We start from the raw sequence: 288,358 nt of genomic DNA, 5'->3' as shown, positions 1-288,358 counted from the left end.
GACTGTAAAGTCCTTTTGTTGTTTTAGAGCCTGACCTAGGAGTTCCTCCTCTGAATCACTCATACTAGCATCCAAGTGATTTATCTCATTGTAAAATTGTTTAGACCAGCCTGGTTTAAACTCATCCTCATCCATAGCATTCTCCTTAGTCCATCTCTTTGTTTCCTGATCCACTAGTGTCTCATAAACATTGTTCACTCTGAGAGGGACTTAGTTACCTGTGACCAAAGGGCCAACACTGGCTACCTGCAAGCTTTGGATTTCCTTTCCTTTAGTTGTTGCTAATGCATTGGTAGTAGGTTCATGTTTGTTAGGGCCCTTGGCCTCCTTTGGCATCCATTTGAGTTTAGCAGTTTGTTGTACTTTTTCTTGAGTTGGATTGTTCTTGTTTCTCTTCAGTGGATAGATTTTCACACTGTGGGAAGAGACACCATATAGAAAGTAGGAGTTTGGTAGACTTTTATAAACAAGAGGATGTTCCCTAAAAATACCTCCATTTCTAGTTGCAATGACCAATGTATCAGGCAGATCTTCTACTACATCCAGTTTAACACAAACCTAGGAATCACCCCTGGGGTTTATGAATTGTTCCTTTTCCACCACAATGACCTGACCCAGACTTCTACAAAAAGTGGGATCTTGATTTACTAAAGAAAAGGGAAGGTCTGGGAGCTCTATTCATACTGGTATGAAAGTGAACCTGGGCTTCTATGTTGAAATCCTGAAACCAATACTCAAGATATAAAGGTTGATTTCTAATGGTCCATAAGCTATGATGTAAAGCATTGAAAGTCATTTCTTCCTTCTCAAAAAGGAAGAAGTAGAAACCCTTCCTTAGGAATCTCACACTATTGACTACCAATCCTTTACAAATCCAATTGGTCCTAAGCCAATTTTCTAAGAAGGCTACAGGTGGTCTAGACCTAGAAGAAGGCCTATGAGTGCATGCATGGATGAGTGAATGGATTTGTCGTGAAAAGTGGATACTTACCTTTTGAAAATGCACTTTCTTCATAGAGTCTCTTTGCCCTCTTGTGAAATTCTCGTGTATCTAGTGGTGAGGGCGACCCGGTAAGTCTAGGGAACTTCCTGGATTGGTACTGTTGCTAGTGTCTTCTACTCTGCATCTTTCAGAGGCTTCGGAGGACTATTCCTTGTTTCCTTGCGATTTACTTCCTGTTTCAGTGGGGCTTCTTCCGGTATTGTTGGTAGAGGAGCCACAAGCCTTTGCTCCACTTTCTCTTCTTGCAAGATTTCAAACTTTGTTTGGGCTTTAGCAATCTTCTTAGCTCCCTTCTTGCCTTTGTCTCTTCTTGAATGCTCTGGCTTGTCATTTCCTGGTCGCTCTTTGGAGGATCCTGCTCCAAAGGTGGAGAAGTGGAAGTCTCTACCTCCCGGGTGGTCTCTTTGAAACCTTTGGCTTCCACTGACAATGCTAGGATGACTTCATTCAAAAGGAGGGGTACAAAGCCCCCCTTTGAACTCCGATACCACACCCAAGTACGAGGGCCATTGTCCTTCTTCTCGACTGTTTACGCTTCTTGTTGGCCACCGCTCTCCTCCACATCTATGGCGTTTAAATAGTTGCTCTTCTCCATTGTCAAAAGATTTCTGTCCAAGGTGAGGTGGGAAGTTGAGCTGAGAAAATATCTCTTTGCCCTAGGTGAAGCTTGGAAAGTGAAACTTGCATTCATAAGCTAATGATTCGAGTACAAAGCTGATGGGACTGTAGGTGGTGTCACGAAGATCTTCATGCAAGCAACCAATCACATTAGTCGATGTCAAATTTGTTGAAATCAGAGTCTAGCTAGATTTGGTGGCTGAGGCAAGGTTGGAGGGAAGCTCAGCCCCTCTAGAGTCCACCTCCATCTCTTAGTCAGCCTTGAAAAACTCTCATTCAAGCTTTTGCAAGTTGCTCAAATCTATACATTTGCCCCAAAAGAAGATCTACCTTGTACTTACCCAGAATGAAGGATGGTGTAAATTTGCACACCATAGATATAGGACCTAGGATCAAACCCTAAGGGGTTCATGTATAAATTCAATATAACATAATGACATTTAGCTACCTTGTGCACTAAATTCCCCCCCCTCGTCCTCCAACATAGTTGAATAAGATGACAATAAATTGAGGTGATACTAAGTTGAGTCAAGCTTGGGTAGAGTAAGGGGAATATGGATTTGAACATGGTTTATATGAGGTAGTGGCTAGGTGTTGAGCATGGAAGGATGGCTTTAGTCTTGACAAAGGTGATGCAATACAATTGACAATATGGTTGAGCATGGTTTATATGATGGATTTAAGCTTGACAAAGGATGAAGTCGGTGCCATGGTCACTCATGATTCTAATGATCAGGCATTCACAGCTTCAGACAGAAGCAGAGGCAGAGAGGCAAAGGCAGAGGTAGATTATATCAGAAAAGTGGTCATCATCAGCAACAAAATCAAAGTCAAAATCAGCATCAACGTCATCCTCAACAACATCAGAATCAGCAAAGAGGAAATCATTCCAATCGAGGAAGATTCCAAGGATGAGGGAATGCATCCACCAATGTGTCAAACATTTAGTGCAACTACTATCACAAGTTTGGACTCTATGAAAAAGATTGCCGCAAGAAGCAGTACGACCAAGGCCGTCAATCTAGCAGTAATCGAGGGAATTCTCGAGGTAGAGGAAATCATTGTGGTGGACATTCTAGTCACAGTCATTTTGCAAATGAACATGGTAATATGCTTCTTGCAAGCGAGTAATTGCATCAGACTGATACAGTACACTGATTTCAATCCCAAAGAGGATTACAGCTATCAAGTCGACCAAGTGGAATAGGATCCTTGGTACATCGACAATGGTGCATCATCTCACATGACAAATCATCAGGAATGGTTCACAAAAATGAAGCCTTATGAAGCATTCACTGGACACAAGCCACATATTGGGCATCTCTGCATATTTGGTTGCATACCATATGCCCACATACATGATGATCATCGCAGGAAATTGGATGCGAAGTCACGCAAATGCATCATGGTTGGCTACAATGAAGAAAGCAAAGCATACAAATTGTATGATCCCATCAACCGCAAAGTCATTATCTCCGGAGATGTAATCTTTGATGAGGAATCAGAATGGAAAACCTCACCTACAAAGGAGATAGAAGCATCGACTTCACAGTCATCTACAGAACAGGTTGATGAAGAAGAGCAAGAATTGCCAGCAACACCCCAAGCAGGGCCACAACAGCTCAGACGGTCTACTAGGGAAAGCAGACCTCCAGCCAGATTGACATATGCCCAGAAAGGCAAAGCAATTCAGGTGGAAACCACCAACTATGCTCTTATGACTACCATCATGGCTACAGAAGCCAATGTATTTCGAAGATGTAGTAGACAAGCCAGAATAGCAAACTGCTATGAATGAAGAAATGGATGCTTTGTATAAGAATAATACTTGGGAATTATGTGACCTTCCACCAGGAAACAAGGCCATAGCAAACAAATGGGTATACAAAGTGAAGTACAATCTAGATGGCAGTATTCAGAGATATAAAGCCAGACTAGTTGCAAAAGGATTTGCACAACAATATGGTCAAGACTATGATGAGACACTGTGATAATTAATCGGCTCAAGCATTGGCAAAAAATCCAATATATAACTCCAGGACAAAGCACATTGATGTCAGAGAGCACTTCATCAGAGAAAGAGTGTTACTTGGTGACATCACACTGCGGCATTGTGATAGCAAAGAGAATGTTGCAGACATCTTTACCAAACCACTCGGTAAAGAGCTATTCGAGAAACACCGACTAGCTCTTGTTTTGACGCAGAGGAAGGACATTCCCATTAAAGGGATGTGATGGAATGTAGTGCTCAGTCCTTCTTCGATTCCCCAGAATCATCATCTTGAGGGAAGGCCTACTTCATGATGTTGATCTTGAGGAAAGGTGTTGAGAGTTCATGCTCAACATCATGTGATCATGTGTGCATAGCACCATCACGTGATCATATGTGCATAGCACTAACCTTATAGAGTGCTATAAAGGAAAGGGTTAGATCCCCTAACCCTAACCCTAAATGGGTTTGTATATACAACTAAATCTAATGTACAGTTAGTCATTTGTGGTGTGCTCTCTAGCTATGCCCTCTCTCCTTATCTCCACTCTTCTCCTCTCCCCTCTTCATATTTTGTCACATTCACCCTAGTTGTTGCAGGCTCTCCATTTGGGATCTGCGACATATGATCTACCATGAAATGGATACATCCCTTGTGGAGCACTATGATGAAATCAAAACTCTAAAAGGATAATCATCCACCACATTATGTGTCCTATCATGCAAGGTATTTAATAGGTAGAGGAGTGTGTGGTGGCCCACAAAGAACATGAACTTTTTTGCCAATAAAAAGTGACAAAATTTCTTCATAGTGTAAACCATTGCAAGGCCCTCCCTCTCAATCATCATTTGGTTGGCAACTTGCAAAATATATAAGATAGTCCAAATTATACTCGCCAAGCTGCACCAACACACACCCTATTGCAAACTTGGAGGCGTCTGTGCACATGACATATTAAATTCTAGTCTTGTGCTCACAAGATGAGGTGGAAGCTAGGACAAGTTTGAGAATTTCATAGAGGTTTGGTAGGCCTCCATCCACTTGAATACAACCAATATCTTATACAAGCGGTATGCAATCTTAGCATAGTTATAGATAAATCTATGATAGTAGCCTATATGCCAAGTAAATCTCTGCACTCCCTTTGCATTGATAGGGGGCAACCATCGATGCTGCAGGTCTGGCCCCATACATCTGTGTGAATCAAATCAAGAATACCTCTTGCTCGAGAGGGGCTTCAGCCAAAGTTGGTTCACTTTTGTTTGCTGAAGCAGCATGCTTCACAAACTTTTCCAAGAAACTGTAGCTTAGGAATACGAATTGCCATATTCTGATTCCTGAGATCTAGCAAGCTCTTGAAATTGACATGACCATATCTCTTGTGCAATTTTGCGGATAGCGGCATCTGTTGCAGTTGAGATGACATGGCATGCATATCTGGTACTGTAGCTAGCATTCTGTACAAGTGTCCTTCCTTAACACCTTTTCCTACTAGCTAAAATCTTCTGGATTTGTCTTTGATAGTGCACTCATCTCCGTCGAAGATGACTCGGTAGTTATGTTCCATAATTTGACCTATTAACAAGAGGTTCTTGCTGAGCTTCGGAACATAGAGTACATCTTTCACCAATCCTTTCATACTAATGAAATTGTTCATAGGGATAATGCCTGTACCTTTAACTGGATTCGGTGTATTATCTGCTGTGTAGATGACATTCTTTTGACCTTATAACGGTTTCATCTCTGTGAACCATTCTTAATGCTTTGTCATATGAGATGATGCATCGTTGTCGATGTACCAAGGATCCTAATCTGCTTGGTTGTCTTGATAGCTACAATCCTCATGTGAATTGCAATCAGTGTCTAGATACACTGTATCAGTCTTTTGCATTTCCTTGTTTGCAAAGAATATATTTCCATGTTCATTTGCATAATGACTGTGACTAGAATGTCCACCACGATGGTTTCCTCTGCCGTGGAAATTGTGTCGATTGACCTTGCTACTGGATCGACCGCCTTGGTCGTACTACTTCTTGTGGCAATCTCTTTCATAGTGTCCAAAGTTATGACAGTAGTTGCACTGAATGTTTGACATGTTAGTGGATGCATTCCCTAGAACTCATTTTGGGGCCCTGAGAGAAATTCACAATTTCTTCAATTTTCTTTCCTCTAAAACACTAAAATACGACATAACTCCACTCACGCACGATGCAAAATTCAGTACTTTTGACATCATCGGCACGTCTGGAGTGGGCCAAAACCCTTGGAATGACATTTGAAACACTGAAAACGGGCACCCAAAGGCTCGAAAAAGGCCAAGGGCCAACGGCTCCACAAAAAAAGTATACTAAAGAAGGCGATTTGACAGGTTGGCCCCTGGCCTTTTTCGGGCCTCCAAGTGCCCGTTTTCAATGTTTCAAATGTCGTTCCGAGGGTTTTGGCAGATTGCTTACCCTTTTCCATGTTGAACTATCTTCAAATCTATCTTTCCACTTAACCAGACATTCTTGCCATATTGTGTGTCGTGTTCTTTTTTCTTGTCTATCTAAAATTCTTTTTGGTTCATGTGGTTTAAATTTCCATTTCAATGAGTTCAACTAGGACTTCATTTCCAATGAGATTATCATCATCTCCTAACTTTCTTTTCAACCTACTAACATGAAAAACTGGATGTACTCTACATCCCTTAAGTAAGGCTAATTTGTAAGCAAGTTCTCTAATTCTTGTAAGTATTGTGAATGGTCCATAATACCTAGGAGACAACTTCGGACATTTACCTGTCTTTAGAGATTCTGAAGATTCAGGTACCTTAAGGTAGACTTTCTCATTTACTTCCTCCAACTTTCTACGATGGGGGTTTGCATAACTTCGTGCTCTATCCTGAGCTTTTCTTATGCTATCTTTAGCTAACTTAAGCATTTGATGCATATCTTCCCGAAAGTCTTTGGCCACTTTAACCTTCTCTTTTTCAAGTCCCACTGTCATTGGGGCTCTTGGTTGAAATCCATACATCATCATGAATGGACTAAAACCTGTAGCTGAATGTTTGGCACTGTTATATGCAAATTCTAATATGGGCAGATATTGTTCCCAATTAGTTTGCCATTTACTTACATATGCTCAAAGCATATCCTCAATGATCTGATTGACCCTTTCACTTTGACTATCACTCTGTGGATGATCCGCAGTGCTCATATTCAATGAAGTTTCTAATCTCTTAAACACAACCCTCCAAAAATGGATGTTAAATTTGCTATCCCGATCACTAACAATACCGGCTGGTAGCCCATATAATCTATAGATATGCTTCACAAATAGCCTAGCTAATTCTGGAGTTTTAACATCTTCACTGACAGGAATAAAATGAGCCATCTTTGTCAACCGATCCACAATTACCCAGACTGAGTTGTGCCCCCTTTGTCCTAGGTAATTCCACAATGAAATCCATGGAGATACTTTCCCATTTGCCAGATGGAATCTCCAATGGGTGTAGGAGACCTCTTACCTAAAGGTGTTCAGCCTTATTCACCTGGCATTTTTGGCACTTCAATAAATAAGCTTGGACGTCCTTACCTATTCCAAGCCAAGAAGGTATTAATCGCATCTTTATTACGCTCCTTTTCTTCCCCATTGAAAATTGGCGATTTCAAGTCCTTGAGGATATTAGAGGTTTCTCTAAGTCGAGAGGTGGACCTCTCAACTTGATTAGGAGGAATCAGTGACTTTTCTGTAATAGTTACCGATTGAGAATCGGCTATCTTAGTTATGGCTGGCAGATGGAAGCTGATCTGAATGCGCAACCTGCCCAAGCCGAATTGGGTGCCCTGTGAGCAGAACGACTAGGTCCAATACCTTTGTTGAAGATACATGTGCCCGACGAGCGCTACCACAGCGACGATCAGGGGGTTCCCACGGAATCTGCGATCAATTGTTTCCAAGGCTGCAATTCTAATGCCCTCGGCGGCTACTGGTAAACCTCTGCCATCTCCAATACAACATCTGTCCCATGCCATCTCCAAGACAACATCTGTTGGGACAGGAACCAAACAAGCTGCAGCCCCAGGCTCACAGCTATCAAGTCCACTGTCCGCTCACTCCTCTTGCTCGACCCCGCCTCCTAGAATGTAGCCACCCAGACCTCCCCTACAAATCATTCTTAACGCGGAGCCCCTTTAACCTCGGAAGTTTTAAACCTCGGGCCTCTTGCTGTACATATTTCGACCGACATCCTCTGCGCCATCCTGGGACGAGAGATGCGTTTCCAAACCATGCAGATTGCCATTGAAGTTGACGTGCCAATTCCCTAAATATGCTGGCCCCCAAGACGTGTTATTCCCTATGACGATCTTCCAGCCAAGGTATCCTTGTACGACAGGGCCAGCCACGAGGAAGGCTAAGCACTAGAGGGAGTCCTACAAGGCTGAGCGATGGGCAATCATGACAAAGATCGTGTATTTTGCCCAACTTTTGCACTACATCAAGCAGCTCCGATTACCGAGGCGACCTCCATGTAGCATAATTTGCTCAAAATCGATCGTCACTAAGTGTACCGAGCAACAGCTGCGCATAAGTGGCTTAAATATAAGTTTGCACACCTTAGCATTGTGGACCCGGACGTTGTCATGTCATCGAACAATGGAAGGAAGCTTTTGCGCCTCCACCCCAACGAGGTTCCTGTGGGGATCAATGCTATGGCCTCCACCCCTGGCCTCCGAAGATCAATTCTGGAGATGCGGAATGTGTTGCACGATCCTGATCAAGCGCCCAGGACATCCTCTATTTCTCCACCCCTAGTGATAGCGGCCCAGTAACACAGCTCACCAAGGCCCAACCCCACTGTCCACGCAAGACCAACACCTGGCCTCCGAGCTTTGGGTCAACCCCCCTTTGTCTCTAAGGCCGCAAGGAACTCGGTCGACTTTAGAGCCGAGGTTTATTTTTTACTTCGACTACCCAAGTAACCCCGAGAGTCCAAGTAGCCAGACCCACCGAGCCAAGCGAGGTGGCAATGGCAGCAAGGAATCAGAGATTATGGGCAACGAGCGGCAAGACAAGTGCACACACAACGCCGAAAAGGTAGGCACAACCAAGCTCACGATCAACATTCTCTCTTTTTCTTTCAAACCCCATGTAGAACGGATTCACTATCGCTACTACGGCTTAGGATCTGGAGACAAGGCGAGTAGACGTTCTTTCCTTGCAACCAAGCACTGGTGGAACATTAGGCGTGTTGGTAGCACAATGAGTGCATCAAGCACCAAATGCAAGTCAACCAAGGGACGAGGGAAAAAGACTATCAATACTATATCCCACCATCACACACAAACATGCACGCACGCCAACTTTTTGCAATTCACATACAAAGTGCCTAGCACAACCAAGTACTCATGATTTGTTTATTTAATTTTGCCCTAGCAATATTTGATAGATTGTAAAACGTCTAACCAAATTTACATGTCAATTATTAGTATTAAAATATTTCTAAACCAAATATTTCAAGCACCTGAAGCTGACATTCAAATATCATTTGTTTCCGATGTTAACATGTGTAACTTAATATTGTTTCTGAATATGAATACGACTGAATATAAAATAAGAAAATTCATATATTTTTATCAACCTATATGTCACCTTTCATTGGACAAATAGGTTTTGCTTTTATAAATAATTTAAACAACTCTCAATTCTACTTGTAACTGTGTTAGTTTTACTCATGATGAGGTTTTGACGTAACCTTTCGTAAATGTTAAATGTGTGAATAGATCACCATTTCTGCCTTCCATTGATACGTTTGGGTTTGCTGTTTTTAACACCTATGAAGAAGAGCATGATTTGTGAGACAAGGCCATGACAAACACTGCAGGGGCACCTGAGACACATGCCAACGTTGGATTTTCAAAGTTAACTCTCCAATAGCATTTACACTAGGTCTCCACAAGTATTTACACTAACAGACTGAAGGACCAGGGAAACTAATAGTCATTCAACTTTTTAGTGACCGATAGGCTGGAGACTAAGGAAAACCTTGAATATCATCAAATACCATAAGCTCCGACAGTCTAAAATTAATAGGAATTCTTCATCCTACATACCCCGGACTCCCCCCCCCCCAAAATAAAAATAAAAAACAATCCCGAGTGTGTGTTAAGAATATTGTGCTAGGTTTACAAACATAGGGAACACCATGATAGAACCAATCTCATTCATGTCCTGGATCATTTTAGCAAGGAGTGAAGAAGTAAACAAAATGTTTCGAAATAGTGCACCACCGAACATCTTCTGCCTACAACCAGGCATCGAGGATACTACAATATTAATATGAGAGGTTCTAACAGAAAACAGCCATTCTAGGTAGTAACATGCAGGCCACAAGAACCAGTCACAACTTCTCACATGCAGTCGAGGCGCAACTTCTTTACTCTGTGAGCCTTACCAGTCTGTTGACATTCTATTTTCATCACTAAAATCCGCGTGCCATGCTAATAAATGCTAGAATCCTTGTGTTATATGTATAATGTAGATGAATCCAGGAACATGCCCTGACCCATCCTCTAAGAACACAACACATATAGTGCAGTTTCAATCTCATGATAATCACTCATAAAGTTACAAAACATAAACTCCAACACGCATAGCACGGATTAGCTACTATGACATCCCCATCACCGCCCAATGGTGGGTGTAGACCAAAGTATAAACCTATGCTCTCACACATACAAATCCACACACCTCCACATACTTGGGAATCCATTTACACAGGAGTCTTCGTACTGAGTTTCTGGCAGCACTCCACATGTGATGGGCAGATTCAGCCATGACAAAGTCTAGCACTAAAGGAGAAGGCTATCAAAAAGTAGTCCACACTCTCTTCATTCAAGCTGCAACTGCTTGTGAAGACTATACGATTTCATTTTAGTCTCTCCCAAACGAGCATCTAAGCAAAAAAATGTGGTTGATAGTCAGCTAATACGACGAGAACACATATATAGAATCCTTGTGTTATGCCAATGCAACCATTCACCATGCACAAGATGTGGATTACCAAGCAATATCAAACATGCACAAAAAATAACGGTGGCATGTCTTATACTCTTGCTGGTGTTTCTCAGAGCCCCTTTAGAATCCATACGAGTGAGATAACAGAACGATAGAGAAGAGGGGTTACCCACAAACATCAACTATATGCTTTGAAGGACACAAACGACAAAATTATATCATTTTATTGGTTCTACGTAAGCATCCACCTGAGAGAAAATTCAGTTTGGAATCAAGGGAATGGCAAGCTAAAGGACAAAAGGTAGAAAATACACATTATCATAGGCCAATACTAATAAAACGATCTCTACTGAATGCAACATTTTTAAAGAAGATCTGAAATGTCTGCTGGTACCCAACGACTCCGATTAATACCCTAATACAGTATAGACTTTTGCTGCATACCAAGAGATCTCAAAGTCAAAGAACACGATTCTCAGTAAATCCAATAGAACAGAGACTGTTGACCATAGAAAAAAAATCCAAGCTATGGTCATTGGTCAAAACAAAGTGTGTGTTGCTCCTCCCTTAAGCTCTGCTGTTTCAGGTCAATTGTGGAAAAAATACCAAGGTAGCGTTAGTATGTCAACTCGATGGCAACAATGATTGCCAGCAATGGCTTCCCTTTCTATGCTCCAGAAGTGTATGATCGCAACATCCAAGGGTCCTCTGAAACCTGGTGAGGGAAAATAATGCCAATATGTGGCCGTAGAGAGCTTTTAAATATGTGACAGATTTCATTTTTTCATGCGGGCCCTTGCTGATTCTTCACGAGACGAAGGGAAGAGTTCCACGTACCGACTTCCCAGCATCATCTTGTTTCTGCACATGGCTTCCTTAGACTGAGAGGGTCCATCAAACTCCACATAAGCCTCACCAGTAGCGCGACCATCTGAGTGTACAACGAAGTGAATGCTCCGATCACTTAGGTCATAACCCTTGAAGAACTCCATAATGTCCCGTTTGGAAGCCGAGAAAGGCAGACCTCTAAGCTTTAAAATGCCCGTGTGTTCCTGCTGCTCCTTATGAGAGGAAGGTTTAGGACGAGGCAAGCTCGGAGCAGACTCAGGGTTGGGCTTGCCGCTCTCTGCAATCTCAGCCGCCACTGCAGAATAGTAATCCTGCTTTTTGCACCGAAAAACCTCTATATAACGCTGCCCCATATTCTGTCTGTTCCTCTGGAGGGCAAATTCCACTTGCATAGGTGCACCAAATACACAGCAAGCCTCTCCAGAAAAACGGCCCTGCTTATGGGTGAGTAAAACATCTACCACATCTAGACCTGCAAAGAACTCGTACACATCATTCTCCGTGCAGTTAAAAGGCAGCCCCCGCAGACGAACTACCGGAAAGGAGCGCGGCTGTCCAAAGAAGGCGGACGAATGCCCAGGTCCTTCAAATATGCTAGACTTTAAAGATGCGGACAAGCCCGAAATGTAGGGGTCGAAATGAGATTCCAGGGATGTTGGAGAGCTGGGAAGGTAGGAAGCAAGGCTAGGCGGCAACGTTGTAGTAGCAGGGGGCGAAGCTGGAAGGAAGGGGCTCAAGCTGGACGATAAAGATGGGGAGGAACCTTGATAGTAAGAGGATATGCTGGAGTGCAGGGATGAAGAAGAGCTTGGGTGGTAGGAATTGATGTTTGAATTGAGAAGAGCAGCAGAAGAGGGGTAATACAAGGACGACGACGACGAGGAGCCCCCGCCAAACAACCCGCCGCCTCCCCCCACAACAACTCGCTGCCTCTTCCCACTGCCCTCGTAATCGTAATCGTACTCATACCCATCTACATCTGCTGCTGCTGCTGCGTCCAACCCATTCCTTCAAACAAACAAAACACCCAACTCACTCTCGCAACAAATCATAGCACAATCACCGAAATCAACATACACTCTCGTTATCTTACCCTGCAGCAGCTGCTCCTCCTCTGGGAAACATGCTTCTTCCTTCGCTCTTCTCCCTTCTCTTCTCCTTCGCTGTCTCTTGTCGTCGTCGTCCTGGTCGTCCTCTGTCCTCTCCTTCCTTCTTCTCGTCGTCGGTGTTGTTTCTTTGCGTTGCTCCTGAATCTTCTTGATGATACAAGCTTTCAGACCCTGCTAACCCTAGTAGTCTCAATGCGGTTCGAACGAACGAACGAGCGTTTTGGTTTGCTTTCGGTGTTGTTATTTTACTTCCGTCAGAAACCTTAACCGTTAGGCCACGTGTCATGCTCAAATAAAAGATGACCATAGCTCGAGTCATGGACACTTTCACCCAAAAGTAGGTTCGATAAACTCAATTTGCAATTCCAAAAATCTCAAATTGTTAACAGGAGGGATGTTTTTGCACTAGCCAATTTTCATGGCTCGTTGTACTAAATTCACTTGGCCAACAACTTCCTCTCTAACAACCAATTGATCATTTCCTTTTCTTGAATCAATAGCTGCTATGCCACATGGCAATGATCTATGACTACTCCTGCTTCAATTGCGAAGCCTTCACCAAGAGGATGGGCTTGGCTTCTCTTTAACTTTCGGAGGGTGATCTACAACGGGAGCAATAAATTTGAACTAGATTTGCGGCAGGCAACCTTTTCATCGTGGAGCACGTAACTACTAACTCAAAATTGAAGTTTATCAAATTTTTAACGAAAAAAGCGAATGAGGAAAAATTGTGGACATGAGACGCGACACAAGGTCCGTTAGGACCCGATCCTCCCTGCAAATATTAGGGGTACTGATTTATTATTGATTTTGTGATGTCCATATTTTGCAAGCTGGAGTCCAACAAATACATGAATAAGGCGATACAATAACTGATGCTCGTTCTAGTTTATACAATATTATCACATGGACTACGACCATATGAATAAAGGTGTAGTCATCCTTTAATCTTGCATCCATCTTGGATTTCCTTGCCCCTCACATTGATAACATGCATTAAACGAGAGGAATGTTGTAAGAATTCAGATTAAAAACAAGAAATTTCGAACGGAGAAGTAATTGAAAATATTTATATTATAATATGTAAAATATAATTATTATAAGTACACATAGTGTAGGCAGGGAGGCGGAGTGCTTCCTTCCCCAAAGAATTGTAATCCGAGGAACAGGCCCTTTCTTAGGTGTCGAGATAACATCGAGAGTATTAGGGCAAAGGATAAGTCTTGCGAATGGATAAGAAAGTGGTATATTACCTGAATGTCAATAGTTGTAATCGTAGTCGAGCGCCAAGAAACAATATCCCGAAAACTTGCTAATGTGAAGGATCTGCATGTGTCCATGAGTGAGATGATTCCAACATTCTCAGATCGTTCAGTAGACTCTGGATAGCACAAAAAGACAACTATCATTAAGGAAGTCCGAAGTAGAGCATGTAACATTCTCACTCTCCACTTAGCTAGCGTTACGTGCCTCTCCAACCTCCGAAAAATGGGAGTTTAAAGTTCAAAGGTATATCACCTATCCCTTAAAATAATCGCCTTAAATAATCAATTGGAAAGTGAAATGATCGACAAGCACATGCAAAATATTGTCCTCAATGCCAAGAGAATTTACGTCCTACTATTACTCGCATCCAACAGAGTTGTGCATAGCTGAGGCATGGCAGCAACAACATATTAGCCTGATTTACCTCTGCGTGATGGTGACAACAATGATAAGATAAAGGAAAGTCAAACTTGGATGGAGTTTGATATGATTATCTTTGGACTTCTCAATTATCCCCTTGGCATAGAGATTTGGCAAGACCAAGAGAATGTCGTCATCTCCTAGAAAAAGTATTACATAGCATTACTTTGAATAAACATGAATGGATTCGGCTAGTGTCGAGGGAAATCTGCTAGTTTGGATTGGGATACAACTCCCAAGGTCCCTGGTTTTGTTACACCAACTCCAAAGAAGCAACGGTTTGGATGTATACAGAGCGTTCGATCCTATTTACAAATAGGCCATAGATGGAAATCGAGTCGCAATGTGGAGGGACACTGGCAATCGTTGTCCATTGGACAAGATCACTTTGAGGTCTATTCTCTTCTTCTTAAGATCACTACAATTGCTAGGAGGAACTCTTCACTTCTCAAGAATCTGCCTCATCATCTTTAACATTGGCCACAAAATCTTGCTGGCCTGCATGAAGAAGTGTCCTCCAAAACCTAAACGACCACAGCCTCTCCTTGAACTCTTCCCGAAGGGGGGTATTAAACCGAATCACGCTCAAGATCCTCTCTGGAAGTTCACTGGGTGTTTGCTGTTCAAGAACGAAAGCAAGGTCAACGGTAAGGCTTGTGACACATCCAAAGGCTAAGTGGACAACGGCATGAGCCATCATGGAGGAGCCAATATCCACGTCGATTTCCATGAAACTATCGTCCCGAATGTAGCGAGTTGTGACTGCCTTTCCCAGGAGGCAAATGCCTTGCTCGCCAACCCATGTCTTGACAATCCAGGGTTCTTGCACATGTTGGCAAGAAGCTTAAAGCGAGAGTTTCAAAATGTAATATCAGCATCCAAGAAGTGCTACATTAGAGAATCCTTGGGTGGTGGATCGAAGGATACGCAACACGTGATCAAGCTTTGATTTTCTTTGCTGGTGGGGACTTGCATATTGAATGCCCAAATGAGTGGCAATCTGCCATCGTGCACGCCTTTGCATGCTATATCTGATAGCACTTTATGTATACCTCTCAAGAGATCTACGATAATCTATAGAGATTCAGGCTCTATTTTACATGGCACTTCTCTGTGCAAGGTTGATGCTCAAGCCATAGGGCAGTAGAAAGGAATTGATTAAGACAATCAATTGACTTGAGCTTCCATATACGATCCTACTTCTGGCTTTGACTTTGAGCAGCTAAAGATCTTATATCTTGCTCTAGAAGGGCATGAACGAAGGATTCTGACTAGATGTCTGTGCAAGGTTGATGCTCAAGCCATAGGGCAGTAGAAAGGAATTGATTAAGACAATCAATTGACTTGAGCTTCCATATACGATCCTACTTCTGGCTTTGACTTTGAGTAGCTAAAGATTTTATATCTTGCTCTAGAAGGGCATGAACGAAGGATTCTGACTAGATGTGATGCCAAAAATACTAGATGGAGTTATCAGAATGGCAGAGGTTATCGTATGCAGTCAATCAATACAAAGAAACTCAAGTGTTACGAAAAATTTCAGTGGACATGCGAACCTACTTAATTGTTAAATTTCAGTGGACATGCGAACCTACTTAATTGTTAAGAAAAATTTCAGTGGATATCCAAACCTGAACCTACAGACTATTGTTGTTTGCTGCACCTTTTCCCACAAATTCTTGATACGATATTTTCACAATGAGTCAATGAAAACGAGTTGTGCTCAAGTTTTAGAGTTCAAAGACTTATATAGATTTCTTATGAAAAGTGTTTGTATGTATGCTTTTTATGTTGTATATATGTTTTGGCCTTTTTGCATTTAAAAAGCATAAAACCTTCATAATTGAGATTAATTATAATCAATTTAAGGGCTAAAATCAATCCAATCTAAGGACTCATATTCGTTACACGTGACTAAAGGAGATGAAAGAAACAAAAACATCTCTTTAGGCTGCCTACCGTAAATATTGGTGAAGTGAATTCTCCAGTATTAAAATTTCCATGCCAATTTAATGGCTAGACACCCCAACAATGAACTGCGTGTAGACAGATATGCAAAGAAATATTGAGATTAATATTGTCGACGATGAGGCTCACAAGATAAGAAGTGATTTGTGTCAACAATCGATTTTGCATTTGAGGATTCTTCCAAACGTTCAAAAATTTCCATCCAATTGCTCTTGGACATATGCACTACCCTCTTTCATTTTCGTTTATAGCCACAGAAATCTCCGCCCAACAGATTTTAGACATGGTAAAAATCATTCATCACATCTTTCAAACAATCTCCCTCATCTATGTTAGCTTTGAATTTATTTTCGATTAGTGCTTCTTTTTTCCAATTGATCCTCTTGCTCTTTGTTGCTCTCCTTAGCTACCTGCTTTTGAATTCCTTGTAGTTGACACAATTAGTACTAACGAGCAAAACCAACAAGATCAAAAACATTGATGTGGCTGCACGCCTAACAATAATCATCGATGGCACTGATGGCAATTAGCTTCTTTCTGCAATGAAGGATGGCAAAATTTTGGTTTCTGTTGGACTGAAAGGTTCATCTTCTCTACTTTTGCGTCTTGATAGCAAATCTAGGAGCAATTTTGGGCAAGTAAGAAATGTGCAAGAGCACCCCTACGTTGATCCTGTCGTGGTGCATGTGTCTCACAAAATGGGGGAAGCTCCTCAATCGAGCTCACATATCCCGATCACCTACTCCTTCCTTGTCGCATTACACCCTCACTCTATGAATCCATCATAGCCCGGATGCAGCCCTTACATCCTTTCGCTTGTTCAACTTTCCTCCGATCTCTCCTTTGCCCAGTCACTCACGGAAAGCCACTTCCCCTACCTTTTATACTAGTTCCCCCACATTGCAAAGACCTCCGCCGCATGCTCTTTTTCAAACCTTCCTAAACTGTGGAGCAAACCTTGAGCAAGGCATCAAGGGGCTACAGTCTCAAATACCCACAACGCTTCAATCATTTCTTCCTGTAACTCAATTGTCAACAGTCACGTTTGCAAAACATACCCCTCTCTCAAACATGTATTCTCTCCTCATCTTTTTGTGGTACGCAAAAGTAGACGTGTCCACAAATTTTTCCCCATGTTGCAATGTGTCTTAGCTTTTTGTTTTTGGTTGTCCATGGATAATAGGTAACAAATGCTAGATCTTTGGCACATGTTCTTTATCATGACTTGGTTCACATACTTCTTGACTACTCCTCACATCCACATGGTTGTATCATCATGCTTTACAAAACACTTTGTTTTTAGAGGGAGTCTCACAGACTGATAGGTTCAACATAAGCCCCACAGTGGCAGCTCATAGTCTTCTCATGGGTAGACACCGTCAACCGTATAGGGATAAGCCTCTAGCACAAAGCATCAAATACTCTCCAATGTGCAGCTATTCACATCATACAAAATGATGTTCCAGACATGACTTTGAAATGAGATCCATGAGTGGAAATATAAACCTCTTTGACCTTTTCTTACCGAAGTCATGTCTGGAACATCGATTGTAGACTTTAGATGAGATCCATGACAGGAAATAGAAACCTCTTTGACCTTTTCTTGCAAAAGCGTATGTACCAATTTACGGTGCCAGCTTGGACCTCACTGGTCTTGAGAGATTGGACATTTATTTACCACATGCTTGCATGGATTGATCTCCACATTCTAATCATGCACAATTGTAGGTAATCCCCCAGCACGAGGCACTTCAATCTACATCAACACAAACTAATTCTAGTGATGTATAACCATCGCAAGTATGCATGAATCTAACCCCATCTACTACCACATCAGATGGTGCATATACACAAGAGGAGATTAACAGTGATAATGTAGATTTGCAATGGGGTAGTCCTGAGTATAGGGCTCTAATATCTCCAATAGCATGTAAAAATGCATGCCTTAGTACATTTAGTTCCTCAATTGATTTTTTTCTAGCATCCATCATTGATGTTTTCACGTTTGACATGGTTTGAATGAAGGAGAATTTTGGTTATCTTATGTCAAATGCTCATGCTTTTGGCTTTTATACAAAAACCTCTTAGCATTTAGAACACTCTTGAGTATGTGAGTTTATTAGTGCTCTATAGTGGAGGATTGAAATTCTTTAGTGAATTTCCACCTGTAATATTAAAAAATTAATTGAAATGTGTGTATCAAATTGCCATTTATAGAGATCATCTAAAAAGATTGCCTTTTAATAGCCCAAATCCATGTAAAAATTTGCTTCCTTTCTCATTTACACCCAAAAGCACTTGCTTTACCACTATACTAGAAGTGCCCATGCACATTTTGTGCACTCTTGTTTAGTTATTTATTTGTTTTGTCCACTCATGTGGCAATGCCTTGGCTCCAGGAGAAGGGTCAAATTTCTCCTTGCTTGATCTTATGCTAAAGGGAATGATAGAGAATATTAATATATGCTTTGCCCTTTGCTTGTTATCTTTTGGATTCTTGGCTAAAACAATTGCGCTCATGTTATCACAAAAGATCATAGTAGCTTCCCTTTAAACTAAACCAAGTTCACTTAGAAGCATCTACAACCCAACAACTTCACAAGCACGTTTTTGATAAATCAATATATTCTATTTATTATTCTATTTATGTTGTAAACAAAGTAATTGTGTCTTCATGCTTCTATGTAGTGTTGATTCAACATAACAAGTTGTTGTCTTTTTAATTGAAAAAGATGCCATCTTCTTTTTCTTGAACTTTATGCTCAAAATATAGTGCAATTCTCCTAGATGCCTCATTTCAAATTTCTTATTCAAGTCTACCTCGACTTGATCTACCATCTTCATGTGTTGCCTACGATAATAGAGGGTGCACTATTAACAAACCCTAGATACAATGTGCATTGAAGGGGTATTTTAAGAACCCTTGATGTGTAAATTTTGCATGGAACTCTATGGAGTCATGCTCTCTCCAGGATGTTTCTTTCACTCCGTTCAGAGATGCTCATGCCTCGGTAGACACATCTTGGGAGATTCTGGCTAGCATTGTAGCTTGGCATATATGGAGGGCCAGATGTACGGAGGTGATGGAGGGTTCACAGGTTCATCCCTCCCAGTCTATGGCCAGTATATGGACTGATACTATACACACAATGATGGCCATCTGGGCGAGCATGCAAGGATTAGCTACAGCCAGAAGAGATACTTTTTTCAAAGTTTGGAGAGGATCTTCATTGTTCTGTGAGTCTTCTTCAGGGTTGAGGTGGCATTTTCAACCTCCACCTTGGATATTTGTTAGCTCTTTTTGAGCTGTTTTTTATTTCATGCATGTCATGAGGTACTCCCGCATTTGAGCTTGCTCTTGCGACTTTCATTCATACTAGGTGCTGCAAGGCAATCAACAATAGAGGCAACTTTAAGCGACAAAAGTGCATTGAGCTAGAAAATAGGTGGCATCGAGATCAATAATCACACAAGGCATGAATCAAGAAAAAAGCCAAACAAGAAGGTAGTGACAATTAACAAGATTCAAGGTGATATCTTAGGATTGGGATTTTGCAATCAAGGGTAGTTGAATAAAAAATCTAGACACTAAAAGCAATTTCCCATGCCTCCTTCGGCGTGCTTGCATCCTGAATATGCACAATCATGGAATCTGAAATACTGATAGACAGCCAGTAGTAAATACATGTGTTAAGTAGTAAGAAATGGCATAGCGACAACCAACATGTGAGTTTCAAAGACCATGATCTTTGATGGGAACATCTATCACATTTGATAATGTAAAGACAGTAGGAAGTTGCAGAGTCTTGTCTTAGGTACCCATAGTGATACAAAATGAGAAGGCTAGGCTACAAAAGGAGTGACATATGTTGAGAAAAATTACAAGATATTGAAGAAAATGGTATTTGCACATGTTATGAATCACCTGACTTTAGAAAAACACATTTTGGGTTAAATTCAGCACAAAAATCCATTGGGGGAAGTTGTTGGTGAATACATTCAACATAAAGTGATGGCCAACATAAGAATGGAAGAACTTGTCATAAGAAACTTAAGGCAAACATGTATCCTTAGAGGTATGGTTATTTGTAGATGCTAATCTTAATAAAAATGTATTAAGCATCTAGGTGCTTGGCTACTAGAAGTCTAATACAAACATTTGGTATGTAGATATAGAACATATCTGCACATGAGACTTAGAAAGGTTGGTTCAAATCGATCAAGACCTTAAATAAACCGTAGAAAATTTGATGGCATTAGAGATATCATGATGAATTGATTGACGGATCATAAAGAGATATCTACCAATTGTTATATAGGCTAACATTAGGCAAGAACCTACTATCCGTGATCATGGGTAATACATCTAACTAAACAAGATAGAGATTTGACAATCATTGCACTTTAAGTCGATGATCTGATCATTGCAAGTTTGAGGGGCTCACCCAATTATATGTAAACATATTCCGTGGCCTCATTTGGAGCGGCTTTCTAATAAAGTAAATGTACATAAATACATTTACATGGGGTTTTTAAATTGAAATTGGGAGTAGGCGGGGGGGGGGGGGGGCAGGGAAAGACAACCCCATAAGTTTGTCTGGTGAAAGGGGTCTTTTTATCCATGCAATTTTTTTTTTCAAAAAAATATTACTTCATCAATGACATCATTCATATTCTAATGAGTGAGTTCTTGCTTGTTCAAAAAATCCACTCCCTATTACCCTAGATTGAACGAGCAAGCCGAGAGCCCTAATAAGACTTTATGACGAACCATGACCTAGACGATGGAGGCAATCGTAATGACTGGGAATACAAACTCAACGCTGCACTTTGGGCATATCACATGACATACAAAGTGATAGCCAACTGCATGCCATTTAGCATTGTGTTTGGGATTGAGGCAATTATGCCCATGGAATTTATAGCTCCAAGCCTAAGGGTGGTTGTCCAAGATAGACTATTAGAAGAAGCCATTCCCCAGAGGCTAATAGATCTTGAAAAGATTGATGAGATGAGATTAAGAGTGGCGTACGACATCAAGGTCAAAGAACTTTGTTGAAAAAAAGTGGTTTGACCACAATCTTATAAAGAAGGACCTTAAGGAAGGCAACTTTGAACTATTGCACAGCATGAGGAATACCAATAGTAAGCTTAAATATCATGGCATGGGTCCATATTGAGTTGTGGAAATCATGTTGCAAGGGTCATGCCACATCATGACCCTTGACAGAGTCGAAATGAATGGCTACATTAATGGGAGTATGCTTAACCATTATTATGCCCCCCTAACTCTTTTAACACTACAAGCCATCCACTGAGAAATGGAACTAAAAGAGGAGGAAGCAGTACTAATCAAATGCAGGGAGTATGGCATCTCCCTAAATCCAACAAAATGCCAGTACATGGTCACCTTGGGACACATCGTCTCTCAGCAATTGACGTGGACAAAATCAAAATCATCATGGAATTGCCTCCTCCTACAAATTCCAAAGGTGTACAGGTCTTTATGGGACATGCCAGCTATTATAGAAGATTTATATTATGGTATGCCATGATAGCTAGACCACTTTACAAATTATTAGTGGAATTCTTATGGACCGAAAAGTGCAATCAAGCCTTTGAGCTTTAAAGTGGTGCCTAATCACAGCACCCATCCTTATATCTCCCAATTGGGATATTGATTTTCATGTTCATACTGATGGATCCAAGTATGCAATTGGGAGTGTTCTTTGTCAACCTGGTGAACATAAGAAAGACTACCCATTCTACTTTGCCAATCGACAACTCAATGATGCAAAGATCAACTATACCACCATAGAAAGAGAAGCCATAGCAATGGTGTATAGTGTAAAAAAATTTCGGCACTATCTACTGGCAAATGATTTTGTCTTCTACACCGACGATCAAGCATTGCTTTATCTTGTGAACCATCTGTGTACAACAGGAAGAATAACCAGAAGGCTCCTCTTGCTTCAAGAATTCAACTTCAAAATAGTGAACCACAAAGGTGCCCAACACTACATTGCTGATCACATGTCTTGTGTCAAGTTGGGAGAAGAAGCCGCTGGAGTAGAAGATGACTTACCAGATGCCACACTATTTCAAATAGATGTTGTTCCAGAGTGGTGTGGAGATATCATTGGGTACTTAATGGCAATAAGACCACCCCCTAAAAATGAAATTAGTAGTTGCCTGAAAATTGGTTCTAAAGGCTGCACCCTATCAACTCATTGTAGGACAACTACAAGATGTGTAATGCCTCATGAGATCATGCGAATCTTGAGTGAAGTCCATGAAGGAATTGCAAGAGGACACTTCCAAGGGGAAGCCACAGCAAGAAAAGTTCTCCTCACAGGCTAGTGGTGGCCATCCCTAACAACAGTTGTTGCACTTGACTATGTGGGTCCCATCCATCCCGCAGCAAAAAGAACACATGCACGCTATATCATTGTGGCCCATTGATTACTTTACAAAATGGACGGAAGCTAAAGTAGTCAGAAAGGTAGATGCCAGAAGCACTGCAAGATTCTTATACGAGAATGTGATCACCCGATTCGGATGCCCCATTGAAATTGTGTTGGATAGAGGCACACATTTTGTCAATGAGGTAATCCAAGAACTCTTGTCTGGCTTTATGGGGTAATCCATAGGAAAAGCACACCCTACAACCCCCAAGGGAATGGAGAGGCCAAATCCACCAACAAAATAATATGCATTGTCCTCACCAAGGTAGTAGAACCATAGCCTTCTAATTGGGCAGAGAAACTGAATGCAGCCTTATGGGCATATAGAACCACACTCAAGGTCAGTACAATGAACACACCTTTTCAATTGGTGGACGGCCTTGAAGCTATGGTCCCACTAGAATTTGTAATACCAAGTCTACACATAGCAGTACAAGAATGCATGGGAGACCATGAATCCTTGACAAAAAGACTCTATCAGTTGGAGAAGCATAGAGAGATAAGACTAGTCATGTACCATGCCATGACAACAGAAAAACATAGAAGAAAGGAATGGTTTGATAGAAATCTTAAAGCTAGAGACATCAAGGAAGGTGACTTGGTCCTGTTATACAATGCCAAAGTACACTGCCAAAGTACACAAGGGGAAATTAAAGTATCTAGGTCAAGGACCCTACTGAGTAAGAAAGATGAATCCCATCGGAGCTGTGCTGCTAGAAACATTGGATGGAGTTCAATTTAACACAACAAGAAATGGGAGCCAACTGAAGCACTACTACTTCAACATGCAAGCCATCCCCAACAAAAATAAAGATTGGGGAAGCCAAGTCTTCCTTATTTAGGATTAGATTGTATCATGAGCTCTCACTTGCATATGTACGTCTTCACACATAGGTAGCATCAATCGATTTTAGCCTAGGGCTTAGAAGTGATTACCTGCCGTATGAAAATCCCAGCAACAAAAGAAGCATATAGTTAGTCCCTACCAAGCTACTACTAGGTCACGTGCACTCACACGCTTTTGCTTAGACACATAGACGATTGCATGAATAATTGTGCCACACACTTTCATTTCATACTCTCAAAGCATGTATAAAAATAAGATCTCTCACAAACACACAGAAAGGTCATACCTGCATGCCAACCAATCTAATGATCAATGGTACACCACATGCACATGGATGCAGGTTCAGAAAAGATGCCGCTACTAAAGAGGATGTGCATAAAGAGCCCACCACCTTAACCACGAGACCCCCTCCAGAGTTTGCAGCCATCTACATCCTCTCAACCACAGTGACCACAGGCATTTGTGGTCTAGAGCGATAGCTCTAAAGAGGATTCAGTGCATGACCAAGAAGGACAAATGCCACCCCAGTCACCACTGGCCTACACAACCATTGACGGGGCCCAGTCACTGGAACTTGTTTGGCCCAGTCATTGGAACTTGTTTGGCCACCCACATTGACATATGCTCTTTCCCAGAAAGAAACATCTTACTTAGAGCAAAGGGTCTAGGCAGTTTGCATGAGAGCCTAAGATCCTTGGAAGACAATCCTACAATGACCACATACATCAGGGACTTGCTCCATTCTTACCATTCCAACAATGGAAAGGTTGGCAAGTACGGTACAATCACTATACATTAGAGCCCACTAAACATTATCCTCGGCAGTACAGTCATTCAAAGGGCTTTCTCACTGCCAGCACACGGTGCCAAATACCCTACATGACCTGTTGATGCAAAGTTTCTCCAAGTACAGTCTCTCCTCACCAAGGGCACACTGTTCCATAGGGATGGCATATTGCTTCGCACAATCCTTAATCATTGCCTCAAGGAAGCAGCACAATTCCTATCCACAATCTTAGGGGTTAAGTGCGGCAAGAATCGATCCCTTCCACTTTGCACATTTGTTTTGCTAAGTAGAAAGCTAAAGCAAGATTGGATACAACACTTAGTCATCTTCTTTGCAAAGAAACTAGATGGTTCATCAGGCCAAAAATGTAAATTTCCACACTTATTATCTATAATCATCAAAAAAGAGCTACAAGAAAAAGAAATGACTCTGCCCCAGTCACCAAAACTAATTGAGGAGTTGGACATACCCTTCTCACTAGTATGGGAGCCGTCACCAACTTCTCCTACTATCACATTGATAAGTGCAGATGCCTTAGAAGAAATACCTATTCTGGAGGTCGGGATTGAAGAATTGCTACACGAGATGCTACAACTCGATGCACAACTGCAACCAATATATCTCCAACAACAGCAGCAAACTAGAGCCTGAGGTAAGATCGGCACCAAAACCTGAGGAAAGATCGGCACCAAAGCCTGAGGCTACATCATCACTAGAGCCGCCCATCAACGCCATGCCAGTCGATGAGCCACAAGGGGAGCTAGTGGTAGATCAATAGTATGACTATTGTACACAAGGGACTAAAATACCATTGGAACAACCTCCCCCAAGTACTACAGAATCATCGGGATGGCTACATGGGCACCAGTTGTATCAGTAGTATCACCAGACCTCATCACCGTATGTCATTCTCCAACATCAAGCTAGCCAAATGATCCAAATGTCAGAACTATTCACTAGCTTAGCCAAGGAAGAATATGCAAGAGAATTGGACAGACAGACTGCAATAGAAATCAAAGACCAATTCCCGGTAATCGCCATAGAGGTCAAGGCACTTCAGGCGTAGATAGATGAGAAGGAGGTAGAAGAAGTGCGCATGAACCAAGCTCTCCAAGCTCAAGAGAAGGCAGTGAGGGATGTGACCTCCAACCTCCACCAAAGTCAAACATAGCTGACAGCAGAGCAGTACAAGCAACGGCAATCCTACAAACCTACTATAACTCCTTGACATCCGCACATGCTCAACAGACAGAGGTAGTGGCACAAGCTCGACTCACTCTAATTCACAAAGAAGAAGAACTCCAGGATTGCAAAGACAAGCTTGAAGACATGAAACAATCTTTGCCAGTACGTGCCTTCAACATTGACAAGCATACAAGAAGGGAATGCAGAATCTTAAAGGACCAACTTGCTACTACTCAAGAGGCCAGCACTTCACAAGCACAAGTCTTGGACCAATGGTCCAATACCATGAAGACATTCCTCAACAGGCAAAGGTCACCTTGCAAATGAGAAAGCTTAAGGAGGCATATACAACCATCTACCAGCAATACAAAGAAAAAATAAATGAGATGCACTCCCAAAAGATAATCATCTCCAAGCTTGAACTCCAATTGCTAATGCACAACAATGAGGCATTGGAATACAACACCAATGAAGCCCCACTACAATGCACAACGGTGGTGTACCAAGAGCTTGTGGCGGCTCTACAAGTGGAAGATCACCTCAATGCACATGTGCTTATCCAATGGAAGCAACTCCAAATCAAGATCATATGTGCTCATCCAACAATCAAATGGGGATGTTCCATAGGGACCAAAACCCTGTGCATAATTTGCCAAGACTTGTCTGAAGATGATAAAAATATCTTTTGCTTGTCTACACATGCCGAGTTTATAGCACTCAGGATGGATGCTTTCATTGCATATGTATGCCTCATGGGTAGTCTTCCCCTCAGGGTTATTGTAGGTTTGTTGCCATTGCTACAAAGGCCATCACTATTATTTGCAAGGCATGACATAACCGACATCCCACCCATGCAGCTGATGATCCCATCGCACCAGCAAAAAGAAGTATCGGAAGATGATAGGGCCTATCTCACATCCAACTTCCCATATCTAACTACTCTTTTAGCCAACCTCATAACCTCACTTACCCTTGCTGCTCCCACCCTCTTAACCTTCCCCGAGCTCCATCCTAACATCTATTCCCTCCATCGTCTCTTTGCTCATGCCTCTCACCATTTTCAACTAATCCAACAGTCACAACTTACGAGTCCCTCACACCTAGCTTCTTCCCCTCCCTTGCTAATTTTACCCTTGAGGATTACCAAGCTGCTTAAACCATTTGCCTAGTTCTTCCCCCCCTCCCCCCTACTCCCCCTTCTGCAACTAACACTCTTCCATATTTCTCCCCCATGTCCCCAAATTCTCTCCTTGCCCTGTCATCACCTCTGACACTACTTGTACTTCCATCAGCAGAAAATGACACAGTATTTGATTTTGAATATCAGGATCCTGATAAATCCAATTCGTACTCCCATGCCAAGTTCCAATGATGGGTATGATTTTGATGAGATACCACTTCCCAGTAACCCCATCAAGGAATTTTGGAGCAAATATCCTAATATGAAAGCTCGAGGTGGATGGACCCTAGAGAACTCTCCTACCAACCTTCGTCAGTGTCAAATTAATGAAGGTTGGATTAGCACGTTGGATTCACAACTTGATTGGTGCCGTCCCAAGCTCTTTGATATAATCTTCTTGAAGGAGTACCTACATGCACCTCCATGTCTCAGAACCCATCCCAAGTTCTATGCAGTTCCACAACGTAAAAAATGGGAAGCCAACATACACACTTTGGATGAAGATCGAACCATTAATTGGCCAATGATCGAACCATACTCTGGTGTAGAATGAAATATCCAAGGCACAATGATTCGAGCACTTCAGCAGCATGAGTAAATAATGTGCAGCAACATTGATTGCTTCCTTTGCCTAAGTGGTATATTATGTAAAACATTGGAATCATTCTGGAGGTCCCATGTTACCTCGATACTCATTTGCCTCCACTTAATTTCAATCCCAATGAGCGGGTCGATGCTCAGATTACAAGCTGACTCTATCAAAGAGTGATCTTCTTAGAAGCATGCCACATATCCCTGTTCGAACAAATGGTGGATACAGGCTACCTAGAAACTGAGCAAAAATTATATGGTGCCAAGGCTTTACAACAGGATCGACTGGCACGACACAAGTTCCACAGCCACTGGACTAAAGGCATGGCAATCCAGGTATGTGCTTGCAATAAGCCATAACTCGAGGACGGTGGGTAGTAAAATGGATGTTGTCTCTATGCCAACATGGACTTAGGTAGAACAGAATGTGTGTGTAGAGTAGCGGCAAAGCTTCGCTTGTACTTGCATAAGGCTAGAAATAATCCCTCTTAGAAATCCAACTTGCATGTTCTACATGCAAGTTCTACATACGATCCCTACATACAACTTCTACATGCAATTCCTACATGCAACTCCTACATGCGAGTTCTACATGCGAGTTCTATATGCGAGTTCTACATGCAACTCTTACATGCAACTCCTACATGCAACTCTTACATGCAACTCCTACATGCAAGTTCTACATGCAAGTTCTACATACGAGTTCTACATGCAACTCCTACATGCGACTCCTACATGCGAGTTCTACATGCAAGTTCTACTCCTACATGCGAGTTCTACATGTAACTCTTACATGCAACTCCTACATGCAACTTGCAACTCCTACATTCAACTTCTATATGCAAGTTCTACATGTAGAGAGATAATATCTTATAATTCCTACATGTAGAGAGAGAAGCTCTCCAACTTGTACAAATACCCCATAATGGAATGACGCCCACACTCTTTGGGGCATTGTGTTGAGTTCTACTTTGGTATTGCAAGCAATTGTCTCAAGTGTCCATGCTTCCTTGCACTCCATGTCCAAAAGCATGTCCTAACCTTGCAACTCCTCCTCCCCTCTCCTCTTACCTTGCAACCCATCCTCTCCCCCTCCTCCTCCCTCCTCCCCCTCCTCCTCCTCTTCCTCCTTCTCCCTCCTCGTCCTCCTTCCTCCTCCTCCTCCCTCCTCCTTCTCCTTCCTCCTCCTCCTTCCTCCTCCTTCTCCTTCCTCCTTCTCCCTCCTCCACCTCCTCCTCTCTCCTCTCTCTTCTTTCCCCCATGCTCTTATACCTTCTTCCTCTCCTACTCCTATGCTCCCCTAAACCCTTAAGCTCCATGATCTACAAGGGAGATGAGTTCTCCACCATGTATTCTACCCTTAACCTTGGAACCTCTTCTAAACTTTGGAACCTCTCTCTAAACCTTAGAATCTCCTTCTAAACCTTGGAATCTCCTTCTAAACCCTGGAACCTCCTTTTAACCCTTAAACTCCTCCTAAACCCTACAACCCCCAATGAAGATGAAAGCCTTCATTACCTCAACCATGATGATACACATTCCTTTTACACATTCATGCACAATCCACGACAAGAAAATGTATGGTATCCACACTGCATGGCCAATCATATAGCAAATGAGTGCCCGGTTCTAAGAACTAGGATCACTGCACAAGCAAATCCACTGCCAAGGTTGTGGTGCCATATTTGCATCGTTGACAGCCATGATGAAAACAATTGCATCTTCAACATGCGCAACAACCCATCTCGACCTCAACAATATCAAGCAGCACCCATGCCAGTGTACACGCAACTGGCACTTGCACAAGTGCCCCCAACTCCGAGGCTAAGTCTTTTTCTCACTCAAACAGAAGTCCCACAACTACTTAGGAATCCGAATCCACGACCATATCCAAGAGTATCAAATCCAGTTCTTTAGGCAGTTCCAATACATCAATTACAAGTCGAGGAAGTAGACTCACCATTTGAGTATGAAGCAGAGTACCTAGTGTACTATGTAGAAGGTGCAAAGGGTCTAATACCAATTTATGCAAATCAAGTATGTCCCAACACATATCCAGCACCAATCAAGTGCTACGGTTGTGGAGAAAATCATCGGATTGCAGAGTGCCCTCATCATGGTAGCCCCGCTACTTTCCAACCACTCTTCCAACCACTCTATAGAGATTGTGGCATAGGACATGCCTGTATGGATTGTTCCATGAAAAATAAGGTCCCACAATAAACAAAGGTTAAGCCTGACGTCCCAATCAGCATCATTGGGGTGGACCATTAAAGTCCGGGTCTGGTAAGTGTAATATCACAACATGTGAATGTAATTACACGCCAACAGAAAGAGGCCATCAAGGACCCTAACATTCTAATCCAACCAAGGCAACTTCTTAAAAAGAAAGCACAAGTGCCTCCACCTCTGCCAAGCAATGAGCAGTCAAGCTCATCCACATCAACTCCCGAGCCTCAAATAAAAGAAACTCCATACCCAAATGCAAAGGTGGAGAAAGCTCATTTTTAGGCACTTCAACAATGGGTACAAAAGAAACAAGCTCAATTTGAGGCTGAGAAACAAGCTCAAGACCCAATCCATGACTTGGCCACACAAAGTATTGATATTGTACTCGAGCCTCTGTTCCAACAACAGACTCCAAAACATAATGTACGGCCATGTCAACTTGAAGGAGTTGCACTCTCTAGCATCCTAACTTGCCCTATGTCAATTCCCGTTAGAATACTTCTACGGAATTGTCCCAATCTCTGGGAGAGTTTCAAAGGATGGATTCAACTCACAAATCCCTCTCCACCTATGAATGACATTGAAGATATCCCTCTGTGGATGGGTGAGAGAGATGACATACGCAACATTGCTATGCCTTTGATCCACAAGGCATATAATGAAGTCCAAGCCATAGTGGATGGGGGAGCAGGTGTAAATATCCTATCAAAGGAGCTCTACAAAGAATGGGGTCTCCCACCAATGCAAAAGGCTAATTTTAACATATGCCTTATCAATGATTCACGGGCTAAACCCTTGGGAATAGTAAATGGCATGTCCACAAAGGTTGTAGGAATCTGCTTTTCCCTTCAATTCACAATCTTGGATCTTCCCAAAAAATCCTACCAAATCTTACTAGGACGTCCTTGGTTACAGGAAGCATCAGTCCTCCATGACTGGGGAACTGATAGACTGACAATCCAGAATTGCGACATCGCAGTCAAGGTGAATGTGGGGACAAGAGCTATAAAACCAATTGTGCATAGAGCATTAGATGACACATCTTCAATGACAATATCAAGCAAATCATCTCCCTTGCAATAGCATGCCATAGCAGTAGGCAATTCACAAAGCAATGTCAATAACTGGATACAAACATTGGCAACCATTTACAACTGCCATTCATTAGACCCCATCTTCTTGTAGATAGATGCTAAGGTGCTACAAGTAGATCCTCCAATCACACATGAAGAACCAATCAATCTAGAGATGCCATTCTTTATGGCTGACCTCGAGTGGGATAATGAATCGAAAGAAGGTACCCCTACCAATGATGACTCAGATTTTCCTTGGGACCTTGAAACTGAGGCTGAGAATGCTGAAATTGAAGATCAAAGCTTTGATAATGACTTAGCCATTATGCATGCCCTAATGGCAGTTGAGCTTCCAAAAATTGAACCTCCAAAGTTGAATAACAGTAGAAGATCCCACAAGAAAGCTAAAGGAGGAAATCGCAGAAAAGCCAAGGCCGAACACTTCAATGAATTCGAATGAGTCCAAACAAGGATGGTCGAATTGTATCTTGCAAAGCCAGCTCCCTCAAAATCAGAACCACCACCTCTTGAATGGTCCCTTGAGGGAAGGAGTATGCGCAGCAAATGAACCCTTACTTGGAAACACCTTGCCAGTGGAAAAGTTACCCCATAGTTCCCAATGTAAAAAGTTTCAGAATTATAAGCCACATGTGCGGATGAAGCTCGATCAAGAGACTTCAGAAAAAGAAAGTCAAAAAGAGCCTAACAAATTGGTAAATGAAACTATGCCACCCAGTACACATGGATCATGTCAGGTTAGTTCAACACCATCAAAGGCTAATTTTCGAGAAGTGTCGGAGTACTTCAAGAATTACACAAGTGGCAGTGCCCCAATAGCAATGCCAAGACCACTAAGAGAATCTAAAGTTCAAGAAACTAATAGCACTGGAGAAACTCCAATCTATGAGGGACCAGCAAAAACATGCACAATAAACCTCGCCCTTGAAGGGGAGGAAAAAAATTTGGTTTTCATTAGGAAACAACTTCGACAGGAAGATGAAACCAACTCAAAGCACTCCTAATGGAATATTGTCACTGCCTAGCATGGTCATACAAATAGATGAAAGGAATTTCACCAGATGTGGTAGTACACATGATACCTATAAGGGAAGGTGCTCACCTAAGCTATGTGGAACTTATTGCACAAATCCTAAGTATGGCACCATGGTTTATGACGAGCTGGAAAAACTCCTAGATGCTGGATTCATGTATGAGATAGAGCACACTGATTGGGTTTCACCCATCGTCATTGTGCCTAAACGTAACAAAAAGCTTAGAATATGCATAAACTTAAGGAATGTGAATGCCGCCACAATTAGGGATCACTATCCCCTACCCTTAACAGAAATAGTGTTGGAAAAGTGGCAGGCTCCAAAATATATAGCTTCTTGGATGGCTTCAGTGGCTATAACCAAGTGCAAATTGCTCCTAAAGACCAATCAAAAATAACATTTGCTACAAAATGGGGAATTTTTGCATATAGAGTCATGCCATTCAGCCTTTGTAATGCCTCGAGCACATTCCAGCAGCAACGAGTCATGTTCATAGCTTTCAAGTCATTTCTGAATAAGTTTTTACAGGTTTTCTTGGATGATTTGTGCATCCATTCAAACAAAAAACACCACTTCAAATGTCTTGAAGTAGTACTAATCAAATGTAGGGAGTATGGCATCTCCCTAAATCCAACAAAATGCCAATTCATGGTCACCCACGGAGTTGTTTTGGGACACATTGTTTCTCAACATGGGATTGCAACAATTGACATGGACAAAATCAAAATCATCATGGAATTGCCTCCTCCTACAAATTCCAAAGATGTACAGGTCTTTATGGGACATGTTAGATATTATAGAAGATTTATATTACGGTATGCCATGCTAGCTAGACCGCTTTACAAATAATTAGTGGAATTCTTATGGATAGAAGACTACGACCAAGCCTTTGAGCTTTTAAAGTGGGGCCTAATCACAACACCCATCCTTATATCTCCCAATTGGGATATTGATTTTCATGTTCATACTGATGGATCCAAGTATGCAATTGGGAGTGTGCTTTGTCAACCTGGTGAACATAAGAAAGACTACCCATTCTACTTTGCCAGTCGACAACTCAATGATGCAGAGATCAACTATACCACCATAGAAAGAGAAGCCATAGCAATGGTGTATAGTGTAAAGAAATTTTGGCACTATCTACTGGCAAATGATTTTGTCTTCTATACCGACCATCAAGCATTGCTTTATCTTGTGAACCGTCCATGTACAATAGGAAGAAGAACCAGATGGCTCCTCTTGCTTCAAGAATTCGACCTCAAAATAGTGGTCTGAAAAGGTGCCCAACACTACATTGCCGATCACATGTCTCGTGTCAAGTCAAGAGAAGAAGCCACTGGAGTAGAAGATGACTTAGCAGATGCCACACTATTTCAAATAGATGTTGTTTCAGAGTGGTGTGGATATATCATTGGGTACTTAATGGTAGGAAGACCACCCCCTGAAATGAAAGCAATCGATGCTAGAACACTAATTCTAAAGGCTACACCCTATCAACACATTGCTGGACAACTGTACAAGATGGGGAAGGACTAGGTATTAAGACGATGTGTAATGCCTCATGAGATCATGCCAATTCCATGAAGGCATTATAGGAGGACACTTCCAAGGGGAAGCCATAGCAAGAAAAGTCGTCGCAAGCTACTAGTGGCCAACACTGAGGGTAGATGCCTATGAATATGTAAAAGGCTATGATGTATGCCAACAGACTACTAAACCACAACACAAAGACTTCAATCCCCTAACAATAGTTGTTGCACAAAAACCATTTGAAAAATGGGGGATTGATTATGTGGGTCCCATCCATCCAGCACAGCAAAAGGAACACAGGAACGCTACATCATTGTGGCCACTCATTACTTTACAAAATGGGGTGAAGCTAAAGTAGACAGAAAGGAAGATGCCAGAAGCACAACAAGATTCTTATACGAAAATGTGATCACCCGATTCGGATGCCCCATTGAAATTGTGTCGGATAGAGGCACACATTTTGTCAATGAGGTAATCCAAGAATTGTTGTTTGGCTTTATGGTAATCCATAGAAAAAGCACACCCTACTACCCCCAAGGGAATGGATAGGCTGAATCCACCAACAAAATATTATCCATTATCCTCACCAAGGTAGTAGAACCACAACATTCTGATTAGGCAGAGAAACTGAATGCAGCCTTATGGGCATACAGAACCACACTCAAGGTCAGTACAGGGAACACACCTTTTCAATTAGTGTACGGCCTTGAAGTTGTGGTCCCACTAGAATTTGTAATACGAAGCCCACGCATAGCAGTATAGGAACGCATGGGAGACCATGAATCCTTGAAAGAAAGACTCTATCAGTTGGAGAAGCATACAGAGATAAGACTAGTCACCTACCATGCCATGATAACAAAAAAACATAGAAGAAAGGCATGGTTTGATAGAGATCTTAAAGCTAAATACATCAAGGAGGGTGACTTGGTAATATTATACAATGCCAAAGTACACAAGTGGAAACTGAAGTATCTAGGTCAAGGACCCTACCGAGTAAGAAAGAAGAATCTCATCAGAGCTATGCTACTAGAAACATTGGATGGAGTCCAATTCAACACAACAATAAATGGGAGCTGACTATGAAGTGCTACTACTTCAACACACAAGCCATCCCTGACAAAAACAAAGATTAGGGAAACCAATTTTTCCTTAGTTAGGATTAGATTGTATCATGAGCACTCATTAGCATATGCACTCAATCATCCCTAATATGCCTATTAAATCCCACAAATAAGCATGTAGTTAGACACATCACATGCACTCACACGATTTTGCATAGGCACATAATAGATTGCATCAATAATAGTATCACACACTTTCATTCCATACTCTCAAAGCATGCAATGAATTGACAAGTAGGACAAGAAGCTATGCCAAAACTCAAGATGAATTGACAAAAGAGTCTGCAGCCTCAGCAAGAGACCCCTGCCAGACATCACAGTCATCTCCTTAATGCAAAAAAATCAAACTTGCATACAAACTTATCTACAAGGTCAATGATACGGGTGTAATCGCATTCAACATGTATGCAAAATAGTAAGAAATACCAACCTCAACAATGAGACCCCTGCCAAACCTCTTCCTGAGAAGATTCGATGGCAGAGTCCACTGCCTCAGCAACAAGATCCCCTCTGAAATTCACAACCATCCACCCCTCCTCAAGAGGAGATAAGCTTCCTGACTACATACCATAAATTGTATGGTGCAAAAGCATTACAACAAGAATGACTCGCATGCCACAAGCTCAGTAGCCATTGGGTTACGCACATGGCATCCCAACTTTGAAATCAAAATAAGCCATAACCCGAGGATGGGGTAATAAAATGGATCTGGGAGTATGTTGTCTTTGTGCCAACATGGACTTAGGTAGAACAGAATGTGTATGTAGAGTAGCGGTAGAGCTCCGCTTGTACTTGCATAAGGCTATAAATAATCCCTCTTAGAAATCCAACTTGCATGTTCTACATGCAAGTTCTACATATGATTCCTACATGCAACTTCTACATGCAAGTTCTACATGCAAGTTCTACATGCAAGTTCTACATGTGAGTTCTACATGCAACTCCTACATGCGAGTTCTACATGCAACTCCTACATGCGAGTTCTACTTGTTCTACTTGTGCAACTTTTACATGCAAGTCCTACATGTGATTCCTACATGCGTGTTCTACATACGAGTTCTACATGCAACTCCTACATGCAACATGCAACTCCTACATGTAACTTGCAACTCCTACATTCAACTTCTATATGCAAGTTCTACATGTACAAACATAATATCTTATAATTCCTACATGCAGAGAGAGAAGCTCTCCAACTTGTAAAAATACCCCATAATGGAATGACGCCCACACTCTTTGGGGCATTGTGTTGAGTTTTAATTTGGTATTCCAAGCAATTGTCTCAAGTGTCCATGCTTCCTTGCACTCCACATCCAAAGCATGTCCTAACCTTGCAACTCCTCCTCCCCTCTCCTCCAACCTTGCAACCCATCCTCTCCCTCTCCTCCTCCCTCGTCCTCCCTTCTCCTCCTCCCTCCTCCTCCTCCTCCTCCTCCTCCTTCTCCTTTTCCCTCCTCCTTCTCCCTCCTCTCTCTTCTTTCCCCCATGCTCTTACACCTTCTTTCTCTCCCACTCCTATGCTCCCCCTAAACCCTTAGTACCTCAACCCTTAACCTCCATGATCAATGACGGAGACGAGTTCACCATGTACTCTACCCTGAACCTTGGATCCTCCTTCTAACCCTAAAACCTCTTCTAAACTTTGGAACCTCTCTAAACCTTGGAACCTCCTTCTAAACTATGGAACCTCTTTCTAAACCTTAAAACCTACTTTTAAATCTTGGAACCTCCTTCTAACCCTTAAACTCCTCCTAAACCCTGCAACCCCCAACGAAGGTGAAAGCCTTCATTACCTCAACCATGATGATACACGTTCCTTTTACACATGCATGCACTATGTTTGCTTACTGCACTTAAGCCTATGTCTCTCATCGGAATATGACTCGAGGTCCTAAGCTACATCTATAATACAAACAACAACCCCTATATATCTCTGACAAAAAGCCTCGGAACCTTGCATACTGAGAATACCTTGCTCTTCCTGTAAAAGCCATGGGAAAGAGCAAATAGACACCTAGCATGATTAATGCACAAAATCTTCGACAAATTAAAGGTCAACCCTAACCCACTGCATGTTGGGTTAGTAAGCTAGCAGACCCATTGCATTAATAACCCCATGCGCATTGGGTTAATATCCCAACAAACACACTGAGTTAATTGGTCAATGGTTAACATAGTCCTCTAATCAAATTTAATCATCTAGCGATATAGAATGTTTTGACCCAGACCACCAACCACCTAGACCACCAACCACCCAGAAATATTGAATAGACCTTCCAAATAATTTGAAGGCGTGGGGGTGTTCATAAAATAAAAAAGGAATTTTAACAAAAGTGAATCATCAAACTAAGTGGCACCAGACAGGATGAGAATCCATAATATCTCTAAGAATAGAGTAGGGTCATTAAAATCTCCAACTAAGCCCTCAATTGGACAAAAATAGAAATATGCTACATTAATTATAATATAGCAAACAAGTTGCATTATAATATAGCATAGGCCAGCCCAGTGCATGCCACGTTAGCAACCTAATGCACATTAGGTTAAAAACCTCATGCACACTAGGTTAGCCAGCTAATTGGAACAAGGAATTTGAAACCAAAAACTGGGTGGCTAGCTAAGGGTCCACTCACCTTGACCCACCTACATGCAATCAAGGTATATGGGAGAGTCTTAGGAGCGAAACTAGGGCCAGGAGATAGTGCCACAAACAATGTCATATCTGATCAAGTGACCACCTTCTTATGATTAGCCCCATTTGGGAACTCAGCTCTGAGCTCATACTCCATACATGGCCTTTACAAGCCGACAATTCTAGCTTAGAGAACTCAATGAGTTTCGTTGCAAAAGCGGTTGAAAACCCAAATGTCATGGACTCTGTGGCTCCTATTAGTCAGACCCAAATCTCCCACACCATCAACCACAGCCTCATGGATTAGGAAGTTTCTCTACAACTTCATGGGGAGGTTTGGTTAGCCTTGATATGGTAAACCCCTTCACTAGGCAAACTAGAGAGCTTGAGGAGCCATCATGGGCCCTCCACCAACATCTACATCAGGAAGTGCACAAAGTATCCTAATGACCACCTCAACGGTGAATCCTATGGGGCCTCATGTTTAGTTCTATGAGAGAGAGCCATCCTTCATCAAAACCTATGAGCCTAGGATACCTAGTTTCTAGCTGCCAAGTCCTGAGATGTGCGGAAATAAACAAATGGAATTTAGGGGAAATATGCTTCCATGAACAAGGACTTCTCACCCCCCTCTATACCCACCTGGTTGGGAGCCCTAGAAGGAGCTCCCTACCCCATGGCTACACCTTATCAATTGGTACCCAATGTGGGTGTGCCTATGCCTAGGCCCTCATCGGTGTAGCCAGTTAACTAAGCATGCCACGAGTGCGAGTTTCAAGACTTAGTGGGCTAGAAGTCACTAATGCAATACCTACATAACCCATGACCTGCTAGGGCTAGAACTCCTCTTGCATCAAAAGAAGTACTCACTAATGAGGCTATGAGGATCCTAGTTCAAGCACTATGAAGGGGGGCCGCATCATCAGCCTTCGTTGGAAGGGATACCAGCTCTTCAAGAAGTAGGCTAGTCATCATCTCCAAACTTATCACTAAATTTCTTGAAGAGGGAGATCCAATGTCCCATGTAGATAGGTTGAAGAAAATTCATGAGACCTTCAGGGATATAGGTGACTTGGATAAGGTCACTGCATATGGACTGAGCCTCGATGATAAGGCCATGTATAGGGCCCTAATCCTTGAAGAGAAAATCAATTGGGGAAGGTTTAGAAATCACTCATAGTGGGGTTTTACACCATCAGGGTCCCCAGTAGATCCCTATCAGACCACTATATGAGGTAAAGTAGAAGGACAATGAGACATTATAGGAGTATATTGCAAGGATCAAACATTTGAACTCCCACTATGAGCCTCAAGAGGGATGAGCAATGAGCGATGAGTGATTGTTGCCATGCTTCCTCTTTGAAGCCAAGGAGGCAAATCAACTCACTGAGGGTGCAAATATAGATGAGATGGCCACCAATCTCTTGAATTGGGTGGCCCAACAACTCAAGGGGGGATTGACAAGGGAAGTCCAAAGCAATCTTCAACTGTTCCTAGAAGAGATAACATGTGGTGTGGCCTCTACATGGGTAACCATCTCACTAGTGAGTGCCCCTGCCTTAGGGCTAGGTTGCCACTCTATTGTGCCCATTGTGCTAGATGGGGAAACCATGAAACATCTCAATGTCACTATTCTAAGGTCACCCCCTAGCCAATGTAGCAAGAACGGTAGCCCCATACCTTGCCTACACCAAATCAATTCAATCAAGGATAATTGGCCATTCAAGGAGGTCCCTCTGCCAATGAAGAGCAATAATCTCCCATTTCCTCCACTTGTTTTAGGCCCTCAAACCTCCATCTTCTTGGATCGCCCCTATGAAAAAAGTGATCATTGAGGAGCCACCTATGCTCCTTTGGCAAATGACTCTTGGCCATACGAGAGTTACTTATACTAGTATAGCTAGAAAGTCATTGTATCATGTAAGATGAACAATATATATCGGTGTACCAAATGGGTCTTGCCACTCAAAGATCTTGAGAGATGAATACCTTGACACTTTAAACATGTTCCTTGATAAATCGTATGGTCCACTCCTCTTTCAATTCTAGCATTAGATCAAGATTTCCTTGCTAAAAAATTAATACCTTGACAACAAGACTGTGAGTCCCATCGTGCAGATCATCATACATTGCTTCCCATTGAAGGTTATTCCATCTAAACCTTCTATATGTGAAAGTCATGCATAGATTTTTCCTTCCAATGAAATACCTACAAAATTTGGGATCCATTAATACATACTATCCTAATCATTTTTTATAGAAATAAGAATTGTAAGATGTGCTCACCGAAAGGTCACATCTGAAGTGTTCAATCAACATTGTACCAAATCTTTAGCATGGCATGTTCTTGTTGTCCACATCCATTGTCAAATATATCAGACAACCAGTCCAATTCTAAGATCTTGCAAGTGTAAGTAATATTTGTTTTCCTTAATTTCCTACAACTTGCAAAGAAATCAACAAAGCATGGAAATGGCAGAAAACCAGCTCAACCTAGCATTTCTTCCACTAGTAGTTGGCTTCATAGCATTTCTCACATCATTAAACATTCCATTTCTATGAGATTCACTTATCTCCATGCTTAGAAGCTGCCATTTTGGACTATCAAAAGAAGGCAAGGGAAAAGATTCTAATCTATAATACTGTCCTTCATCTTGCACAATGAACATTGAGTCATAGAAGAAGATCCCATCCTTTTTTAATTCTGATGGTGTGCGACCTTCATACTGAAGACTCCCGATCTCAACATCATGGTGGACATGCAACACCCCAGTTACACATGCTACAGGCTCCCACTATTTGTAAGTAGATGGATATAAATCTATAAAGTCATAAAACAGTTGTGTCAAAGTCCCAAATAAATGCAAATACTCTGAAATGCAAATGAAGTACTAGTACACTTTGAAAAACTTACAATTGAGCCTACAATATGGATGTCCTGCATTCGGATGCACGTATATGTTTGCATGGGTAAAGACATGCTAAATATATACCAGTGTCACTGTGTTACTGCCACAGGAGAAATTCCAAAATCTAAGATCCTTCCCTTCCAATGTTTAGAGATGTCCATTGCATCCTTTCAACCCACTTTGTAGCACCCATGATTAGTGGGTTGTATTGTGATCCAAGAATATTTCCTGTAGAGCTAAGGAATCCATTCCCTTTGCTCATCTATAACATTCCTCAATACAACAGACTGTAAACTACTTCCATATCTATCATGTTCTACTTCCATAGTTTTTGCCCCTGTACCATATGATTAAAATTAGTTCTTTCTACCTCTTTCTACTTCCATAGACCCTCAAAATCTATATTCTCTTTTCTCTTTCTCTATCCCTCTCTTTCTCTTTCTCTGCAACTCTCTCTCTCTCTCTCTCTCTCTCTCTCTCTCTCCCCTTCCTCATTCTATCCCTCCCATACTAGTGAAGCAACAAATGACTATTTTATGTCTCTCTCCCTCACTCATCCCCTCAAACAGATAAAAAAACATAGGAGTTTCAAATATAATCTCTCTCTCTCTCTCTCTCTCTCTCTCTCTCTCTCTTCCCTTCCTCTATCTATCCCTCCTATACTAGGAACGAAACAAATGACTATTTTTTGTCTCTCTCCCTCACTCATCCCCTCAAACAGATAAAAAAACACAGGAGTTTCAAATATAATCTCTCTCTCTCTCTCTCTCTCTCTCTCTCTCTCTCTCTCTCTCATACCAATGATGAAGGAAAAAATGTCAAAAATAGTATTGTACTTTTAAATATCATCTACCTCAATCTCTCCCTCTTCCTTGCCTTTTGTAACAAACGTATAGACAAAGTGTGATACAAAAACGTATCTACTTAATTCAGACAAGACTTTCAAGGAAAAATCACTTCATTACCTGGAAAGTCTGTGTTCTTTTCTCTTTTGTATTTGACTCTCTATACTCCAAAAAGATAGAGAAAGAGTTAAAAATGATAGAGCACCCATTTTTCTCACTCCTTCCAAGCAGATTTAGGTTGCAATTTCTAGAGTTGACTCTCTATCTTCCAAAAAGGTAGGAAAAGAACTGAAAATGAGAGAACACCCATTTTTCTCACTCCTTCAAAGCAGATTTAGGTCGTAACTTGGTTTTTAAGAGAGAGTGAAATAAGTAGAGAATGAATGGAAGAGAAGAGGGATGAACAAAGCTTGGGCATAAGTTTCTCTGAGAGATTTTTGAATGTGGAAGAAAAGCATGAGCAAAGAGGAGAGAGAATGACTAATCAAGAGTGGAATTAAGATATTTTGAAATCAGCTACTAGAAAGTGGCAGGAATGAATGTTTGAAACATTTTGGAAGAGAGACAATAGTGAGAGATTTGGTTAGGAAGTCAAAGTTTGGGCCAAATGGAAAATGTGAGCATAGTTCTAGCTAGGGGATAGTTTTCCATGGGAGGAAAACAAGGAGGACAAACATGGTCAAGGTAGGCTTGTCAAAGACAATTTTTTATTGTGAAGCATCAATGACGTTTTTTGGGGTATTTTGAAAAAAATTAAAATTTCCCCTTTATTTGGGGAGCCTCTATTATAGAGAAGTCCACATGGCATAATCTCCTTCATGGATACCATATTCCCTTATCCAAGCCTCTAATATTTTAGTAATTCTCCAAAGGGCCCCTTTTTTAGTCCAAAATTTTTTGTAATGCATCAACTCTCTCAGAGTAGTATCCTGTAACTACTAGTGATCTAGTAGGAAGGATATTGTCCCAATTGTCTGACATTGCCCTAGATATTCTTTCCTTTGCCTTAGAGCACTTAATAATGTAAAAGTATACATCTTCCTCCCCATTACTTGACACATTGATAGCAAAGATGTCCCCCATACACAATGTGTCACTCAAGGCATCTCAGTGACTAGCGTACATGGGGGTATCAACATCCTCTTCATCACCAAAGCTATCATTTGATCCTCACAAATAGTATGGTAATCCCAACTTTCTGCATATGTCTTATTCTTGTATCGTCTCCATTTTCCTTGAATACATGGATCACAAATGCAAGAGAGCCTCCTACATCTCAAGGCATATTTATCTATAGTTGAGTATCTGTTAATAGAATGCATAGACCATGAACATAGCACACGCTTGTAGTCCCACTTATTATCTCTCTGTACCTCATCCTTTTTTATTTACCTCAAGACCCTATTCACCTCACTACCACAAAACTTGGCCCTTAGAAAATTCATGACGTCAGTCACACACTTCAAAGTCCATCCATTTGTTTTCAATTGTTCATGTGTAAGTTCTCTCTTTATGACAGCTCCAACTCCATTGTGTTCTTCTTTCCCATGGGCTGAATCTAGAAAGATCCATAACATTTCAAGTCTAGTTAGGCTAAAGTGCCTGGCAACAAAGTAGAGAGGATGCTTCACTTTGAACTAGGCTGCACATCCATCCAACCACACCTAGTGATGTTTTAGTGCAAGACCCTAATGTTTAAGCCACTGATCATGTAAAAAAAAGAAATCTTACACAAAGAGGGTGGCATGTGTCTTGTCATCTGAAATATATAAATGGAGAGTTTTCCTACCATCGTCTGAATTAGTACGCGGATCTCTCCACCTTGTTGTTCGGAACCTCAACCTAGGTGGGCTGCCACTCAAGCTCAGTCTACAACTCCTTCAGTGTCACCTTCACCTCTTGTGGATAGGCCCAAGGCTTTCCTTCTTGTTGCTCCTATCCGCTTTTAGGGGGATGCTCCAGATGATGATTGGTGAGGCTCCAAAGCCTCCCTTTATAAGGTAAGGATGCCCCCCCAAAAATGATCGACCCAAAGGGGGATATACCGACCCCTTTGGCCAACTTAGTCTTTTGGGCCCTTCCCCCCCATCCCCTACTTCTAGGGGCTCACAAAACCAAACCCCTTCAGGATCAACTTGCCACATGGCATTGCATCATTGTCTGAGCCCCTTTCAACCCTACTTTAGGGCCTATTGCAAGCCTGACTCCATCCACCTACCACAAAACAAATATCAGTTAATAGTATCTCTAGACCACTAAGAACCACTTAATAGTACATCAAAACTATTTAATAGTACTGCAAACCACTTAATAGTGCTTCATGACTACTTAATAGTACTTTTGGATCACATAGAAGCACTTAATAGTACTTTTGGCTTCTTTAATAGTATTCCAAAACCATTGAATAGTGCTTCAGGACCACTTAATAGTATTTCTGGACTATTAAGCTTGCATGTCTGATTCAAGCCTTCTAGTTTATCATCAAATCTTAAACATCAATAATGATTTTGTGCTTTGATTTTGCATTTCCATTTTTACATAGAAAGTAGGTTCTCCTTTGTTCTTTCTTTCGAAAAGATGCGGTCCAATTTGGGTAAAGATAATTTTGGAGACTTGAACATCATATGTAGTCCACTTTCCATGTTGATCTCATTCAATTTCTCATGTCAAACACATCCAATGGAATGATGTCCACCTGAAAAGTGGATTAAATACAATGTTACTATTCCATTCAAATGAGCAAATCCTTTGAGAGAATGTTGATAGCTCTGGCCTCCTGACAAACCCATCTTGCATCTTTCATCATTTGTAACAATAAGACGAACAAAAGGGTTAAAAAATGACCACTAATAGTGCTTCTAGACCACTTAATAGTAGTTAATAACTATTTGATAGTACTTCAGGATGTCAAGACCACTTAATAGTGCTTCAGGACCACTTAGAAGTAGCTCCTCCCCCATTTCAAATATCCATCTCCTGAATTCAGTGTTTACTAAAAATTTTTCTTGCTTCTGGAGATGGTATGACAGAATTACAAATTTCCCTTACAGGCTACTGATAGAGCAAGTACTATACCTTTAGACCACTTAATAGTTGTTCAGGACAACTGAATAGTGCTTCAGGACTGCTTAGTAGTACTTTTGTAGCACTTACAAGTACTGCTATACCACTTAATAGTACTTTATCACCATTTAATAATATTTAAAGAACCACCTAATAGAACTTATGGATCACTAAGAAGCACTTATAAGTCCTTTAGTACATCTAAGAATTGCTTATAAACCAGTCAATAGTACAACTACACTGAGAAGTGGATCTAAACCAATTTGGAGAACCTAAGGGCCATATTGATAAACATATTGACAAGGATTTATTATGTGTCTACCAATAATAGTACTACTATAGAACCACTTAATACTAGTTTAGGACCACTTCATAGTGCTTCAGGACCAATTAATAGTACTTTTGTAGCACTTACTGTTGCATCGATTTATAAAACTTTTGGACCACTTAGCAGTACTCTATCACCATTTAATAATATTGCAGAACCACTTAACAATACTTTAGCACATTTAATAATACTTCAAAACTATAAATGGCACAAAAGTACTTTCAAGTGAAACTGTGTTTCCAAGTGTACCTTTAATTTCTTCCAAGTGGCACTAAAGTATTTGGAAGTACTTCAGTATCACTTTAAAATATGTGGAAGTTAACACTTGTAAGTGGTTTGTCAATATGGCTCTCGAGGGTCCCCTTTAGGGACAAGGGCCATATTGGCAAACACATGATAAATCCTTACCATTGTGTTTGTCAATATGGCCCTTGCCCCTAAAGGGCCATATTGACAAACACATTAACAAACATTGCATAGCTTTTATCTCTTGAAAGTCCACCTAAAAGAGCTGCAGAGCTATTAAAAGTATCACTAAAAGAGGATCGGAGGTATTAAAAAACCCTTGTAATAGCTTCTTCCTCAGAGGCAAGGGTAAGTGACATGATTGGTTTCAAAATGGTTGAAAACCTCCTCAAGCATGCATTGCATAGCTTCTAGAATTTTATTATATAAAAGGATAATGCTAGTCGGGTGGTTTTGGGTAGCCCCATTGACAAAAGATAATTATAAGCTCTATGGGCTTCCTCTCAACCATGTTCTTGTAACCACATGAGGCCTTTAGCCACACGAGTGCAAGACCACAATGGGAGGTCGATAGGCTTAGAAAGTTCCAAAATTTTAGAGTTGCTAGAAAAAGCAAGGATTCCATAATGCACTTGCATGAACTACAATCTTTTAGGATAATAGGATGGAAGGTAGGTGTTGGGTATCCTAATCCTCAGCAAATCTGAGATCATCACTAAAGAAATGTATGGCCAAAATTGGGTGTGCATGGAGGGAATGACAGCTCCTAAAGTCAAAAATATAGGTGAGGGGAGTGGGTTAGTGAGGTCAAGGTGATATTGAATGGAAGCAACTATAAGGATGTTAATGTAAAAGTGAAAGGTGCCTTCCATAGTGTGGGTCTCTAGGTCATGTGTCTTAAGGTCTCTAGAGGCCTCGACAACTACTCACACTCGACTTCCTTTTGGCTCTCGACTTTGATCTCTTTAGATCGGCCGTGTGGGCCATTTTTAGCTAGGGATATAGCTAGTTGTACTTCTCCATTTGTTCATGGAGGGAGTTAAAGGGCCTCATTCTGCTTGGGCATGGTTGCCTAGGTCTTTTCTGCATCTGACCTATACTAAGAGTGCTCTCACCACAGAAGCAGAATGGAAGAGGGTGAGAGAGAGAGAGAGCCACACAAGTTTTTGTGGGTGCAAAACACCCTAATCTTCTATGTCATCCATATATATGTGTTTGAGTATTATACATAATTGGGGTTAAGGTATAATGGCCTTTACACCCCACAACCTCCCAAAGGCCAATGTTCCTTTAAGGGACAACTAGACATACCATCCAATGTCCATTAATACATGACAATACTCAAATTGCTAATAAGTAGGTAGACTCTTTAGTAGCGTATCTACAGGATTGTCATTTGTATGAACCTTGACAAGCTCTATGCGCTTGTGCTCAAGTACCTCCCTAATGAAATGGTACCTAACCTCAATGTGTTTGGTCTTTGCATGAAAGACCGGATTTTTTGATAGCTGAATAGCACTCATGGAATCACTATGCAATGTCGGTACACCTGTATGAATCCCCAAGTCTCCCACTAGCTGATAAAGCCATATAGCCTCCTTACAACTCTATGTGGCTGCAACATACTCGGCCTCTATGGTAGACAAAGCAATGCACTTCTGTACACAAGACATCCACAACACTACACCACCTGCAAAGATGAACACATAACCAGAAGTGGATCTCCTGCTATCCACATGCCTTGCATAGTTTGAATCTATGTACCCAAGTACACAAATCTCTCCTCTTACACATCTCCTTGGTACCCTTCATGTACCTCCTGATGCACTTAACTACCTCCCAACGCCTCTTTCCTGGATTAGCCATATATCGGCTAACAACTCCCACTGCAAATGCAATATCTGGCCTAGTAGCTATCATAGCATACATAAGGCTCCCAACCGCTGATGCATAAGGAACCTTTGCCATCATGGCCCTCTCCTCATCTGATTTGGGACTATCTACCTGACTCAGTTTCACATATGGAGTACTTACTACCTTCCCCCCCTGCATATTGAAATGCTGCAACACTTTTGTAACATACTCCTTTTGTGAAAGCCAAAGGAGTTTAGTCTACAAGTCCCAAATCCTTTATGTCAAATGCCTCATGCAACTTGGCCTTCAATGCATCGAGCTCATAGGTGTTCTTGCTAGCCAATAGCATATCATCCACATAAAGTGATAGGAGTATCATGCTATTATCCTTAGCCCTTTTAGTGTAGAGGCAGTGATCAATCTCACTTCTTCTAAAGCCTTGAGACCGAATGAAAGCATCAAACTTCTGATACCATTCTCTAGGTGCTTGCTTAAGGCCATAGAGACTCTTTTTTGGCTTGCAAATCGAATTCTCTTTGCCCTTTTCTTCAAATCCTTCTGGCTGTGCCATGTAAATTTCCTTATGCAGATCTTCAAGCAAGAAAGTTGTCTTGACATCCATTTGCAAAAGCTCCATATCCTTTGATGTCACAAGTTCAAGTACGCATCTAAATGTGGTCACCTTCACAACCGGAGAGAAGATCTCATCGAATTCCACACCCTTCTCTTGCTTGAATCCTTTAGCAACCAAACTGGCCTTGTACTTAGGCACATCATCACTTGTGACCTTCATCTTGTAGACCCATTTACATGCAATGCTTTCCTTCCATGTGGCAAAGAAACCAAATCCCAAGTCTTATTTTTCATGAGTGAATTCATCTCTGATTGCATAGCATACTCCCACTTGTGCTGATCCTCGTGCATCCTAGCCTCCCTATAGCAAGAAGGCTCCACATAATCAGTAAGCATCACATAGTTTGCCCCTAGAACAAATCTCTCAGGGGGTCTAGATGCTCTAGATGTTCTTCTCAAGGGCATTTCAGCTTGTTGTCCCGCCTGCATATCAACCACATTTGGCTCATCATTGCCACCAATAGATGATCCATCATCTGCCCTTGATTGTGTGCCTGTGGGAGTACCTGGTGGCACCATTTCCTGCACATTTGGTGCATGGACAGCTTGCTTTCTATCAAAATATGCAGGTGGATTCACACCCTAGAAAGTGATTCTCCTCATTTCCACATCCCTCATGGGTGTTTGCATCTTCTTCTCATTGAAGACCACATCATGGCTTCGTATGATTTTCTTTGCTTTCAAATCCCAGAGAGGATAGCCCATCTCTCCACTTTCACCATAACCCAAAAAGATGCATTTCCTAGACTTAGGATCTAGCTTCTTCCGAAGCTCTTTTGGCACATGTGCATGTCTCACACCTAAATATATGCAAATGATACTTAGAGGGCTTCTTGCCACTCCATGCCTCTTCAAGAATGCCACCATCCAAACTCTTACTAGGTGATCTATTGATCACATGCAGTGTAGTCTTCATTGCCTCAGCCCAAAAACCACCAAAAAGACTTGCATTGGAAAGCATACATTGCAACCTTTCCTGAATGGTGCGGTCATCTTCTCTGCAAACTGGATTTTGTTCTGGAATACAAGGGGATGTGAGCTCCCTCTTAATCCCATGTATATCATAGAAATGTTGAAAGTCATGAGAGAGATACTGTCCACCATTGTCAATCCGCAGGCATTTAAGCATTCTACCTAATTGATTTTCAACCAAAGCCAGCCATTTTTGAAATACCTGGAATACATCACTTTTTCGAGCTATAGCATAAGTCCATACTTTCCTAATTGCATCATTAATGAATGTCACATAGTATTTAGCCACACCTAATGACCGTGTAGGCATGGGACCACATACATCTAAATGCACCAAATCAAGCCTTTCAAGCTCTTTCTTTCCCCTTGTTTTATGGGCTGATTTAGTCTACTTCCCATAGAGACAATGCACACAAAATTCAAAGTCAGAAAAACTCAAATGTGGTACATAACCCAAATGGCACAAGACATTCATTCCATTCTGGCTCATGTGCCCCAACCTACAATGCCATAAAGAAGTACTTGGCTGCTCGGTTATTGCAACATGATTAGACACCCCTGATACATGTAAGGAATACAAAGTCCCACACTTGGCACCCTTGGCCAAAACCATAGAGCCCTTCTGAATTTTCCAACTCTGAAACACAAAAGTGGTCTGAAAACTAGCATCATCTAGCTGACTCACTGAAATGAGACTCTCGGTCACCTTAGGAACATGTCTCACATTTTCCAAAACAAATGCAGGCCCATTTGCAAAAGAAAACTTTATGTCACCTGCTCCTACTATGTCACATGCATAGTTATTTCCAAGATGCACACAACCTGTCTTTCCACTGTCATAAGTGGAGAACCATTTCTTATGGGGAGTACATGTAATGAAGCACCAAAATCTAAAATCCAATCTTGGGAATATGCATAATCTAAAGTGGTAAGCAAGTCTGCAGGTAGACTAGACATGAAGAGAACATCATTGTCACTATTATCAATGACTGCATTAATCTCCTCAATCTTCATTTTTCCTTTGTCCTCCCTGGAACTCTCTTCCTTCTTATTTGCACCCCAATTTGCATTCTTTTTCTTATCCTTTTGCTCTCTTTTCAGATTGTAGCAATCCTTTTTCATGTGGCCGTTCTTGCCACAATGGTAACACTCAATGTTCTGTGCCCTAGATTTACTACGAGACTTCCATCTTTCTTAGGACTTCCACCTGAATTGTGATCTACCCCTTTCACATTTAAGGCTGCATCTTGCTTGTTTCCATCCATAGACCTATGTCTAATCTCATGAGTCATCGACCAACAAGCTACCCACAACATCATCAAACTTCAATACTCCACCAGGTGTAGAGTTACTGACAGCTGTATGGAAGGTATCCCATGCAAATGCCAATGAACATAAGAGAAATATTGCCTTAGTCTCCGCATCAAAATTCATCTTTTGAGCTTGAAGGTGGTTGAAAATAATATTGAATTCATTCAAGTGAGAAGCAATGGAGACCCCTTACTTCATCTGCAACTCAAACAACCTCTTCATGAGGTAAACTTTATTAGAGGTTGTTTCCTTCTCATAAGTGGCACATAATTTCTTCGACAAATCTTCCGTAGTCTGCTCATTTTTCTACTGTGAAATAAAATGACTTTGCAAGATGAAGTCTAATAGTAGACTTTGCTAATGCATCCAACTCATTCCAATCATCCTTAGACATATCTGCAAGCTTAGCTCCAATCCCTACCAAGGGTTTAATCTAATTCTTTTGAATAAGCACATCCCTTATCTATTCTTTCCATAAAGAAAAGTTTGTCCCGTCAAACTTTTTAATGCTAAAAAACTCCTTTTTAAACATGAAAGAGGATGCCACAATGCAAATAAAGCAAAATCCCAAATGCTAGTACCTGCAAAAGAGAATCACACCAAATACTAGGTGCACCCAAACATGCCTACCTTAATGAAGGATAGTATCACCAAAACTCAAGGCTCAAAGCATCAAAATGCATCTAACTCATGTGCATATACTATGCATCCATAAGAGCAAATCTAGACCAAACAAAAATGTCAACCTGCAATGACAAAACAATGGCAAACCCAATGCCAATAAGAGCCAAATGCCTCAAGCATAAACACCGTCCATGGGCATAAGCATCAATAATGTCTCATCTAAGAGAGCATAGCACTATGAGTTTATCAATTGAAATGTGTCAAAGCTATCCCATAGCATAAAATAGCATCTCTGTGCTAAACTTCCATCAATAAAGCATCCCATAAGGTAATCTGGGCCTATCAACGCATCCAAAAAGGATCGCAATGCATCCAAATAGCATGTAAAGCATCCACTACATCCCAATGCAAACCACCAATGAGTGCACACGGCTCAGACTACAACCAGAGTGATCTGCATAAGGTATATCCAAAAAATCATCACCCCACAACAATGATCGCTAGTGAAAATAGAACTCGAGATGCCTCAAAACATGGGCATCACTACATAATTGGACTCAGCAAGATAATTTGCAAATATCTATCTTCTTTTGGAACTTTGAAATCCCAACTGACGGATGAGAAACGGGAAGTCAACCCTTGCAATCAACTTGCAAATAAAACCTTAGGAAACTTCAAAATGCCACATGGTACCTATGTAGAAATTTCAAGAAATCTGCAACAACAAAGAAGAAGAATGTCTACTCAGAGAGAGATAGCCTGCGAGATACTCCATCGAATCGCGCAAAACTTCGCAGAGCTCAATTCTAGCCCATCTCGACCAGAATAGACAGAATGGAGAATGGTGGACTAAGCGAGTGGGTCTGAATCACGAGTGTCCAGACATAGCAGGGGCTCACAAAAAGCAAAATGGCTGATCTCGATTCGTCTTACTTGCTGTCAGTTCTTCTCCTGGGTTGACCAAAAGTTGAATGGAGTAGAAACAGCTTGAATGTCTATGAAATGAGATTTTGAGCCTCACAATTCCCACAAAACCTCCAAAATGCTCACGGACTGAGCAACTAAGCTAGAGAAAATACCCACAACTGAGAATAATTCACCTAGATAAGAAAATTCATCATTGTCTCTCAAAGCCACGTTTTTAGCTCAGAAAACCATCCAAAAGCTTAGAAAACCATTCCAAAGACTTCCAAAACCATCAACAGGCTCCCACAAGGTTCACATACCACTTGGGTAGCTCAAACAAGCACCCACTAGCTTCCGCAAAGCTGTAAATGTCACCCACACAGTTGTATGGATGCAGAATGACCTCTCGATCTCAACTAGACCACCCACAAGTGTCAGATAGACTGCCCAGGCTCTAATACTAGGTTGAGAGTGCTCTCAATGGAAGCGAAATGGAAGAGGGTGAGAGAGAGGGAGAGCCAGAAGAAAGCACCACAAAAGTTTTGGTGGGTACAGAACACCCTAATCTTCTATGTCATCCATATATATATGTGTGTGTGTGTTTGAGTATTGTACATAACTGGGGTTAAGGTATAGTGGCCTTTAACCCCCATATATACTACTCCACGGATATGGAAAGAGTATCTGCCCTAGCAGTTTTTGCTGATAGCTTCTTTTCTAAAGCTTTGTTCCACTCTTGTTGTGAGGTAGCTAGTGCTCGGTCCCTTCGGATGGCCTCTTCTAGTGCATCCCCAATCACTTGGAGACTCAAGACGTGGCTCTTTTCCAGTTCAAGCTCTTGGGTGAGCTAATGGATCCTCTATTGGTCTTGTGCCTGACTCATAGATTGTTCTGCCAATGTCTCCTATCATCTCTCAAAAATATGTGAATGCCCTATACAAGGAAATCCATAAATTTCTCCTCTATCAAAGTGGCTTGAGTGGGTGTTGCTCTGTTAGGCACTTGTAAAATATAGCTGAGTCATAGGCAAAGTTGGCATAGTGCCCTAAAGCTTCTTGTACTTTGATCCAATTGGTGGAAGAAGGTGTTGTTGATTCCATTAGAGCCTTACCCTTAAAGAAGGGTAGCAACGAGATGAGTTGCTTTGAGAGGTTTGGAAAATGCTACTGTCAGTGAGTACTTGGGGGTCGACTAATGAGTCATTTAAGTTGACAAAAAGATCATTCTAGAGTTGGTCCTTGATCAACTTGGGCTACCCTAGCCTATGCTATTGTGATTGTTGCTACTTGAAGGTTGTTGCACATGTTGAAGATGCAACTGTTTTCATCATGGCTGCCAACGAGGCAGATTTGGCACCACAACCTTGGTGGTGGATTTGCTTGTGCAGTGATCCTGGCTCTTAGTACCGGGCACTCATTTGCTGTATGATTGGCCATGTAGTGTGGACACCAGACATTTTCTTACCGTGGATTTGTCTGAGCTAGCGGTGGCTGAGACAAGTGAAGTTTTTGTTCCATGGCCTGCATCATGTCTTCTTTCAGCTTCATGGTCATGGCCTCTAGGCGATCTTCATTTGATGTTTTGGCAGTGGACTTTGATTTGCCCTTTTTCGAGTGCTTATCTTGTGTACTAGATCTGCCATCATCACTGCTAGTGTCAGAGTCGATCATGCCATCCTCGATGTCCATGGCTACCGCATGAGTAGCACTGAACGTTTGAGTTAAGGCCATGGGAAACCAAGCCACCTTGGTTTCATGGGATTGATCTACACCTGCTCGACATGCGGCATCAAAATGTTGATCAAAATGCTGGAGGAATCGGGCTGGATCTCCCCTACCATTATATTTACGAAGTTCCAGTTTTCCCAAGGGGTGCCTTCCTTGAGTGTTATTATTTCTTCGATTAAAGAAATTGTCAACCTCTGCATCGAGGTCAATATCCCCATCATTGTCGTGATGGTGTCCAGCCATGTTGTGGCATGAAGGAGTTAAAGGGAGGGATTGAATCTCAGGGGGAGATTCAGGGTAGAGGATTGTCGAGGGCGGTGGTTGTAGCATAGTTATATGCAAATTTGGCAAGCGTTAGAGTCAAAGGCATTGGTCGAAACGTAGCTGCATGCAAATTGGGCAAGATTCGCAAAGGGTGTCTCTATCGTAAGTGCGGGTGCGGATGTACTTTTATTGGGAGGGTTAGAGTGGTTTTAGTTTGTGTAGGGACCATCATGTTAATAATGTGCCTAAGATTATCCTATGTGTGTAGGGAAAGGTGCCGATGTAGACAGATCGTCAATCGAAGGTCATGTCATGAAGATACGAGCGAATTTGTGCAAAACGGGGGCACGTATGAGCGAGTGCTAGGGATGCCAAATATATCCCTACCATTATATTTGGGGAGTTCCAGTTTTCCCAAGGGGCGCCTGCCTTGAGTGTTATTATTTCTTCGATTAAAGAAATTGTCAGCCTCTACATTGAGGTCGATATCCCCATCATTGTCGCGACGGCATCCAGCCATGTTGTGGCATGGAGGAGTTAAAGGGAGTGATTGAATCTCAAGGGGGGATTCGGGGTAGAGGACTTTTGGGGGCGGTGGTTGCAACGGACTTGTATGAATATTTGGCGAGCGTTGGAGTCAAAGGCATTGGTCGAAATGTAGTTGCATGCAGATTGGGTGAGATTTGCAAAGGGTGTCTCTACTACTGCAAGTGCAAGTATGGATGTAGTTTTATTGGGAGGGTTAGAGCGGTGTTACTTTGTGTAGGGACCATCATGTTAATAATGTGTCTAAGATTGTCCTATGTGTGTAGGGAAATGTGCCAGTGCAGACGGATCATCAATCGGAGATCACGACATGAAGATACAAGCGAATTTGTGCAAAATGAGGCCCGCACGGGGGTGCAAATGAGCGAGTGCTAGGATGCCAAAATGGTGTGCAATGGGCTAGAAAAATGCCTTGTAGCGTGATGTTTTCGTGTGTGAAATTTTGGTTCAAACGGGGTCCAGTTTGGGTGTCAATTAAGCGAGTTAAAGTTATGTGAAATTTGGACTTTCATTGTGTGTAAATGAGCCTTAGCTTTAAAGACTAAATGTGAATATTCTTAATCCTTAAGGGAACTAAACCTCAACATCATAACCAAAGTTATTTTATCTAGGTTAGGTTAACTTTAGTTAAGTAACCTTAGCTGAGGTTAGTTTTGTTAAGTAAGTTAGTTCTAACCTTACCTGAGGTTAACTCTATTTGGTTTAACTAACTCTAGCTAGTTAGTTCGAACCTAGGTTTGGCTTTATCCTACCACGTGTCAAAATCTCTCTCTCTCTCTCTCTCTCTCTCTCTCTCTCTCAGATCATGGAGGTTAAGGGTTGAGGAACTAAGGGTTTAGGGGGAGCATAGGAGTGGGAGAGAAAGAAGGTGTAAGAGCATGGGGGAAAGAAGAGAGAGGAGGGAGGAGGAGGACGAGGGAGGAGGAGAAAGGAGAAGGATGAGGGAGGAGGAGAAGGAGAAGGAGGAGGAAGGAGGAGGAGGAGGAGGGAGAAGTAGGAAGAGGAAGAGGAGGAGGAGGAGGAGGGAGGAGGAGGGGGAGAGGATGGGTTGCAAGGTTGGAGGAGAGGGGAGGAGGAGTTGCAAGGTTAGGACATGCTTTTGGACGTGGAGTGCAAGGATGCATGGACACTTGAGACAATTGCTTGGAATACCAAAGTAGAACTCAACACAATGCCCCAAAGAGTGTGGGCTTCATTCCATTATGGGGTATTTATACAAGTTGGAGAGCTTCTCTCTCTACATGTAGGAATCGTAAGACATTCTCTCTCTACATGTAGAACTTGCATATAGAAGTTGCATGTAGGAGTTGCATGTAGAACTCACATGTAGGAGTTGCATGTAGGAGTTGCATGTAGAACTCGCATGTAGGAGTCGCATGTAGGAGTTGCATGTAGAACTCGTATGTAGAACTTGCATGTAGAACTTGCATGTAGGAGTTGCATGTAGAACTCGCATGTAGAACTCACATGTAGGAGTTGCATATAGGAGTTGCATGTAGAAGTTGCATGTAGGAATCGTATGTAGAACTTGCATGTAGAACATGCAAGTTGGATTTCTAAGAGGGATTATTTCTAACCTTATGCAAGTACAAGCGGAGCTTTGCCGCTACTCTACACACACATTCTGTTCTACCTAAGTCCATGTTGGCACAGAGACAACACTCTACGATATAACGCTTGTCACTGCTTTAAGTCTAATGTGGAGACTTCATAATGTGATGACACTGCTTTAAGGATAACGCCACTTGTTGCGAGATAATAACACTAGTGCATTGCACTATAAGGCTAGTCACTGCACTAATAATGCATGTCACTGCATTACGGGTATTGCTCAACTGCTACATTACCAAGATTTCTATATAAGAGAGCAATCCATTTTGTAGCTCCTCACATTTCAGTGTACTAAGATGCTGCCGAAAATTATCAAAAATTTTCATCTGCCCTCAAAATGCACTCCCACGCTATCATACCCTATGTCGGATGACTCCACATGCTTCGTGGAGGTTGGCAATCTCTTCTCCACCCAGGAACATGGTTTTGGCTTCAGCCAAGATATTCCAAGCTGCAAATCTTCGTATGCATTCCCACCACCTACTATGCCATCTAGCTCCTGTAGTATCTCCATTCCCCTCCCAAATGGAATAGTCTATTCGAAGCCCAAGATGTTAGTCCAACAATCTAACTCTAGGTGGCCTCAAAAGAAGTGCCGCTTCATTAACATCGAGAAACATGCAAGTAACCAGATTTTCACCCCTTATAGTAGATTGGTTGGAGCAAATTCAAGGAGTAGTCATTCATTCTCAATTCAGATGATGCAACACCAAAGATTTTTGGCTATCTTATCACAACACGATAAGCTACCAAGCGCTTCAAGTCCCAGAAGTGGCCCCTCTCAATTAGGCAATGGCTCTTCAATCAATGGTGGCAGACAAGTTCCCGTGCCACCTAAATCTTCGACAGGTCACCGATTTTGTGGATAAGTTCAACAAGGCCACAAAAACAACAGGATGGCTACATGCGGATGGTAGCTATAAGCTTTATCAGTTCACACTTGCTACAGTTTGAAGGGCATTTGTGCTGCCCAGTGTCTCTAAGTTGTATGAACAACTTCATCGAATGGATCAATGGCTCCAAGGGCTAGTCCCGTATGACACAAAAATTCCTAGGAGTGGGATCCCTATCAATCTGATCATCAATCCTATCACTGCCAAGGCCGCTAGAGCAATTACCTTAGTAGCCCAGTGTCACATACAAAGCATCACAGTGTGATCCTCCCAAATCAACTCACCCACCTACATCAACCAAAAGAAATGAGTTGGGATAAGTACTATTACCAAAAGCTGTTAAACATCTGCACAAATTCATAGCATGGGATCAAAAATCCCATGTTTTTCATGCCTATTATCTATTCCTTATATGACGAACCAGTACCAAATATCTTTGGTGACGCCTCCAAGGACAACGCACTAATGTCAGCTTTGACCCCTCTAGGGGCCACACCCATAAATCCCTCACCCAAGAAGAAGAGAGAAGGCCAAACCTGCCAACAAGCTCAAGAAGCATAGGTCGAGGAAGAGGCAAAAAGAAAACAAGAACAAGAGGCTCTCTAGAAACAGAAGGCACAGCTCAAGCAAAAGCAAGAAGAAGAGACTAGGAAAAGGGAAGTTGAGGCGACAGAGAAACTCAAGCAAGAATGTAGTTTAAAGAAGCAAACAACTAAAGAAAAACTTCTCATTGACTCTCATGACATGGGCTGAGACCACCACCGAGTTCCATGGGCTGCAAGGCAAAAAATCTTATGGTAGAAAAGGTATGAGAAGCCGCAACAAAGCTTTAAGCACAATAGCAAGGTCAAGCACAGTGGTAGCAATTGCCTCATTACTAATTGGCACTTGAGGTGCTCAACCAATGCACAGCTATAGCCTATAACTCTCCACAGCAGTATGCTCAATGGGGGATGACAGGTGTGCCCGGTGAGAAGAGCACTTTTTTATGGAGGCCCTAGCAGCCATGGTGCATATAGCCCAAAACATCCTGGCCCTAAAGCAAGAGTACATAGCCCACCATGCTACACACAATGCTCGGCTACAAAGCGATTACTGCCAACAATAGCTCAAAATAATGGAAGCCGCACTAGAGAAAGAGAAGGCCGGTCGATGGGCCATCGAAGCTCGTGGCCTAAAGGTAGTGGAGATAGCCAAGGAGCTCCATGTCAAAACTGCAAGAAGCAAAAGAAGCTCTTGCCATGGCGAGATCCTGAGTAGAAGCATTGCAAGAAGACTATGATTCCCTCAACTTCCAAGCCACACTTGATTAGTAGCAACACAAGCTTGTCCAAGCTCATAATCTAGCTTTGGAGACCCAATTGGCTCAGCAAGCCAACCAGATAGAGAATTTGCATGCACTTCTCCGCAGCAAAAAAAATATACAACTCTAGGAATAGCTACAAGCCAAGCAACTGGATTCACCTCCTCAATAGGACCCCAAACTCCAAGAGAGACACTTGTATTCATACACACAAGCAACCTCACTTGCCTTCTTAGTCTGCATAGTTGAAGACACCTTCAACTACTATCTCCACACCATTTTTATCATCGCCACACATCACAAGCTCAATTTTATACATCCACACACCTCTACTTCTTTCAACCCACTCCTCCACCGTAACAATATGCAAGCCTATCCTATTATCATCATGACCTATTTTCATGAGGACATTCTCCTCCAGGACAATGCTTATATGTTGACCCTCGAATACCACCCCATAGTGTATAACTTTATGGCATGGATTCTAGTTATTCAAGATCCATCCATCTTCTCTAATGACACCCCTATGATTGAACTTCTAAAATCCATCAAATTGCTGGACATCCCTTGCAACCCACAAACTTTGGCCGCAACCCTCGGGTGGATGTACTTGTATGGTCATAATGACGCAAAGTTCATTTTCAATGACTTTGAATAGACAACGCTATCCACCCATAGGAATAATCACCCTGTATAATAATATCATGAAGCCCTACAAAATATGATTCAAATGGTCCTTAGCCAATTTGATGACTCTCATGTCGCATACCCCATAGGTCTACGAGAAATAGATGCCGATTTTGCATGGGCCATATTCAATTCCACTTGTCCCCTTCCTCCTCCATCTAATCCCAACACTGCACCTCATTCGGATCCCACTATCACTACCGTCACAAACCCTTCTTAGCCATCCACTTCATAGCACACCATCTTACCACACGACACAACCACCCACCCTTACAACAGGATGCAACAACAATCTTTCACCATGGGGGGTCCAGAGGATATGGGCAATACCACTTGGTATAAAATCCTAAATCCCATACTCTTCTTAGACATAAAGGGTCCGTGCGAGAGGAAGACAACAAAAAAATCAGCGAGAACCCACATGAGGAGGAGGAACACCTATCCCAGGAGCCCCCACCAGACCACAACACATAGTATCAGGCCATCACATCATTTTGAGTGGTCGATGATGCCTCTGACATCAATAGGTGGTGAGGAAAACTCCAGAGTTTCCACTTGAGTAAAAATGATATATTGGAGGTACATGCCCTTACAGATTCGCTATAAAAGAGTTTCCAAAAATGGTAGTAAGAAAATTTGAGGGACGTTAGAGGCGGATACAGACATCCAGATCCCATACACGTGCCTATAATAGATGCAGACACATGGCTCCAACCACAATGGTGAATACTATTTTTAAAGCACAAGGCTTTTTAGTGAGCTTACTATTTATAGTAAGCATCGATCAACCCAACATATATGCCTCTATGATGACGCTAGCCCTATAAAGATTTTGAATCTATGAAGGCCTCAGATCCAAACATTGAATATAATTATTAAAGGCTCGATTTTTTGACACGGGTACCTCCTATACGCTGGCATCACAAATGGAGGAGTTTAATTCAACTTTAGCCATGGTACTTGATTTAGCAATCATATCCACTATGCACTTTTTCCATCTACTAATCATTTTGTTGCGGGGAATCCTCACTCAAGGGCCTATTGCAAAAGAGAACTTTCAAAGGCTATGGTCTAAGATCGTGTTCAACCTCAACACCGACCCGTAGTTTCCACAACCAATGCGGTTATATCTATGTGTCTGAAATCTTCATGGTCACCATATACAGATTTTTAAAGATATGTTCGAGACACATTTTTTGAAGCCTCTCCATCCATTTTTCCTAATCTCCCATAGACTATTTGATCGGCTTTGTATCATGAACAAAGCTGTCAAGTCCAACATAATGTACCAAACCCAATCACTGATGGATCGTGAATAGGAAAGGGGGCATGTTAGCCACCAGAGTTAACAGTTCATGCAAGCGACAAATGTTTTGCAAGATAGAACGGAGAAGTAAGAGAGGATAATAGACAATATTAGATCCACCTTGAAGGCATATGGGACCAAGAGATTGTAAAAAGAGAGAGAGAGAGGTGAGAAAGAACAGGGTTGATCCTCCCTTCAAAATGTGGAATGTATAAAAGGCCAAATGTTTTACTATGGTCTTCATTGTGTATCGCAAACTCTTGGGAATACAATCTCTCTCATTCTCCATCTTCTTGTTGAGTTGAGACTTCTTGTTTTTCCATTGTATGTTGCCTTCTAATAGCCACTCCCCCCTTTCAATCTCCCCCTCTCTTCAAGAGTGGCTCCCCTCCCTTCTCTTCCCTTCCTCTTTCCCCAATTCACTCTCGCTCTCTTCTAGAATCTCTCCCCTCCCTTCTCTTTCCTTCTTCTTTCCCTCCTCCATCTTCTCTCTTGTGGAATTGCATTGTCACAATCTGGTAGGCACTTGCATGACACAAGTGATAGGTTCATGCTTTGCAAAGCTCTCAATGAGGAGTTTTTCCAGAAGGGAGTCTCCATCAACATTCCTTCCTCCAAGATCCCTATGACACGTGGAGTTATTGCTAGACTACACAATATTGTCCATTGTGGTGGGTCTTTTTTTGTCTACATCCTTGTGCATGCTGGTGTTTTAGTGATTGGTTGTTTTGCGGATGATTAAGTGGAAGGTTATGTCTTATTAGGTTACCTATTGTGATCAATGAATGATGCAAGAGAAATAAGATAGCAACATGGGATGATAAGAAGACACATTAACATCCCCTTAAGCTACCATGTGGTAGATATATGCTAGTCCCAAATAGTGACATATAAAGAAAAGGTGTTACATCATCATATCCATATGAAGATATGGATATATGCTAGTCCAAGAAAGTGAATTCCAAGTATGGTCAAGAATAAACTTTCATTAATTTCACCCCCATTCAGCTCTTATTGAGAAAGAAAGTAAGAAAGAAAGAAAGAAAGTTTATTAGTGTCTTTGAAAGACCAATTGGGTCTATGAGATTGTGAAAATCCTGATCCAACGAGCTGTGGTAGTGGAGTTACTACACGAGCATCCATACCAATGCAAGACGCAAAATGCAAAAAATGCAAATTGGCAGTACTAAGTCCTAAGTACAACATAGACATGACAATGGTCGACTATATATCAAAACTCAAAACTAGTATTCAAACTCAGGGTCAAAATTCAAATCCATAGCTAGTTGCCATGGTCTCTCTCTTATGAAATCTCTTGCTTATCACTATAATCAGGGTCATTTAGACCTATGAATTCAAACCACTTATTTATTTACAATCTAAATATTTTATTTAAGTCAAGTGAAGCATTACTATTTGATGCATAGACACCAAATATGTTGAACTAATGTACCTGCGTATTCTTCGTTTGGAGGCATATCAATCATATTGAAGCAAACTACCTTACTTTGCTTTGCTTTGAGCAAGGGCAACCAATTGTAATTACTTCAGTGAGATTTACATTGACTTTTTATAGGTTTCAAGAATGAGAGCTTGCATGCAATTCTCATATTCTCAAGTATAAGACCTCTCATTTTGATAGGTTTCAAGAATGAGAGCTTGCATGCAATTCTCATATTCTCAAGTATAAGACCTCGCACCGCATCAAGCTGACAAAATGACCAAGAGTAATAACAACTTTAGTTGCTTCATTGTATTATCACCACAAATCCACTTCCACAATCAACCACTAACAACAAAATCCATTTTCACCATGCTACACAATTTTTCGTTTCACCTATTGATTAGGTGAGTACAAGATTCTCCCTCTTTCTGAGGGCTTTGGAGCTATTACGTCTCTTTCCACAATTATTATGTAATCCTTATCTTCTAGAAAACCATATCACAGTTCATCATACTATATTACATCTATATCTTTTCAATTTTAAAAACCACGTCAAGATTGATTATTGTTGTGACACTTCTTTTTATATGGTTTGCAAACCATTTGTAGCTTCTCATCTTCATAATGCTTTGACCACCCATTTGTACTTCCAGGTTGTCTTATTTCATGAGGTGATTTACCTCACGATCCTATTCTTTCAAATTTCTCCTCTTTTAGCGTCACATTTTCTAGAGTGTCCAAAATATACGTATAGATGGACAAATCAAAGAAGATACCATTAAACTTACTACTAACATGGAAATGAGGAGGAACATATTCATCGGCTTTCAGAGCTCCATGGCTGAGCCTTTCTAGCGATGATATTTTTCAAACATGTCAACATCAAGTATGAGAAATGGATAAGGAGTCCAGACTCCAACATCTCCTAGATCTGATGGCTGAGATCAATTTCACAGCATTTCTCAAGGAGACTGTTACATCGATAGGGGCTAATGTACTGTCAACACGAAAATATTTTCAGTACTCACAAGTGAACTTTTCGATGTGAAGACACCACGGAGCTGCGGAAGTTAGGGACCTTGGCATGGGTTTCCATTTGGACATAGCGTCTCAAACGAGTCTAAAAACTCGCCAATGCTAGTTTTACCTTTGCGCTTAAAAATTGCAAAACCTAGAATGTGTGGGCGCACAAGACTGCACATCAAAAAGATGTCACAACTGTTTGACATTGTCATTGCCATTGCTGACAACTCCAAGGATCAAGACGGAAACGAATGTACGTGATAAAAGACGTGACGACGAGATTGTAAATTTCCGTTTCTTCAGCCTAATGGTGGGCAATTAAATACACGTTTTCAATTTAAGTTACACTCTCGCACACTTCAGCCGAGAAACGTCCCTTCCAACTCACATGAATAATGAGTAGTCACATTAACGCTGTATTCGTATCGAGAGATGGTTTAAATCTTTCCACGGGGACCTTTTTTCGGGGGTTCCACAGGCCCTTTTTTGATGGGGAGAACATCACCCGAGACAGACGAGCTGATGTACGCAAGAGTACCGCCACCTCCCAATACAAGGAATTTCAAGAGCAATCCTCTCTTAGTGAAGGCGCCACCGAATACCTCGAAGAACTTGCTCTGCAATATAAATCTCCCATCCACGATTCAGTAAAAACTTCTCAGAGGCGACAAGATTTACAGAGAGAGATGGGGTGTCCTACCTGAAGGCCATTATATGGAGACGGGGCGTCAGAGCCGTAGAGATCCCAAGCGCCAGTAGTGTTTCCAATGTCCTCGAGATCAAAGTAGACACTCTTCTCACCATACTTAGCCGTTGCCACACCTAGTCTGAACACAAGGACAGCCAAACAACGGAAGATGAACAACAATCTCGATGAGCAGGGCACAAAGCAGAAGAAGGTACTGTAGGCAGAGCAATACCTTGCGGGAGAGCGGGCAGGCACAGAGAGTCGGGTGGAGGTGGGGAGCTTCTGCCCACCTAGAATTGAGGTAGAAGAGAGAGCTGTAGGTCCAGCGATCGCGAGGGGAGCCATATCGAGTGCGTGTGAGGGAGGGGGACGCTGAGAGTAGAAGTCGAGAAGGAAACAGCGCACAAAAGGGGAGGACGCACCTCATACACACACCCCCTGCCAACCAATGAGAACGCTATCCTATCCTCTTTGGATATTATCCCCAATTTTTAACATAAAAACCTTAAAAAAACGCCATGCGTGAATTCTCTCCACAGTTGCAAATTTTGGTATTCTGCTGCATGTTGTGTGAAACCATTTTTTGTGTTCGTCCATTGGGTCTATGCAAATCTTGAAGGATTTGATGGACATACGCAATGAAGGTTTCGTGGTTTGACATTGGTGGTTTGTATAAATGTATGAATATGCACATATTACATCTATGTCTTTGTGGATAATGGTGCATGAACCAAGAGAGAAGGAATTGTTGATTATGGCAAAACGCTTTCAGCTGTATTTGTGAAGTTATGGGTGTTTGGGACATTGTGTTCACAATAATGAGATCAAGAAAAAAGTTGTGTAGTTACCAACCCTTGGAATTTTTATTAGCCTTTGCATATGTTTATGGATATTTTGATCCATTGTGAGATGTTTGGAAGTTAATTTCACATCAAAAGATGTACAAATTTCATGTGATGTTTCTAGTTCATGAGCTCTAAAAGATATATTTTCCTAGTTGAGCTCCTTACCAAAAAATAGACCAAGCTCCTCTATTTGATTTTAGAAAAAGGCAAGTTTCTATTATTCATGTCATAAAGTGATTTTTGTTTCCTCTATGGTTTGAAAACTCTGGAGGGCTCATGAAAGAACCATGAGTATTCGTTATAAATACTCTCACCATTTTCCTGCATCTAAATACTTTACAATCTGATGGTTTTTGGACTGAGGCAATGAAGACTGTCTGGGGGATAAAGGCCACTGTGCCTTAACCTCGGTTATGTATAATACTCAAAGGAAACATCAAGTTGATGAAGTAATATTGTGTTGTATAGAATGACTTTTAGCTTTTGCGAAAGACCTTTGGGGGTCGTCATTCCCACTAGACAATTTTCTCCTTTTCAAAGAGCTTTTAGAGAAAAGTAGTTAGGTTTGAGCGATCCTTTACAAACTTCGAGCAATAGGTTACAAATCCTAGGAGCATTTATTGATTCAATAGCAATGGTGATTCTTGTATTGCTTTCAATTTTGAAGGGTCAATTCATATTCTTTTAAAAGATATGTAGATTTTAGTTTTGTTTGTCTCAATTACATTTTTTCTTCTTTGATTTGAGATTTTATTTTGGAAATTTGATAAGACTAGGCTGAGAATGTAAGGGAGTATGGACACTTCAGTGTAATAGAGAATTTTCCTTCTTTGATCTAGATTGTATTTTAGAAATTTGATAAGACTAGTCTGAGAATGTAAGGTAGTATAAATGCTTTAGTGACAGAGAGCAAGTGCACAAAAAGTGAGTTGAACACAATACCTAAAGAGTGTGTGATTCATTCCATCATGGGATATTCATACATTGTCCTTAACATTCTTTTTCTATGACCATTGGGAGGGTGATAGAGACACATACTTTTCCACTATTTGCATGGTGTGGTGCGTGTTGGAAGATTGTTTAGTTTTGTTTGGTAATGTGTTTTGTGTAATTGCAATGTGTAGTCTATTTCTCTTGGTCACGAGTCAAGTGTAGTCATAGTGTTTGTGCTTTGTGTGACCTTGCTATTTTGGGGTCTCTACTAGGCATCATGTCTACTTTGTTATGTGTTTGTCTGTTTGTTTTTCCTTTAGCTTTTTCATGTGCTTGTGTTTATATTATTGTGTCTGTTCTTTGTACCTTTTCTTATTGATTGCTATGTGTTTGTGGTATGTATGTTAGTATGCTCCTTTTTCGAGGTGTTGTGTGGCTATGTGAGTTTGGTTTCTGATGTGTCTTTATAGTTTCATTTGTACATGCTTGTCGTCATTTTGCTTCCCTTTTTTTTTAGATCAGCGAGTTGCCTCTAACTTTGAAGCCTCTAACTCTTACCTAATTCTCACAAACTAGAAATACCCCTTCGATTTTAAATTAATTGAACTTTTGTTTTAAGGATTCATAAGCCTTTGATTTTTTTTAATTATTAGTTCATGATATCACTCCTTTGTGATAATACTTTTGAAAGGGTCTAAGTAGATTGCTTTCTTTTCTACTTTACGATAATGATTTCATAGACCAAATCTAAAGGATTAGTAAACTAAGCCCTCAAACATTCAATTTGACTAAAGTTGGTGCTACATATAGATTCTGGAGTATAGATTATAAAGTCTCAAATCTACTTAATATGATGATTTACATTTATCATTTTCTTGGCATAGAAATATGGAGAGATGAAAATGACATCATGCTCAAATAGAGCAAATATAGCCACAGGTTTTTCACCTATAGGCATGCATCACATAGTATCAACTTGCCACCTTATGGTTATTTATTGATATTGGTATGTCTACATTGTTGGGGTAAAGGGCAGTGTGCCCACCCACTTGTACAGTGCCCATGTATACTCATATATATATGATAGAGGAATAAGCTGGAGTAGCATGCTCCACCACTTTCGGTGTCTCTTATCCATTCCTGAGTGCCCCCTCTTCCCCCACAACTGGTATCAGAGCGTGGAGGAAGCCTAGAGCCCGAAGGAGAGCTTGGTAGATTCCCGTGAGAGCTGAATGTGACTTCACTTGCAGATAGTCGTAACCAGCAGACTTAGGAAGGTCATTCCCACGGCTCTCTCACCACAACTAGCTCCAGTGTTTGTCACGTGAACAACTCCAGTTGTAGACATCGACTTTTTGTCTCAGATTTGTCTCGCCATTGAGCAGGTATCTACCCTATTCTTTCACATTGTTGCCATTGTTGCAGAAAGCCTCAACTAGCACTACCACTTTTGCATTGAGATCTACTCCTCCATTCCTGCACTTAGTTTTTTTTTTAGTCATCTGTACTTTGAGTGGAGCTGCTGTAGTAGCATTCAAGGCCTTGTACGTGCTCGTTGCCATTTGTACACTTAATCCCTATGGGCTGTATGGAATCCATAAAGTCCACACAGTCTATTGCAGAAGCGACTTGTTTGTACAATGTCCATACAGTCGGTATGGATTTTTTGATAGACTACTGGGTCAACAGTTTCTTTACAGCCACTTCAGTTTTGGTTCCAATTCACAATCTTATATACCAGTAGCTTGAATTTGCAGATTAGTCAACTCTATTGACTTAGGCATTGCCAAGCTTTTGTGTCTTTTAAGAGCACATTGCAGAGAAGATTGGAGTGATACAGCGGCATTTGGCATTTTTCTGCATTTGCCCTCATTTTCGACATGGTTTCTACTCACTACCTTGGGAGTTCCTGGTTGGAGTTGCTGGGCTGCTTCTATGAGAGCTCCTTCCATTGCAATTTAGCCTATATTGTGGTTGTGGTGGCACAGTTTGTGGTCAATGTTTCTTTCAATTGGAAGAACTTAGTTTCCTGTCCTGGAAGCAAATATATCTTTGACAAGGAAGCTACAGGAACATGTCATTTCTGGTGGGCAAACTTGTGAGCACTCAGAGTGAACTATGGATGCGCTTGGATGCCGAGCAGATTGCCATTGATGCTGTGAAGTATGGACATCAGCTGTGGATAGGCTGATTTGAGGCTGTTGCTTGGACACTTTGCGGGACTGGTCATATGCCATTTTGTAGGCTTGCACAAGGAGCTTTCGATTTGTAGATCACTTTGGCAATGGCAATGACACATGCTTTGATAGTGGTACATGCCTGGTTGAGATGCATTGACAGTTCGTTGGATGCATGGTTATTTGCCTATGTTAGATACATACGGTGGTACGGTGATGTATTGAGATCCTATCAGATTAGCATTGTTTGGAGCTGTTTTAGGGCTGGTTTGTCAGCATTTTGGGGCTGATTTGTTACCATATTCGGGGCTGATTTTATGGCATTGTGTTTGCCATTGGTCAGGACATTACAATTGCTACTATTGCTATTTTTTATGACAAAACAGTCATTTTCAAGACTGAATATCTCTTTCCTGGTGTGGAATTGCACTTTGTGCTGAACTAGAAAGTTTTAGTTCACAGAAATACTACAACTTTGCTTTTGGAAGTAAGTTGATCCGGTATAAGTTGCAGGAGTTACAGCCTCTGCAAAACCACAAAAAAGTTGCAGTCTACTGTCTATTTGTGACCAATGTGCAAGAAGCTGTTTTTCAGGTGAGAATATCTGAGAATCCACAAGGATTTGGCTCTTGAGGTCAACTGATAAGTTGTAGATCCTTTTACAAGCTACAACTTTGCTGTTTACAGCTTTGGCATCCGGTCTTTCAGTGAAAAGATATCGCTGTTCAAAAACAAGGATAGCGTGTTATTTTGCCTAAAGTGGCTGTGAGGTATTGTTGTAGGAATTTTTCTTGCACAATAGTGAATTGGGAACTCACAGTAAATTACAAAAAGTGATTGGCATCTCACTTTAGTCCAAGGGCATTATTGGCATTTTGGCAAGTCATTTTGGCACATTTGGCAAGTGGTGAATGCTTGATTTTCTTGCCAAAGGATTGCACACTTGAGGTGATAGATTGGTGATGCAATAAATGCCATTTCGATGCATTATGGATTTGCATTGGTGGATGCCGCACTGATGTTTATGGATAGTTAAGCTGGGCTCCTATTGCCATTGGTTGAGCAGGCAGGTTGAGCAGGCATTGCTCATTTGATTCAGTGCATTTCTTACTTGGATTGCCAGGCATTGGTAGGCTACTGGGCTGCATATATTCTTGTTTATGCCACTTTATAGCTGAGTGCTTTTGAGCATTGGATCAGCCAGTTTATTTGGAGACCTGATTGGTCTGGAAAACACTATTTTTTGGTCATTTGGGTTGCCTATTGCACTATATTGTTCTTTGGTTGTGAGCTATTGTGCCACAAATATGGCATCTACAGCTGGTAGTGCCCTCTTTGATATTGAGAGGTTGGATGGATCAAACTTTCAGTATTGGAAAGAGAAGATTTATGATGTGTTAGTGCATAAAAGGCAGCATAAGCCCATTCAATGCAAAGGTGTCAAGCCTAATAGCATTAAACAGAGTGATTGGGATGACATGGATGAGCAAGCATGCTCTATCATTCAATCATCACTCTCGAAGTCAGTCTACTTGCAGGTACAGGATGGTGTACAGGGTGTAGACTGCCATGCATATGAGCTCTATACTTGTATATGCCAGATGTATGACCATGATAGTGTTATGCAACAACATGATGGGCTGAAATACAGCCTTGATATGCACTCCAGAGGTAGATCAATTGGTAGAAATAGGTCATGTTCAAGGGGGAATTCCAAGAGCAAGTCTAGCTCTCGGACTTGTGTTAAATGTTTCTATTGTGGAAAGTATGGCCACATGAAAAAGTACTGCTGGAAATGGCTGAGAAAATACAAGAAGAAGAGCAAGGTTAAGAATGACAGGAAGAAGGAGAAGAAGCATGTTGAGCTTCAAGGCATGGATGCCAAGGTTTCCACTAACAGTAGCAGTGGTGAAGGCATTCTTTTATCTATGTCTAACACCTCCTTCTTGGCCACTGATGTACCCATTCTCAGTGATTAGATGTTAGATCCATGTGCTTCATGTCATATGACCCCTCATAGGTCATGGTTCAGTGCATATCAGGAATGCATTGTGGAGAGTGGTTTGATGGGCATTGATCATTCTATAGATGTCTATGGTTATGGGGATATCCACCTTGTTATGCCTAGTGGCTCTATTCTTGTTCTACAGAGGGTTAGACATATACCAGGACTTGCTACAAGCAAGATCAGTACTGGACAGTTGGTTGAGGCAGGTTATCATGTCTCTTTGGGTGATCATGCATGGAAGATTGCTAGAGGCAATTTGGTTATGGCTAGGGGATCACGGGTTGGATTCTCTTATGCATTGCATGTATCAGGTGTCCAGGATAAGATGCTTATGATTAGTAAGTAGCCATCAGTTAGTTTATGGTATGCCAGACTTGGACATATGTCTACTGCTGGTATGGAAGCCCTTACAACATTGAAATACATTCCTGTTACAGATGTCTCTCAAATTTTGTGTCATGATTGTGATGATGGTCAGCAGTCAAGATCCTCTTTTGTGAGGAAGACAGCCAATGAGAGGTATGTTGAGCCATTACAGTTGGTTCATAGCACAGTTTGTGGGCCTATGCCTACCATTTCACTGGGTGGTGCCTCTTACTTTGTGACATTTATTGATGCTGCTACAAAATACATATGGGTATATCCGATTCGGCAGAAGCATGATGTATATGATACATTTCAGTGCTTCTTGGGTAGTGCTTAAAATCAGTCAGGAAAGAAGCTATTGAGCTTGATGACTGATGGTGATGCAGAGTTTACCTCTTCTAGATTTCAACATCTATGTGATACACTTGGTATCAGGAGGGTGTTGACCACTCCTCATCTTTCTGCTCACAATGCCTTGGCAGAAGGCATAAATTGGATTCTATTAGACAGGATTGGTAGCATGCTACGATATGCAGGTCTTACCGAATGCTATTGGGTTGAGGCATGTAAGACAGCTGCATACTTGCTTAACAGGTCACCCAGGAGATCTCTGAATGGTAGAGTGCCATTTGACTTCTTGATAGGCAGGGCACCATGTTATGAGCATTTACGTGTGTTTGGCTGCGAGGCTTATGCTCATGGTTCCTGATCGAGGAGGTGTATCTTTCTTGGATATAGTGAGTCCAGTAGGGACTAAAGGTTATGGGATTCTTCAACTAGAGAGTTGATATGCAGCCATAATGTCTATTTTAGAGAGGATGCTATGTTTAGACAGCCCAGGACTATGGATAGCAGGAGAGTGGTGTTCCACGAGGGTGTAAGTGCACTGATACCTCCGAATTCTTTGGGCAGCCCATATCCCTTGGAGTGGGAGGTTTTTCCCATGATGAGCAAGTTATAAATTTGGGACAGCCACGATTACTTCCTAATTTTGGTCAGAGACGGTTAGATGTCTCCAGTATTCCATAAGTTTATACTCCTATGGAGATTGTTGATGCATCTTCTATGGACAATTACAGTTTACTCCCAGGATGCAGAGTGCCTCTTGCAGATGAGGATGAGGCTATGCATGGTGAGGAGGATACCTTGGCTAATGATGCCCGGTATGATCCATTGGCTGGTTATGCTAGGACAGATGTGGTTTCTACAATTATTGTCTCAGGTCATATTGCGCATGGGCAAGAATCATTGATATGTTTGCTTCGTAAGTGCCTCCATGGCCAAAAGCAATCCCCTCGAGCTTGGCTTCATAGGTTTGATACCGTTATGAGAGCTCAGGATGTGATGCGCAGTGAGACAAGTTATGGTCTCAGTATTCAGGAGGTTGCTATCCTTCTGAGGTTACTTGCCATATGGTTCCTTATGGGCCGGCATGCTTTGCAATGAAAGCTGCATGGTCTTGATGATGTTTGTCTCTGATACTTGGTTGTTTCAGTATGGAGAGGGGGAAGTTACTGAGTACTCCATGGCCTGTATTGGCTCCATACTTGAAACACTGTAGGTTTGATGATCACAAATCAGTTGAGCAGTAAGTTATGGTTGATATGGCAGCCATAGTACTTCATGCATCCATGACTGTTGTTGAGACTTGGTTCTCACATGTTTGCCATTGGGGCTACACTTCCGGTTCTTGCTTCCATTGCAGTGGGAGTTGGTAGCATGATTATGGTAGATTTTGGCAGTAGGGAAGCGGTTGTGGACATCAGGTCCTTATGCTTCTAGGAGCAGCATGTAGGTGATGCAGGTTGGGTAGACCAGCAGAGGTCTGTTGTAGGACATGTGCTTATGGTCACAGGTGGTACAAAGACATTTTCTTTGCACAGTGACAGTTCGGGTGCTATGGACTTAGCACAGGAGCATGTAGTGGTGAGAGTTCACTCTCCCAGTGAGATCTGGCATGAGATCTTGGTTGACAGGCATCTACAGCTTGTCATTTTCTATCCTGCAAACCTGATGTCTGCTAGCAGCTTATCCTCTATGCACTTTGCACATTGTAAAGTGCCGATGGGCATAGGATGATGGTCTGGTCATCTTGTTTTTCAGCCTATGGCTGATTGTATTATATGTGTACTATACTCCCTTAAAGGCACACTGCCTTTAAGTGGGAGGTTGTTGGGGTAAAGGGCAGTGTGCCCACCCACTTGTACAGTGCCCATGTATACTCATATATATATGATAGAGGAATAAGTTGGAGTAGCTTTTGCTCCACCACTTTTGGTGTCTCTTATCCCTTCCTGAGTGCTCCCTCTTCCCCCACATACATAACCTACAGTTGGTGTGCTCAAACCGTTTACTGCTCATACCATGATAAGAGTGGGTTCAAGGGTTACCTCAGATGTCAAGAGTTTGTCGCAAACCTCTTGAGATATCAAGTTGTGACTCTCTGTTGCTACTGGGTCCACAGGGGCTTGAGCGGAATAGATAGTCTCCCTATACAATTGAAACACTTACACTCTAGCAGGTGCAATGACTAGATCATCCATGGGATTTAGCCCTTCCACTGATGCTTTAAAAAATTGTTACAAGCCCTAATTGTTTGGTTTGGCTTGATAGGGTCTAGCCTCTTCTATTGCTTGCCATTTCATGTGGGCAACTTCTTTTTAGAACTCCTTTGCTCAATGGATGGCTTGTAGCATTTGAAGAGTTAGGGGGGCATAATAACATTTGAGCTTACTCCCATTAATATAGCCATCCATTTCAACTCTGTCAAGGGTCGTGACGCGGCATGATTTCCACAACGCGATATGGACCCATCCCGCGATATTTAAGCTTATGCTTAGTATTTCTCACGCTATATTATAGCATAAGGTCACTTTCCTTAAGGTCCTTGTTTCGGAGATAGCAGTCAAACCACTTTTTTTGGCAAAGTTTCTCGACCTTGATACCATACGCCACTCTTAATCTCGTCTCATCAAGCTTTTCAAGCTCTATTAGCATTTTAGTAATAGCCTTATTCGATAGTCTATCTCTAATGGCTACTCTTAGGCTTGAAACTATAAGTTCCATGGGCATAACTGCTTCAACCCCAAACCCAATGCTAAAGGGCATGCAGTTAGTTGTGATTTTGTATGCCATGCAATATGCCCAAGGTGTTATGTTGCAATGAGTTTGTGCTCCTAGTCATTACGACTGGCCTCCATCATGCAATTCATTGTTTGGCACATAATCTAATTAGAGCTTTCGGCTTGGCTATTTGCTCTAGGGTAATGGGGGTAGATTTTAAATGAACGATTAGGAACTCACTCCTTCAAATATGAATTGTGTCATTGATGAAGTGAGTCCCTCGATCACTTGCAATTTCAAGTGGGAGGCCGAAGCGTGATATAACATTCTCATATAGGAACTTGGCAGTTCTCTCGTGTCAGCCTTCCTAGTTGTTGCTGGACTGATTGGTCCTATAAAATCAATGCCCCATTTTTCAAAAGGTTTATCAGTAAGAACTCCCATTAGAGGCATAAAATCTTGCTTAAGAGGTATGGAAGTTTGTTGGCAAGGGTCACACTGCTTAACGATTTTGGCTACATTTGCAAAGAGAGTAGGCCACCATAAATCATCTTGTAACACCTTGTGGGCCGTGAGCTCTCCTACGACAAGTCCTGTTGCACCTCTCGCCAAATTTGCATGTAGCTATGCTACAGCCATTGCCTCTAACACCAACACTTGCCAAATTTGCATACAACACCACTGCGGCCAATGCCTCTGATAATACTCTACCTTGATTCCCCCCTTGAAATTCAAGAAATCCCTTTGACTCCTACACAACACAACATGGCCGGCACCATCGCGATGATGGGGATCGTGACCTCGATGTAGAGGGGAACAATTTCTAATTTTAAAAGCTGCACCCTATCAACTCATTGTAGGACAACTGTACAAGATGGGCAAGTATTAGGTTTTAAGAAGATGTGTAATGCCTCATGAGATCATGCCAATCCTGAGTGAAGTCCATGAAGGCATTGCAAGAGGACACTTCCAAGGGGAAGCCACAGCAAGAAAGAGGACACTTCCAAGGGGAAGCCACAACAAGAAAAGTCATCCTCGAAGGCTACTGGTGACCAACACTTTAGGCAGATGCCTATGAATATGTCAAAGGTTGTGATGTATGCCAATGAGCCAGTAAACCCCAACACAAACACTTCAATCCCCTAACAATAGTTGTTGCACAAAAACCATTTGAAAAATGGGGGATTGACTATGTGGGTCCCATCTGTCTAGTAGCAAAGGGAACACAGGCATGCTACATTATTGTGGCCACATTGATTACTTTACCAAATGGGGTGAAGCTAAAGTAGTCAGAAAGGTAGATGCCAGAAGCACAGCAAGATTCTTATATGAGAATGTGATCACCCGTATTCGATGCCCCATTGAAATTGTGTCAGATTTAGGCACGTATTTTGTCAATGAGGTAATCCAAGAACTCTTGTTTGGCTTTATGGTAATCCATAGAAAAAGCACACCCTACTACCCCCAAGGGAATGGCCAGGCCGAATCCACCAACAAAATATTATGCATTATCCTCACGAAGGTAGTAGAACCACAGCGTTCTGATTGAGCAAAGAAACTAAATGCATACCGAACCACACTCAAGGTCAGTATAGGGAATAAACATTTTCAATTGGTGTACAACCTTGAAGCTGTGGTCCCACTAGAATTTGTAATACCAAGCCTACGCATAGCAGTACAGGAACGCATAGGAGATCATGCATCCTTGAAAGAAAGACTCTATTAATTGGAGAAGCATACAGAGACCAAATTAGTTGCCTACCATGCCATGACAATAGAATACACAGAAGAAAGGCATGGTTTAACAAAAATCTTAAAGCCAAAGACATCAAGAAAGGTGACCTAGTCTTGTTATACAATGCCAAAGTACACAAGGGAAAACTCAAGTATCTAGGTCAAGGACCCTACCAAGTAAGAAAGATGAATTCCATCAGAGCTGTGCTGGTAGAAACATTGGATGGAGTCTAATTCAACACACCCATAAATAGGAGTCGATTGAAGTGCTACTACTTCAGCATGCAAGCAATCCCCGAAAAAAATGAAGATTTGGGAAACCCAAATCTTTCTTAGTTAGGATTAGATTGTATCACAAGCACTCACTTACATATGTATGTCTTCACACATATATATAGCATCAACCGATTTCAACCTATGGCTCAAAAGTGATGCCCGAGTCCTAGCTGCCCTATGAAATCCCAGCAACAACAAAAAAAGCATATAGTTAGTCCCTACCTAGCTACTAGGTCATGTGCACTCACACAGTTTCGCTTAGACACATAGTCGATTGCATGAATAATTGTGCCATACACTTTCATTCCACACTCTCAAAGCATGTGTAACAATAAGATCTCTCACAAACACACAATGGTACACCATATGAACATGGATGTAGGTTCAAATACAATGCTGCCACTAACGAGGATGCGCAGAAGGAGCCCACCGCCTTGTTGAGAGTTCACGCTCAACATCATGTGATCATGTGTGCATAGCACCATCACGTGATCATATATGCATAGCACTAACCTTATAGAGTGCTATAAAGGAAAGGTTAGATCCCCTAACCCTAACCCTAAAAGGGTTTGTATATATTCTATTTTTTCAACTAAATCTAGTGTACAGTTAGTCATTTGTGGTGTGCTCTCTAGCTGTGCCCTCTCTCCTCATCTCCACTCTTCTCCTCTCCCCTCTTCATATTTTGTCATGGTATCAGAGCTCCCTTGCCTTCTGCTGAGGCATTACGTGTCTTGAGAGTGTGAGATTGTGAGATTGAGAGTTCTCTTGAGTGATTGTGAGATCCTTCCCTTCACTTCCGATGCGAGAAATTTCCGTCCATTTGAGAGGAATTTCCGTTCATCTCTTTTTGATAGTTTTGAGAGATCTATTGAACGAGAGAGAGTTTTTCGTTCATTGCTTGAGTTCTTTGTGAGGATTTCCATTGTGAGATAGATTGAGAGCAATAGAGAGAGATCTTTAGAGGTTCTTAGAAAATTCAGTGAGAAAGAGAGATTTCTGCTGAGAGATTCATTTCTGAGAGAGAGCCTTTGCACTTTATGTGAGAGAGAGCCTTTGCTTCTACCCTTAGTCTCGACTCTCCAGTGAGTAAAGCGAGCTTCTGCAATGCATCTACGAGCCTACACAGGAGACTCAAAGGCCTCCTCCACCATAGCGGCCCTGCAATACGACTGCAGTTTGTGAGCCTCCAATGACAGTCGACCACCGAGCAGCATCACCGGCCCAACAACGAATGGCCACCTCTCCAAGCAGCCACCGAATTTGTGACCTCCAAAGCCTTCAGGCTCTTGGCACCTGATGGCCCTTCAACGCCTGGCATAGCAACCTTCTCCAAATGCAATAGCCAAAGCCCGCACAAATGCCAATAGCCAGCGGCCTTCTTCAACAACTACAGCTTAAGCCTTCCGCAAGGGAGCTCCTAGCCTCCACAAAGGCAATGCCTCAGCCTTCAACGAGGGGCGCACCAATCTACGTCTCCATCCGAATGCCTCGTCGACTCCGCTTGTAGCCCTCGTTACGACGGCTACTTTGCCATCAAGCCTTATCGACCGGGTTCTATCTTGGTCTATTGTCATGGTAAAAGGTTGAGGCGAATGCCAAAGCTTTGACCATAGGAGAGTATGCTTGTAGGTACGTGAGTCCGACCTTTAAAGGTGGAGAGATCTTGTGAAACTGAGATTCGGGAGGATAGCGGCATCGACTATGCTCTGATCTCCAAGTATCGTTGCACCCTACTACATAGACGGGCACCCCCAGCAATGCAACCTCTCCAACAGCCGACTAACAAACAGCAGCAATGAACTCCATCATGGCCTGCAAAGCCTAAGCTCTGCGAGAGACACCATCTACTGCGACAAGGCTGCGTCTCTAGCAGTAGCCCAAACAACGCATGCAAGCTCCCGTGAGCTCCTAACCGCCACCAACGACCAAGCACAACACTCCCTCAACGAGCTAAACAATGGTAGGCTCAGATACGGATTGCATGCCCAAGCCCTCTCCATCAATGGCGCCATCTCCAAGGCTCACAGAGCTCCAATGAAGAAGAAGATGGAATCTTTGAGATTTCATCATCAAAAGATTCCAGTCGTTGTCCTTATGACACGTGGTAGTTACCCTGGTCAACCTTATCCTCAGGGTCACCACACCAGGGCTTGGTCAAGGACTAGCCACGTGGTAGACCTTATCTGCCACATCACCATTAAGTGCCACATCATCAGCTTCTCTCCAAGTGCCACATCATCTTATCTGACATGTCAATAGTGTTGCCACGACAATGATTACCACATCATTAGTGCCACATAGGCAAACACACCATCAAGCCATGTCATCAATGCCATGTCACCAGGCCACATCACTAGGCCATGTCATCAGGCCATGTCATCAAGCCATGTCATCAATGCCACATCAGCAATGCCACCTCAGTAGTCCAGTTAGCACTAACCTCTGCAGGCACACATAGTGCTTCACAGTCACTTCATGTGACCACTCCTGCCACCTCAGCACAAAGCTTCACTGGCACACCTCTTGTAAAGCACAGTGCCACATCATCACTGCATGTGACTCACAGTAACACATCATCATTGAGCACATTTGCACTCCTTTTGCCCCTCCACTTAGATCAAGTCGTATCTCTTGATCCAGGAAGAATTTGAGGGCGTTCCAAAAAGAAAAGTCGCTCGTTTTTTTGTGCTCTACGTGCTTGTCACCTCATATGCACATTTTGGTGCAAGTTACACTCACATTTGAGCCTCATCGACAAAACCACTTCCTTCACGTACATTTGCCTCTACATTGACGCATCTGACCCAGCACTTAAAAAGAACAAAAGAAAAGGAATTATTTGTTGTTCTTTCATCGATCGACGGTTGGTTTAGATCTAGATCAGTGTAGACTAGATCGCCATAGAGGGGACGCTTTGAATTTCCCCAAGTTGCTAATCTAAGCCATGCCCAAAATTCTCGACTAGTACTTACTCGGAGTTAGTCCATACGCTCACATATGGTTTCACATCATTACATCACCTAAAACCTTACATTTATCAGTTCAATGAGTAGACTTCAGAGTACAGAGGCATTGCAGATTGATTTAGTGGGCAGATAGCACTTGATTTCACACACACATGCCACCATTGTAAAGCCTATTCAGCTATCTCACGGCATCGTGCACATCATTTTCAGCCTTGTAAAGCCTCTTGGCTATTCCCGGCATCATTGCCACAAGCCTTGTAATATAGATAAGATTTTATATACTGCAGTTCTATCTTCACCGACCGTACAGAGATTTCACTTGACATATTCAGTGTATCTGTAGTTGATTCATACAGTGATCTTCATGACACTTTTGAGTAAATTTCTTGCACCCTATCGACTAGCAACCTCAATTTGAAGGCATCTGCTAAGTTAGACAACTCCAATTACGGTACATGGAAATACCGAATGGAGACCATTCTTGTGCTTTAGGACAAATGGGAGTATGTCGATGGATCTACACCTAGACCATTGGCCGATCTAACTACCAGTAGCTCTACTCCATCTATTGTCATAGCACCAGAAATGGAATCTACATCTACACAAACAGTTTTCGCACTAGTAGTAGATCCTACCATTGCCCGAGCTAAAGCAGAATGGGATAAGAAAGACAAGTATGCCTATCACTTGATCAAGCAGAATGTGCAAGATGCTATAAGGACAACTCAACACATTCAAGACATCAAAAGAAGCATGGGATATGTTCGCAGCTCTCTACGAGTCCAAGAACACATCCAGGATTCTCACCCTGAGAAACCAGATCAACTAGAGTTTCCACAATAGGAGTGAAACCGTCATGCTTATGTACTCTGCATAAAAGACTATAACAATCAACTTGCAGCAGCAAGAAGACTATGAACCCTAATCGAGGAAGAAGAAGAGGTAGATCATACCAGAAAAGTGGTCATCAGCAACAAAATCAAAGTCAGAATCAGCATCAACATCAGCAACATCCCCATCAACATTAGAATCAGCAAAGAGGAAATCATTCCAACCGAGGAAGATTTCAAGGATGAGGGAATGCATCCACCAATGTGTCAAACATTCAGTGCAACTACTGTCACAAGTTTGGACACTATGAAAGAGATTGCCGCAAGAAGCAGTACGACCAAGGCAGTCAATCCAGTAGTAATCAAGGGAATTCTCGAGGTAGAGGAAATCATCGTGGTGGACATTCTAGTCACAGTCATTTTGCAAATGAACATGGAAATATGTTTCTTGCAAGCAAGGAATTGCATCAGACTGATACAATGCACCTAGACATTGATTTCAATCCCAAAGAGGATTTCAGCTATCAAGTCAACCAAGTGGAACAGGATCCTTGGTACATCGACAGTCGTGCATCATCTCATATGACAAATCATCAAGAATGGTTCACAGAGATGAAAGCATTAGAAGGTCAGAAAAATGTCATCTACATAGCAGATAATACATCGAATCCAGTTCAAGGGATAGGTGTTATCCCTATGAACAATTTCACTGGTACAAAAGGATTAGTCAAAGATGTGCTCTATGTTCCGAAACTCAGCAAGAACCTTTTGTCAGTAGGTTAAATGACTGAACACAATTACAAAGTCATCTTCAAAGGTGATGAATGCATTATCAGAGACAAATCCAAAAGATGTCAGCTAGTAGCAAAAGGTGTCAAGGAAGGACGCTTATACAAAATGCTAGCTACAGTACTAGATAAGCATGCCATGTTAGCTCAAATGCAATAGATGCCACTATCTGCAAAATGGCACAAGAGATATGGTCATGTCAACTTCAAGTACTTGTTAGATCTCAGGAATCAGAATATGGTAATTGGGATTCCGAAGCTATAGTTTCTTAGAAAAGTTTGTGAAGCATGCTGCTTCGACAAATAAAAGCGAACCAACTTTGTCAGAAGTACCTCTCGTGCATGAGGTATTCTTGATTTGGTTCATATAGATGTATGGGGTTATGCCCAAACCTATAGCATCAATGGTTCACTTTACTACTTCACTTTCATCGATGACTATAGCAAATATTGTTGGGTCTACTTTCTGAAAGAGAAATCTGAAGTGTTTTCCAGATTTCAAGAATTCAAAGCCATGGTAGAAAACCAAACAGGCAGAAAGATAAAGGTCATGAGATCAGACAAAGGAGGTGAATACATGTCTTCAGCATTCATGAACTTTTTGCAAAAATCACGGCATTCGAAGACAATTCACATGAGCAGATACTCCTCAGCAGAATGCAATAGCTGAAAGGAAGAATGGGACTTTAGCAAACAGTGCTAGAGCAATGCTTAATGAAAAGCATCTTCCAAATCAATATTGGGTAGAAGCAATAGCTACAGGACTACTTGCTTAATCGGCTTCCTACCGAACCGATACAAGGTATGACTCCTTATGAAGCATTCACTGGACATAAGCCATGCATTGGGCATCTCCGCATATTTGGTTACATAGCATATGCCCACATACATGATGATCATCGCAGGAAATTGGATGCGAAGTCATGCAAATGCATCATGGTTGGCTACAATGAAGAAAGCAAAGCATACAAATTGTATGATCTCATCAACCGCAAAGTCATTATCTCCAGAGATGTAATCTTTGATGAGGAATCAGAATGGAAAACCTCAACTACACAGGAGATAGAAGCATCGACTTCACAGTCATCTACAGAACAGGTTGATGAAGAAGAGCAAGAATTGCCAGCAACACCCCAAGCAGAGCCATAGCAGCTCAGACAGTCTAAAAGGGAAAGCATACCACCAGCCAGATTGACATATGCTCAGAAAGGCAAAGCAATTCAGGCGGAAACCACCAACTATGCTCTTATGACTACCATCATGGCTACAGAAGAGCCAGTGTACTTCGAAGACGCAGTAGACAAGCCAGAATGGCAAACTACTATGAATGAAGAAATGGGTGCTTTGTATAAAAATAACACTTGGGAATTATGCAATCTTCCACCAGGAAAGAAGGCCATAGCAAGCAAATGGGTATACAAAGTGAAGTACAACCCAGATGGCAGTATTCAGAGATACAAAGCCAGACTAGTTGCAAAAGGATTTGCATAGCAATATGGTCAAGACTATGATGAGACTTATGCTCCAGTAGCAAAGATGGATTCCATATGGTTCTTGATATCACTAGCGACACAGCCAATGGAGTGTGTATCAGCTCGATGTCAAGAATGCATTTCTCAATGCTTATCTAGACGAGGAAGTCTACATGTAAGAACCAACAGGTTATGTTGAACCAGGAAAGGAGAATAAGGTTTGCCATCTCAAGAAGAGTCTCTATGGCTTAAAGCAAGCACCTAGAAGTTGGTATAGTAGAATTGACAAGTATTTTGCTAATCTGGGATACATGAAGTCCAATGCAGATCATACTCTCTACTACAAATTTCAAGGGGAAGACATTGCTATTGCACTTTTGTACGTAGATGATCTGATTTTGATAGGAAGCAAGGATAGCTTCGTCAGAAAAATGAAACCAGACTTATCTGCAGAGTTCAACATGAAAGATCTTGGACTTATGCACTATTGTCTTGGAATTGAGTTCTGGAGAGATTCAGATAGCACATTCATGAGTCAGCTCAAGTATGTTGACAGTCTCTTGAAGAAGTTTCATATGGCAGATTGCAAGATTGCAGCCACTCCCATGGAATAGAGTTTGAAACTAAAGATTCAGAAAAGCCTATAATCAATGACAGATACTACAGGTAGCTCATCGGATCTCTTATATATCTAACAATCACAAGGCCAAATATTTGTTATGCAGTAAGCTCACTAGCATAGTTTATGGCAAATCCAAAATAGTCTCACTGGAATGCAGCCAAAAGAGTCTTGAGATACATCAGAGGCACAAGACAGTTTGGGATAGAATACAGAGGAAGTCATCCACGGTTGCATGGATACTATGATAGTAACTATGTCGAAGATCATGAGACCAGGAGATTGACATAGGGATATGCATTTTTCCTTGGTCAAGGTGCTATAACATGGTTGTTAAACAAACAACCAACTATTTCTTTATCTTCGACTGAAGTAGAATATAGAGCACTCACTACAGGTGCATGTGAGGCTATATGGCTCAGAAGACTATTGTGAGAAACAGATTACTTTGATGAGTCAAAGCCAACAACAATATACTGTGATAATCAATCGGCTCAAGCATTGGCCAAAAATCTAGTATATCACTCTAGGACAAAGCACATTGATGTCAGAGAGCACTTCATCAGAGAAAGAGTGTTACTTGGTGACATCACATTGCAGCATTGTGATAGCAAAGAAAATGTTGCAGACATCTTTACCAAACCACTCGGTAAAGAGCTATTTGAGAAACACCGACTAGCTCTTGGTTTGACGTAGAGGAAGGACATTCCCATTAAAGGGGTGTGATAGAATGTAATGCTCAGTCCTTCTTTGATTCCCCAGAATCATCATCTTGAGGGAAGGCCTACTTCATGATGTTGATCTTGAGGGAAGGTGTTGAGAGTTCACGCTCAACATCATGTGATCATGTGTGCATAGCACCATCACGTGATCATATGTGCATAGCACTAACCTTATAGAGTGCTATAAAGGAAAGGGTTAGATCCCCTAACCCTAACCCTAAAAGGGTTTGTATATATTCTATTTTTTCAACTAAATCTAGTGTACAGTTAGTCATTTGTGGTGTGCTCTCTAGCTGTGCCCTCTCTCCTCATCTCCACTCTTCTCCTCTCCCCTCTTCATGTTTTGTCACACCTCAACCACGAGACCCCCTCCAAAGTTCACAGCCATCTACCTCCTCTCAACCATGGCAACCACAGGCATTTGTGGTTCAGAGTGATAGCTTTGAGGAGGATTCTATGTATGACATGGAAACCCAAGAATAACAAATGCCACCCCAATCACCACTGGCCTACACAACCATTGATGAGGCCCAGTCATTGGAACTTGTGTGGCCAGCTACATCGACTTATGCTCTTTCCAACGCAACAACATATTTCTTAGAGAAAAGGGGTTTGCGAAGTTTGTATGAGAGCCTATAATCCTTGGAGGCCACGTACATCAAGGACTTTCTCCATTCTTACCACTCCAACAATGCACAGGTTGGTAAGTACGGCACCATCATTTTACATCAAAGCCCACTCAACATTATCCTCAATAGTATAATCATTCAAAGGGCCTTCTCACTCCCAACACAAGGTGCTAAATACCCTACAAGGCCTGCTGATGCTAAATTTCTTGAAGTATAGCCTCTCCTCACCCAAGGCACAATGCTGAGTAGGAAGCTAAAGCAAGACTGGATCCAGCACTTTGTCATCTTCTTTCACAAAAAACTAGATGGTTCATAAGGCAAAAAATGTAAAATTCCATATTTATTGGCTATAATCATCAATAAGGAGCTATAGGAATGAGAAATGACTCTACCCTAGTCACCAAAACCTATTGAGGATTTGGACATTCCCTCCTCACCAACATGGGAGCCATCACCAACTTCTCCTACTATCACATTGGCAAATGCAGATACTTAAGAAGAATTGCCTATTCTAGAGGTCGAAATTGAGGAATTGCCCCATAAGATGCTACATCTCGGTACACAACTGCAACCAATATATCTCCAACAATAGCAGTAGCCAGCAGAGCCTGAGGCAAGATCAGCACCAGAGCCTAAGGCTACATTGGCACCAGTACTGCACCATGCCAGTCCATGAGCCACAAGGGGAGCTAGTGCCAGATCAACAATATGACTACTGTACCCAAGTGACTGAAATACCATTGGAACAACCGCCAACAAGTACTACAGAATCATTAGGATGGCTACATGGGCACCAATTATATCAGCAGTATCGCCAGTCCTCATCACTGTCTGTCTTTATCCATCATCAAGCTAGCCACATGCTCCAAATGTCAGAACTATTCACTAGCTTGACCAAGGAGGAACATCCACGTGAATTGGAAAGACAGACTGCAGCAGCACTCGAAGACCAATTCAAGGAATCACCATAGAAGTCAAGGCACTTCAGGCACAAATAGATGAGAAGGAGGTTGAAGAAGTACACATGAACCAAGCTCTCCAAGCTCAAGAGAAGGCAATGAGAGATGTGACCTCCAATCTCCACTAAAGCCAAATATAGCTGACAGTAGCAGCACAAGCTATGGCAATCCTATAGGCCTACTATAACTCCTTGACCTCCACACATGCTCAGTAGACAGAGGCACTGGCACAAGCTTGATCACTCTAATCCACAAAGAAGAAGAGCTCCAAGATTGCCAAGACAAGCTTGAAGACATGCAACAATCTTTAGCAATACGCACGTTCAGCATTGAAGAGCTTACAAGGGACTGCAGAATCTTAAAGGACCAACTTGCTACCGCTAAAGAGGCTAGCACTTCACATGCACAAGTCTTGGACCAATGGTCTAATACCACTAAAGTCATTCCTCAACAAGCATAGGTCACCTTGCAAATGAGAAAGCTTAAGGAGGCACATAGATCCATCTACCATAAATATAAGGAAAAAATGGATGAGATGCAACCGCAAAAGATAATCATCTCCAAGCTTGAACTCCAATTACTAGTGCACAACAATAAGGCAATGGAAGACAACATCAATGAAGTCCCACTACAATGTACAACGGTGGTGTACCAAGGGCTTGTGGCCATTCTACAAGTGGAAGATCACCTCAATGCACGAGTGCTTATCCCATGGAAGCAACTCCAAATCAGGATCATATCCGCTCATCCAATAATAAAATGGGAACGTTCCATAGGGACCAAAAATTTGTGCATAATTGCCAAGACTTGTTCGAAGATGAGAAAAATATCTTATGCCTATCTACACATGCCAGGTTTATAGCACTCAGGACGGATGCTTTCATCGTCACTGTATGCCTCATGGGTAGTCCTTCCCTTAGGGTTACGGATGGCTTGTTGCCATTGCTACAAAGGCCATCACTATTATTTGCAAGGCATGACATAACCGACATCCCACCCTTGCAGTTGATGATCCCATCGCACCAGCAAAAAGAAGTGTCAAAAGATGACAGGGCCTATCTCACATCCAACTTCCCATATCTAACCACTCTCTCTGCCAACCTCACTTACCCTTGCTACTAGCACCCTCTTAACCTTCCCTGAGCTCCATCCTAACATCTATTCCCTTCACCATCTCTTTGCTCATGCCTCTCACCATTTTCAACTAACCCAATAGTCACAAACTTATAAGCCCCTCACACCTAGCTTCTTGCCTTCCCTTGCTAATCCTACCTTAGAGGATTACCAAGCTGCTCAAACCATTTGCCCAATTCTTCTCCCCCTCCCATCTGCTCCCTCTTCCACAACTAACACTCTTCCATATTTCTCCCCTATGTCCCCAGATTCTCTCCCTACCCCGTCATCACCTTTGACACTACTTATAATACCATCAACAAAAAATGACACAGTATTTGATTTTGAATATCAGGATCTGGATAATCCCATTTGTACTCCCATGCCAAATTTCAATTATGGGTATGATTTTGATGAGAAACCACTTTCCAGTAACCCCATCAAGGAATTTTGGAGAAAATATCCTGATATGAAAACTCTTGGTGGATGGAGCTTGCACAACTTCCCTACTACCCTTTGTCAGTGTCAAATCAGTGAATATTGGGGATAAGCAAGTTGGATCCCAACCTGATTGATGCCGCCATCCCAAGATCTTTGATGTAATCTTCCTAAAACAGTGCATGCATGCACCTCCACATCTCAGAACCCATCCCAAGTTCCACGATGTCATAGATGGAAAGCCAACATACACACTTTGGGCAAAGATCGCACCATTAATTGGCCAATGATCGAACCATACTCTGGTGTAGAATGGAATATCCAAGGCACGCTGATTTGAGCACTTCAGCAAGATGAGCAAATAATGTGCAGCAACATTGACTGCTTCCTTTGCCAAAGTGCTATCTTCTACAAAACATTGGAATACATTGTAGATGTCCCCAGCCACATTGATCGCCATTTGCCCCCTCTTAGTTTCAATCCCAATGAATGGATTGATGCTCAGATTACAAGCCGACTCTACCAAAGAGTCATCTTTCTAGAAGCACACCACATATCTCTGTTCGAACAAATGGTGGATACAGGCTACCTAGAAACTGAGCGAAAATTGTATGGTACCAAGGCTTTATAGAAGGATCAATTGGAATGACACAAGTTCCACACCCACTGGATTTCATGCATGGCATCCCTGCTACGTGATCACAATAAGCCATAACCCAAGGATGGGTAATAAAATGGATTCGGGAGTATGTTGTCTTTGTGCCAACATGGACTTAGGTAGCACAAAATGTGTGTGTAAAGTAGCAGCAAAGCTCCGCTTGTACTTGCATAAAGCTAGGAATAAAATCTCTCTTAAGAATCCTCAACATGCAAGTTCTACTTGCAACTCCTACATGCATGTTCTACATGCAAGTTCTACATGTGATTCCTACATGCAATTCCTACATGCATTTTCTACATGCAAGTCCTACATATAAATCCTACATGCAATATGCGAGTTCTACACGTAACTCCTACATGCAACATGTGAGTTCTACATGCAACTCCTACATGCATGTTCTACATGCAAGTTCTACATGCAACTCCTACATGCAACATGAAACTCCTACATGCAACTTGCAACTCCTACATGCAACTTCTATATGCAAGTTCTACATGTAGAGAGAGAATGTCTTACAATTCCTACATGCAGAGAGAGAAGTGAGACGAGTTCTCCACCATGTACTCTATCCTGAACCTTGGATCCTCCTTCTAACCCTTGAACATCTAAACTCTGGAACCTCTCTCTAAACCTTGGAGCCTCCTTCTAAACCCTGAGCCTCCCTCTACCCTTAAACTCCTCCTCAAACCTTCAACCCCTAATGAAGGCGAAAGCCTTCATTACCCCAACCATGATGATGCACATTCCTTTCACACATGCATGCACTATGTTTGCTTACCACACTTAAGCCTACATCTCTCATTAGAATACGACTCAAGGTCCTAAGCTACACTTATACTACAAACGACAACACCGATATATCTATAGGTGACAAAAAGCCTCGGAATCCTACATACTGAGAATACCCTGCTCTTCCTGCAGAAGCCGTGGGAAAGAACAAACACATGCCCTTGCTGGTCTTGAGTCTTTTCTTGAATTTCTCTTAACAATGATAGAGCAGCTATTGTGCCTCTGCAAGGCATTGCTTTTCAATAGTGGGGCCAGGTATTCAATATGACCCACCAAGTTTAAGTTGTGCTTGTGCGATAGTGCCCCTTTTGCATTACCCTTTCCATTAGGCCAAGGGTTAGTCTTGACGGGGTGTGTCTTGAAGATGTGGAAGTAGATATGATAGCTGTCTCCTCATCGGACCCATTGTGGATAATAACTCTATCCACTCCCTATCCTACTTTAGCCACACCCATGCGGCCCTTGTCCTTAGATTGGGTTATGGCCGATTTATATTTCTTAGCCTATTTCTAGAGTTCCTTACTCATACCCTTGGGCCTAAGCCCTAGTGAATCATCAGAGACACCGAGGGCACTTGTCCTCTCTCAATACTTTGCAAATTAGTGTTGGTCTTAGGTGATGGAGAGGAGGTCTTATCGAAGAGCAACAAACAAAGGGAGAACATAGAAATTGTGGGTGCTAACTCACCCAGATCAAGGTAAGCTCTTATTATGTATGTATGGTACAAAGGGGTATATACTAGGCCATTGGCCTTTACCCCAACAACCTCCCACTTAAAGGCCAATGCACCTTTAAAGGAGAAGATGGGCATCCTAATGTCATTCGACTCCCATCAATACTCTGTAATGTGCAAACTGCTCAAAGGAAAGACTCTTTATAAGAAGATCTACAAGGTTCTCATCTGTGTGAACCTTGACAAGCTAGATGCGCTTGTCCTCAATCATCTCTCTGATGAAGTGGTACTTCATATCAATATGCTTTGTCTTTACATGGAAGATAGGATTCCGTGCCAACTGGATGGCACTCTGACTATCATGGTGCAAAACTGGAACCTCTCCTACAATGCTCAAGTCTCCCACTAGACGAGTAAGCCATATAGCTTTCTTGCATGCCTCAGTGGCTGCAACATACTCTGCCTCAATGGTAGACAAAGCCGTACATGGCTGCAAATGAGAGACCCATGAAACTGCACCTCTAGTGAATGAGAAAACATATCCTATAGTAGACCTCTTGGTGTCTACATTCCCTGCAAAATCAGCATCTGCATATCCAACAGCAGATGTGTCCTTCCTCCCAAAGAAAATGCACATGTACTTTGTACCATTCAAGTATCTCATGATACCTTTCACTGCCTCCCAATGCTTCTTGCTAGGATTTGCCATATACATGCTAACAGTTCCCACTGCAAAAGCAATATCTGGACGTGTAGCAACCATGGCATACATCAAGCTTCCTACTATGGATGCATAAGTTATCTTTGCCATTTCAGCTCGTTCCTCATCTGACTTAGGGTTGTCCGCTTGGCTAAGTTTCACATATGGAGGCAACGGAGTACTTATGGACTTCCCCCTCTCCATATTGAAATGCCCAAGTACCTTGCTAATGTTCTCTTTCTATAACAAATGAAGGAATTTCTTGTTCCTATCCCGAACAATCCTCATGCTAAGTATGTGACATGCATCACCCAAATCCTTCATGTCAAAGATCTCATGCAACCTTTTCTTCAAGGCATCCACATCCAAAGTAGATTTCCCAGCAATAAGCATGTCATCAACATATAAAATCAAAATAAGAAGGCTGCCATCTGATGCCTTCTTTGTGTAGAGGCAAAGTCCTATCTCACTCTGTGTGTACCCTTGGGATCGCATAAATGCATCAAACTTATGGTACCACTCCCTAGGAGCTTGCTTCAATCCATAAAGACACTTCTGAAGCTTGCATACCATACATTCTTTGCCTTGCACAACAAACCCCTCTGGCTACTGCATATAGATGTTCTCATGAAGATCTCCATCTAGAAAAGCTGTTTTTACATCCATTTGGACAAGCTCCATGTCCTCTCTGGCAACCAATGCAAGCACTATATGAAGGGTAGTTATCTTCACCACTAGGGAAAATATCTCATCAAAATCAATACCCTTCTCTTGCTTAAATCCCTTGGCTACCAACCTTGCCTTATATTTAGGCAATGCATCTGCTAGAGACATCTTCAGCTTGTAAACCCATTTGCATGGCAATGCATGCTTTCCTGTGGGCAAATAAACCAAATCCCAAGTAGCATTCTTCATCAAAGAATCCATCTCTAACTGCATAGCCTTCTCCCACTTATGCTTGTCATTCCTAAACATAGCATCCTCAAAGCATGAAAGCTCACCACAATCTATCAACATGACATAATCTAGAGATGGAGCATATCTCTGTGGAGGTCGTGAGACTCTAGTGGAACGTCTCAACACTTGCTCACCATGAGCATCTTACTGTCCCAACTGATTTTTCTGCATAACCTAAGGTTGTCCACCTAATAGCCCAACCATTCTGAAATTTGTTGTCCAAAAAATTCCCTAGTGGGAAGAGTAATGCACTCATAAAAATAATCCCTTCCTGGGATACAAGACAGCTTCAAAAAAACACTACTCACTTATGCTCACTTTCTCAGCTAAACAAAGGCTCAAAATGCATCAATTGTAAGCAATCACTTTCAGCCAACCTTTGGCTTGATATGCATCAACTTGAAGGCATAAACCCAACTAAAATCTGAATGTATCAGTTGCCTTTGATCAACTGGAGTCCGCCACAAGCAAAAGACGTTTTTGCTTTCGGGCCCCAAAAAAGCAACTTTCAGTGGCTGGAATTGCAGAGCAACAGGTCGTTTTTAACCATAGATGGATAATATTTCTTCTCCCCTGCTCAATAGATTGCTGGAATAGTCGAGGCAACCTGATATATATGGCTGAAATAGTAAAAACGAGCTAGTATATGTCAAAATACAGCTCCCAGGGGCAACCCACGGGTAGTAGGAAACTCCACGCAACAAGTTCGAGCTCTTGGCACAGCAACACCGCAATGCTACAGTCTCCTTGTTAGCTTCGCTCAACCAAGCTTTGATACCAATTGATGGAGAGAAGGTCTTATCGGAGAGCAACAAAGAAAGATAGAACACTGAAATTGTGGGTGCTAACTCACCCAGATCAAGGTAAGCTCTTTTTATGTATGTATGGTACAAAGGGGTATATACTAGGCCATTGGCCTTTATCCCAACATCAGGCTCCATGGCCATTCTAAGGGTCCTTCTCATTGGACAGTCTTGTAAACGTGGTCCACCCCGCAGCGTGCTAAACGCAATGGAGCATTGATGTTAGTAGTAATTTTTGTGGGTAGGAGTTGATCATCCTTATAGGGGCAGTCCTTCGGGTAGTGAGGTTCTTGGCATTTATAGCAAGCTACTGGTTAGTTGGCTAGTGCTTTGTAGGGACACTCACTAGCTTGATGTGTTTCTTGATAGGTATATCATTCAATGGCTGGTCTGCAAGTCAAGGTATTCATATCTCGGGGTGTGGTGGGAGCCATCTGGTACACCAAGATGTATTATTCCTCCTGCATGATATAATGACGTATTTGGATGGACTAGTACAAGGGACTCTCATACCATGAGGAGTCATTTTCCAAAGGAGCATAATCTAGAGCCTTCCACTTATTGGGTGGCTCCTCAATAATCACTTGGTTCATAGGGGTGATCCAAGTTGGTGGAGGTTCACGGCCTAAAATAGGTGGTGGCAATGGGAGGTTTCAAGCCCTACATTGCCCTTGGTTGGTAGAGGGGGCTCTTTAAATAGCTAGATGACCCTGATTAAATTGATTTGGTGATGCGAGTAAGATTATGGGTTGCCTCTATTAATACATAGGCTAGCGGATAGCCTTGGGATAGTGACACTGAGATGTCTCGTGATTTTCCCAACTAGCACAATGAGCATAGTAGAATGTCAGCCTAGCCCAAAGGCAGGAGCACTCATTAGTGGGATGTTTGCATGTGCCGAGACCACACCACACAATATCCCTTCTAGAGAATAGGTGAACTCAATCCCCCCTATATTTGTTGGGCCACTCGGTCCAAGAGATCAGTGACCACCTCATCTATGTTTGCTCCCTTGGCAAGTGGAGTTGCCTCCTTGGCTTCATCAGTACTAATAATTTTGCATGTGTGAGACACATTGGATGAAGCTACTTGTGACTTTTTTATTTGGGCTTTGTCCTTCATATTGTCATCTAAGAGCACAACAATCTTGCCATACAGCTCAAATGATGTGGTGTTTAGGATAAAGAGATGAACATGAAGCTTGGCATCCCTTAGCCCAATGAGGAAATGTGGTAATAATCATTCATCACTCATCATCTCATGACATTCATAGTGGGAGTTTAGATATTTGATCCTTGCAATATATTCCCATAAGGTCTCGTGGTCCTTTTGCTTTACCTCATAAGGTATATATTTGATCCTTGCAATATATTCCAATAAGGTCTCGTGGTCCTTCTACTTTACCTCATACAATTGGTTGATAGGGCTCCATCTGGGACACTTAGAAAAGTATTCATAGTGGGGTTTGCCCCGAAAAGCATTCATGGTGGGGTTTGCATTTGGTCCTAGTTGCATGGCACTGGGGGTGGGTTGTAATGGTTGTGGATCATTTAGGCATTGCATTTGCTAGTCTTATACTGGCTGCACTAGTGAGGGCCTAGTCATGGGCACATTCACATCAAGCACCGGCCTATACGGTGTAGTCGTGGGGTAGGGAGTGCCTTCCACACAAATGGCTTCTCACCCCCCTCTAGAAGCCATTTGTGTGGAAGCGTATTCTCCCCAAAGTCCATTTGTTTGTTTCCCTGCATGTCAAGACTCAACGGCCAAAAGCTATGTACCCTAGGCTCAAAATCTCTAATGAAGGATTGCTCTCTCTCATAGAACTAAACGTGGGGCCTCGTAGGATTCACTGTTGAGATAGGCATTGAGTTACTTTGCGAATTTCTTGATGTACAGTGGGAGGAGGGCCCTATGGCTCCTCAGGCACTTTGGTTTGCCTTGCAAAGGGGTTGACTAGATCAAGGAAGGACATGTTGGGAGAAAGAAAGAGAACCAAGAGCAGAGGAGAAAGAGAGATGATCGGATAACACAGTATGTGGTGGGTGCAAAGTCACCCTAATCGGTCTGAAGTTCTTATTAAGAAGAATGGTATGATTATACAAGGGTATGAACCTAGGCCATTGGCCTTCACCCACAACCACCTCCCACTTAAAGGCCAATGTGCCTTTAAGAGAGAAGATGGATGTCCTAATGTCATCCGATGCCCATTAACACTCTACAGTGTGCAAAGCACTCTGCAAAAAAAGTCTTCGTAAGAAGATCTACAGGGTTATCATTTGTATGAATCTTGACAATCTGAATACGCTTGTCCTCAAGCAATTTCCTACTGAAGTGATACTTCACTTCAATATGCTTAGTCTTCACATGAAAAATAGGATTCCATGCCAACCGGATGGCACTCTAACTATCACAATGCAAAGTAGGAATCTATCTTGAAATGCCCAAGTCTCCCACTAGATGTGTAAGCCATATTGCTTCCTTGCAAGCCTCAAAGGTTGCAATATACTATGCCTCAGTAGTAGACAAGTTCGTGCATGCCTGCAAATGAGAGACCCATGACACTATACCACCTGACCACCTGTGAATGTGAAAACACATCGAGTAGTAGACCGTCAGTTGTCTACATTCCCTGAAAAATCGGCATTTGCATAACCGAGGACTTGATGTATCCTTCCTCCCAAAGCAAATGCATAAATCCCTTGTATCATTCAAGTATCTCAAGATACTCTTCACTACCTCCCAATGCTTCTTGCTAGGATTAGCCATATACCTGCTAATAACTCCATCTACATAAGCAATATCTCAACGTGTAGCAACCATGGCATACATCAAGCTGCCAACTATGGATGCATTAGGAATCTTTACCATTTCAACTTGATACTCATCAGTCTTAGGGCTATTGAGTTTCACATAGGAGGCAGCAATGGGGTAATTATGGACTTCCCCCTCTCCATATTGAAATGTTCAAGAACCTTGCCAACATACTCCTTCTGAGATAAATACAAAAGTTCCCTACTTCTGTCTTAAACAATCCTCATACCAAGTATGTGACAGGCATCACCCAAGTCCTTCATATCGAAGGTCGCATGCAACTTTTGCTTTAAAGCATCCACATCATGAGTAGACTGCCAAGCAATCAGCATGTCATCAACATATAGGATCAAAATCAGAAGGCTACCATCCAATGCCTTCTTAGTAAAGAGACAATGATTTGTCTCACTTCTTTTGTATCCTTGGGATTTCATAAATGCATCAAACTTATGGTACCACTCCCTTGGATCCTGCTTCAGCCCATAAAATCTCTTTTGAAGCTTACATACCATCCATTCTTTGCCCTGCACAACAAACACTTCTGGCCCCACTACATATAAATGTCCTCATGAAGGTCTCCATGCAAGAAGGCTATCTTAACATCCATCTGGACAAGCTCCATGTCTGCCCTGGCAACCAATGCAAGCATTGTATGAAGAGTAGTCATTTTCATCAATGGGGAAAAGATCTCATCAAAAATCAATGCCCTTCTCTTGCTTGAAGCCCTTGGCTACCAATCTTTCCTTGTACTTAGGAAATGCATCTGTAGGAGACATCTTCAACTTATACACCCATTTGCATGTCAAAGCATGCTTGCCTTTGGGCAACTGAACCAAATCCCAAGTTGTATTTTTCTTTAGAGAATCCATCTCAGATTGCATAGCCTTCTCCCACTTGAGCTAGCATCCTCAAAGCATAAAGGCTCACTACAATCTATCAGCATGACATAGTGAAGAGATGGTGTATACCTCTGTAGAGGTTGTGAGACTTGATTGGACCATCTCACCACTTGCTCTCCCTGAGCAACTTGCTGTCCCAACTGATTGTCTTGCACAGCTTGAGGATCTCCCACTTCCTGTGGACCTCCTACCTCAACATTTTATGGTTGTACTTGCTGTCCATTTACAACATTATGTGCTGGCAGTCCATCCTCTTGGAACACCACTCTCCTGACTTCCGCTATCTTTATGGGATGCTTATGCATTGCTTTCTCATTAAAAATGACATCATTGCTACGCACAATCTTTATGGCTACTGGATCCCATAGACGATATCCCATTTCACCTGAATCACCATACCCAAGGAAGATGCATTTATGTGACTTTGGCTCAAGCTTTTTCCGCTTGTCCTTTGGTATGAGTACATAAGCCTCGCATCCAAAGACACACAAGTGTTTATCTCCCCCTCATGGTGAGGGCACTTGTACTTTTGTTTCGTGCATTATTCTTCCATTAACCTCCTCTATGAGAAGGCTACTGTCCACATTTGCACATGTAAGCCCACTTGCGGTTGCGAAGTTACTAATGGCTGTCCTGAATGTATCCCGACTCTCAGGCAAAGTGACAAGAAGAAACATTGCCTTGACTGAGTCCTCAAAGGCAATTTTCTAAGCTGAGAGTTAACTAAAAATAGTATTGAACTCATTTAGATGATTGGACATTGCAGTGTCCTCATCCATGTGTAAGTCAATGAGTTTCTTCAGCCAATAGACTTGAGAAGCGACACTTTGCTTCTCATAGAGATCATGTAACTTATCCCATACTCCAAATGCACTGCCTTTAGTGTCCTTCACATTGAAGTACACAGATTTGGAAAGTGTGAGCACAATGGTGGAGCGTGCAAGCTCATCTATCTCTAGCCATTCATCCTCAACCAAGACCTCTGGCTTTACACCCTTACATCTAATGGGCTTAATCTGCTTTTCTGTACAAGCACATTATAAATTTTTTCTTTCCAATACAAAAAATTGGTGCCATCCAATTTATCTATGTTGAACAAGCAATTCTCTGATGAACTAGACATCTCAACGACTTTAGATGCAACTCAAGATGCAACCCAAAAACACCAACTGTAGTGGTCAGCCAAGTAGCAAAAATTTTGTTGTCTGTAGCAACTTTGTACATCAGATATATTTTGACCCTTAACTCAAATGCAAAAAGTGAAAACAGTAAAGTTGTAGATAATTGATAGATCTAAAACTGTCTAGTTTAGTGCAGATCCCAAATCCTTACATATTTTCTTCTGTTAACCTATGAAAATAGCCTGCTGCTCACTTACAGGAACTTTTGGCAAATTTGTACACATCATAACTTTTGATGCATACTCCAAATGGAAAAGCTTCCAAAAAACAAATTGAAATCTGTCTAGAGGTCTCTTACTTCTCAGTTCACACCAAAACCCAATTCCACACCATGAAAAAGATATTCGGTCCCAAAAATGATTGTTCTGTCATAAAAACAGCACCAGCTTTTTAATAACCTGTTAGTCAAGAATATAATGCATTTTCCATGGGCTACAAACACATTAATCTTGGGTATTCTCACCCTCATGTGCATGTCTTAGTTGAGATTTCTAGTAGCTCAAGTGCATTCACCCTTCAATAACCAATGTGCATCAACTGATGGCATGAACCAACTGCATAATCATTGCCAAAATATCATAATCACTGGCATGTGTCACTATCACTGCCAAAATTGATGTACCTGTGCTGACTAGAAAGAGAGAGTCGAGCTCTATGATAAGCGAATGAAATGGAGAGAGAGATGATTGTGTTATGAATGCAGGAAGCTTGAAAGAGAATGTCGATGAAGCCAAGAAAGAGTCAAGCCAACACCTACAGATCGAAAGCTTCTTGTGCAAGACTACAAAATGGCATATGACTAGTCCCGCAAAGTGTCCAAGCGACAGCCTCAAATCAGCGTATCCACAGCTAATGTCCATACTTCACACCATCAATGGCAATCTGCTCGGCATCCAAGCACATCCATAGTTCACTCTGAGTGCTCACAAGCTCGCCCACCAGAAATGACATGTTCCTATAGCTTCCTTGTCAAAGATATATCTACTCCCACGACTGGAAACTAAGTTCCTCCAATTGAAACAAACATTGACCACAAACTGTGCCACCACAGCCACAATATAGGCTAAATTGCAATGGAAGGAGCTCTCATAAAAGCAACCCAGCAACTCCAACCTTTGTTGAACGAATCAGGTATGTAAGCAGTGCATACGTTGGAAAACCAACACCCACAATTTGCTTTACAAAAAAAACCTGACACAGTTTAAGCACTCTTGAATATAATAGATGATAGCCTATGAAGAAGAACCAGTTTCGACCTTTGGGTTGCTCAATTTATAGCAATTCCTTTTACTTATGCCAACATTTGGTTCTACCAGACAGAGATGCAAGACCCAAAAGTGCAATTACTCTTCTTGTTGCAGCAGTTCCGTTTTTGAAATAGACAGACTGTCCATGATGGCTTGATACAATAGTCGAATGGATTCTGTATCACAAGAAAAAACCTGTTGGAATCCCTGCCTTACGGGCCCTTCATCTACATTTTCATTAGCGATGTATGGAAGCTCTACCTACCCTTCTACTTTGGCATTGCTATTGCGATACCCATCCTTAGCTTCACCTTTCCAAAATAGCCACACAACAAGATCAACAAGATCATATCCTGCAATAATCTTCCCTTTCCTCACATTAACATACGCTTCACTGGTCACAATGTTGAGCTTGAGGTAGAAATCCACAGACTTTCGAGGTATTCAAGAGCTAAGCAGGTCGATGACAAGCCTAATGTATGCAATCTATCTCCACAGCATATCATTGGAGTTGGTCTGTAGTCTTCAAACTACAATAGTCTATATCCAATGCCACTCCAACAAGTTCTTGAGTAAGGAAATCGTTCAGTTCTTCCTACTCCTTTGTGCAGATCACAATGGCAATAGCAGCCTTGCATTCCTTTAGCTTCACCTTCAGCTCTCATGGGAATCTGCCAAGCTCTCCTTCGGGCTCTGGGCTTCGTCCATGCTTTGATACCAGTTGTTGGGTGGAAGAAAGAGAACTGAGAGCAGAGGAGAAAGAGAGATGATACGATAATGCAGTATGTGGTGGGTGCTAAAGGGCTTAGCACATGGGAAGAAATAGGATGGGAATGGGAAAAGGTGGTCCCAAATGGTCCCACGCATATTTCTATCCTATTCCCATCCCACCATGTGCTAACAAAAAAAGGAACTAGGGATGGGTTTAGGAGGAAGAGGACACATGGCATCATTTCATGTGTTTAGGAGGTGGGGACCACTTGGAGACAAGGATACATGTCATCCTTGCATGTTTTTGAATCCCTAAAAAAGGGGAACCCATTCTAGCTGCCAAGGTCTAGAGGCCATGGTCTAGGATGGGAGAAAAAGTGGCTACTCCCATTCTAAATCCATCCTAGACCACTTGGTGTAGGATGGGAGTAATGATGACAAAAAGATTCCCATCCTAAACCCATGCTAGCCCCATCCATGTGCTAAGGCCCTAAGTCACCCTGATTGGTCTCAAGTTCTTCTTAAGGCAAGGTTCAGACTAGGCTAGTGGCCATGTTCCAAAATGCAATGTGAAGGGATGCGAGCACCCTTGGACCAATAGCATATGCGGGCCCGGACATGGCAGCGAGCACCCTTGGACCAATAGTATATGCGGGCCTGAACATGGCAGCTAAAAATATTTGTTTGTGGGTTGAAGGCTGCCCATAAGATGGCCGGCAGAAGAAAAAGGCCGCGAGATAGCTTGATTGGGGATTGAACCCATGATGGGGGACCCGTACATTGAATGCCTTCCCATCAAGCCAATCAAATTTGCATGCCATTATTGCCTCTTACTTTGTATGAGGTTTGTCCACTAGGTAGTGTGAACTACCACATCGGCAGACATGGCTTCAAAATGCTTCACAACACCGTGTCCACCAACCTAGTTTGAACCCGTCCTAAGGAGAATGGTATATGAACCTAGGCCATTGGCCTTTACCCCCAACAGGATAGACCCAATCTCCCCATGAAGTTAGAGAGTGATTCCCTTAATCATGAGGCTGTCGTTGATGGCATGGGAGATTGGGGCTTGATTGAGCTGGAGTAAAGAGCGAGGAGTCCGTGTGTGTGGTATCATGTATTGAATATGACCTTAAGGTTGAGATCTTGGAAGGAATTGACACTGGTGTTAAATAGGCCCGGTAGAATATTATGAAAGGCACTATCCTCCAGCTATGGGTCAAATCCTAGCACTCTACCAGACCTCAAGTGCATGAGTCGGTCACTCTATCGGGCTACTTCAATCAGTTTTAGTCATTGTGCATTCCATGTCTTAAAGCAGCAAGTTGTTGCATTAGCCTTAAAGCAGCAACTTGTAGGTTGCTGCATTGCATTAACCTTATAGTAGTGACTCCTTTAACGTGATGACTTTGGTATAGCGATGACCTAATAAAGCGGCAATTGAGTTATAGTAGCGACTCTAAAGTCGCAGTGTTATCCAACGATTTCTTAATACAACAAGTTGGATATAGCAGTGACTCGAGGGCCACTGTGTTGACCAGTTGTCAGTCCAGTTAATGCCACATTTCAACTAGATGAGGTAGTATTTGATAGCAATTAAAGCAACGGGTCATTCCATTATTAACGCAGTGACTTCCTGTAGTCGCTACGTTAGATTTAATGCAACAACAAACAATCTAGCTTTGTTGCCGACAAGTTTTTGGTGATTCTTGCAATTCTTGAATTTGTGTGCAAGGTCTATAAGCTATGGAATATTCTACTCTACCTATTCTACCTACTTAAATAAAAAAACAACCACAAGCAGCAACTTAAAAGTATAAAATGAGATGTTTTCCAAAAGGGTGTTTCAACACACTCACACCACTTCTAAATTTGATTGAAACTTCATTTCCTGGTGTTTTTAGTGATGTTTACCTACATACAACCCTTAGCACAATCACCTCTACTACCTATTCCTATGAACAAACCAACACCAAAAAGCAACAAAGAACAAGCTCTAATCAATCAAAATTGGACTACCTAATGGATTCGGTACTCTTTTACCAACCTTGTGATTTTTTTGCTAAATCACTATTAGTAAAATTATCAATGTTAAAATTTGTTTGAAAACTCTATTAAGAAAAAAACTCTCAATCTATTACAATTTTTAGACTTAGTTGATTTTGGAGCATAGGGCCAATCTTCTTAAGGTGCTGGTGTGTAGAGATGGCAAAGCCCTTACAAGCCGTAACCCTATTTTATGTCCCTAAGGCTAGTGACCCCTCAAAAAATTTTGCCTTTTCTTCAAAGTTCAGCAACGAGCATGATAGCCACCGTGCACTTGCCCTAGCTATTGTCCTATAATATTTCTACCAGTTATTGTTGACTCACTTTGGAGAACTTTTGTGCCTCGATATCAGATAGCAGTCGATACTCACGTGGATACCCTTGCCTCTTCTCCCATAAAGAAGCATTTTGCTTAGCTAGATGAGGCCTATATGGCTTCCATCTTCCTGATCGTACATCAATTTCTAGCATAGCTATGTTTGCTATGGCACCGATCTTACATGATCTACCATACCTACTACCATCACGATGCTTGTAAACATCTTCACCAAATACAGATAAGAGTTTTGAGGGATCATTGGTATAAATTAACCTCTTAAGTTGCTAGGATTTCTTATTTCCTTGTTTTTCCTTTTGTCCAGTGATTTTTTAAAGTTATGAAATAGGATGTGAAGTTTGCATATTATTTTTTACTGCCATTTTGTGGAAGCATGTTTTGGCAATGATCATACATGATTCACCCCACCCTATGTGATGATTGTGAGTCCTACAAGCCCTAAGTGGGAATATGATGTCAACTTAGGGTATATAGTTTTGTTTGTCATTTTCTTACCAATCTTCCTTTGGAACACTTAGTTTGGAAATCTCTTTCAAGAAGTAATATTGAAAATTCTTCCTAAACAAGGATGCTTGAGATGGTTGTTTCACTAGCCCATGGTACTAGTGATTCTCTCTTATCCTATGGGAGAATTTCCTTGTGTTATTGCACCCACAACTAAAAGTTCCCCTGATAAACCATGATTGGTCGAGACCCTTGGGTTTTTATTTCCTTGGGCCCTAACAAGACCTTTATAAGATGTGATGCTACTTGAACTGTCTGTATAAGAATGGTTAGTCTAATACATCTAGATCCTCCCTCACTATGTGCACTCATACCAAAAATGAGTGCACATGGCACAGAAGGATCCTCTCTTTCTATCTACACTCATACTAGCAAATGAGTGTAGATGTTGCTAATACTTTTCTATGCTTCTAAATTGTTCCCTTAATGTTTGATAGATCCATCCAAAACAATGGTTGGGCTAGAACTTCAAGCTATATTTATTGACTTGTGATTTTATTAAAAACTCATCCTTTTATGTGTGTTATTATACCCTACCTGCTACTATCTAGTATCATTTTGAAATATATGATTTTTTAATTTCTTTAGCATACCACCAATTAATTAATAGTGTATGTGCTATAAAGGTCTTAGCCCTACAACCTCTTCATGAGGATTTCATTTTATAAAACACTTCTTTGCGTATATCTCCATAATAGTTGCCTTTGGTTCCCTTAGTGATATGGGTAGTCTAGCTTTTGCTACTAATTTTAATAGTATATTGCTATGTTTAGTGATATGAGTATTATGGTTTCTGCTACTAATGTTTAATATTCTATTTCAATGGTTGTTTGTGGGTATAAGTTCTTATGGTATCTCATGGAGATCATGACTTGATATGAAATGGAAACTATATAGGTTCTTTCCTTTTTAAATTTAAGATTGGTTGGTGGTGTTCTTGGTGCCCCAGATACATATGGATGCTCCCATTAACACACAATCAATATGATTCTAGGTGTATATATACCCATCCCACATTGAACACTAGATGTTGAATGTTGGAAGTGTGTGCATGTGCGCGCACGTGCATGCGCACTTCAAGTCCTAGAATAGGCATTCTATGTACAAGTGGCATTGTTGCAACTATCTTAAAGCTTTAGAGTGAAGTACAAGTGTGTAAAGAGATTTAGAAAACATCTTTGAAGGGGAATTTATATTAATAGGCAGAAATATTGGAGCTCTAGGTTAAGAACTAATTGAAAGATAAAGTAAATAACACACACACTTATTAGTATCATTATTTATTCTATGACAAATAGATCTAGTGTTATCAAATTCCTCTTAGAAAATGCACGTCAAGTGGAGAGGAATGAGTGTAAAGCAGGGCAAGAGAGCTATGGAAGTAAGAGGAATTTGAGCAAGAAGGAGAGACAAAAGAAGTCGCTATAATCCTTTAATCATCTCCCATTGTGGCAATAAATACAATAAGAGTTGAAGAAAAAGGTAATATTCTACCACCAACACTTCCACCATTCCTCATAAGCATGGAATAAGCATGTCTACTTGAACTTTTGAACAAGGGGCATGTGCATCGCAAAAGCTCAAGGCAAAATAATGCTATGTGCATGTGTGTACAACAGGCTATTGAACAACCCAACCATGTAGACATGCACATTCCTACTGGGAAAGGGGGGTGGGAAAACAATGCCTTCCTATGTGTACATGGATTTTTGTGACTTTGGTGGGGGTTCAGACAAGGAATAGTCCATGTATATGCAATGCTGTGTCAAAGGCATGATTGACTCGGTGCCCACCTTAAGTGCCTAGTACATCAAGAAAGATCTCTTCACGCCTAGCCAACTAGTGCATTGATTCAATGGCCATTATGAGACCTACTTGAGCTAGTCCATAGGCCCCAAATGGATCACTACTATTACCAATTGGAAGCCTCATCTATCCTATGAGAAAGCACATCGAAACATGGTAATCTAACCATGAATGATCCACATCTCCTTACCTTATTGTCCCAACCACTCCTCTGTCATGTGGAATAGTTAGTTGGTCAAAGCTAAGGGAGCCCACTACAGCTCTTTGATGGTTGCAAAGTTGCATCCCCAAAAATTATGGGAAGGATCACCACCTGCTTTGATAGAATTACACCTAACATGCCAGATGCAATAGGAAGTCATCTGGAACATCAAGATAGTACAAAATCCTAGCCACTAGAACCCAAGTGGGAGGGGCTTCCATGGGCTGACACTTCAATCCCAAAGACCAAGATAAAAAAATTGGAGTCTCCTATGCTAGCATTATGGAGGTCATGTCTTACATGATGAAGGGGAAAGCTACGATTGTGATGCAAGGTTGCACTTTGGCTAGAAAGCCTAGGAAAGGGTGGTTGTTGTACAATAGGACAAGTAGGTGGGGGGGGAAGACAAAGTTGCAAGGGGGATAAGGAGGGAAGATGGGATAATCATAGGTCAGGTGGTGAAGATGATCACCAATTGTGTTGGTAGGATAGCATGAGGCAATAGTGGGGAAGAAGAAGGATGGGAAGGGGTGGAGGCATAGGGGGAGGAACGTGGAGGAGTGGGGGGAGAGGGTTGGAGGTAGATGAGGAGGGGAGGTATGCAAGATGGTGATGAGCAGGGCTCCTCTCCTGCACTTGGGCTCGAGGTAGTCTCTTAGGCCAACTAGGAGTCCTAAAAGGTACTAGAGCAAGAGATGATTTGTTGATTTAAAAATCCTCACCCTAAAGTGTCAGATAACAAGGGACCCTTGTTTATTTCTACTTGCCCTTGGTAAGGGGTGGTGGGGGGCTCATGCTTGCGTATCGTTGATGGCATGCACGACATCTCCAATTCTTCATAGTTCTCCTTCCTAGCTTCCTCTAGTCTACACAAATCCAAGCCTCTCGGATGGCTCCACCCATGGGGTCTTTGGCTCATGCTTCATGACTTATCTCTCAATCCTCTCGCTGCTAGCTTAGGTGAGGCTACTAGTGAGTGGGAGCCCAACCTACACTACAAGGGCACACTCTCATCAGGTGTCCCATCTGTCTACACTTAAGGCTCTATCCTAGGAAACCTAAAACCTTGACATTATGCTTGAACTCACCCTGTCCGAGGTCTATAGAAGGACCTTGTCATAGACTCTAGGTACTCCATGATCATCTTCAGCTGTAGAATCCCATCATCTATGAGGGTTGAGGTTGTAGTAGGTGGAGACTTTAGCACTGACCAAAACAACCGTTGATAGAAGAAATTATGGGTTGGTAAGTGTCATTGGGAACCACAATGCATGATGTATCGTATCCATATATCAACTATGAAACCATGGTATGTGTTCTTCATGTAATCCAAGGAAAATTATACTCTATTCCATGAAGGTTGGGTAGTGTCACATGCACTCAAACACTTCTCCCAACAATGGTGACTTCTTGAATGTGATCACCCTTAGAACCAAGCACTTGGATCTAGCCTCTAACCTAGATCCTTGTGAGCATAAAGACCTACTATATGGCCCACTAATGCTCTATCCTACAAAAGACTAAAGTACATTATTATAATCCTACTATTTGTCCTTTTAGGAGAGGGAAATCCAAATACTTGTGGGAGTCAAGGGAGCTACCATAAGAGCCCCTCTAGCTAGAGAACAAGGTCATCACTAGGACTATGTACCCAAGAACATGAAACAAGAATTGCACTTATTAGAAAAAGGAAGAGGCAAAGGGAGGGATGCAAAAGGAATAAAAATGGGGATGCATTGAGGAAAAAGAGGGGGGACTATGGACTACAACCACCCAAACAGTTCTACCTAAGTTGGCACAAAGGCAACCAATAGAATTGGAAAAGAAGGGGGAGCTAAAGGGCTCAAGGGTTCTACCTTGGCTTCTTAGCAAAAACCATGACCCAAAGCCGTACTAAAAACTTGCAAAAACAACCAAAGGATCTCTCAAATTTTAAGCTAAGGAAAAAAGTTTGAAAAGTCCCACTAACTCCAAAAGGCAATTAGGCAGACCTAGGAGGGAGGCAAAGGAGCGAGAAAAATACCAAGGGTGGAGAAAAGGGGGCAAAGAAGCAAAAGGGAGAGGAGGAGAAAGGCAATTGAGTGGCATGAGGGAGAGAAGCAAGAGAGAAAAAGAGGCAATTGAGGAGGGGGTAGCATGAAGAGGTAGCAAAGGGGACTAAGGGGAGGTGGAGGAGGGGGGACAAGCTCACAAGTGGTTGAGACATAGGTGGAAGAGCTAGTAGGTGAGGGTTGAGTTAGTAGGTTGAGGGCAGAGGTGGAGGAGCTAGTAGGTGAGGGTTGAGGGCAAAGGTGGGGGAGCTAGTGGGAGCAACAAGGAGCATAGTTCCTTTGTCTTATGGAGATACCATTAGAGGAAAAGACATATGTGATGGTTTCCAATAAGAATGGGATAATGAAAGTATGCAAAGATTCATGACCTAAGAATCAAATATGTTGTATGCCCAATCTAGTTGCCTTAACAATGATGCACGATAGGTATAGCCAATCTCGAAACCACATTTGCGGCACATTGCAATGTATATTGGTGGGTAGGATTACAAAATTGGTGGGTACGTTACGATGATGTGGAGTAGCACACATGCTCAGTGGCTTCTTTTCTTGGCATGAAAGGGAGGCCCAAGTTCAACATTTGTGTGAATCGTACAGACTCCTTTATTACACCAATGCTACTAGCATCATTAGATAAATTGTGAATGTTAGACATATCATTGCAGTATCCAACCACTATGTTGGTGCCTCCACATGTATTCTGCAATAACATGCCACTGCAGTCTATGAGACTACCATGTTTGTGCCTACACATGGCAATACTCATGCATCTTTGAAGCCTTGGACAGGATTCTTGGTGGACCATGTCAACCACCACACTTGGTAGACCATCTCCATAGCCATGTTAACCCTATCACAACTGCCATGTTGGCTGGTGATGTGAAACTCATGGTGCCGCATGCAACCACTACAATGGCTAGTAGGCCCTGTGGTGGCCAATGTCAACCACTGTGAGATGGCCGAGCCAACCACCACGTTGGCTATAACCAACCAATTAAAAACCAAATGCATGCAAAACATTTTTTGAAGCCCCTAATTTAAGTCCAATCCTAAAGACATTAAGGGCAATCCTAAATCTTAATCAGGATTGTATCCATATAAATATTGGGATTTTCCCAATAAGACCAGAATTCACAAGACAAAAATTCATAAGACGAGTATTCATAAAACCAAAATCTATAACAAGTTTGTATATATTAACAAGCTTGTATATATACATTAACAAGCTTATATTCATAAGACCTATTGCAATTTCCATGCTGGGTTAGTGATGTGGAACAAGAGGCACTACAGACAACCATTGTGATGGCTAAAATTATACTATAGGTATAGTGGCCCACATCAACCACTGCGATGATTAAGCGAGACCATGATGGTTGTAACTAGCCAATTCTCCATGCAAAACCTTTTTGAATCCCTTAAATTAAGGCCAATCCTAAAGACATTAAAGGCAATCCTAAAATAAATATCTAGATTTTTCAAATAAGAGTAGTATTCATAAGACCAAATTTCATATTCATAGGACCAAAATTCATAAGAAATTTGTATATATATTAACAAGCTTGTATTCACTCAGATCTAGATCTCACATAGATTGAATTGAGCAGATTGCTTGACCAATTAAGGTCTTGTAGCATATCAACGACTCTATGGTTGTGGGAGAGGATTGCCACCACTTTGAAAATAGCTAGTAGCAAGAACAAAATAGGTTGGAGGTGGGACATAGCACTTGGTGGATCTAGAGGGTGTAGATGAGAGTGGAGTAGAACATGTAGCAGGAGGGTTGAGAAGGAGACGAGGGTGTGGGAGACGATGGTAGAGCACTATGAAGTCGTCGACGGCCATGGAGATGATGCTAGAGTAGTGTGAAGTCAACTAGGGTGGTGGAGACGATGAGGATGGGAGCATAGATGAGGCTTCATGTCACTTAAATAGCCAATGTCCACCAAGCAACCTTGACGAGCAATTGACTATTTTGATCAAATTATAGTTGATGAGCAATTGGCTGCCTAACTAGGCGGCACTACAAGGAAGTTTTTCCAACGTGGCACTTTGTTTTAAAGAAGGGAAAGCAGAACCCCTTTGAAGCACGTTGCAAACTTTGTTGGTCATATAGCAATGGTATTAGATGGTCGTCCCATTATGCAAGCTAGGTGGCTACGGGAACCCAATGGCTATTTAATTGCCTACAAGCCTAGTGGCTAAAAATAGTGAAATTAAGTCATCCCACTTAATCCGAATCAAGCTTCAAGGGTTACCACTTAATCCTCACCATACCGTTATTTCATCTAGACTGTGGTCTCTGCTCCATCATTTTCCCAACCACCATTATGTTACATTATATTACCAAATCTGTGATTGTGAAGTTGAAAATAACATAAGTTACAAGGGTCTTGACTAAAGCTAGTGCTCACTAACTAGTTCTAATAGTGGGAATAGTTAAAAGTCATGCATGTGATCACTAACTAGTAGTAATTGGGTAGTGACATCACGGTGATATTGGATCCACCATCCAGCTTATAAGTGTCCACATGCCAATTAAGCCTATTGAATGCCAGCACAATGGCCAATTTTCTCCAATATGAAATTAATTGAGCATATAAAATTTCCAATTTGATATCTTTGCATTAGACCACATGGTAGTGCTAGCACGGTGGCCGATTTCCACCATCATTACTATAAGTATCCAATTTCCACCATCATTACTATAAGTATCCACCTCCTCTAATTAAGCTAATTTTTGTGGCCATCATGCAAGCTTGATGGCTATGCAAATTTACTCCACCACAGTTGGTAGAATTAGAGACACGCCCTCAAATCACTTTGCTTCACACAAGCGTTCTCCCTGCAATCCTTGCACCTCACAAGCCTTCTAGGACCCTACAAGCCTTGCATCCCTCCACCGCCGTGTGGATAGATTAGAGATACACTCTCCTTGCAAGCGTCAATCAATCTTTGACCTTTGACTTTCATAACAGGGGGCCTAAATCTACCTCTCCTAGGAGCATCACCCATCTTCCACCATGTATAGAGGGAAAATTTTGAAACTCTAGCATTTCTAGGTTTGTCTATCTGCAATGGGCCTTCAAAAAAATGGCATCCCTACCATCCAACCCATGGAACAAGTTTGGATTCTCCACAACCAACCAACACCCTCAATAATTATATCTCAATATCATGAAAAGATCTTTGCCTATTAATTGAGTACATAAGAAAAGAAGAGCACCATTGAAGGAATGAGTACATTTTGATAGCAAGGGTACAACCCAGCACTTGTGGACACGATTAAAATATACCATACTGCGTGGTCAAACTACACACCTTATTAGGTTATGGAGCACTCTTTCCCTACAATTATAGTTTGGATAAGGTCTCATGTAATTCCATACAGAGGGGCAATAACTCTCTTGAGGATGGGGTGTGCTATTTGCATTGCCACCTCTCTTTGTGCTTGTCGTCTGCGAGCACCTACATCTCCCTTGTACTAATTGCTAGTATACCTTCGGTGTCAATAGAAACTGGGACAACCTATTAGATGGACCCAATAGATGGTCTTAGAGGTTCCAAATCCAATATGTTCTCCTCAAAAGCTCTTTTGGTCCATTTTAAATGTTGCAAAAGTTGCATTTCTTATGAAACTAGCTTGTTGCCTGCAGCATTTGTGTGGAGCTTCCAATCACCCTTCCTTTCAAGACTACACTACCTTCCTTCCCCATCGTTCTTAGCTCGCTCGTTTGCCAATGCAAATCTTAAGGCCAACTTCCTCTCAATTTTGTGGTTTCTTTTTGTCTAATAGCAGGACTTCACTTTTGTGCACAACCCATATTGCATCCAATCATTTGATTTGCATAGCGCCTATTGCATCCCATCATTTCATCTACATTGCAGTCACATCATTGGCAAATGATAGTCTTTTAGTACTCAAACCATACATGGACATTGCCAAGTTGGGATTCAAGCCAAAGAAATGCATTAAAATCCCAAATCACGAGGCTAACAAGCTCAAGGGTTGGGTCATTCTCTTCTAGCATTCTCTTCTAGTATTCTCTTCGTGTCCTATATGACCTTAGTATTAAAATTGTGCAGTTTATCCATGCTCTGTATTACAGCCTCCATCTCTCTCTTGCAAGGTATTTATTTTCTCTAGTAAATGCTCTTGAACTGCTCTTGAAGCACCTGGTTACTTGCTTATTTTCTCTAGTAATTGCTCTTGAAGCACCTGGTTACTTGCTCATTTTGCTTTCCAATTAACTTGCACTTGTGCTTAGAGCTATTGAAACATTCCATCTCATAGAAAATTTGTGTTGAAGTTTCAAAATCAGCTAACACTATTTGCATATGCAAAATCCATGTTAGTGCAACATGTGATGTGATGCAGTGCATAATGCAAAATGCATGTTAATAACAAAACAACCCCTTTGAGAGAAACCAAGGACACACCCTTAGGAGTTATCCCATATAGATGTGCCTTGTGAGCAGAGGGGCCAACGATTACTTTACAAGCCAGGCCCTGGCACGGGCTAATGCTAGAAGAGCCGTGCCAATGCTAGGAGAGGAAATTTCCTCATGAAAAATCAATGGTAGATACAATTGAACTATAGATACATGAGGTGGTATTTGCGCCATCGATAATAGATATAATATCACCATTAACATCCCATTTATTGATAGTAAAACCATACACTATTACTTAAGGAGGAATATAATTGTTCTTCTTCCTTATGAATCCCATGAGCCCGCCCTTGGTTTGTTGGGCAGTTTGTGGCTTCTGCAAATATGTGGGGACCACATGCCATTTCTTGGTGAGGGGACCGTTGTTTTCTATTTTTTCGAAAATTTGGCTCAATGGAGAGAAGCATGGCGTTGGCGTCTCCAGCGGCTGCTGCTGCTGCTGCATCATCATCATCCACACGGCCCCTCCGCAAATGTCGAGTTCGTTCGTCCACCACGTCAACCCTGGCTCCTTCGCGGGAGGTCGTGGATATCGAAGATTTGAATGTGGCTGGCCTTCGCTTCACAGAGAAAGACGCGGCGCAGATCACGCGCAAATTGCTGGATTGGTATGATACGCACCACCGTGTACTGCCTTGGAGACAACAAGATCCAGCTAGCGTCGGCGACGAGTCGTCATGTCACTGTTCGGCGAACGAGGACTGTCAGCTAGTCGATCAGCACGCCCAACAGCGAGCTTATGCGACTTGGGTTTCTGAAGTGATGCTTCAGCAGACTAGAGTGGCCACAGTTATTCATTATTTTAATCGTTGGATGCAGAAGTGGCCGACAGTAAATGATCTCGCTGGTGCGACCGAGGAGGTACCGCTTTTGATCCTATCACTTCCCCGGCAAGCTCTTCTCACAGACACTCTTGTACACACATATATCACGGAATCGATAATTAGTCCTTTTTCTCCCTTCCTCTCTACTCGGTGCCACGAGTGACCACTCTGAAATAGGATCAAACTTGACTTCAATATTCAAAGTCTGAAACTCTGACTTTTGCTTTGTGGATGACTCTCATTGTATCAGGAAGTGAATGCACTGTGGGCAGGCTTGGGATATTACAGGCGTGCACGCTTTCTTCTTGAGGCATGCTCTCCTTAAGCATTTCATAAGTTGGTGCTTAAACATTTTCCCCCACTGTGGTTGCTGAACGGACCTGCAGTGAAGTCTGGCATTATCAGGCTTATATCATGGCTGTTCATTTTGTCGTTCCTTTCCTTCTGCTTGCAAGAGGTTTACCTGGTTGATATCTCAAATCCTGGACAGGGTGCTAAAGAGATCGTCCAACTACGAGGGGGCTTACTTCCATCTTCTGTAGTTGAATTACAGAAGATTCCGGGGATTGGTAAATACACAGCTGGGGCCATTGCATCAATAGCTTTTAATCAGGTCTTCTGCTTCTTTGCTTTTGTTTCCAGCTCAAAGTTGTAAAATTAGATTTTGAGCTCAATTAATGAACCTCATTCAATCTGGCGTAGTTTTTTTCTAAATTTTCTAAAAAACAAAATACCTATGATATGTTACTATCTCAATCAATTCTTGTCTAAAGTATGCCTACCAAGGGTGAAATTGAACAATACAAAATCAAGTTGTCATCAACATGTGCATTAAGTGTGAGTATGAGTTTGTGTATTGGGAATGTGTACCTACATATGGGCAATGATAATATAATTGTGAGACATAGGTCATACTATTAGAACTGATTTTATGGCTGAATGGTTGGTGAGTAGGGATCGTAAGAGTAAAATTTGATGCATCTTATCCCCCCCCCGAGAAAAGAACCTTCTATTAAACTTGCGAATCAACCATACAAATCAGCAGTCCATATGGTGCTGATCATGGGGAAAAGAAAAACAAACAGCTTCTTGTTGGGAAAAAAAGCTTGTTTCCAGAGAACCTAGCTCACTGCCCAGGGGATCTCTGGAACAGGGCTAACTGCTTGGGTGGAGGTCTATACAACCTCCAAATACCTCTCGTGGTAATGACATAGAATATACTTGCAGGCCAATCCTTGCAGAAACACTCCCATCTTTTGGCAATGGTTGCTCTAGAACCTGATGGTGACTAGGGTGGTTGTCGAGGAAACCTAATGGCCTCCCATCCCAAAACTTCAGCAGGCAACCTAGATATTCCCAAGCTGTGACGTTGGACACCGTCTCCATACAGTATCCTTTGGTGAAGGCGAGGGGTGCAGGCCGTAGGGGAGTCGCCTCATGTGCCTCTAAGGTGCTGGCCACAATCTGGACGGCTCCCATCCAAATCCTCTGCGTTGCCGGACAGCCCTAGAGATAGTGTAGGAATCGTCTCCAAATCTCTGTCTGGATAGTCAAGGCATCTCTGTTTGTGCAACGAAGACTCCTACCATCAAACCTCATTTGCTCCAACCACCAGCCAATGCTTAGGCCTCTATTCTCCGAGGCTTGTGGTTGGTTCATAGTCGTGACCAAAATCGGGAAATAACCTCCAAGGGAACCTGTTGCTTCAACCAATGACACTCTCTCGAGGGGGAACAGGCTGTCGCCTCCCGAATTGAGCGAGAAAGAACAAAGGCCTCTCCCGTGTGACCGTCTATGCATACAGACACCTCTACTCCCACCTACTGTAGAAGACCAAAATTCGGGGCCCCTCCATGGAGGCGGCAAGGTAGTGACGAAGTGTGATATTAGATGTTGAAAACATATGCTCCTGAATCAAAAGGAAAACCATTACTCATCTTGCCACAGCTCTTTGCAACTCTTGGCGAAGTATCATTTGTTGTGGTTGCTGATGCGCATGATCATGGAGATTGTGCACATTTCAACTCACCATGGTTGAGCTCATGGAGAAGGGGTGCGTGTGTGTTTAGGACTCCCTCAAAAAGGGTGCGGATATAGAGAAACTGTAGGGTTTGCAGTGGAGCGATCAAAAAGTAGACAATACTCAGACACAACTGAAGAACGGAACTCAGAAAACATAGTGCCTGTCGGTAATATGAAAAACTGAATACAAGAGCCTCAAGCCGTCGTGTCTGAAGGACCGTGGCTGAGGTGAATCAGAAAGATGATTCCATGTAGAGAGACAGTAGAAAAGATAGTAGCAGAGGGAGCGTAACGCAGTCCTCCATGTAGCTCAATGATGACGAGGATGATAAGGGGCTGGAGCTGCCCTAGGAAATGGCTGAAAACCAGCATTCTCTGAGGAAGGAACCTTCAGGCTATCTAGAATAGCAACATGATGAAGAAAAGGAGCTGATCTGGGGCAGAAGGAGCTGATCTGGAGCAGAGGAGCAGAAGGGAACAGATCTGGAGTAGGATGGGACAGATCTGGAGCAGAAGGAGCTGATCTGGAGTAGAGGAGCAGATCTGAGCAGAGGAGCAGAAGTTGGGACAGATCTGGAGGAGAGGATGGAGCAGCCAGGAGGCAGGAAGGAGAGGCAGAAGAGGAGGCAGCAGAGAAGGCAAATCTAAAGAGGAGAGGTAGATGGAGCAGGCGGGCCTGCAGCAAAAGATGGAGGAGATGAGGAGCAGCTGCAGGTCCTGTCCTGTCAAAGGAAGTGTGGGGGCAGAAGCCTTTTATAGGCCAGACCTAGCTGGTCGGCCAGCTGGTCGGTAGGTCTGCCAGCTGGTCGGCCAGCTGGTCGGTGGGCCTGCCAGCTGGTCGGCCAGACCAGCTGGTCTTTCTGGCCACTTGGTTGGCTGAGATGGCTGGCCTTTTGGTTGGCTTGTGAGCTATTAGATTGCCCCATAAATTGGGGATTGCTTAGTTGCTGAATACCCCCTCTCAATTGCCAATTTGGAGGGGCAAACAGTGTGTGCTTTGAGCTTCGTGTAGGGATGTCGATGGTGGTGCTGGCTATCCCTGTGAAATGCCCAAAAGGAGATCACAAGAGGAGTGCCCTTGCAAGGGAATTGTTCACTTCCTCTAAGTGTCGGAGTTACACGTATGATACCATATAGAAATAAGATCACTGTGAAGCTTGAGAGAATAAGCCACCCCCTCTCACCGCCGAAAGGTGGAGGAAAGAGCAAAGGTAAAGAACAAATTTATCGTAGCAGTACTGATAATCCAGAGAGGTTGGAGCTGAACAGTGAGCCAGTGTGTGTCCGATCTTGGACCTCAGGAGAGAGGAGTCTATCCCCGCCTCCATGCAGGTGGAAGATTCGAAACAACAATCATCTAGACACATGTGAACAGAAAGGGTCCCGCCTAGGGAGAACTTGTAGATCCTGGAAGTCGATGCCGATGGAGGTAGAGGTGAAGGATCATGACCCCCTCTTTCGAAGGAATGGGGAGTGTCAAGCCAGAAACCGAAAAGGGAGGGAGGGATGGGAGTAGAAGATGGTGTTTTGAAAGGGAGGGAGGGATGGGAGTAGAAGATGGTGTTCTGAAAGGGAGGGAGGGATGGGAGTAGAAGATGGAGTTCTCTCCCTTAGTGCGTAGCGGAATGAAGAGGAAAAAGATATGTTCATAGGAGTGATGCTCCCCGTACCTATGGTCTCCATGAAGAAGCAGAATCTTTAGATCACCAGAGATCTGGGGTCTTTAGATCACCATGGCTCTGATACCATATAGAGAAACTGTAGGGTTTGCAGTGGAGCGATCAAAAAGTAGACAATACTCAGACACAACTGAAGAACGGAACTCAGAAAACATAGTGCCTGTCGGTAATATGAAAAACTGAATACAAGAACCTCAAGCCGTCGTGTCTGAAGGACCGTGGCTGAGGTGAATCAGAAAGATGATTCCATGTAGAGAGACAGTAGAAAAGATAGCAGCAGAGGGAGCGTAACGTAGTCCTCCATGTAGCTCAATGATGACGAGGATGATGAGGGGCTGGAGCTGCCCTAGGAAATGGCTGAAAACCAGCATGCTCTGAGGAAGGAACCTTCAGGCTATCTGGAATAGCAACATGATGAAGAAAAGGAGCTGATCTGGGGCAGAAGGAGCTGATCTGGAGCAGAGGAGCAGAAGGGAACAGATCTGGAGTAGGATGGGACAGATCTGGAGCAGAAGGAGCTGATCTGGAGTAGAGGAGCAGATCTGAGCAGAGGAGCAGAAGTTGGGACAGATCTGGAGGATAGGATGGAGCAGCCAGGAGGCAGGAAGGAGAGGCAGAAGAGGAGGCAGCAGAGAAGGCAAATCTGAAGAGGAGAGGTAGATGGAGCAGGCGGGCCTGCAGCAAAAGATGGAGGAGATGAGGAGCAGCTGCAGGTCCTGTCCTGTCAAAGGAAGTGTGGGGGCAGAAGCCTTTTATAGGCTAGACCTAGCTGGTCAGCCAGCTGGTCGGTAGGTCAGCCAGCTGGTCGGCCAGCTGGTCGGCCAAGTGGTCGGCCAGACCAGCTGGTCTTTCTGGCCACTTGGTTGGCTGAGATGGCTGGCCTTTTGGCTGGCCTATGAGCTATTAGATTGCCCCATAAATTGGGGATTGATTAGTTGCTGAATAGCGGATTCCCTATGATTGCTATAGGTGGAGGAGGTCTAGCAAGCCATAGCAAGAAAGCTTCAAAGTACCTCTCCGCAGCCACTCTTTCAAAATTGTCTGCCCTGTAGCACCAATTGGGTCTTTACAGACAGTAAATAGCAGCTCCTTGCATTTCCACAGCTCGTATTTCTAAGCACTCTAGTTTTTGGGGCAGCAAGTGAATGCTTAAGGTTAAACAATGTTGGTTTCTGAAATAGAAGAAGATTTAGGCCCTGCTAACATCTAAAGTCCAGTCATTTATTATCTCCCTAAAATAAGAGTGGTATATATTGCAGTTAGGAATGAAGGATGGGAAAATATAAGTCCTGAGTCCAGCATCTTAATTCCATGCTTTTATTTTTTGTTGACATAAGAAATAGCTATTTTATCTTTCAGTAGGAGGACAGAAAAATCCCCAGTCTTGTATAAAATACATCATGTGGTGAGTACAAAATCTTAACGCAAATGCAAGAGTAGGAATACAAAATTCAGCAGACTACAACATGTAGGAGACTCTTCTGTGATTGATATATATTGAGCAACATCCATGAAAAAACATGGATGTGGCAAGCAATATCTTGGAATTTTTGTTCAAGGAACAGAAAAAATATTTTTAATGGTAAAGTCCTTAGAACATACAAAAGAGGGAGGGCAAAGCATTATCTCACAATCATCTTCAAACATTAACAAAGATCGTGGTGATGGCTGCCTTCTATTTTTTTGGAAGCTGAAAAATACAAAGGCGAGTCTCAAATCCAAAGGATATGCAATCTTTTAAGACCTCATGTGGTGATCCAATAAGAGATCACCCCATATTAATGTAGATAAAAAAGAGCTTAGAGCATCTAGTGTGAGGCCATCTTGTCCAACTTTTGTTTTGCAATGTTCTTTATGAAGTGTCAGCTTGGTTCTCTCTCGGGTGTCCCTAGCAGTGAATCTTTGAAATTGCTACATACATAAGGGTTCCTATTGGAAAAAAGGAACTTAGTTTTGATCATGTGGTTGATAGTTGGCAAAGCCATTTGTGCATGTGAATGTTGTTTTAGTTAGTAATTCCTTTCAAACTGCTACATATCTAAAAGGGTTCCTGTCAAAAAGTAGGAACATAGTTTTACTCATGTAATTGACTGTCAATCATAGTATATTATATGGACTCGAGAAAAAACTGTGATGCTTTTCTAATCATGAGTGATTTTTGTATTGACAGCCAGTGCCTGTGGTCGATGGAAATGTCATTCGTGTTCTTTGTAGGCTGAAAGCTATTTCGACCAATCCCAAAGCATCAAGCACATTGAAGACTTTATGGTAAAATCCCATTCATGTCATTAAAATTGTTTAATATCGTCTGCCAACTGCAATGTAGATCTGCAACAAACCATGGTTGATACTTTATACACCAGAAGGTTGTATGTGCATGCTGGCATATATCATATTGATTGTAGCCATCTAGGTACCTCATCACTGTGTATATGTAATATGTAGGTGGAGCGAAACACAAGTACAAGGGGGGAAAGTTTCATAGCAGTAGCTGCCCTAGTCTGTGAAAGAGTTGATGCTTGAAACCTTGTGGTGGCTCCAATAAAGCTAAACAATTGCTTTGCCTCATTGTATAGACTACAATGTATACATGTCATATACGGAGATCTTCTACTCAGGTAATGTTGAGCTCCCCATTTAAGGGAAGCTTCTATGTAATATAAAGCATCAAAATTCCACCCCCCAAAAAAAAGTGTGTGGAAGGACAGGAATCATATAGTCTTTGGTGATCCCACCTTCTCCAAGTTTCACTTCTTCCGGAAGTCACTACGACCATCATTTTATGATTGTCTGTGTGCTCATCAGCTAGATTCTCCTGTTTACTTGTCTTATTATGCCATTTTCTTATGTATTTACAAGTTCCTTTTCTAGGAACTGCTTATTGTAATATAAAGTTACATGGATTTCACCCCCCCAAAAAAAAGGTGTGTGTTATTTAAGGACATGCTGACACTCATCCTTTTAGCAAAATTTGCCAAGACTTGTCTGAAGATGAAAACAATATCTAGTATGCCACATGTCTTCATTCTAGGGTACCTCCTAAATGCATCATTTACCCCTCTCTTGGGATATCATGAAATCATTTGCCTCTTGGCACATTTAATGCATTTAGACCCCTTAGTCTTAGATCCACCTAGTCTTGTGCCATGTCACCCTCACCAAAGACCTTGACGTTGATTCCTTTTTGATCATTTACATGAAGCTCAAACAAATATAATACAAACATTGATCCTTTAAAGGAAAATGTCGACTGACCCTTTCGAGGTCATGTCGCCTCATCTTGAGCGTAACATTCCTTCTCTCTTCATGCATCAGCGTCCTCGATGATAAAGTCTGGGAATACTCTCTGTAACTGGTATACGGATTCCCAGGTAGCTTCTGATAGAGGTAAACCATGCCATGCAACCAACACCGTGGGTATCTTCTGATTGCATACTTGCATTGTTCCTCGGTCCATGATTCTTGTTGGTTTGCGTCTTGCATTATCCTCTATCTCCTGAAACAAAACAACACCCTCGATTAGTGAGTCACCTGTATGCAAAAATTTCTTTAAACGAGAAACATGAAACACTGGGTGCACCTTACAACCCTGCGGTAATTCTAATTTATAGGCTACCTTGCCCATTCTTTTTAGAATTAACCATGGCCCACAATATCAGGGTGATAACTTAGCACACTCTCCTGCAGTCAAAGACTTAGAGTGCAAAGGAACTCTGAGAAAAACTTTTTCTCCTTCCTTAAATTCTCTAACGGATCTGTTTTCATCTGCACACAGTTCGCGGCACTAGGTACTTTCTGAGGTACTCCAACTGTAGTTGGATTCGCTAGTCTATAACCATAGTTTAGCTCAAACGGACTGAACCCTGTAGAGGAATGTTTTCTATCATTGTAGGCAAATTCTAACAGTGGCAACGAGTTGTCCCATGTATGTTGCCTCAATGACACATATGCTCTAAGCATATCCTCTAAAATTTGGTTAATTCTTTTCGTCTGGCCATCCTTTTCTGGATGATTCCCACTACTCATTCCCAACTCAGTCCTTAGTGTCTCAAACACTGCAGTCCAAAAATGATTGGTAAATTTGACATCCCTGTTTGACACTATGGATTTGGGTAATCCATGCAAACGAAATATATGTTTAATAAACAAATCCGCCACTTGCGGGGCACTAACAGACTCTCTAGTTGGAATGAAGTGAGCCATCTTGGTAAAACGATCAACTATCACAAGGATAGAATCATATCCACCTTGTGTCATAGGCAGACTTACAATAAAGTCCATGGAAATGCTCTCTCACCTACCTAGTGGTATTTCCAAAGGTTGTAAAAGTCCGGGTGGCTTCACCTGCTCTGCCTTACTTACTTGACACGAAAAACAACGTGTCACATATTCATGAATATGTTTTTTCATTTTTGGCCAAAAGAAATCTCGCTTCACGAGATCATATGTTTTCTTGACTCCTGGATGTCCCGCACATGGACTATCATGGCATTGTTGAAGGACTCTCTGCCTGAGGTCATTTTGATTAGGTACTATACCTTGCCATTTCTTTTCAGCATACCATCCCTTATGGCATATCTTGCATAAATTTGGCCTTTTCTGGATGCTAGGTCATCCTTTTCCCCGGGTTTTAATACATGAGCCTTAGGCCAAAGGCTCTGGACGAACTCGTCCACCTTTAGAGTTTCTCTAATCTCGGTCATTAGAGCACTCTCTAATACCGTGAAACTCATATTATGCAATAATGCGTGATAACGCATTAGCAACTTTATTATCCTTCCCCCTTCAGTACCGAATCGTCAAGTTAAACTCCTGCATGAGTTCTGCCCACCTAGCTTGGCGGCCTCTCAAGTCAGGTTGTTTACAAAAATGTTTCAGAGTATCATGATCAATATCAACATAAAACTCTAACCCATATAAATAATGTCTCCATGTTTTCAGAGCATGGACAACAGCATATATCTCTAATTCATGAGTTGGCCAATTTCGTTGAGAGGGAGAAAGCTTCTTGCTTTTGAGTTTCTCTAATCTCGGTCATTAGAGCACTCTCTAATACCGTGAAACTCATATTATGCATAATGCGTAACAACGCATCAGTAACTTTATTATCCTTCCCCCTTCGGTACCGAATCGTCAAGTTAAACTCCTGCATGAGTTCTGTCTACCTAGCTTGGTGGCCTCTCAAGTCAGGTTGTTTATAAATATGTTTCAGAGTATCATGGTCAACATCAACATAAAACTCTGACCCATATAAATAATGTCTCCATGTTTTCAGAGCATGGACAACAGCATATAACTCTAATTCATGAGTTGGCCAATTTCATTGAGAGGGAGAAAGCTTCTTGCTTTCAAAGGCTACTGGCCTTCCCTCTTGGAGAAGAACTACTCCTACTGCAATGCCACTTGCATCGGTTTCAAGGAAAAATGGTTTTTGGGGATCAACTATTTTTAACACCGGTCCTGAGACCACAGCTTGTTTTATGGTGTTAAAACTCTCCTGTTGATTTTGTCCCCATATAAAAGGTACTTTATCTGAGGTCAGATCAGTCAATGGCGATACTATTTTGGAATATCCTTTGATATGCCTTCGATAAAATTGGACAAATCCCAAGAATGATTGCAAAGCGGTCAAACTCTGAGGGATAGGCCAAGTTAGTATCGCAGCCACTTTCTTTGGATCCATTTCTACCCCCTCAGGAGTAATAATGAATCCTAAATATTCAAGTCTTACCATACACAGTACAATTTTCTTTTTATTTACATAAAGACTGGCTTTCCTCAAAGTATTGAACAGTGTTTGTGATGCTCAGCACTAGTTTTGCTGAACACTAGAATATCATCAATAAAATGTACTACAAACTTTCCAATATACGGACATAGTAAATCATTCATAAGCATGATGAATGTAGCTGGAGCATTGGTAAGTCCAAACGGCATTACCAAAAATTCATAATGTCTAAACCTGCTTCTAAAAGCGGTTTTATGTCCCGCTAGCTGAATCTACATTTGTTCTGCTCTGGGACTTCCCTCCATTTCCACGTCGCATTCTGAGATCACCATCTCAGCCATCTAACGATCCTTGTTTCGTGGACAATCTTTCCACTGATGAAGCTGAAGGCATCCAAAACACAAGCCTTCTCTCCTCGCTTTTTCTCTTTGCTCTGGGTTCAAAGAAGACTTCGCTACCATTGGTGTTACTTTTCTTTTCATTCCAATGGTGGTAGTTGCTTTACGAGTCTCAACTGGCTTCGCCTACTTGGCTTGACCATTAGGCTGTGAGGCACTCCCTTTGCTAACCCACTTCTTCTTAAATCCAGTTTTCTTCGGGTACTCATACCGAGTCCCAACTTGCACAAACCCACTTGGTCTGTTCCCTTAGTTCAGGGCTATGGCAATTGCTTCATCTAGCGTGTTCGCATACTTAGCCCGAACTTCCATCTTGATCCGATCATTCAATCCAAAGATAAAATCTTTTACCTGGATTGACTGAGGTAGGGATTCATAAACTTTTATTACACTTTCTCTGAACTTATTAGTGTATTCCGCCACTGATAAATTTCTCTGACGAAGGTTTCGATACTGATCCCAAGCTCAGGATGCTTCGTCAGGAGGTAAGAAGTGTTTTCTAAATTCTTTTTTAAACCCCTTCCAAGTAGTGGATGCCACTCCATCTTTCTGCTGTTTTATCCACCGCCTGTCCGCTGCCTCATTAAACATATGGGTGGCCTCGCGGGTTTTCTTCATATCATTCCTGATTTCACAAATGGTGAATGCCTCGTCCCATTTGTGTAACCAGGTCTCTATGATATCGGAACTACGGTCAGACATCCGACCAGAATACTTTTCTGGCCTATAATTGGCAATATTAGGTACCTTAGCCCTGCTAGGCTCGACCGTATGAACATTGGATTTAGGCTCCATTGGGCTTTATCTTTCTCTTCATGAGATGGTTTGGTAGACATACTATGAACCATTTTCCTGAGCTCAAATTGCCCTACATTTGCTTGTAACTGTTGCGCTAAAATCTGTTGCAAGGCATCCTCCAATAATGCAATTCTACCAAATAGTGTATGGCCTGCTGGGCGCGACACCTGCGGGGTCGGCCGGACTCCCGATTCTACGGGATCCACCCTAGAAGCTTCTTCTTCTACTTCCATTTAGGTCGATGGGGTGGTTGTTAAAAAAAATAATAATAATAAATAAATTTTAAATAAATAAAACACCGCCTAAAACTGTATTTACAAATTGCTTTTCAATCTCATAACCACAAAAAGTGCCTAAACAGGCATCACCATCAACTGAAAATAGCTGAGAACCAAGATGAATATCTTTTCCCTATACTAGGGAAATATCTGCAATCTCAAATAGCTCAAACATCGAGGGCAAATAACTAGCATGTACCACAACAAAACTTAAAAGGCATAGAAAGCTCCTTGGTCATATTTCTGCTTCATGAAGAGATCCACTTGTCCCTACACTCCACTCCCAATCAGTATTTATCACTTGTCTTGTGACCACGAACATGCGGGACCACCTACCCTTTCCTCAAGCTCACGCACCAACGAGATCACCTGTGGGAGAACTTAGACGCCTAAACGTTTCTTGACAATGAGTCTTTTCTGATCCAAAGCGTTTTATTGAACTTGGGCAAAAGGCGGCACAAAGTTTTCAGCGCATTTATAATTTCAACCTCAACGCTACACACGCGAGGTAAGAGTTCCGAGCACCAAGACTCGCATGACCACAACTCGGAGGAAATGAGTTCCGTGCTGACGACCAATGAGCAAAGCAGGATCGATGTCCACAAAGCTCCTTTCCACTAAACAAATGGACCTTGGTATCGAACTCCAAGCGCCCTTCAAGTAGCACATGCAAGTCCCGTGACGACACAATAGCCCTCTGCTAGCAATCGTGAACTCCTGCTACCTCGCCTTCAAATCGTCAACATCTCATTAGATTCCCGTCACAATGCCCACGCACAGACTTCGTCTTTGACTCCGATCCCGTACGACTTTGTGTGCATTTCTTCCCACCAAACCACCAGCACACACGATTCGCTGACGATCTACACCCGCACGACAGACCAAGGCAAGCCCAACACAACACCTCAACTGTATTTTGCACTCTGAGCGAAGCATCGCTCCAAACTCCCACAGTCTGATGCAATCCTGTGTCCAGCGCTCTGATACCAAAATCTTACGTATATAAACTGTTAACGCCTAATTTTCTCTGTAAATCACGGGCATAGGCACACACACTTTCTCCTAGCCAACCTCGGTGGTAGCAAACTCATCAAGTCTAAAAATTTTCGTGAAAGCTCCTGCTTGCAAAGTTCCACCGAGCCCCAATTCCCTAGATGGATCTAGTATGCCACATGTCTTCATTCTAGGGTACCTCCTAAATGCATCATTTACCCTTCTCTGGGGATATCATTGAAATCATTTGCCTCTTGGCACATTTAATGCATTTAGACCCCTTAGCCTTAGATCCACCTAGTCTTGTGCCATGTCATCCTCAACAAAGACCTTGACCTTGATTCCTTTTTTATCATTTACATGAAGCTCAAACAAATATAATACAAACATTGATCCTTTAAAGGAAAATGTCAACTGACTCTTCCGAGGTCATGTTGCCTCAACTTGAGCGTAACAGATGACTAGTAGTATAGACGACTCTAGCGCTAGTCGCGATAATCTTCCTCTGGTCAAGGTCCAAATCGTTTGAAGGTAAGTAACCGTCTAGAAGATAGCACAATTTGGAGTGGGGTCATGCCGAACTCTGCATGTATGATCTGGTGAGGATTGAGGGCTTGCTCCGAGTCATCCTGGATCCTATAGTCAATTGCAACCTCTCGAAGCGTCACCACTCAGTCACTGAAAGATCACCCCCTAGAAGGGTTTTTTTTTGCAGCCCATAGATCTACTATGGGCTGCAAAAATGTCTCGTATTTGTGTTTTCCAGGTCTTCTCTCACTGAGGCGGGGGACGCATGTTGAGAGTGATTCCTCTGGTCAAATGATCGCCTCCAAGTAGCTATGATGGGCTGTTGAACCTCCATTGTGCGTGTCTCTACTTGCCGTTGTCTCATCCCACGGACCCATGTGGCCCTCATATCCTATATCTCCTCCTCCATGTCCAGGGGTAGACTCAAAAGTGTAGAAATCTGTGACATGTTGTTGAGCTCGATCTATCATAGTCTCATGTGTAACTGCCTCCTACTCTTTGATGTGGGGCAACAGGGTCTTTTCCTTGTCGTTGCATCTCCATGAGCAGATAGAGACCAACACAGGCCCTCGTCTTGAAAGTCGATTAGACGGGAGAGAGCAAACCAAGTCCCTCTTGAGATAGGCAATGGTATCGCCCTCGGATCTCATAGTAAACAGGGCAAGTACATAGGAAGTGCTTGTATGTCTCCACCTCTTGGGAGACGGTCCATCTGAATGCCTTGATTGCAAAACCATTTGGCAAACCAATCCATGCTAATCCCATTCTCAGCAAGTCGTATAGATGACTCTAGCACTGGTCTCGGTAATCTCTCTTTGGGTAAGGTCCAAACCCTTTGAAGGTAAGTGACCGTCTGGAAGATGGCATCGATTTGAAGTGGAATCATGCCGAACTCTGCCAGTATGATCTAATGGGGGACTAAGGGCTTGCTACGAATCATCTTGGATCTTATAGTCAACTGCAACCTCTCGAAGCATCGCCACTGAGTCACACTGATAGTTCACCGCCCAGAAGGGTATTGTGTACATGGCTGTCGGTCTCACTAGTGTGTCAAAAAGCCATCCCTTCATCAGGGGTTCTTGGAAATGTGCCTGAAGTATAACCTCTCTAAACAGGCTAGAGCTCGCTGTGCTCCTATAAGTCGTGCTGTGGTTGCATGGGTCATCGTGAAGACTGAACTTACAAAACCTGCCCCTAGATAAGTGTACGATTGTACAATCTTCACTGACTCCCCTCGATATCTGAAGCTGTGTTTACTGAAGCACTGCCCGAAGATCATGACCTTGGTCTTGCCAAGGTTGACTGTCATGTCTCTCTCTGTGCAAAACACCTCTAGGGCTTCCAGGTGTCTCTATAGGCTTGTTGCTGAGGAAGCCAATAGTGATCGCTCACCTCCTAGATGGTCAATGAAAGTCGTGATTTGATGATCAATGGAAGCCCAAATAGTGTCGGTGAGAGAGGGCATCCCTGCTTCACCCCTATCGTGCTCTCGATCCTATCTGATAGGCCTCTAGGGGCTTGTACTTTCCCTCTGAATGACACATATAATCTCATCATGCCCCAGATTGTGACTCTTGGGATCTGCATCTCCTGAAGTTGTTTGATCATGGGGATCGTGGAACTATGTTGAAGGCCTTCCGAAAGTCTACAAAACAAGGAGGATTTTTGGGATCTCGATCTCGCCTCCTCCATGACTGCCCGCAGCATGAATATGTGAGCAAGAGTAGAATGCTGTGTCCGAAATCCAACCTGCCCTAGTGCCCACTATTCGTGTGCCTCCATGTAGGAGCTGATCTCTCTCTCCAGTATTGATCCATAGATCTTGGCTAGTGTATGATTGATCATGTGAGTGTGCGGGCAATTCCCAGTATCCATGGAATCCCTTGCTTTGTGTGTTGGCACAATGGTGGTGGTACTCCAAGTAGGGAGGAAGCCATGGCACACATCATGATTGAACATCTATGCTAGAATCGGGGTCAAGACCTCTTGTCTATGAGCCAAATGCTCGGTGCGTAGCCCCTCATGGTCCTGAGCTCTCCGCTTGTGGAGCCGACATAATGCAGCTCGCAAATTCTGTGGTGTGAACAGTTTGCAAGTGGTGGGTTTGGGAAGGCCGGACATGTCAGATGGTGTCTGCATCGGGGCGTCATAAATGGATGCCGCATAAGTGTTCCACACATCAGGTCCATGATGGGAATAGGTGATTTCTCCTCAGATAGGAGTATGCAGGCACCGCCTCAAAAGGATCTAATCACCTCATCCATCCTGCGTGAAAGGAATGCTTGCCTCTTGCATTGTGTCAAGCGCTGATAGATCCGCTGTGCCTCTAGCTTCATCAAGTGTCCCAGAGTCTGCTCTCGTATGAGGCAAGATCTCATCTCCTGGCACTTGTCATCAAACCATGGATTCTGGGGCATCTTTCTGGTTGGGGATTGGGCTGTTGAGTTAGTCGTGAGAAAAGACCTGATATTGGTGTTTTGACCATTGAAACCAAAGTGTCTGAGGCATGGGCGAGGTCTACATCGTCTCCCAGGCGGGTCGGTAACTCATGAGACAAGTGGCTCATATACATTGCATCTAGGGCATGGTCAAAGTGTATTTGAATACGGGTGGAGGCTCTCCAATACTGATCCATAGATCTTGGCCAGTGTATGATCAATCATGTGAGTGTGCGGGCAATTCCCAGTATCCATGGAATCCCTTGCTTTGTGTGTCGGCACAACGGTGGTGGTACTCCCAAGTAGGGAGGAAGCCATGGCACACAGCATGATTGAACATCTGTGCTAGAATTGGGGTCAAGACCTCTTGTCTATGAGCCAAATGCTCAGTGCGTAGCCCCTGTGCGGAGGTGGTGTATTTTTAGGAGAACATGGTCCCATGAGTCTAATGGGACAGTGTGGCCATGAAGTGTGTATGGGTGTGGTGTGAAAGGCTGGATGATGGGGGGAGGAAGTGGAGCATGGAGAGGGGACAGCTGCAGTGTGGGTATGGCGGGACCGACTGTGAGGAGGGGAAGTGAGGGGTAAGGGTGACAGAAATGAGGCATACTGTGTTGTGGTAGTATAGTGAGTCGGCTGGGACTCCAAACACTGATGATGACGATGATGCTGAAAACTTTGGAGCTGCCCCTCACACCGTCAATAGCGGTGCGGTCCCTGAAGTGTGCTACAGTAGGTCGAGGTGTATTGGGCTCTGTTCTTTTGTATTTTCTTACAAGTTCTTTTCAGCTCCTTGCAGGTCGGTCCAGGCTAGAATGGCGCAGCAAGGTCTGCTACCCTCCTGTGACCTGGTATAGTTCCTAAGAGAGGCCTAGGTAGCCTGGAGCAGGCCCTAGGGTGGTCGTGGCACCCTAGAGCAGATGGTGCTGCAGCTTTTTGCTGCCTATTGCAATGTGGTGAAAGGGCATCCCCCTGGCTGGGGCCTGGTATACAATGTGCAGCCCCTTGGGTGGCCTGGTCTAGAGATGCAGCAAGAACAGTCCTCGGGGAGGAGGGGGACTGTAGAGGGTTGCGACAGCAAGAAAGTGGCTCCACAGGCCTGTAGGAGGATGCGAGGCAGCGGTGGCAGCAAGTAAGGGTGGCACAGCAGCTCGTGAAGTGCACCGGCTCCACGAAGATGTTTCAGCTCCAAAAGGTGGCAAGGCAGCAGCGGATATGTGGCAGGTAGGCAGAGAGAGAGAGAGAGAGAGAGAGAGAGAGAGAGAGAGAGCACAAATGCCACATTAAATAACGGAAGTTCCTACTATGTTTACAGGTTTTTGGCAGGGCAGCTTGTTGATACAAAAAGACCAGGCGATCTCAATCAAGCACTCATGGAGCTTGGTGCAATAAAATGCTCAAATACAGCTCCTGATTGTGCTTCATGTCCGATACAAGATAATTGTGAAGCATATGCGCATTCTCAGGTGGCTGGAGGGTCTGCAAGTCCTGCACCAGTTGTTACTGATTTCCCTATCAAGGTTTCCAAGACTTCCCCTAGGCAACAGTATGTAGCTGTGTGTGTTCTTGAAAGAAGTGGAACCACAGCCATAAATTTGCACAGAACTATTCCAGATGGGTCATTTTTGCTTGTAAAGAGGCCGCAGACAGGACTGCTTGCAGGCTTGTGGGAATTTCCATCTGCTAGTCTTGCTGGGCCTAAAACTTCATTAAAAATGCGCAAGGCTGCAGTTGATACCTATTTGAAAGGCTTATTGGGATGTAAAATTGACAAGGGCCATCATATCATTAAAGCACGAGAAGCTGTGGGGAGATATGTACATGTGTTCTCGCACATTCGTTTGCACATGGAAATTGAATGGATACAAATTAGTGACAACGGTAAGCGGGTTCTCTCTCTCTTCTCACATCAGCTGGCGCACCCACGGGGGTGTACTTCTGTGAGTGTACGTGTGCGTGCGTAAAAACACACACACACACACACACACACATGTGCGTGTGCACCTTTGGACACATGATAATATGTAGGTAAAGCTGGTATGAAGATTTAAGAAACGAATGCTTACATGTAATGTATTGCTGCTCTGTGAAGCAAAGATGTGAGCTTGGAGGCCCAAGATTTGGAAGTGAACGGGATCAGGATGAGATGGGTGCATGCGAATGCAATACAAGACGTTGGTTTGACCAGTGGTGTTAGGAAGGTATTTGATTCTGGCAGTGTAGAAATTTCTTCTGATTTAAATGAATTTCAAGTGCTGCTTGATAAGACTTACATCACCTTTTCTGTCCTTTCAAGCATCAATGAGTCTACCATTTTGCAGGTGTACGAGATGTTTTTAGAATTTTGTCATGCTAGGTTGGGTTTCATATCGGGCCTACAAAGAAAGAGAAAAACAACATGATTTTGAAGAATGATTAGGCTCAGATTCTGCTGTGACCTCTTCCATGCGGAAACAGTAGCAACTTTTCAAGCGGCAAAGTTTTGCGCCTTGAGATTTTATGAGGTACAGATTTTGTGACGCAATACTTTCTTTTCCACTATTAGGGCTCCATGGTCTACTTCTATGTCAACTGAATTCCTTACTATTTGGACACAGCAACACTAGCATACAACAAGTTATTCATCTTAGCCTGTATTACTGGATAATGGACAATGGTTTGATGGCTCTTCATAGGAAGTAAAGGTACTATCAATATATGACATCCTGTAATATGTTATGAAGGCATCAGTTTATGCAGTGGATTCATGCTTAAAAGCTTTATAATGCGGACATTGAAGGAGATGATCCAAGTACAGTGTAGAAGTTTGGCCTCCAACTGCTTGCAAATCATGCATATCCTTGGTACCCAATTGTCCGAATTCACATCTGTTCTTTAAGAGTGCGTGGGTATAGAATTTCTAATAATGTTCTTCACCCCTAATGTAGCTAAGGGGGAATTGAAGGCTTCATAAAAAGCCATTTTTAAACGATTATGACTCCATCTTTGATGGCCACAAGATGTTGGAAAGGTCACCTCCCCATCTGTAAGCCCCCAAATGAGGCGAGCATGGGGGAGGGAGACCTAGGGCAAGATATGCCCAGAGAAGAGAGAGAGAGGGGCAGCACCTCGCAGGTTATGGGCAGACAAAAGGGCTGGGCCCCTGCATACAAGGAGGGCTGCAAATCGGCAGTGCCCTGCCCTTAAATAGGGCTGGGCTGGCTCATCGGCTGGCCAACCAAGTTCACCAGCACACAACCCCAAAAGGGGTGTCCGCAGTCCTTTGTGGGGTCGGTTGGAGGGGCAGGGAAGTCGGCCAGCAGGGCTGGCGGGTCGGTGCGGATAGGGGCCTACCAGCCCCTCTAAAAGCGTCCCCTTGGGGCCTCATAACAGTATCTATGGAGCAGCCTATGAGGAGCAGTTTGGTGCAGCAGTTCAGCACCCTTTGGGTCCAATTCTAGGAGGACAAAGAAGGCTGAGGAGCTGCAGACATAGCTCAATGGAAGCTGCCCACCTAGGCTGTATACTCAGGCAGCAAGGTGGAGTGATCAGACACGGAGACTCAGGTCTACATACGCTTGAGGTGGAGCACACAGAGTCAAAGGATCTAGGAGTGTCTCCGAGGCAGTACTTTGGTGAGGACAAAGGACCACAGTTTAGTGGGACTTTGGCCTCTATTGTATTGTGTCCATTGGAGGGAAATATTTTGTTGGTCCTATATCTCTTCTGAGCATTGCCTATTTACTGTTCTGCACATCTATGTGAAGCACGTTAAGGAAAGGAGTTTGTGATTCCACCCACACCACACACTGTGTGAGCTCTTGGGCTATTCTATCAGTCTTTCGCTGTGTGTACCCTGTGCTGGACGATTTCCAATATGGTATTAGAGCCCAGATAGGAGGCTCACAATTGTGGGAGCTTGAAGGCAGGGAGCTTGCTAAAGGACGACCTTGATTCAATGCCCTAGGGAATCGACTTCCACGGCTGGACGAATGTGCCCTTGCGAGAAGTGGGTGACTCCGGTTCAGTCAAGTGTGTACAGAGTTCTTATCTGCAGATGGTGGTGTTGGCTTTTCGATTTTGCTGTGTGGTATAGCGGCAGAGATGTCGATTTTAGAAGCAAAAGCATCTTCAGCCATTGCTCTTCCTTCCTCTTTCAGTCGAGTTCCTTCTTTCACCATCCCTAACTTTGGAGAGTCTGGTAAACTGGATGGGACCAGTTATCCTGGAAGGTGGCTGCAAATGGGCAGTGCCCTGCCCTTAAATAGTGCTGGGCTGGCTGGTCGGCTGGCCAACCAAGTCGGCCAGACAGCCCCAAAAGGGGTGCCCACAACCCAATAAATAGGGCTTTGTGGGGTCGGTTAGAGGGGCAGGAAAGTCAGCTAGCAGGGCTGGCTGGTTGGTGCAGATAAGGGGTACCAGCCCCTATAAAATGGCCCCAAGGGGGCCTCATAATAGTATCTCTAGAATATTTTTTTCTATATGAAGCACTTAACAATTGAAGAAGAATCCAACTTACTCGCGTCCAAAAGTTTAGGATGAGCAAAAGGTCCAACGACCCGTAGGGTCACAAGATGCCTCGAATCCAAATGTTTGGAAAATACATTTTATATAGCGTGAAAGTGGTATTGAATTTGTTTCATCCTTCTTTAAATCGATCAATTGACTCCGCAAATATTCGATTTCCTGTGGACTTTGTCCACACAGGTTTGCCAGACGAATGGATTATGCCTCCAAGATCTGCCACCTACCTATCCTTGAACATGGAGACGCTACTACTTGGAATGGGACTTTAGGTTGGTCGTTGGTCAATGAGTTTGTGCCTATTCCCTTCCGGTTATTCTTCATGCCTTGTGGGTCGCATTTTAATTTGTTTACTCGTTGGCGCTCTCAAGGGACTATGGGAAGGTACCTGTTAGAGATTTCGGGCCTTCGTGTTTGTTCTTTTGGAGTTGGTCATGTCTACCGTGTTAGTGTGAGGTTTAATTATTAGGTTAGCAATTTTTAGGGCTAGTTTGGGGTTAGTGGATTACTAAAGTGGCCGTAAATCTTAATTCCTCTCTATTTTCTTTTTGGCCTTGCAAGGGTCGTAGGGTAGTGCCATCTTTTGTAGGTTGGGCTGGGAAAATGGCGGGGTTGTGAGTTCCTAGTCAATTTGACCAGGTTAGCGGAACCATTAGGGTTAGGTCGGGATTAGTGGTGCGATTAGTGGGAACCTTAGGGTTAGGGTAGTGTTAGTTGTGTGGTTAGGGTAGAGTTCTAGGAGTAGGGTTGATATTAGGAGCTCCCTTGTTTGCGCGCTTTTGTTCACGATTTCTTCTCTTCTCACGCGATTTGTCCTCTTGTCAGCTCTTCTCAGCAAGCAATCCTTGCTGTGGCTTGATGGTTGAACTGAATCCTTGCTCTCCAACTAGAGATGAAGAGGTGGATTACGAACGAGAGGATGATTCGTACTATCGAAGTTTCGAAGGAGGGTTGCCCGAGTCGTGTGCCTGGATATCTCGATTGTACCTGCTCGAAGACACCCAAGTAAATCGGGCATGCAACATACTATTGTTGGATGTTGGTTTGGAAGGGTAAATAAAAAGGGCCTTCCACTTGTGTTGTCGTGTGATCTGTGGGGCGTGAGTTGTGCTGTCGTGCGATCTGTTGGGTGTAAGTAGAGTCAGTTGGATGAATCCGGTTGAAGAAGTTCGGACTGTTAAAGCATATGTTATTTCTGTTTTTTGGTCATGGGAGCTCCTCCATAAAAGGGTTCATGATCGTGGTATAACGGTATGTTTGTCAGATTAGCTAGTGTTTGTATTACTGTACCTATGTGCCCGAAGATTCCAAGTGTTTGTAGTGTTCTGGTTTTGTGCCTAAAGATTTGAGAGATTCTGAATTCGAAAGGAGACTGTTGAATCTCGAGGTGAAAAGAAAGGTGTTGCATTGTGATGGGAAGTGCTTGCGAAATGGACATGGCTGAGAGCGTGCAAGGTATCGTGTCATCATGTTGATGTAGTTGATGTCGATGACGTTCGATCGTTGTTGGAGTCTTTGTGTAACTTAGAGACTAGGTTATCGTAAGGTTGCGGTTGTCGTTGGAGAGGCGAGTTGCATAGTGTCCAAGTTAGACAATGAAGTAACCAACGGTGAGGGAAAAATTGCAGATGGGACGGTCGTAGGAGTCATAGTAGATGATCTTGGCTGGCGCATGGTTGTTGGGAAAGTGTTGGGGCTTGTCATGAAGGGGGTGCACAACCAAGATGGTGAGAGAAAGCGCGACGTCTCTGTTTGGTTGGCTGGTTGCAGCCAACTGTGTGCGAGAAGCTGAGACGCTTGTGTATGTTTGCCGTCTCATTGCTGGCAGACTTTGGGGGCCTGTTGGCCTTGCAACTTTGTGTGAAATCTGGTTGGGAGTGATGGAAATATACGAAACGGTGTGGGAGGAGTGTGATTTCTGTGTTTGTTCGTTGTTTGATTGTTAGCAGAGGTTAGGGGTTTGTTGGCCCTGCAAGGGTAGATTGGGTTGGGAAAAGGGTGCGGTTGTGAGTTCATTAAAGCAGCTTTTAAATGATATGTCATTAAAGCAGATTATTAAAGCAAGAGTGCATAGAATGGATATATTTGAATTTCTTGAGCATTAATATATATAATTCGATTTTTAAAACTTTATTGAAATTTGGAGCCAAAGTACACAAACATGCTTCTATTAATTAGTTCTGTAATGGTAAACTACAATTCTCACTTATTTCTTAAGTTATCTTATAGTAATAAATGTTGTAATTTCTTCCTTTTTTTTTGGTTATTTTAGGAAGAGCACCTACCATGAATGAATTCGAATTTCTTAAGCATTAGTGCAACTTGTAGTGAAAGTATGCAAACATGCTTCTATTAATTAGTTTTGTAATGCTAGACTAGAATGTCATTTATTTTTTATAGCAAATGTTTTAATTTTCTTGTTCTTTTTTTAAATGGTTTTATTTCGTATTCGCAGCAAGTAGGCATTACCTCTACATATTTGTATCCTCTATTTTCGCCTACAACTATTGCTCGGCATGTTGAAAGTGATTAACTACTATCTTATTTTTTATTATTCTTTTTAACAATATATGTGAAATTATCAATTGAAAAATCATAACAATTGAGGTTGTTAATTTAAAGCACAACTATATACCCTTAGGTATTTTAATAGTGGGAAATTTTTTATTATACTTTGAAAGAAAGAATCACGTCGTCGTATACTACAGGCTTTTTCTATGGAGGCAAAGGTAATAGAAGTTTGTTAAGTTTGATGTCTTTATATATAAGTAATTATGAATTACTTGTAAATTTTATAGAATATTACACTCCAATGTTAAGGTACTATCAGTTAATACGAGTGTGTGTACAAGTAATTATAAATTACTTGTAATTTTTGTGGAACATTTCACTGTAGCTACAAATTACAAAGAGGTTTATTAGTTAAAACTACATATGTGTCTTTCACAAACTATGTACTTGTCTAGTGTAGAAAGAATTTAGGAGGAAAAACTTCTATTATAACTTTGGCTTTGCTTAAAAGGATTTTAACATAACATGCAAGAGTGTATAGAAAATCTTGATACTAATGAATCTTCAAAATCGAAGTTGACTACAGTTAAAAATAAGAAGCTAAAGCGTAAAAAAAGATGAGAGAAGATTGTAATGAAACTTGGTACTATGAAAGTGCTAGAGCTTTATGATTTTTTGAGTTTATAAGCATACACATGCATCTATATAGTCAAGAGTAGTTTATACACAGATAAGGCTTTCTTTACGTAGTTGTTAAGAACAATATGGTATGAATGTATCTCTGATAATTTACATAAACAAATGCTTTTATTTTGTATTGAATTATTTGTAGTAGATGAATTTAAGAATGAGGTTTAATTAGAGATTGTGAATTCATAATGTACAAATTAATTAATATGCCAACTACATTAGGATTGAGATGTGTGGTTCTTAAATTAGAGCAAGGTACTGAACTTATAACAAATGTGAATATTTGAGACTCAAGTAGGTACTACACTAAGGACGATGGAGTAGTTCCTGTCGAGTCTGATGGGGAATCATCAAATTTTGCTGTTGTGACCGTCGACAAGAGTTTTGTCAAAAGAATGTATGATGAGGTAGATTATAGAAAAGATAAACGAGCCTACAAGAGGAAAGACCTTACCATACTTTAAGTATAGAGTGTTTCGATGATTTAAGGGTTGAAAGTGAGTATTTGCCTAATGAGAGGGCTTTACTCATTCATGAAGTAGACTTGTCTCTTAAGAATGAAATATTTAAAGGTAGAGTATTGAGTAAGTATGGCCGCTAGGCCTTACAAAACGTTAATTATCCCAAGACTTTGAAACTAGATTTAATTGATAGAGAAGGGGGTGGGTGTATTACACTTGTTATAGGCGAGGTTTACGATGCCGAGGAGATTGCATTAAGATTACAAACTTCTCAGTTTGTAATAGAAATAGTCAGAACGATGGGGGAACAGCTGATTACACTTTGGTATTTGATCATTCGACCAGAGTCGAACATTTTGAAACGTTTGCAATTGATCCAATATTTGTGCCGACTACTAGTATCTGCAAGTACAAAGAAGATTGTAAAGAGCTAATATTCAAAGGACAAGGGAACTACTTGCCACTAGCTATAGTCACAGTGACGGTGATTAAGCTTGGAAGTTGCATGCGTTAGATGGATGAACTAATCGTCGGCGACGGCAAAAATGCAAAAGACCTTATCATGATAAATTGTCATTATAATTCTTTAGATTATTAATCACGGTGAGTTTTTTTAATTCCAACCGAGAAAATTTTGACATATGCTCCCATTGCAGCTGACTTTTTGGAACAATCGATGCTCGGATTATGTCAAGATTGTGGATAGGTTTAAAGTAGTGGGTTTCTGTGATTTTGTTTTAAGAAATGTAGATGTGAATAAAAATAGACAAGCAATCGTGCTAAACATGCTTGATTTGACTATTATGGCACCTGCACGAGTTCCTTTGATTTTTGCTAAATCAGTTCAAGTGTTCCAATGACATATTCAGTAGATTGGTTACGGAAATCAAGTAATGTTTGATTTGTGTACATTAGTATACGATATTTTAGAACATATTAAATATATTGGTAGTTAATTCTCGCTATGATGTGTTAATAGATAACTGGCATTCTCACTGTTACGGGCCTGAATTCAACATTATATGAGCCTGTGTGCTTATTTTGTAAAGAGGGGAAGTGAAGGAGAATACTGTACTCTGATGCTTAACATGTGACCGAATTATGATTTTGGAAAAGATCCCCAAAGTGAAGGCACTCATTACAAGCTTAGATGGTGCAACTGTGGAGGTTATACCGAAGGGCACATGGGTCGATAAAGTTTTAGATTTGCTTTGACCTTTCATAGAGTTACTGGAAGACAACACACAATTCCTAAACTTGAAATTGTTTGACCAGAGAATTGAAGGAAGATTCTTGGTCAACATGCATGGTATGGTTGTAGGGTTTATCCCCTCTAAGGCGTAATGGTGCTTGACAAGTTCATCAGTTCAGTTTCCTTATAGCAGAGTGGTAGCCTAATGTTTTCCAGCTTCAGTTTCTCTTGTTACACAGTTCAAGATTTTCATTGAGTCTTTTTTACCTACTATAGAACGTAAGCTTGTAAGCTTCATTATTTCATAGCATAGTAGCATTCGGTGCGACATGTTACTTTGTAAAAAACTTTCTTTATTTTTTATAAAAAAAATTATACATAAAAAAAACTTATGTTTGGTTTCAAATTTATTTTTTATTCAAGCAAAGTTCATTTAGTAAATACTCTATTTTGAGAACTTGGAAGTAGATGCGTGCATACTTTAAATATGATTTTGTTATTTAAATAAAGGTTACGTATTTATACTATTAAAGTCATCCTTACTTTAGTTTATTTGCAAGATATTATTCATAATGAATATTTCTTTTCAGCTTCTCAAGAAATTTGACTTAGGAGTTTCTAATTCTTATCAAATTAGTAAACATATTATTATCTTTACTTAAAAATTTAAAGTAGCACCATTACTTGTAATGGTATAAAAGAAGTATAATTTCATCCTATACATCATTTAGCACACACGTATCACAAATATCATTTTAAATATAATGACAATACATCTTTTGATTAACAGAAACTCTTCATAGAAGTTAGCCAAATACATTTTTCATAATAAATCAATCATATTAAACAAATACTTAGTTTACTTTAGTTGCAAGATATCATTATAAATACGCTGTTATTTCTACTTTACATAATGCTATTTATTTGGTAGTACTTGTTAGTTTCAAACCAGCACTACTCAATCTACTCGATAAGTTAATCTTTGCCTCTCACTCTTCTAGCAATCTTTAAGTAAACACACTCACAATACGATTAAACCAATAAACAATACAAGTGCAAACTGCTCTAAACAAATGGACATTGACTCAAAGTTCCTCAACCTATATCAACAAAATAAGTGTATTTTTCTATGTATATCTTACATGCTAAAATTCCATCACACCTAAAGCATTGGGAAAAGCCATGTACATGCAGTTCACAAAATTTTCAAATCAATTTGAATTTAAGACAGTAGAATGGGGTCAACCATTCTTCGAATCTATGCTCTTTCAACAGCTATATCTGGAAATCAAAAGCATTACCCAGTACACCGAAGGATTGCTACATAGTAACTGTTACTATTGTATTGAAGACTTGTTCTTACAACATGTTTTCTTTGGTTTTTAATTTGAAATACATCATTCACAGAATCAAATTAACGCTAGTAGTTCAAAAATAACAAAATCTATATAGAAGCTGCAAAAACTACAGCTTCTCCTTGTAAGCCCAAAAAGGCTAATTTTCCCATGTACGATACAAACAACACCACCAAAGTATACTCATTGGACCAAAGACATGTGTTGTATATTAGAAAACATGATTACTCTAAATACACTCACTTTTACCCCACTGATGCGATGGACATCTTAAAGCATAAATTCCCAGAAGCAATTTTGCGTAGTGACACTATTAAAGGTAAGATTCTGGACATTAAAAAGAAACAAAAAAAGGCCACAACACAACACAAAGATGATTAGAACAACCAAGACACTAAACATCACAATCAACTACAACATCATAATGAGGTAGCAACAACACTTGTACTAGAACAAACCTCAAACTCACAACTAAAGATGACAACATCAAACAAAAACGAGCATGCATAATAGATGAATGTATAACATTACAAAAATACTCAAAAGCATTTGGAACTCCTTCAAAGTTCGTAGAAAAATATATTACCACAATTCGAGACACTCCAAAATACGAATGTTTATCATGTGAGTGTCTACTATTTAGAAAAAAAACAACATACGCAAAAGAAATCACACATGCTTGGATAATAAGTAGGCATCAAAATGTTCCTTTCGAAAAGAAGAAACAACGAATTTGCAGAGAATGCAAGACAATAATAAAACTAAGTAGCATGCCAAAGTATTTTGTTCCTCACCAAATAAAGAGTTGTTACATGTGGTAATCCTTAATGACATTGAAGAACATTTAGTTGCTCCAAGCATAGCATTTACTCAAATAAGAGAACTAACACATGGTGGTGAGTACAGAATGCATGGTAGCATTGTAAATGTCATGGTTGACACAAGTAAAATCTAGCATATATTACCAAGATTTATTAATGACCAATCATCAATAATACTTGGAATTAAAAAGAAACTACAATATAAAAGTGCATACTTAATTGGGAAAGTCACGTCGACTATTCTTATGCGAGCGTTGCATACACTTGTTCAAACACCACTTTACAAATCTAGTAACGTTCAAATCAACCAACAATGGACACAACATTTGCAAGAAATCCTGTGCTCACAACAAAATATAGAAGATGAGGAAAATGACCAACATTCCTATCCAAACAACATTGATGAAACTTATACAGATACTCTGATCCATAACATCGTTACAGCTGAACAAGTCATAGATTATGAAACTAATATCAACTACGTAGCCCCTTGCGAAAACAATAAGCTGTTGGGCCCATTTCAAGACAAGAACAGTGAAGAATTAAATTTCCCTATGCTTTTCTTTGGCTCAAAAAGACATATTCGAAATCCTCGGCTAACATATCAAGACATCGTAAAATGGGATTTGACACACAAATCCCTTAACTTTTCACAAAATATACCCAACTTATTTTTCAAATTAATTAATGTGCTCATTAATCAAGTAATGCAATCCATTTGGGTGCGGTTGCGCAAAGGTGCACTCCAAAACAAAGTACTATGTGCTAAAGATGTTTCAAACGATACGAATATTGAAGCCACTTTAAAACCAAAATTGGTTACAGAGACTTCGAAAACCTTTGCACCTCTCTGGACCACAAAGAAAAACTTAGGAAAGATGCATTTGCAATGATGAGGCAATTAGGTCCTACGTCTTTATTTATGACATTATCATGTGCCGAACGAATGTGGGAACCTTTGACAGAATGTTTATATAACATATACTCAAATAATAACAAGCAAAATATAACACCACAACACACGAACGCTGACACAAGAGACTTAATAAGAAAAAATCCAACAATCTGTGCAAGGTATTACACTTATAAAATCCAACAATTCCTCAAACTAATAATGAAAGACGATAAAATACTTGCAAAAATACATGATTACTTCTTTATCACGGAATTCCAAAGCAGAGGAAGCCAACATGAACATGGAATCATATGGATAGAAGATGCACCAACATATGGAATTGATGATACTGTTCTTGAAAAGACAGCCAAAGGACATTTTCACAAACACTTTTAATCCAAAAATGAATTTCCTATGACAATCAAATATGGATATACAATACATCATGGATCAATATTTAGCCATACTGCACCTCATATATTACAAAAATGGATGACACAATAACAAAAAGCCTCCAACACACAATTAAAACTTGCATACAAGACAATAGTAGCATATGATAGATTACAAAAAATGGGAAACACATTTTTGCACGCTCAACAAATAAGTGCATAGTTATAGCATCTTTCATTACTCTATCTTTACCCTTACATAGAACAACAAGAAGCTTTTAATTTATAAATACAAACAAAGAAGAAAACAGAGCACTCATCCTCAAACGAAAAAGACAACTACAACACCTCTCCAGTGAGTCCACCAACATAATATGTGACACTATCATCAATAAGTACACAAAAAGGAAAAACATGGATGACATTTGTCTCGCAACATTTGCAGCATAATATAATTAGACAATGGCAACATTAAGAAAAGACGCAGACCAAGAATTATAAGATTTGTAAAGTTCAACATCGTCAAGGATTCGGAAAATTACTATCGAGAACTAGTACTATTATACTATCCTTTTAAAGACGATGAAAATCATGAACTATTAATACATGGTTCTTGGCAACAAGCCTTTAATTCTAGCCATGACATTATACTAAAAAATAAGCCTTTATACACACAAGAAGTCAATGATGAACAAAAAATTGAAAAAATCAACATCCCACAAATAAATAACTATGACACTGACAATATTAACAACAATGACTTTGAACAAAACAACTTCCCCTACATATGACATTACATCTGATATGCGAAGTATAGATAAAAAGAAGAAAACCGACAACTTCATTATTCCAGTCAAGAAACAAATCCTAATGCACAACGATGAGTATTTCAAAACGATCAGCTCCTTAAACAATGAACAAAGACAACTGTTTGATGATATTATGATATGCAAAAGGATTCATCCAATTGAAAAAGTACATTTATTTCTCACTACTGGAGCTGGTATAGGAAAAACATACCTTCTTTTACTTATAGTCCAAGGTTTACTCTGGTTTTATAATCGAACCATTTCAAATGTAGATTATGAGCTACTACATGTATCAATGCTACCTTACACAGGAAAAGCAACCTACAACATAAACGGCCTCACTATACACTGCACATTACATTTACCATTACAAACAAAAAATTTAGCCTCCCTCTTAAGGGAAAAGATTGACATACTAATCCGTCTTTATGAACAATTACAACTTATTGTCTTTGACAAAATCTCATTAGTGGGAAGACGCACTTTGGACTTTGCAGACCTTTGCATGAGAACATTCAAAAGAAACCATCCAAAATACTTTGGAAATGTCAATGTTATGTGCTATGAAGATTTATATCAAGCCAAACTAGTAAGATATAGCTAGGTATTCAAATCAAAAGAAGAATCATTATAGACAATGGCAAACACATACTGGCTCACAAAGCCACAATGCTCTGAAGTTAAAAAAACAATGCGCCAACACAATACTGACTTCATACAAACATCAAACTCTTTCAAAAAATGTACACATACAAATGAACAAATATAATACATAAACTGATGCTGTCTTTGGGAGCCACCTAGAGACCATACTTTCCCCCACCTTTGCTATACCAACCTTGAAACAAATAAACATAATGACAAAGTATTCCATCAAGTAATAGGTAAAGAATACAATATCAGAGCAATTGATACATTCAATAATGACAGTTGCATCTCATCTAAAATTTTAGAAAACCCTAAAGCAACAAATGGACTACAAATGACTATACAGATCAAAGAAGGAATGCTAGTTGAATTATGTGCAGGAAACATTAACCAACAAGATGGATTAGTTAATGGTGCGGATGGAGTTTTTATGAAAATATCTACCTACGACAATAACGACATCGTATGGATTCAATTTCGAAACCCAAAATTTGGGAATGAAACCCGTCAAAACAACTATCATGCATACACTACGAACATCAATCGCAAATGGATACCCATATTCTAAGTTACAAGGGAAATACAAATTGGCCTTTCGAAAAAAAGTATTCTTACTTGACAACAATTCTCGATCCAAGCAGCTGCTGCTAGAACAATACACAAAGCATAGGGTCTAACGATGGATAAGCTAGCTTTCTCACCAGTAGGAATCTGCATGCACGGCCTTGCATACACAGCACTTTCACATGTAAAAAACATAGATAACCTTTACTTACTTCAGCCACTCCAACAACAATACCTCCTCGTAGTAGACAGATGTTCACGAAGAAATGAAAAGGCTGACGACTCAATCAAAATGGGAAACATTGAACTACAAAATCCACCAACACACATAAACACGTATACTAATAGAATCTTTAAACACTAGGTCATTTTACATAGATACAAACATGATATACAAGCCACAGAGTCACTTATCAATTCCGATATTATATGTTTGCAAGAAACAAGAATTGAACACTCCCAACCATATCTAACATCCAACTTCCAATATATAAACAATCATAACAGTTGTAACCTAGTTCGGAATAACATTGTCATTAAAAATTTAGGCAAAATTTCACTACATGGTATTGAAATCACATCTGAAATCAAAACAAAACATGAAACATATGCAATTATAAACATATATAGACCACCATCCGAAAACAAAAAAACATTCTTTCAATTGCTTCACAAAAAATTATCCAACAACTACTGCCACACAAAAAACAATTCTCATAGGAGACTTCAACATTGACATGCTTCAACAAACAAAAAAATCACAAACAGTGCAAAACATTATGAATACTTTCGGCTACAACCTTCAATGCCATCATATCACAACAATATATGGGTTACAACTAGATCACATTTGGACTAACATACCTAACAAAAAAAATTTAAAATGACAATGGATTTGTGTATGCATATTGGTCATACCATTCTATGGTCTACATACTTGTCAATAACTAACTATCTCAAACAACCTTTAAACAAACAAACCCACCCCCCTCAAATCCACCCATTAATTCGAGAAAAAAACAAGCCTAAAACAAACTAGGGAAAAAACAATTTCAACCATAAACCCTAATCCATACACTTTCCACTGACCTTATACCAACTCTACCCTTCTCAAAGCAGGGCCTTAGTGGACCCTCCACCTTGTTTTGGTTATGGAGTACTGTGGAAGCTTATGTCAAACACCTGGTACCCATGCCACCTTCCCCTTGCAGCTTTGATCTCTCCTCTATGGACTTGCCACTATCCATCAAATGACATTGCAAACTAATGTAGTTAATGTGCCCCCTTCCTATTCTCTATCCAATCTCTGGATGATGGAAAGGTTATGATGGTTGGAGTGTTATCGAATGAAGATCAGTCTACTGTAATGGGCATGGCATGGCATCACGGAATGAGTGTTTACAATGGCTAGACATTGGGTGGATGGATTGGGGTTGAGTACTTGAAAGGAAGACAAGAAAAAGAAGAATCTAAGGTGTAAGGTAGTAGAAAGGAGGTATTAGTAGGGGTTAATGTAAGATCCTAGTACTGTTACAATGTATTCTCATGCTCCTCCTTAAGTTCCATATTTGATTTGAGTGGGACTTTTATCGGATTCTCATCAGACTATGTCTTTGACATGCCATGTCTGTAAGTTTGAAGTTTTTCATGACATTTTGTATTTCATCTCTACGTAGAGCTTCCTTCACAATCCATTGATGGATTAGGGCTTCGCTTGGTAGTTTCTTTGAGCCTAATAATGTTGTGGCGCACTGGAGCTTTATTTGTCTGCATCATCAAATTAAGAGGAGTCTGATAATACACCATAAAAACTCCTAAAATGAGGACTATCATTGAAGATGTTTATAACATCTTGGATTCTAGGAAAGTTATCTAAGTTAAAATGGAAATTACATTGGAAGGATCAAATGGTTAAGTGGGTACTAGTGTTAGAAGAATAAGAAGAAATAAAAAGAGGAGGGACAGTTAGAGTTAGCTAATAAAGGGTTAGTAAATGAAAGTGAAAACAAACCTTTGAGGATCACAAGAATCTAGCCCCATGTTGATGTCATCAGATTCACCTTGCAATCAAAATCATGAAGACCACTTGTTGTTCCATAAGGTCTCTGGTGTCTTCCACTACAATATATTCTTGTGGATCTACTCCATTTTTTAGGATTAGGTTCTTGTGGGTATATTGCTATGGAGTTGGACTAAATGTTGTTGCCTTGCCCTTTGTGGACCTTGCCATAGGTTCTTGTGTCACTACTCCCTTTTTAAGAGCAGGTTCTTGTGTAGCTATACTGCTACTGTATTTGTGGTTACCGATGTTGTAAGCTTGAACTTATAGGGTCTCTATCTCTAAATTTTGTGGCTCTAGAGGGGTAGAGTTGACTGTGATATCACACAAGCATGAGAAGGTAGGCTTCTGTGTTGATGACGCTTAGGCATCCAGGTTTGAGTGTTGCCATCGTAATGTCTTGTTGATTTCAACCTTTCTTGTGTGTTTGTCAATTACAGCCACTTACATGTTCAAGCTTCATTGTATCACCTTAATAAAGTGATATATGTTCTCTGTAGCAAATGTGAGTAGGACCGTAGTGTCTTAGAGATCCTATCTCACATTGGAAGGTTCTTGTGTAGCTTCCAAAGTAGATTCCATTCTTTTTCATGGTAGGTTCTTGTGTTACTGTCCCTTTTTTGGAGATAGGTTCTTGTGTAAGTGCCATTTGCCTTAATGATGATGCAACAAAGTTGATTTAGCACCAAACAACCCTTTGTGAGTGTCTTGGATCTAGATTTTACCAAGAATTGCGGCTTCCTTTAAGGTACCTATGGGAGTTACAAAAAACTTGCAAGCCACAATGTGATTGTCCATGGAAACATTCAACATTAAAGAACCAACAAACTTAATTGAGGTACCTCCAATGGATTGAATTCCAAAATCATAGACTTGAAGGAGTACTTGGCTGAGATGTTTTAATGTTTCCTAGGATGTGAGGTTGTTACTTGCTTGAGCATTTGCCATGGCTTGTATTTGCCATGTTGCACCTGATGATGTCAGCTCTACCCAAAGTTGAGATGGAGCAATATCTATCTCCTTACTATCAATGGCATTATCAATCACATGTTCATTTTGATTTGGTAGTACTGCTCTTATGGTGTAAAAATGTGTAGTGGTGGTAGGCTTATCATTGTCAAGGTGCCTAAATTGAGTTTCTTTAGCAATTGGCAGACATATTGCAGCAACTAGTGTATGTATCCAATTTAGTGAGTCTTCTAACTCATGCAAAGTAGCACATCTAGAGCCTTCAAGACACTTTCCATTTTCCTCTTCCTTATAGGCATTGAATACATTACCGATGTTGACCTATTGGTAGTGTGAGATCCAACTGCAAATAGATTCCTCGACATAGGGTGAGCCTTCCAAGTTTGGAGATCCACTCTCATGACTTGTTCATCCTTACATAAATATATTCTATTTGAGCTCCAATCCTATCGCTTGCATGAAAGGTCTACCCAATATGATGTCATAGCCATCCGGTTGGTTGGGGAAGTCCTTTACAACAACAAACCACACTTGGTAGGGTAGACCAAAATTCTTGATCTTGATATCCCTTAGAACTCCTACCAATTGGGATGTTGCTCCCTCAACCAATTTGACTATGAGGTTTGCGCTTCCATTTTAGGTCATCGCCACTTAAAGATTCATCCAATCCAAGAGGACTCTCCGTAGAGTAGAATTACCCCATAATAGTGTCACAATGTGCATCTTGATCTCGGTGGTGATGGATAGGAATGAGGCTAATCTTACGATGTATCGAGGCCTAGTGATAGGCTCCTTGCCTATCGATTTTGGCTCTTCTAAGCCATAGAAGGACATGTTGTCATTTTCCTTTAGTTGTTACAAGGCGGGGTCTTCTTTAAACATCTATTGCATTAGTTTGGACTCTCCCACTAAAAGCCATGAGGTAATTTCCTCATCTACTCTTTCGAGCACTTGCAAGGATTTAGAGGCTTGGATGATTGCTTGGTGCCTCGGATAATCGTATCAGCACCCTTTCTTACCTTGAGTCTTTCCTCAAACCTTTCTTGACACTTGTGCACCAAGTTTTGTGCCTTGAAGGAGTTGTTTCTCTACGAAGAGGTTTGGATATTTATCACGACTTTTGGTCACCGTGGCACTAATTTGGATAGGAGTCCTTAGCGATTCATTGATTTCCTTGGGAGGTGGATTGATAAAGCCCCTGTTTGAGGAAGTACCACTAGAAGAAGATGATGTGGGCATGGTGGTAATGTGTTCATCAGACCTGTCTTGGATGATGACCTTTTCATGGCCCTTTCCAATCTTAGTGACGTGTTTAGCATTTCCATGCATAGATAAAGTTGCCTCTCTATGTTGCGATGTATTGGCCTTATCTCTTTTGGATTGCTTACAAAGTTCCTTGCTCTGAAGTACCACTAGAAGAAGATGATGTGGGCATGGTGGTAATGTGTTCATCAGACCTGTCTTGGATGATGACCTTTTCATGGCCCTTTCCAATCTTAGTGACGTGTTTAGCATTTCCATGCATAGATAAAGTTGCCTCTCTATGTTGCGATGTATTGGCCTTATCTCTTTTGGATTGCTTACAAAGTTCCTTGCTCTGAAGGCCTTAGCCTGGGACCTTGTAATTACATTAAGGGTATCGAGGACACTTGACCTCTTGTAATTACATTTAGGTGCAGTAGTTGGCGCTATTGGTCTCTCCATTGAGCAATCCTTATAGATGTGGTCAACTCCACACCCAATGTACAATGGTGCTTGTGTGTTTAAAGGAACAATGATTGGTGTGAATGGGGTGTCCTTGTAAGGGCAGTCTTTCAAGGAATGAGGACCTTGACACGTATAGCATTGAATCGGTGGTCTCCTTCTTAGGGTGTTCATATCTCTCAAAAATTAAGAGACAAAAGCCGTTTGGTTTATGGGGATATATTGATCATCTTGCCTAACATATTGACTTATATAGTTGGACTGGCTCATAGTATTATTGGATTGAGAATGAGTACTCCCACTAAGGGTGTGATCCAGTTCTTCCCAATAGCTACGTAGTTCCTCCACCAATACTTGATTCATGGGAGTGATTCACGATGGATGTGGTTGGGGTCCCAATTAGGTGGGGGTAACAGGAGACCGCGAAGAGCGTCGCAATCTGAGACAGTGCACTCTTGTACTTTCCGGCTATGTTACCTATACAGATTTGCTCCCAAACTCGAAAAAAAAGGAAAGCAGCACTGATCCTCTTACAAGGACACCGCAAACTTGGTTTGCTTTCTTGAGCTCCTTACCACGAACCGAGCTCTAATACCATGTGAAGAGAGTGGGAGAGAAGGAAGAAGTCTCACTTGTAGCTTTCTCACATACAGAATGGGGGAATATACACAAAGGTGGAGGCTGAAAACAACTTTCCTCTTCTTAGTTGTGAAAGCCAAAAAAACTCTAAGTATAAAGAATAGGTAAACCCTATATGTGGGTCTCAAACCAAACTCAGCTAACTACGGTGGCATACTAACTGAGCCACTAACTAGAGTACATAAAGATAGCTGTCATCTAGCTATTATTCATGGGCGGTGTACCAACCACATTTGCAGCTAAGAAGTTGGTGACATAAATGCACAACAGTCACCCTGGCATATCACGAGTGGAGCTCGATATCTCAACAACTACTAGGGGCTTCCTTGGCCATTCCTCCCTCCAATTTTTGGCTTAACTGATTTAAAAAATTAGTAACCAGTTCCTCCATATTAGCACCCTTTAGAGGAGGGGTTGTCTCCCTCACTTCTTTTGAAGTAGTGGCCTTCAAGATCTAGGATACTTTTGAGGAAACAAATGTGGTCTTCCCTCCTTGGGCCTTTTCTTTAATGTTGTCATCTAAGCGCACAAAAGTCTTGCTACACAATTCAAATGACGTGGGATTCATGGTAAAAAGATGGTTATGAAGCTTATAGTCCCATAACTTATGAGGAAGCGTGGCAATAGTTCTGCATCACTCATTCTCTCATGGGGTTCACACCATGAGTCTAAGTGTTTAGTTCTTGCAATGCAGTCTCTAAGAGACTCTATTTCCTTTTGCTTAACCTCGTAGAGCTGGTTGATAGGACTCCATTTGGTTCCATTGGGGCCAAACCCCACTATGAATGCCTTGTACAAGGTGTCCCAAGTGATCTTCTCCTTTGGGTCTACCCTAAACCATTGTCTAGCTTTGCCATCTGGGATCAACTAGAAGGCATTGAGTTTATCCAGGTCCTCAATACCACCAAGTGTCTCATTGATCTATTCAGAATGTTCAGAACGCTCAACATGGGAGGCTGGGTTTCTTTTCTCTATGAACTTGGTAATTGTGATAGGTGTACTTCTAAAAGGATTTTGGTCTCTCCCCATAAATATTGGTGGCATGGCCCACTTTCCTAGCGCTTGTACTAAGATCGTCATTACCTCATGGATAAGCACCGTTTGTAGAGTAGGCAGAACTTGACTCTTGAGGATATGGTGACCTTACTCTATATATTGGTAGTGCTGATGGAGGGTTCCATGTGTTTGGTGGTTGTACAAATGTAGGATTGGAGGATCTTGACTCACTAGGCATGTTCATTAGGACTTAAGGTTGGTTGGGCCTAACAGGTTTGGCTAGAGGTCTTATGGGAATTGGCATGTTCACCCCAGGTATAGGCCTATAAGAGGTTGTTGTTGGGGATGGCATACCTTCCATATTTTGTGGTCACATAGGAAATGATGGGACTTTAGATGTTGGGGGTCTTATTTGTGGACCTTCTAGATTACTCCTTTGTCCATTATGCTCTAGCATTTGAAACGCCTGAGGGAGACTGGGGACAAACTCACCCCTATATGATTGGCTTTCATCAAAGAATGGATATGGTAGCAGTTCATTTTTCATTAGATATAATGGGACTTGCTTCCCTAAATATTGCTTGCAACCCAATGGCTGGGCTCATATCTGAGGTTCTATCAGCACTCTATTATGCCTAGCAAATGGGTTCAACATGTCTCTTGGTTCAGTTAGTCTAAGCCTACCCATCATGTTGGAGAATGTTTTCCTTAATCTAGCTATTATAGGAGGGGTAGAAGGCTATGGATCATTAAAGTGGTGCTTGGAGCCACTGCAGCTCTAACATTTTAGGGTTCTACCATGTCTCCGCATCCAGGCTCAGGGACTCTTTTGAGTTAGACAGGTTACCTTGTGAAGGTGTAAGAACCAAATTTTGAGCTTGCTGGCCCTAAGAATGTAGAGCTAGGTGTGTATATCGATAAGAGGGTGGAGACTCAACTTGCGAACGAGAAATTTTTTGAATCTGAAGCGGCAGAGAAGTTCATCACCAGGGTGAAGAATCTGTGCGATCAGATGACTGCGATTGGCATCACCATCACCAGCGAGAATCTAGCATGAAGGTGCATACGGATTCTCCCACCAAAGTACGACGGTCTTGTTACGGCGTTGAATATGCAGAACAAAAATCCGCCCCTCAACTTTGAGGATTTCAGCGCGATGCTTCTGGAGGAGGAGATGCGTCAAAAGACAAGGATTGGATAAGACTTGGCTTTCTATGCTGAAGGTAAGGGTAAAGACTCTGGTAACCCATCTTCTTCTAATGATAAAAAAAGAAAGAAGAAGATCAAGTGCTTCTATTGCAACAAGGCAGGGCACAAGCAAAATCAAGCAAAATGAGTGCCAAAAGAATATTATAGATGAGAAGAACGGAGTGAAGAAAGAGTCCAACAACAGCACGCAGGCAGTACCAGTAGAGTTGTTCGTAGCAATTGAGGAGATTTGCATGGAGGCAGTTCATGTACCTATGGATGAACCTTGGATCATTGATAGTGGTGCATCGTGCCACATGACCAGTCGGAAGGATTGGTATACCTCTCTACAGCCGGTAGGGAATGACATCCTGATAGTAGTCGGCAATGATGCGAAATGTCTAGCAAAAGGAAAAGGTACGATTGCTCTCAAGTCAGATGGAGTTGTAAAACAGTTGTCCAATGTTCTTTATGTGCCAGATATCAAGAGGAACTTGTTGTCCATTTCTGCGATCACAGATCGGGACCTCAAAGTTCAATTCGATAAGAATGGTGCACAGATTTTGGATCTTCAAGGGAAGATCGTTGGTAAAGGAACACGTTGCAACAACATCTATGAACCCTCAGCTTTCAGTGCTCGAGCCGATGCTCGAGCCGATGTGAAGAACACTAAGCTATGGCATGAGAGGTTTGGTCATCTAAACCTTAGTTCTTTGAATGAGATGCATAAAAGTGGAATGATTGGAGACCTACCAGAAATTTCAGATCTGCCTGATGTATGTGAAGCTTCCATGATGGGCAAGTAGCATCAACATCCCTTTCCTAAAGAGGCCAGCAGGGCAAAGGCTCCTTTAGAGCTCATTCACATGGACCTCTGCGGAAAGATGGATACGGAAGCTTTGGGTGGTCCCTACTACTTCATGATGCTGATCGACGACTACAATAGAAGGATATGGATAAACTTCCTGAAGACTAAAGACGAGGCTTTAGGTAACTTCAAGGAATGGCATGTAATGGTCGAGAAAGAAACGGGGAGGAAGGTGAAGAAATTGAGATCAGACAGAGGTGGAGAGTTCACATCAATTGAATTCAAGAGTTATTGCAAAAGTCACAGGATCAAGAGGCAAAAACCCTCGCCACATACATCACAGCAAAATGGAGTAGCAGAGCGCAAGATGTGCGTCATCTGCGAAATGGGCAGGAGTATGATGAAAGGGAAAGATTTGCCAAAGACTTTCTGGGCTGAAGCATGTAACACGGTAGTTTACATTCTGAATCGTAGCTACACGAAGGCTGTGAATGGGATGACTCCATTGCAGGCCTTTTCTGGTAAGAAACCTTCACCTGCACATTTCAGAGTTTTTGGATGTGACTGTTTTGTGCATGTCCGTGATGCTAATAGGACCAAATGGGAACCGAAGAGTCGGAAGTGTATTTTCTTGGGCTACAATGAAGAGGCGAATGGTTACCGTCTCTATAACCCTGTTACCAAGAAGGTAATAGTAAGTCATGATGTGGTCTTCTTAGAACAGCCGCATCAATTGGGGGAGGTTGCTTTCTTCCCAGACAACCAGGACCAGGATATCCATCCGGTACCACCACCAATAGTAGACCGAACTCCCCCAACGGTGCTTGGGAGGATTCAAGATAAAGAAGATGAAGAAGAGTCTACAGAACCACAATGGCAACGGCCATTCCTGAAGTGGGTAAAGTAGCTTTTGGACGGCAGAGAACCTCCAGCCATTGAGGAGGGACCATCCGAACACCGTCGGTCCAAGAGATTAGAGGAGCAACGAAGAGCGTAGGAACAATTGGTCAACTATGCTTTGATGACAGAGGTGATCCGTGCTGATGAACCCAAGTGTCTTGAAGAGGCATAGGATGATGATAGGTGGATGGAGGCTATGCAGTCAGAGTATGTCTCCATAATGAAGAACAACACTTGGGACCTTGTGGATCATCCACCAAAACGCAAGGTAATTGGCACCAAGTGGGTGTACAAGACCAAGTACAAGTCTGACAGCACGTTGGATAAGTACAAGGCTCGGCTCGTGGCAAAAGTATTCGCACAGGTACATGGTTTTGATTATCAGGATACTTTTGCTCCCACAACTCGACTAACCATAATTCGTAGCGTTTTGGCTTTAGCTGCCCAGGGAAGTTAGCCCGTGTATCAAATGGATGTAAAATCCACCTTTCTGAATGGGGATCTCAAGGAGGAGGTATACGTGGAACAACCACCAGGTTTTGTGATCCCCGGTTCAGAAGGTAAAGTCTGTAAACTTAAGAAGACGCTTTATGGGCTGAAACAGGCCCCACGAGCGTGGTACCAGCGGATTGATGCCTACTTTCTGCAAAACGAGTTCAGGATCAGCCCATCTGATGCAAATTTGTATATCTTCAAAGAAGGAGGCAGGTGTATGATCGTGGTCCTTTATGTGGATGACCTTGTCATAACAGGGAACCATGAAGAGAATATCTTGCAGATAAAGCATTTGCTAGGAAGAGAGTTTGAAATGACAGACCTCGGACTGATGCATTTCTGTTTCGGGATTGAAGTTTGGCAAGAGCCGAAACAGATCTTCATTTCACAGCTGAAGTATGCTGGAGAGATACTGAAGGCATTTGGCATGGCTGAGTGCAAGACAGTTGGTACCCTTATGGAGGTTGATGTGAAGCTCTCAAACGAGGATTCATCACCACTGGTGGATGAAGCGAAGTACAGAAGACTTGTGGGTAGTTTGATTTACCTGTGCAATACATGGCCGGACATCAATTTTGCGATTGGTGTACTAAGCAGGTTTTCCAATAAGCCCCAGGAGAACCATTGGAGGGCAGGGATGCGGGTGCTGAAATACATCAAAGGCACACTTGATTATGGCATCACCTACACCAAGGGCAACATCTTGATCGAACTCTATGACTCGGATTGGGCAGGAGACGTGGACAGTAGGAGATCAGTGACAGGTTATTATTTCTCACTTGGATCTGGAGGTGTGTCATGGGTCAGCAAGAAGCAACCTACAGTTGCTCTTTCTTCTACTGAGGCTGAGTACAAATCAGCATGCTTTGCTTCTTGCTAGGTAGTGTGGTTAAGGAAGATTTTGGGGGACATGGGTGCAGTGCAGAACAAGCCAACACAGTTATCATGTGACAATCAGAGTTGCATGGCGATTGCAAAGAACCCTGTGTTCCACGCTCGCACAAAACACATTAAGATTCAATCTCACTTTGTACGCGAGCTCATCATGGATGGAGAGGTCGACTTGGTGTATTGTCCGACTACAGAGAATGCTGTGGACATCTTCACGAAGGCTCTTAGAAGAGACTTGCTGGAGAGGCATCTTCATCGACTTGGCATTGGACCAAAAAAATAAGTTCACTTGCGGGTGGACATTGAGGGAGGGTGTTAGATATCAATGCTCCACTCTCGTGTAACTACGTGGGAACCAGCTAACTCTACTTGTAAGCCCCCCATATGAGGAGAAGGCATTTGAGTAGATCGGTTATCCGGTAGGTCCTGGTTTGGACACTAGATGGGGGCCATGTGTGGCCTGATGGCTGGACGGAGTTGGCACACTGCCAGCTAGGCTACATGCAAGTGCCGGAAGGCATCCCATGACTGACCGCATTGAGGGTAGACGGAGCATTTCCCGGGGCAGTCCACTCTCGGGTTGCGGGGCTCGTTTGGAGCCTCAGATGATCCCGGATGGCTGTGGGCCGAATGATAACCATAGGTTAGTTGCTCTGTTTTGCACATCGATTCTATCGTGTGGTCGGTGGCTTATTTTGGGACCGACCTCCAATCGACCGTTTTGGGCAGACTGGGTCGGTCACTCAATTGGGTCTAACCGACTACAACTGGTGGCTATATAAGAGCAAGCCCGTGAAGCTCATTTCATCACTGGCTACAGCAACCCCGATTCCTTAGCATTCATCCTCCGTCCTCTACTGTTTCCAGCTCGCCATCGAAGCTTCTTTCATAGGAGTGCACGACTGGGAGGCAGCGCCATCTATTGTATCAGTTCTACAGTAATCAAAATTTTGATTCTCCATACTATCTGGTTTTCTCTCTTGCATACGAGATCCTGTTATCTATTGAGCACAGATGTGGTATTGTTTTCTTACAGTGGGCTCGGAGTCATTGCTGTGGCTTTTGATTTAATAACTATCAATGCATTTAATGACACAAGGTATTTGATTTGATAACTATCAGTGCATTTAATGACACAAGGTAGGTGGTAGGTGAACTACAAATGGTAGGTGGTGTCAGCATTTAATGCAATGAGTTGCTATGCTATTAATGTAGCGACTACTGTGTTATAATAGTAGTGCTTCAAGACTCGCTACGTTAAGCTTAATGCAACAACACACTGGCATGTAGTTTCACCGACCGGTTTTTGGGCATTTTCTTGATCTCTAGAGTTTTGGCTCAAGATTTTTTGTGTGTAGCGGGAGATATACTATCTAATCTACCTACTTCATGCAAAAAACAATAAGAAAAAACAACTTTTGAAGGACAAATGGGGTGTTCTGCAAAAAGTGACAGTTTTCTCCTTCCAAACCACTTCGAAGATCACTCCTAGCATCATTTCTTAGTGTTTTTGTTGGGATTTTCTATCACACACCCCTTAGAAAAATCACCTAAGCTACCTTTCTACAAACATTGAACACTAAAGGACACCAAAATCACTTCAAAATCACTCCAAATGACTTGTCACACCTTTCTTTCACTCACATCTTTCTATATTAAAAAAACAAACAACTTTTCTATGATCTTATTCAGTGTTGGGCAATGGGTGGGTAAGAGAAGAGCAAATGCAATGCAAAAGTGCACCAAAAACTCCTTGGCACAACGGGTGAAAAAAATGTGTAGTTCGGCGGTGACTCAGGTGTTGCGGAGATCTTGTGGGAACACTGATGGAGTAGTCCTCCAAGCTACTCTGGGTTAAGAGCAATGCATGCAAATGCCATCCAATAGTGTCACTCTAGCGACTCTCGGCTTGTTGCAATCATGAATCCATGAGGAGAAGAAGAGGAAAGGGAAAGGGAAGTGGAGAAGGAAGAGGAGGAGAAGAAGAAGGGAAGAGGAGAAGAGAATATGGCATTCACAAAAAGGAACTATGAGGGAATAAGAGGCAACTGCAAAGAGAAGTAGAGCTTGTAATCCAATGTGTGCAACCAACAAGTGAAGACTAGAGTCAACTACTTGGCCTTTTATACATGCAACCTTTTGAAGTGAGGACCCACCCTAATCACTTTATACTGCTCTCTTTCTTCATTCTTTACAATCAACTTGGGCCTCTTTGGCTCCAAGACACAATCCTAGCTCTATGAACTTGCCACTATCCATCAAATGACACTGCAAACTAATGTAGTTAACAAAATTCCATCACCTCTTCACACACTCTTCCTTTAGATTCTTTCCCCTTGTACGCTCTCCACTTGTTTATTGTAATGGCACGGATGAAGAAAAAGACATCTAAGCTCACGGCTACCCAGGAAGTAAAATTTGAGTCAACAAGTGAGAACACTCATTCACAATAGAGAAAGCATGAAACCATGTGTGAATCCATAAAAACCCTAAATATGAATTCAACATTTTGTTCAAATTTGATCTAGAGGATCCATTATGATGCAATAACATGAAATGTGAAATTTCATTCAAAAAATTTGCCTGTAGACCCCTCCTCCATTTTCTGGTGTATCTCGAAGCCACTTTTTGTCCAAACGCATTGTAATGAATGAGGGGATAGAGGCCTCTTTTTTATCATGAGATTGCTACCATCTCCATGACTCACTCCCCAAATATATTGAGAAAAGATAAAAGCAAGTTTGCATCCAAAAAAACCTGTTATTAGGATTTTGATCCATTTAAACTTTTGTTCAAATTTATAATTTATTTTGAAACCACAAGGTCCACAATGATAACATGCAATGCAAATTTAATGTAAAAAATTTTCCTCCAAATCCATCCTCTGTTATGGTGCATCTAGAGGCGAGTTTATGCAAAAAGTGGCCTCTAGATGCACCTTAATGGATGAGGGGTACAAAAAGTGACCTCTAGACATAGCGTGATGGATCATGGATCTGGAGGCATATTTTTTGTGTGAAATTTATGGAGGGGCATAGTGGCACCTCTTGTAATCCATGGGTTCCAAGAAACTTCAAACACAATAAAGTTTTATAGCAAATCCTAAACATATTGGTACGTGCTATGAATAAATACTAGGCTCGAGGTCCAATGCATACCTTTTTAGCCTCATCATTGATAATGTTATTTGGTGCACAGAGGATGATGGCCTTCCTTGGTGGATCTCAGCTTCCTCTCATCTTGGATTGAGAAGACAAGATTTCAATGCCTAGAAGTCCTCTTTAGACATCTGGTACTCTATAGTAGCATCTTCAATAACTTGTCAAGAGTCAATATTGTCTCCATGTGAATGAGGCTAGTGTCATTGCATCGTGCAATCTCATTAACATATGGATCAATGTCTTCAATTACAAAGTCAATGAGATGTATCTATACACTATTGCTCATGTGATAGAGAGAATTCCTCCTCTCGTAGGCTAATAGCCTCTAAAAGATCTAGCAAGATGAGATATTGCTCATCATCTATTGTAATGGGATCAAGATGAGATATTGCTCATCATCTACAATAATGGGATCAAGATATGCCAAATGTGGCATTTGTGCTACAATATTAGGTTCACATGAGGTAGAAAAGTGATTGTATTTTGGGTATATAAAAAGATGAGTTGACTCTCAATCCTCTCTTGTTGAAGGTTAATAGCTTGTTCTATTGGCTCATTGTCTAGGTTGATGCTAGCATGTGAAACAATCATAGAAAAAGATGCCCCCTTCAGATCCCCATCGAGATCATGTGAGGATGTATGACTACAGTAAGGATTGCACTCTGTTTAACAACCAAAGAGGAACAATAGAGCTATCATTGATGGGTACAAAATCCACCTTTGGATATTGAAGATATTTTCTAGGGAGTTACCAATAACCTTCTTAAAGTTTTGCCTAGAATCTTTAGAGTATAATACACCAATCCAAATTCGCTATTGACGAGAGTTTGATATTTGGGTGGATTGGCTAGCAGCTAGCTTTTCAAAAAATTGGAGGGAGGGATGATCAACATGAAGGAAGGATATCAAAGTTTCCTCTACTTTGATTGACTTGCGAAATTGTAGGTATATTTGGTCACTCAAAGCTATGGAGTCAATTGATGACATCCATGCTTAAAATGCTACTCTAAAGGAATTATTCACTAAGAAGACACCATGGCAATAGCTTAATAGATGGTATGGACTAGGAAAATAGAGAAAGACAGTTGCAAGAAGGCTAGCAATGAAAAGTGAATGTGAAAATGACCTAAAGTAAGGTGGTTATAAAGTGACCAGGCCAAAAAAACCTTAAGAACTTTTCTTTATTTGTTTTACAAAAATTCACATTAAAATTCTAAAATAATTCACATTAGGTTTATAGATATTGATTTAGGTCACCATTTCTAGAATTAAAAAAAAAATACAAATCTACTAACACACATCTCAACGCCCTTAGATATGTAAAAAATCAAAACGCTGCACAAATGAATCCATAGTCTAGGTAAATAGTTAGCATAAGTGCATTGTTTCTTTAATTTTTTGAATACTCTCTCTCTCTCTCTCTCTCTCTCTCTCTTATTTCCTTACAATTCAATATATATCATTGCATAACATATGAGCTTAACATTTTAAAAAGATATTTGTTACTCGTAGGAAATGTATTTTTTCTATTCATGAAGAATAGATACAATCTGTGTGTTATACATCTCAGTGCCTCTAAAATGGTCTCAATAAAATTTGCAAATCCAAAATTTCATTTTCTTGTAATAAATTTCATTTCCTCTCAATGCCTCCAAAATGGTCTTAATACAATTTGAAAATGAAAATTTTCATTTCCTCTCAATACAGAGATGATTCTTTTAATCAAGCCTCCACTATCTCTAGACTATATGGGATTGTATAGTTCTTACAAAGGACTGTATATTCTTACAATTTAGCATCATCAACTCCTAGTAGCTGTGTCTTCCTTGCACATGGAATGGAAGATGTTAGGTTCTTTCTCAAAATAGCATATAAGAAAAAGATGATTGATTCCAAGATGATAATGAAAGTAGTATCAAATTGCTATGAGCAATCCATGCAACTCCTAAGCTCTTCAAACAAGTTAAGATGCAGGTTACTACTATACTATGTCCATATAATAAGAAGGGATGACTTAGTTGAAGCTACTTGAAGAAATGGTTAGAATTAGTTGTGTTGATTTCGAAGATGCCATGAAAAAGCTAAGAGAGGAGCAACTACTTAGAAATACCAATGACAAAATTTATTACTAAGCTTGATCCATGGAAAGAATTCATAGGCCTACTAAGAAACATTCAAACTAATCAAAAGGAAGACTTTATAGGAGGTGATGTCTCCCTAACTAAAAGAATGGTTGCACAATAACTAACAAGAACTGTTAATAAATTCGATGGTTTTTTCAAGTGTTTCCCTACCCAAAAGAAGAACGTTTTTCATGTCTTCATGATTTATTCTCTTGCTAAAAGAATGCAAATTCTGACATAATAACTAACTTAAGATAGACAAATGATTATGCAAGAACTATACTAGCTACGATGAGAGCAACACCCAACAGTTCATCATTAGGCTTACCTAAGTAAATGGGCTACTTTAGGCCTCTATAGAACGGTCAATCTTTAATGTGATAATATTTGACAAGATGACCAAACAACACCTTACCTACAAGTCCTAAAGTGAGAGGAAATGAGGCTACAAGGAGAAAAAAATGACTGTACCACTCATGAGACTTAGTGTTTGCGTAGCATATGAGGCTTTTTAAATAACAGAGTTCACTTAAAACATATACTTTTTTTTATCCATATGCATCATGGGAAATCATGACAATTACGACACTCTAATGCCAAAGCAACGGGCGACAATGTGATATTTGGAGATTACATCAGTGATACAAACAATGAACCATAATTTGAGGATGACCTTGATGAGCTCATCGATTCAAAGAAAACGATAGCTTTGCAGCCATTCGCTTACTATAAAGTGATCAAGGCAGATGACCTATACTTTGCATTTTAGTGTATGTCTCTTTTTTCCACAACCTTAATAGGTACAATGATCAACCCCCATTTACTTGTGAAGGGGAGAAAAACCCACAATACAAAATGTGTGTTACCTCCATCTTGTGAAGGATTAACCATGAATAAAAGGAAAGAAGTAGAGATTTTGAACTCGACATGCCATATGCTTTAAGTATGTTTGAATGATCATCAAAAATGTCGTAAATTTAGAGTAGGAGGGCCAATAAGGGTAAGTTATAGACCAAGGCACAAGGGTAAGTGATAGATCAAGGCACAACCTAGATCCCGCACGTGGAAGTCATGCAAGAAGTCCCAAAGAGCTCTATAAATCCATGAGGTGGCATAATGTCCTCACACATGTTTGGTCTTCCTACGAGAGGAAGTATGGAAACAAAAGAAAGTATTCCAAGGATGCAAGAGCTCTATAAGATATCAAGAAAATAGAAGGTCTCAAGGGAAAGTGTTAGTAGACCAAGGCACAACCTAGATCCCTGAAGAACAAGCCATGTGAGAAGGCCCAATGAGAGAGATCCAAGAGGTGTGTAGTGTTTTAACATATGTTTTCCCTTCCTCCAAGGGAAATAAGGTAACAAAGCAAGTTTTCCAAGGATTCTAGAGCTTTGTAAGATCTCAAGAAGATGGATTGGGAGAAGAGTCTAAAGAATCATGAGAGATTATGAACGATCTCATGAGATCTTAGGGATTGATGGCAAAAGCAAGTTTTCTAAGGATGCAAGAGCTTCTTAAGATCGCATAAAGATGATTGGGAGAAAAGTATAAAGGATCATGAGAGCTTATAAACAATCTTATGGATGATAAGGAAGACAAGGAAGAAGACCTATGAAAAGAGAATCCCATAAGGGATCAAAAGACCCCACCCATGAGGGGGCAACCATGGGTGCGATGTAGTCCAATGGAGGAATCCACCTACATGGAGGGACAATCATGGGTGCAATAAAGATAAAACCCCATCCACAAAAATGGAAGGAATAATGAAGAAAACCCTTACAAGGAAAAAGCACATTGCAATTATTAGTGCAACTCAAGAAACAAAGGTAAGTTGTTTTGATTAGAGATATCAGATAGAGGCCCAAAATACAAAAAAGTCTGATGATATCCTAGTCATGACTTAGAAATCAAAACCCACTGATTTAAGAATTTGCGCATTTGATGCTGGAACCTAGATCTAGTAAAGAATATATCGAAACCCTCGATGAGAGCTTAGATCTGGTATCCATGTCTTACACATTCGAAACATGAACTTAAAATAGGAAGCTAAAATCGATAGTCTAAAACATTTTGGAATTTGGATATATAGAATAGGTTAATCTTAGAAATTAAAGCACAAAAGTTTTATCTAGAACATCCTAGGATTCATATTTCCAAAATACATTACCTCGAGGTATGAAACTAGGGGTAGTACCCAATAACCGATACAAAAAACCTAAGTGGTGTATTACAGCCAGCCTAGTGGTTTAGTATAGTTGGCTCAATCCTCCTTGACACCCCATGACATGCTTGTGATTGTTTGCATCCATTTTCAAGACCCTTTTGCTCTTCCCTCCTCCAACCATGGCTTACATTTGAAACTTAATAACTCTTAACTAAATGAAAGTAGAAAAACATATGTGAGTTCTTCTTTTATAATCTGTGAAGCTTTCAAAAAATAGGATTTACAAACAAATATTATCCAAGCTCTTCATGAACACACATTTTGAATCTTTTACATATTCTTCAATCTAGCTCAAATTGATGTCTTCTAGTATACAGTTCCCCCATTTGAAGCCTAAGCCTACGGAAGAGACTAAAGGCAAGTGGACATCCAGTGGGTAGTCAAAGACATTCATTAGTAATGCTGTGAAAGTTGTATACAAAACCAGAACCAATCACAATCTGAAATTGTGACATGTATTAACACCCTCATATAACTACTAATGCAAAAACAGACCCCTGTTATCAGTAATTTCCAAGATCTGACTCCTATGAAAAAGGTTCATAGAAAATAGTACAAGAGTACAGAGCTCAATGACCACATTAAAAAAGCCTCAAAGAAAATACTGACCATTGTTAAAAACTGCTGGCCTTAAGATACTTCTGTAGGCCTCACATCTAAAAAGGCTTCCAAATCATTCACAAGCCGAGGTGGCCACTTCCGGATGTTTCTTACCCAGCCACGATCTTTATACCTTCCATCCTAGAAATATTCATAATTGAAATCAGGAAACAATTGAGGACATAATTGAAACGGGACAAGGGGAGAACAAAGTGAGAAGGGAAAAATAGGGGTGATAGGGAGACGTGTGTGTGTCTTTTGCCGCACACATCGGGGGGGGGCTGCAATCAGAGACTCTGTCCCAATAACATGAAGCATCCAAAAAACAGTATGTACAATCCATTTGCACTAGAAACAAAGATTTTGCCAAATATCTATACTTGCTGGTATCCTGTAACTGGGCAAAGGAGGAAAGGATTGGTGCGGACAGATGGGCAACTATATCCTGGCCTTTTGTCCTGTGATATCAGACGTATTAAAAGTCAAATTGCATCTGGGAAAAATATTTATTCAAAGATACACAGCTCGCCCTGGTCAAAAATATGTTGACGAGATTGTTTTAGACAGACTACATTTGAATTCTCTCTCCCCCCCACATCAACATGGCAGTCTCCTCACACCTGTAGCAACTTGGCATCAGCCAGAAATATCTTTCAATCGTTCAACCCCCACCAAAAAAGGCCTCTCAAAGTACAGTGGAATTAAAATTAGAGTTGTCTTTTGGACAACCACACAATTTCACACACATTATTCATATGAAGAACTGGTGCCATAAATTTCCACAGAAGAATAAAAAAACCAATAAAGTTTATTCAACTACACAATATAAGCGCTTACAGAAGCACGAACCTTCTCTTCCTGCGACTTGAAGTATTGTTCTGACCACCAATGTTGTTGGAAACATTTTTGTGGATGGACAACATCACACTTTCTTCAGCTTTTTAAATAGACTCTATCTGGTTGCTTCCCCTCTTACGGGGATTCTGCACCCATACTTGTGAATCTTCAAACTATAGGTGCCACCCACATCTTTACCTTTTCCTTGCTGGGCTTCTATATTTGCAGAGCATATGCAACAAATTTCTCTACTTTAGATGTTGCCATTAACCCTTTTTTATCACCTTGACGGCCTAACCTAGCCCTCTCCGGGTCTCGGTTTGGAAAATAGTTTTGTAATCTAACAGGGTTACTTTTATTATCTTCCTACCTCAGTATGTACATCATAAGATGGTTATCCATGTTTTTGTCAAAGCTACAAATGCCAGCAGCCTAATAAGGTGCTTTAGAAACTTTCTCTTTAATGTAGATTTTAGTAGAGAAGTCCTTAGCCTAAGCTCTTTCCAGGGGTCATATCACATTTGAACGTTTAACTCCAGACCTCATTCCCAATTAATTGTAAATCATTTGTTCTGCCTGGACAATGCTACAAGACTATCACAGGTCTGATTAACCTAGCATCACAAATCCCTCAGTCAGCTCTCCACCCCTCAGACACAGGTGCAGAGATCTTCCCGCATATCTGCTAGCAGAGTCAGCAGGGACAGTGCTGCGCAATGGCTCCTTGCCCCTCCTCCCAACTCCCTCCCCCTTCCTTCAAGGGGATAGGTGAAGACGGGAGAAAGAAGAAAGAGGGAGGCAGAGATGCCCTACGGACCAGCTAAGGGGAGAAGCTGACCACTTGTTAATGCTCAGTCTCGTCTGGCATGGTCTCTTGTGCAAAAATTGGGAGCTATTTCCCTCCATACCACTCAGAGCATAGATTTCCCGTGTGATTTTTTCCTTGTTTTCTTGATTTTCTTTAATGCTCCTTGCAACGTTCAGAATTACATATGGTCTGATTAACCTAGAATCACAAATCCCTCAGTCAGCTCTCCACCTCTCAGACAAAGGTGCAGAGATCTTCCCGCATATCTGCTAGCAGAGTCAGCAGGGATGGTGCTGGGCGATGGCTCCTTGCCCCTCCTCCCAACTCCCTCCCCCTTCCTTCAAGGGAATAGGTGAAGACGGGAGAAAGAAGAAAGAGGGAGGCAGAGATGCCTGGAGTCTTCTACGAGTGGCTTCAACTTGGTTGTTGTGGCTCACTGCTCCGTTATTCCTTCAGCACCTTCATGATTTCTTATTTTCATCATTCATAATTCAGAGAATGGGAATTCATTGTTATATGCAGGAGGCAAGCTGCTTCCTACGGACCAGCTAAGGGGAGAAGCTGACCACTTGTTAATGCTCAGTCTCGTCTGGCATGGTCTCTTGTTCAGCCTCATGCCACTCACTTCAGGCAACAGCATTAGAATCTGTGGAGTGCTATTTATGCAAAAATTGGGAGCTATTTCCCTCCATACCACTCAGAGCATAGATTTCCCGTGTGATTTTTTCCTTGTTTTCTTGATTTTCTTTAATGCTCCTTGCAACGTTCAGAATTACATATGGTCTGATTAACCTAGAATCACAAATCCCTCAGTCAGCTCTCCACCTCTCAGACAAAGGTGCAGAGATCTTCCCGCATATCTGCTAGCAGAGTCAGCAGGGACGTGCTGGGCAATGGCTCCTTGCCCCTCCTCCAAACTCCCTCCCCCTTCCTTCAAGGGAATAGGTGAAGACGGGAGAAGGAAGAAAGAGGGAGGCAGAGATGCCTGGAGTCTTCTACGAGTGGCATCAACTTTCAGCACCTTCATGATTTCTTATTTTCATCATTCATGTTTCAGAGAATGGGAATTCATTGCTATATGCAGGAGGCAAGCTGCTTCCTACAGACCAGCTAAGGGGAGAAGCTGACCACTTGTTAATGCTCAGTCTCGTCTGGCATGGTCTCTTGTTCAGCCTCATGCCACTCGCTTCAGGCAACAGCATTAGAATTTGTGGAGTGCTATTTATGCAAAAATTGGGAGCTATTTCCCTCCATACCACTCGGAGCATAGATTTCCCGTGTGATTTTTCCCTTGTTTTCTTGATTTTCTTTAATGCTCCTTGCAACGTTCAGAATTACATATGGTTTTCAGAAGGAAGATCTTTGCAAGCTTGTTACCTGCATATCCTGCTGCAAGGTAGACGCCAGCTGTGTGCCATTCATTCCGTGTCCTGCTGCCAAGGTTCCAGAGGTAATGGAAAAACTGGCTACACAGAAAGAACACTTTATGAGAAGCTTTCAGCTCTAAGAGTTGTTCTGAAATGCATTAATTGGAGCCAACACATCCTCACAGCAATGGTTGCATTAAGCAGGGTGATGGGTCTCAAATCTTTCAGCCCCAGGCTACCTTCCTTTTGGAGAATCAAATTGATCCGAACTTTTGGGAGATTTTCCGATCACACCAAGCTGAATTAGCCATCTGGTCGAAGTCGAGTCAACGAATGACCAGCAGGCCGTATACAACTCCTTTACAAAGACCATCAAAGCTTGGAGATTTCCCATTTTGGAGAAGCTCCAAACTCTTTTGAGCCTGTCTTTGTTCATGGGGGAGGAACAACTTGTCATTTTCCTCATCTGAAACCATACAGGGGGTGGAATCAGTGCAGGGGGTGGAATCAGTGCATTTGTTCATAGCCATGAGCTGCACCTAATTCCTATGTTCCAAGGTGTATGCCTTTTTGTAGAAGTCGTTATAGTCTGTGACCACCACCATATTTCCTTCAACAATATCCCCCTTAGGCTTATGAATCATGTTCATCATAAGGTGGCTTTTGCTGTGGATTAGGAAGATTTTGAGCATCCATCTTCCTCTTTGTTCATGGGAAGCCAGGATCAAATGTTAGCTCCTTCCAGGTGTTGTGTCCCAATTTCCTAAGCTAGGATTCTCTGTACTAACTCCTAAATCCTAGTATCAAAGGAGAGGTCACAAGCTTTTGTATACACTCCTCAGCCTATACCTCTCCTTCTTTTATTCTTTTATCCTTACCCTCTTGTGATAGCTTTGGCTCTTAGCTACCTTCAAACTCTTTCAATATTAGCATCTCACTATACCGTAACCTAATCACATATCTTAATAGCTGTACAAGGAAGAGCTCTTACTGCTTATTATCTATACACTCAACACTTGCTCTTCAACACGTGCACTGGAGTGCCCTAGAAGAGTGCTGGCCGGAATACCAAATGACTCTCCAAGGCAGCCTTTATATAGGGCTGAAAGCCCCTCCACCTGACCAATCCAAATTGGCTCACCGACCCAAAACGCTGAACCGACTACAGCCGAACCCATCTGTCTTGTCCTGACTGCTCCAGGCGGCTGTGCAATACAGGTAGTCCTTCTAGCCTATATAAGGCGCCACTGCTGGCACTTACTGCTGGGCTGAGCCCTAGCCATTCTATCCACTCCAGGGCTTGCACCACCTATATAACTTCACTGATCCAGGGCCTTTGCCAGCCCTATGTGCTGGCCTGTGCAACCCACATGGCTCCCCTAAATAGACCCTAAATTTTGCTGCCTAAGTGGCAGCCTGTTTACTGGTCACAGGCAGCAATCCAAATCATGAACTCGCTAGAGCCTTCAAGGTACAAGGCATCAACAGGTCCATCCCGTCATCCCCTCGAAAACTCAGAACAGACCAGATCCTGCCAACTACCAAGCATCATGGGTCTATTTCAACCTGTTCTCTGTCCAATCATATCCGCAACCTAGATAATCGAAAGCAGTACATCAAGCTCTTGTGACTGCCCCACATAGATCTCCACCAATTGGCTTCTTTCTAGAGTCTTTATAACTGCTCCCAGATATCTCTGCAACCAAGCAGTCATTGAGCTCCACTCAGGTTTGATTACTAAATCCACCAAGGTTACCTGTAATCCCGCATGTCCCTTTTTCAGCATCATGCCCCTGATCTTGCTTGGAAAATACTCTCCGTCACCTGCAGCAGTCAACATCACCATCTCCATAGAGTCTGCGAAACTAGCATTTTTAAAAGACAAACAGACAGATCCAACTGCTTATGCCTTGCGAAGTCCCCCTTTGTCTGTATGGAAGGCTTTCACACACTTGCACATAAACTACCAATCTATCCAAGATATCATCAATCCTTGGAATTGGAAATATGTTTTTTATGGTTATCTTGTTGAGTGCACGATAATCAATGCACATTCTCCAAGAACCATCACTCTTTTGCACCAAGAGAACCGATGAACAATAAGGGGAAGAACTGGGATGAATCAGCTCCTTATCCAAAAGGTCCTTGACCTGGCTCATGATTTCTTCTTACTGGGCTGCACTCACCCTATAAGGTGCCCGGTTTGGTGGACTACTGCCTAGCACAATATCAATTGCATGATCCTCAGGCCTCTCAAGTGGAAGTTCACCTGGCGACAAGTCAAAAAAACACTATCCAAACTGATTAAGAAAACCTGTCCGCTCTTTATGTAGGTTGGAGATTACAAATTGTGGATCATCACACTTTGTATTTTTTGCAAAAACTATACACGCAGAAATATGATGTTTCATTACTGATCATATAGCTGAAGCAGATACAAGAGGGACTAACTCTCCCTTTAGTTTGACATCCAAAACATGCTTCTTCCCTGTATGTTCTAGGGAGATCTTCCGATTATATGTGTCCAGCAAAGCATGTACTTTGTGACACCAAGGCATTCCCAACAAAACATCACAGCCCTCTAGAGGCATTATATAAAATTCCTCGTTGTCCACAAAGCTCTTATATGCAATCGGAGATTTCCAATGATAGAGGTAACCGGAGTGCTCAACCCAAGACAAGCAAATCCTGCCTCACTCATAGGCCCCATCTCCCCTGCATGGATTCCAAGCTTGCCTGCCAATTCAGGAGAGAGCAAATTTGAACAGGCACCTGGGTCTAAGAAAATCAATGTCATCTTATCCCTAACTTTGCCCCATGCCCTGCAAAGCTCTGTAGCATCATCATTAAGCTGCTCACTGATAACATCAAGCATTAACCCTACAGATGGTTTAGGCTTCTTGCCTTTCTGCTCTTCCCTATCATCCGCTTTCCCTTTAAGCTTACGTTTTGGGCAATCCCGTGCCATATGGCCCTCTTCTTTACAATGAAAGCATTTATTAGCTCCATCAAGGCTTTCCTTTCCTCACGTGACAGCGAATTACAACCTGGCCTATCACGCTTCTTCGCTTTGTTAAAGGAGGCTTGGGAGCATTCCGTGGCTTCCTTGCTTTCTTGAAATTCTCAGACTTACTACTTTTATACCCACTGGCTTTTCCCAACAACAATGCATCAGCTGTCGCAGCATTCTCAATAAGCTGAGACATGTTGGTGACCCTCGTTTTAGTGCAGTGATCGCTAATTTCCTTTAGCAGCCCGCAACAATATTTTTCAATCTGTTCTGACAAGGGCACATGCTGATAAGAGCTAACCGGCAAGAGAGCTTCCCAAACACTTTTTATTGTATTCTTCCAAGTTATGACAGTTGGCTGCATCCAACTTGTGCCATGCTGTCATAACATCTACCTCAAAGGTAGTGGTCAACCAGGTAGCTCAAAACACTTGCTTAAACTGAACCAAACTTGTGGGTGCTCTATTTTGGAGCAGCAAATTTGTCCACCACTGTAGAGCATTCCCCTTCAAGAAGGTGGCTGCCTATCGCATTTTAGATGACTCTGTGAAGTTCCCCCCCCCCAAAAGGCTGCATCAAACTGCTGCACAAAAGTTAGAGCCTTCAACGTGTCCTAAGCCCCATTAAAGGTCTCAAACTTCACTGCTGCACCACCCTCTTTGTAATCTTTCACCTTGCCTTTGGGTGTCAGATTGTCATACATAGGTGGCTGAAAGAATGGAGGTTGAATTGTGTTCCCTCCAGCCTGTCCTGAGCTACCACTACCCATTAGAGGGTTTGTCAAACCAGCCCCAGGCATACCAAACATACCTGTAGGAGCTCCAAAGGTCCCTAACCTTCCACTTTGCATTCCTGGCTGCATGCCAATATTGCCATACACCCATGTTAGGCATTGCAGGCGGCATATCCCCATACACATTGCCTTGCATCCCAGGCTGAAAACCAACAGGGTAATTTATGAGCATTTCTTGACCATCATTAGCTTGACTAGCCATTGCTTGAAATACTAAACCCCTACCAACATAACCTGGATGCATAAAGGGTTGGGGAAAAGCTTGCTGCCCTTGATTTAAATTCTGAAAATCAGTCCCTTGGCCATGCATAATCATTTCAGCACCTTGAAAGGGATGCTGCCCTGGAATTTTCTGTACATTTGGCATTACTGGAGGCTGTCCATCCAATGGATTCACTCCAAATGGCTGTTTTTGAACCCCACCAGACTCCCATGAATGACAATTCTTCTTTCTCTCCTTAGACTTCAAAGGAGTCCTCCGTCTACATAAACTCAAAGAACCTTGGGTCCTGCATGAGCTGCGTGAGTGCTCCCACCGCGCTCACTAATTGTGGCTTAAAGATAGCATCGGCATCTTCTGCATCCTCAGCCTCTTTTGACCCTTTTGACTGAGAGGCACTCATACCAAGAGGATTTACATCTCGCTGTGCCTCAACATTTTGGTCATTTGGAGAGGCTCCCTCATGCATAGATTGCTCTTCTTGCTCATCCGGGGAGGACTGCCCCTACATATCCCAATCATTATCTGTCAAAGACATATTTGCTCAGGTGCCCAGTCCCATGAGCACAATTGACTTGCCCAATCAGCTTCAAAAGCAACAAACTAAGCTCATACACGAGCTTACGCATACAAGACGAGAACGGCCACTCCTAGGCTATCACAACGGAAAGCTGTCCGTACAACAGTGAAGAGGGAGTCGTCCGTACAAGTACTCGTCTGTACAAAGTACCCGCCTGTACAACTATAGGACCACCTTACCAGCTTTGCATCTGTACGGCTATTACAGCTGTGTACAACAGCCTGCACAAGGAAGAGTTCTATGTATGTCCATCCGTACAGTCCCGTACGATCAGTAGCCCAAAACCCTCCGTACACTTTCTCGCAAGTATTCCGTACGATTTTTGTGACCTTGGGCATTTCTCAATTGCCAGCGCCCGTACACAATCCACTTCGTCCTCGCTCACATGCCCGTATGTTGTTGCAAGAGCTACGCATGAAACTCCCGTGCATAGCCACAATCCCCAAGCTTCCTCTATCACCCGCATGATCCATTGCCCTTATCACAATCCGACTATGCTACCTCCTTTCGTCGTCCTCTTCCTCTCCTCCAAGGCCTTAACGTGCCCCTGTCGGCCAAGTAGCTCCTTCCTTGGAGTTCCTTTCCAAAAAGTACTTGCATGGGCATGCCACGTGGCAGCCCATCCCTTAGGTTGCCGCCTTGGGCCTTCATTTGCCACTAGGCTCCCTCTAATGGAGCCTTTTTAAAATCCCCACCAATGACTAACATCATTTCTAAGGTACTTTGGGCCCCTCTTGGCCCTAAACCTTTCATTTTCCCCCAAGGCACAACTTCCTAGGGGGAAACTTGCACACCCTCATCCTGATACCTCGCCAATTTCATTCCCAGGGTCAGGCCCACGAGCGAGTACCAGATCTCACACCCTCGTGACAAAAACCGATTCATTCTTCCAAGTAAGCATCCCTCACACACACGTCTAGATAATGCAAGCATCTTGGGGAGATCAACAACCGTAATACATACATCTTCGGGACATCAACAACCATGATCCATGAATCTTGGGGTGAATATAACCTAACCAAACTCCCATAGTTAACTCTCTGCAATGACAAAATCCTCTCTACAAGTGCACCTATGGTGATTGTCTCTCTCTTAGGCATTAAGTCTATAAAAATCTCTAGTTAAGGTTCCAATTTTGACAATGGTGTTGCCAGTTTTATATATAAATGGCACAACAGTAACCATCAAACCCTGGGAAAGCAAGGAGCAAGGTCATGGGTTGCTTGGTGTGCTAAAACCCCTAACACTTAATGCCTCAGGGTTAAAATTGTGGTTTGGACCAAGACGGGGGCAAAGTACCCTTAGTTTTCAAGTTAGGCCATTCGTAGCATAGGGAAAAATAGCAAGCAGGAGAAACAACGTGGGCTGGCTAACGGGCAAGGAAGAATCAGGAAAGAAATTAGGTGGCTGGCCGACGGGCAACGAGAGGGGAGCTATGGTGCGGGATGAAGCGTACACACGGATAGAGCCTTCACAGGACCTTAGCTGGACGTGGCGAATAATTGGCTGCCCACAAAGGGCTTCTTTCCTTGCTGACGGACTACGGGCAGAGAATTGCATTGTATGACCTGCGTGTACTCCCTAAGAGGTCATGGCTGATGACGAGCTCTTGTCCGAGAGAATTGCTGGGTGCCAAAGCTGGCCTTTGCAGCCTTAAAGGGTGTCTTCTCTCAAGTCGGGCTAGCGCTGGCTGATCACGGAGGATCTCCTAACGGGCCAGGGAGGAGCTGGACAGAGTTGATCACAGAGATGGGGCAGGACACTGCACGAGCTTTGGTCTAGGGTGAACGGAGGTTCCTAGATCGTGATTTCTCACTTGGACGTCGGGAGCGCCTTGCTGTTTGTAAGGTTTTGGCCGCAAGTAGCGAAATGGTTTTGGGCTACTTTGACATCGTGAATTGGTGGAGATGGCTGGTCACTCACGGCCACCTTGACGTCGCAATTTGGGCTATGGAAGAGCAGGCTGGTCACACAGATCAGCTCACATGTATGAAATAGTTCTAGGAGCTTGCCTTGCTACAAAGAGCTAACTGCAAGCTACTCTGAAAAATCAAATGTGCACACAGGGAATCTCAGCCTACGGGTGAGCTGTTTTTGGAAGGGCTGGCCAGACATTCTAATGCATTTACTGAGCAGGAGAATTCTTAGTGTGAAGTCCTTCACCTGGTTCAAGATTCCATTGATGCTTATGCTTCTATCCTGACGCAGAGGGCGTAAGTGATTGAGAGGGCACTTGAGGCACTTGCAGAGGATTGTGTGACCAAGTATTGGTTGCTAGGAACAATTCTAGACTAAGTACAAGCCATCTCGAATAGAAATGGATGCATGTTTGCCATGTTTGATGGGAGCCATTCGCAATAGAGAACATGCATTGATTATGGATGCCTAGCGGGCTGTGTAATGCCCTTGATGCCAAAGAGTGGTTGGCTGCTCACTCAGAGTTTGTGCCTTGTTGTGAGCTGTGTTTGGGGAACCTTAGATGTCCACAATGGATCCTTATAGTTCAAGTTCATGTTCCCGAGGATGCAGGCAAGCAAGCTATGCTCTCACCCATTGCTTGGGTATTTCATTGAATCAGTTGACATCCGTGGTAGTCTGGGGAATTGTGTAACCCCGTTTGGGCTGCTAGCAAGAACTCCAAGTTTATGCAAGTGTTTGCACTAAGATGGATGCCTATTGCCATTGGGGTGTGAGAGCAAGGCCCAGCAAGGTTAGAGTGGGAAATACACTAAATGCAAATGAGTTTGGACTCATTGTGTATCTATTTGCAGGTTTCTCCATTTAGTAAAGAAATACTGAAAGGGGCGCCAAGGTTTGGGGCCAGTCTATTTCTTTATTTTGGTGTTGGGGCACTCTAGCTCCTATTCTGCCAGTTGTTTGTTTGCTGAATCGTAAATATAACAGTGTTGGCTAGTTATTTGTTAGTTCTACTGCCCTTTCATTTATTGAAGGCCGATTTCAGTGCTCCTGCCAAGATATAAGGACACAAATTGTCCCCAAACCCTTTGCGCCCCTTTCGATATTTCTTTATTACTTGGAGGACCCTGAAAGGACTACACAGTATATACAAATCCTCTTGCATTCAGAGCACTCCACATTTGGTTAGGCATCAATGCCACTTTGCCTTAGCCCTGTTGGGCACTGCCTTCATGAAGCATACAATAAGCATCCAAATCTGTCCCAAGCACTTTCCTCTACGTGAACCCCCCGTTGACTAGCACTACTACGCCTTTCTCCTTGGATTCCCTCCGAGTGCTTCCTCAGGTAACCTTCTAAATCCATCCAAGGTATGGGAGATGCCATGTGGCATCCCCCTTCTCATTTGCCCCCATTGCCCCCTCTAGTGGGGCAATTTAAATTTCCTAACCAATGGCCCAACCTAAAAACATTTGGGCCCTTTGCCCCCACTTTGGACCAACTCACTAATTCACCCCCAAGGCACCAATCCCTGGGGAAAATTTTGCACACCCACATCGTAGTGATCAGCCAAGTAGCTGTGAATACTTGCTTGAACTGAACCCAACTGGTCGGATCATTCAGGCTGAGTTTGGGTCATCCCCATTATAGCTAGATGTGGCAGTTCAGGTCATCACGTATCTGTATCAAGTCAAGGAGTACAAGGACTACACTTCTGGGCACTGGCACTTTCATCAAGAGGTGACCAGATATGATGGTATGACTGGAGCACCACATGGATAGACCCCGTGCCTTCCAGTATAGTATGGATGCTCCGTTTTCTCCCCTCCTGTTACACGAAGTCAACCAGGTCATATGTGAGGATCTCTTACAGCTACACACATTCCAGACCTGGCTAGGACCGAGCGAGCTTCCAGTGAAGGTCAACTTCTACAGGGATCATTGCTTGCATATCACAAAGAAGGGTTCCATTGACCATCCACCCTGATGTCCTGATGGTGATGATGATGATGATGATGATGATGATGGTGATGATGATGAGATTGGGCTCTAGGATGATTGGGAGTAAGCCCTCGGTCCCCCATCAGATAGTACAAGCAGAGTTTGCGCTGACCCCTCTCCAGGTTGATGCCATTTTTCGAATGATGCTAGATCAGCCTTACTGAACATAATGAGAGGTAAGTAAAACTGAATATGAGCTATTAAAATAGACTGAACAAGTTGCAGCCAAAGATGCAATGGCCATGTCGCCAATTTCCAATATTCAAGTTTTTTCTTGAGAGAAGCAAGAATCCATCAGACTGTTGACGAGGAGTAATATTCCAGCCCAATGGGTAACTAAGATGATGAACCAACTGAGCAGGTGGAACAATTTCCCTTTGCCATAATAAAGAATGCCATTCTTTAGGATGTAAGGGCAACAGTCTAGCTTTTTGAAAATTGACATGAAGGCCAACAGCCAAATCATATTCTTCGGAGTGAAGAAAGAATCATCTGCATAAGCCTGAGCGACCATAGGGTGGCTTCCTTGAATTCTATACTATGGAGAAGAACGGGAGAGAAAGAGAGAGAAGAGAGGAGAGGAGGAAAGAATAGGGAGGGGGAGAGAGAGAGAGAGAGAGAGAGAGAGAGAGAGAGAGAGAGGGGGAGGAGAGAGAGAAAGAGAGGAGAGGAAAGGAGGAGAGGGAGAGGGGGGGAGAGAGAGAGAGAGAGAGAGAGAGAGAGAGAGAGAGGAGGGGGGAAGGGAGAGAAGAATGCGAGAGAAAGAGAGAGAAGAGAGTAGAGGAGGAGAAAGAGAGAGAGAGAGAGAGATGATCCATATGCTGAAGCATGGGATGAGTGGCTATGGCATATAATAATGCATTGAGCGGACAGCCTTGACGAACCGAACAAGAAAGAGCCCATGGTTCCGAAATGTCTCCAGATAAAATGCTGGCAGCTTGACTGTCACCATAAAGGCAATGTCAACCTGCAGCAGTAATATATCCTGCTCTGTGTGCTTAGCATATTCCATTCCAATATATGCATTAGCAATATTATCAGTGATATGCCTACAAGGAACAAAACCATATTCAGCAGGATGCAGGCCATCATGCAAGTATCCTTTGATGCGATCAACAACCATTTTGGTGATAATTTTATAAATGACAGGCATGAGAGTAATGGGTCTCCAATCAGCCAGTGATTCACAGATTTGTTTTTTTTGAAGAAGTTTGATAATTCCCTTTTTCCAAGAAGCTGGCATGCGCTGTTGTTCCCAAGCATGATTTATCATACATAGCAAAGGAAGCTTGAGGAGATCCCAATACGCAAGAAAAACCTCAACCGTGAGTCCATCCCATCCTGGAGATTTCCATTTACCACAGGATGCCAGCATATGTGTATGAGCAGAAGTATTGTCTTCCGGCTGAGGAGAATTGTTGAAATCACCACAAAGAAAAGCATATCACCGCCAAGGATATGCCAAATCGCAGCTCTGCCATGAGAGGACTGAGGAGCATAAACTGAAGCAAACTTGAATGAGGCATTGCATAACCATCCATCTGCCTTCATGTTTGATCAGAAAAACAACTCCCGAATAGGAATGCTCTCCAGCATAAAAAATGTCATAACCATGAAAATGACCACGCTGGCCAGCATACATGTGCTGATTATATTCTTGCAACACAACTACATCAGGCTGCAAATGATTGAGATACACCCAAACTAACTTCCATTTTGTATCACACAAACCCTGTACATTAAGTGTCAAGCATTTTATTTGTGACAGCATATTTACAGATTATGTACAGCTGAAACCAGACTGAAGTCAAGCCTGCATATCCTCCTCAAGATGAGGCCCACGACCCTCAGGTGACCCAACAGCCTGTTACGAGGACAGCAAACCTGCAATCTCTTCTTCAGGAAAAAGGGTACGACTAGCAGTCACAGCGTAGGATCGGGAGATCTTGTCTATTAGGACAAATCTTCAGGTCTTACAGGCGACTCATAGGACTCTTGCTGGAGAGATTCATGGACACACAGAGCGAAAGCAACAGATCGAGACTCGCGTTCAGCACATAGACACATCTCCCACTACAGCAGTAGCAGCAGTTGAGGAGCGTTTGACCTCCCTTCAGATAGAGGTCCAGAGAGCCACAGAGTGGGTGGATGTCGTCCGCCGTCAGCCATCACAGCCTCAGAGATCGACTGTATCAGCTACATTGCCCGAGTCACAGCAGAGGACCACAAAGGCCCTCAACATTCGCATTCGTGGTATCTTGCCCTCGGCGACAAAGTCCACGATGACACAGGCTGTGACCTTTGTCTCTCAGACACTGGGAGTACAGGATCATGGCATAGTAGGATCATATAGAGTCGGGAGGGATCGTACTAGAGAGCAGCCCCTCATTATCAGATTCAGAGATGCCCAGGCACGTCTAGCTGCCCTCAGGAGGAGAGGGACACTCAGAGACCACCCACATATTTCCATGGACGAGGATCTGGACTCAGATACAGGTTGAGGAGCGCAAGGCGCTCATGCCTCAGAGAGATGCAGCCCGAGCTCAGGGCAAGTGGGCAGTGATCAGTGATGGCAGACTCATCACAGGCACCTTGAGGCGTGCTCCCACAGTGCTTAGAGATGGCAGACCAGCAGATATAGCCCCACCTCCACCTCCTGCTACGACCGCTTGACGGGACAGGGCCCATGGGACACACCACCCGTCAGATAGTCTACGCATCGCTGTATGGAACTGCAATGGTTCTTTTACAGGCAATCTACGAGGGGCATTCTTTGGGAGAGATATCATCTTTTTCACGGAGACACGAGAGTCCAGAGAGACCTTTGCCACGAGTGACAGGGTATACATGGAGATCTGCTTTCAGGCAGCACACTCGAACATTTGGAGTGAGAGGATCTGGAGGAGTGGCCATTTTGTACAGAGAGCATCTCGATCGGATCATCACAGTGGAGAGAGCGGATTCACATGCCCGATTCTTGTGGGTACGCATCCGCCGCAGAGCCCCTCAGCGAGATCTTTTTATTGCAGTTTGCTACTTCACCCCGACGCAGTCGATCTATTCTTCCACTGGACCAGGCCAGTCCATATTTGAGGATCTCTCAGCGGACATTGCAGATTTTTCACATCGCGGAGAAGTCATCCTTTTAGGAGACTTCAACGCGAGGACCTCAGACAGACAGGCCCTCACTTATGACTTCATGGAGGATCCGGTCATACTCCCAGCATTTCACGATGATAGCCTCTGTCAGACTTCATCAGACTGCACAGTACAGCCCACAGATCAGGGACGTCAGTTACTGGAGCTCCTCACCTCGCACAGTATGGTCATTTATAACGGCTTGTCCAGGTGGCCACAGTCTTCCATGCCTACATTCTCTTCTGCTTCTGGGCGTGGTACTAGCGTGATCGACTACATCATAGGTCCCCCGACTCTAGTCCCTTCCATCCATAACCTTACTGTTAGCCCCTTCATGCCCTCTGCCGACCATGCACTCATCCACTTTACTTTGACTAATGTCTCCCATGACCCACCCCCCCCTCGTTATCATGATCGCCAACCCTATTACGAGGTTCATTTCGACCACCAGTTCGATAATGTATATAGCCAGAACCTCAGCCGCCTACTCCGTCCTCATCTATTAGATGCTCTACCATCCACGCAGGACCGGTGGGAACTTGTACATACTTCACTCGTTTCTGCCGCTCACATGTCGTTCCCTGCCACATGTCATTCGTCTAGTCCCCCACCGGTTGGTCTTGTTCCTTGCAACGGTTGGTATGACGAGGAGTGTAAGGAACTCCGCAGGAAACTTCACCTTGAGACCAAGGAGAAGTCTCCCCTCCTTGCCGAAACCAAGAGAGACTACAAGTGGTTGGTTAGGCGCAAGAAACGCCAATTTCTAGCCCGGAATGAGGAGGAGCTGAGAAGCTTGCTTTTCAGCTGTGACTCCAAGGAATTCTGGAGAAAATTCCTCCGCTCGAAGTCTCAGAGCCCCCTCACAGATCCACGTGTCTGGTCTGCATACACTTCAGCTCTATACGATGTTCCAGATCAGCCAGCCATCGATTTATCCCATTCCCCTAGGCCAGCTTCATCTAGTCTCTTCACACCAGAGAGTGTCCGTGCAGCAGTCCACCGATTGAAGAACGGGAGAGCTAAGGATCATGATGGATTGCAAGCGGAGTATGTAATCCATGGGATTGATGCCTTAGATTTTGTTCTTTCCCGTCTCTTCAATGAGTCTGTTTGTACAGGCCTACCACAGTCCTGGTTAGGCAATACCATAGTACCTATCCACAAGTCGGGGGACCCTATGGAGCCGTCGAATCACAGGACCATCATGATTGGCCACGTTATGGCCAAGATCTATGCATCAGTTTTGGAAAGCTCTATAAATGACCATGCTGAGACGACAGGACTCAGAGCCAGAGGGCAGGCTGGATTTCGCAGGGATCATTCGACACTTGACCACATCCTCACACTCAGGGCACTGGTAGAGGAGGCGAAGTCACGAAGGCAACGGCTTTATTGTTGCTTCGTGGACTTCAAGAAGGCATTTGACACAGTTCCGCGATTCAGATTGTTTCAGAGGATTCGCCAGATGGGCTTCAGTGGAGAGATACAGTGGGCTATCATGGCTTTGTATGAGAGGGTCACTGGTCGGGTTCGGACACGTGAGGGGCTCTCAGAGGAGGTATGCAGCACGATTGGGGTGAAGCAGGGTTGCCCGCTCTCTCCTACTCTCTTTGGATTATATATTGATGAGCTAGAGATGTTTATACAGATGACAGGCGGTGTGGGCTCTACTCTCTCAGGATCCTCCATTCCTATCCTCCTGTATGCGGACGATGTGGTTCTCATTTCCTCTACTGCTCAGGGCCTCCAGGCACATATTGAGGCACTCCACAGGTTTTGCCAGGACAGGGGATTGACCGTAAACCTTGGCAAGACCAAGGTTATGGTTTTCAACACCTCTGATCATATTTACAGCACGGATGAGTTTTGCTTCACTTATGACGGACAGCCCATTGAGCTTGTTAGAGAGTACACTTATTTGGGGGCAGTTTTCAGGGGACCAGTTTTCACCATGACATATGCAGCACGAGATAGGATTAGTAAAGGGTATGCTTCGTTGGCTCATCTTGAGTGTCAGTGTTTTCAGTCACACTTTCAGCATCCCGATACGAAATCCTTGCTTTTTGATACATTGGTGAGACCAGCTGCGATGTATGCAGCTCCTTTCTGGGCAGGAGACCTCGGCGCTACAGATTGGAGACGAGTAGAGAGGTTACAGATCATCATGTTCTCTCGGCTCATTAGGGCCAAGGCTACAGTTCCGCACGAGATCATGCTAGCAGAGTTTGGAGCTACTCCCCTTGCATTGGATGCAGCGTTTCAATCAGTCATGTATTTGCATAGGGTTAGGGAGTTTGGAGACTCAGCAGCAGGCAGAGCTCGGTTGCCATGGTTAGCACTTGCATCTTCTATGGAGTTGGCACGATCTCGGGCCCGATACTGCTGGTACTTCAGACTCACTAGGTGGCTCACATCTCTTGGATTAGACATGGATAGACTCCCTCCCTTCCGATACAGCATAGCCAGGTCACGAGAGCAGACTTGCTGCAGCTTCATACGTATCGCACTTGGATTTATCCCACGCAGCTTCCGACGAAGATGGCCACATATCGTGACCACTTCCTTCGGATCTCAGAGGATGGATTTGTCATTCCACCAGGCTATACAGGTATCAGCTTAGAGTCTCTTCGATTGCCCTTGGCCAGCTTAGAGTCTCTTCGCATCAGCTCGAGATAGAGGCTGGTAGGATGCGACGCATGGAGGATGGACGGCGACCAGGCCGAGAGACCAGGATCTGCCCTTGTTGCACCATGGGAGAGGTGGAGTCAAAGGAGCACTTCATTTGCAGATGCCCGCTATATTATGAGCTCAGAGGTAGATTCCACTGTCTCTTCACGGATGGCTTTGGACCTCTCTCACGAGTGATGGACTACGAGGATCAGCATTGCCTAGCTCTTTATGCCAGGGAGGCCACTATGCTTCGACGAGACTACCTCAGAGACCATCAGCACAGACCGGAGCGTGATAGAGCCCAGCCTGATAGAGCTCAGGCACACGCTATACCAGAGGACAGAGACCAAGAGGAGCACGAGGAGGTCAGAGCTCACATAGGACACATGCCTCCACCCTGTGGATGTACATATGAGATGGTTTGTAGACGCCGCAGGATCTTGTTACATAGGGGACGTGTTGGGGTTAAAGGCACATTGCCAACCCTTATATTAAAGAATTAAAGATAGGACACCTATGACTGTCTTAAGACAGTCATAGGGTAAACCTAATCCTAATAAAACTTAAGTGAGTTTGTGGTGTGGCTCACTTATCACTTCACACCCGCACTAGTGTGTCTCTCTCACTCTCTCCCTCTTGCTCTTCTTCCCCCTTCTCGGTCCCTTACAACTGGTATCAGAGCCTAACCTCTCTTCACTCCCTAGCCTACCCTTCCTTCCTAGCCCACCCTCAACTGCACCCACCGTACGGACAGATCCGTACGGCTGTACGGCGTCCGTACAACCGTACGGACGGAGCTCGAGCAGCGAGCTGTGGTGCAGGGCGGCATCGCGAAGACAGTACGGCGGCGCAGGCTGCAGGGCGGCATCGCGAAGGCAGTACGGCGGCGCAGGCTGCAGGGCGGCAGCGCATTGCGAAGGCAGGGTGTGGGGCAGTGCTGCGGGGCAGCAGATCAAGGCGTGGTCACGGGCGCAGTTCGGGCGCGGGCTTTTTTTTGCATAGCAGCTGCTAGCTGCTAGCTTGCGCAGGGTGCGCAGGATCAGCCTGTGCACAGCACTAGGCTGTGCGGGACCAGAGCGCGCAGCGCGCACACTCAAGTACGGATTCCGTACCTGCTGTACGGATTCCGTACAGGAGCCGTACAGCCGTACAAATCTCCACGCAGGTACAGGAAGCTGTTTTCGGATTTTTGCACAGCAGGGAGATACACCATCTCGATTCATCCGGGATCTGAGTCCGCGTTTTTTTTTGGGGAAGAAAAGAAAGATCAAAAGCTCTCTGCTCTTGATTCAAGGTTTTTTTTTTGTTGTTCTCAGAACTGTGCTATCTTGACAGTACAGCAAGTACTTTCCTTCATCTCGTGCTTGAGGTGAAGAGAACCACAGTGTGTGGTTGATTGCACATCTATTTTGTTCTGGGAAGGTAATGCCTTGATTTTGCAAGAGGATATATGCATTTACTGAGTGAAATTCTCAGTTTTTGGGTGATCTTATCAAAGGGCTTTTGCCTAGATGTGTTTGCAGTCTATGCCTTGAGGCAGTGTGTAGCCAGGGAGCACACATTTGCTTTATTTCCGCAGTGCATTTGGTGACATTTGTTGCAGATCACATTCTTTGTACACACTCTGAAAATCTCAGTTGAGCCACGCTTGGTCAGGGCGCATCGAGTTTACTCGGTCCCTAACTGCCCATCGTTGACAGTGCTCAAAAGATTTTCTTCTGGGTGTTTGTACTTTGTGGTTTGTGTTGTTACTGAGTACACAGAGGCAGTTTATGCTTTGCACATTGTCAGGTACAAGAGTCAGAGAGATTTTCATTTTGCACTTGATTCAGGTGTCAGATCAAGGGGCTTTTGCCCAGACTTTGTTTGACAGCACTTTAGTTACCTACAGAGATCTTCAGATGCATTTTCTCCCCTTGGTATAAGGGTGATTGCTTGGGATTTATCCCATTTACTGTTGCAGGTTTTGTGACAGGCTGAAGGATCATTTACTGGTTTTTTGGGTGTTTGTCAAGTGGTTTCTGCAATTTAACTCAGTGCAAGACCTCATCTGAGGTGGGAGAAGTGATCAGTACAGTCAGTACAGCAGTGTTTACAGCAGTCTGAGTGGTTTTGTCAGATAATTATGCACTGTTAAGCTCTTGTTGAGCAGCAGCAGCAGTCTGAAATTACTGTTTTTATGCCTCTTTAAGCTCAGAACAGTTTGTCAGAAGGTACAGTACTTGCAGGGACATTTACTGTTTTGCTGCAGATTTTACTGACAGTAAAAACAGCACTTTTGAGAGTGCTACTGGCTCTTGAATAGAGCAGACTTTTCTGAGAAATCAGAACTTTATTATTCAGTCTTTTTACTTCCAGGGAGTCAGGTACTTTCCTCATCTGATATGGCATCAGGAGGAGGTGATTCTTCAATTCTGAACATAAAAAAACTGGAAGGAGCACATAACTATGCATTATGGGCAGAACAGTGCTTGAATGTTCTTCTGTTAAAGAAGATTGCTAAGCCCATAAGGGTAAAGGGTGTCAAGCCATCTGATATGGCAGCTGATGATTGGGAAGAGCTTGATTTGTCTGCAAGGGCAGCTATTATGCTCACTATTTCAGACACTCTTGTGTTCAATGTACAGGCTGAAAAGACCTCTTATGGTCTATGGCAGAGACTAGAGGAATTGTATGCCCAAAAGAGCTCAGCCAGTAAAGTTTATTGGCTGAAGAAGCTGGTCGATCTTCGCATGAAGGAAGGTACAGCTATGACCTCACACTTGAGTGAGTTTAATGCTATCTTTACACAGCTGATTGCACAGGGGTTGAATCTTGATGAGGAGTTCAAGGCCACTTTCTTGTTGTGTACCCTCCCTGAGAGTTGGGACACTTTCAAGACCACCCTGTCTAATTCGAATATTACTCTTATGTATGCTGATGTAGAGAGCTCTCTTCTTATGGAGGAGATGAGCAGGAAGAATAATGCGGGCAGCAAGTCTTCAAATGCTTTGCAGGTACAGGATAGAGGCAGGACTCAGCAGAAGGGGAAATCTGCTAGTAAGTCCAAATCCCGCAGTCAGTCCCGTGGCAAAAAGGACATTGAATGCTTTTATTGTGGCAAGAAGGGACATGTGAAGTCGAAGTGCTTCAAGTTCATACGGGATCAGAAAGCCAAGAAGGCTGAATCACAGGATACAGGAAATGCAAGCAAAGGCAAAGGCAAGGCCACGCTAGTTGAGTTAGATGCAGTGAATGTTGCAGCAGAGGACAGTGACAGTGACATACATGATGTTTTATGCTCTTCTGCTGTAATAGCACATGCTGTGGTTACTGATGGCCATGACATGCACACCTGGCTCTTAGATTCAGGTGCCTCTTTTCATGTTACACCTCACAGGGAGTGGTTTACTTCCTATACAGGTACTCATGGAGTTGTTCATCTTGGGAACAACTATGCATGTCAGATTGCAGGGATTGGCAGTATTCAGATAGTATTTCCTGATGGACAGTCATTTATGCTTGATGGTGTTCGCCATGTGCCGGAAATCAAGAAAAATCTGATTAGCACTGGCTTATTGGATGACAGTGGTTACCACACCACATTTGGGGATTCCAAATGGGTGATTACTGATGGCCAGACAGTAGTGGCTGAGGGTTTTAAGAGTGATACCTTGTACCCTCTTTATGTTTCCAGCGTGGGTAATCATGTTGTTGCCATAACCGAGCTGCCAAAGGTTTCATTGTGGCATAGCCGGTTGGGACACATGTCTGTTAAAGGAATGAAAGAACTGTCACGTTTGGGTTATCTGCCGTCTCTTTCATTTTCAGATTTGCCTACTTGTGATCATTGTATTTTTGGCAAGCATTCTGTGACTCCTCATAAAAGGAGAACTCCCCAGAATAGAGCACCACTTGATCTAGTGCACACTGATTTGTGTGAGATGCCACAGTTATCACTAGGGGGTGCCAAATATTTTATTACTTTCATTGATGATGCCACACGCAAGGTGTGGGTCTATTTCTTGAAGCATAAGGGAGATGCCCTAGATGCTTTCAAGAGGTTTGTCGCTCAGGTTGAAAATCGGACAGGTCGTAGGCTGAAATGCCTCAGATCCGATAATGGGGGTGAGTATGTGTCACATGCTTTTGTGCAGTTTTGCCAAGCTAAGGGCATCAAACAGGAACTCACAGCCCCTCATAATGCATCTCAAAATGGTGCAAGTGAGCGGATGAATCGAACTGTTCAGGAAAAGGTTCGATGTATGTTGTCTTATGCTGCATTACCCCATGGCTTTTGGGCAGAAGCCGTGCAAACAGCAGTTCACATTATTAACAGGTCACCAAATAAGGCTTTGGAATTGAAAGTGCCAGAGGAGGTGTGGTCTGGCAAGCCACCCTCATATAAACACTTACGGGTATTTGGCTGCGAGTGCTTTGCTCATGTACGCAAAGATCTCCGCACCAAACTGGATCCAAAGTCTATCAGATGCATCTTTATGGGATATGGTGATGAAGGTGAAATGGGGTACAGGTTATGGGATCCCGTTAAACGGAAGATTATACGCAGCAATGATGTCATTTTTAAAGAGGATAGTGTACACAAGGAACCCGTGCAACCTGTGGAATACAGGAAGGTTATTTATGATGATGTCGGACAGCAAAGAGTGCCTATATATATGCAGCAGCAGGCTGCTGCAGATCACCCTGTTCAAGAGGGTATACAGGCTGAAAATCAGCCACAAAATTTTGCCAATGATGCACCATTGGATGTGCCAACAGATGGGGCTGTAGTACAGCCAGATATAGTGGTACAGCCACCCGTCATGCATGATGCACAGGCTGGACAGCAGCCTAATGCAGAACATTTTGTTAGGAGGAGTTCCCGTGTACAACGGCCTCCTTCCAGGTTTGTTCCAGGAGCCAATAATGTGGCTGATTTTATCATGCTGACAGATTGTGGTGAGCCTTCCAGCTTCAAGGAAGCTATGGGAAGAACAGAAAAAAGAAAGTGGGAGAAAGCCATGCAGTCAGAAATGGACTCCCTACTTCAGAATGATACATGGGACTTGGTGCAGTTACCTGCAGGCAGAAAGGTTTTGCCATGCAAGTGGGTTTACAAAGTCAAAGTGGATTCAAATGCTTTACCTCGGTATAAGGCCAGATTGGTTGCCAAGGGATTTAAGCAGGAGAAGGGCATTGATTTTGATGAGATTTTTTCCCCTGTAGTCAAGATGACTACTTTAAGAGCAGTGTTAGCTCTTGTTGCTCATGATGACATGGATTTATGTCAGATGGATGTGAAGACAGCTTTTCTTCACGGAGATCTCCATGATGAGATCTATATGAGTCAGCCAGAGGGATATGCTGTTAAAGGGAAAGGGCAGCTTGTGTGTAAGCTCAAAAGGAGCTTGTATGGACTCAAGCAGGCACCAAGAGAATGGTACAAGAAGTTTGATGCCTTCATGCAGTCCCAAGGGTATCATAGGTGTGAGACCGATCATTGCTTGTACACCAAACGGGCAAAGGATGGCAGTTTGATGCTACTCATTCTATATGTGGATGACATGCTTATTGCCAGTAAATCTCAGCATGAGATTAGTGCTTTGAAGAAACAACTGCATAAGTCTTTTGACATGAAAGACTTGGGTGATGCAAATCATATTCTTGGCATGCGTATTACTCGTGACAGGTCCAAGGGACTTTTGTTTCTGTCACAGAAAGAGTATATTGACAAAGTACTGCAGAGGTTTAAAATGGAGGGGGGGAAGTCCATTAGTACCCCGTTGCCTCCACATTTAAAACTCAGCAGTAAGGACAGCCCCAGATCAGATGATGATAAGGCTGAAATGGCCAAGGTTCCGTATGCATCTGCAGTTGGATCTTTGATGTATGCCATGGTTGCCACTCGTCCGGATATTGCTTTTGCGGTGGGAGTCATCAGCAGGTATATGGCAAATCCAGGCAAGTGGCATTGGGAAGCAGTGAAAGGTGTCTTGAGGTATCTCAAAGGTACTAAAGACTTGTGCATATGCTATGGTAGGCAGGATGCATTAGTGCATGGTTTTACAGATTCAGACTATGCAGGGAATGCAGATAACCGGAAGTCTACTACCGGTTATATTTTCACATTTGCAGGAGGTGCTATATCATGGGTGTCTCGGTTGCAGAAATGCGTTGCACTGTCAACCACAGAAGCTGAATATGTTGCAGCCACTGAGGCTTGCAAGGAAGCAATATGGCTTACTCGGCTGGTGGGAGATTTGGGCATTACAGGAGATATGCCAGTTTTGCATTGTGATAGTCAGAGTGCTATCATGTTGGCAAAGAATCCGGTTTTTCATCAGAAGACCAAGCACATAGAAGTGAAATATCATTTCATCAGGGAGGTACTGGAAGACAAGCGTCTTGAGCTTGTGAAAGTACATACTGATGATAATCCTGCAGATTTGCTCACTAAGAGCTTACCTACAGAGCGGTTTGCATATTGCCGCCACATCATGGGATTAGGATGAGACCATTCTTATTTTATGGTCCTGTATACAGTAACTGTATATTGCTGTAATTTTTATTCTTTACTCCCCTTTAGGCACATTGGCCTTTAGGTGGGAGGTTGTTGGGGTTAAAGGCACATTGCCAACCCTTATATTAAAGAATTAAAGATAGGACACCTATGACTGTCTTAAGACAGTCATAGGGTAAACCTAATCCTAATAAAACTTAAGTGAGTTTGTGGTGTGGCTCACTTATCACTTCACACCCGCACTAGTGTGTCTCTCTCACTCTCTCCCTCTTGCTCTTCTTCCCCCTTCTCGGTCCCTTACAGGACGTACTCGCCGCTTCATCTCCATACGATCCAGGATGATGGCAGCTTTTCGGAGGAGACTTACTCATGGAGATCTCGCCCCACCAGCCGCTCACCTCACCTTTGCTCAGATTTGTACTCTCATAGCAGGAGGCAGAGTCGATGGACAGGATTTCCACTATTATTTTGGTTCTCAGACTCCGTGACACCTGGACTTGTATCTTTGCATTGGCATATTGTACTCATCCCCCCATTTTGCACCCAAGGGCGGTTTCCTTGCATCTAGTTTACTTTGTATTTAGGCTCAGATTTGACATTATGTACTTTCACTTGCATTGTATTGCGTAGCACTTAGATGATATTCGACGATGCCTCTTCTTTGTGGCACGTTGATTTTGTGCTATCTTGTATGCAGAGTTCTTGATGTCCCATGGGCCCATTTTGGCCTTTAGTGGACAATAATACACTTTCTTTCTTTCTTTCTTTCTCACACACACACACACACACACTTTTTTGTGAGAAGAAATCTTTATTTCTATAGAATAATTACATTCATAGCTGCTTCAAAAGCGAAGTAGCTACTACTCAAGAAAAGATCTCAGTATAGGCTGTATACACATCCTGATCAATCAAACGAGTCTGAAAACAATCGTAGAATGATTGTTGCAGAGATCGTTTGAAAAAAAGGAAGGATGAAAAGAGTGGATCACCAAAGACTCTATGATTTCTATCCATCCATAAAGTCCATAGGGTCCAATATCGCACCCATACGAAAAATAAATCAAAACCCTGTCTCTGGGGATGAAATCCAAACAACCAGAAAAATCTGCCAAAAGTAACAGTAGGAAATCGCTGTCGAAGCCTCTGTCTGATGGGAGCAATGAGATCAGAAGTATTTGGACAGGACCAAAAGATGTGGATCACTGATTCAGTAGAGTGCGAGCATCTGTGACAAACTGCTGAAGCAATATGTCTGTGTGCGAGTAACTGTCCAGATGGAAAAATGCCAAGGAGAACTCGCCATAGGAAAAACTGTTGTCGAAGAGGGACTTTGTAATGCCAAAGGAGACGCAGCCTTTTTCTCCACCACTTCATTGGACGATCCATATGCCAAACAGTATTTGCTCTGTTGGAAATCCAAGGTGGAGGTAATAACACTCTATACAATGATGACACTGTGATATGTGAAAGCTTCAAAGGACGGACATATGAGGAAGGAGAGCGTAAAATCCAATCCTCAAGCCGATGCTGAATTTCTAAATGAGGTACCGGCAAGTACGGTTGGAGCATTGCTGAAATTTTATGCCATAAAGGACGATAATGAGCTCCCAAGCCATATTTGCGAGCAGCCAAAGAAAAGGATAGAAGTGTGCCATCATCTTGAAGTACATCTGCCACAGATGAAATTCCTTTGAAGGAGAGAAAATATGAACGTCGGGGTTCTTGGATGGCCAAAGGTGGATGGAATACCTTAGACCAAAAGAGATTCTCTTCCCTCAAAGAGTTGCCCGAGAGAGAGTCCCTGCCTTTCCATTCCAAGTGGGAAAGAATGTGTTTCCAATCAAGAAGCAGAGAAGAGACAAAAGGGCATCCTCTGATCTTGCCTTGGATAGAGCCAAATAAAAATTCCCACTGAGTAGGCTGCCAATTCCCAAAAGCAGATGTATGAAGATGTAATAAGAGAGAGCGAATCATAAAAGCCCAAGGCTGATCTCCTTGTAGAAACTGCATCATCATTTTCCCCCTATGAGCAAGTAAATGCATTTGAATATTTAGAATGTTCAGACCCCCGTGCATCTTTGGAGAACAGAGACGATGCATGGAGAGTAATCTGAGACTTTTCTTGCCATGTTTTGAACGCCAGAAAATTTCCATGATAGCTGACATAAATGAAACCAAATCTGCCTTAGTGAACATAGTAAGAGGCAGATAAAATTGTATGTATGCTATCAAAATGGATTGTGTAATTCGCAGACGAACATGTAATGGCCAAGTTGCAAGCTTCCAATATTCAAGTTTTGCCCTCAACTTTACTAGCACCCAATCAGTTTGTTGTGAACGGGTGAGTCCCCAGCCTAAAGGATAACCAAGATGTCGAATGAATTGAGAAGCAGGGACAATTTCCCCAGGCCACAAAAGGTTGTGCCAGTCCTGTGCATGTAAAGGCAACAATTTTGATTTTTGAAAATTTACCCGAAGGCCAGCAGCCAAACCATATGTAGAAAGAGCATGCATGATCATGGACAGATCAGCCCGATTATTTTTTGGAGTAAAGAATGAATCATCAGCATATGCTTGAGCAATCATGCTGCGACTGCCAAGGATCTCCAAACCGTGCAGCTGGTCAGTGTCCAAGAGGTGATCCAGATATTGAAGCAGTGGATGAGTGGCTATGGCAAAAAGTAAAGCACTCAATGGACATCCTTGTCTGACAGAGCAAGCAAGAGTCCATGATGGAGAAATATCTCCTGAAAGTATGCAGGCAGCTTCACTATCTTGATATAGCCAATTAATGAGTTGCTGCATTTTTGTGCCAAAACCCAAATCCTGCATAGTCGATGAAATAAAATCCCACTGAACTGTATCAAAAGCTTTGGCAATATCAACTTGCAATAACAAAACATCCTGCTGTGTGTATTTGGCATATTCAATTCCAATGTAGGCATTAGCAATGTTATCGGTGATATGCCTACGCGGGACAAAGCCATATTGCGCAGGATGCAACCCATCATGTAAAAAGCCCTTTAGCCGAGCAACAATCATTTTGGTAGTGACTTTGTAAATTACGGGCATAAGAGTGATAGGTCTCCAGTCTGCCAAAGACTCACAAATTTGTTTTTTAGGAAGGAGTTTAACAAGACCTCTCTTCCATGTGTCTGGCATTTTCTGATGTTGCCATGCAGCATTCACCATAGATAGTAATGGATGCTTCAAAATAGGCCAGTTAGCTAGAAAAAACTCGACTGTCAAGCCATCCCATCCAGGGGATTTCCATCTGCCGCATGATTTGATGGCATCTGACAGTTCCCTCTCAGTAAAAGGTTCCTCCAATTCCAAAGCTTGAGTAGGGGAAATGATTGGAGAAACATTTTGCAACAGTAAATTTCGTGCAAGCAAAACCTGTTGCGAGGGAGGAGCTACAGAGCCAAATTGCTGAGAGAAGTGATGCACACAAACAGAGGCAAGCTGTGACCGTGAAGTAGTCCATGATCCATCAGGCATTAGCACTCTGCAAATTTCTGTTTGGATTCTCCTCTGATGCAAACTCTTGAAAAATTCTTTGGAAGAGCAACCTTTATCTGTGAAGGCTCTTTGTCTTGCTCTAGTCTCCCATTTTGCCAGTTTCCTGTGATCATTTAGTTTAAGACAATGTCTGGCCTGACATAATGTGGTTTGCTCATGCATGGACAACGAACGATGATGACTGAGTTCAGTGAGGTCTTGACAAGTAGACTTGGCCTGAGCAATGGTTTCCCTCAGAGTCTTCATGTAAGACTTGCCATAAGCTCTAATCACCATTTGCATTTTAGAAATAAAAGAAGCCCAGGCATCATCAACATGAAGATGGTTGTTAGATGAAAGACAATGAGCTGCTTCAGTAACCATTGCCTTGAATTCAGCATGTTGCAAATAACTGTTGTTGATGATTAGATGTCGCCTTTGTGGCAATCTATCATCTGGCATCTTATGAAAAGATAACCGCAGCCATAGTGGTGCATGGTCTGAATGCACAAAGGCATAGTCAATCCACATTTTGCATGCGAAATCCCCATTTTGTTGTGGAGCAACACTATACCAACGATCCAGTCGTGCCTTATAAGCGGAAAGAGCATTATGTTGAAAAGTGTAGCCCGGTGACAGAGGCTGCAATTCCTTCCAGAGGTCAACTAGATCCAAATGCAAAAGTAGTTGAGACCAGGCATGCCTTTCAGGAGATAACATATGATCGTGGCTGGAAGTGTTGTCTCCCTGTTGTGGAGCATTATTGAAATCCCCACATATGTAGGCATGAGATCTCCACGGGTATTGTTGCATAGCATCCCAAATTACAGTTCTGTCTCGAGATGACTGAGGTGCATAAACTGAAGCAAATTCAAACACCTCTCCTCTTATAATGCATTGGAGAACAAGCCATCTGCCTTTGTTGTCATTTAATGCAATGACTGGTTGAAGCTCATGTTTGATCAGAAGGACAACCCCTGAGAAAGAGTGCTCCCCAGCATAGAAAATGTCATACCCACAGTAGTGTCCTGTCTTGCCTGCATAAATATGCTGGTTGTGCTCTTGTAATGCCACTATGTCAGGCTGAAATCTGTTGATGTACAGCCACACAGATTTCCATTTCCTACTGTCACATATGCCCTGGACATTAAGTGTAAAAGAGGTGATGTGAGCAGTCATATATACAGATATTTATAGTAATGTAACAACTATGTACAGCAGCAAAATGTATGAGGTCAGCCTTGCATTTCTATCTCAGGGTCGAGGCCTCGCCCCTGAGAAGTAGTCGCCTCAGAAGTGGACAGCAAAGCAGCAACCTCTTCTTCAGGGAAGAGTGTTCTGCTGGCTGTTACTGCAGCCCATGTAATTCCAATTCCTGTGTTGATCTCTGGGGTGTTTCCGCTAGAAGAGGCACCATTCCAAGTGCGGGGGGGTGGAATTCTTCGAGCAGAAATAACCTTTCTTGGGCTCTGCCAGCCATCAGTTGAAGGTTGCTTTCCTTTGGGCAAGGATTGAGTAGCAGGAGATGAGTGTGAAGTAAAATTCGCATTGGTAGCTACTGAATCTTTGCCTTTATCCTGACTCCCAGAATGCTGTTTACTGCTTTTATTTTTGTTGGCAACTGGAGTAGGAGCATCTTTAATGGGCATGTGGACTGGCAATGTGACAGGATGCATTTTATGTTGGTTCAGTGGACACTGTGAAGCCATGTGTCCAAACTTTTTGCATTCAAAACAGGCCCCTGCAAATAAACCCCATTTGAGTTTATAAAATGCACTCCCCATGTTCACATTATTCACCGTGACTGAGTAAGAGTCCGGAGTGGGATTATCAGTATCCCAGAGAATGCAAAATCTGTTTGAATTACCATTTGGCCGTGGTGGGCAGACCACTTTACCTAAAGAGGCTGCAATTTTAGGCAAAACACACACACACACACACACACACACACACATCAGTACCTCCCTAACACACATATACCCTTAGGGGGCCGCATTGCATGGACCAGAGCCAGCCAGCCTTGATGTTGATTGACTCGAGGATGAGCACGATGATGATGTTGATGATGACGATGATGCCATTACTAAGGATATGACTATATACTACTTAACACTTAGTATTCAGCATCGGTGATGATGCTCGTTTAGTAGTTCGACCTCGTTTAGTAGCTCAACCCATTCTGCTTGTTGTATCGGTTTTCTAAAGCAAATGTACTAGATGGTTTCTTGCTCTCCCATACACCTAAGAGACATATTTGCTGAATTTATCTTTGCTGTAATCCAATTATAGTAGACAATACTTTAGAGAGACAATCACACGCTCACCCCCTTAAGAAAGATGGTGATTTCCCCGCAACAAAAACATGAAACCGGTCTCAAGACCAGCAAGAGGGCAGTAACAGACAACTAACGAGCCAATGCGTTCACGTTAAAATATTCAGCAAATACTTCACATACAATTGGGAGCTTGAGTGCTCCTGCTCAAGAAACAAGGACACAGATTGGCCCCACACCCTTGGCGCCCCTTTCGGTATTTCTTTATTACTTGAATGACCCTGAAAGGACTACACAGTAGATACAAATCCTCTTGCATTCAGAGCATTCCACATTTGGTTAACCATCAATGCCACTTTGCCTTACCCCTACTGGGCACTGCCTTCATCAAGCATACAATAAGCATCCAAATTTGTCGAAGATGATAGCATAAATGACCACCCATCTTCCTCGGAGCATCCAACTATTCACGAACTATGGCATACCAATTGGAGGGCACCTTCTTTACACTACCACACACAATTAATTGCGCGTACAATCAAGTACTACCAGCTCGTGCATGCAACCCGAGGTAGTTCGTACGGCCCATACTCAACATCAGCACCCGTATAGCCTAGGAGATCTACGACCTTGTATAAATCATGTTGTACGTGCAGTCATACAAGCTTAGCTGTCCACTTACAAGAGTTCACGCTCTGTTCATACACCTCTACAAGTTCTCTAATGCTCGTACAAACCTACATGCCTCTGATGTCCGTACAGTCATACACTCTCAATACCAAGGTTGCCTAAGTACGACGTACGGAATGATCTGTACTGTTCCGTACGCTCGATCGTGTTTTAGGGTTTCGATCGATTAGAGTTTGCAGATCTGCCCGTGTTTGACCGTTTGGGGCCAGCCTCTCCTCCAAATGTGCGTATATACCCCTCTCACCCCTCCCCCTCTCCACCAAGCACTCTTCCCTCTCCATCTCTCTAGCCATCAAGCAGCCCGCTGCCCACCTCTCCATCTCCCTCTCCCTCCCTCTCCCTCCAACTTCCAAGAACATCCCTCTCTATCTCTCACCCCTCCATCTCCCTCTTCCTCTCCATCTCCATCTCCCTCTTCCTCTCCCTCTCCCCCTCCCTCTTCATCAAGCTCCCCCTCCAACTCCATCAAGCTTCCTCTTCATCCCTCTCCTCAATCACTTCTCCATCTCCATCAAGCTCCCTCTTCTTCAAGCTCTCTCCCTCCATCAGGCTCTCTCTCCATCTCCCTCGGGCCTCTCCATCAAGCTCTCCCTCCATCTCCCTCTCCCTCTCCATCAAGCTCCCCCTCCATCTCTATCTCCCTCTCCCTCTCCATCAAGCTCCTCTCCATCTCCCTTGGGCCTCTCCATCAACCTCCCTCTCCATCTCCCTCTCTCTCCCTCTCCATCAAGCTCCTCTCTCCATCTCCCTTGGGCCTGTCCATTTGCTCCCTCTCAATCTCCCTCTTCCTCCCTCTCCATCTCCATCTCTCTCCCTTTCTCCAAGCATCAAGATTCAAGCCTCTCTGTCCTTCTCATCTCTCTCTCTCTCTCTCTCTCTCTCTCCCACAATGCCATCGGCTATTCATGAAGCCTTTTCCTTGCATTGTGCTTACTTTGAGAGAGTGAAAGAGAAGTCCAATGTTTGCAAGTGGCATTGCAAGTATTGCCCCAAGATCCAAACTAGTAGTGTGACCCGCCTTCTTATCCACTTGTGTAAGTTGGGTGGGCAATCTGGACCATGCACGCGGATTCCCAATGACATTTTTCAAGATTGTTATCAAAAGTACTTACCCTTGAAGTGAGGGAAGAAGACCTCTATGGCAGAGGGGTTGTGTGCCCGGAGATTTCCTCATCCGAAGTGGAGGATGAGGCCTCTTAGTCCGTCTCCGTTGCCTCCGTTGGGGCTGCTATCGCCTCCGGCACGGCATCAAAGAGAACAAAGATAAGTGATGCACCAAGGAGGAGGCAAGCCACGGGTGGCCTCTTCGGTCCATTGTCATTCCTGGAGGAGCGGCAAAGACAAGCTGAAATAGAGATTGCCCGCACAGTCATTGAGTGCAATCTCTCTTTCCATGTGCTTCAATATGAACGGTGGTGAAGAATGGTGGAAGCCATAGCCTCGGTTGGTCCATGTGAAGGGTGGGATGAAGTTAGCTATGACCACATGCATACCAAAAAGATATATGAAGAGAGGGAGAGAATCAACAAGTCTCTCGAGCCCGTGCATGCTGGGTGGGCCAAGTATGGATGCTCCATTCTCTCCCACGGATGGTGTGATAGAAAGAAGAGAGGAATCATCAACATTCTTGTCTCTTGCCCTCTTGGCACATACTTATTGCGGGCTGTGGATGCGGGAGAGAAGGGAAGAAAAACCACCGCCTCCTTTATCTTTTGTCACATTCGAGATGCTGTATTTGAGGTAAGTTGAGATTCATGTAGCAACTAGCTTCTTTATATTCTTTGATCTTCGTCAGCAAATCTACTTCTTCTTTTTGAATCTTACAAGCTGAAACTTATCATGTAGATCGGTCTCTCAAATGTGGTGCAAGTCGTAATGGACAATGCCTCCAATTGTAGGTCCATGGGTTGCACACTTGAAGGGGAGTTTCCCTCAATAGTGTGGACTTCATGTGCTAGTCATTGCCTTGACAGGACATAGGTAAATTTCCGTGGGTAAAGACCATTGTGAGTGACGCTTGTTCCATTGTGAGCTTCATCAACTCCAAAAGCAAGCTTCTTGCCATCTTTTGTATCTACTCCGACTTGGAGCTGAAGAAGCCATCAAAGACACGATTTGCTGCTATGTGGCTACTTCTGAAAGAAGCCATTGCGGAGATTAGCACCTCCACTGTTCTACAAACGGATATTAGTCCGTCATGGTAACTTATAAACCTAATATCAAATCTTGTTTCTTTGATTTTGAATGTTAATTGATAATCTCTCGGAATCAAGTATCAAGCTACAAGCTCTTTGGTTCAGAGTGTGAAGGAAAGTCGTCCATCTACATAGCGCTCCTGCGAATGCCCCCTCCCCTCCCCCGCTCCCGTCTACCCCCCCCTCGTGCTGCGCGGCCCCCTCTCCCCTCCCCCCCCTCTCTCTCCGCCGCGCCCCTCCATCCCCCTCTCTTCCCTCTCCGCCCACCCCCCCCCCCCCCTCTCCTCCCTTCTCCACCCCTCCATCCTCTCCCTGCCTCCCCCCCCCCTCGCGTTGCACTACCACCCCCCCGCCCCTTCCTCCCCCTCCCCGGTGCTACGCAATGCTGCCCCACCCCCTTCCCCTCCTTCCTCGCCTCTCCTCCCCGCCCCCTCTCGCGCTGCGCTGCCTCACCCCCTCCCTTTCCCTCCTCCTCTTCCCCGCCCTGCGCTGCGCTGCGCTGCCCCCCCCCCTCCCTCCTCCTTCCTTCCCCCTCTACCACTCGCTCCCACTCCACCACCTCTCCCCCCCCCCGCTTCCCCGTACCTCTCCACCCCTCCCTCTTTCCTCCCCCGCCTCCGTCCCACTCCCCCCTCCCTCGTCTCTACCATTTCCATTTCCTTCCCCCGCCTTTTAGAGCGTTCGCAGTTTGTTGGTGCGGTATGGCGGCCGTGAGCCCAGAACCGGTGGCCCAGACAGACCCCCCCTCTTCCATTTGCCTACCACATAACACTGACAAAGCATCAGGTCTCCTTGGTGAAGCAGGCCCCCACGGACTTCTCCCAGACATCCGTTTATGGGAGAGTCATGGGCTACGCCCCTTCACGAGCAGACATCAGGGACTGGTTGTAGTCCACCCTCTACCTTGAGGACAGCCACATTGAGGAGGTTGCACTCATGGGACGTGGTATCTTCTGGCTCAAGCTCTCCTCAGCACAGGCTGCGAGCGATATGGTCAGACGATCCCCTACTTCTGTGGGTGGGAAGATCATCCTTATGGTCCCATGGTATAGGGGTTTCAGTGTAGCGGACTTCGATGCCCGCTTCCGCATTCCTCGCCATCCCCAGTTACTCTCATTTTCCCAGGCCTCGCAACCGAGCTTCGCCCGATCATCAAGGACCTGGGGGCGCACTTTGGCTGGCTCATGCAGGACACCTTCGTTGATGCGGCGGCAGCCCAAGGGGTGCCACGTGTCAAAGTGGCAGTCCTAGATCTACAGAGTATCCCCTCGGAGTTCGAGATTGAGACGGACACAGGTGTGGTGACGCACCGCATTATGGTCACTGGTCGCCCAGATCAGTGTCTGAGATGCCACGGCTTCGGGCACCAGGCGCGCTCCTGCCCCCGCTTCACGAGGACAGAACCTCAGATGGCCCCCATCCAGGCAACTCAGGATCCCGCCAAGCATCGACACCCCCTCCCGAAGGGGAAGGATGGACTGAGGTCAAAAGAAAACGGAAAGAAAACAAAACAGCACCAAAAAAGCCTTTCCATCTACAGCAAGAGCCCCCTGTGGTCACCAATCAGTAGCAGCCTGGTAAGGGGAAGGAGAAAGGGAAGGAAAAGATCAGCCAGCCTCCCCCTCATCCTTCACTCTGCCCCCCCTCCCCTCCCCCCTCCTCCTCGGTCTTACTACCTCCCCCCCCTCCAGGATCCCCCCTAGCACCTTTGGTTTCAGCCCCCCTCTCTCCCTCGAGCATGATCCCGAGAAAACCCCCCCCTCCGCCTGCGCCGCCTGCGGCCCCGAAGCCAGCACAGACCTCCCCCGCGCCTATCCCTCCTGGCCCGGTGGAGGGGGGAGGCCCTTCCCCGCAGATGGCCAGCACCACTCCAGCTTGTTCGACAGCCAGCAACCCTTTCTCTGGTTCAAACTCCTCATCCTCGTCCCCACACCCAAGGGCAGCTCCTAGAGCTCTACCTTTGGAGTTTTTACCGAGCAGGACCTTGGGATTATTTGGACGCAACGGGTATTCGCTCCTTCCCTGCATGCCTAGACATCAGCATCTTCTTCCTCCGAAAGGGGGCGGAGGGTAAGGTGTCCGTCCTTGCCCCCCACGATGGTCCTAGCTATTCCTTCACTATCACCAGTGACGGGAATAAGCAATGGACGAATGAAAATGTTTGGGAGACGATTCGAGATCAGTCCCACGAGTAGGTGCAGGACTGGATCGGGAGCAGAGCAGCGGAGCTTCTTCAGCAGCAGTGGAAGAAGCGTGACGTTCGTCTGAGATGGCGCCACAGTGCCAAACGATTCCGCCTTTTGGTCATTATTCGACCGCCTCTAGAGTGGATCTACGCGGAAGGGCTCCGCCCGTGGAGGACCTCAGAGGTAGCGGGCTTCTACAGTATTTCCCTGGCGGAGGCGTTGAGTTGGTTAGAGAGAGCTTACCACCATGGGACGAAGGGCCTCTCCCCTCTGTTGAAGGTTTTAGAGGATGGGTCCGATGATCCGACGGCCTCTCCTTCGAAACCCTCACAGAAGCGCCTTCGTCTGCACACTGGACATCCTCCGACCATCTCGACATCGACCGCAAGCAGACAGCTATTTTTGGCCCATCTCCCCTCTTCATGAGTATACACATTATCTCTTGGAGCGTCAACAGGTTCCACTCGTCACGAACCCGCGGCCCCAGGAAGATGGTGCTCAGACAGGAACTCCAGCCAGCATTGGTGGGAAGGGTAAATGTGCTCCTATTGCAGGAACACGAGCTTTCGGCTTCTCAGACCAGTAAATGTGGGAAGGTCCTCACAGGACGCTCCCACACCTACTGGGAACCTTCGATTGGCGAGCACGGGAGGAGCGGGGGTGTCTATACCTCCATCGACCCTTCTCTAGTTCAGCATGTGTGTGGTTTTGGCACCCTGATCCGAGGACGAGCGCTTTGGCTGGGCTTGAATATATTGAGGGATCCCGCATCAGCATCCTCAATATCTATGCCCCGACCGACCTCAGACGGAGAGCCGCTTTTTGGAGCTCTTTGACAGACTTATTGCCAGAGATGGATTCTTGGATTGTAGGAGTGGACTTCAATAACCTTGAGACCTTAGAGGATCAGCAGGGACAAGACACAGAGTTCCTTGGTATAGCTCAGGTGGAGCAGGCAGATTGGGACTCCTTGTTCACTGTGGGAGGTCGGGACAGCAAGAGGGAGCCTTCCTTTTGCAAATGGACAGGGAGTCTAGACTTCTCTTGGGGTTACAGGAGGGAGGGAGGCAGACTTCTGGAGCGGTTGGACCGTTTCTATGTAAGGCGACAGGATGTGCAGAGAGTTCTTTAGGACTCATGGCCAGAGGTCAACAGGGGAACAGCTCCGATCTCTTAGAGCGCAGGATGGTAGTGACAAGACAGATCCAGACGAGGTCCGAGACTTGGCAACAGATTTCTACAGATCCCTGTTCCAGCAGGAGCCCCCAGACCCTCGTGCCCGCCGTTGCAAGGAGGAGGTGTGGAGGTATACACCGTCGCTCGTGCAGCCTAGCATGAGTGAAACCCTTCTCGCCCCTTTCACCGTGGCAAAGATGCAGGATGCGGTGAGCGATATTGATGGGCAGAAATGCCCAGGTGAGGATGGCCTCTCCAGAGCTTTCTTCACCACCTTTTGGGAGCAGATCCACCGGCCCTTGCTCGCAACCTTTCAGCATATTTTCTCCAGCGGGTAGATGCCTCATCCCCAAAGGGGGGGACCGTCAGGAGATCAGACAGTGGCGCCCTATCACCCTCCTTCCGACCGCCTACAAAATCCTCGCCAAGATGATCAATAGCCGCCTCCGCCCCCTGCTACACGACTTGATTCATGACACCCAGACTGGTTTTGTCCAAGATCGCAGCATTTTGGACAACATTTTCACTTTCTCAGAGGCGACGGAATGGACCCAGCACAGTGGCTAGCACCTTGCCATACTCCTTCTCGACTTTGAGAAGGCGTACGACAGGGTAGACTGGTCCTTCTTGGAAGGTACACTCTCTCGGTTCGATTTCCCGGACGAGTGGATCAGAGGTATTGCTAGCCTCTACCGGTCGGCCTCCAGCCGGGTTATCATCAACAGCAGGATGGGGGAGAGATTCACCCTAGAGCGCTCCGTGCATCAGGGCTGCCCACTTGCGCCCTACCTCTTCCTATTTTTTGCGGAGGCCATGACTCACTTCCTACGAGCCCGTACCACTGGTCTTCGAGGGATGCGCCTCCCTATTCGGGACGATGCAGAATAGGGATGCGCCTCCCTATTCGGGACGATGCAGACGACACAGCCCTATATGTGCAGGATGATATCGAGTCACTGGAGCGAGTGAGACTGTCTTTAGAGGTTTTTTGCCTAGCCGCTGGGGCGAAAATCAATTGGCATAAGTCAATTGGTTTTCTTACGAATCCGGGAGCCAGTTCACAATGGGGTATTTTCCTGGGGTTTTGCTGAATCCCTAGAGGACAGATGACACGTTACCTGGGATTCCAGGTAGGCCTGGATATCACGCCGGCTCAGCAGCTCTTACCGGTCCTAGTCTCCATACGACGGAAGCTAGCCTTCTGGAGCGCGGCTCGACTATCCTTGGCAGGCAGGGCCCTTGTGGTCAACCAGGTCCTTCTTGCCACCGCTTGGTACGTGGCATCTTGCTGAGGAGACTGGTGCGAAACTTTCTTTGGTCTGGCTCAGATGGTTCCGACACCACCAGAGCCCGGGTCACCTGGCAGACGGTCATTCTCCCCCAGACAGAGGGCGGTCTTGGCATCATAGATCCAAAACTGCAGAGTCAGGCATTACTTGGTAAGTTAGTCATCCGCGGTCTGACCCCAGGAGGGCAGACGTGAAAGCTCTTGCTTCAGCATGGTCTCAGCGCGTGTACCCCCGAGAGAGGGGGTGATTGGCAGTCGTCTATCCGGTGGATTTTCACTTCTGCCCCACTGACTCAGCCCCGTTCCCCCTTCCTCCGTAGCCTCGCCTCGGTCTGGAGAAAGTTGCGACACAGCCTCTCTCAGGTTCCCCCTAGCTGCGGTGAGGAGATAGACAAGCAGCCCCTGATCTGGAGCAGCCACGTGACAGATGATACAGGTCGCCAGCTTGGAGAGAGATCCCATATCCCTTGGGCGCTCTGGGCGCGTGGGCCCGCGCGCTCACTCCGAGTTTGGAGGGACGTCTATAGCCAGTTGAGCCCAGGCGAGCTGGCAGCAGCAGTAGGTACAGCAAGTGGGATCCAGGCTTGGCGAGCGGAGATCGATGCTGCCATTCCTGCAAGTTGGAGCATTCCCATGATCACCAGACAGCTCCTCCCGAGAGATGAGAGGTGGCTAGGGCAGTTCACACCCCGTGGCATTCCTTTGGTGGTTGCACGCCTTTTCTCGGACTCCTCGATTCACTTCTTCTCCGTCGTCGATGATAGCCGTCTCCAGAGTAGAGAGGCCGTGATCAACCCCCAGCTTCCCTGGTAGCACCTTCGCATCATAGGGCTGCAAGGGAAAACGTGGCATATAGACCCCCTGATTATGCAGGACCAGGACTGAAGACTCTGGATCTGGGAGGACCACTCCTTGACAGAGGTGGAGTGGGACCCAGGGGAGTGGCGCTGGCCACCACTGGAGACCTCTAAGAACCCTACCCCCTTCTTCTCTTACAGTGCGCGTACTGGTAGGCGTGCTCTTGGGGCTCTTCAGCGTAGGCTACCCACACACGCACATAGTTGGTATGCCCAACGGATATCTCTGGTCTTTCTTCGCACATTCTGGAAGACTCTTTGGGCAAGCTGGCGGCCGAGGAACATCTCTTACTTTCTTTGGATGGTGGCACACAAGGGGCTACCAGTTGGCAGCTGGCTGAGGCAGATGGGGCAGGAGGGGCACTGCCATATGTGTTTTCAGGAGGAGTCCCTAAAGCACTGCCTTTGGAGCTGCTCGCATGCTCAGACAGTGTGGAAGGGAGTCATGGGGATCTTAGCGAGGGATGCACCCGAGCTAGGACCGGTCACTTGGGGAGCCGTTTGCTGAGATGGGACATCACTTGGCTTATAAGTTCTCTAGGCAGGATCCAGTTTTCTTCATCACGCACGCCACGTGGGCATACATGGACAGCTTCCCTTGGCATCTGACAGAGACAGATGCAGGAGCGATGACTCGGCACCCAGTTTGGGAGATCATAGGGAGTATTGCAGGCTGGCATATCTGGACTTCCAGATGCGCGCAGACCTTAGGAGATCAGGCTTCTTCTGCTACCCAGAACCTAGCGGACATTTGGAGCATGATCATTCACACGCTCAAGGGTCAGTGGGATCAGATTCAGGGGGAGTCCCGGGTAGGGAAGGAGAAGAGACGGCGCTTCCTTCGCGACTGGGACAATCGAGAGCTGTTCTCCAGCACTCTGCTCAGAGTCTTCAGTGGCATTACTCCCCCCCACCATGGCTGTTTGTCCACACTCTGATGATTATGCCCTGAGAGGCTTGTAATTAAAAATTTGTTACCACGGGCTGTATCTGTTTTGTGATTGCAGCCCGCTGGCCTTTAGGCCCTCTTGTACTCTCGTTTTCAAGCAATATAACTAGCACTACTTTTTGCAACAAAAAAATAATAATCTCTCGAGTCTAACTTATCGTTATTCTTTGGACATTAGTGATATCTTGGATACCACACCAAAGCGGGATGACATCCTCTTTCATGTCAACAAGAGGTGAAAGTGGATGAAACGACCCATCCATGGTTTTGCTGCCCTCATGCATCCCGCTTTCAAGGCCCCCTCTCTCTTCACGAACGAGGACTTGGCCTCCGATAGAGACACATATCTTCCTAAAGCATTCATGAGGACAAGCATGGCGCATTTCTTCAAGAACTCATAAACTACAATGACCCAATTTACTTCCACTGGGTGTTGGAAGAGGGACTCCTTGGTCAAACCTCTTTTTTAGTGGGAGTCTTTTGGGTACCAATTGCCCCATTTATTAGAAATCTAAAGCTAGAACACTATACTCTAATATTTAAATTCATACCTGTAGGCTCTTGTACTCGTTTACTTAACATTAATGTTTGATGTACATTAGGATTGCTCATCAAGTGCGTGTGAGAGGAATTGGTCCGCCTACTCTCTCATTCACACAAAGATACGCAACAAGCTTAGCACAAAACAATTGGAGCGGCTTATTTATTGTCGCTCTAACTTTCATATGTTGCGCAATATGCATGAGATGCCTATGGCTAGACAGGTAGACTTTTCAACTTCCCATATTGTAAACTCATATTTGCTCTCCATACTTGTAAGTTGTACACAATGGTACTTGTCACTTGACACTTGTAATGTAGGTCTTAAGTTCTAACTATAGTCCACACGTCAAATTTTCAGGTAAATGTGGATGAGTGCAAGCTATCAACAAATAAGCTTAGAAGTGTTACTAGAGAACACGATCCAAAGCAGGACCAGATTTTCAAGGACCTCCACTTGGAGCTGGAGGAGATAGATCGACGAGTGTCACGCACTCGCATTGGGAGAAGGGCCACCGTTCCAGTTGGTGGCAGTCGCTGTGGCACAGCATTCACAGCCCCTATTAGGACATCCGTGCCATCGACTCCCCAAACCTATGTGAGGCGCGGCTCCGGAAGCATATCAACCACATCTATTGCTGAGAACACCTTTGTGGCTAGAGAGCAAGAGTATGATGAGGAGGGCAATGTTCTTAGTGAGGGTGACTATGGTGAGGGGTCTCATGGATCATCATCATCCTCTAGTGAGAGTGATCATAGTCTTGGATTTGACAGTGATGGGAGTACCTAGAGGCTAGGACCTAGGCCCTAGGCTCTTGCCTGTAGTAGTAAAGCTTTTTGTAAAACTTTTTGCATCTATATTAGACCTTGGTCCCCCTTTTTGTACTCACTACTTTATGTCACGAGTCACGACTCGCTACTATTTGTAATGATATAGCTTCAGTCCTTTTGACATGAATCATGAATCATGATATATCTTCGGTCCTTTTAAGTTTTGCAAATTGCACCTATGCAACATGTAGAATGTTTGTGTTTCAACTTTCAAGAATCAAGTCATGGACATCTTCTAGGCATTGAATGTCTATTCAAGAAAAGCTTGTAGTTACTCTAAAACTCTAAAATATCTCTCTTTTTTTGTGCATCGAACGTACCATCGAGCTTACACTCAATATTTTTTAGTTCTTTAAGTACTGCACTAATATCGAACGGTACGTATCGAATGTGATCGGAGGTGTCAACCATGTTCATGATTATGATTTTGTTAGCATAGATTAGTAGTCGGCAAGGTGCCCTTTGCTTCAGCCCACTGAGGCTTGTATGAGTTCGCTTTTCTGTGTACTTTGTCCCATAGGCCGGAGAGGCCTCCCGTGGACGTTAATATCTCTCTCTCTCTCTCTCTCTCTCTCTCTCACACACACACACACACACACACACACATATGCAGATGTTCGCGAGTAATAGGTCCTCACCTTGGAGTAACTCTAGGAACAAATGCTGAAGAAATCTTATGTTTACCATTTTCTATCTATCTTTTTCAATACAATAAAACTACATCTGTTTTTGGCTACCTATATAAAAGAGTGATTCGACCAAGCACCTGAAAACAAGCGTGTGGACACACATGTGCCCCTTTCATACACACAAACACCAGCACAAAGAAATACAAGTACAAAATAGGCACATGGGCAAAAACAATTCATAGAAGCAAGGAAATGGGAAAAAGCGGAATCAAAATGTGCTTGAATATATGCCAAATGCATGTTGCCATATCTTAATAGGTGCAAGTGCACACAAAGATGAGTACAGAAAAAAGCAAATGCAGAAGTAGGAATATGAGGCCAAAACAGATTCATAGACACAAAGGAAAAGTGAGCATCAACACCACATTTCAAAATAGGAGAATTGAGATGTGCTCCACACATCTGGTACAGTAATCCAAATGTGCTCTCTTATTCACGCATTTCCCTGCATCTATGAGTCTGTTTTTGCCTCTCTTGTGCCTACTTTTGCATGTGTTTTTGTCTGTGCTCATCTTTGTGAGCATTAGATGTCCAAGACTAGCAGCACTAGGAGAAATTCACATTACCTCAAGGCGCACCCAATTGCTCTCTGCTTCTGCTGTTAATCCTTCAGCATACAAGGAAACAGCTAGAGCTGCTCTCATGTCTGGGAACTGGCAGACAATTTTGTAGGTTAATGATAACCAATATATAAACAACATTACAGCATTGCATGTGCCAATTCTTTCACTGGGTGCTTGCACCCCACATGTACGTGTAGCTGAGTGTGATTCCATACATGTGAGCAGTGTGAGTGTTGGCTCAGATGCATGTGCATATCATTTACGGGTGAATCTGCACATACATGCAAAAACGTGCATGCATTTGTGATGCCTTTTTTTAGGCATACATGCACCCATGGCCATACAAACCTCGGGATATTTCCGAAGAAGAGATCGAAATTGTTTTACTGCTTCATTCATTCTACCAACTTGATAAAGAGCCTGAAACATAATAAGAAAAAAAAATGATCCTTGCATAAAATAGCACGTCCGAATCTTAGACTTCCGCTGGGATATATATACTCTAGATATGTGCATGACCCAAAAGGGAAACAAACAAAGACACTAAGTGTGACTAGATGAAAATATTAGATTTTAAACAAGCGAGTACAAGTACTCGTGAGCATTGCCTTTGATATCAATTTTAACAATTCTATTCAAATAAGATCAAACTATCAATCATAGATCGTGTGATATTACCATCTAACCCATGGTTAATATACGTGTACTCTACTAACTTAACACAATGCAAAAGACACATATTTTCATGCATAGGTGTATGTCTATGTATAGTTGCATGCATGCATGGATGTACAAATGTATTTGTGCATGGATACACACATGTTGTGGGCATGCACATTTACGCATATTACCAAATTGTCATTGTCACTAGTGCAATGCTTGCAACAGCATAATGTATCACCATCTACAATAAAAACCTTTCTAATTTACCCCTCATGGACTAAATTGTTGAAGCCACTATTAGTCTAACAAATCAAAAAAGATGACCACCTGGTTCATATCTTGGATAATCCTTATTTTCATTGACCATCCCTTCACATGGCTTGTAATCCTTAATTTGGTCGATTGAGTAGGAGGCATTGTGGCAGCAAGAGTCGTAGATGATGAAGACCTGAACTATATGCCTAAGCACCTGGCTGCTCCCGCTGCCCCCCTCCCACCATCTCCTCCTTCCCGCAGCCCCCCCGCCTCCTCCACCATCGCTCCCCCTCGCCGCCTCCTCCCTCGACCTCCTCCTCTACCTCTCCGCCCCCCCCTCCCCGTCTCCCCTCGCCTACCCTCCCCGCCTTTCCCGCTTCGTCTCCATGCGCCGCCTCCCCATAACAGAGCGTAGCACCTGGGAGCAATTCATTTTCATGATCAGTCGCAGAGACCCGTGGAGAGAGCCAAATTTCAGCAGGACACCTGGCAGCCTTCTCTTCTCCTTTGGACAAAGGAGACACAATGGATTGCTAGAGAGACTAGACCGTTTCTATGTTGGGGATTGGGCATTACACAGAGGCGGCTCAACTCGGATTCTGGTAGGTACCAACATGTCAGACCACTCTCCAGTGGTACTTCACTTGGATCAGCCCCGCCGAGGTATCTCCCAGAAGGGGGTCCGCATTCCAAAGGACCTTCTGCAGGACGACGAGATTCAACAAGTCATGGAAGGGATTTGCGTGCAGTCAGAGATAGCACCGTGTGAGGGCTAGGCTACGTGGGTGGCCGATGCGATTCAGAGGAGCAGTGAGGAGCTGCAAGCTCACGCCCTTAGGCGGAGGAGAACCCTTCAGGAGCGAGAGCGGGCTTTGAGGAGAGACCTCGCCTCCATCGAGAGACTCAAGAAGCAAGACCCAGTGCCTCAGTGGCTTAGTGACAGATTCGAGAGCGCTCGTCTCGAGCTTTAGGACACGGAGGTGCGACAAGCTAAGTTCTCCTATCATTCCTCCTGTTCTCTTGACGCTTATGGAGAAAGAGAGCCCTTCTTCTTAGCCGGTTGGTCCGTAGTAGGCATCTGGTTTACTGCCTTGGGTATCAGCACCATGGCATTCAACTTGAATGGTTTTAACTTCAACCAATCCCTGGTTGATAGCCAAGGTAAATAGACAGCGCTCAAAAGAGAGATGTAGAACCAGCAAAGTATATGTCCGTCCAATGTGAACACAATGCCGAGTATACCTGATGGGTGCAGCAAGGCGACAGGATGACGAAGCAGTTCTTTCAAACCACTGGGCCCTAATCGGCAGGCACATAGCTACAGCGTCTCCGGGACTCGCAGGGCATCATGCACACTAACCTGCAGGAGATTCTGGACATGACCACCGACAACCAGCTCTTTCAGACGGAGAGGTTGACCCCAAATCGTCTTGTGGTCCGAGAGCTAGTTTGGGATCACATTCCGCTAGTAATCTCGCAGGACTTATGCAGCAGACTTAAGGAGCCTTTCACAAATGAGGAGCTCTAGGAAACCCTTGTAGATGCGAAATGAAGAGATAGAGTGAAAGTGCAGGTACAGGACGAAGTCGATGTAGAAGTCACGTCAAATAGATAGATAAGGTTTCTAAACACAAGTACAAAGTACTTCTATCTAGGCCTAGGACTAAGTGTCCTAGGTGTCACATAGGACTAAGTGTCCTATGTGGCATAGAAGGCACTAACACTATAAGTGCCTACACTTATGCCTACAAGGCACATACCATGGCCTATAGGGCATCACTAGAACCACCAAAAAATGGCCTACAAACCCCCCTCCATGGGATGGGCTGAAGTACTCTGGAAACGTCTCAAAATACCTGGTAGTTTTTTGTCATGGTGGCACATGTTGATCCAAAAGGATATAGCCACCTATGAATATACAAGGAATGTCAGATCATGTAACAAAGGGAACCAAGTGTAAAGCCTGTTGGAAGACTTCGAACTTGGGACGAGGAAGTGCCTTTGTAAACATATCTGCGATGTTGTCCTCTGTGGGAAGATAGGACAACTCTATGTCTCCTGCTGACAACCGCTCCCGAACATAATGATAGTGAACTTCAATATGCTTGGTACGCGCATGAAACACTAGGTTATGCGCAATGCCCAAAGCACTCTGGCTGTCAGTGTAGACAATAGTGGAGGATGTCTGGCAAATACCAAGATCTGTAAGTAACTGTCGAAGCCAAACACACTCTACTGTAGCGGTGAAGGCTGCCCTGTACTCAGCCTCACAACTAGAGGTGGCAACTGTCGGTTGCTTCTTGCTGAGCCAAGAAATACATGAATTGCCAAGCAAAAAACAATTGCCAGTATGTGACACTCTGGTGTCGAAACATCCTGCCCAGTCACTATCCGTGTAAGCATGCATGGTAAGTGAACCCTGATCACCATAGAAGAGGGCTAAATCCTGAGTGCCTCTGAGATATCTGAAGACTCTCTTCACTGCCTGCCAATGCTGTGACCTGGGCATGTGCATGAATCTGCTGAGCTGAGATACTACATACTGCAAGTCAGGTCTGGTGTGACATAAATAAATAAGGCATCCAACAGCCTGCTGATAAAGAGTGATATCACATGGTGGGCTCCCATCATGAGCTGAGAATTTGAAGCCAGGGTCCACTGGAGTAGAGATTGGCTTGCAATCCTCAAACTGAAAACGATCAAGGAGCTGTCCAATATACTTGGACTAAGACATCATGATACCCCCCTCAACATGAGCAAACTGAATGCCCAAATAATAATGGAGCTGTCCCATGTCTGACATGTCAAAAATCTGCTGCAAATCAGACTTGAAAGCTGCAATTTGCTGAGTATCTAGACCCGTGATAAGCATATCATCCACATATAAAATCAGCACTAAAAAATCAGATGCACTCCCACGGAAATAAAGAGTGGGTTCTGTGGGACTATTCTAAAAACCAAGGGATAGTAAGTGTGCATGAATTTTGGCATACCATGCCCTGGGTGCCTGCTTCAAACCATAAAGGGCTTTTCTAAGCCGGCATACCTTATTTTCAGAATTAACAACCTCAAAGCCAGGAGGTTGTGTGACATAGACTTCTTCCTGCAGATCCCCATGAAGAAAGGCAGTCTTGATGTCAAGTTGGTGCACTTGCTAATGATGATGGGCTGCAATGGCAATGACACATCGAATGGTAGTAATCCTCGATGTGGGAGAAAATGTCTCCTCAAAGTCAATGCCTTGTTGTTGGGCATACCCTTTTGCAACAAGACGGGCTTTGTATCGATCTATGCTGCCATCAGATTTCCTTTTTAATTTGTAGACCCACCGCGTTCCAATGGCATGCTTGCCAGGTGGGAGATCTACTAATTCCCAAGTGTCATTTTTTGCAATAGATTGTAACTCAGCTTTCATTGCATCCATCCACTCTTTGCTGTCAAAAGCATCTTTATGGCACAAAGGCTCTTCATTACAAGCTGTAGCAAGGAGTGCAAACTCAAGAAAGTGAGCATGCTGTCTATTCCCTGATCTTGTCCGGGCAGCAAAAGGCTGGTCTTGTTTGCTGTCCCTCAATGTATCCAGAAGCCATCTGGGAACTTGCCTTTGCTGTCTATTAACAGCTCTTTCTTCAATGACTGCATCATTAGTAATGGGATCATTTTGTGCCGGAAGAGAAACCTGCAAATCAGCATGAGGTTGAGGCTGATTATTGCTTTGTGGAGGGCCTGCAGGAGGCGCATGTTGCTGCTCAAAATCCTCTTCTGATGATGGTAGAGGTAACCAAGATTCAAAGGCATCAAACATATATCTGGCTTTGCTTTGCAGTCCACAAGAGGAGAAGCTGAATGTTCAGCAAAGATCACATCTCTACTGACAATAATCTTCCCAGTATTTGGTTGATATAACCGATACCCTCTGCTCTCCTGGCTGTAACCAATGAATATGCATTTGATTGCCTTGTCATCAAGCTTATGTCTCAGCTGAGATGGTACATGAACATATGCAAGAGACCCAAAAACTTTCATGTGTGAAAGTGAAGGCTTCCTGCCTTTCCATGCTTCATAAGGTGTAATAGTCTTTAATGCCCGTGTAGGTGATCTATTCAGCACATAGTTGGCACACATTACTGCATCAAGCCAAAATTTATTAAGCAAAGACTTGGCCTTAAGCATGCATTTGGCCATCTCCATTGTGGACCTGTTTTTCCTTTCAGAAACAAGATTCTCCTGAGAAGTGTAAAGAGTAGTGCATGAGTGAATAATGCCCCGTGAGGATAGAAATGCATCAAACTCCTTTGACCTATACTCACCCCCCCTATCTGTGTTGAGGGTGACAAGCTTGCATCCTGATTCATTCTCAACCATATTCAGCCATCTCTGAAAGCATAAGAAAACTTCAGATTTGGCCTTTAAAGGATATACCCAGCAATACCTTGTGAAATCATCAATGAGAGTCATGAAATACTTGTATCCTCCAATGGCATTTGTCCTCATTGGGCCACAGACATCAATGTGTACTAGCTGCAATTTCCTTTGTGAGAGTTTTGGACGATTCTTTTGGAAAGGAAATCGATGCATCTTACCCAAAAGACAACCCTCACACACATGTTTGGAAACTGTGTGAGTCTGAGGTACATCATTTGCCATCTGCTGTGAATGTAGCTTTGCAAGAGCTCTATAATTGAGATGGCCCATTCTCTCATGCCAAAGATGAGTTTCAGCAAGCTGTGAATCTGAAATAGCCAATGCTTCAGTAGAAAGTGCAGCTAAATGATGATCAAGGTGATAAAGCCCTTTTTGCAAAGTGCCAGTGAGAACTATGGCATTGTCATCATGAAGGTCATATACTAGGCATCTGTAGCCATCAAAAATTACTCTGAAACCTGAAGTAGCAATTGCTGAAATTGAAATCAAGTTGACTTCAATGCCAGGCACAAAAAGAACATTTGTCAGAGTGACAGCATGACTGGAAATGGATGTGAGCTGCACATCTCCAACTCCTTTCACAGCATATGAAGCATTATTGGCACATGTAACAGTCCCCCCTCGAGGTGCATCAGCTAGAGAATGAAACAACTGTCTGCAAGATGTGACATGCTTGGAAGCACCACTATCAAAGTACCAGGACTGAGCATCATTAGCAGTACAAAGTGCATCAGCTTTGGAGGGATCAAATGAGCAATGGACAGCCCATGCCCAATCATCTTGAAGAGCACGTGCATGTGAAGCATCTGCTAACTCATGGGATTCAATGGCATGTGAGGCATTAACTGTCAATCCTGCTTTCTTTTTCTCCGAAGCAATGCGCTTCCTGCATTCTGAAATGTCATGTCCAGGCTTGCGACAATAGTTGCATCTTTTCTTCTTTCCCTTATCTGCTGTATTTTTAGATGCATGGGAGGAATTGCAGCTGCTATGCGTAGAGGAATTGCAGCTGCTGTGCGCAGATTTTGGCTTGCCCATAGGCTTGGAAGCCTTGCCTCTTCCTGTCTGCTGTGAAGCAAATGCATGATCAGGAATAATGGCTTGTCTGTTAGCTCTACTTTGCTCTTCCTGCAACAGCAAAGTAACTAGCTGATCGAAAGAATAGTGGTCTGGATTACCCATGGCCACTACTCAAAAGGGTTGTAGCAAACCCTTGATATGTATCTGGCAGTCCATTCAATGTAGTACTGACAAGCTGTGAATTTGGCACCACCTCATCAATGTTGGCAAGCTGTTCCATGAGGTCCTTGACCTTTGTCAAATATGCATCCATTGACTCACCTTCATTCATATTCACTTCCTGTAATTGCCTTCTCAAATATGCAACACGAGCTTCATTGCGAATCTGATATAGAGAAGCCAATTTATCCCAAGCATCCTTTGCTGTCCTGCAAGAACGGATGTGTGGAATAATAATTCTCTTGCATGATAAAGCAATGCATGAATGTGCATTTGCATCTCTTGCATCCCATCTAGACTGTTCTTGAGTTGGAAGAGCAGCAGCAGGAGTGCTAGAGGAAGAGGCATCGGGAGGAGTACCACTTGCAGAAGGACCAGAAGTAGAAACAACCACTGTAGCATTGGCTGGCCTCAGATCAGCCCCAGAAACAATATTCCACAAATGCTTTGCAACAAGAATATGTTTCATGAGATAAGACCACATCGGATAGTTGGTGCCATCCAACTTATCATCTTCACGAAGAACTCCAAATAAATCTTGATTGTTCCCAGCCATAGCAACTATGATAACCTGTAAAAGACCTGAAAACCCAAAAGCCTCAAGGCTATCACTGCAAAAAGCTGGCTGTCCCAAAAATGACAGCAAATATCTACAAATTTCTGACCCAAATCAAAGGGCAAATGCAGATCTGACCCAAATGTGACTGTGACAGGCAATGTTCACTGCAAAAAACAGCAAATTTGGCAAAAGCCCCAAATTTATTGAGTGCAAATAGGCCAAAGAGAGGGCAAATTCAGAAAAGCCCCAAATTTTGAAATTTTTGCAAATGTGACCCAATGTATGCAAATCTGATGCAAAAACAGCAAATTTGGCAAAATCCCCAAATTTATTTAGGGCAAATAGGCCAAAAAGAGGGCAAATGTAGGAAAGCCCCAAATTTTGCTGGAATTTCGCAAATGTGACCCAATGTCCTGCAAATCTGACTCAATATCCTACAAAAGACTCAATGTCCTGCAATCAAGCTGTACAGACAGCTCAAGTACAACGTACAGCTATACTATCAGCTTAAGTACTGCTGTACGGACGTACGGTGTACTACTGAAGGTATGACCCTATATGGTGGCTGTACGGTGTACCACTAAAGGTACGAGTGCGACGGATGTACGACGCAAAGTACGGAGCAGAGTACGGGTACGACTGATGTACGACGCAAAGTACGGAGCAGAGTACGGGTACGACGGATGTACGGAGCAGAGTACGGCGCCGACGGGTGTACGGCAACCTTCGATGCAGATGTACGATGCAAATGTACAGCGACGACGCAGATCTGGTCACATACGGACTGCACGACGTAGAAACTGTACGGAAGGTACGGACTGTACGACGCTTGAATATTGGATAGCAGCTGAAGAGCCTCGAACAGGCTGGAAGGTACACAGAAACTGTACGGAAGGTACAGAAGGTACGGACGGTACGAGCCTGCTTGTCGACCAACAGGGCAAAAAATTCTCCAATGAGCAATGGAGGCTCGGGGCTAAGGAGAGCTGGAAGGCTAGAGCAAAACCTGCTCTGATACCACTGTAGATGCAAAACGAAGAGAGAGAGTGAGAGTGCAGGTACAGGACGAAGTCGATGTACAAGTCACGTCAAATAGATAGATAAGGTTTCTAAACACAAGTACAAAGTACTTGTATCTAGGCCTAGGACTAAGTGTCCTAGGTGTCACATAGGACTTAGTGTCCTATGTGGCATAGAAGGCACTAACACTATAAGTGCCTACACTTATGCCTACAAGGCACATACCATGGCCTATAGGGCATCACTAGAACCACCAAAAGATGGCCTACAACCCTCAAGGCACTCCCAACCTAGAAGTGCCCGGGTGAGGACGGCTTGACTCCAGCCTTCTTCCGGAACTTCTGAGAGATTATCTCCACCCCTTTCCATCTAGCTTGCTAGGAGATTTTTGACACATGCCTTCTCCCTCAGTCTTTGAGAAGGGGTTGGATTTGTTTGATCCCGAAAGGGGGAGATAGGTCAGACATCCGACAGTGGAGGCCGATCACTCTGCTTGATACTACATACAAGATCCTCGCAAGGGTCTTGAGTTTGCGGTTACAGCCTCATCTTACAGACATCATCCATGACACAAAGACAGGGTTTGTCTAGGAGCACAACATCCTAGACAACATCTTCACATTCTGGGAGGCAGTGGATTGGTTAAGGGAGGAGTCACAGCCGTTGACCGTCCTCTTGGACTTTAAAAAGGCCTACGACAGGGTGGAGTGGTCTTTCTTGGAGGGCACTATGAGGAGATTGGGTTTCTCAGACAGATGGAGTTTCAGCGCTATATGCAGGGAGCTCTAGCAGATGCTTATCAAATGACACACACGCGAGGCCTTTCCTCTCTCTCGCTCAGTTCGCCAGGGCTGCCACCTACCCCTTCTCTTCTTGTTTGTGGCAGAGGCTTTGGGCTACTATTTGAGATCACAGGTGGCAGGTCTCACACGGTTGAGGCTCCCAATCGAGGAGCTACTTGACTCGGAGTTTGCAGACGACACGGCCTTGTATGTTGAGGGCACCACAGCGAGTCTGGAGAGAGTCAAGGACGCCTTGGCTATTTACTGTGAGGCCTCAGCGGCACGGATCAACTTGACGAAATGTATAGGTTTCATCACAAGCTTTGAGGAGACACAGGAGATCCGTGAGTGGGGGAGTGACTTTGGCTTCAGATGGATACCGAGGGACCAGACAGCGAGATACCTCGCATGCTAGGTGGGTATTGGCATTACAGCAGGCCAGCATCGCCCCGGTCCTTGAGAGTGTTTGACGCAAGCTTCTCTATTGGAGCTCGGCCAAACTCTCCCTAGCAGGTCGCACCTTAGTGGCAAACCAGGTCCTTCTTGCCACGGCCTGGTATATCGCTTCCTGTTGGTGCTTTCACAAAGGATGCATTGGGCAGCTCCGACGGTTCGTACGGAACTTCCTTTGGGCACGTTCAGACGGCACGAGGAACACTAGGGCCCGAGTAGCTTGGCAGACAGTGATCATGCCGCAGGCACCGGGAAGCTTGGGTGTCATTGATCCGAAGATGCACAGCAAGGCCCTTCTGGGCAAGTTGGTGGTTCGTGGCCTCACCCCAGGTGCAGAGCCTTGAAAGCTCCTCTTACAGCAAGGGCTTCTGAGGAACACCCCACGCACTGGGGGACATTGGTAGCCTTCACATCAATGGATCTTCTCAGAGGCCCCCCTTACGGGAAAGGGCTCCCCCCTGAGGAGGAGTCTTCACAGGGTCTGGCAGAGACTGGCAAGGGGTCTCATCCGTGCTCCGCCCAGATGCTGAGAGGAGTTTGAGCGCCAGCCCCTTATGTGGCACCCAAAGATCAGAGATCAGGAGGGCCGTATGCTCGGACAGCGGACTCACATTGGTTGGGCACACTGGGACAGTGGTCCAGTTGGGTCCTTTGGCCACTGGAGCACACAACCTATGGAGACAAAGACGAGGCTTGATGCCCTAGCGCATCTACGACGAGCAGGGCAACGGATGGACGAGATTGACTTAGCCATTCCGGAGTCTTGGTGGGAAGAACTTCACGTTTGGAGAGACAACAGATGATTGGGGCAGTTCTCCCGTACTGGTGTTCCCTTGAGGATGTTGATGCAGCGCAGCAGCACGCACCCCGGCTTCTTTCGTGTAGGACCAGGAGGCCTTCAGTCACTCACTGAGAGGGACCCCAAGATGGATGGGAGTCTTGATGGGATACAATGGCAGATGATCAGAGTGGTAGGACGTTTGGGGAAGGAGTGGCACATTGACCCTCCCAGTATCTCAGAGCAAGACGCCTCTAGATGGCGCCTTTGGGTGTGGGAGGGTAGACCCCTGAGGGAGGTTCAATGGGACCCGGGAGAGTGGTTCTGGCCCTCCAGGGGCAGCCTAGCTGAGAAGGTGGATGAGGTGCCCTTCTTTTCCTACACCACCCCGAATTGGCACGAGGCTTCAGAGGGATTCATCAAGGTGGACCCCCTCGAGGGAGAGACATTGGGTGACTCAGAGAGTGCCAAGGGAGGTGCGCTCCAGGTTCTGGACGTGGTTGTGATCCAGCTTGCAGCCGAGGAAGATCTCATACTTCTTCTGGCTGGCCGCCCATGGAGGCTAGAGGCTTGCCCATCGGACCGTGGTTGGAGCAAATGTGAGTGGAGAAGTAGTGCCACTGCTGCTCCAACGGTATCCTGGAGACTATCCCGCATTGCCTATGGAGCTGCCGTAGCGCAGCAAGGATCTAGATGAGAGCCCTCAGAATCATGACACATTTGCAGAGTCTTCATAGAGACTACACCTAGGGGATGGTGGCTTGGTTGATAGAGGGAGGACACGCATTTTAGATTGATGAGATCTCCCTAGCCTACTGGATACAGGGTAAGAGCATTCAAAGGATTGCACTCCATGAGGCAGTCCCTTCTGACATCCCAACTCCTCCTCCTAGGGAGGACAGTGTTTGGAAGGTGGTAGCCAGCATCACGGCTTGGAACATTTGGGTGGCCCATTGCAGTCTTGTGATGGGTGAGCACCTGGTTCCACCCTCGGTTACCCTAGTTGCCATCTGGTAGGATATCATTTACACTCTACGGTCCACCTGGGAGTGTGGGACTCCAAGCTCCAGGGTGACTACCGAGAGGCGTGCTGGCTTCTGCAAGGCTTGGCTTGCAGGTGTTTTCTACATCTTCACTCCGCGAGGGATTCGTTGGCTGTACAGTCCCCCCACTTGGCTGTTAGCCCCAGTTCCAGAGATCCCCTAGGCAGTGAGCTGGGTTTCTCTGGAACAGGCAGGTTCTTCTTTCAGCCTTTTCCATTGTTTTTTCCATACTCAGCACCTTCGGGGCTGCTGTCTTCTATGAAATCTTTCAGGCATTAATTAATGGTTCCTTTCTTTAGAAAAAAAAAAAAATCCTTAATTTGGTCGTGCCATGTTCAATGTAACATGAACACTAGAGTACAAAAGGAAACATTGATATAAGATTACAATTGATTCCTTCACCTCCCAAAATTGTCATCATCATCGTTATTTATTAGGTTGTAGTTGGGTTTGTTCCTGTTGTTGCTGCTATATTTGTTGTTGTTGTTGGTGTTGGTGTTGGTGTTGTTGTCCTTCCATAGATTGCTTGAATGTAGACTATTTTTGGTGTTTTGTTTTTTGTAGACCATTCTAAGTAGATTGTTTTGTGTAGACCATTTTCTGTAGAGTATTGTTTGTTGAATACTATGCTTTGTAATGTTTTCTATAGATCGCTTTTTGTAGACTGTTTTCAGTAGATGGTAAAACAGAGCGTGCATCTGTGGAGAAAACAACTGCCCTGTAATACTCCTTCGAGCTACTACCTCGGCACAAATTGCATAACATATTAGGAACGTAAGGAAAAGCTCAGTCAAGAGAGTTCATTGAAAGACAGGAAATGGGCTCCAAATTCTAAGCTCGCATGATAATGCCATTAACAGAAACGCTGCTTCCTCCAAGTCCTTCCTCAACACACCTTTGTCAACCTATTTTGCCTTTCCATCAAAGCAAATCTGCAGCAAAATTATTTTGAATCGAAGTTGCAATGGGCATATGTGAAACATGTAGCTTTGATGTAGCTTTTTGGGAGAAGTCAGGCAGCTCTTTAAGGCTTTACCCTTGGATACACTCTCTTGAACACCATCATTGTGGACAACCAATTCCTTTTCAAACAAATTTCTTCATCAACTTGACCTCACTACTTCAGCCAAGGAGAACCTTGACAAGCTCAAGGATATTTATGCTACATCTACCGAACCTGAGCAGGAAGCTTCGTCTGCTATGTTGTGTGATCTATGGTAGATGATGCTTAGCTCTATGTGTGTTTGTGTTGAATCAATAAAGGTTCTCAGCCTTGAGTTGTCCCTCTAAACTGAATGTATTTGGAGTCAATAGGAGGTACTCTTCCCTGGGTTGTCCCCCAAAAATGAATGTATTCTTTTACTTTGGTTTGATGGTATTGACCACCCAATTCAGAGTACGGGGGAGACTCCTTTTACACTCTCCTCCTTGTCCGACCTGCACCTGCAGCAGCCCGACTGCTGCTGTCTCCTGCTGTGCAGACATCTGTTGTCTGCATGGTCTATCAGACTTGCCTTCCTGTAGCCTAAGCTGCTATCCATGGGCCCGGTACCTGCCCCATCTGTGGGCCCTTCTGCGCCAGACATCTGAACGCGCCTCCTAAGTCAATCCCACAAAATGAGATTAAACTCTATCATACGGTTAGATCTCCTCCAGCTCCCCAACAAGACCTAGTTCTATCGCAACCACTTCTTGAGAGTATTGGAGGAGGGATTCATCATCAAACACCAGTATCTCGAGGGTAGAGGAGACTCACATGCACTGAGGATCGCCATTGGACAAATGCGGGTTTCATATCATCAATTGAGGATTGAGGAAGGGAGAGCAACAAGTATACCCAGAGAGAAATGGATATGTATGTTATGCACATTGGGAGTGGTTGAGACAGAGGAGCATTTTCTTGGCGCCTACCCAGCCTAGTATGAGATCTGGGGACGATACCACTATCTCTACCATAAGGGGAGTGGCTTCGGTCTACTCTCATGACTAATCCAATTCCCTGACCAGGTCTGCATTGGGCTCTATCTGCTTGGGATGCGCCGACACAGGGAGACACTACTACAACAGATTAGAGAGCAATACAAGGTGACCAAAACCACAGGATACAGAGGTTGGCCGAGCACAACAACGCGTCAAAGATTTCTATACATGTTGATGTAAGGACTGATCTAAAGTCCTGGATCCAACCACTTTTGAGTTAGCTCAAGACACAACGAGATGGAGGAGGAGCTACCTTATATGCGGGCAGTCTAGATCAGCAGAGAGAGCTGAGACGGTGTTGTCGAGAGAGACATAGAGACCAGTCGCGACACGGAGAGAGACTAGAGCACACTGTATTGAGGTCCGGCCTATCACAGCTCTCCTCAAGGGAGACTGCCCGAGATGAAGGGTCACTCTGTACATAGCCCAGCGAGTTCAAAGATCGAGGAGACCGCACGCCCCCACCACAGTGTGAGACATCCTGACAGATGCAGATCCAAGATATTTTCACCGCTCATAGACGAGCCACCACGGTGCCGGGCTTTGGTTTCTGAGTCCCACCTCTCAGTCTACTTCAGTTTGTATTTGATTTTTTGCTCAAGCTATTGAGCGATTTAGATCAGTATAAGCAAGGGCCTAGCGCACCCTTTACTCCAAGCTTGTATGAGTTTTCCTTTTTGGTTACTTTGTCCCGTATACCTCAGCATCACCTCCAGCCATCTGTCCTTGCTGCTGCTGACCAGGAACAGACTTTGGTCACATACTGTGCTCCATCAGCTGAGAAGCTCTAAGGAACAAGTTGGAGATGGCCTTGATCATCGGTCTTTGAACTCACAGCTCCTTCTCCTCTACGTCAGGTCCTGTGCAAGCAAAGTACACAGGTACAATCCCGGTAGCACCAAAGGTCTATGGAGCCACCATTCCGGATCATAAGACCGCCAGCGTTCCAAGCAATCGTAGCACAAACCATGGGTCTATCCAGCAGCATCTAAGAACAGCTTGGATCTTGCCAAGCACCACGCTCCATAGGTCTCTTTCAACGCAGCTCTACTCTCGTAATATCCACAACCAAGTGTTCCATCAGAACAATGAAATCCTAGCGGCTGACCCACATAGATCTCCAAGGCCAAGTGTCTTTCCAAAAGTCCTAGACCATGAGCTCAAGATGAGCTCTTGACTGAGTAATCCTCCAGCAACAATATGCTCTTGATCTGAAGATCTCCACGTCTCCACCATGTAGGCTTCCATAGGTTCAGCATATTTCACTTTCTGTAACCTGGAACTGAGTTTTGTAGAAGCAACAAGACTTCCCCTCTGCCTACCAGAGGTTTTCACCTTCTAGCCCCTCAAGACCTCAGAAACACAAAGCAAAGACTTTGCCCATAGCATGCTACCAAAGTCTGATATTATGCACAAACATATATATATATTGCTGAATCCACCTATTTGAATGCTTGCTTGACTTGAAAACAAGCTAGGTACCTCCTGGAGGCACCCACAGCATGCATGTCTAACCCTATAGTGCCATCTTCAATGTCCCTGTATCCTTCTAACTCTGATCCTTCAGATCCCCTCAAAGACACCTCCCTTATGCAAGTGATGTGAGCTCTATTCTCAGACAACCAAAGCAAGTATTGCTGTCCTTCACCTTCACAAAGGTCTCTAAAACTTCTAACTCATCAGACTCAATGTCAGACATACAAACAAATACACCTAGATTTGTATACCTAATCTCAGTAACGCTCGGAGTTGTCACCACGGAAAGTTCTCCTATTTCTGATACCAAATTGATTGCTATGAATCTTGATTGGACGCCTTCCTTCTTTTATGGTCAGCCTTCTTTGTTGGGTTTCCATTGTGGAGCTTGCCCTTGCTTTTGTCTTGTGCAACAAAGGCTTCGTCGTGGGATCCGTTGCAGTTCACCTCCCAAGCTTCTTCTTGCAAAATCAAAGGCACTAGCTCCTCAAAACAAATAAGTACCGACTGTTGCCCTGCAACCATGGTAGTGGTGACACTATAGATCCAAAGGTAGCCAAAGATTGGGCATCACGAGACGTAGAGGCCCTTGCCATAATCATTGGCTTGACCACGGACTTTGGTCCATACATTCAATTGGTGGACACTGCGTTTTTAGCATGGACTACAAGGAAGGACGTCTACGAGATCAACTACACGGCCATAATCTTTGACCTAGAAATGGAACTCTACAACATGAGAATGCAGGAAGGGGGGGGGGGGGCGATCACATCACCAAAATGAAGGTGGTGAGGGATCAGCTGCCAGCCGTTGGTCAACAAACGGAAACAGCTCGGATCGCTAGGACTTTACTTGGCATTCTCCACCAACCTTGATCTAGTAAATCGTAAGTCTGCTTTGTACTGCTCTTCCTGATGAAGACCTGCAGGCGGAGTGCTACACCAACCTTGATCCAGTAAATCTTGAGTGTGCTTTGTACTGCTCTTCACCCTGTAGGTGATCTGCAGGCTGTACTTCCTGATTCCTGGCCTCTCTACGGTAGAATGTGTCCCTGTAGAATGTATCCTGGACCTCCTTGCTGCTTTGTGTGCAGTGCGATTCAAGGTAGCATACATCACTATGCACCTGGGATCTTTCTTGCATAATACCTAAGGAATTTGATGGTAGAAGAACTAATATGTCATGTTCAGCCATAGTCCCACTAGTAAGGCATGACAACTCTCCTCACATCATAGCATATATCTAGATGAATCCAGGAACATGCCCAAACTCATCCTCTAAAAACTCAACAATACATTAGTAACCATGAGACATAAACTCAGTAATGAAATTTTAACATCATCGAGTGAAGTTAGTTCAGTTCATTTCCACTAGCATGCCTATGTAGTCCTCTTGTGGAACTAAAGTTCTTCCTCGCTTCAACATGCTCTTTTACAATAATCTCCAAGGAAAACACTGACCGAACGGAAGGATGCCGATTAAACAAAGAATGAATTATCCTAAATTAGTCATCCGAAAGAAAGGTGTACTTGTGCAAATCTGTGTCTGCTGTTGCATGTGTGGCAAGTGCAAGGCAGAGAGAGAGAGAGAGAGAGAGAGAGAGAGAGAGAGAGAGTGTGTGTGTGTGTGTGTGTGTCTATTAACGTCCACGGAAGACCAGCAGGTCTATGGAACAGAAAAACCCTCTAGTACATCTGCTTAGTAGGAGGGGGGGAGGGGGGAGAGAGAGAGAGAGGCACCAATGCATAATTTGCAGCAGCAAATGAGAACACTGGAGCAAGCTGGACTGCTCTGCCATAGGAAATTAACGCCCCATCCCAATTGTTTTGTGCTGCCTACAATACCATATGTCAGAGTGATAGGACACGAATAACCCCCCAACAGAACTGATCACCTACACATCTCAAATATAATATTAAAAAACACTTCCACCCTATAATTTTACAAAGTGACCCTTGTTTGTGTCTCCTATGTGCAAAAAATAATTTAATCCCTATACTCCAAAATCAGAAAACTATGAAAAAATCTGAACCAAGGCACACTTTTACATTCCCGAGATTATTCCAGGCAGCTGGATCGTTTGGTTGCGCATTAAGTACAGCCTCATAGTCTGCAGATGCCTCATCATAACGGCCCAAGCCTTCCAAAACCACCCCACGGTTTAAAACAGGATCGACTGCATACCTGCTTTTGGAAAAACACAAAAAAAGAGAGTGAATCACAAGAACGGGGCAATTGACATGCTAGTCTATCCTGCAATTTTCTCCGTCAGGAGAAGCACAACCATTAAGAAAATTTGACCAAACATGCAGACAGTTGAGCACACACAATGAACTGACATGGGGTGCCAGCTTCATGCCTAAGCTCAGGAATTCGGATTTTTGTACCCTTTAACAACTTGGCACACCTTTCTATAACAATTAAAATCACCAAAAAGCATCCAAAAAATAATTGAGGAAGGCTGATTAGTGTACAGGTGTTTATGTGTGGAACAAGGTGAGGATATATACAATTTGTTAACAAAAACGAAAAACGATGGGTGCCCTTGAAGATGAACCTATTCTGGGTAAACAAACTGGCAGGTCAAGATCTTGGCACTAAATAGAGTCGATTGTAGAAGGTACTTGTATTAAGTTACTTTTTCTCCTTGAATTAAAGGTTCTATCCAGAAACAAGAGAGACAATAAGCCGTAATACAACATACTGGAGATCATGACAGCTTTCAACCCTAAAAAGAAAGACAATCTATAATCTACTCCGTATTTAACACGGAAAGATTCATCATCTACGGAGGAGACTGAGATAGCTCAGGGTGAAAACTCACCCATATAATCCCCACAAATAGGTACTTGTACTCTAGTGTAGAATAGTTCCTTCAAGCTATGAGCAGGACAGTCAGAATATGTTATATCTGGCATTCTAAAAAACGAGCCATATCTCTACACTCACAGTGGTCATCACATCAGCATTGAAGAGGAACGAACTCACACTCAAAAGACGCAACACATTGTGCAATTTCAATCTCATGACAGTCACAACGTTGAGAACCACCATGCATAGTAGGGACTAGCCACTATGACATCCCCAACAATGCCATCAGCGCACACACCCACACATACTTGAGCATCCATTTATACAAAGTCATCGTGCTGAGTTTCTCTTATCACTCCATAGGTGAAGGGCAGACTCAACCGTGACAAAGTCTAGCACTAAAGGAGAAGGCGGCTAATCAAAAAGCAGCTCACATTCTCTTCATTCAAGCTACATTGCTTGTCAATACAATAATGATTTCATTTTAGTCTCTCCCAAACAAGCATTCCTAAGCTAAAATTGCTTAGACGATCTAGCTGATAGGGCAACACACCACTTAAGGTAGAAACAATTTATCGCTATATCAACAGGCCGCAACATGGGCAAAATCTTCACAACGTGGAATTTGTATGTCCGCTAATACGGCACAAACATATATCTAGATGAATCTATGAACATGCCCAAACTCAGCCTCTATAACAACAACACATAGTGCAGTTTCATCCCAAACATCCGTGCTTGGGCATCAGTTTCGATTCTGTTCTCCCCAGAGAAAAGTATTGTTAAACACAATCTACTATTTCCTACCGCAGATCACGGGAGCAGCACCGGAGTTAATCCACCCAGCCAACCTTGCTGAAGCTTTCAAGCAGACGGAGAACTCCCAATCAAACATACGTGAAAATCACTATTCTTTTCTCTCTCAAGCTTCAACAAGCCCCATCTCCCTAGATAGATCTAGATGCCACATGTCATCCATAGAGGGCCTTCCTAATGCAACATTTCACCCCTCTCTTGGGATGCATTAAATCCTTTGCCCCTAGGCACATTCTTTGCATTAGGCCCTTAGCCTTAGATCCACCTAGTCTGGTGCTATCAACCCTCACCTAGGACCTTGACATTAATTCCCTCCCGATCTTTTACATGAAGCGCAAACAAATAATTACAAACATAGATCCTTTAAGGGAAATGTCGACTGATTCTTCCGAGGTCATGCTACCTCGGCTAGAGCGTAACATTCCTTCCCTCTTCAGACATCAGCGTCCTCGATGATAAAATCTGGGAACACTCTCCGCAACTGGTATATGGATTCCCAGGTAGCTTCGGATAGAGGCTGACCATGCCATGCAACCAACACCATGGGTATCTTCCGATTTCGTATTTGCATTGTTCCTCGGTCCAGGATTCTTGTTGGTTTGCGTCTTGCATTATCCTCTCTCTCCTGAAACAAAACCACACCTTCGATTAGTGAGTCACCAATATGCAAAAATTTCTTTAAACGAGAAACATGAAACACTGGGTGCACCTTACACCCCGGTGGTAATTCTAATTTATAGGCTACCTTGCCTATTCTTTTTAGAATTAACAACGGCCCACAGTATCAAGGTGATAACTTAGCACACTCTCCTGAAGTCAACAACCTCGAGTGCGAAGGAACTCTGAGAAAAACTTTTTCTCCTTCCTTAAATACTCTTATAGACCGGTTTTCATCCGCATACACCTTGGCTCTATCCATAGCCTGGACACTTGAGGAAGTGAACAATTCCCTTGCAAGGGCACTCCTCTTGTGATCTTCTATTGGGCATTTCACAGGGATAGCCAGCACCACCATCGACATCCCTACACGAAGCTCCAAGCACACAATGTTTGCCCCTCAAAATTGGAAATTGAGAGGGGGTATTCAGCAACTGAGCAATCCCCAATTTACGGGGCAATCAAATAGCTCACAGGCCAGCCAAAAGGCCAGCTCTCTCAGCCAAACAAATGGCCAGAAAGTCCAGCTGGTCTGGCCGACCACATCTCGCCGACCAGTTGGCAGGCCCACCGACCAGCTAGGTCTGGCCTATAAAAGGCCTCTGCCCTCACACTTCCAATGACAGGACAAGACCTGCAGCTGCTCCTCATCCGAATATTAGCTCTCGCAAGTGCTAGCATCTCCCGCATCCGAATCACAAAGTTCGCGGCACTAGGCACTTTCTAAGATACTGCAACTATAGTTGGATTTATTGGTCTATAACCATAGTTCAACTCAAACGGACTGAACCCTATAGAGGAATGTTTTCTATCATTATAGGCAAACTTCAACAATGGCAACCACTTGTCCCACGTATCTTGCCTCAATGACACATATGTCCTCAGCATATCCTCTGAGGTCTGGTTGACTCTCTCCGTCTGACCATCCGTCTCAGGATGATCCCCACTACTCATTCCCAACTCAGTCCTTAGTGTCTCAAATACCGCTGTCCAAAAATGACCGGTAAATTTGACATCTCTGTCTCACAATATGGATCTAGGCAATCCATGCAGACGAAATAAATGTCTGATAAACAAATCCGCCACTTGTGGGGCACTAACAGGCTCCCTAGTCGGAATGAAGTAAGCCATCTTGGTTAGACGATCAACCACCACAAGGATAGAATCATACCCTCCTTGTGTTGTAGGCAGCCCTACAATAAAGTCCATGGAAATGCTCTCCCACTTACTTAGTGGTATCTCCAAGGGCTGTAAAAGTCCGGGTGGCTTCACCCGCTCGGCCTTACTTACCTGACACGAGAAACACCATGTCACATATTCATGAATATGCTTTTTCATCTTTGGCCAAAAGAAATCTCGCTTCACGAGATCATATGTCTTCTCGACTCCTGGATGTCCCGCACACGGGCTATCATGGCACTGTCGAATGACTCTCTGCCTGAGATCATTCTGACTAGGTACTACAACCTTGCCATTTCTTTCTAGCATACCATCCCTTATGGTATATCTTGCATATGTTTGGTCTTTTCTGGATGCTAAGTCATCCTTTTAGTCTTCCCCGGGTTTAAACACATGAGCTTTAGGCCATAAGCTCTGGACAAACTCGTACACTGTTTGAGTTTCTCTAATCTCAGTCATTAGAGCACTCTCAAATACCGTGAAACTCAGGCTATGCATAATGCGAGACAACGCATCAGCCACCTTATTATCTTTTCCTCTTCGGTACCCAATCGTTAAATTAAACTCCTGCATGAGCTCTGTCCACCTAGCTTGGCGGCCCCTCAAGTCAGGCTGTCTACTAAAATGTTTCAGAGTAGCATGATCTACATCCACATAAAACTCTGAACCATACAAATAATGCCTCCATGTTTTCAAAGCATGGATAACTGCATACAACTCTAATTCATGAGTTGGCCAATTCCTTTGAGAGGGAGAAAGCTTCTTGCTTTCAAAGGCTATTGGCCTTCCCTCTTGAAGGAGAACTGCTCCTACCGCAATGCCACTTGCATCGGTTTCTAGGAACAACGGTTTCTGGGGATCAACTATTTTTAACACCGGTCTTGAGACCACAGCTTGTTTTATGGTGTTAAAACTTTCTTGTTGATTTTGTCCCCAAATAAAAGCTACTTTATCTGAGATCGGATCAGTCAATGGCGATACTATTTCGGAATATCCTTTGATATGCCTTCTATAAAACTGAACAAACCCCAAGAATGATCGCAACGCGGTCAGACTCTAAGGGATTGGACAAGTTAGTATCGCAGCCACTTTCTTCGGATCCATTTCTACCCCCTGTGGAGTAATTATGAATCCTAAATATTCAAGCCTAACCATACACAATATAGTTTTCTTTTTATTTACATAAAGACTGGCTTCCCTCAAAGTATTGAACACTATTCTCAAGTGTTCACGATGCTCAGTAATACTTTTACTGAACACTAGAATATCGTCAATAAAATGTACTACAAACTTTCCGATATACGGACGTAGTAAATCGTTCATAAGCATGACGAATGTCGCTGGAGCATTGGTAAGTCGGAAGGGCATTACCAAAAACTCATAATGACCAAACCTGCTTCTGAAAGCGGTTTTATGCACATCCTCGGCTCTAATCCGGATCTGATGGTAGCCACACTTAAGATCTATCTTGCTGAAAATCACGGCTCCATGTAATGCATCTAGCAAATCATCAATCCGAGCCATCGGATACCTGTGCTTAACAGTGATATTATTCAATCCTCTGTAGTCTATACAGAGGCGAAACGTATCATCCTTTTTCTTCTTTAATATCACTGGCGAAGCAAAAGGTGAGAAACTTGGTTGAATCTGCCCCAACTTGAGGTATTCTTCCAGTTGTCTACACACCTCCGCCTCTTCAGTAAAACTCATTCTATAGGGAGGTCTATTTACAGAATCTGCCCCCGGGATCAGTTCAATCTTATGCTGAAATTTCCGCTCTGGAGGTAACCCATAAGGTAGTTCATCCCTAAAACATTCTCTGATATCTCTTTAGCCAACTCGGCCATCTCTCCATCTTGGGTAGCATTAGTGCTAGTCGATACATTATCAATCGACTCTATCGATGCTATAAACATATTCTACCCCGTTCATCTCGAACTGGTAAATATGCTTTTTCCAATCAATGGCTGGATTTTTCCAAAAATGCCAAGCCATGCCTAGAGCTTTATCTGTGTGAGCAAGTCTGGTCAGTTCAAAGTCCAACTTCTCAACATAGTTCTGAATTCGAAGTTCCAACTGGGTAACCCTTTGGTCCCATACTTCAGTTGAACTTCCGTCCGCTATCCTGACCGTATAAGCATAGTCAGACAGACTAGTTTTCAACTTGAGCCTCTTAATAAGCTTTGAGTTGATTACATTGTGTGTTGACGCTGAGTCAAACAACACAATCACATCATGACTGGCTACTTGCCCTTTCATTTTGATCAACTCGGACTCATCGAAAACTGTATACGCCGTTGCTGCGGGCTTTGAAAGGATGTTATCAGGTGCACAGCTTACTAACTTAGTAACAGACAATCTTAACAACACAGGTACTAACCTCTGAGAAGGTCCCGCCAATTGTATCTGCATATGTTCCGCATTGGGACTCTCCTACATTTCCGTGTCGCATTCAGATATTATCATATTGGCCTTGCGACGGTCTTTATTCACTGAACAATCTTTCCACTGATGTGCTGAAGGTAGCCAAAGCACAATCCTTCTTTTCTAGCTTTCTCTTTTTGTTCAGGGGTCGACGAGGACTTTGACCAAGCCCGGGCTGCCATTGGAGTTATTTTCCTTTTCACCCCAACGGTGGTACTTGTTTTTGCTGGTCCCTCAACCGGCTTCACCTGCTTGGTTTGGCCACTTGGCTGCGAGACACTTGTCTTTGAAGTCCATTTCCTCTGAAATCCCCCTTTTCTCAGGTACTCATACTGAGTCCCTGCCTGCACAAATCCACTAGATCTACCTCTGGCATCCTCATAGTTCAGGGCTACTGCAATAGATTCATCTAATGTAGTCACATATTTAGCCCAAACTTCCATTTTAATTTTGTCGTTCAGTCCATAGATATAGTCTTTCAACTGAACCGACATAGGGAGAGGGTCTGTTATCTTCATAACACATTCCCTGAACTTGTCAGTGTACTCTGCCACCGACAGATTCCTCTGACGAAGGTTTCTATAAGCATCCCAAGCTCGGGACTCTTCATCAGGTGGAAGAAAGTGTTTCTTAAATTCAGCTTTAAACCCTTTCCAGGTGGTAGGAGCAACTTGATCTTTCTGTTGCTTTATCCACCATCTATCCGTTGCCTCAATAAACAGGTGAGTGACCTCACGGATTTTCTTTAGATCAGATCTGATTTCACAAATGGCGAAGGCTTCTTCCCACTTGTGTAACCCAACCTCGATCACATCAGAACTGCGCTCGGTCATCCGACCAGCGTACTTCTCCAGTCTATAGTTAGCAATATTAGGCACCTTGACCCTCGCACACTCTGATGAATGTATACTGGGCTCTGGCTCCGCTGGAGCTTTGCCCTTATTAATTCTAGATGGTCAAGCCGACAAGGCTTGCACCATCTCCCTAATCTCATTCTGACCAGCATTCACTTGAAGCTGCTGGTTCATGATTTGATGTAAAGCATCTTCTAATACCGAAATCCTACCCACCAGAGTAGGTATTGTGTGATGGGACATTTGTTGTGTAGACTATGCTCTAGACTCGCTAGGATTCACCCTGGAATCTTGTCCTTCTGTCTCCATAATTTCAAAAGGAAAAATAGTGGGGTTTTTTTTTTTTCTTCAGATTCCCCTTTTGTTATGCAGGAAAAATAAACGACAACCTCTGCTGTACAGAATGAATCGACTGCAACTCAAAATTTTTATAAAAGAGAAAAAAGTGCTCCCTGGAACCTCCACGCAAACTGAGTATGCGCGTTCCGTTCTTGAGGCAAGCTCGAAAAAACAATTGATATTTCGTAACGCAGTCCTTTCAGCGCCGTCAGCTTCCCCGTACAACCCTGCCTTTTCCATACTTGTGCAAGTAGAGGCTACTTGAGCTTTCTCCCCTCTTCTATGGGAAGCAGATGGTACATGCTATGCCTTGGTCCCCAAACAAGGATTACCAAAGTCTGAATAACATCATTGTCCTGTATGGGTTGAGGTTGTTAACTTCCCGGATTATATGCATAAAGATTTGCCTGGCCTGGCTGCTTCATTGGGACAAGTCATTTGTCCTCCACGCCCCATGGGAAATCGTAACAGGTTCTGCATCCTCTGGGACACTGACACAGCTACCCCTCCTTCTATTGCAGTGGAAGTTGAGGGTGTGCAATTGGGAAAAAAGTATTTTGACTTGAAATGGGGTGTGTTTGCAGGAGCTTGCTTTGCCTGCCACAAGTTTGGGCATCTAGCCTCTGAATGCCCAATGGTTCTGCATCAACCCCCTCCTAATGCCTTGCCGCCCCAGACACGAGAAAAGAATGAGAATTTGCAAGCTAAGGCAGGAAATCGAAATGGAGCAAAGAATGCTAAACCAATTAATCAGCTGCAATCACTTTGCTGGAAAAGGAAAAGAAAAAGAAAAAGAGAAGATGAAGGAATCTGTGGGAACAGATCAGGATGGTTTTCAATAGCCTAAGAAGGTGGTTGTATTGAAGCAACGTCCCTTTCAATCTCGTCACTGGAATTCCCTCACCAGGACAGGCTTCCACTTCAGCTCCTGTCCTTCAAAATTGGGTGGGGGTTTTGAAGAAGGACATCCCCATATGTGATTCTGAAGAAGGGAAGAATGCTATATCTTTCATGGATCATGAAGGCATGCATGCAGCCCATGCAGGCAGAGGCTTTGCCTCTCTGATATCTTGTTTCATATTTATACTTTTCTGTATATATCTCTTTCATGCATCAAACACTTAAGTGCTTTACATACAATGTACAGAGCCTCTGCAATGTCTCAAAGTGGAGGCTTTTCTGGAATTATGTACATAAAATGCAGCCAGATATTGTTTGTTTGCAAGAGCATAATCAACACTCTAAGGCTCGTCATCATGATTACTTTGGCGGCTATGATCTATATTATGCTGGTACCACTACCTACTCATGTGTATGCATAATGTTTAGACATGAGCTAGAGCCTCAATTTTTTTTTGCGCAAAAAGTAGTGCTAGTTATATTACTTGAAAGCGAGAGTATAAGAAGGCCTAAAGGCCAGCGGGCTACAATCACTAAATGGATACAGCCCAAAGAGCCAAAATGCTAATTACAAGCCTCTCAACGCATAATCATCGGAGAGTGGACAAACAGCCACGGTCGGGGGGCGTAATGCCACTGAAGACTCTGAGTGGAGTGCTGGAAGAACAACTCCCGGTGGTCCCAGTCGCGAAGGAAGCGTCGTCTCTTTTCCTTCCCTGCCCGGGACACCCCCTGAATCTGATCCCACTCACCCTTGAGCGTGTGAACAATCGTGCTCCAAATGTCTGCTAGAGTCTGGGTAGCAGAAGAAGTCTGATCTCCTACAGTCTGCGCGCATCTGGAAGTCCAGATATGGCAGCCCGCAATGCTCCCTATGATCTCCCAAACTGGGTGCCGAGTCATCTCTCCTGCATCTCTCTCTGTTAGATGCCAAGGGAAGCTGTCCATGTATGCCCAGGTGGCCTGCGTGATGAAAAAGACGGGATCCTGTCTAGAGAACTCATAAGCCAAGTGATGTCCCATCTCAGTGTTACACCAGCAAACCGCTCCCCAAGTGATCGGTCCTAGCTCGGGTGCAGCCCTCGCAAAGATCCCCATGACTGCCTTCCAAACTGTCTGCGCATGCGAGCAGCTCCAAAGGTAGTGCTTCAGGGACTACTCCTGAAAACACATCTGGCAGTGCCCCTCCTGCCCCATCTGCCTCAGCCAGCTGCCAACTGGTAGACCCTTGTGTGCCACCATCCAAAGGAAGTAAGAGATCTTCCTCGGCCGCCAGCTAGCCCAAAGAATCTTCCCGAGAGTGGGAAGAAAGACCAGAGATATCCCATGGGCATACCAACTATGTGCCTGTGTGGGTAGCCCGCGCTGGAGAGCCCCAAGAGCACGCCTACCCGTACGCGCACTCTAAGAGAAGAAGGGGGTAGGGTTCTCTGAGGACTCCAATGGTGGCCAGCGCCACTCCCCTGGCTCCCACTCCACCTCTGTCAAGGAACAGCCCTCCCATATCCAGAGTCTCCAATCCTGGTCCTGCATAATTAGGGGGTCTATATGCCACGTCTTCCCTTGCAGCCCTACAATGTGAAGGCGCTGCCAGGGAAGCTGGGGGTCGATCATGGCCTCTCTGCTCTGTAGGCGGCTATCATCGGCAACGGACAAGAAGTGTATCGAGGAGTCCGAGAAAAGGCCTGCAACCACCAAAGGAATGCCTCGTGGAGTGAACTGTCCTAGCCACCTCTCATCTCCCGGGAAGAGCTGTCCTGTGACCATGGGAATCCTCCAATCTGCAGGAATGGCAGCATCAATCTCCGCTCGTCGAGCCTGGATCCCACGTGCCGTACCTACTGCTACTGCCAGCTCGCCCGGGCTCAGCTGGCTGTAGACGTCCCTCCAAACCCAGAGCGAGAGCACGGGCCCACGCGCCCAGAGTGCCCAAGGGATATGGGATCTCTCTCCAAGCTGGCAACCTGTATCATCTGTCACCTGGCTGCTCCAGATCAGGGGCTGTCTGCCTATCTCCTCTCGGCAGCTAGGGGGAACCTGAGAGAGGCTGTGTCGCAACTTCCTCCAGACCGAGATGAGGCTACGGAGGAAGGGGGAACGGGGCTAAGTCAAACGGGCAGAAGTGAAGATCCACCGGATAGAAGGCTGCCAAACATCCCCTCTTTGGGGGTACACACGCTAAGACCATGCTGTAGCAAGAGCTTCCACGTCTGCCCTCTTGGGGTCAGACCGCAGATGACTAACTTGCCAAGTAGTGCCTGACTCTGCAGTTATGGATCTATGATGCCGAGGCCGCCCTCTGTCTGGGGGAGAATGACCGTCTGCCACACGACCCTGGCTCTAATGGTGCCGGAACCGTCTGAACCAGACCATAGGAAGTTCCACACCAATCTCCTCAACTGGGCTACACATGATCTCGAGAAGGACCAGCAAGAGGCCACATACCAAGCAGTGCCAAGGATAGCCAAGCCGTGCTCCAAAAAGCAAGCTTCCGTCGTATGGAGGCTAGAACCGGCAAGAACTGCTGAGCCGGCGTGATGTCCAGGCCTACCTGGAATCCCAGGTAACGTGTCGTCTGTCCTCTAGGGATCCAACGAAACCCCAGGAAAATACCCCACTGTGAGTTGGCTCCCGGATCCGTAAGAAAATAAACTGACTTATGCCAGTTGATTTTCGCCCCAACCGCAAGGCAAAAAATCTCTAGGGACAGTCTCACTCGCTCCAGTGACTCGACATCATCCTGCACATATAGGGCTGTGTCGTCTACATACTCGGAGTCCAAAAGTTCTGCATCGTCCCTAATAGGGAGACGCATCCCGCGAAGACAAGTGGTATGGGCTCGAAGGAAGTGGGTCATGGCCTCCGCAAAAAATAGGAAGAGGTAGGGCGCTAGCGGACAGCCCTGATGCACCGAGCGCTCGAGTGTGAATCTCTCCCCCATCCTACCGCTGATGATAACCCGACTGGAGGCCGACCTGTAGAGGCTAGCAATACCTCTGATCCACTCGTGCAGGAAACCGAATCGAGAATGTGTACCTTCCAAGAAGGACCAGACTACCCTGTCATACGCCTTCTCAAAGTCGAGAAGGAGTATGGCAAAGTGCTAGCCACTGTGCTGGGCCCATTCCGTCGCCTCTGAGAAAGTGAAATTGTTGTCCAAAATGCTGCGATCTTGGACAAAACCAGTCTGGGTGTCATGAATCAAGTCGTGTAGCAGGGGACGGAGGCGGCTACTGATCATCTTGGCGAGGATTTTGTAGGCGGTCGGAAGGAGGGTGATAGGGCGCCACTGTCTGATCTCCTGACGGTCGCCCCCTTTGGGGATGAGGCAAATCAAGCTTGTCGCAAGGCTCTCTGGCATCTGCCCGCTAGAGAAAATACGCTGAAAGGCTGCGAGCAAGGGCCGGTGGATCTGCTCCCAAAAGGTGGTGAAGAAAGCTCTGGAGAGGCCATCCTCACCTGGGCATTTCTGCCCATCAATAGCGCTCACCGCATCCTGCATCTCCGCCACGGTGAAAGGGGCGAGAAGGGAGTCACTCATGCTAGGCTGCACGAGCCACCGTGTAGACCTCCACACCTCCTCCTTGCATAGGCGGCCACGAGGGTCTGGGGGCTCCTGCTGAAACAATGATCTATAGAAATCTGTCGCCAAGTCCCGGACCTCGTCTGGATCTGTCCTGACACTACCATCCTGCGCCCTAAGAGAACGGAGCTGTTTCCCTCCTGACCTCTGTCCATGGGTCCTGAAGAACTCCCTGCACATCCTGTCGCCTTTCCTAGCCCAGAAGGACTTGGAAGCATGAAATGAGAACTCTGATCGACGCTGGGTGATCTCCTCTAGCATGGCTCGGGCCCGAACCTCCTGCTGTCTGAGCTCCTCAGAGCCTGGAGAAGACTACTGCATCTGCTGAATCAAAGCGAGATCTCGCCTAAGACCCCTCTCCTTCGCCCAACACTGCTGCCTGACCTAAATCGCCTCCTACTGACAGATGAGGCTAGACTCAGCAAGCGCCTGAGCTACCTGTACTGCCATATCCCCGGTGGGGTCCCAATCCTGCTCCCACAGGTCCACTATCCTGCTGTGAACCGCTGCTATAGAGTAGATGGAGTCTGGGATCCGGCATGAGCGTGGAGGTGAGGAGTGAGAGGCTGAGTCCAGGACTAGGATGACTGGGGCATGGTCTGAAAGTGTCATCCTTGGAACCACTCCTGACTCTCCACCTCTGCCAAGCGCCCAATCGCTGACATAGAAACGGTCCAGCCGCTCCAGAAGTCTGCCTCCCTCCCTCCTGTAACCCCAACAGAAGTCCAAACTCCATGTCCATCTGCGAAAGGAAGGCTCCCTCCAGCTGTCCCGACCTCCCACTGCGAATAGGAAGGAGTCCCAATCTGCCTACTCTGCATGAGCTATACCGCGAAAGCGGGCATCAAAGTCCGCTACACTGAAACCCCTGTACCATGGGACCATGAGGATGATCTTCCCACCCACACAAGTAGGGGATCGCCTGACCATATCGCTCGCAGCCTATGCTAATGAGAACTTGAGCCAGAAGATGCCACGCCCCATGAGTGCAACCTCCTCGATGTGACTATCCTCGAGGTAGAGGGTAGACTGCAACCAGTCCCTGATGTCTGCTCATGAAGGGGAGTAGCCAATGACTCTCTCATAAACGGAAGTCTGGGAGAAGTCCGTGGCGGCCTGCTTCACCAAGGAGACCTGGTGCTCTGTCAATGTTACGCGATAGGCTGATGGAGGGGGGGGTCCGTCTGGGCCACCAGTTCCAGGCACGGCACTGACTAACTGCGAACGCTCCAAAGGCAATGGAAAGAGAAGGAAACGGAAGAGACGGGGATGGGGGGACTGAGGCGGGGGAGGGAAGAAGGAGGGATGGAGAGGTATGAGGAAGCGGGGGTGGAGAGAGGTGGTGACGAATGGGTGGGTGGCGGAGGAAGGAGGAGAAAGAGAGGGGGGGGGGGCAGCGCAGCATAGGGGGGGTGAGAGGAAGGGGAAAGGAAGGTGTCACAGCGCCGCACGAGAGGGGGTGGGGAGGAGAGATGAGGAAGGGAGGGAAGGGGGGGGGGGAGTGTGGCACCGAAGCAGGGAGGGGCAGGAGGGGGCCGGCGGGTTGGTAGCGCAACGCGAGGGGGTGGAGGCGGGTGGGGGAGCTGAATGCGAAGAGGGGAGGAGCGGAGAGGAGAGGGGAGGAGCGGAGCAGGGTGAAGCGACAGGCGGAGAGGGGAGGAGTGGAGCGGGGAAGCGGGGGCGGAGGTGAGCGGAGCGTGGAGAGGGGGAGGAGCAGAGCGACGGGCGGAGAGGGAGGAGAGGGGGTGGAGGGCCGCACGGGGGCGGCAGTGAGGGAGGAGGTGGAGGGGAGGGCCGCGCAGCGCGAGGGGGGGGTGGACGAGAGCGGAGGAGAGGAGGGAGTTCGTAGGAGCAGATTTTGGGACATAATTCACGTGACGCTCGAGCCTCAGTTCGCATCCAATGACAGCAGTGGCCGATGGACAGTCATACAATGTAATGTCAATGGTCCCAGACCTCTGCCATGAGGGGTTTTTTATAAGATTCTTTAAGCAAATATCCATGGAGATCTAATGCATTTATCTGTGGAGATTTTAATAATTCCCCTCTGCGCAGAGATAACACCACTTCAAGATCTCATATGCTATCATCGGAAAGACAGAAATGGGATAACATGCTTCTTTCTGTGCAGGCTGAAGATTTATGGCTGCTTCTCCAAGGGTCAGTGCCTGGATATACTTTTCATGGGACTGCACGCTATTCGAAAGAAAAACTCATGTCTAAGGGTAAGGAAGCTAGATGGCTCTTGGACGCACTCTTTCTCTGATCTCCAAGATGAATGCCAAAATTACTTCCAAAAATTGTTCTCTACCCCTGGCTCCCCATCAAAATCAAATGACTGATGCGAGGACTGAATTTTTTCAATATGTTTCTGAGATAGTGGAAATGGATGATGCTCTTACATTCGAGAGACCTTTTATCGACACAGAACTTGATAATGCATTGTCCCACCTCGGCAAATACAAGTCCCCTAGCTGGGATGGTCTTACGGTGGAATTTTATATTTCCTTTTGGGATGATTTGAAAGATGTTCTCTTACAAATGATCAATGTTGCCTGGCAAGAAAATCACTTGCCGCAGCTTTGTCAGGTAGTGCATTCCAAAGATGTAGTCAGGCATTTGGGATATCCTATAGGATAGCATATCACCAAGAAGCAGCAGTTAAAATGGATCTTCCAAAGACTTCAACATAAACTGGAATATTGGAAAATTTCTACTTGGCTACTTCATGTCAGGCTCAGAATAGTACAGTCTATTGTAATGTCCTATGTTCAGTTCTTTTTGCCTTTGCTACATTGGTCCTCTAGAGATATTTCAGCCTTTATGTCTCAAGCTATGGAGCTGTTATGGAGGACAAAAACTGTTGTGAAAGCATTGAGACTGATGAAGATGGAAATGGTGTGCTCTCCTAGGATGCATGGGGGACTTAATGTTCTCAATATCAGATATCATGTACTTGCAAGGAAGGCGACTATGCTCCATACTTTTTTCCGTCAACAACAGCCATGGACTTGTATGATAGTTGAAGCCTCATAGGGACATAATGAAGACTGCTGCAGAAGTCTGGGAAGGCCTCGAGAAGTTATTGAAGCTGCAAATTCCAGAAATATTCAAAGCAAGAGCTCTTGTGCTGAATCTAAATCAAATCTGATCCATATGAAGCAACAAGCAATTCTGAAGATAAAAAATGAGGATAGCAAAGCCAAAACCATCATACACTTGAGTCTGTCACCTGCATACACTGATACAGTAAGAAGATCAAGGCGCATGAAGGAAATAGACTTCAATCCAACGCTTGCTGTGCTTCTGATGAAGAGCAAAGGAGTGGGTCAATAGATACGTTATTCAATATGAATTTCTGTGTAGTACAAGAGAGTCATTTAGTTTTGTATTTCTGTGTACACCGTGTTTGCACAATGCTCTTTGTTAGCATGAATTCGTATTGCATTCACTAGGTTTATTTATCTACTTTTTCTAGCAAAGAGTTTAGCCTTATATGCAATCATAGCTGCCATGCATATGGTGCAAAAGCTACTTATCATATAGGGTCATGATCACTTCATTTTTGTGTGCATGCATGCATGCATGAGATCAAATGATGACAAAGCGCGACATAGCAGTATGTTAGCACTTCTAATAGCCAAAATTGAAGATGAAGCTTGATGTACACACGGAGCAAGCACTATCGATTTGTCATAATCCTCCAGAGCCTGTTCCAGCTTCCCCTGCACAATGTAGATCACTCCCTAGGATCAATCACAGACAGATCTGCAGAACATGGCTGACGCTGACTATGTCAAAAAAATAACATGACCAACCTGTCGGCTCCTTGCATTCCCGCGGTTTCCATAAGCTCTTGAGATGATATCAGAAACCCACTCTGCCTTCAGCATGCCATATTTGTCAATGATCAAAGTCCATAATTGTTCCTCTTCAGCAACCTGAGCAATCAAAGCCGATATCATCCAAGGTGGACCTACCTCTTCCTTGTATATAGCTTAATGTAACTGCAAATGTTTGCAAGAGTATTTGCCCATACCTCTCAGCTAATAAAAATTGTACAAGATTAAAATGTTACACCACCCCGGAAAAACATGCACAAAAAGTTTACAATAAAACAAAGTGTCACCGTTGAAGCATTCAGAGCCTGCTGAAAGGTAAAAGCAGCATCCCGCAAGCGTTCATCAGTCACATCAAATGGCTGACTGGGTGCTTTTGATGAGTCAATGATTGCGCTTACTAAGGCAAGGGCACCTCGCTGCCCTGAGATGCATCCAAACACACAAGCTAAGGACATAAACATAGGAGTCCCCAAGACACGCCTTCTCGTAGTTTCACCATCCAGCCTTGAGGTCTCTGAAAACTGATTCCATGACTCCTTTATGTGCTCAACAGGTCCTTCAAACACCTTTTGCAGTTCCAAAAGACCTGGATCCAGCACCTGTTCAAAATGAATGAGGACATTGCAATTGTTAAATAGTCCTGTAATTTGTATGATGAGGGCTGTGTCAAATCTCATGTGTGTCTCTAGGTACAAAAACTTAGGCCCCTATATATGTAGCTAACAAAAATGAAGTAAATGCCAAAGGTGAAATCTTGCATTTTCACTCTGAGTGAGGTATCAAATTTTCAGGCCAACACTCTAATAACACAAGCACCACACTCGAGCTGTGTTCAATCTCATGTGTGTCTCATACAGAGGCTTAAGGCCCTATATATACATAGCTCACAAAAAAACAAAGTAAATGCCAAAGGTGAAATAAAAGCTGCTCGCGTCTTGCATTCTTTATCCTGAATGAGGTATCAAATTTACAGGAATTAGAAAGTTAGGCTTATTATATAAGACAGGCACTACACTCGAATGTCTAATATCAGTTGAGATTATTTCTGTTTCACTGTACAAGAAGAGCTACTCAATTGCTGCAATCTTTCATATACCTAGATGAATCCAGGAACATTCCCAAACTCATCCTCTAAAAACACAACATAGTGCAGTTTCAATCTCACGAAAGTCACTCATAAGATTGAAATAGTATGCAGGAATTTCCCGAGTATAGGGAAAAGCGCTATTTGGGTTATGCATGTGTCAAATGCCTAGTCAATGTGCATGTGGGATTGCAGGTATTCCCTAGTATAGGGAATTGTGTCAGAGTATCAATACACTGAATTGTGTAAGTTTGTGAATACAGTGTTCTAGCAGTGTTTTATTTATATTTTTTTTATTTTTTTTTAACACAAAACAAAACAAAACACCCATTGAACTAAATGGAAGCAGAAGAAGGGGCTTCCAGGAGGGACCCTGGTGAGTCAGGAGTCTGGTCGACTCAGCAGGTGTCGCGCCCACGAGCTCACACCTTATCTGGGAGAATTGCATTACTTGAGGATGCCTTGCAGCAGTTATTAGCGCAACAGTTACAGACAAATGCAGGGCAGTCTGAACTTAGAAGAGCAATACATAGTATGTCTGCCAAACCTTCTCGAGAGGAGAAAGGAAAGGCTCCAATGGAACCGGAGTCTAGTGTCTATACGGTCGAGCCTAGGAAGGCTAAATTCAGCAAGATAGATCTTAAGTGTGGCTACCATCAGATCCGGATTAGAGCCGAGGATGTGCATAAAACCGCTTTCAAAAGCAGGTTTGGTCATTATGAGTTTTTGGTAATGCCCTTTGGACTTACCAATGCTCCAGCGACATTCGTCATGCTTATGAACGATTTACTACGTCCGTATATCGGAAAGTTTGTAGTACATTTTATCGACGATATTCTAGTGTTCAGTAAAAGTATTACTGAGCATCGTGAACAATTTAGAATAGTGTTCAGTACTTTGAGGAAAGCCAATCTTTATGTAAATAAAAAGAAAACTATATTGTGTATGGTTAGGCTTGAATATTTAAGATTCATAATTACTCCGGAGGGGGCAGAAATGGATCCGAAGAAAGTGGCTGCGATACTGACTTGGCCAATCCCTCAGAGTCTGACCGCGTTGCGATCATTCTTGGGGTTTGTCCAATTTTATAGAAGGCATATCAAAGGATATTCCGAAATAGTATCGCCATTGACTGATCTGACCTCAAATAAAGTACCTTTTATATGAGGACAGAATCATCAAGAAACTTTTAACACCATAAAACAAGCTGTGGTCACAAGACCGGTGTTAAAAATAGTTGATCCCCAGAAACCGTTGTTCCTGGAAACCGATGCAAGTGGCATTGCGGTAGGAGCAGTTCTCCTTCAAGAGGGAAGGCCAGTAGCCTTTGAAAGCAAGAAGCTTTCTCCCTCTCAAAGGAATTGGCCAACTCATGAATTGGAGTTGTATGCTGTCATCCATGCTTTGAAAACATGGAGGCATTATTTGTATGGTTCAAAGTTTTATGTGGATGTGGATCATGATACTCTGAAACATTTTTGTAAACAACCTGACTTGAGGGGCCGCCAAGCTAGGTGGGCAGAGCTCATGCAAGAGTTTAATTTAGCGATTCGGTACCAAAGAGGGAAGGATAATAAGGTTACTCATGCGTTGTCTCGCATTATGCACAATATGAGTTTCACGATATTAGAGAGTGCTCTAATGACCAAGATCAGAGAAACTCAAAAGATGGACGAGTTTGTCCAGAGCTTATGGCCTAAAGCTCATGTGTTCAAACCCGGGGAAAACGAAAAGGATGACCTGGCATCCAGAAAAGGACAAACTTATGCAAGATATACCATAAGGGATGGTATGCTGAAAAGAAATGGCAAGGTAGTAGTACCTAGTCAGAATGATCTCAGGCAAAGAGTCATTCGACAGTGCCACGATAGCCCATGTGCGGGACATCCAGGGGTCAAGAAGACATATGATCTCATGAAGCGAGATTTCTTTTGGCCAAAGATGAAAAAGCATATTCATGAATATGTGACACGGTGTTTCTCGTGTCAGGTAAGTAAGGCCGAGCGGGTAAAGCCACCCGGACTTTTACAGCCCTTGGAAATACCACTGAGTAAGTGGGAGAGCATTTCCATGGACTTTATTGTAGGGCTGCCTACAACACAAGGAGGGTATGATTCTATCCTTGTGGTGGTTGATCGTCTAACCAAGATGGCTCACTTCATTCCGACTAGAGAGTCTGTTAGTGCCCCGCAAGTGGCGGATTTGTTTATTAGACATATATTTCGTCTGCCTAGATCCATAGTGTCAGACCGAGATGTTAAATTTACCGGTCATTTTTGAACAGCGGTATTTGAGACACTAAGGACTGAGTTGGGAATGAGTAGTGGGGATAACTGAGACGGATGGTCAGACGGAGAGAGTCAACCAGACTTTAGAGGATATGCTGAGGGCATATGTGTCATTGAGGCAACATACATGGAACAAGTGGTTGCCATTGTTAGAGTTTGCCTACAATGATAGAAAACATTCCTCTACGGGATTCAGTCTGTTTGAGCTGAACTATGGTTATAGACCGGCAAATCCAACTATAGTTGGAGTACCTCAAAAAGTGCCTAGTGCCGCGAACTTTGTGGTTCAGATGCAGGAGATGCTAGCGCTTGCGAGAGCTAATATCCACCAGACTATGGATAGAGCCAAGCTGTATGCGGATGAAAACCGGTCTATAAGAATATTTAAGGAAGGAGAAAAAGTTTTTCTCAGAGTTCCTTCGCACTCGAACTCGTTGACTTCAGGAGAGTGTGCTAAGTTATCACCTCGATACTGTGGGCCGTGGTTAATTCTAAAGAGAATAGGCAAGGTAGCCTATAAATTAGAATTGCCACAGGGATGTTAGGTGCACCCGGTTTTTCATGTTTCACGCTTAAAGAAATCTTTACATACAGGTGACTCACTAATCGAAGGTGTGGTTTTGTTTCAGGAGATAGAGGATAATGCAAATACGAAATCGGAAGATACCCACGGTCTTGGTTGCATGGCATGGTCAGCCTCTATCCGAAGGTACTTGGGCATCCGTATACCAGTTGCGGAGAGTGTTCCCAGACTTTATCGCCGAGATAGCATGACCTCAGAAGAATCAATCGGCATTTCCCTTAAAGGATCTATGTCTGTAATATATTTGTTTGCGCTTTATGTAAATGATCGCGAGGGAATTAATGTCAAGGTCCTAGGTGAGGGTTGATAGCACCAAACTTGGTGTATCTAAGGCTAAGGGCCTAATGCATGAAATGTGCCTAGGGACAAAGGAAATTAAAGCATCCCAAGAGAGGGGTGAAATGTTGCATTAGTAAGGTCCTATAATGATGACATGTGGCATCTAGATCCATCTAAGGAGATGGGGCTTGCTGGAGCTAGTGAGAGAAGGAGATGGTGCTTTACGTGATTTTTTTCTGATTCTCAGTCAGCTCTCACGCTTTAGCAAGATTGGCTGGGTGGAACAAATTCGGTGCTTCTCCCGTGATTTGTCTATAGAGAGAAGTAGTGTGTGACATTCAATCTCACGAGAGTCACTCATAAGATTGAAAACCATAAACTCCATCACGCATAGCAGGGACTAGCTACTATGACATCCCCACTCACGTCATCAGCACCCAAAAGTGGGTGTAGACCATAGTATAAAAGTATGCTCTCACACATACAAATCCACACACCCACACATACTTGAGCATCCATTTATACAAAGTCTTCGTACTGAGTTTCAATCGGCACTCCGGACGTGAAGGGCAAACTCAGCCATGATGAAGGCTAGCACTAAAGAAGAAGGCTAATCAAAAAGTAGTCCAAATCTCTTCATTCAAGCTACAACTACTTGTGAAGTCTAAACGATTTCATTTTAGTCTCTCCAAAATAAGCATCTAAATATAAATCTAGTCTCTCTCAAACAAGCTGCAATCTTTCATGCATCGAATGACTTTTGAGCTGTAAAAGGTTTCCTAAATATGCAGACATCTTTCTTCCCAACTGTCACTATGCCTCAATCAAACTGTCTATACTAATATTATCATGTCAGCATTCTCTTAGCCTACATGATCTTATTAAGTATAGAATGAATTGTTTTTCACCACTACACTCAAACAAGGATTTGGATGCAAATAAAAGAAAACAAATTTTGATGAGGCTGCCTTGATTTTTTGGACCTTTAATTGATTCTTGCATTTAGTTCAGAAGACTAAGGCACTGGAATGATTTATACCTTAATGACTTGAATGCAACTTACCCTCTTGACTCATTATATATATCTAGATGAATCACCAAACTCATGTTCTAAAAACACAACACATTATAGTCACTGACAAGGTTGAAAACAATAAGCTCCATCATGCATAGCAGAGACTAGTTACTATGACATCACCACCGATGTCATCAATGCCCAACAATGGGTGTAGACCATAGTACTATGCTCTGACACATACAAATGACACACCCACACATCTTTGAGCATCCATTTTTGTAAAAGGTATCCGTAGAGAGTCTCTGTCAGCACTATGGAGGTCAAGGGCAGACTCAGCCGTGACAAAGACTAAGAAGGCTAATAAAAAACTAGCCTCAAATTCTCTTCATTTAAGCTACAATTGCTTGTAAAGACTATACAATTTCGTTTTCGTCTATCAAAATGAGCATCTACGTAAAACGTTGCTTAGACAATCTAGCTAATAGGGCAACTCACCACTTAAGATAGAAAGATTTATTGCAACATCAGCAAGCCGCAACATGGATGAGAACTTCACAAGGTAAAACTTGCATGGCCAATACGGCGGTAACATATATCTAGATGAATCCAAGAACATGCCATAACTAATCCTCTGAAAACAAAACACAGTGTGCAGTTTCAATCTCATGATAGTCACTCACAAGGTTGAAAACCATAAACTCCAGCACGCATACCAAGGACTATCTACTATAACATCCCCCAATATCATCAAAGCCCAACCATGGGTGTAGTCCATAGTATAAACATATGCTCTAACAAATACAAATCAACACATCCTCACATACTTGAGCATCCATTTATACAAAGATCTTTGTATTGAGTTTCCGTCAGCACTCCGGAGGTGAGGGGAAGACTCACCTATGACAAAGGCTAGCACAAAAGGAGAAGGCTAATCAAAAAGTAGTCCATATTCCCTTCCTTCAAGCTACAACTGCTTGTGAAGACTATACGATTTCATTTTAGTCTCTCCCAAGCGAGCATCTAAGCAAAAAATGATGAGACAAATAAGTTGATAGGGCAATACACCACCTAAGATAGAAAAAATTTATAGCGATATCAAGAAGCCACAACATGGACGAAAACTTTACAAGGCGAAATTCCCATGCTCGCTGTTACGGCGGGAGCAGATATCTAGATGTATTCAGAAACATGACCAAACCCATCCTCTAAAAGCACAACACATAGCGCAATTTCGATCTAATGATAGTCACAAGGTTGAAAACCATAAACTCCATCATGCATAGCAGGGTCTAGCTACTATGACATCCCCACCGCCGTCATCAGCGCCCAATGGTGGGTGTAGACCATAGTAAGAACATATGTTCTCACACATACAAATCTACACACACACACTTTTTTTTTTTTGGGTGAAACCAGTAACTATATTATTAACATGAAATCAATGTACATGACATTAGACTCCAAAAAAGAGCCTAATGGAAGAACTCAAAAACAGTCAGAAAACACTTCAAGGCTAGTAGTATCCAAGTCCCTCGCAGCATAACTGTCATATAAAGATTACTTGAGGGACATTTTGAAGAAAGCATATGCCTGAGGAAACTGTTGTCCCATCCTAGAATGCAATCTCTGTGTCCAAATAGTCCATAGTACCCAAAAACGAGCCCAGTGAAAGAAAAGGAGGAGTGGAGACATCTGAGATGAGAAGCATCCAAACATCCAGAAGAGTTTCCCGAATCTGATAGAGGGAAACCAAAGCCGCAGCAAATCAGAGACATGAGTGATCAATATCTGAGAGTGCGAGAAAGACCATAACAAGTGGGGAACTGTCTCTCGGTGATGAGAGCAACGGGGGCAAGAAGGGGAAGCAATGCGACGTGCTGCCAATTTCACCCCAATGGAAAAAGCTCCCACAATACATCTCCAAAAGAAAAGCCTCTGTTTCAATGGCAATTTAGCTTTCCAAATTTTCTTGAGTTGGGATTACCACCAAGATAAAGGCCTATCCAAATTCCAAAGAGTGTTGGCATGCTTATCAATCCATGGCGGTGGAAGAAGAAATCTGTTAACCATCAAGGAGGCCAGATTATGCATTGAAAGTGAACAGGTAACGGGGGATAAGGAAGTCAGATTCCAGTCCAGTAATCTGTCCTGTACAAACAGTGGAGGAACAAGAACAAATGGCTGCAACATAGTTGTAAGTATTCTCCAAATGGGCCTATGATGCAGACCCGAGGGGAATGTCCTGCAAGCTTGTGGAAATGAAAGGACATAACCGTGTTGATCCACAACATCTCCGACAAATCTTATGCCCAATTTCATAAGATTATATGCTTTAATAGGAGCCTATAAAGCAAGAGGCGATTCAAACACCTTGCTCCAATGGATGCTTTCCAAGCGAAGAGAATTACCATGATGGGAAGAAGCACCTGACCATTTAGCATAAGAGAGAATTCTCTTCCAATCATGAAAAAAAGCAGTAGAAACAGGACAACCAGGAATTTTCCCCTGAAATGTGGTCATGAATGCTTCCCAGTGATCTGTAATCCAATGCCCATATGCATGGGACGTCATGTTTCCGCACATAGCTGCTAGCATAATAGCCCATGGCTGTTTTTGCTGTAAAAAATCAGCAATCATAGTGCTCTTTCTTGCCAACATATGAAACTGAAGATTGAGAATATTCAGTCCCCCATGAGTCTTAGGAGAACAAACAGATTGCATGGGAAGTAGTCGCAAGGCTTTTTTGTGAGATTTGCCTTTCCAAAATATCTCCATAGCCTGGGACATGTAGGAAGCCAAATGCTTAAATGACCAGGGAAGGAGAGGCAGATAAAATTGCACATATGCCATAATGATAGACTGTACTATCCGAAGTCGAACATGTAGAGGCCAAGTGGACAAATGCCAGTATTCCAGCTTCTTGTTTATCTTTTGAAGCACCCATTTGAGCTGTTGTTGAGGGGTGATATTCCAGCCAATGGGATACCCTAAATGCCTCACAATAGTATGGGAAGGGATAATGTGGCCTGGCCAGAGAAGTGCATGCCAATCAGCTTCTTTCAATGCTAGAAGATTTGATTTCTGAAAGTTAATATGCAGTCCAGGAGCTATGCCAAAATCATTCAAAGTATGCATCAAATGAGAGAGATCATTTTGAGAATTCCTGGGCATGAAATATGAATCATCAGCATATGCCTGCGCAAGAAACCGCTGTGTCCCTGGAATTTGCAAGCCATGAAGCTGTCCTGTATCTGCAAGATGGTCCATATGCAACAAAAACGGATGAGTAGCAATGGCATACAGTAGCGAACTAAGAGGACAACCCTGTCTCACTGAGCGGGTCATAGTCCATGTTCTTGACAACCCACCACCAAGCAAACACTGCGCGGTGGCATGCGAATAGAGCCAGTAAATAATATGGACCAGCCAAGGGCCAAATCCCAATTTATGCATAGTCTGAGAAATAAATTCCCAATGGAAAGTATCAAATGCTTTCGCAATGTCCACTTGCAGAATGAGAACATCTTGTTTAGAATATTTGGCATACTCAATTGCAAGCAAAGCATTGGAGATATTGTCAGTAATCTATCTTCTGGGAACAAACCCATACTGCCTGGGATGAAGTTATGCTTGCAAGATAAATCGAATCCTAAGGACAATCATTTTGGCAATGAGTTTGTAAATGACTGGCATAAGAGATATGGGCCGCCAATCAGCCATTGTCTCACACAACCTTTTTCTAGGGATCAATTTGACAAGGCCATGTTTCCAAGAAGGAGGAAGAGATTGTTCTGCCCAAGCATGATTGATCATAAGAAGCAGAGTGTGATCACCCCAAAATGCACGGAAAAATTCAACAGTCAATCCATCCCAGCCAGGAGAGCTTCCTTTACGTAAATGACTCAAAGCATCATCCAGTTCATTAAGCATAAAGGGCTGCTCCAATTCATGAGCCTCTTCCGGAGACAATATAGGCTGAACATGCATAAGAAATTGAGACCTAGCTGTATTCACTTGCATTGAATGATCAGGCTGAGGAGAAAAGAGATGCTGGAAATGACTAGAGCATTGCAATTCCAATTCTACACACACATAATTGAGCATCCATTTATACAGATATCTTCGTACTAGGTTTCTATCAACACTCTGGAGGTGAAGGGCATGTAGCTTGTGAAGACTATATGATTTCATTTTATTCTCTCCCAAACAAACATCTAAGCAAAAAATGCTCAGACATATCGAGCCAATAGGGCAACACATGACTTAAGATAGAATTTATCGCAATAATCGCTTGCTTAAGGGCAACACTCATCTGCAGCAGAAGATTCGCAAGATACTAATGCAGAATACAACTCAAAATACATGAACTTAAATGTAAGAGGGCAATTCAGAATTGAAAGAGTACTCAGATATATAGCCAAAACAGAAAGATAATATAGATGAATCTCAAAGTAAAAAACTTGTCAACATATGTACCAACGCCTCTAGAAACAGTAGCTGCTCAATGCTGAGCACTCCTGCAAAAATTCTACTCCGAAGGTGTACTTCAGACAACTCTCCCTCTTTGCTTCACCCTGATGCTCTCCTACCGTGAGTAGGTCTGCACCTAGGTGTGCTGCAGATGTCTAAACTTCTGCCCTGCACGACGCTCCTGTGCTGATGTAGACCCTAGGTTTACTGCTGCATTGGTCCTCCATGATGCTCCCAGCAAGGTGCTGGTCTCCAGGCTGCAGTGTCAAAAGGAAGCTCAATTCTACAACCAGTGAATGCTCCAAAAGACATCAATGAGGGGCCTGATCTGGCTGACCCTGATCTGACAGACTGGCTAACCAGTCTGTCACACAACCATGTGTGTCTTTGCTCCAGACCTGGCAGGTTTTGTGCCAACCTAATCTGCTCCCTGCTGCCGACCTGGAAGGTGCCTGTTGTAGAGCCTTTACTAGTCGACCAATGTTGCAGTTCTGCCGACCTGTGGCCAGCTCTATGAATGGCCCCAGCCCCCCCCACTGTATGCTGATGTCAGCCTGCCTCTGCTCTGACTTGCTGCTCTCAGTCTCCAACATGCTGCTGTTAATCTTCCACCGGCTCCTGCTGCGCACTGCTTCAGCTCATGTGTACCTTCTGTACCTGCCGCTGTACCAGCCCAGGAACCTTCAAGCTTTTCACCTAACAGTAGATCTATGGCATATTGTTTGCCCACATCCCGTTTCCGTACAGGTCTATCTACCTTCAAGTATGCTGAGGTGTCAACCCCTAAGCTCTCCTCATTTGGGGGCTTACAAGTGAGGCATTGACCCTATTTCTCCAACACCGATAAGCTTGGCATAAGAGAAGATTATGGTGGTCTTCCAATGGGCGTATATTGCAAAGTTTGTAATCCTTTGGAACATTACCCCATCCTCCCTTTTCTACTTCCAGCTCATGAGAGATAATTAACTACGCCCTGTCTTTTGTTGCCTCCATTGCCTTGCGAAGGAGTCTAACCATTCCCTTGTAGTGCTGCAGCCATTTTTAAATTTTTCCCCAAAGAAAAGAACTTCTATTGATGCTTGTAAAAAACGATCATACAAGTTGGCAAATACCATAAAGGAGCCAACCATGAAAATCAACTAAAAAATTAAATGCTGGCCGTCAGAAAGACACTCCTACTGCCAGAGATCCCAGCTCACTACCTAGCGATTCTCTGTAACACGGGCTTACAACCAGGGTGGTGGACTATACAACCATCTGATCCCTCTCGGGGAGATGTTGTAGAAAACACCTGCAGGCCAAGCCTTGCAGAAACATTCCCATCGTGCGACAGTAGCTCGAGAACCTGGAGAGCTTCGCTCCCAAATGGTGCGAAGCATGAAGATGATGTCCTGCTAGATGGCTACCAAGGTAGCCGATGGTCGAACATGGTGCTGGCCCATAACCCAGCTGCAGCGAGCAACCCAGACGTTCCATGCCGTAATGCTAGCTACTATCTCCCACATGCTGTCCTCCGACAAAGGAAGAGGTCAATGACTAGTGGGAGGGGTCGCCTCATGAAAGTCAATGCTGTGAATGCACAGGCACTATATCATGTATGCTGGAGAGACCACGTCAATGGGAAAGGCATGGCCACCCTCTGACAACCACTGGAGACCCCAACCCTGAAACCAATCCATACTGCTCTACTTGGGATGAGCTCGCCCTAATCATACACATCCGCCCCAACGGACTGGGACACCGAAATGCAGACCCCCCCACTACTGCCAACCGCGGGGGACCTTACCTCATAGCCTCTCCCTGGAAGGAGATGCCGTCTACATCGAACATCTGCGACTGAAAACAGATGCTCTCCTAGATCAAGAGGTAGTCCACTGTCCACCCAACCACTGCCCTCTGCAACTCATGTCGAAGTAACAGATGCTGCGGCTGCTGACGCACGCGGTCGTGGGGCCCGTGCACGTTCCAACTAACCATGGTCCAACTCATGGGGAGGTGGGGGAAGTAGAGAACAGAGCTCCCCTATGAGTGGGAGCCTATACTGAAACCTGAGACCTCTAGGACTTCACTGCAAGTTTAGATGGAGAGTAATCTGTGTCAGTACGACGTCGCACCAAGGGCATAACTAGCTCGATGCCTACTTTGGTGGCCCACAATCTCAAAATGAGGAATCATCTCCTAATCCGTCTACACAAAGCTATAGAGTCCAATACGTAGCCTGCTTCTGCTGAACCTCGAGTCCCAGGCGAAGCACACAGACTATAACACCTAGCTCCTGACAGTCACCAGAGAAGGCAAGCTGAAAAGTGGTGGTGTGACCATGGTTGACCCACGTCTCCCTCCCCTTAGCGCCAAGCCACTTCTCCATCATGTCAAACATCTGCTGCTGCATCATAAGGTCGAATAGTGTGGGAGTCCATTGTTCCTCTCCAGACACCGCGAAGAGAAACCCCCAGAAAGGGCGCGACCGCCAGCGAAACACTCCTATAGAGCCTCCTCGAGGCTGCAAAACCAAGACAGACACCTCTAGAGCCATCGGGTATCTATCAAAGATCTCAAGATAGTTCCACGGTCCTTGCCGCCAAAACTCTCTAGGTAGAGGCTATCCTAAACGAGGCTTGGGACCTGGAAGCTACAAAAACAGACTACCTGAGCTCTGCCACGTGGAGGACGCATCCGGGCTATGCTGCACCTTGGAAGACGAGCCTGAGGCCTGCTGCAAGGGAGAGGACTCTGGCACTCCCTTGCCTTAAGGCACAGGTCTGGAGAGAGAAGCGGGACGGGTAACGGAGGAGGCGGAGCAATCCTGGATGCAGGGAGGGGAGGCGGGCAAGAAGAAGGGGAGGGACGAGTGGTACAGATAACTGCAGGTTCAGAGGGAGGGGGCACGGGGACTGAGGGGGGAGGAGGGAGGGCGGGGGGACTGAGGGGGGAGGGAGCTCTCTCGCGCTCTCTAACCCTAGCCCGATACCTGCGACACTTGAGAGCTGCCTTGCTAGGCTTCTTGTGTTCAACCTTGGTCCAAGTCCCCTGAGAGGGCTCGACCCAAGGTGTTTGCGAGTGCTCGTGACAATCTGATTGCCTAGCCCGATGCTGGGGAGCCCTCTTCCATTGCCTGGGCTGAGGGAGAGTCCCCTGCTCCTACCTAGACTAAGGAGGATCCCTACCCTGGCCTCTCATGCAGTCCCGAGCTAAGTGTCACTCCTGTTTGCATCGAAGGCACTGGCCTAGAAGCCTAGAGACCTCAACTCTCTAAAGTAGTTCGCCTCCATCCAAGGTCTCCACGTCTCCGGGGTGTCCACAATCACTCTGAGCCTAAGGACCCCATCATCTGCAACCACTGTGGCTGCCAAGGAAAGAGGAGACTCTAGCACCGTACCAAAACATCCTCCGATAGACTGGAAATGGATCTATACTCCTTCAGGAGCCCCGAGAAGCAGAGCGTCACCGGGAAGCGAGGTACGTGGTGAGTCATGTCCATGTCCGCCACTGTGAAGCCATGGTACCAAGGGAAGAGGAAGACCAGCTGGGGACCAAGAAAGATAGGGCTCTGCTCCACAAGTGACAAGGTAGTCTCTGGAGAGCTCAACTGCAGAAGGAAGACCCCTCTCCCATAGATGGTGACCTCCTAGATGTGGTCATCTCCTAGGGCTAAACTCGCGTGAACCCAATCCCGAAACTGTCGCCTCGAGGGGGTGAGCTCAACAATCCGGCCTAGCAGGGCCTTGTCCTAAAGAGCCTCCACTGCACTTTGAATACCTCCGGAGAGAGCAAAACGTTAACAGTATTGGGAGTCGAAGGAGCTGCCACTTGAGCCCCTCTTGCAAGACCAAGGGTCACTTTCAAGGTTGATCTTCAGAAAAAGCAATTAGCCCACTGCTGCGTGAAAAGGAAGGCAGAACAAATGGATACCCTCCACTACAGCTGATGGGTCACAACAAAGTGAAACAAGAGTTTTCACCGTGTATGCAACTATTGCACTCAGCCTTTTCTTTCCTGAGAAGAATACCTCAACAAGAGGTGTATTGCATTCACAACTCGTGCCAGTGTGCTGCAGCCGTATTACTCAAGCTTGCGATAGGAGAAAGACTTCACTATTCTAATGCTTCCCTTGTTAGAAATCGACCAACAGAGGGTACGCACAGCGGAAGACTGATAGAATAGCCTAGGAGTTCACACAGTGTGTGTGGGGAGTGGAATCACAAACTTCTTAAACTTAAGTGCATCACATAGATGTGCAGACTTGTCAATAGACAATAATCCAGCCAAATATAAAAACCACCAAAACAATATATTTACGTCCAAAGCTGACACAATACAAAAGAGATAGATCCAAAGTCCCATCAGAGCGTGGTTCTTTGATCTTACCACAAGTTACTTCTAGTATCTGCCCGATATCTCTAGACTTGGGCGCGCGTGCTCCACATCGAGCATACGTAGACTCTCCGTCCAAATCTCAGCTTCTTGCTGCACTGATAGACAGCCTAAGGTTCAGCCCTGTGAACTCAGTCTGCAGCACACCTCTGGCTCACCTTCACCTCCAGTGTTGAGGCCCCTTCAAACTGACCACCCAGCCAGTCCTAAGTGGGCCGACTGGCCTGGTTGGTTGCAGCCCTAACCAACTGACTGGATGGCCAGGCCTTGTTGGCTAGCTATAACCAGCCCAACCAGCCTTTCTACCCAGGCCAATCCTCCTGCTGTACTCCCGCCATGTTCAGGACCTGCTGCAGGCCATAACCCTGCGCACAAGCCTGCCCAAACAAGTCGCATATGCTCCTGGTTCATCCCGCCATGCTGCTCTTCAAGAATCACCTTCTGCCAGGGAAGATCCAAAGCTATGTGCCCTCGCCATCTCTCCTGTATGATGATGCCATCTAATGCAGCCACGAGGGTCCCTCCAGGTACCTCTTTCTTTCTGATCTCTGCCCCCATGGCAGCCATGCTTCCCAATCATAATGAGTAAACAACCTGGAGTCTGCGAGGCACCATGCTCTCAGGTCTGTTTTAACCCGTCCTTCCTTTGGCAAGATCCACAATAAAAGAACCATCTCAAGAAATGAAATCCCAAGAATATTTCCAGATAACTTGGACCTGTGAAGATCCACACTTTTCAAAAATGCAAATGTGTGCAATGCATGCAGAATTTGAATGCCGATTGGCCCTCCAATGGGGAAGAGTGCCCTTGTGGCAGTACTTGTTTCTTTTTCGACCTACATGCAAGGTGGGAGAGAGATGATGGATGAATGCAATGTGGTAGAGAGAATGCAATGTGAGATTCACAATGAAAGGGTGATACCCTTTCATGTTGGGGTAAAGGCACATTGCCACCCTTTTATTAAAAATATGACACCTATGACTGTCTTAAGACAGTCATAGGATGAAAGCCTAATCCTAATAAAACCTATGAGTTTGTGGTGTGGCTCAACACTTCACACCCACACTTTTGTGTCTCCCCCTCTCTCTCACTCTCTCCCCTTGGTTCCACTCCCTCTCTCATTCCCTCTCAACTGGTATCAGAGCCTTCACCTCTCCCTCTCCACTCCTGTCTATCCCTCCCTCTACCCCTCCCTCTCCCCTCGGGCCTCGTGCCCTCAGCAGCGGCTCAGCGAGCTCGGCAACGCACGCGGGTAGAGCAGGGCAGCACGCAGGCAGCGCACGCGGGTAGAGCAGGGCAGCGCGCAGGTAGCGCGCGCGGGCAGAGCAGGGCAGCGCGCAGGCAGCGCGCGCGGGCAGAGCAGGGCAGCGCGCAGGCAGCGCGGGGCAACTCGCACACGCAGCAGCAGCTAGCTGCTGCTAGCTGCGCACCGCACAGCACAGGCTGCTACAGCCTTTCATACGGTCAGGTACGATCGTCCGTACCGACTGTACGAACGTCGTACAGGCGGCCGTACTGTACGGACGCCGTCGTACGGTCGTTGCGTCAGACAGGTACAGTTCGGATTCTTTGTCTTTGGGATTTGTACCCTACGCAGGTACAGCAGGTACAGCAGGCATTTTTTTTTGGGGGGGAGAAGAAAAAGAGAGAGCACTCTGCTCTTCATTCCCGGTTGTTCAGTTCTCAAAACTGTGTGTTGAAGGTACAGCAAGTACCCTCGTGTCCCTCGTGTTTGAGGTGACTAGTGCCACAGTGTGTGGTGGTTGCACAGTTATCTTGTTTCGGGAAGGTCAAATGCCTTGATTTTGCATAGGGCTTTTATGCTTTTGCTGAGTGCAAATCTCAGCTTTTGGGTGACAATTTCAAAAGGCTTTTGCCTGGCAGTTTATGCAGTGTATGCCTTGAGGCAGTGTGGAGCCAGAATGCTCACATTGGTCATGTTTCCGCAGTGTATTCAGTGACATTTCTTGCAGGTCAAATTCTGTGTACGACACCTTGAAAAATCTCAGTTGAGCCACGCTTGGCCAGGGTGCATTGAGTTTACTCGGTCCCTAACTGTCCATCGTTGACAGTGCTCAAAACATTTTCTCTTCAGTGTTTGTACGTTGGGATCTGAGTTGTTACTATGTACACAGGGCCGTTTATGCATTACATTGTCAGGTGAAAGTGCCAAGAGAGCGCTGTATTTTGTATGCTACCTCAGTGTTGAGGTGTTTTTCACTTGGTACAGGTGTCAAATCAAAGGGCTTTTGCCCAGATTTTGCTTGTGAGCACTTGAGTTACTGTTTGAGACCTTCAGATGCCTTTTATCCCCTTGGCAGAAGGGTGATTGCTTGGGATCTGTCCCATTCTTTGTTGCAGGTTTGTGACAGGCTGAGGTGTTTGGAGCCTCCTTTCAGTGAACAAAACAGTGTATGACAAGTGGTTTATGCATATAAAATCAGTGCAATACCTCATCTGAGGTGGGAGAAGTGTCCAAGACAGCAGTGTTTTGTGCTTCGTCAGCTGATGATGCACTAATAAAGCACTTGTGGAACAGCTGCAGCATTCTGAAGTTACTGTTTTATGCCTATTTGAGCACGGTACAGTGTGTCAGAAGGTACAGTGACTGGAGGGAAATTTTCTGTTTTGCTGCAGATTTTTTGACAGTAAAAACAGCACTATTGTGAGTGCTCCTGGCTCTTGATAGAGCAGGTTTTTCTGAGAAATCAGAATTTTATTTAGTCTTTTTTTTTTTGACTTACAGGGAGTCAGGTACTTTCCTTATCTGATATGGCATCAGGGGGAAGTGAATCTTCAATTCTGAACATAAAGAAATTGTAAGGGGCACACAATTATGCATTATGGGCAGAACAGTGTTTGAATGTACTTCTGCTAAAGAAGATTTCTAAGCCCATAAGGGTGAAGGGTGTCAAGCCATCTGGGATGTCAGATGATGAGTGGGAGGAGCTAGATTTTTCCGCTAGGGCTGCTATCATGCTTACTCTCAGTGATTCTCTTGTGTTCAATGTTCAGGCTGAAAAGACCTCTTATGGCCTATGGCAGAGGCTACCAGAGCTGTATGCCCAAAAGAGTTCAGCCAGTAAGGTTTATTGGTTGAAAAAGCTTGTAGACCTTCGCATGAAGGAAGGTACAGCTATGACCTCACACTTGAGTGAGTTCAATGCCATCTTTACACAGCTTATTGCACAGGGATTGAACCTTGATGAGGAGTTCAAGGCTACTTTCTTGTTGTGTACCCTCCCTGAGAGTTGGGACACTTTCAAGACCACCCTGTCTAATTCAAATGTCACTCTTATGTATGCTGATGTGGAGAGCTCTCTCCTTATGGAGGAGATGAGCAGGAAGAATAATGCGGGCAGCAAGTCTTCAAATGCTTTGCAGGTACAGGAAAGAGGCAGGACTCAGCAGAAGGGGAGATCTCCTGGAAAGTCCAAATCCGCAGTCAGTCCCGTGGCAAAAAGGATATTGAATGCTTTTACTGTGGCAAGAAGGGACATGTGAAGTCTAAGTGCTTCAAGTTTATACGGGATCAGAAAGCCAAGAAGGCTGAGACAAAGGATGCAGGCAGTGGAAGCAAAGGCAAAGGCAAGGCCAAGGCAGATGACTTGGATGCAGTGAATGTTGCAGCAGAAAACAGTGAAAGTGACAGACATGATGTTTTATGCTCTTCTGCTGTAATTGCACATACATTGGTTATTGATGGCCATGACATGCACACCTGGCCCTTGGATTCAGGTACTTCTTTTCATGTTACTCCTCATAGGGAGTGGTTTACTTCCTACACAGGTACTCATGGAGTTGTTCACCTTGGGAACAACTATGCATGTCAGATTGCAAGGATTGGCAGTATACAGATAGTATTCCCTGATGGACGCACATTTATGCTTGATGGTGTTCGCCATGTGCCGCAAATCAAGAAAAATCTGATTAGCACTGGCTTGTTGGATGACAATGGTTACCACCCCACATTTGGGGATTCCAAATGGGTGATTACTGATGGCCAGGTTGTAGTGGCTGAGGGTTATAAGAGTGATACCTTGTACCCTCTTTATGTTTCCAGTGTAGGTAATCATGTTGTTGCCATAACCGAGCTGCCAAAGGTTTCATTGTGGCATAGCCGGTTGGGACACATGTCCGTTAAAGGAATGCAAGAACTGTCACGTTTGGGTTATCTGCCGTCTCTTTCATTTTCAGATTTGCCTACTTGTGATCATTGCATATTTGGCAAGCATTCTATGACTCCTCATAAGAGGGGAGTCCGTTAAAGGAATGCAAGAACTGTCACGTTTGGGTTATCTGCCGTCTCTTTCATTTTCAGATTTGCCTACTTGTGATCATTGCATATTTGGCAAGCATTCTATGACTCCTCATAAGAGGAGAACTCCCCAAAGTAGAGCACCGCTTGATCTAGTGCACACTGATTTGTGTGAGATGCCACAGCTATCACTAGGGGGTGCAAAGTATTTCATTACTTTTATTGATGATGCCACACGCAAAGTGTGGGTCTATTTCTTGATGCATAAAAGCGATGCCTTAGATGTTTTCAAGAAGTTTGTTGCTCAGGTTGAGAATCGGACAGGTCGCAGGCTGAAATGCCTCAGATCCGATAATGGGGGTGAGTATGTGTCACATGCTTTTGTACAGTTTTGCGAAGCTAAGGGCATTAAACAGGAACTCACAACCTCTCATAATGCATCTCAAAATGGTGTGAGTGAGCGGATGAATCGAACTATTCAGGAGAAGGTTCGATGTATGTTGTCTTATGCTGCATTGCCCCATGGCTTTTGGGCAGAAGCCGTGCAAATAGCAGTTCACATAATTAACAGGTCGCCGAACAAGGCTTTGGAGTTGAAAGTGCCAGAGGAGGTGTGGGCTGGCAAGCCACCTTCATATAAGCACTTACGTGTGTTTGGCTGCGAGTGCTTTGCTCATATACGCAAAGAACTGCGCACCAAACTGGAGCCAAAGTCTTCCAGATGCATCTTTATGGGTTATGGTGACGAAGGTGAAATGGGGTACAGGTTATGGGATCCCGTCAAACGGAAGATTATACGCAGCAATGATATCATCTTTAAAGAGGATAGTGTACACAAAGAACCCGTGCAACCTGTGGAATACAGGAGGGTTGTTTATGATGATGTCGGACAGCAAAGAATGCCCATTAATATGCAGCAGCAGGCTGCTGTAGATAACCCTGTTCAAGAGGGTATACAGGCTGAAAATCAGCCAGACAATTTTGCCAATGATGCACCACTGGATATGCCAGCAAATGGGACTGTAGAACAGCCAAATATGGTGGTACAGCCACCCGTCATGCATGACGAACAGGCTAGACAGCAGCCTAATCCGAAACATTTTGTTAGGAGGAGCACCCGTGTACAACGGCCTCCTGACAGGTTTGTTCCAGGAGCCAATAATGTGGCTGATTTTATCATGCTGACAGATTGTGGTGAGCCTTCCAGCTTCAAGGAAGCTATGGGAAGAACACAGAAAATGAAGTGGGAGAACGCCATGCAGTCAGAAATGGACTCCCTACTTCAAAATGATACATGGGACTTGGTGCAGTTACCTGCAGGCAGAAAGGTTTTGCCATGCAAGTGGGTTTACAAAGTCAAAGTGGATTCAAATGCTTTACCGAGATTTAAGGGATTTAAGCAGGAGAAGGGCATTGACTTTGATGAGATCTTTTCCCCTGTAGTCAAGATGACTACTTTGAGAGCAGTGTTAGCTCTTGTTGCTCATGAGGACATGGATTTATGTCAGATGGATGTGAAGACTGCTTTTCTTCACGGAGATCTCCATGATGAGATCTATATGAGTCAGCCAGAGGGATATGCTGTTAAAGGGAAAGAGCAGCTTGTGTGTAAGCTCAAGAGGAGCTTGTATGGACTCAAGCAGGCGCCAAGAGAATGGTACAAAAAGTTTGATGCCTTCATGCAGTCCCAAGGGTATCATAGGTGTGAGACCGATCACTGCTTGTACACCAAACGGGCAAAGGATGGCAGTTTGATGCTACTCATTCTATATGTGGATGACATGCTGATTGCCAGTAAATCTCAGCAGGAGATTAGTGCTTTGAAGAAACAACTGCATAAGTCTTTTGACATGAAAGACTTGGGTGATGCAAACCATATTCTTGGCATGCGGATTATTCGTGACAGGTCCAAGGGACTTTTGTTTCTGTCACAGAAGGAGTACATTGACAAAGTACTGCAGAGGTTTAAAATGGAGGGGGGGAAGTCTATTAGTACCCCGTTGCCTCCACATTTAAAACTCAGCAGTAAGGACAGCCCCAGATCAGATGATGATAAGGCTGAAATGGCCAAGGTTCCGTATGCATCTGCAGTTGGTTCTTTGATGTATGCCATGGTTGCCACTCGTCCGGATATTGCTTTTGCGGTGGCAATCATCAGCAGGTATATGGCAAATCCAGGCAAGCGGCACTGGGAAGCAGTGAAAGGTGTCTTGAGGTATCTCAAGGGTACCAAAGACTTGTGCATATGCTATGGTAGGCAGGATGCATTGGTGCATGGTTTTACAGATTCAGACTATGCAGGGAATGCAAATAACCGGAAGTCTACAACCGGTTATATTTTCACATTTGCAGGAGGTGCTATATCATGGGTGTCTCGGTTGCAAAAATGCGTTGCACTGTCAACCACTGAAGCTGAATATGTTGCAGCCACTGAGGCTTGCAAGGAAGCAATATGGCTTACTCGGCTAGTGGGAGATTCGGGCATTACAGGAGATATGCCAGTTTTGCATTGTGATAGTCACAGTGCTATCATGTCGGCAAAGAATCCGGTCTTTCATCAAAAGACCAAGCACATAGATGTGAAATACCATTTCATCAGGGAGGTACTGGAAGACAAGCGACTTGAGCTTGTGAAGGTGCATACTGATGATAATCCTGCAGATTTGCTCACTAAGAGCTTGCCTACAGAGCGGTTTGCACATTGCCGCTACATCATGGGATTATTCTTATTTTATGGTCTTGTATACAGTAACTGTATATTGCTGTAATTTTTATTCTTTTCTCCCCTTTAGGCACATTGGCCTTTAGGTGGGAGGTTGTTGGGGTAAAGGCACATTGCCACCCTTTTATTAAAGATATAACACCTATGACTGTCTTAAGACAGTCATAGGGTGAAAGCCTAATCCTAATAAAACCTATGAGTTTGTGGTGTGGCTCAACACTTCACACCCACACTTTTGTGTCTCCCCCTCTCTCTCACTCTCTCCCCTTGGTTCCACTCCCTCTCTCATTCCCTCTCATTTCATTAATGTCCCTTGAGATCACTCAAGTTCACCCTTAGCCTATGACCCATGCACCTACCATTCAATGCACTCTAATGCACCCTTTCCCTTTCCTATTGCCCCTAGGACCTAGACACATGTGTGCACATCTTTATTACTAATCATTGGCCAATGTTACATAGTTTTGGTGGTACTATTTACACCGCTTGATCGATCATAAATACAAACATATAACCACACCATCAAATTGGCATAAAGTTCTAATGACTATTAATTAACTAAATAATCATTTCTCTTGTCATGACACTCCCTCATGCTTGAATGAGCAGAAGTCCTCTTCTGGATTATTGCTTGTCTCTTCCTCTTACGTGCACTTTCTCTTGTTACTATTGCATCGCCTCTTTGTAATCTGAGAGTATCTGTGGAAAATCTGTAAAGAACTCTTCCTCCATCCATTGTGCATCACTAGCTGGCTGGTTTTTAATCTCTTCTTTCCACGAGTACTCTTCTCTTTATGGTACACAATCTGTTCCGGAGTAAGAACTTCAGTCCCATCTCCAAGTTCAGGTTCTTCTTGATGCTGAGTATCCAAAAACGCAGAAGTATCACCATGGTATCTCTTCAAATTGCTCACATGAAAGATGTTCTTCATACGCCAGTGGGCTGGTAACTTCAGCTCATACGCTCTGGATCCTTCTTCTGGATATAAAGCTGCTGAAATCTGAAATGGACCATAAAACTTCGGTGCTAGCTTGACATGTTTGGTACTTCCTCTCACTCACTTGATTCTTCTTTTATCAATCTTCAATAAAACCCAATCATCCTCCTTATAATTAACTTCTTTTCTTTTATGATTGGCTTCCTTGGATTGTTGAACCTGGGCCTTCTTAATATGTTCTTTTACCTGCTCAATAACCTGTGACATATCCTCAGCAAACTGGTCAGCAGCGAAAATTCGCTCCCCCAAGTGTGTTATTGGAGTGGGTAAACATTGCCCATAGATGATTTCAAATGGGGCTTTCTTGGTGGAAGTATGTACAGTGTTATTATAAGCAAACTCTAACATGGGTAAGAACTCTGGCCACCTTCTAGGTTGGTCATGGACATAAGCTCGAAGTAAAGTAATTATGGTTTGATTGGCATTCTCACTTTGTCCATCTCCTTGAGGATGGAAGGCTGTAGTAAATTTCAGTTTGGTTCCGAGATTCTCTAATAGGGCTGTCCAAAAGTTGCTAATGAAATGGCCATCATTATCGAATACAATGGATTTTGGTAACCCATGTAACCTGAAGATTTCCCTAATGAATAACCTTGCTGTTTCAGGAGCAGACAACTCTTTTTTACAGGGAATAAAATGAGCTTGTTTACTCAGCCTATCTATAACTGTAAAAATCTGCTCAAACTGACCAACCTTGGGGAAACCCGACACAAAATCCATTGTAATGTGTTCCCACCTTTCCGAAGAAATAGGCAAAGGCTGCAAAAGACCAGCAGTCTTACTTGTGTCAGATTTAATGCGCTGACATACGTCACATTGTTGAACAAAGGTCGAAACTTCTTTGCGAAGTTTAGGCCAATGGAAGTATCTCTCAATATTGTCAATGGTCCCTCTAATGCCTCTATGTCCAGAATATGGACTCGCATGTAACTCACTCATGACTAGCTACCGAAATGTTTTGGGTATGACTAGCTACCGAAATGTTTTGGGTACACATATGGCATGTCCCAAAAATAAGTATCCATCCACGATGGAATAAGCCTCTCACTCCCCTACCTCATTACGTTGAATCTTCCCATGAATGTCAGCGAAGTCCTCATCTAAAGGATAAGCTTCAACCATTGCTCCTAATGATTTCTCCTTAATCACAGAAACGTGATTAACTTGGGGCCGTCTACTCAAAGCATCAGCTACTAAATTCTCCTTTCCTCGCTGATATTCGATATTTGGTTGCCCAAAGGATTGAATATATTCAGCCTATTTGATTTGCCTTGAAGAGACAATGGGTTGAGAAAACAAGTGCTTCATACTTTGATGGTCATTCTTAATCTTGAAAGCAGAACCATATAAATAATGCTTCCATAACTTTAGAGCATGAATGACTGCCAATAACTCCTTCTCATACGTGATATATTTCAATTCAGCCCCTTGAAGTTTTCTACTCTCATAAGCAATGGGATGCCCTCCTTGCATCAACACTGCCCCAATCGAGGTACCACTTGCATCCGTACATACAACAAACAACTCTTTGTCCATGTCCGGAAGTGTTCAACACTAGTGCAGTCACCAATGTTCTCTTAAGCTCCTCAAAAGCTACTTGGTGAACCTCTCCCCACTCATACAAGGAATGCTTCTTCAACAAATCTGTGAGTGGGGAAGCAAGACGTGCAAAATTCTTAATGAATCTACGATAATAACTACACATCCCTAAGAAGGATCTCAGCTCATGTATGTTTTTGGGTATTGGCCATTCAATTATGGCTTTGACCTTTTTAGGGTCAACCTGAATTCCCTCGGCAGACACAATGTGTCCCAAAACACTCTATTTCTGTCTTGAAGAACTCACTCTTCTTGGTATTTAGGAACAATCGATCCTTCCTAAGGAGCTCCATCACCTTAGCAAGGTGATCCTTATGCTCTTCCTCATTCTGGCTGAACACTAAAATGTCATCAAAAAATACTATGACAAATTTTCCCAAGTAGGGTCGCAAAACCCTTCTCATCAGCCTACTAAAAGTGGCTGGAGCATTAGTCAGGCCAAAAGGCATGACCAAAAACTCATAATGTCCAATGAGAGTGCGAAAAGCAGTCTTATGTTCATCCCCAGCTTTCATACGAAGTTGATGATAACCAGATTTCAAATCCAATTTGCTAAAAACTTTAGCACCTTTAAGCATATCCAATAAATCATCCACTCTTGGAATCGGTGACCGGTTCTTAATCGTAAGTTTATTCAAAGCACGGTAATCTATACACATACGATATGATTCATCCTTCTTCTTAACCAATAATACAAGTGCTCCAAATGGAGAACTGCTTGGTCGAATCAGGCCTTTTTGCAACAGATCTTCAATTTGTTTTTCTACCTCCTCCATTTCTATCATGTTCATCCTATATGGGGCTCTACATGGAGGAGAAGCTCCTGGCTCTAAGTCTATGGCATGATCATCTTCTCTCTCCATAGGCAATTCGAATGAGTCATCTCTTGAAAATCGATCCTCATAAGCTCTAAGGAACTCATTTCTCTTCCGATCTTCTTTTGAGATATGAAGATCTCGTGAATCCCGTATATACACAAGATTACAATCTACCCCTCTTTTTACCAATCTTTTCGCTTGGGTAGGAGTAATCAATGGAATTGTATACACGATCCCCTACGATCCTTATGTTTTCATCCTTATGTACAAAGCAACAATGATGAGTATGAGGATGAATAGCAAGGTTAAAATCATACCGCCATGGTTTACCTAGAATCATGTCAACGTCTTGTAAAGGGGCTGCTAGAAAATCCCTTCGATCTCTATATTTTTGTATATGTAAAGAAATATTCCGTACTATGGATGTGTCTTCTTCATTGTGTCCCCTAAAAGCTCCTGAAAGCGACATGTTCTTTATACGTTCTAGTTTAAGATGGAGTAATTTTGCCAATCTATCACTTACTAAGTCATAATTACATCCATCATCTAGGAGAACCACTATTCTCTGTCCATTCATGAATCCATACACCTTAAAAAGATCATGAGGCCCAAAGGTATTGGCTGAATGGACAGCATTCACTATTGGCTCAATAGTCATAGTAGATTTCGAGGGTGACAAGGTAGAAGCCTCACCCTCCTGCTTGGATGCCTTGGCTTTCCCTTTTACTGAATTCGTCTTGGCAATCTTAGCCAAGAGAACGGGACACTTATGCCATACGTGCCCTGGCTTATGTTTCTTACACCCAAAACATTTTCCTTCCTTAATCAACTTCCTCTTCTCTTCGTCACTCATAGAAGGAAATGGCACCCATCCAGGACGTGATTGGCTGTTCACATTCCTTACAAGAGCTTTACCCTTCCCTTTATTATTCTTAAACCGGTTTGGTTTCCTAAAAGTGGGTATATTATTGGTCTTAGATGATGACCCATACTCCTTATTGAAGGGTTTACGAGGATTCAATTTCCTCTCGGCTATTTCAGCCAGCTTAGTGAGGTCCTTAAGCGTGGTCGGGTTAAACATTTCAACCTCATACCTTACTTTTGGGCTTAAAGCTGCTAAATACTTCTTTCTCCTATCTTCCTCACTCTTTTCGGGTAACTCTAGAGTTTCCAAAATCTGGCTGTAAAATCTACATTACTCTCATTATCGAACTGCCTAAACCTCTCCCAACGAAAGGTTAGGTTCTCTTCATGCCTCGGTGGCATGAAAGTGGCTTTCAATTGCTCCACGAATTTAGCTCATTCATGAATAGGCTCTTTTCCTATTTGTGACAAGGACCACCACATTAGAGCATCCTTCTGCAGATGCAATGTGGCAAGAGCAAGCTTCTCTTGCTCGGTCTTGTCTTGATGGGCAAAGTATAGCTCAAAATGACGAATCTAATTGAGGATTTTGTCAGCCTTCCTTGCCCCATCATATTTGGGGAACTAAATTCTCTCTCGCGGTTGGAATTTGGACCTCTTAGAAGGGTTACTCAACTCTTCATCCCCGAAGTTTAAAGTCCTCTTAGTCCCTAATCTTGTCATAATGGACTGCTCAATCATATTGCTAAGCTGGAAAACCAGCTTATCAACACGAGTCTCCTCTCTTCCTCTTGCACTTGGATTATAATCCATGTGTATTGGGTTTTGAGTTGAAGGCGTGAACTCAGCCCCTTGTTCTTGGTTGGTATCATTTCTTCTTTCATTACGAAAGGAGAACTCCCTATCAAGAGGTTCTTGAAGGAGAGACTGCTGTAAATCTATTTGTGGGTTATCATACTCAAGATGTGTATAACTCTCACCTAATCCATCCTCTTCAAGAGGGGGTGAAGGTGTTCTTTCTCTCTCTCCTTGGGGTAATGGAGGAAAAGGAATAAGTTCATTGTTATATATCCCTTCCCCTTCCATTCTTTCCTTTTAGTAATACAAGAGAGAAGATGTCTTGCTGTAATTTCAAAACAAAAGGTTTATTTTACAGCAAACTTCAAGTGTTGTAGAGTTGGTGGTACTTATCCGACTCCCGCTTCGTTTGTGTTGAGAAGACACTTAAAATGACCTCTTTTCCCTTCTCTTTCAAGCTTTTCTTCTTGTATTTCTGTTGTAAACTGGTACGCTCCGTTTGGGCTACTTGTTTTGAGCAGATTGGAGCTCTAGATACCGTTATAGGGGGTACTTGATGGATGGATCACTCCCTTTAAATCTTTTTCCGATCCGACTTCCCGTTTGGGTAGAACGGGGATCCCTTTTTCTCACGGTTTAAGGGCACATTTTGAAGGCCATAATTTTTCAGAAAAATCCCTTGTCTCAGAACCTCGAGATCGGTCAGTCGTGATCCTTTTCCGCAACCTCTCTTGCGACTTCCGTCGTTCGCACTTGTCGCCCTCTTCTCGTCCCGCTCGTGGATCGTCGCCGCTCTGATACCAAATATGAAGATCCACACTTTTCGAAAATGCAAATGTGTGCAATGCATGCAGAATTTGAATGCCGATTGGCCCTCCAATGGGGAAGAGCACCCTCGTGAGAGTACTTGTTTCTTTTTCGACCTACATGCAAGGTGGGAGAGAGATGACGGATGAATGCAATGTGGTAGAGAGAATGCAACGTGAGATTCACAATGAAAGGGTGATACCCTTTCATTAATGTCCCTTGAGATCACTCAAGTTCCATCTTCCCATTTACACCTATGACCCACGCACCTACCATTCAATGCACTCTAATGCACCCTTTCCCTTTCCTATTGCCCCTAGGACCTAGACACGTGTGTGCACATCTTTATTACTAATCATTGGCCAATGTTACATAGTTTTGGCGGTACTATTTACACCGCTTGATCGATCATAAATCCAAACATAGAACCGCACCATCAAATTGGCGCCTAACAATAATAAAGTTCTAATGACTATTAATTAACTAAATAATCATTTCTCTTGTCATGACAGGACCACAAACTCTTATTGCGCTCTCAACCAAGTACTCTTCTAGCTTCAATACACCTTGTCCACGACCTTCCAACAACCTATGTCCGAGATTTAAAGAAGCACCCACACTTCCCGTTCTGCCTTTGAAGAAGGCCCATTCCTTCCAATCTCGCATTGCCTGAGACATATGAAGAGCAGATTCTCTCCACATCATGCTATAAAGGCTTAATTTAAGAACATCAAGTACATACCACACCGTCGTACTACCTGTGTGCTTGCTCTAAAAGAAAAACATGCACCTTATCGAGGTACATGCCAAAAACTTGTGCAATCCTGTACTATCCCCTTCTGAATTACAGCACCCATCTGAAAGTGAATCCCTAGCGCACTCCATGTAATCCATCCTCATGTCAGTATCAACAGCCACGCACCTGGAAGATTCCAAGCACTCCATGTTGTCCTTCACCTTCACAAAGGTCTCTGACTCCCCGTCGACCCACATCTCGATGTCAGGCATCTTCACTGTGGTTTATATCGTACCTCAGTAACACATGGAGATGTCACCAAGACCAGTTCTTCGATTACCACATTAGCTTTGGCTTTTGTGACACCCTCTGAATCTGATTCGGACGACTCCTTGTTTTTCTGATCTGCCGCCTTCTTTCTGCAATCCTTCGCAAAATGGCTTGGCGTGTCACAATAGAAGCATTGCTTCTTCTGCTTCCTCTTGGAAGTGTCCTCGTCATCAGAGTCATCCTTCTTGGACTTGCGACCGTTAGGCTTGCCCTTACCTTTGCCAGCATAATCATTTGCCAACAACGCCTTGTCATCTTTGTCGTTGTTCTAGAGCTTCTCCCTCGCTTCTTCCTGGAGCAGTAATGGACGCAACTCCTCAAAACTAAAAGGTTTGGTCCTCTATCCTGCTGTCACAATCGTAACAAAGCTTTTGAAACTCCCTAGTAGCCTCCTCAGTACCATCGAGGCCAATTGCCACGAGTCCACCTTCTGACCAACTGATGCTAGTTGATCCCTTACCACCTTGACCTTCGTCAAGAGGTCATGTACTGTATCTCCTTCATCCATATCCAAGTTGTAGAGCTGATGCTGAAGAAGAAAGATCCGTGATGGGTTATCAGTCTTATATAGATCCTTCTAAAATAGCCCACGCCTCTACTGACATGTCGGTCATCCGAATGTGAGGAAGCACACAGACCGCCGTAGTCCCTATGATCAATGCCAAGGTGTGGGTATCTCTATCTTCCCAAGCTTCGAGCTCCTCTCCATCTACTACTATGAGTATCTCCCCCTTGTTGTCCACCATATCCTCCGACTTCGCCTCGGCTCCCGTTGTCAGTTTCCACAGTTTTCGAGCCACTAAATGACTCCGGATCTTCACCTTCCAAATAGGGTAATTTGTCTCATCCAATTTCCCAAAGTTAGGGATGGTGAATGAAAGAAATCTGGGGGAGGAGGAAGGGAGAGAAGGGACCGAAGAGGCTTATGAAATCGACATCTCTACTGCTAAACCACACAGCAAAGTCGAACAAAGTCAACCTTCTAGACCCCAGAACTCCTTATGCACCTGACTAAACCTGAGTCACACTTCTCCTCGCAAGGGCACAGTCCTCCAGTCGTGGAAGTCAATTCCCAATCAGGGTCATCCTTCAGCAAGGTCCCTGCCTTCAAGCTTTCAAATTTGTGAGCCTCCTACTTGGGCTCTGATACCATGTTAGAATCAACCAACAGAGGGTACGCACAACGGAAGACTGATAGAATAGCCCAGGAGCTTGGGGAGTGGAATCACAAACTTCTTAAACTTCTGTGCATCACATAGAATAATCCAGCCAGATATAGAAACCACCAAAATAATATATTTTCGTCCAAAGCTGTGGATAGAATACAACAGAGATGGATCCAAAATCCCACCAGAGCGTGGTCCTTTGATCTTACCACAAGGTACTTCTACTATTTGCCGGATATCTCTAGACTTGAGCCCGCGTGCTCCACCTCGAGCATATGTAGATTCTCCATCTTGATCTCAGCTTCTTGCTGCCCTGATAGACAGCCTAAAGTTCAGCCCTATGAACTCAGACTGCAACACACCTCTAGCTCACCTTCACCTCCAGTGTTGAGGCCCAAGGGAGAGGCTTACTGGCTGCTCCTGTCCGCCCACCCTTGCTGAAACTTATCCCTCTCTTCAGTTGTACTTCAGTTGTACTACACTCTTCTATTGGAACTATTGTTTTCAGCTCTCACTCTCCTATTCTCACACTCTTCTCTCTCTCTCCCTCTGCAACTCACATTTGGTATCAGAGCGGGTTGACCCTGCTCCCTGCTTCCTTGCTCGCAATCTCCCTACTCCAAGCTCAACAGCTTGCTGCCCGTCCGTACAAGCATGTCGTCCGTACAGCCTTCCGTACAAGCCATACCAGCTCCTACGCCGTACCAACTCCTGCACCGTGCAGCTTCCGTCCGTACAGCCGTACAAGCTCACGGAGCTCTCGCTGCCCATACAGCTGTGTCTGCACCCGTACATTTCATACGGTATCTGTACAGTTCGCCGTCAGCCCATACAACTCGTTGTCAGCCCGTACAGTTCGCCGTACAGCCCGTCAACCGTACATTTGGTATCGCGCCGTACCTTTGTCGTACCGCCGTACCTTTGTCGTACAGCCGTACCTTCGCTGTCGTACATCTGCCATACCTTCACTGTTCCGTATAGCTGTCGTACACAGCAACCCATACACAGGAGGGTACCTGTCCGTACAGCCTGACTGTACATTCCGTACAGTTCCGTACTTTTGTACGGAGTGTGTCATCAGCTGTACATCCTGACTGTACATTCCATACAATTCCGTACCTTTGTACAGAGTGTGTCATTTGAGGCAGAAATTTGCTTTGCAGGCCATTTTGTGGGGGCAGATTTGGACACATTTTGTGTATTGGGAATTTTGTCAAATTTGGGGCTTTCGCATTTGTTGCAGAGATTGCAAAAATTTGGGGCTTTTGCAATCACACTGCAATTTTGCAGTGAAATTTGGGGCTTTTGCAGGCAGAGAGAAATTTGTGCAACATTTGGGGCTTTTAGACCATTTGCCCCTTTCTAATTGCAATTTCAAGCCACAAATTGGGACTTTTGTGTTGGGAGAGCAAATTTGCAGGTTTCAGCTCACACTACCTTTCTGTGAGTGTTGCACTTTTGGCAGGTTTTGGGAAAGATTGGATGCTCTGGCAGACTTCTGACAGAGACATTACAGAGATTTGAGTTGCATTTTTAGCCAATCTTTGGCTGTATTTTTTGGGAATTGTGTACTCCATTCCCAGCAAGGGAATTCAGATTTGCATTTGCTGTATTTTCTTTCTCAAACATGGCCCAGCAAAATCAGAATGATTTCCAATTCAGTGGTCTCTCACAAGAGGATAAGCTGGATGGTACCAACTACTCCCTCTCGAGTTCTATGGTACGCAATATTCTGATTTCCCGTAATTTGTGGGACTATGTAAATGGGGATGAGATCCAGCCAGTAAATGTGGCACCTAATACCCCTCCCCAGCAAGGAGGAGGCAGAGGTCGTGCACAGGGTACAGCTGCAACACAAGTTATTGGTGCAGTTATACCTACCACTCCAGAGCAAAAGAGATGGGATTCACGTGATGCTTTAGCTTTGTCATGTATTTCTCTTTCAGTGAAAAGATTCATCATTCCGCATCTCTGGTCCTATAAGCTCGGAATGATGCCAGGGTGTCTTTTTTGAAAAGAGAATTGTCTCATACACATATGGAAGAGGGTGACTCCATGTCAGTGCACCTCACAAAGCTACAGGATTTACGAGAGCAATTGCTGAATATTGATGAGATCATTCCTGATTCAGAGATGATCACCACTACTCTGAATTCTCTTCCTGAGTCTTATCTCAGCTTTCATACCTCGCTGAATTTGTCATTGAGGGGGGGTGCAAATCCTCTCAATTTTCACGAGTTGATAGGACTTCTGTTGCAGGAAGAGCAGACCAGGAAAAACATGGCTTCACGAGCAGGCGAACATGCCATGCTTTCAAAATTCAAGCCTAAAGTAAAGGGACAAGCAAAGATATCAGCAAATCATCCTTCCAGTGGTTCAAGACAGTCTTCTTAAAAGGCTAAGGGTGATGCAGGTAAGCCCAAGAAGAAGGGAATATGTCATTACTGCAAAAAGCTAGGTCACTACATTGGAGAATGCAAGAAGAGGCTTGCAAAAGAAAAGAAAAACAGCTCCGGTATGGCTGTTTCAGATTCAGCTCCTTAATGGAGACTTGTTGGAAGAGGTTTATGTCAAACAACCTCCGGGCTTTGAAATTTCAGGAAATGCACTTCAGGTATGCAAGCTGAATAAAGCTTTGTATGGGCTGAAACAAGCCCCACGTGCATGGTATGCCGAAATTCATGCCTTTCTGACTAGCAAGGGGCTGCACAATAGTCCAACTTAGACCACCCTCTACATCAAGAAGGATGGGGGGGATATTTTAGTCATCATTCTTTATGTAGATGACTTACTGCTCACAGGGTCAAATGAAGATAATATTGCAGATTTTAAAGCTGAATTGCAGACCACTTTTGGCATGTCAGATTTGGGGTTGCTACACTTTTATTTGGGGATCCACTTCACTCAAGAGAAAAGCGGCATTGTTATGTCTCAATCCAAGTATGTGCAGAAACTCTTGGACATATTCAACATGCAGGATTGTAAGCCCATAGCTACTCCCATGGAGCTGGGGCTGAAGCTTACAATGCATGATGCAGGTGAATCAATTGATGTCACACTCTACAGTCAGGCTGTTGGATGCCTCATTTATCTCTGCAATACACAACCTGATATTCAGTTTGCAGTTTCTCAGGTGAGCAGATATATGCACAGCCCAAAGACTATGCATTGGCAAGCTGTAAAACGCATCTTCCGTTATTTGCAAGGTACCAAGTCTTTTGGCTTGATGTTTCCCAAGGAGGGTGACTTGCACATGCATGCCTACAGTGACTCAGATTGGGCTAGAGACTATGACACTAGGCAGTCCACAAGTGGCAATTGTTTCTTTTTGGGCAAAGCTTGTATTTCTTGGTTAAGCAAGAAACAATCTACAGTGGCTACCTCTTCATGTGAAGCTGAGTACAGGGCAGCTTTCACAGCGACAGTTGAATGTGTTTGGCTGCGTCGTTTATTTGCTGATCTTCATCTTTCATTGGAGGGTCCTTCTCCAATCCTCACTGATAGTCAGAGTGCTATTGCAGTGGCAAAGAATTCTGTGTTTCATGCTCGCACGAAGCACATTGAGGTTCACTATCACTATGTCAGAGAGAAGCTGCATGCACAAGAGATCAGTATGATCTATGTGTCAACACATGACAATGTTGCAGACATTTTCACCAAAGCACTTCCACGTGAAAAGTTTGAGGCATTTCGCAGTGCCCTGAACTTACCTCCTTTTGGTGATTAATCATTTCCTTGTACATGACATTGGCACTGCAGGGGGGTGTTAGAATTATTGTTATAATTTGGCAGTGACCAATGTAATGTAATAAGTAGGTTAGGGGCACTTTTCCCTCATTTAGAGGTTTTTCCCCCTAACCACAGTTAGTTCACTAACTACGGTTAGTGAAGGATAAGGTTTTGTCACTTAGACAAAACCTATCCCTCTCTTCAGTTGTACTACACTCTTCTATTGTAACTATGGTTTTCAGCTCTCACTCTCCTGCTCTCACACTCTTCTCTCTCTCTCCCTCTGCAACTCACACCTCTAACGCAGTTAACCTAAACCCTGACTAACCTGTAGACCTTAGCAATTGCTAAGGTTCTGTAGCGGCGCAACGCGGCATCGCCGAGCGCGGCGTGGCGGAACACCTTTCATAATCGATCAAGCGATGTAAATAGTACCGCCGAAACTATGTAACATTAGCCAATGATTAGTAATAAAGATGTGCACGCCTTCGAGGGGGTCCAACCCTTATTTGTGGGCCTTGGTGCTGTGTTTTGCTCCTTACCCTTCTCTCCTAGCACTCTCTCTAATTGGCAATTCAACGTACACAGCTTCAACGTATACCTAGATGAATCCAGGAACATTCCCAAACTCATCCTCTAAAAACACAACTTCAACGTACACAGCTCCAGTACGTATCTCAAGAAGTGTATCGATTTTCCAGTGCCAAGTTACACTAGGTCATGTAGATGTGGAATCAAGATAATCCATGGTACATACTCAAAAACCTTCCAAAACTCTACTAAGTAGCAAGTTATTTTCTCCTTGTGATGCTTTACCTCCTCCACAAGAGCATCAAGGTAAACATGTGATCCAAGGCCTGAAATTTGAACCTGCCTCTCTAGCCCTGAAAACTTATATTTTAAACCTAAGATGTTTCTTGTACTTGTTAAAGCATAAGGGTGAATTCAATCCACAATGGATTAAGTTGGCAGAATACTTTATTGACCCACCTGTGACCCTCCATTTTAGGACGATGCAAATTTAGTGGACCTAGTTAGGGTAGAGACATATCTGGAGCATCCGCATGTCACATGGCCTGCAATACGGACCATTGAACCTGCTGGAATAGTGCAACGGAGAGCAACAAACCTGCAGCAGATTTGCAGTCGGGCCAGGTCTATTTTATACGCCTGGCAGTGAAATAGCCCCAGCCAAGTCAAATCATTTCTAACCTCAGCAGGGTAACAACTTCAAGCAAGAGTCCTTGATACCCTGGGACAAGGCCACAAAACAACCCATAGGGGTGTGAGCTAGCAGCTGATCTCCAAGCCATAAAGGCTCAGTACGTCCAGTCTCCCCCGAGCTTGGGGTCTAGACCACCACGAGAGCAAGCCAGCCTCAAGGTCACAACATGCGTCCCATACCCCATGCTCAAGCTGCCACTCCCTGGTCAGTGGGTCTACGTCCAGAGGAGGCTCAAACTCCTTAGACCCCAAACATTGAGCCCCTAGCTCATACTTATAGGCCTAGCACTCGCTATCTTTAGCCGTAAGCCCTAAACTTAGGCTTCATATCCAAAGTAGTCTTTACTTTACTTTGACTCATGCTTTTTCCTAATTAGCTCAGCTAATCCTAGCATAGCCATGTCTAAGACTAGACCAATCTACGGGATCTAAACCTCATCGACACTAGCTCTAGTCTCAACCCCAAACTCTGTTCTAGTGTCAACCCTCAGTTAATCCAAACTCAAGGTTAGATCACATCCTAACCTTAGATCCAATCCAAGATCATACGTTAGCCTCGCCCCTAGATAGTCCAATCTTGACTAGGCCCCACTTAGTCCAGTTATGGACATAACTTTCTTCCACCTTTGAAAATATATTTATGCTGGCTAACTTTGGGCAGGAAAACTAATCAAACTATACTTCTCATATATCTATATATCTAGATAAATCCAAGAACATGCGCAAACTCATCCTCTAAAAACACAACACATTGTGCAATTTGAAACTCACGATAATTCACTCATAACCTTGAAAAGTATAAACTCCATCATGCATAGTAGGGACTAGCTACTATTGACGTCATCAGTGCCCAACAGTGGGTGTAGACCATAGTATAAACACATGCTCTCACACATACAAATCCACACAACCACACATACTTGAACACCCATTTATGTAAAGGTCTTCGTACTGAGTTTCTATCAGCACTCCGGAGGTGAGGGGCAAACTCATCCGTGACAAAGGCTAGCACTACTCAATCCAAAATCAGGTTCCAATAGTAGTATCTATAATGTTCCGTCTGTAATGAACTTGGAATCTACACATTTACCATATAAGGTAAATTAAGAAAAAATCCGTCTAGAACACTCTAAATTATGGTTTGCCGCTCGCTTACTCAATTTTCATTTGAGGTTTGAGCAAACAATTACTACACTCTTATTAACTTCCTTAAAAGAAAGCTAAATGGTTATGGTCATTTAGTAAGCGTCACGCTACCCAAAATCCCATCGGAATGTCATTCTAGACTTTCTCTTCTCCACTTCAAAAAATAATAGGGCTGCCTCTGTATCAAAACCAAAAACCTCGGCATGGATGGAAAAGTATGGGTGGAAACTCAACTGAATCAAGTATTACTTGACTCCTAGATGTCAAATCCTCACATGAGATCTACTCCATGCCTATTTCTAAGTCTTTGTCCATTACTCAATCAAATACACAACTTGATTCCTCAATGTCAATCTTGACATGAGATCTACTCGTACCATAGTAATCTTTAGCCACACTCACAGAATAGAAGCAATTCTTAATACTGGATTCGGCTTCTCATCATCTTTCCTTGCTTCTGCAAACTAGAGAAAAGTATAGCCTTATCTATGTCTCAAAGACTTATTAACGTAGGGTTGCTTTATCCAAAAACACACTACCAACTTCATGTAGAGCATATATCAAGAACTCCATAGTTTATTTATAAATGGTACTCAACATTCCTTTATCACGTGCTTAGATGACCACACAAAAAGAATTGAGAACAAGAATTTTTTCTCAATTTAGTTGCAGTTCGAGTGAATCCACACCCCAAAATACCAAACCCTAATTGAGATTGTTACTGTAGCAACATAGTCACGTCACCTTCGTGATATACAATGTCTACCAAGTGGTTTATCCTTAAGGAATTCTCGAACAATGAATTATCATAACTATAACACTATTCAATTGTCTTTACCAAGCCGATGCAACTAGCTAAATCCATGGCCACACAATCAAAACCATGGCCAAAGTGCTCTTGTCCCATACCACGTGATTCCACCAATTTAAGTCTTCGCCCAAAATGTGAGAAAACCAAGTAGTTGCAAATCTAGACTTTAACTAACTATATTCAATGTACAATTACTTCTTGACCTCATCCCATACCACGCGAATCCACCAATTTAAGTCTTAGGCCAAACTGTGACCATCCAAGGAAAGCCAAGTAGTTGCAAATCTAGACTTTAACTAACTATATTCAATGTACAATTACTCTTAACCTCAAATAATATCATACACAAAGTACCAAACTTCCTAAGCAAATGTGTTTTCAATTTAAAACCTTTACTAAGTAGTCACTAATGAACACGGAATCCAGAAAAAATAGAAGCAAAACACTGTACCAGAATAATATTATTTTAAGTGGACAACAAAACGTTATACTTTATGTATAGACAAAATGGATAATAGAAGTTATAGTTCATATGTATAGAAAAAAACTGATACAGCTCTTCCCTCCACCCAATTAAAAATCCACCAAAATTTCAGTTTGGGGCTCAGCTAGGCAATTATCCAATATAGGCAAATAGATAATAGAAAGTACTTTATAAATATAGATAAAATTTGATACAGCTCTTCCCTCCACTGAATTAAAAATCCACTAAACTTTTGGTTTGGGGCTTAGCTGGGCAATTATCACTAATTCTATTTTGAGCCTCCAATATAGCCCACCCATTGCTTGATGGAGTTGACCAACCTTCATGAGTTGATCCACCATATCGTGGTCGATGCTACTAATCCATCTCGCAGTTCTACGCTTCGTCAACTAAAGGCCTCTAATTTTTTCTGAAATCAATGAATCTCCTCTAATGACTTCACGTGCGCAGGGCTGAAGTTCAGAGATAGCCTCATCCTCGAGCTCAATGAATGAGGATCAAGCATTGGAGTGTGATAACTCCCTCACACTTCTCTAAACATGATGGATAAGCAGGTATCAACAATTGCTTCAACGAATCAAATCAGTCAAGGGGGTTACAGCCAAAGCAGCCCAAAAACAGTGCACCCAACAGCGATTAGATCCCAGGAGGTACCCCAAACAACGAGCAAGGGGGAACGAGCCATGGCAAGAACGAGCAAGGGGGAACATAATTGACATCACACATTCTAATCTTTGAAAACACTTATAAATTGCTATGTGACATTATGGACCCCTTTAGCTCAAATTTGTTTTGATACAATATGTAGGAAATGGAAAAATGCATCCAAGAGAGTTGATGCATAAATTCATTTTGATACACTATGTAGGAAATGGAGAAATGCATCCAAGAGAGTTGATGCATATAATGCAACTCCATCATGAAAATTATCTTCTATAAGAACATCCCACTGTGAATGCCTGGGTGGTGCACAATACTCCCCTATAAAGGGAAGGTCTCTAGTCTCCAAAAGGAATATGTACTTTCATGCTTCTACTTCACATACTCATAGTAATCAAGCAACACACAATTGGTTGGAACAATAATACTCTAGGGACTTTCACATAATCTTGTAGTAGCTATTGGGCTTTTGCTAAAATTTATCTAGCAGGCCTTCTCCTCTCAACCAACTATAGCATAGGATAGCTAAGAGTACATAAGAAGCAAGAAAAAATTGTATCCCCATATTGACTAGCCAATTCTTGTGTGGATACTACAATGTCTAAAGTAGACATAAGAGGCATCCTACAAATTATTAGTCTTCTTATATCTAACGTAGACATAAGAGGCATCCTACAAATTATCAAACTTCCTTCTAATCAAACATTATATACCTAGATGAATCCAGGAACATTCCCAAACTCATCCTCTAAAAACACAACATAGTGCAATTTCAATCTCACGATAGTCACTCATAAGATTGAAAACCATAAACTCCATCACACATAGCAAGGACTAGCTACTATAACTAGTTCTTAAACACAATCTGCTATGATACCAAATCCATTTCTAGCCAATTGTTAGGAAGCTTTCCCACCATCACTTGCTTGACAATGTACTCAAATAACTCACCTTTAAATTTACTAAATTAAATATTTGTCTTCCAAATTGCAAGAGATGGTCAAAGTAGCACTCTTTCGAGTATGACTAGATGAGTTTTAACCCTCGAGCCAAATGGGCGAAGAGGTTAGGCTGATTGCATGTGTACTTTAGTAATGGTGGTCTATCATGCTATAATTTTATGCCATACAAAATCAATTTCTTCATATATCCCATAATTGGGATATCAAGGATTGCAGATGAGATTTAAAATAAATAAATAAATGAGTGAATGAAGAAATAAATAAGTAAATATATGTACACATATACTCTCTAAATCCCTTGCAATTAAAACAAAACTTTTGATTGATGCATATTTTGGCCTTTTTGGCACCAGAAATGAGCTCAAAACGCCCAAAACCTTAAAAATGACTGTAAACATGGGGTACCTTTTGGTGATTTCTCAAAACCCCCTCTGGAGAAGAAGTGCATCTGTTTCTAGCCAAAGCAGCCCGTGTGCTTGTGCTTTGGCACGAGCTGCTTTGGCTAGAAACAGATGCACTTCTTCTCCAGAGGGGGTTTTGAAACATCATTTAAAGGTACCCATGTTTACAGTCATTTCTAAGGTTTTGGGCCTTCTGAGCTCATTTCAAGTGCCAAATAGGCCAAATTATGCATAAATAAAAAGTTTTGTTTTTATTGCAAGGGATCTAGAGTAAGAGCTTTCTTTTAGTGGAATAGTTTTTGCAGTTCATTGCTAGTGATTATGTACCTACAATGCACTATCAAACCAAAATGTATAGTAGAGCTTGCTTTTAGTGGAAGAGATTTTGCAGATTGTTGTACGAGTGATTTCATACCTAGGATGCACTATCAATCCCAAATGTATCTTTCGTTAAACACAATGTAAAGTAAGCATCTTTCCATGCTTTTAGGTGAATATTTTTAACTTGGAGCTTTCTTCCATTGTTAAACATGTGCTCGTCCATGCTCTAGCAATGCATGGGAATATTTTGTCTTTTAATAGTTATCATGAAACAAATTTAGATAGACATTTTTTAATTGCCCAGTTGCTCAATTTAGACTTTGGCTCGTTCGCATCGCTCATGAAATGGACATCCTCGCTCCTAGTACATCCAGGTCGGCCTGATCCCAATCAAGTTGTGAAACAGTAATGGCGAAGTGGTAGGACAGAAAAGTGGAAGATGGCTGGAGCCTTTAGTAGAACCAAGCTGGATGTGTTGATGCCATCAATACAGGAATCAATCCAGCATATAGACGAATAGCTCAAATATTATCAGTTGGCAGAAAATCAGAAGGTGAGCGCAGCAGCAGCAGGAGGTAATCACAATAGTATAAAACCTTGATTTTGCTACCCCCCTAGGTGGCTACCAGTAGGCTGTTTATATTGGCTAAGTTGTCTAAATATAGGTGGCGCTATCAAAAGCATACCTTAACGTTTAGGCTAACTAGGACTCACTGATGCTTGCATGCGACTACAGTTTGCATGCACAACATGCACGCTGCATGCTGCTTTCTAGGACTTTCACATGCAACATATGCACACACATGCAGCCCACTAGGACATCCTGCATGTTTGCATGCTTCACATGCACACTGCGTGCAGCCATAAACTTGCATGCAATCCACTAATTACTTGCAAGTCACTAATTTTAGGCACGTGCCTCTAATTCATGCACATGCATCAGAGTTCTTGACAATGGCAGTCCTATCAACATGCATCCATGCAAGGTCTCGAACTGAGCCCAACAGCAGTCCTATCTACATGCATGCCACCAAAAAAAATAGGCAAAACTTGCAACGCCACATGCCGCGCCTAATCGAGGCTACCCAATCAAAAAGGGTGGACAGCACATAGCAGTACAATCTCTCTCCTAAAGAATAGGGCATTATCAGTCCTGGCAGACCTGCTCTAGCCCTGGCAAACCTCCCCTTTTCAGCAAAGCTTTTCCATGTCAGCACAAAAAGATGGCTGCAGCAATTCTGCAGCTTGACTAGAACAACTGTTTAGGAACCGCAAGGAACCTGTTCCAAGCTGCGCAAAACAGCAAGTTGCTTGCTCAAGCTTTCACCGGCAACCCATGCTGATACAAGGTGCATCGTAATACCAAGCATGCAATCTTACACATGCTTGCCCAAAGCAGTGCTAGTCTTTACCAAAACTATGGCTGCAAAAGACCCCTTCTGCACATCTGTTCCAGCCCCTCTCAACAAGACAATTGCAGATCTCCATATTGCAACCTGAGAGTTCTTCTCATAGGCCGTTGGTTATCCAAAGCAGGTTCAACTACTTCAAGGCTGCAATTTGAAGTCCAAAGCAAATTCAACTGAGGCTACAATTCAGATTCAGACGCTCCAAGGCCTAAAACAGCTTCACCATAAGGAAAGAGTTTCATCAACATCTTTGTTTGTTCAACTAGGATCCTCCTCGGGCTATTTCTTCTAGGAGCATGTGCATTCTTCGCTAGGATAAGAACACCAAAGGGAATTTGTGCTTTTCCCAAAGCAAGAGGACTCTTTCGGCTCAAAGCTAGCTCTGATACCAAATGAAAGAGCCCCAACCAGGTTAAGTCAATTCTGATCTCGGTGGAGTAACAACTTCAAGCAAGAGTCATCAATACAGTGGGACAATCCCACAAAACAACCCATAGGGGCTCGAGCTAGTTGCTCACCTCCCAGCCGTAGGTGCTCAGAATGTCAAGCCGGCCCCCAGCCTGAGATCTAGAGCACCACGAGAGCAAGCCAAGGCAGGACATGCATCCCACACCGCGTGCCCCTTCCTCTAAGGGCCACTCCCTACCCAATAGATCTATGTCTAGAGGAGGCTCAAACTCCTCCAAGCCCGAACAATGAAGCCCCTGTCTCATACTTAAAGGCCTTCCACTGGCTACCTTTAGCAGTAACCCTAAACCTAGGCTGCATGCCTAAAGTAACTTTACTTTACTTAAGAGTCATGCCTTTCCCTAATTAGCTCTACTAATCATGGAATAGCCATGCCTTTTTTAGACTAGCCCAATCCATGGAATCTAAACGTCATCCACGCTAGCTCTTGTCTCACTTGGATTAATCCAATGTTGGAATAGTCACCTCCCCATCTGTAAGCCCCCATATGAGGAGAGCATGGGGGAGGGAGACCTAGGGCAGTACCCCACAGAAAAAGAGAGAAAGGGGCTGCCACATGGACAGCATCATGGCTGTCATGTGGGCAGCACATCTACAGAAGGTCTGGGAGCTCCAGATAGAGGCGAGGAGTGGTTGCATGATGGCGACACATGGCGGCTGACCTCAGCAGCAGTACGGATCAGTACAGCGTTGCACACGTGGCTGGAGAGAGCCTGGCAGAGGGCAGAACCAGCAGGACAGAAGGGGCAGAGGTGGAGGCTATGGTGGGCCAGCCACCTAGCCATAGATGTGCCCAAGGGTAGGGCCCAATGGGGGCTGCCCTTGGGGCCAGGCAGCAGCCCAAAAGAGCCCAGCAACAGCCCTTATATAGGGCAGTAAAGTCGGCCCAGGAGGGGCCAGAAAAGCCGGCCAAGAGGGGCAGGAAGAACCGACCAGGTTGGCCTGATCTAGGGGCTTGGGTCGGTGGAGTTCTCAGCCCCTTGGGGGCCTATAAAAGGAGGGCCTCCAGCCCTCATTCAATCATCACTTGGAGCAGCCCTCGGGACAGCAGACAGGAGCAGCAAAGGGGGACCCTTAGGCCTACATTCAGGAGGACAAGGTGACCTAAGAGAAGCTGCAGACTGAGCTAGAGTTAGAGTGGCTGCCCACCTAGGCTGGCTTCCAGACAGCAAGGTGGAAGGGATCTAGACAGAGAGTCTACATATGCTCAAGGTGGAGCACGCGGGCTCAGAGATCTAGAAGTGTCAAGCTTGTAGTTGAAGAACCTTTTTTTATTGTATCCTGTCCTAGTTTCTGGACGGACGGAAATATAAAGTGTTGCTTCTATATTTGTCTCTGAGCATTGTCTATTTACTGGCTTGCACATCTATGCACATAAGTTAAGAGGTTCGTGATTCCACACCCCACACGCACACTGTGTGAGCTCCTGGGCATTACTATCAGTCTTCCGCTGTGCGTACCCTCTGTTGGGTCATTTTCTAACATCCAAACCCTAGGTTGTGTAGGCCATTCTATGGGCTATCCATAGGTGCCACTTATTCCTTGGTATGTGCCATATAGACCTAGTTATAGTCAGTTAGGACTATTGGTACAGTTAGTACATGTACCACTTAGGTCAATAAGGACACTTAGTCTAGTTAGGGCATTTAGCCCTAGGGTTTTGTTATGTTGGCTCTCTCTTGAGCCTTCACTCTCAGTGTTGCAGCATTTTCAATATAGCATCTCGTTTTTGCTCTTCCATCACTCATTTTGGGCTTCCATCGTCCAATAGTGGTATCAGAGCAGGTCAAGAATCTTCCCCTCAGCCATTTCCAGCCACCCCAAGCCCTCCCTTTCTTATTGACAGCTGTTTGGCAGCCTATTCTTGCTGTTTTCTCTGCTGGTCTGCACGCATTCCAAGGTGCAACCACACCTGTGCTCATCCGGAGTCCTCCAAGATTTTTTGTCACGGGAAGATTGTGCCTCGGAGCATTTGTTGCTGTTTTTTGTCATTCCTCAGCATTTTCGAGCTGCTACAACCCTGTACGGCGCATTTAACATTGTCTTCTCCACAGGTGTGAGCCGTACAGCTGTACGGCTCACTACTGCATACCTGAGCTTGTACGGAGCTGTTCGAGGTGATTTGGGAGCTGTTCCAGACCTACAGCAGCCGCCATTTCACGAGTGTGAAATTTGGTGGCCTCCGGAGCTCGTTGCAGCCGACCTTGGCTTTTGCAGCCTGCAGCTGCATTTCGGGGCACGTGTGAGCCGTACTAGACTGCACTTGCTGTACGGACTGCTGTCATCAGCATTTATTGCAGTACGGACTGTTGACAGGCTGTACGGACGCTTGTTAGGCCCATTGATTACAGTACGGACTGGGGACATGTGCATTGAATGCTGTACGGAGCTGTACGAGACCTGCAGCAGGTCTTTAAAACAGTACGGTTTGCCTCGGACTGTGTTTCAGTCATTAGAAGCTGTTTTTTGCATTTTTCCTTCAGTTTGGAACAATTTTGTGCTGCCTCGTGAAGTGTGCCAGATTCTGGAGCAGTTTGGCAGCTGCTATAGCATTTTGGGGCAACTCTCTCTACCTACCTTGGTAGTTTTTGCAGTTGGGAGTTGCATCTCTCCTTTGTCTTTCTCCATCGTGGTACTACTTCTCTATTTGCATTGATGGCTAGCAACAAAGATGAGCTTTTTGGCATGCTTGGAGCTGATGACAAGCTTGATGGCACCAATTATCCCATGTGATCATACATGATGGGACATGTTTTGGCTGCCAAGAATTTATGGCATATTGTTTCAGGTTCTGAGGCTAGGCCTAAACATAATGCCGCTTCTGGTGCTGCACCTACCATCTCTGGTTCTACTTCACGTGATGGTTCTAATGCTACTTCTAGAACACTTGCAGCTACTGTTACAGGAACTTTGCCTCCTACACAGGAGCAGATTCAGTGGAATGGTCATGATGCCAAAGCACATGCCTTGATTGCTCTTTCAGCGAAACGGGTTATTATCCCTCACATCCCGTCTTGCAAGCACTCTTGATGGGTTGCCTGATTCTTATCAAGGCTTTGCTACTACATTGAGGTTGGTTGCAGGTGGCAATGCCAACCATTTCTCATTTGACCCGCTGGTTGCTCTTCTTCTTCAGGAGGAGCGATGTCATGCAAATCGCAATGCTTCTATGGCTAGTGATTTGAGCCTTTGCTGCCCAGCATAGAAACAAAGGCAAAGGCAAGGTTTCAGCTGGTAAACCCCCTCATTCCCATGTTCATCATTCACATGGTGCCTCTTCTTCAGGGGATAATAAAAAGAAGAGATGTAATTATTGCAGGAAACCTGGGCATTATAATTATGAATGCAGGAAGCGGATTGCATCTGAAAAGAAGAAAAAAGAGTCGGCTAATTTTGCACAAGACCAGCATTGGGCTTTCTTGGTTACATGTTAATATAATCCTGATGTTCATGATGCCTACATGGCAGTTTCAGATGTTCATGATGCTTGGTTCTTTGATAGTGGTGCTAGCAAACACATCACTTCCTAGCAGAAGTTATTCAACTCATTAGAGCATACATCTCAGGGGGCAGTGTCACATGTGCCAATACCGTGAAAGGTATTGGGCAAGTTGCTCTTACTTCTATCTCTAGTGGCATTGTTACTCTAGAGAATGTGCTTTATGTTCCTCGCATTCGCAAGAACCTCATTTCTATTTCAGCCATAGCTACATGTGGCTTTCAGGTTCTTTTTTATGGTGTTAGGTGTGCAGTGTATGATGCTACACATGCCTTTACCATGGTCTTGACTGGCACATTGACTAGAGGTCTTTATAGACTTGATGCATATGACAGGTGTTTGGATGATGCTGCACTTGCCGATGCACATGCCCTTGCTCTTGATTCTTCCATGGCAGATACACATTTGTGGCATGAGAGGTTTGGACACCTCAACTTTCGAGCTATGATAAAGTTATATAAGGATGGTATGGTTGTTGATCTTTCCAAAATACATATGCCTTCAAAGCATGTTTGTGAACCTTGCTTGGTAAGATGCACCGTGCTGCAATTTCCCAAGGATGGAAGAGTTGGTGCCTCACGCAAGCTCTATCTGGTTCATAGTGATGTTTGTGGACCCGGGAGGGTCGCAGCTCTTGGGGGATTCTATTATTTTGTCACTTTTATTGATGACTTCACCAATTACACTTGGATTTTCACCTTGAAATCCAAATCTAAAGTTTCTTCATGCTTCAAGCATCTTATTGCCTTGGCTGAGAATGAGAGTGGGCTGCACATTGCTCACCTTAATACAGACAGAGGGGGTGAATACATGTCAAAGGAGTTCGCTGTTTTTTTGGCTTCACGTGGCACACATCATCGATGCACGGTGCCTTATACTCCTCAACAAGAATCCCGTGGCTGAGCAGAAGAATAGGTCAGTGATGGAGATGGCCAGGTGCATGTTGAAAGGCAAACATTTGCCTAACAAGTTGTGGTTGGATGCTGTCATGTGTGCTAATTACATTTTGAACAGATGTCCCACAAAGGCATTGCAGAGTATCACACCTTATGAGGCTTGGACAGGTCCTAAGCCTCGCATTTTTCACATTAGGACTTTTAGATGCTTGGCCTATGCTCATGTGCCTTACACAAACACGCACTAAGTTGGATGATAAAGTTGTCAAGTGCATTTTTATGGGGTATACCTCAGAGAGCAAGAGCTATAAGCTCTATCAGCTATGCACGGGCAAGTGTTTTGTCAGTCAGGATGTTGTGTTTGATGAATCTAACACTATGCCTTTGCTGGACTGTCAAAAACAGCCCGTTGTTGATGCCCCATATATTTTTGACAGCTTGATGCCTTTGTTTCCATCCGATGCTTAGGATGATGTTCCATCTGAGGTTGTACTTCCTCCATCTATTGGTCATTTGCAGCCACATGTGCAGCCAGATATTCAGCCTGATATGCCTCTCATTAATCAGGAACATTGGCACAAGGCTTTTGACAAGGAAAGAGCTGAAATCCAGGAGCCCAAAAAGGTCCCCCCGTTGGCTCCTTGACACATTAGAAGACGACAAACAAGATACTCCTCTGCCAGCCCGTACTAGAGCGGCTGTCCGGAAAGAGCATGCTAGTTTTGTTGCTTATGCCTTGGTTGATACAGCATGCAATGAAGAGTCATTATGTCATCAAGATGCCTTTCAGAATGATTGTTGGTTGAAGGCTATGCAAGCTGAATCTATCAGAAAACACTTGGGAGTTGTGTGACTTGCCTCCTGGCAAGAATGCCATTGGAACTAAGTGGGTTTATAAAATAAAACGAAAAGCTGATGGTTCAATGGACCATTACAAAGCCCGTCTTGTTCTCAGCAGCAAGACATTGACTTTGAGGAGACTTTTGCTCCCACTTCTAGGATCACTACTATTCGCATTGTTATTGCCTTTACTGCCCACTTTCATTGGGAGGTCCATCAGCTTCATATCAAGACAGCTTTCCTTCATGGGCATTTGCAGGAATAGGTCTATGTTTCCCAACCTCCTGGCTTTGAGGTTGAAGGCTCTGAAAGCAAGGTATGCCGCTTTAAAAAAGCCCTCTATGGATTGAAGCAGGCACCTCGGGCTTGGTATTCCAAGATTCCTACACATTTGCTCACACTTGGCTTTCAAAACAGCCCTACAGAGGCTACTCTTTACAGCTGCAAGCGTAGGAGAGATTTGTTGATTTTAGTCACAATCCTTCATGGGCATTTTGATGTCACATCCAAGTACATTGGACAGCTTTTGCAGCGTTTTCAGTTTGAGGATTGCAAGCTAGTATCCACACCATTAGAGCCTGGTTTTCATTTCTCTTCTAAGGATGGTAGTGGTACATGTAATGTCACTCTCTATCAGTAGGCTGTTGGTTGTTTTATTTATTTATGCCATAAGAGACCTGATCTATAGTATGTTGTCTCACAGTTGAGCATACATATGCACAGCCCATCTATGCACCATTGGCATGCCGTGAAGCGTGTCTTCAAATATCCCAAAGGCACTCAGCATTTAGGCCTCTTTATGGGGCTGATACTTCACTTGTCATGCATGGATTCACTGATAGTGATTGGGCTGGTTGTTCGGACACTTGTGTCACATAGTGGCAACTGTTTCATGCTTGGTACTTCATGCATTTCTTGGTTCAGCAAGAAGCAGAGTACAATTGCTACTTCTAGCTCTAAAGCTAAGTACAGAGCAGCTTTTACAGCTACAGTGGAATGTGTTTGGCTTCGGCAGTTACTTGCATATCTCTATGCATGTCAGACAGCTCCTACCGTCATCTTCACTGATAGTCAAAGTGCTTTGGCTATTGCACGGAATCCTATTTTCCATGCTCGCACAAAGCATATTGACATTCACTATCACTATGTCAAAGAGAGATTATAGCAGGTGATATTCAGTTGTCTTATGTTCCCACTAAAGACAACTTGGCAGATCTTTTTACGAAGGCTCTACCTCGACCTAAGTTTGAGGCTTTTCGGCAAGCTTTAAACTTAGTTCCTTTTGTGACTTGATCTGTTGTACTCTGTACAGTCATAGGTTGCTATATCCTACAGGATGAACATGTGCAACCATGACAATAGATATCCAGGTATCCTAAGCCATGTCTAGGGTACTTCAGCCCATACCATGGAGGGGGGTTTGTAGGCCATTCTATGGGCTATCCATAAGTGCCACGTATTCCCTTGTTTGTGCCTTGTAGGCCTAGTTATAGTCAGTTAGGACTATTGGTACAGTTAGTACATGTACCACCTAGGTCAGTTAGGACACTTAGTCCAATTAGGGCATTTAGCCCCAGGGTTTTGTTATGTTGGCTCTCTCTTGAGCCTCCACTCTCAGTGTTGCAGCATTTTTAATACAGCATCTCGTTTTTTCTCTTCCATCACTCATTCTGGGCTTCCATTGTCCAACACGTTGGACTACACCCTAAGCTTAGATCCAATCCAAGATCATAGGTAAGCCTGGCCTTGACCCTAGACAATCCAGTCTTGGTTAGGCACTAGTTAGTCCAGTTAAGGACATAGCTGTTAGAAATTGACCAAGAGCGGGTACGCAGAGCGGAAGACTAACAAAATAGCTCGGAGCTCACACTTTGTGTGTGTGTGTGGGGGGGGGGGGGGTGGAATCACAAACTTCTTTACTTAATGTGCTTCACATAGATGTGTTGTGCAGACTAGCAAACAGACAGTGAACCAAGCCAGATATAGATCCACCAAAAGAATATATTTCCATCCAAAGCTATGGACACAATGCAAAAGATAGATCCAGAGTCCCACCAAGATGTGGTCCTCTAATCTTACCAAACGGTTCTTCTAGTATCTGCCGGATACCTCTACATCGCTGAGCCCGCATGCTCCACCTCAACCATATGTAGACTCTCCGTCCAGCACCTTGCTGCCCTAGTCGACAGCCTAGGCTTCAGCCCCAACTGAGCTCAGTCTGCAGCAACTCTGGCCCTGCTTCGCCTCATGGATGTAGGCCCAAAGGTGAGGCTCTTGCTGCTCCTCCTTCTCCCCTGTTTGTTGATCTGCTGGATGATGAAGTGAGGCCAAGGGCCTCCTTTTTATAGGGCAAGGCTGCTCTCAAACCAACAGACCCAGCAGGGGGTTGAGCCGACCCCCTTACTGGCCGACTTGTCTGCCTACATATAACTGGGGGCCCAGCCCCATTGTTGTGTGTGCCAGGTACCCGCAGCCCAAAGACCTCAATCCAAGCTCCACGACACTCTTGTTCCTCCAAGTATGTTCTCTGGCTTGCTACCCACATGGCAGCCTGTGTGCTGCCCATGTGGCAGCCTCCTTGTGGTTTGTGTGCTGTCCACATGACAGCCATGATGCTGTCCATGTGGCAGCCCCTTTTCCTCTTTTGCTGTGAGGTGCTGCCCATGAGGTAGCCCCCTCTCTCTCTCTTCTCTAGGCATATCTTGCCCTAGGTCCTCCAGGCTCCTTGCATTTTTAGTCTCAAGAGATCCTTCAAGATCTTCCATGCTTCATTCCGTTAAGCCACCAAGTGGATATGGGGAATCACAACATCTATATTCGTAGAAAGAGCAACTACATCACTCAGATTTCAATCTTTTAGCTTATCGGGATCTGAGGTATTACGACTTTCCCCATGGAATCTACCACATCGATAGGCATTGGCTTTGTTCCTTTCGTCACATCCCAAATCCCTTGCCACCTTGGATAATTCGATCCATCCAATTTCCAACCTCACCAAAGTTTGATATGAGTGAGCTGACCAACATGGTAATGGTGTAGATGACCTGCAGTAGGTACCCTGCACTATCTACAACCCAAACAAACACACCTGAATGTGGAAGCTCCTTCCTTCACCACCCTTTAATTTGGAGAAGGTCTCGGTCTTTGATCTCTCAGGCTTTGAATCACGAGCAAGGGTACCCCCCGATGGAAGCTGGGGATGTAGAAAAACATGGGGTGGTTGCTTGCTATATACCCCAACTCCCCTCACAGCAGAAGATTTACCCCGCTCCCTCCCCCATGCTCTTCATTTGGGGGTTTACAGACGGGGAGGTGACATTCCAACAATAACAGCAGTAGCAGGTCGGATGTATGCAGGTCTGCCAAGTTTGGACGAGTTTGACAGACCCCGGTCTGCCTTGGATCTGGTCGGCATATTTAGCCCATATGCCCTGTCGAACGGCCGCTTGTCAGCTCCCCTCTGTTCTGGCCCTGTCCAGCCCCTAAAACCTTTGCCATGGCTCCGTACAGGTTGCTGTAACTACCCGTACAACTCGCATACAGAGGCGCCTTCAATCTCGTCTCTGTCTTGGTCACACCGAGCTGGTTTCTTCCTGCTCCAGAGATCCACACAGGCTAGCAGACCTACCCCGGGTCTGACACAGTCCGTATTCCAGGCCATACAAGACCTGAGTACCCTCCAAATGCTGTCACATGTCCACACAGCTGATCCTAGCAGGGTTCGATGTTGTGTTGCTGCTCCAACTGTGTACCGGACGTCTTCAAGCAGCCAGGTACATGTGTTGATTAGGCTGCCTACATGGCAGCCCATATGCTGCCCATGTGGCAGCCCAATGTCTTTGCTTTTCTCTGCTTGTATGCTGCCCACCTGGCAGCCAATGTGCTGCCCATGTGGCAGCCCCAGCATACGCAGGTCTATCTCCCCCATGCTCTCTACATATGGGGGCTTAAGGATGGGGAGATGACTTTTCCAACAATATCATCTACCTTTTACCCATCAAGATTCATCTTCAAGGTCATTTTGTTCTTCAAAAGCAATCATCAGGTTAAACATCTGTAAATCAAAGGCCTCCTTTATATAAAGAACACTACATCAAGTGCATGCAGTGGTAGATAAGGACATATCAAGCCGTTTGGACACCTTCTTCTTGCCTTCTTATTCAATTGCTGAGTATCCATAACCATCCCAAACAAGATTGCGGGTGGGCAGCCTTGTTTCACCCTTGGTCTTCCTCTTGAGCCATTTACCATGCATCTTGCCACCTCAATGAAAACTTTTCATATAGTCTTACCTTCTCTCAAATCCCAAGGTATGGCATCGCTTCTATCACGGCACCATATCAAACACTTCTTGAAATCCACAAAGCAATAAAACCTCATTGTAGCTAAGTGATCTACTGTTGAGTAATTTGGCCTGAATTTTGCTTGTTATGGAGATCTAACTCCACCCACTAGCTTAACTTTTGCTCGAAATACCTTGGTCATCAAGCTGCTCGATATGATCATTGTATGGGCGTTTGTGCATTTCTATCAGCTCCCTTGTGTGTAGGATTTATTACATTGCCAATCATAGGCGAAAGCTTCTTCCACTGCCCTATAGAACATGTTTGTGATTGTTGTGGTCAAAGTTTCTCCCCCCATGTAATCATTTCAGCTCTTAAACTGAGGTTGTCATATGCTTGTCTTCCATCTCATTTATGTAAAGGAGGTATCCGATATCTACATGAGGAACTGAGTGCTTGTTTCCTTTTTTCCATCTCCCTCTTATAATCCTCTTGAATAGTTGGGTCCGTACGCATATTTTTTTTTTGCCGAAAAAACAGTGCTGATTATATTACTTTGAAAAAACAAGATACATGAGGTCAGTTTTGCAGCTGACGGGGCTGCGTCCACAAACCGGACGCAGCCCTAAATGGAAACAAAAAGCTCTCTCTCATGGAGGGATCAGGCGGGTGTGAATAAACAGCCAGAGAGGTGGTGAATAGTGCCACTGAAGGCCCTGAGAAGTATGCTCGAAGAAGAGGCCCTGCGAATCCCAATCTCGGAGGAAACGTCTCCGCTTCTCCCGGCCAGCCCGGGAATCTCCCTGTATCTGGTCCCACTGGCCTCTGAGTGTGTGTATAATATACCTAGATGAATCCAGGAACATTCCCAAACTCATCCTCTAAAAACACAACATAGTGCAGTTTCAATCTCATGAGAGTCACTCACAAGGTTGAAAACCATAAACTCCATCATGCATAGCAGGGACTAGCTACTATGACATCCCCACTGACGTCATCAGCGCCCAACAGTGGGTGTAGACCATAGTATAAAAATATGCTCTCACACATACAAATCCACACACCCACACATACTTGAGCATCCATTTATACAAAGTCTTCGTACTGAGTTTCTGTCGGCACTCCGGAGGTGAAGGCCAGACTCAGCCATGATGAAGGCTAGCACTAAAGGAGAAGGCTAATCAAAAGGTAGTCCAAAATCTCTTCATTCAAAATACAACTGCTTGTGAAGTCTAAACATTTTCATTTTAGTCTCTCCTCAACGAGCATCTAAATCTAAATCTAGCTGATAGGGCAACGCACCATTTAAGATAGAAAGAATTATCACAATACCAGCAGGCCGCAACTTGGACGAAAACTTCACAAGATGAAATTTGCATGTCCGCTAATACGGCAGAAGCATATACCTAGATGAATCCAGGAACATTCCCAAACTCATCCTCACTCCAGATGTCGGCCATGACCAGGGCAGTCGAAAGAGAGGTACCACCGAGGATCTGCGCGCAACGCGAGGTCCAAATGTGCCAACCAGCGATGCTGCTAATAATCTCCCAGACTGGTTGCCTCTCCTGAGATCCTGTGTCCGCCTCTGCCAGGTGCGGCGGGATGCCCTCGAGCAGCCCCCAAGTCCCCTGTGTGATAAGGAACATGGGGTCCTGCGGGCCAACCTCGAACAACTGATGAAAGCAAGGTGTGGTGCTGCACCAGCAGAACGCGCCCCAAGTGATCAAACCTAGCTCCGGTGCTGAGCGAGTAAGGATCCCGAAGGTCCACCTCCACACTTCCTGGACGCGAGTGCAGCTCCACAGGCAGTGTTTTGGTGACTCCTCGTCCTCATAACAAATCTGACAAAGTCCATCCTGACCAATCTGCCGCAACCAGCTCCCCACTGGAAGACCCTTGTGGGAGAGTAGCCAAAGGAAGTAGGAAATCTTCCGCGGCCACCAACTCTCCCACAAGGTCTTCCAGAAGGCCTGCAAAAATAGCCTGGAGATACCCTGAGCATACCAACTGGGCCGCTGGGTGGGCGGGTGGCTCTGCATCCTCCCGAGAACTCTCCTGCCCAATGTCGTGCTGTAAGCGAAGAAAGGGGTCGGCCCCTGGCCTGCCACAACCTCTGGCCATCTCCACTGACCTGGGTCCCAATCAAGCTCTGACAGGGCCCGCCTCTCCCAAAGCCAGAGTTGCCATAACTGCAGCTGATCCTGCTCTATAATAGGATCGATCCGCCAAACCTTCCCCACGAGGCCTACGACCCGAACCCTCTACCACGAGAGAAGGGGTCGATGAGCACACCCTCTCTCCTGAGTTGGCCGTCCCCCATAACCGCGAAGAAGGAAACAGAGGTGTCGTCCATCCGGCCTGCAACTACCAGTGGGATGCCACGGGGGGTGAACTGTCCAAGCCAACGGTCATCACCAGGCATGAGGATCTGAATCTCGGGTAGAACCAACCAACCGGCAAGAATCGCTCTGTCTATCTCTATGCATCTCGCCTGAGCTCCACGGACACCTCCAGCTGCAGCTGCTAGAGCAACGGTCTCCAAGTGTATGTAAGTATTTCTCCAAACTCGAAGGGACCGGGCTGGCCCCCGCATCCAACCGTCCCACAGGATATGTGACCTCTCCCCCAGCTGAAGGCCCAAGGTATCTCTAACCTGATCGTTCCAGATGAGCGGCTGGCGGTCGATCTCCTCCTGACAGCTAGGAGGGGACTGGAGGAGACTGAGACGGAGTCGCCTCCAAACCATGAGGAGGCTACGAATGAGCGGGGAGCGGGGGTGAGTAAGCGGTGCAGAGGTGAAGATCCACCGGAGGGACGGTAGCCACTCTCCACCTCGGCGCGGGACGCAAGAACTGATCCCCTGCTGAAGTAACATCTTCCAGGTTTGCCCCCCCGGGGTCAAACCGCCGATAACTAACTTGCCCAGAAGGGCCTGACTCTGAAGCTCAGGATCAATGACCCCCAAGCCACCCTCAACCTGCGGAAGAATGACTGTCTGCCAGGCTACCCTGGCTCTGGTATCTCTGAGACCATCCCCCCCAGACCACAGGAAATTTCGAACCATCCTCCTGAGCTGTGCCACGCAGGATCTCGAGAAGCACCAACAAGAGGCCACATACCAGGCCGTGGCCAGGAGAACCTGATTGACTACAAGAGCACGACCTGCAAGAGAGAGCTTAGCAGTGCTCCAGAAAGCCAGCTTCCGTCGAATGGAATCTAGCACCGGGAGAAACTGCTGAGCTGGCGTGATGTCCAGGCCGACCTGAAAGCCGAGATATCTGGCTGTCTGTCCCCACGGGATCCATCTGAAACCCAAAAACCTCCCCCACTATGAGCATGCCCCAGGGTTTCTGAGAAAACCAACTGATTTGTTCCAGTTGATTTTCGCACCGGCTGCCGAGCAGAAGACCTCTAAGGCCAGCCTCACCCTTTCCAGCATCATCTCATCATCCTGAACGTACAGCACTGTGTCATCTGCATACTCCGAGTCCAGGAGCTCCGTGTCCTCCCTGATGGGAAGGCGAACACCCCGGATCCCGGTCGACCTCGCCCGAAGGTAGTATGTCATCGCCTCGGCGAAGAAGAGAAATAACCTCTGCCTCCTTGCCTTTGTCAGAAGTCTTCTTATTCTTTCGTCTTTTTCTTCTGACCTCGGTCCAGCCGCCAGCCACCTCTGGACCGGACTCCGGCTGCCTCTGCTCCTCCTGACGTAGCTGCCCGGAGGAAGGGGGAGGGGGCTGAGGGGGGGGGCGGGGGGGGGCCAAGAGGAGCTGGAGAAGCGTGGACAAGCAGCAGCCAGGTGCCCAAAGCCGTGACACCTCAGGCACTGGCCTGGCTGTCCTGTGACTACTATGCTCTGAGTAATGCTGCCAGCATTTGTAATGATCTCAATCACTGCAGGGAGGGACGCAGGGTCTGCCACAGCCACACGCACTCTGGGAGCTCTTGCCGCAGTAATCGCGTCGACGAAAGTGTCATGCATCACCCAGCCAAAGTGGGAACCCAGGTCCCTGACTATCGGCCGCAACTCAGCAGCAAGGCCTGGAAAAACTAGCGTCACTGGGTGGCGAGGTATGCGGAAACGAGCATCAAAGTCCGCTGCGCTGAATCCTCGGTACCAAGGGACTATCATGATGATCTTTCCATCCATAGATGTGGGGGAACCAGCAATCAGGTTGCTCGCAGCTTTCGCAGTGGAGAGTTTAAGCCAGAAGATGCCCCTTCCCATAAGGGCCACCTCCTTGATGTGGCTGTCCTCTAGCATAAGAGTGGACTGGAGCCAGTCCCTGATGGCTGATCTGGAGGGAGAGTGTCCAATGACTCTGCCATAGACGGAAGTGAGGGCAAAGTCATTGGCAACCTGTTGTACTCGAGACGACTGTTGCTCTGTCAAGATCACGCGGTAAGCATCTGGAGAGGAAGGGTCCGGCTGGGCCTCTGGTTCCGGGCAGGGAGCCGCCATACCGCCAAGACAAACTGCGAGACCTCCGATGAAGAAGAGGCTGCCACCATAAAAGGGGGGGAGATAGACGAGGGATGGAGCCTGGGTGTGACGGAGGAGGATAAGGCGAGGCGAAGCGAGGCGGGCGGAAGAAGCGGAGGCGATGGCGGCAGCCTAGGTGGGCAGCCCTCTGAATGAGCTAAGTCTGCAGATCTCCAGCCAAGTTCACCTCTAGGATGAGGCTCAACTGCTGCTGTTAGTGCTGCTCCTTTCTGCTCCTCAAAAGCTGCTCCAGCTGATACTGAATGAGGGCTGGAGGCCCTCCTTTTATAGGGCATAAGGCCCCCTTGAATGGACCGACCAGCCAGTCTCATCCTGGCCGACCAGTCTGCTTGCTGGTCGACCTGATTGGCTGGTCCAACCAGCCCTTTACAAGGGCCTTTGGCAGCCCCTTTTGGGCTCCTGCCTTTGCCCATTCGTGCACCTATTGCAGGCCTGTTTGCAGGCCTTATGCCTGCCCATAGACCCCCGCCATGCAGCCATAGTGCAGTCGTACAGTGCAGTCGTACAGTTGCACCACCTGTCCGCCATCATTCAGGGCCTGTTCCAGCCCGTACAGGCAGCCCTTGAGGCACCTTTGACAGGCTGATCTGCTGTCCTTTCCCTATAAGGTGCTGCCCATGTGGCAGCCCGCTCCCTTATCTTTTCTGCCTAGGTTCACCTCCCCATGCTCTCCTCATATGGGAGCTTACAGATGGGGAGGTGACCATTCCAACACCCCCTCTCACCGACACATCTAGGCCTAATGCCAACACGTCAATGACGATGCTCCAGTAACCCCCTGGTCGTAGTCCTCTGGAACTTTTCAATGTCGAAATCTTTTCCTAGCTTTTCATCCAGTGGCTCTTGCTCCACCAAATCTGGTTCCACACACCATCCTGGTTCATAGGTCCATCTTTGGTAGCACCTCCTCGGACCACCTCCTTCAGTCACGTTCCCACCTTCGAACTCGAGCAATCTAGCCGTCACAATCTTCCGTTTGTCCCCCTCATAATGAGTGAACAACCTAGAGTCTTCCAGCCACCATGCTCTACCCGTCCTTCCTTTGGCAAGGTCTGCAACCAATGAATATTTCAAGATAACCTGGACCATGAACTCTCACTGAGTTGTCAAGCAGGTACTCTTCTGGCTTCAGTACTCTTTGTCCATCACCTTCTAGCAATCTGCGTCCAAGATTTGAAGAAGCACCAATACTTCCCCTTCTGCCTTCGAAGAAGGCCAATTCCTTCCAATCTCATATCTCCTGAGAAAGTGAAGAGCAGAGTCTCTCCACAGCATGCTGTAAAGGCTCAAATGCAAAATATCAAGTACATAACAGACTGTTGTACTGCCTGTGTGTTTGCTCTGAAAGCAAACGATGTACCTCGTCGAGGCACCCACCAAGAGCCTGTGTAATCTTATACTATCCCCTTCTAAAGTACAGTATCCATCCCTCCATGGAATCCACCCTCGTCTCAGTGTCGACAGCCAAACACCTGAAAGATACCAAGCCCTCCATGCTGTCTTTCACCTTCACAAAGGTATCTGACTCCTCATCGACCCACATCTCTATGTCAGAGATCCTCACTGTGATTTCTTGGTCAACATATCTGACCTCGGTAACACTCGGTGATGTCACCAGGAACAACTCTTTGATTACCACATTTGCTTTGGCCTCTCCCTCTGAATCTGAGTCGGACTCCTTTTGTTTTTTCGATCCGCCTTTTTCTTTTTGCAGTCCTTTGCAAAATGTCATGGCGTATCACAGTAGAAGCACTTCTTCTTCCTCCTCTTCGAAGTCTCCTCGTCATCAAGGTTGGGCCTGCCCTTTCCTTTGCCAGTGTAATCCTTCGCCAGCAACGCCTTGTCGTCTTTGTCGTCGTTGTAGAGCTTCTCCCGAGTTTCCTCCTATAGCAGTAGATTCAAAACCATAATCTTGTATTTCCCACACTCCAGCTCTACCACTAAGCTATAGAGTAGTATAACATCATCATAATATTATAAGAGGTCCTCCCCCTCTTCCTTTGGCACGTCCCTTCCTCTTTAATGCCCCCTTCATAAGTGGTCCCTCCTCCCCTACCAATCTCACGTCCCTCCCTCTTTAATGCCCTCTACCCTCCATTATTCTTTAATTGAAACTCTCCCCCTTTATGCCTTAGTTTAATCATGGCTTTGCCTTCTTCCTTTTCACCCCTCTTCTTTTCTCCACAACTAATTAATAGGAATTTCCCATTTTTTAAAGTCATGGGGACATTATTGCACTCTAAGGATCATGCACAAAAAAGGATGCACATCGTGAAGTTTTCTCAGCACTTTGCCCTTATGGTGAATATGGACAAGTGGTCAAGACTAACACCACCACCTAGCGAGGCAAAGGCGCTTTGGAGACTTTTAAGCACCTTGGGTTAAAGTCCCCTCTAATCACATAATATGGATAAAAGAATGGAAGCGGGATGGCACCAACAATATGCTCTTGAAACGACTTGTAGATCAATCGACATACAGCGTTGGAAGTTTAGGTACCTTGAGTAAAGGTCCCCTCCAATTATATGCGTGGATAAGAGAATACAGGCGGGATGGCGCCAACACTATGCTATTGAAACCAAATGTAGATCGATTGACATATATCTGTTCGATACACTTCTCAGGCCTATGCTGCTATACAGGGTTGAGGTAGCCTCCCACAATTGACCTAGAATGAGGTGGAAAAGACTCAGAAGCCGTCATCATCATCATCATGTCACGAGGTACCTAGAAGGAGCTGGGAAAGGTTCAAAAACGGTCGTCAGCATCCTCCTCCTCTCACACTAATGACACATGGCCATGAAGCCGATTGTTGAAGTCGTCTAAAATATGGCTGTAGGATTTGTATTCAAGCACATTATTTATACTCATACGCTAAGCGTAGTTGTTATGATCCAAAGGGGCGAGCCTTCATAGACGACGCTTTCGCAGTTTATATTAGCATTTATGCATGGGTTACCGTAAAATACTCACATTGACACCAGTAAGTGGTAGACTTTCATCCGAAAACTCCGCGATACCATTGAGCCTGTCAGATTCCTGCTTTTCGCTAGAGAGCTTGTCTGATCCGAGCTCGTGTCCCACATTCTGGGTGGCTGAATCCTGCTTCCAGCCAAGCCTATTCCAAAAAGTTGAGATGCCGGCTGCCTCCCTCCCCTTTGCACAGTTCACATTCGACTTGTGGCATCTTAAAGATCCCAAGTTGGATTCAGGTACACTTGTGGGAAGCTTGATGTCGGCTAAGGAAGAAGACGGTACAACGGATATAGCATGGGACAGCCTCCTGCGACTGGTCTCAACATGACGACAAGCTGAAAGTGCCGGGGAGGTGAATGACAGCATAGTGGAGCATCGATGCTCTACAAAGTGGCAAATTCTTTCGGGTCGAGATCCATGGGCCAACATTCTCTCTCCATAAAGGGGACGAGTAACATGACCTGTCAAGCGGGAGTTGGCGGAGGAGAGATCCTCACCGTCCGATCCCGCAATCTTCGGAACCATAATCTTCACACAGTCCACAAACCGGTGCCAGCCGGTCATCACCCGCACAGTTACGAGTCCAGTCATCATGTGCGCCAGCAAGTCATCACGCTTCGTCGTTTTGACAAATCCAAAAATGCCTCGTGTTGCATTGATCCCCAATTTTCGATCAAAAAACCGGCTCTCGGCCTCCGGCCACTCATCGGGAATTGGCTCCCAATGCCAATTCCC

General features: G+C 43.9%; 4 protein-coding genes and 3 pseudogenes across 9 annotated transcripts; 2 read left to right on the top strand and 5 right to left on the bottom strand.

Moving 5' to 3' along the window:
- Nucleotides 1-10,927: 10,927 nt before the first annotated feature.
- On the bottom strand, nucleotides 10,928-12,885 carry LOC147903115 (uncharacterized). The gene is made up of 2 exons (XM_087374003.1): nucleotides 12,551-12,885; nucleotides 10,928-12,465 (listed from the first exon to the last, which is right to left on the bottom strand). The coding sequence occupies exons 1-2, from the start codon at nucleotides 12,883-12,885 to the stop codon at nucleotides 11,385-11,387; spliced, it is 1,416 nt and encodes a 471-aa protein (XP_087230129.1). The 3' UTR covers nucleotides 10,928-11,384.
- A 1,794-nt stretch (nucleotides 12,886-14,679) lies between these two features.
- On the bottom strand, nucleotides 14,680-15,440 carry LOC147903114 (protein ENHANCED DISEASE RESISTANCE 2-like; annotated as a pseudogene).
- Nucleotides 15,441-61,687: 46,247 nt separating this feature from the next.
- Nucleotides 61,688-62,521, bottom strand: LOC147903113 (photosystem I reaction center subunit VI, chloroplastic-like). The gene is made up of 3 exons (XM_087374197.1): nucleotides 62,327-62,521; nucleotides 62,107-62,233; nucleotides 61,688-62,023 (listed from the first exon to the last, which is right to left on the bottom strand). The coding sequence occupies exons 1-3, from the start codon at nucleotides 62,437-62,439 to the stop codon at nucleotides 61,844-61,846; spliced, it is 420 nt and encodes a 139-aa protein (XP_087230323.1). The 5' UTR covers nucleotides 62,440-62,521; the 3' UTR covers nucleotides 61,688-61,843.
- Nucleotides 62,522-107,193: 44,672 nt separating this feature from the next.
- On the top strand, nucleotides 107,194-125,340 carry LOC147903112 (HhH-GPD base excision DNA repair family protein). 2 transcript variants are annotated; one of them, XM_087373347.1, is made up of 8 exons: nucleotides 107,194-107,476; nucleotides 107,688-107,729; nucleotides 107,943-108,002; nucleotides 108,183-108,305; nucleotides 113,564-113,661; nucleotides 123,870-124,435; nucleotides 124,652-124,755; nucleotides 124,876-125,340. In XM_087373347.1, exons 1-8 carry the CDS (start codon nucleotides 107,342-107,344, stop codon nucleotides 124,954-124,956), a joined length of 1,209 nt encoding a protein of 402 aa, XP_087229473.1. In that variant the 5' UTR covers nucleotides 107,194-107,341; the 3' UTR covers nucleotides 124,957-125,340. The 2 variants fall into 2 exon arrangements, with proteins under 2 accessions (XP_087229473.1, XP_087229472.1); XM_087373346.1 differs by having other exon boundaries at nucleotides 107,194-107,729.
- A 30,464-nt stretch (nucleotides 125,341-155,804) lies between these two features.
- On the bottom strand, nucleotides 155,805-288,067 carry LOC147903109 (uncharacterized). Of its 5 annotated transcripts, none has more exons than XM_087373115.1 (9): nucleotides 287,621-288,062; nucleotides 230,102-230,413; nucleotides 229,791-229,913; nucleotides 229,645-229,697; nucleotides 214,458-214,593; nucleotides 214,149-214,244; nucleotides 198,085-198,156; nucleotides 197,740-197,826; nucleotides 155,809-156,293 (listed from the first exon to the last, which is right to left on the bottom strand). In XM_087373115.1, exons 1-9 carry the CDS (start codon nucleotides 288,050-288,052, stop codon nucleotides 156,183-156,185), a joined length of 1,422 nt encoding a protein of 473 aa, XP_087229241.1. In that variant the 5' UTR covers nucleotides 288,053-288,062; the 3' UTR covers nucleotides 155,809-156,182. The 5 variants fall into 5 exon arrangements, with proteins under 5 accessions (XP_087229245.1, XP_087229241.1, XP_087229240.1 ...); XM_087373114.1 differs by having other exon boundaries at nucleotides 155,811-156,293; nucleotides 214,452-214,593; nucleotides 287,621-288,059; XM_087373116.1 differs by lacking the exon at nucleotides 155,809-156,293 and adding an exon at nucleotides 156,319-156,610 and having other exon boundaries at nucleotides 214,452-214,593.
- On the bottom strand, nucleotides 160,759-163,193 carry LOC147903111 (uncharacterized; annotated as a pseudogene).
- LOC147903110 (uncharacterized) lies at nucleotides 187,352-196,506 on the top strand (annotated as a pseudogene).
- Nucleotides 288,068-288,358: the final 291 nt, after the last annotated feature.

This window comes from Dipteris shenzhenensis, chromosome 4 (assembly GCF_047967505.1).
Source record: "Dipteris shenzhenensis isolate YYH24624 ecotype China chromosome 4, Dip_SZ_1.0, whole genome shotgun sequence".
NCBI classification, from domain to species: Eukaryota; Viridiplantae; Streptophyta; class Polypodiopsida; order Gleicheniales; family Dipteridaceae; genus Dipteris; species Dipteris shenzhenensis.
This window is presented reverse-complemented; position numbering and strand designations above follow the sequence as displayed.

Bases quoted from the DNA above. Each gene is read 5' to 3' on its own strand.
- LOC147903115 (XM_087374003.1), bottom strand. From the start codon at position 12,885: ATGACTCGAGCTATGGTCATCTTTTATTTGAGCATGACACGTGGCCTA. The intron at 12,466-12,550 runs GTAAGATAACGA...GTTTGTTTGAAG, and splicing joins GGAGGAGCAGCTGCTGCAGG to GAATGGGTTGGACGCAGCAG.
- LOC147903113 (XM_087374197.1), bottom strand. From the start codon at position 62,439: ATGGCTCCCCTCGCGATCGCTGGACCTACAGCTCTCTCTTCTACCTCA. The intron at 62,234-62,326 runs GTATTGCTCTGC...CCTTGTGTTCAG, and splicing joins CCTGCCCGCTCTCCCGCAAG to ACTAGGTGTGGCAACGGCTA. The intron at 62,024-62,106 runs GTAGGACACCCC...TTTATATTGCAG, and splicing joins CTCCATATAATGGCCTTCAG to AGCAAGTTCTTCGAGGTATT.
- LOC147903112 (XM_087373346.1), top strand. From the start codon at position 107,262: ATGGAGAGAAGCATGGCGTTGGCGTCTCCAGCGGCTGCTGCTGCTGCT. The intron at 108,003-108,182 runs GCATGCTCTCCT...AATCCTGGACAG, and splicing joins GTGCACGCTTTCTTCTTGAG to GGTGCTAAAGAGATCGTCCA. The intron at 124,756-124,875 runs GTATTTGATTCT...ACCATTTTGCAG, and splicing joins TGACCAGTGGTGTTAGGAAG to GTGTACGAGATGTTTTTAGA.
- LOC147903109 (XM_087373114.1), bottom strand. From the start codon at position 288,052: ATGTTGGCCCATGGATCTCGACCCGAAAGAATTTGCCACTTTGTAGAG. The intron at 229,914-230,101 runs GTGACACTTTGT...TTGATTGCTCAG, and splicing joins AGGCTCTGAATGCTTCAACG to GTTGCTGAAGAGGAACAATT. The intron at 197,827-198,084 runs GTTTGTATGGCC...ATTGTCTGCCAG, and splicing joins TTCTTCGGAAATATCCCGAG to TTCCCAGACATGAGAGCAGC.